We start from the raw sequence: 286,493 nt of genomic DNA, 5'->3' as shown, positions 1-286,493 counted from the left end.
TTTCACCACCCTCATAGCAAAGAACTTGTTCTTAACATCCAATCTAAATCTGCTCTTCTCTATTTTGAAGCCATTGCCCCTCACCCTGTCACTGCAGGCCTTTGCAAACAGTCTCTCTCCAGCCTTCCTGTAGCCCCCTTCAGGTACTGGTAGGCTGCTATTAGGTCTCCCCAGAGCCTCCTCTTCTCCAGGCTGAACACCCCCAGCTCCCTCAGCCTGTCCTGGTAGCAGAGGTGCTCCAACCCCCTGATCATTTTCATGGCCCTCCTCTGGACCTGCTCCATGAGGTCCATGTCCTTCCTAAATTGAGGGTTCCAGACCTATACACAGTACTCCAGGGGAGGTCTCACCAGAGCAAAGTGGCAGAATCACCTCTCTGGATCTGCTGGCAATGCATCTTTTGATGCAGCCCGGGAGGTAATTTGCCTTCTGGGCTGCAAGCTCACACTGCCTGCTAACGTTGAGGTTCTCATCCATCAGCACCCCCAAGTCCTTTTCCTCAGGGCTGTTTTCTATCACCTTGTCACCCAGCCTGTATTGATAGCAAGGATTGTTCTGGCCCAGGTGCAGAACCCTGCACTTGCTCTTGTTGAACCTCATGAGGGTCACCAGTAAATGCAATGACACAACGTGCCATGTCACAGGCTCAGTCTGTCAAACACCCATCTGTTGTTAACAGATAGATTTGATAGGCTGTGTATGAGGAATTGCCACCTCAGCTAGCCCTTGATAGACTTTGCATTTCACCTGGTTGTTCTAAAGGACTAGCCCTCAAGCTCCCTAGCTGTGGTCTGCACATACAAGCTGAAAATGAGCCTCTATATCTGTGGGTGAGGACAGAAGTTAGCTAAGTGGTACATTAATATATTGATCAAAGGTGCATTTTCCAGACTGAAATTCTACCATGTAGATTCTCAGGAGAGCAAGAGCCCTAGAGAAATGAGAGTCAAACCTCTTTCACAAACCACAGTGCACTGACAGATATTTAACCTGTTTTTACATGCTTCTGGTGATTTGATATACCCTGACTTCAGCCAAACTATTCAGACAGTAGAAAGTCAGATGAAAACATGATGCCATATTTCTCTTGAATGCTTGCTTCCTTCAGGAATGTGATTAGGGTACTCAGCCCAAAACTCTTAGTTGTGTGGACTGCATTGTCCCAGCCCTGCCATTGTTCCTCTCTTCTTTTCCCACCCCTCAAGAAACAAAAATAAATAGTCTGTGGAAGCAATTGATGGCCACCTGTTATTCCCAGCACTGAACAAAAAATGGAGGCAATTATTAACTTCAGTTGTGTGAAGTACTGAATTTCAGAGTGTAACTCCAGCTGATTTACTGGAGCTCACTGGGGTTGGGTTTTTTTGCAGCCATGGGGATTAACAGTCTCCTAAATTGATCCAGCTGGAAAGGAAAATTGTCTTAACTTGTCAGAGCATAATGTGTAGGTTGTACATGGTCCTGTTCTTCATGGACAGATGTAGGAGAGAAGTAATTTTTTTAAAAACTCGTCTTTGCCTCTCCATCTTCTCATGGTACCCCAAACTTCCCTGCATAGGCCTTGGACTCCAGCATTTTTTAATGCTAAAGTAAGATATGGTGTGGCAGCCTATGGTGCTAATGTTTCTGAGCCTAGTTTTACAACTTGAAGTACACGACAGCATATATCATGAAGGTAATTTGAAAAGGTGATTGGCATGATCTCTGGTAGTTTATTAACAGCTTTTTGTTACTACAAGCATTTTCCATTGCTGCTAAGCAGTTATAAGTAGAGGATGTGGTAGCACAGAATGCTGGTAATCTGGTTTTGTCTGTTGTATGTTGCCTTGTTTTGGTTGTTTTTTCCCTTAAAAAAGCTTCAGTCTTATCCTAGCTGCCTGGAAGAAAATTTAGGTTAGTGTAAGCAGAGATGAATGTGAATCAGTGCTTTCCTGGTGACAGTATGACAAATTACCACAAGCATGTATTCTGTGAGCATTGCTGTTCGTTTTTCAGACTTAGGCTGGAGAGTTGGGCAAGGAGAAATGGAATGAAATTCAATAAGGACAAGTGTAGAGCCTTACACATGGGAAAGAGCAACCCCATGGATCAGTATAGGTTGGGGACTGATCTGCTGGAAAGTAGTGAAGGGGAAAAGGACCTGGGGATCCTGGTGGATGAAAGGTCGACCATGAGCCAGCAATGTGCTCTTGTGGCCAGGAAGGCCAATGGCATCCTGGGGTGGATTAGAAGGGCTGTGGTTAGTAGGTTGAGAGAGGTTCTCCTCCCCCTCTACTCTGTCCTGGTGAGGCCACATCTGGACTATTGTGTCCAATTCTGGACTCCTCAGTTCAAGAAGGATCTCAGGGTACTGCTTGAGAGAGTCTAGTGCAGAACCACAAAAAATGACGAAGGCAGTGGAACATCTTCCTTATGAGGAGAGACTGAGGGAGCTGAGGGCTCTTTAGCTTGGAGAAGAGAAGACTTTCATGTTTGTAAATATGTAAAGGGTGAGTGCCAAGAGGATGGAGTCAGGCTCTGCTCAGTGATGCCCAACGACAGGACAAGGGTCAATGGTGGAAGTTGAGGCATAGGAAGTTCCATGGAAACATGAGGAAAGATTTTTTTTTTTTTCCCTGTGAGAGTGACAGAACACTGGAACAGGCTGCCCAGGGGGGTTGTGGAGTTTCCCTCTCTGGAGATATTCAAAACCCTCCTGGATGTGTTCCTGTGTGATCTGGTGTAGGTGATCCTGCTCTGGCAGGGGGGTTGGTCTGGATGACCTTTCGAGGTCCCTTCCACCCCCTAGCATTCTGTGATCCTTTGATCTGAAATACCTGCTTTTAGCAGGTACCCAAGATGCTTTCAGATTGGCTACTTACTGCCCAACTATTACATGCTGTGGAAAGCATTTGGTCCTTCTGTGTTGCTGAATAAATTGGAAAGCAGGAATGCAGGGAACAGGAAAACGTTCACGATATCTGTGAAGGGGAAGATAGGCAGTCTGCTAGGAAGCTGAAATGCTGGGGGTATATTTTGGCACAGGGATTTTACCCCCTTTTCTTGGCAATGCTGTTTCCTTATCAGGCCGGACATGCATTGTATTTTGCATGTGTCAAATAGTGCTTGCCAGCAGGACTCATTCTGATAGCGACAACAGGAAGTCTGAAATACACCAAAGGAATGAAGGCTTGGGAAGCCAGACACTGAGAAGCAGCAGTAATAACTATTCTGGATAAGGAAGTTAAGCCACAAAGAGTTCAAGCCTATCAATGCTGGAAGTTGGATTGGAGGAGATGGTAGATAGCTGGGGGGGAAAAAAAGCACAAAAGAAAATGCCAAGCAGAGAGCAGCTGCCTTAAGTTAGAGAGAGGCTTTGTACAACAAGATGTCTCCTAGGCGTTGTCTTGGAGCATAACATAGTCTCAAATTTGAAATAAGTGAATTCTGGCTTCTTCTTGTGAGTTCCACACACAAAAAAAAGCTGTTTGTTATCAACTGTCTTTTTACCTCACCTTCTTAAGGGAGTAAGAGATGCAGGAAATGAGTGTGCTGGCCCGGCAGTTCCTGCACACTCTCTATCTGCCCAACATTAAATGCTGTGTGGCTGCCAAATCTGCTCTAACTTTCCCTCTCCCCAGCCCCATGTCCTGCAGCTCAGAAGTTCTCGGGGTCCTCTAAGAAGTAATCCAAACCCCTCAGATCTCACAGTGTTGACAAACAGAAAAAAAACAGGGCAATGAGGAATCTGGACACATTCTTTACAGTGATTCCTTTCGTGAGTGGCTGAAACTACAGGTTTATAATAGATGCTGGGATGCTAGCATAGCCCCAGTGTTGGCTGCTGAGAAAGTTTTGTATTTGCATTTAAGTATAATAGGGTCTTTATAATCAAATATTTTATAACATTCTAAGATGTTATTTTCTGGCACTAGTGGTCTGAAAACAAAGCTGACACTGTTAAAAGCTATAGCTTAGACAGACCAACGCAGAGAGTATCCCATCATGGGACTGACAAGAAACCTGATATATTTTTCCACTGCTTGTGCAGAGGAAACCAAATGGAGAAGAGAAGCCACAGAAACTCGGCTCAGGAGAAGCTTAATGTCCAACAGCATCTTGCCCAGGGAAACTGACAAGCACAGTTGGAACAGAAAGTTCATCTTGCTTTTCAGTACTGAGGTCCACTGCACTGTCACAGTGCTGCCCATTTTTCAACCAGGCCCAGGAAGAATGAGCTCATTGCAGTTTACCACAACAAAGATGAGATATATGCCTGGATAGATAGTGGTTGGATGTATTCAGCCTTTTGGAAAATTAAGGCATGGTTCAAGCACGTACTTCTGTTTTGTTTCCTTCAAGACATCCAACTGTATAATCATTCCATGCCTTGCAAATAACAGAAGAAACTGAGACTGACTCACTCTTTCCCATTTCATTAGCTCAGGACAGGATGCAAAGCCTATAAACACATTCTGTGTGAGTCTTTACATGACGTGAAATTCCTTGCTCTAACTTTGCAGGCCCACCTTTTTCTATAACCCTGGAATGACTCTCCTCCAGCTCTCCTGACTGCCCATACATAAGCATGAAATATGACTTGGGCCAGCAGTACCTTTCACTCCATAGCTTTTTTCTCTCTGCTCCTGAAGTTATAGAATCATAGAATCAACCAGGTTGGAAAAGACCTCAGAGATCATCAAGTCCAACCTATCACCCAGCACCTCATGACTAACTAAACCATGGCTTCAAGTGCCATGTCCAATCCTTTTTTCAACACCTCTAGGGATGGTGACTCCACCACCTCCTGGGCAGCAAATTCCAATGGCAGATCACTTTTTCTGTGAAGAACTTTCTCCTCATCTTCAGCCTAAACTTCCCCTAGCACAGCTTGAGACTGTGTCCTCTTGTTCTGGTGCTGGTTGCCAGGGAGAAGAGACCAACTCCCACGTACCTACAACCTCCTTTCAGGTAGTTGTAGAGAGCAATAAGGTCACCCTTGACCTTCCTCTTCTCCAGGCTAAACAACCCCAGCTCCCTCAGCCTCTCCTCACAGGGCTTGTGCTCATATGCTTAAACTTCTCTCTGACCAGCAACGTTAAAATACCTGCACGTCAGTAACTCACCAATAGAGAAAGAATGGACCTAGATTGATGTCCTTAGAAGAACCACAGCTGTTGAGTAGCACATTGCAACTCCAAACAAGGAGCTCACAAGTCAAAGAACAACCACAGGGTGACTACTCAACAAAACCAGGCAGTTACAGCTTTTGAAGTACGTAATGCAGACCTGAGTAACAAACCGGGTCGTCAGGTATAGCATAAATAAGTGTCCTTATATTAAATGTATTTAAATATATTGTGTATTGTATTAAGAGTGCAAGGACTGAGGACAACAGTAACACTTTTTTTTTGGTTTTTTGTTTTGATACACAGGACTCATGAGATGGTGAAATAAGCTGTGGCTCAATATGGAAATGCAGTTTTGGGAAGAGGAGCATGAAACATGTAAGTGCAGCTCCCTCTTCCTATCTGCTCTTTCGCTAGTGGCAGCGATGGGAGCACACAGTAGGAGAAAGATGGATGGAGGTAGGTTGGGAGCCTAAATTTGCTGTACCCTTTTGATAGTGACACATATCTACTGAATACCTCAAACACAAAGCATCCTTTGAAATCTGTCACTCTAACAGAGTGGCAATTACATTCATACAAAGATGGTCCTGGCTTGTGTCAATTGCAAGTGAAGAAACGTTGAACCAAGTCCTTCAAACCTGTTTTCACTCACATCAGTAGAGTTCCAGGTATGAAAGAGTAGGAAAAACATGGCTCTGCAGTAATGGATATTCTTACAGAGTCCACTGGCATTGCAAATAAACAATATTCAAGCCTGAAAGCTACAGTTGCAGTAATTCTATCAGATCTGGCCTTGAAAATATCATTCATAGAAAGAGTACTGATTACAGACTAAATGCATTGTGGTCTTCAGTGCCCACATAAAGGCATAGAGGCACTTAGTGTTTTAGTGGAATTTTTCACATTAGCAGCTGGCTCTGCATCAAATCAAGGAGATTTGAGCATTCCCCTACTACAAACAAAGGGTGGTTACCTGCCTTTTAAAAAGCATTTAAATACACTTGTGGGTCGGATCTTTCATACTTTTACCGTTATCGTATGCAGAGGAATTTGGGTACTAACATTTTCTGTTCCCTGACATGTTCTGATGCTTCCTTGAAAAACTCAGAACAAATTATCTACATTTTAAACTATCACTCAACAGGAAAATTAAGTGTACCTTCTATTCACGACTATCTAAATGTCTTGGGTTTGTACTCCTATATTCAAGTTCTTCGCAGTTCTACTTTGTATAAATTTTTTCTGTATGTAACAGAATAAAACAAGTACATTTAAAAACAATTTCAAGAACAGGAAGTGTAACTAAAGGTATTTTTGCACTGTTACAGATGCATTATTCACTGTAAATTTACTCTCTTTATGAGAGTATGACCAGGCGCTGATATAGGCTGGACAGAGAGGGGCTTGAGAGCAGCCCTGAAGAAAAGGACTTTGGAGTACTGGTGGATGAGAAGCAAAACATGAGAGAGCCACCAGTGTGCACTTGCAGCCCAGAAAGCCAACTGTATCCTGGGCTGCAGCAAGAGAAGTGTGGCCAGCAGGTGAGGGAGGTGATTCTTCCCCTCTACACCACTCTGCTGAGACCCCACCTGGAGCAATGTGTCCAGTTCTGGAGCCCCCTTTTACAAGAAGGATCTGGAGGTGCTGGAACGTATCCAGAGAAGGGAAACCAGGATGATCAGAGGGCTGGAGCACCTCTACTATGAGGACAGACTGAGAGAGTTGGGGCTGTTCAGTCTGGAGAAGAGAAGGCTCTGAGGAGACCTTCTTGTGGCCTTCCAGTATCTGAAGGGGGCTACAAGAAAGCTGGGGAGGAACTTTTGAGGGTGTCAGGGAGTGATAAGATTAGGGGGAATGGAGCAAAACTGGAAGTGGGTAGATTCAGATTGGATGTTAGGAAGAAGTTCTTCCCCATGAGGGTGGTGAGACACTGGAACAGGTTGCCCAGGGAGGTGGTGGAAGCCTCATCCCTGGAGGTTTTTAAAGCCAGGCTGGATGTGGCTGTGAGCAACCTGATGTAGTGTGAGGTGTCCCTGCTTGTGGCAGGGGGGTTGAAATTAGATGATCCGTGAGGTTCCTTCCAAGCCTGATAATTCTGTGACATGTAGAAGTCATAGGTAATTTCTGATAAAATCCCACTTTAGATATAATTGCTGAAATACCAAAGTAGCAAATAAAAAAACAAAGACGTTTGAGCTTATCTTGCTCTACTTCTATCGTTCTGCTGTAAGAGTTAAAATAGCCCTCAATGGAATGGATAGCAAGCATCAGTGGGGAAGGCCAGTAAATTTAGTCAGTGTGTTTGTTTCTTCACTTTTGTGAATCATGAAGGACTCTGTATCTTTTGTATCTTTTTTATTTTGCTTTTGTAACTTTTTTTATTTTGGCTGTTGTATCTTTTTTATTTCGGCTTTTGTATCTTTCTTATTTTGGCTTTTGTAAAGACTTCATCACAACTTACTTTTTGTACCCATGCTGGAAATTGCCAGTCGCCCACAGCAAGGCAGCATGGCTGTCCATGCTATTTCCTGCCTTATGCCCTGGTGCTTCAAGAATATTGAAAGATATGTAAAGCCTTCACATTCTTTAAATCTAAAGGGTGTTATTTGAACCTCATTGGAGAACCTTGCATTAAAAGTCAATGTTTTGCTCTAAGCCACGTGAACTAAGAAAGAATATATAAATATAGCCTGAGACCAATAAATCTGTAACTGCAAATCCACTGTGGCAGTAAATGGTTTCCCTTTAATATTGAAATACCACACTGGCAAAAACAAATTTATAACTCGGGCTACCCCAACCATTATTGGACTACAAAAGAACAGTATTTTAAAACAGAGAATCCTTTCATTCTCTAGAGTGCTCTTTGGTCATGTGTCAGGTTTTCTTCTGCAACCAGAAAGGCTAAAATCTTGAAAATATGTGGAAACTGAGACTGCCATACAGTCACTAGATCTGGGGCTCAGAGTGAGACTCCAGATATTCCAGCACTGGCAGTCATATGGCAGTTGGCTGCTGTACCGATGACCACAGTTCTCTTTATAAAACAAAGCATACATTGGCACTGAAATTAAGTGTCTTGACTTGAGGAAAGAAAGAAAAACATGAAGGAAAACCAACTTGCCAGTAGGGAGGGAAAGAGATTTCTGTTCAGTGAACACACAGAGGACTAATATTTTGCTGCACAGATCAGTGTCAGTTTTAAAAAACCTTGAGTGATTTCTTTTTAATGGAAAAAAAATGTTTCCATTGACAAGAGTTGCAAGAATCTCTATTTTGCAGCTCAGATACTCCAAGCCAGAAACTACAAATCATCTTTGCCCAGAGTTTCTCTTTCAGTGAGTTATTTGAGCTGCTCCTCTTTTATTTCTTATTGTGTGTGCTGCTGCTATCCATACTGAGTTTGATCTAGCAAAATTAGCTGCCTTTGATGTTGAATTTAGTGAGCATCTCAGAGAGGCCATTTTCTTGATGCTTCAGGGAGGCTTTAGGTTGTCTTAGGACTCTCTGAAGTACAACTCAAGTTGTATGACATGGTGTAAGGAAAAACCACTTGGCCATTTCTCTTTCCCTCCCAACCTCTCTTGTACAAGCTTGGGGAGCCTTTTCCACACTCGTACCTATGACATCAGTAGCTACTGCAGAGTGGCAACACTGTGCCCTCTCTGCCTTCAGTGAGTTGCATACAACCACCACATTTACCATCTTCAGCAGCAGCACACTGAGGACTCCTTGGGATGCTCCTACTCAGGTGAATAGCACTGAATCAAATGAGTACTCTCAGGTGCTTAGATAGATTCTCTTGGTCTCAAAGCCCAAAGCAGGGATCCTGTCCTCAGGCTTTTTAGATTTTTTTCAGTGGGTTTATTTCAGTCAATCAAATAACATTCCTTTCTGTATACTTCTTCAGAATTAACACTTCAGGTTGTGGTTTGGCAAGGCAGTAAACAAAAGGTTGGAGTTTCACCAGTAACAACACTCACCTGGGATGAATTCACTCTCTGTTTTCAGATTTATCTCTTTGCTTGACGGCTTTCTGCTGCAGTAGTTACTGCTTTTGTAGCCCATTCTAACTTTAGGTCCTATGTCATCAGAAAACTAGCATAAAAACAGAGCACTAGCACTAACTCCCCACCATATGCTCCCATCAACTCAACAAAAGTGTCATTGTGTGGCCCACTTCTGCTCTCAGTCAAGTCTGTTACTGTGTGATCCTTTCCAGTGATGCTGAAAACACAGCCTCACTAAGGAGAGCTTACATCTTCTCATCTCTCATTGATGCAAATACCTAACTTTGTCCAAATGAAGTGCTAGAAATTCACTTTGGATTGCTCCTGAGCATCGCTTCTGTTACCTGCAACAGGCAGAGGATGCGCCATAGCCTTAAGATGCAAAAATTTATTTAACTAAACAAAAGTTATTCCAGACAACGATGCTGAGCTGCTACTGTTTTCCTCACCCCATGAATAAAACAGTACTGTTAGCTCCTGGGAGTTTCTGCATGCGAAGCCTTGCCAAAACTTCCCCTTATAGTTAGATGCAGTCATGAGAAAAAAATAATCTTAATTACTGAATAAGTAGGCTTTGACTCTTTAATGGGTTGGGCTGTTTATGAGGTCAATTTTCCCACCAAATTTTCCTGACTGTTGACAGAGAGACAGATGAGCAAACACTGCACTGCATTCTCATTTTGGTTGAAGTTTTGTGATAAATTGCCACCAGCTGCCTTAAATCATTCAGGCACACAGCATAAGAATATTACAAGATTGTAGTTTTCGAGCCTTTAACTCTAGAGCTCTGCTCAGGTTTCTTCCACAGAAGTCAGAGAAATGGCTGTGAGATGGAGGGATACCAAAGTTTCCCATGTCCTCCTGAGGAGAACAAAGGGAATCTGCCCTGCCTTATTACACAGGTAAGATGCTCTCTCTGGGGACTGTATTCCCATCCTAAGATACAGCAAGGACCTGTAACAGAACAATAAAAAAATCTTTCCATTACAAACAGAGCAGACAGCTAAAGCTAGCTGCAAGTTTTGGAATTAACAAATTCTAAAAGCTCAGCTTTCCTTTAAAGATAAAGCCCACAACCCCTAGCCCTGACTACGCTGCCCAGAGTCTCTCTGCTGGGGCACCTTGCTGGAGTCACTTCCTCAACCTGCACTGGTGACCCCTGGTGTCCTTCCAGTTGCAGGATGGCAGCTGTCTCAGGGAGGCATTCTCTCTGCTGTCAATGTGAAGCAGCTGTGGTTTTCACCAAGGCCACTTTGCACAAGGAAGAGCCAGGTGTGGGCTGCTGTTGCTTGTTTTGCTCCTCTGCTGCTGGTTGCCTTTTTTTCACACTGCCTGGGCTCCTTCACCACTCATAACTGTCCCTTTTAAAAGTATCCCCAGCTCCACTATGAATGCTGGTGATCTATAGTATATTCTAAAGAAAGATCTGCCTCTGTTCAAAAACCTTCTTGACCTCATGGTCAAAAGAAGAACAAAATAATGTATTAACAAAAACACAGTTCACTGCCAAAGAAAAGGAGTTCCTGTAAGAACTGAAACAATAAATCTCCTCCGTACTGAACTCCCAGAGGGAGTATGTTGTATTTCCTCCTGTTCTTTATCAAAGTCCCCAAAATAAGCAGGAATGGGCAGTGACTAGGCACAGTTTCTACACACCTTTTTCCATGGAGTAATTAAGGCCTGCCTCAGAGTGAGAGAGCACTCCCTGCCCAGCTGTGTACGGGAGAGCTGGCAGCACCACCACTGCCACCACCAAGCATGAAGCTCCTGGGGATTGCCTTCTTTTTGCTAGCTGTATTCTGTGCTTGCACTGTGGGAGGTAAGTTCTTTGGCTTTTTTGGATAGACTTGTCACATCTGTGGGGTGCCTTATGAGCAAAAGCTTAGCTGTCAGTAGGTAGGTGCTTTTTTACTTTTTGAGGTGTTTTTTTTTCTGTTTTTTTCTTTTTTTTTTTTCCCCAGTTCAGTGATTGAAAGGCTCTGTGTTGGAGGAGCAGGTACTAACTCGTAGTTGAGTTCTATGTATTCTGTGGAAAAAACTTTCCTGGTATTGTATTTTCATGACAGCTCTCTTGGTGTCATGAAGCATCTCAGTCTGAGAGGAGTTAAAAGCAGAAGTATATTTACAAAGGCTTTCTGCTCAGTTTTTCTTCATTGTAATAAAAGCATCTTTCGTAGAGATGGTTTTAAGGGGGGAAGTGAAATGTTTGTCAGATTTTGCAAATACTGCTCTTGCAAATCTCTCCTGGTGGATTTCCATGGCACCATGCCAGCAGTAAGTTTGGCCAAGGCGCTCTCTCAGAAATTATCCTAGTTTTGCCCCCAAAGATATAGGGGCTTACAGCATTTAATGAATAAAATAATGAGGGATGCCTCGGGACAGTATCAGTTACTGGCTGCAACGTCTTCTAGAAATTATTCTCAAATGCACAGATTTAATCAAACTTTGTGGTATTCATACAGTCACTGAACTGCTGTTTTCATTGCTCTTCAGCTTGAAAGATCCTGCTTTAAAAGTGGAGCTAATTAATAAAACCTGAAAAGGTGAGAGAAACTCTAGCAAGGGCCTGTCTATCATCACCTTTCTCAAAAGATACATTTGAAGTCAAATCTGCTTTTTACATGCACTTTCATTTGCTGGCCCTCTAGTGTGAGTATTTCTCACCAAAGCTTCCAGAAATGGCTATAGATTGCTTGTAACAGATTTTGTGCATCAGAAGTTTAAAAAATTATAATACTGGATTAACTGATCTAAAAACCCCAAAAGGTTAATCAGCTTTTGCTCAGATTGTGTTAAAATCTCAACATGTCTTTTGTGGTGTAACTTATGTTACTGCTTGGGCTCACTGCTGTTAGGGAAAAAAAAAAACAGTAAAAGAGATTAAAAATAAGATTGTGCCACAGGAAGACCTGATTTTAAAACTATGTTAAACATGTACAAGCCCCAAAAGTCTGTTTTGAGGCACTATTTATTCTCTGTCTGCTACTCCTAGTAAAAAATAGCCTTCCTGTCATTGGAAGCCTTTCATTTCACAGCTTCTGAAAAGCAAAGTGGAATCAGATCAAATGGAGTATATTTAACGCAACAGTCCATAAAGCTTACCAGAAAGCAAGATGCAAAGGTGGGAGGAATTCTGTCAATTTTATACAATCTTGTCTTTAAAAAGGATTTTCCCTCCTCTGCATGATATGAGCAGGGCAGAACTGGTGATGGTGAATAAGCAGATTTTATATAAAATATATTTACTCTGGACAATTTTGGTTTTATAAAAGTAATTTTTTAATGCTTCTTTGCAAGGTAGGCACAGCAGTGAAATTCTGTTGACAAATTTCCACTAGAAAATGAAGAATGTGTGTGGGGAAATTAGAAGTATGTCTTTATCTAGCTGGCGAAAGGAAAAGTCCATCTTCTGTTGAAGCTTCCTTCAGGCTGCCCTATGCACTGACCTGTTAAGACAGAAGCAGTTTCATTGTCTGTTCTATGAGGCTGGACCAAACTCTTTGAATTTCCACTGTTTGTGATCTCTAAAGTGTCCTGAACCTCTGGGCTGTAGCAGCAGGATTTTATGATCTGAAAGGAGGAATGGATGGTAAGGAGGCTGATATCAGTCTCCCTCATGCTCAGTCTCCCTTGTTCGAGCATTGAAGACAGCAGCAAGACATTTCTCCAGTTGCTTGGAAACACTTTTAGTACTTTGAAACTATGCTCAGTAAAATTTAGAGAAGGTCAAACCCTGGAGTTTTAATATTCCCTCCCCCAGGTTTTGGGGTAGTTTGTCTTCAGAGCTTACCAAGATGAGTAATGTGTGGGCTTGCAGCCTCTTCACATAATACACACAAGCTGCGTGTCTCTGTATCTTTCGTAAATCATGCAGAAGTGGCTGAGGATGTTTCCACTGTGGTTAGGAAAGTACATACTGAGTCTCCTCTGGAGCTTCCAAATTTCATGCCTTGTCTTCAGCTTGTATGCTGGCAGCACCTTCTTGGTGATTTTCTAATTCAGCTTGGGATCCTGCATTCTCAGAAGTCCCTCATGTTTTTATGGGATTTACATTCTGCCAGGAAGGTACTGGAGGCTCAGTTATGTACAGCTGTGGAGGCCGATAGCCTCCTGACAACTTATCCCTCCTCTCAACGATTTTCTCAACCCTTTGAGAGCTCAATAACATGCTTAAAGCAGGGATTCCTCCATGCTCATGTCACATTGTTCAGTTCTCCTGGCATACTGCCCTTTAATCTTACTTGCTCCAAAATCTTACTCAAGATAAAATGCTTTCTGGGTTGATTAATAGCATTCCCAGATTCAAAAGGAAAAAAAAGACAGCACTGGGATGAGTCAAAGAAAAATTGTCAAATGGTAGTAATCAAATATAAATAATTCTGAGTCTGCATTAAGATGTAATTACTTTTGAAATGTGTCAAGGTGAAGTTTGTTCTTCTAAAATATGAGGGGAGAGGAAGTGGCACATGCTTCTAATGTAGGTACTTACACCTTCCTGTGCCTTGGCCTTGTGATATGGCATGACTATGGCTGCACAGCATAACAGGTCCCCTCCACAAAGTATTTGGAGCATACAATAGCTTCCTTCCCCCTCAGGCAGCCAGATTTTATCCTGCAGAAATGACAGCAGAAAAGAGTTGGGTTGTGCTCTTCTTGGCATCAGTCTGGATGCATTCAGGTTGTGCACTCAAATGTAGGAACTGGAATGGACTGTGTTGTGTGGTAGATGTACAATGGTGGGTTTATGGATGTCTGATTAGTGACCCCTGTTGACAGCTAGCAGTACCTATCTCCAAGTGTCCTCTTATCAAAAGTGATGGCATTACCAAAAAAACCCCAAGGATGCTTTTCATTTTTGAAAGGTAGGATAAAAGTCTTGGTATTGAGAGGCTTGGTCCAAAGGCCACTGAAGAAATTTGGAGCTGTTCCTGTGGGTCAGCCTTAAGTTACGTGCCTTCCAACTCCTTTCCCCACTAAGGGGATGCTGTGGAGCCTGGGACATCATTCCAGCCCTACACCACAGCAGATTAAGCTCAGCTCCCAGGCTGATGGCTTCAGAGAACTACCACTAAACCAGGGCTCCTGTAGTGCTGACATACATTTGCTTGAATTCTGCTCTGATAACTAGAGAAGATGGATAGCCTTTTCCTTTTCTATCTTCTGTGCTCTTGCCTCACAAGCCTTCAGGTCTTTAAAAAATATTAAATTAAATTAAATTAAATACTAACTCAACTCTTTTGACCAATTAAAGCTTTTGAGTATGGTCTCCTCTCGTTCTGGGCTATTATTTATGGCTATGCTTTTGGAGAGACCTGCAAGACACAGACTGTCACAGCTGGACCATTGTCTCATCTCTGAAAATTTGAGAAATGTAAACAGGCTTTAGATAACCAGCTGCTTTTTCACACCTTCAGCTTGCTTGAACCCAAACTTTGTATGTCTGGAGAGTTTGCCAGTTGTGAGAAGGAAAAAAATAGGGGGAAGAGGGGGGGAAGAAGAAGAAGAAGAAGAAGAAGAAGAAGAAGAAGAAGAAGAAGAGTGTTTTGGTCTTTTCAGCCATCCTAGCAGTTTGCTAGCCTGGCTTTTGCAAAAATCCCATTGTAGTGCTGGAGCTTATTGTAGCCTTTACTTAAGATTTTGTTCCTGTTGAGATTTATTCTTTTTTCTTTTTTATGTATTTTTTTTCCCTTCCTGCCACATTCCTTTAATTCATTACAGGATCACAGGATGTTAGGGGTTGGATGGGACCTCTGAAGATCGTTGAGTCCAGTCCCCCTGCCAGCAGGACCATTAGTGCTGCATACACAGACCAGTTTTGCCTAATGGATTTTAGCCCCAAACCCAAATGCAAGTGTCCTGCATTTACTGAGTACAGAAGCAGATGGCTTGATACCTGCTTGATAAGGACATTATGTTTTGCAGCCAAAAGAAATAGAAACTGAATTTGAAGGGCAAGTTGCCTGCAGCATTTGACTCCAAAACTCAGTGTACGTAATGCCACAGAACATGCCCAACAAATAGTTGTCTCCTCTGAAAACTTACCAGAATGTTTTCTCTTTTATTTAGCTGTCCCTTTTATCTGTATTAGTACCTTGAGTTCATATTTATCTTTACTCCTTGAGAAATCAGGAAAGAAGATCAGCTGAGGCTTTTACGTTTTTGTTTGGGTTTGATTTTGGTTTTCTTTTTCTGGCTAGGAAAAGACCTTGAATTTGATCACCAATTGTTTACACATCTGAATCCTGTGTGGGAAAAAAAAAAACCTGCAAAAACACAAATTAAAAATTATCTTTAAGAAACTTTTAACCTAGGGAAGGGAGTATGATTAACTGGAACCATTTGGTAGTCAGGCTAACGTTACTGAAGATGAGTAAGGTCCCACAGCAAAACCACATGGGAAAAAAAAAATCCTTATTATTTGTATTCCTCGTGAAGGAAAGGTGGGGTGGTGTTTGTGTTTATTTTGATGAGACAACTCAAGGAAGACCCTTTAATGGGTTTATTTTGCAATTCTGTAAACAGAGAAACAATGTTACATTGGTGTGTGTAGCAGCTGTTACTTCCAAATAACAAATTTCGAGGTACTGCAGCAAGTGCAGAGGAGGGCAACAGAGAATAAATCTGATGAAGAGCAACTGAAGGAGCTGGGGATGGTTAGTTTGAAAAAGAGGAGGCTGAGGGGAGACCTCATTGCTCTCTACAAGTACCTGAAAGGATGTTGTGGAGAGGTTGGTGCTGGTCTCTTCTCACAGGTGATTAATGATAGAACAAGAGGGAATGGCCTCAAGCTGTGACTGGGTAGGTTTAGACTGGACAGTAGGAAAAATTTTTTTCATGGAAGGAGTGATCAGGCATTGGAGTGTGCTGCCCAGGGAGGTGGTTGAGTCACCAACCCTGGATGTGTTTTAAAGGTGGTTTGGATGTGATGCTTGGGGATATGGTTCAGGGGTGACCCTTGTAGAGTAGGGTTATTGGTTGGACTTGGTGATCCTGAGGGTCTTTTCCAACCTGAATGTTTCTGTGATTCTGTGAAATACAAGCATTAAAGACCTGGCTCCAAAGATTTACTTTTGGTTTCAGCTAGCACTCTAAAGATAGATGTCCCAGGTTTAAACAAAAGAGTTGAAATCCTGAGTCTTGCCATGCATGCCATTGCCATTGCCCCAGCACCTGAGCTATCAGGCAGTGATAGCTTGGCATTCATTTTGGGAAAGTGGATCCTTGGATGCTCTAACAGCAGCACTCCGTATCGGGCAGACCTACCTGCAACAGGAAAAGTGATTTGACATCATATGATGCTATATCTGTGTTGTGTCTTCTGAACCTACACCTCTGTGTGAGAAAGCTGTGCTCAGATGATCACTTGCTGATATAATGACTCTAAGGGAGCACAATTCAGCAGGTATAACCTACTAGGGTATTGTCCCCTTGCAGGAGAGCTAGAAAGGGAGTAGGAAGCCCTCTGATACTACTTGCATATGTACTAGAGGTTGGTTGGGAGGGGTCCAGATTAATTCTAGGTGTGTATTTTTTTTCTCAGCAGGCAGAACAGACACCAACATCTGTCAGACCAAACTAGCTAGCTAATGGTCTGAAGGTTACATTTCAAACTAGTAACAGGGCAAGGATTTTCTTACTGCCTTTATCTGCAGAGTGGGTGCAGGTGAAAATCCTACCCTGTCTGTCAATGGAGGATTTTTACAACAATTTGAATCTCTTTTTCCCAATAGCACTGACATGTTCCTGGCTATTAGCTGTGTGCTGTAATCCATCTCATCTTGCTGAAACCACAGAGCAAATGGCACATAGTCTTGCATCACATTTATCTGCTGTAACCTTTCTGCCTTGTCTTATCACTCTAATGAAATGATGTGTTCTGCCAGGATGGGAACACTGCACCAGCTTTGCTTTGTCTGGGGGGTTCTAATCGACAAGCAGCTGAATATGAGCCAGCAGCGTGCCCTGGTAGCCAAGAAAGCCAAAGGCATCCTGGCTGGGATTAGAAATGCTGTGTCCAGCAGGAGTGGGGAGGTGATTGTCACCTTGTACTCAGCTCTGGTGAAGCCACACCTTGAGTATTGTGTTCAGTTTTGGGTACCTCAAAACAGGAGAGATGTGGAGGTGCTGGAGTGAGTGCAGAGGAGGGCAAGGAAGCTGGGGAAGGGCCTGGAGAATAAATCTGATGAAGAACAATTGAGTCAGCTGGGGCTGTTTAGTTTGGAAAAAGAGGAGGCTGAGGGGAGACCTCCTGGCTCTCTACAACTACCTGAAAGGACCTTGCAAAGAGACTGGTGCTGGTCTCTTCTCACAGGTAATTAGTGATAGAAGAAGAGGGAGCGGCCTCAAGATGCAACTGGATAGGTTTAGACTGGACATGAGGAAAAAAATTTTCCCATCAAGAGTGGTCAGGGATTGGAATGTGCTGCCGAGGGAGGTGATTGAGTCACCAACCCTGGATGTGTTTAAAGGTGGTTTGGATGTGGTGCTCAGGGATATGGTTTAGGGGTGAACCTTGCAGAGTAGGGTTCTGGATTGGACTTGGTGATCCTGAGGGTCTTTTCCAACCTGAATGTTTCTGAGCTTGTGTGAAGATTTCTTGAAGATCATTCTATAAAGCACATTAACTTGTCTTAATGCCATGATTTCTCAGTGTGGTATCTGTTTGAGGAGTGTCAATGTAATCAAATGTTTATGCTTAAATCAGTTAAATCCTTGATTATATTAATGAGATGTTTATTCTTCCTGCAGATTTCATCTTTCATAATCTTTAGCAGAAGACTAATATATTTGGGGTTGAGAGGTTTGGCTATTGAGGCAACAACTGCTCAGAATGGCAAAAGCTTTGGATTTTAGTTAGTCATGAGGAAAATAGTGCCAGGAGCTTTACTAACCTTCCTGCTCAAGGATTCACATTATTTTCCTCTGTCAAATAATTTATTTGCTGAGATGTGTTCTTACTACATTATAATTATTTGAAGTGATCACAGCCCCATATATTCCTTCATTTTTCACTAGTTTTCCTACTTCTTTGCATGCTCATCATTGATCCTAGGCTTTTATTTGAAATACAGTGTTTTATTTGAAATACAGTGTTTTATTTGAAATACAGTGCTCGTGTGAGGGCAGTCTGAAATCATCTTTCTTTGACAGATTAATTATTCCTTCTCATCTCAGCATGAGTTATATATCACAACAATATGGGTGATGTAAATATCAGTATTTCCAAACTCATTTGAAGGCTGTGGAAGCAAAAATATCACCATGGCAAGAAAGGAGAAATTCAAGTATTTTTCATGCTCAAACTCCCCATGTCATATCCAGTAGCCAAGAGTGACTTTGGGAATGAGACATGGCTAATGCTTCTGCTGCCACTTCCCCAAAAGCAAAAATTTGAGGGGTATTTTTGTGGTCAGGAATTACAGACTCTTTGAAACTCCTTTCAAAATGTCCAAACCTCATTAGATGTCTGTGGCATGTCAAAAATAATGTCTGAGGCCAGCACACTCTTTGATTGTAGTGACACATTTCTGCACAGGACTGTTAAAATCTCTTGCTGAAAACTGCTGAATTTTTTGAATTAAAGAGCTTTCTGGACATCCTGTGGAATTCATCTCTGCTTTGCCACAAAACACACAGATCTTGGAAATTATAGCCAATACTAAAAGCTGGCTGCCTAGAAAGGATATTACAGTAGAGCATCTTTAGGTTCTCTTTTGAGAGGTTTTTTTTTTTCTTTTAAGAGAAATATTAATATATTTGCTGTGGTTCAGAAGGCAGCAAATACCCAATGACAGGACAAGGGGCAATGGGTGGAAGCTGAGGCATAGGAAGTTCCATGGAAACAGGAGGAAGAATTATTTCACTGTGAGGGTGACAGAACAGTGGAACAGGCTGCCCAGGGGGGTTGTGGAGTCTCCCTCTCTGGAGATATTCAAGACCCTCCTGGATGACTTCCTGTGTGATCTGGTGTAGGTGATCCTGCTCTGGCAGGGGGGTTGGTCTGAATGAGCTTTTGAGGTCCCTTCTAGCCCCTAACATTCTGTGATTGTGTGAAATGTATTTGCCAAACAGTTGGACTGGCAACAGCTCATTAGAGTGGTTTCTAACATCTAACAAGAGGAAAAACTTATTGAAGATCTATGCCAAATAACCCAGTCCCCTGAGGTGTGCCAGTGACTACAAGGGAAAGACACAGCACAGGTATTAAAGGCAAAAGGCTCCTGGTGCAGGATTCACAACCTGGGTTTTGATTCTCTGCACATTTTAACCTGTTTATTGCAGATGGCTTCAGAGGAATCCATTATTTCCCTTTGCTTTATTTCCCTGTGCTAATGGAGCCATGTGGCTAGTGCTTCTTAATACCGTTGAATTTAGGTGTACCAGTGCACAATTTGTCTTATTGGCTTAGTGACACTTTCTTTTATTGCACTGTCTGTTTCCTCTCTAATTGCTTTCACCCTGCATTCCCAAGGACTGGCAGAACATGCTGGTTTCAGATACAAAATGGAAAATGAGGCCTGGTCATTTATGGAAGAAATGGTTGAGGGAGAAGAAGAGCTGAAGGGTTTGAGTAGGAATGAAACAACTCATTTACAGTAGTTTGTCATGGGGAATAAAGTTGCACTATTTGCCCATAAAAGTCAAAGTGATGTCTATAGGCTGTTCACCAGATGATCAGCTCCCAGCTCACCATGACCTCCCAGAGCACTGAGTGGGACCTGAGCATCCTGAATAGGGTTCCACTGTTCTTTGATAGTATAGGTCCTCACTGTTTCCCGTCTGCTTCTGGTACTCTCCTTTGGTTTTTGTTTTCTTTTAATTGGAACATTTTGGAACATAAAGCATGTGAGAAAAGCATTTCAGTTTCGTATCTGAGTTTAGCAGATGTATCAGATTGGTAGAAATTCAAACTAATGTGAGTCCTCTATCAGCTTGGCAAGACAGTCTCAGACAAGGAGGTTTTCATGAGCTATATATACCAGTTACAGAAATCAGTTCTCAAAGCACATCCTTCAGCCTTGCCTGTAATGTAACTCCAGTGAGACCTTACTCCACTTTGGGCTTGCAAAGACCATTTTGGGCTTTCCTTTTGGGATCCCTTGTACCATTTAACCTTTGTTCTAAAGCAGCATGGAAAAGATGAGGAAGGACTCAACTGAGCATGGAATTCCATTAAGTATAGAAGCAATTTACAGTGTTTCCACAGAAGTTTTTGGACAGGAACAGGTTTTGATGCTCCAGAGGCTTTCAGAGCTTTGTCAGGAACAGAGTGGCATGGGCCACTGGGTGTGGCTGAAATGGGTGTCTAGGCTGATACAGGATGTGCTAAAAATAAATACATCATAGCAGAAACTGCAGTGACCCTTTCCTGAATGATACAATTACTCATGTTGCTGGAGATGCATTTGGGCCACAAACACAACTATGATTTTACTAACTGCTGCAACACATTGCAAAGGACAGCTACTGATTGACCTGGGCTCAGCTTCCCCTCTGGCTCTTTTGTATCTGCCCTACCCAAACATGCTCTTTCCTGGGAAACAAAAATAGGCTTGCAAATAGCACGGTAAGGAAAAAACATTGTAAGCATTACTTGGAGAAGGATGTAGTTTTCTCTCTGCCTTCTGGGTGGAGGTGACTTACACCAACGCTCCTGCTCTTCCTGTTGCAAGGGAAGGGGCTCCCCTTTCTTTCTTTATCTTTTTCTACCCAGCAATGCACAATATGTATAAAGCTCTTTCTATATAAAACTGCATCCAGTGAAGATATTTTCCATCTGATTTAGCATGACTAACACAAGGGGGGTGGTGATTTGTTTTTCATGCTATAAAATAACCCTTAGTAACTCCTACCTTTTATCTTACACTTGGACAGACAAATACATCACCATCACAGAGTGATAATCTGGTGGTTTAAATAGCTTTAAAGAGCTTAATTAAAACCTATTAAATAGGTTTGACAGGTTTAAATAAAGTGAAGTGCAGAGCCTGGAGCCTTTGTCCAAGGCAGGCTGGAGTACTGATGAGCATGCTGAGCACATTTATTATTTTATGGTGTGCAAACAATGTGCTCATCCCTCTGTAATACACAGTGATAAAGATATCCACCAAACTTCACACAGAAGGAGAAAACACACTGAGAAAGCTTGTGATTAAAAGCTCTTGGTAGGGAGCTTGCATTTCTTCTGAGACAATAAAAGAAACCACGAAACTGGCCCAGAATTCTATGTCCATACACACAGAGAGCAAACCATGCTGTGCTTGAGATGTTTCAGATACTCAGTAAAACATGGGGGCAATCACCCAACTCTTCTCATTATGTTTTTTTGTTGAGATAGAGCCCTCAATGACTTTTCAGCTGCTTTTTCAGTATTCTGTGTGGTGGCTCGCTATGCAGGAGCTGTTTGATGGGTACTTTGTGCAGGCTTTGTGGAAACAACACTGTTTCCTTGGGGAATTTAGTAATTTCCAGCAGCTCTCTGCTCATGCTTGGGCCATGCCAGCCATATGCCTGGGGGAGCAGGAGGAGCACTGGGGCAGTGCTGGCATCAGAACTGTGTTTCCTGCCTTCTCCCATTCCCTGCTGGACAAATCGTGGCAGCTCCCTCCCTTTCCTTCCTCTCCTCAGCTCTTGCTGCCAAGTGCTTCCAGCCCACCCGGTTTGCAATTGCTCTGCAAAGCCCAAGGCCCACGTTGCCCCAATAGCTGCTGTCTGTTCTCAGGCTGCATAGGAGCAGCCCTGTCCCTATTTCCCTTTCCAGCTATGGGGTTTTGTGTTTATGCTCTCCTTTCCCTAATATCTTCTCTCCCTCCTGTTTTCAGGATCTTCTGCTTTCTGTAGGGAGGGTGCTATGCCCTTCTGGCCCAGGAGCTTCTCCTTCCTGCTTTGGTGTCTTACCCCATGCTCCTGCCTGTATTTCTTCCCATTCTTTTATAGCAGGTCATCTCTGTCTAGTGACATCAGCCCACAAACCAGGATATGGAGAAGCAGAAAGTTGAACTTAAATGTAAGATCTCAACATGTACCACTTGCATAGTATGTTTTTGGTTTGCTGCTGAAGAAAGGCATGACTGAAAGAAAGGTAACAGCTTGGCAAACTGGAGGTGGTTTCCCACCTCCCTAGGCAACAGGAGTCACCAGCTTCCAGCTGGTTGGCATCAGGCAGCAAAGAGTGTAGCCTCTTTCCCTGCCTTATGGTTTTTAGCATTACCTGTGCTATCTGACTACATCTCAGAGGCATTCACCTTAAACGGGAGAGTGGAACTCTGTTCTCACTGTGACAGCATTTTTTTTTAACTTTTCCTAGAATCTGCCCTAGTGAGGACTCCACCTGGAATACTGCATCCAGTTCTGGGCTCCCCAGTTCAAGAGAGACAGGGGTCTGCTTAAGAGACTCCAGTGGAGGGCTACAAGGATGATTAAGGGACTGGAGCACTGCCTTATCAGGAGAGGCTGAGAGCCCTGGGGCTGTTCAGTCTTGGAGAGGAGACTAAGAGTAGATCTAATCAATCTAAAATATCTGAGGGCTAGGTGACAGGAAGGAAGGGGCAGCCTCTGCTCACTTGTGCCCTGTGATAGGACAAGGGGCCGTGGATGTAAACTACAGCACAGAAAGTTCCACCTCAACATGAAGAAGAACTTCTTTACTGTAAGGGTCCCAGAGCACTGGAACAGGCTCCCCAGAGAGGCTGTGGAGTCTCCTTCTCTGGAAACTTTCAAGCCCCATCTGGATGTGTTCCTGTGCTAGATTCTATGGTCCTGCTCTGCCAGGGAGGTTGGTCTCAAAGATCTCCAGAGGTCCTTTCCAACCCCTAACATCCTGTGATCCAGGAGGGTGCATTAAGAAAAACACTTTGCAATTGTGGCTCATGATGATACTACAGTGGGAGTGACCCAGCACAGGACTGTTGTAAGGGACACAGCCTTCCTTTCACCAAGTGCTGCCACAGCATGAATAGTTGTGTGCAGCTACTACTGCAAACACATCTGAGTGTGTGTGAGGCATGCTATGCATAAGAAATTCAAAGACACAAATGTTGTGTGTTTTCCTTTGCTTCAAACTCCTGAAGTTTGCAAACAGCTTTGCTTAATATAACATAGACTCAGAATTGTCAGGGTTGGAAGGGACCTCAAGGATCAGCCAGTTCCAACCCCCCTGCCATGGGCAGGGACACCTCACACTACAGCAGGTTGCTCAGAGCCATATCCAGCCTGGCTGCAAAAACCTCCAGGGATGAGGCTTCTACCACCTCCCTGGGCAACCTGTGCCAGTGTCTCACCACCCTCATGAGGAAGAATTTCTTCCTAACATCCAATCTGAATCTACCCACTTCCAGTTTTACTCCATTTCCCCTAATCCTATCACTACCTGACACCCTAAAAAGTCCCTCCCCAGCTTTCTTGTAGCCCCCTTCAGATACTGGAAGGCCACAATAAGGTCTCCTCAGAGCCTTCTCCTCTCCTGACTGAACAGCCCCAACTCTCTCAGTCTGCCTCCATAGTGCATGCTTTAGTGCAGGCTGTTATCAGCTCCAGCCATTCAGTGAATTATATCACAACCTTGACTCTCACTTAAAATCTAGCTGATATGATTATAGAAGAAAGATTTAAAGTATGAGATCCTAAGGATTAAATGTACTAGAAAGGGTACTGCTTTTTATCCAATGAATTATTTTGGAACAAAATAACTGCAGGTCTTGTTTGGGTTTAGGGTTAATTCTGGATTATCTAATATATAGTTGTTTTGGGTTTTTTTTTGTTTGTTTGGGGTTTTTTGTTTTGTTTTGTTTTTATTTGTGATCTTAGAGGTTTTGAATGGGAAGGAAGGAATTGATGATTTTGAACAATATTATTATAATAGCACTTAAGCCTCTTCTAACAGTAAATCCCCAAGTTTTTGTGATCTGGAAGCATCTATGCTTCCTCTGAGATGTTTGTTTGTTTGTTTTCCCCAGTGTTTGCTGATTTTCTAAATAATTTCCATAGTATAAATCAGTAATTTTTAGCCAGCCAGCAACTAACCCTACGACCACAGTTCAACACTGTTGTTTGTGTTTGTTTGGGAAGTTTCATGTTACAATATCAATCTCAAGGAAGTACTCCAGATGAAATTGAAAGTACTGCAGGGCTAACTGCTCTTAAGGCTCACTGAAACACTGTAGATAAATCCCTCTTCTCCTAGAAACGTCACTGCCTTCAACCTGCAGATTTTCTGGGAATGTATTTCTCTTGATATTGGATAGCTCGTATATGTGCAATTAGAAAGGGAGGGTGTGTGTAAATAAATAAATAAATAAAAAGTATCTGTAGTATTGGAAATAAACTTCAGAATGCAGAGGGAGGACTGAAACAACAACATTTAGCTAAAATTAGTCCCATTCCTTGCTCCTTCCTGCATTATAGCTTTCTGCAGTGTTTGCAGAGGGTCGATTCTGCACTGAAGACATGCCCCAGGACAAAGCAAAATGTTGAAAGCTGATATTGGTTGCAAATGTCAGTGTTGCAGAGTGGATCCTATTATTAGCCTGAAAGGTCCAAGTGTTAAAAACTGCAGATGCATTTGTGATCTTGACCTACAAATATCTCTGTTTCTTGTGCAACTCTGTTAGTGCTAGAGTGTGGTGCCACTGTGTGCTGAAGTTGGTAGTCCTCTGGAAAATCAGAATATTCCATTCTTCTTCTGTTGATTTGAAAACGGGACATGGGGCACATCTACATGGCAAAATGCATAGAAATACCCAGGCTGAGCTGAAGCACACAGTCACAAAATGGTCTGGGTAGAAAAGGACCCAAAACATCATCTAGTTCCACTGCCCCTGCCATGGGCAGAGGCACCAGCCTCTAGGTCTTGTTGCTCAAAGCCCCATCCAACCCATGCTTGAGCACTTCCAGGAAAGGGGCATCCACAACTTTTCTGGGCAGCTTCTTCTGGTACCTCAGAGTAAAGAATTTCTTCCCAATACCTAATCTAAATATACTTTCTTTCAATCTGCCTCTGAATAAGAAGCTCGTTCTAGGCTAATTAAACTCTATTGTTCTACATAGGCATTCCAGGAAGGACGGAGTAATTTCTACTCTGCAAGTGTAGCCATTTATCTTATTTGAGATGATATACCCAGGAGAGTTGTAAAGCAGCAAGTTCATGCACTGTTTAATGGTAGCACAATACCACAACCTGGTGGATGCCATAGACATGCAGGTAGTCAGGTAGATCCTCGAAGAGCTGGCCAGCACTGTGTCATTTGAAACCACTCAGCCTCAGCAGACCCAAGAGCAGGTCAGACTGCCCCCAATGCAGGCTTCAACAGGCCCAGTGGTGCAGCTGGAAATTCACTGCCAGACAAGGCCAAGAGAAAAGCTCTCCCCCACAAACCATAAGGTGTCCCAACTGGAGAGAAGAGAGAGGGAGCTTAGGCTGTGCACTCCCTTAAACAGAGAAACACAGGAAAACAGAATAGAATCACAGATTACAATATCCTGGGATGCACTGCCCACCCCCCTGGGACTCGCTAGCCTCTAGAGGACTTTTCTTTGTGTTTATCCCAATTAACTATGGATTTCCCTTAACCTACAACAGGCCATTTTACTCAATATTCTCTAATGATAGTGACTTTTCCATAAAATATTTTTTTTCCAAAATAAGATATTGATTCCAAATCAAACAGCAGTTAAATTGAGTAATTCATGCAATGAATATAATCCATACAGGCACCAGTACAGGTTAGGGGATGCCCTGCTGGAATGCAGCTCCAGGGAGAAAGACCTTGGAGTCCGAGCGGACAGCAAGTTCTCCATGGGACAGCAATGTTGAGAGCCAATGGTATCCTGGGTTGCATCAAGAAAAGTGTATCCAGCAGGTCTAGGGAGGTCTTTCTCCCCCTCTACTCTGCCCTGGTGAGACCACACCTGGAATACTGTGTCCAATTTTGGGCTTCCCAGTTCAAGAGAGACGGGGATCTGCTGGAGACAGTCCAACAGAGAGCCACAAGGATTATTCCCTAAGCATCTCCTCCATGAAGAGAGACTGAGAGCCCTGGGGCTGTTTAGTCTTGAGAAGAGAAGACTGAGAAGGTATTTGATCAGTGTCTATAAATATCTGAGGGGTGGGTGTCAATTGGAGGGGGCCATGCTCTTTTCAGTGGTGCACAAAAATAAGACAAGGAACAGTAGATAACTAACTTGAGCATAGGTTTCACCTCAACATGAGGAGAAACTTCTTTACAGTGAGGGTGATGGAGCACTGGAACAGGCTTCCCAGAGAGGTTGTGGAGTCTCCTTCTCTGGAGTCTTTCCAACCCCACCTGGATGCATTCTGTGCAGACTACCCTAAGGTGATCCTGCTTTGGCAGGGGGGTTGGACCCAATGATCTCTGGATGTCCCTTCCAACCTCTAATGTAGTGTGATACTGTGATGTTTATCTTTGCACTATCTAGTTGTCTTTCAGAATGGTTTTGTTTTGAATTTTCGGTGGTTTTGTATTAGCTGTTTCATGTGGTGTTTTAAAATCAGTGTCTTGCGCCTTGCGGTGCCCTGCATTGTATAAACAGAACTACTGATGTCATATCATGCAGTCAGTTCTGCTTTTTTTCCTGTCTTGATTATCACAGTGGCAGGCATCTAACACAAGGTCAGAACCTTAGTCTTATCTTAGTCTTCTGGGTGTAAAGGTAAAAATAACGAGAAAGAGAGAGAGAAGAAATTCTGAGAGCTCCAAGCTCAGACCTTGGTGGAATTCAAGGACTCCTGAATTTCAAAAAAGAAACTATGCTCAGTGTTTCAGTTCATTCTTCACAGAAAGAGAGATTGCCCATTGAATTGGGCTGCCCAGGGAGGTGTGGGATCAGCGTCCCTGGAGGTATTTAAGACCAGACTGGGTGGGGCACTAAGTGTCATGATCTAGTTAATTAGTTAGGGTTAGGTGATCGGTTGGACTTGATCTTGGAGGTCTCTTCCAACCTGCTTGATTCTGTGATTTAGTAATAATGTCTAAAGACCAGACACAAATGATTGTCTCTCTTCTTTACTATTGAAATACAATCCAGAAAAGACAATAAATGGAAATTCCATAAACCTGAGAAAAAAATGCAACCAAACAACAACAACAAACCCAAACCAAAGAAAAGACAAACCCCAGAACCAGAACACAACTGTTCTTCTTGTTTTGTTTTGGCCTTGTGGCCATGGATTAACAGGGTTTTGAGGTCTTCTTAATTCCTTCTTTTTCCCTGCCATCCTTGTTGTTTTACTGTTTCTTGCCTTCCTGCCCTTTTCTTCTTTCATCTTCTTCCTGTCCTGTTATCTTTCTCCCATTTCTGATTTCTTCTTGCCTTGTTATCTACTTTCAGATATGTTGGGGGGGGGGGTATTTGTTTGGTTGGTTGTTTTTTGGATCTTGCTACTACTAGCACCATCCTTTTATTCAGCCCAGTGTCACATCCGAACATCTTTTAGCTCTATGCGTGTTCTCCAAACACAAGGGTGTTACATCCCAGGACATCTACGTTGTTTTGGCTGAGTTTATTGCCAGGAAGCACAGAAAATGGGAGAAGTTTGTGAGTGGAAGCAACTGCTGAGTAGATTTTTTGCCTGCTCCTCAAGGTGCATCTAAATTTACCAAAAAAACTGAAAACATGAAAATTTCATTTGATTTTCTGTCATCTGATGCTACATCCAACCTGAGTAGAGCAGAAAAATGAGTCCTTCTGTCTCTAACTAGTAACAGTCATTAATGGGCCAAAGTTATTTTCTTAGTTAATTTTCATCTCTTGTTTTCATTCCCCACAGGATTCTCCTCAGTCACAACTCAACATTGCAAATAGGAGCATAATAAGTCACCATTTCTATCACTTCTTTTAATCAACCAGTTCCCCATAAAATCCTAGTGAGTTTTACGCATTTTACCATTTTTGCATTTTGCTTTCAACTTGGTTTTACAGTACACTTAATTATCCACCATTTAAAGAAAACTATTAATTCATAAAACTCTACTTCATTCTACTTTGCTGATCAAATTTACCTTAGTTTATCTCTAGCCTGTGATAAAAATCAACAAATTGTGAATCACAACGAGACTGTGACTTAAATTCTCAGGTTTCTTTTTTTTTTTTTTTTTAGTTTTGAGGAAATCTCAGTCTATCAGGATGGTTGTAATAAAAATGTGTATTATTAAAGTAAGCAGCCTTATAGGATGGATGATCTAAATGTTGCAATGGGCTTTCCATGGAGTCATGGTGAGTTAGGGGAAGAGTGAGTTGGGGAATGAGCTGACTGGCCAGCATTTAGCTGGTCTTACAGACATGGTGTTTGCTAAGAGATTTTAGAACAAACTACTTGAAATGTAGGCACTATGGGAAAAAAACACAAACAAAAAACAACATTCTGGTTTAGTCCTGTGGCCTTGTAGTGTGGGGAATTACAGGAGCTTTGTCAGCACCTCACAATGAGAGTGAAGAGATGTGGAAATGTTTGGTATTTAGGGAAATAGGATTGGGTTTTGGTCTACTTGGATAAAATTAGTTTTCAAAGTATTTCAAGTGTGAAGCATTGTTCTGACTGGGTAACTAAACGGCAAGAAAAAAGTGTTTTAAACACAGTATGCATAGATTAACTTATTCATGTGTCCTAGGGAGTTGGGCTGGGGCAGTATCAGACCCATAGGGAACTGATTTAATTTGATATGGGATCTGGCCATACTAAACTGGACCAGCATGTGGTGTGACAAGGCATTATGAAGGCAGCAGCACAGCTGGAAAAGATACCCAAGAATCAGAGAATCATAGAATTGTTAGGGTTGGAGGAGACCTCAAGGATCACCTAGTTCCAACCCCCCTGCCATGGGCAGGGACACCTCACACTAGATCAGGTTCCTCAGAGCCACATCCAGCCTGGCCTTAAAAACCTCCAGGGATGAACCTTCTACCACCTTCCTGTTCCAGTGTCTCACCACCCTCATGGTGAAGAATTTCTTTCTAACTTCTTCCTAACATCCAATTCTCTGGACAGGGGCAACACCCCACCTGAGACTCATTAGGAATGCTCAGGTGCCAAGAGGGTTGATAACACCTTACACTGCTTGGAGTTGCAAGGGCTCATCTGACTAGACCTTAATATGTGTCTCCAGAGATCCTGCAGCTGAATTATGTATTATGTATTATCTTTTCTCCAGGTTAGATCTGTGACTCTAGAAGGCCTTGGGTGTTGCTTGTGAAATGATAATCAGTGCACAGCACGTTGAGCAAAGGGAACAAAGCTGACTGTCCTGCCCCGTAGCCCAAAAAAGAGAGGATGCCAGCAGATATTACAATGAAGGGACTCACACAAGCGTAGTGACATGCTGTCCTGGCTCAGTTTTGTGATGTCTGTATTACAGCATGTTAATGCAGTATGACAGGATGTCATACTCCAAACCTGAAAGCACTTGGGGATTAGGCTGTGCCATTTTGCTCTCCCATTCAGTGACAGAAGTGAGCTCTTCCTCCCCAGATGTACCCATGGCTGTCTCACAGTGGTGTAAAATGGCTGAGAAGTGCCTCTGTGTCTGAATCAATGCAGTTCTTTCACCCCTTTATCACCACCCTAACTTCTTTTAGTAGAAAAATACAAACACTCCAGCAATAAGACTGAATATCTTATTTGAAGCCAAAACTTAGACATTATTTTGCTTTTGGTGTGGGGGAAGTGGCTGGGGGGGAGGAGTATGGATGGTTTGTTTGTTTTATGTTATTGGAGACTTTAATCCACTAACTTGACCTAGGATTTTTAAAACTGGCATCATTTACTGCAGTAAACTCCCAACAGCTGGAGTACTGCCTTGAGGGCAATGAGTAAAATCCATCATTAGTCAACCTGGCGCTTCCCCAGACATGATTTTCCTCTTTCCTTCTTCCCCTCACATACAGGGATCAGGGTGATGCTGAAAACTCCTCCTAAAGTGCTTGCAGTAGCCAGGGAGCTAGTACAATTTTTGTTCCTCTAAGGCAGGATTGTGGGTGCTTACCCCTGTATCCAGTTAGTTGAGCTAATCCCCTACCCCGAAGACCCAGAGTAGCTGTGGTTGTACTCAAGGAAAAGAGGAGCTATCAAAAAAACACCCAGGGTTTTTTACCAGACTAAGGCACTGAGGCACTAATACTTGCTGGAACTGCAGTCCAAGGGGGAAGGCCATAGCAGATGCTCCCCACGATGGGGAGCAGTGAGGGCAAAACTAAAGACATTTCAGATACAGCTTGCAAAGTTTGCTGCTAGAGTTACATGATTTGGTTTCTTCTGCCAATAGGCTTCTGAATTGGATTTTACAGCAAGCTCCTTTCTTCCTTCTGCCTTATATGCCTATGTGGTGCTAACTAGACCTGGAAGGTGGCTGAAGTAATATTCTTTCTTTGTTTTATTTCAGAAGATGTCGTTTCAACCAGTACCGTCACTACAACCACTTTTGCACCAACATTAAAACCTGGTAAGAGTTCAAATTCACAGTTACCTGGTATTCTGAAGCTCCTGTTGCCTTTTTAGCTTTCAGCTTTTCCAGCTTCTGGGAGAAATTAGGTGAATTATGTCATGTAAAGTTGTTGAAGAGCAATGTATTTCCCTGCTTTTCTTACAAAACTCTATTGAGAAGAAAAGATTGAGAGGTCTTAGCAAGGAATTTATTTGAACAGGCAGTGGGTTTTGTTTCAGGTGAAAAAGGCTGAAACCCTCTGAGTCCCTGTGCTCTCAAGGAGTGTTTCAAGTGTGATCTGATATTAACAAATTAACTGAGATCCATAGCTCAGGAGGTTGTCAGATTGAGAATAATGTGAGAAACAACATCAGTTAAGGGATAAGGTAGCAGGGAGTACCTGATTTGATGGGTGTAGAATGAAGGAAGGGGACATGGACTTTGACAGTAAAGAATTACACAATATAGGTCATTGCTGATCCTCAGTTAATAGGAGACAATGCTGTCATTTGCAGAAATGCTGCTGTTAACTTTTTGAAACAATTGATGTCAGGATTCACTTTTGTGCCCTCAGTTTCAAAAGCTGCATTACCTCTCTGATTCATTTGTGACTGGTTTAACTAGATAAAATTTAAAGTCTTCAAACTATGAAGATTTAACAGGGAAAATACCTGCTTCAGATGGTAGAAGTCTGTGATTCTGGTTTACATCTTTGAATGACTCACTCATTTTCTTTATTGTGTAGCTTTGTAGTTAGGGAAAAAATCAGTATTGAGCGTATTTCATTCATATGAGCTAAATATTTATTCCTTTATTAGTTTGAATATTGAAGACTGCTGCACTTAGTAAGTGGTGCATGGGAGAGACCACTCAGACATGAGATTCTATTTTTGATAACCAGAGACATTGATGAGTGTGTTTTGAAGCTGAAAGCACTGAGATAATTATGATGCCTGCACTCAAATGGCTAGTAATGGAGGTGAATGAGATGCAGCCAGGTGAGGTACACATATGTTATGTTTTATTACAGCAAAAGAGTTAGCCCTTTTCAAATTGTGTTGCAGTTCTTTCATGTTTCAAAAATCCTGATTTTCATGTCTGTTTCAAAGACATTTCATATGCACCTCACGGTGAATTAACTCTTCAAACATTTCACTGAAAATGATCTTGCAGCCTTTGGTCACAGAAGGGAAAGCAGTGTTGTTACTTATGCCTATGAGAAAAGCATCAGAAGGCCACTATCAGATGAAAGCACTCTGTGAGTGTGGAGTAAGCTCCCAAGAAGGTCCACCTCTGCAGTGCTGCTGTTCTAGGTGAACTCTAGGGGATGACTGGAAGGTATAGTTGCTCATTTTCGGTGGGTAATTAGTGGACTGCCCACATTACAAACCTTCCCTTGGTATTAACCCTATGCACTTTGAATGCTCTTTAAAAATACGTGGGTAAGAAAGCTCTGTAAGGGTCAGACTTTAAACAGAAAGTTTCTCTGAGAGAAGGCAGCTAGAGGTATATGCTGTTTATTTATGCATGATAAAACAAAACAGTAAAGATGCGGATGCCTTTCTTGCAGCAACAGAAGCTGTGGACCCAGCAATTTCACAAACACCACCACTGCAAACATCGGTGCTGACAACTGCAGTCAGAGCTACAACTGAACCCCCCACAACCAGTAAGTGAACATTTCTTTGAGCTAGTTGTTGATGCCTTTCCAGCGGTCACCCAGGAATTTAAGAAGCAGTGTCTCTTGGCTGGGGAATTTGCTTTGTAGTGAGCGAACTCTGGTGAAATCATGTAAGTGTGTGCAGAAGGTTCCTCCTGGTCAGGCTCAAGGCAGCTCTGAGCCAGGCCCAGTAACTGCATTGTCACAAGCTTGTATTCCGTGGGATGATCCACCTATGAGACACGGAGCAGCTTTCTTTGCAGTGAAGGGAGCCTTGTCTCTGTTGATCTTCAATTTAAATTAAGTATTATTTTGACAGTTTAAAGCTAAGCTGCAAGTACAGAAATAGGTGTGGTTTGCATGTGTGTGTATGAATGTACACAAAACCGAGGAAGTGATTTGAGTCTTCTTCCTTTGTTAGCCTCCACACCTCCTTCACCTAATGCTACACAAAAAACAACACAAGGTACCACGACAAACCCACCAGCAAAAGAGACAACTACAGCACCAGAGAAAAGCGACAGCCCAACAAATAGTAAGTGATCATTTCCTTCAGCCATTCTGAGTTCTTTTATGCAATGTTTCTGTAAAGCAGTGCAGAGCAATGGGTAATGAATTAGGAGAAGCAGAGCTATTCATCCTACCATATTGCATATCACAGTATCACAGTGTATCAGAGGTTGGAAGGGACCTCAAAAGATCATCAGGTCCATCCCCCCTGCCAAAAGCAGGGTAGTCTGCACAGGAATGCATCCAGGTGGGTTTTGAATGTCTCCAGAGAAGGAGACTCCACAACCCCCCTGGGCAGCCTGTTCCAGTGCTCCGTCACCCTCACTGTGAAGAAGTTTCTCCTCATATTGAGCTGAAATCTTCTATGTTCAAGTTTGTACCTATTGTTCCTTGTCTTGTCACTGTGAACCACCCAAAAGAGCCTGGCCCTCTCCACTTGACACCCACCCCTCAGATATCTATAGACATTGATCAGATCTAGCCCCAGGTCTCTCAGTCTCTCTTCGCAGGGGAGATGTTCATGTCCCCTAATCATCCTCGTGGGTCATCTTTAATGAATCTTGCCCTGGAATATTACACAAAGGATTCTACAATTTCAGTTTGTAGTGGAGGTGATCTGCAGCCATTACACAGGATTTTAATCTCCCTGTAACTTGGAGAGATGTATTTGAAAGTTTGTTTGTTTGTTTGTTTGTTTTTATTGTCTTCTGTGGTTTGGGGTTGGCTTTATCAATAAGTATGTCATCAAAAATAAATGATTCTCTGTGATCAGAGTGGTGTCAGAACAGCCCCCTTTGTTTTTTTATTTTTATGTATGTTACAATGCTACAGGTTAGTTCTGCTCTGTATCATTATGAGTCACAGTACAAAAGCAGAGAGGTAGTACTAATTACAGTGCATAAATCCTGGAAAATACTTTTGTTCCCCATAAATCTTCAGAGCAATGTGTATGTTGGACCAGTGCATTGGGATTTGATTTTAGGAAAAGAATTTATTTTTAAAAATTCCACATATCCAGCAAGTAGCTGGGTTAATTGAAACAAATATAGGAACATCCTAAAGGGGTTCAGTAAACTTAAGATGAAATTCAGACTGCCTTTTTTGTCTATGAATGGCACTGTAAGAGTTCAAGTCTTTTGTTGAACTGGAGCTTTGAAATATTCCATATTTTTTTTATATTTAATTGTCTCAAAAAAATACTCCAGATATTTAACTCAACAATCAACAGAAGACCAATGTTCCTGGAACTGATATTTAGAACATACTGAGCTGTGACAAATGATTGGAACTTGACTTCCCTTGGTTTCCTTGCCTGAAAAGGAGCTTCTGTGAAACAGCCTGCATGCTTGCCTTCATGAACCAGGAGGGTAATCACCCTTCCACTCAGTGGTGATTACATCTTCTACTGATGCACTGTCATCAACAGGGAGTTTTCTGATTGCCAGCCCCAAGCCTTTTGGGACTTGGCTTGGCTTTTAAATGCTGGTACCTTTAGTCACAGAATATAGCCTGGCTAATGCACAAGCTGCTGAAGTGATATTGAAAGCCACAAAGAAATCTTTCAAGCTTGCATTTGTGACGCTCTGGGCCTGTCAAAAGCCCCTGGCATGGTGCATTGCATCAGTTTGGCAGAGGTTCCTGGCTTGTGGGTACCAGAACACCACAACTACCTGGAACTAAACACTGGTGACAGGTAGAGCTCCCACAGGGGAAGGAAAGCTAATGAGGAAAGGCATTCCTGCCAGTAAAGCTTAGCTCCAGCTGCTGCTCTGCACTAATGCCCCCCAGAAATGGTGCTGGGAGTATGACAGTGCTACAGGTACAATGAAGTTTTCATCAACATGCTTCCTTTCTATTCCTCTTTTGTTCTCTTCCTACCATCCAGAGTTCTGTCCTCAGTTGCTCAGGTTGTGGTTTGTTGGTTTGGTTTTCTTTTTTTCCCACAATCTTCTCTTTAAGCTAAAAAATCCCAAAACCTTGTAATAAAAATGGTTGATAAATGAACATAAAACCAGGGCTTACCTACCTCTCATTCCCCATTGTAAAAAGGAAGAATTAATGAAAACCTTGGGAACTGCTCTGCGTTACAAGACTTTGTATTTTCTTTCTACTGTAAGTAGTATTTGGGAAAATTGTGCATGTGAAAACCATTTTTAATGGGCTTAAAGACAAAATCCTGGTCGGCCTTTCAAGAAAGTCATAGCCTTAGCTTCAGCACAAAGGACTAAGACAGAATCACAGAAGTGTAAGTGCTGGAAGGAACCATTGGAGACCATCTAGTCCAACTCCCCTGCTAGCACAAGTTCGCCCAGATCAAGTTGCAGGTTGTGGAGACTCCGCAACCTCTCCGGGCAGTCGTGTTCCAGTGCTTGGGCACCTTGAAAGTAAAGAACTTCATTATGCTTAAGTGAAATCTCCTGTGTTCTGGTTTGTACCCATTGTCCCTTGTCCTATCACTGGGTACCACTGAAAAGTGTCCAGCCCCATCCTCATGTGGATATTGATAAGCACTGATAAGATCCTCTCTCAGCCTTCTCTTCTCCAGGCTAAACAGCCCCAGATCTCTCAGCCTTTCCTTGTACGAGAGATGCACCAGGGTCCTCCCAGTCATCTTTGTGGCCCTCTATTGGACTTTTTCTGGTAGTTCCCTGTCTCTCTTGAGCTGGAGAGCCCAGAGCTTGACACTGTACTCCAGGAGTGGCCTCACCAGGGCAGAATAGATGGGAAGGAGAACTTCCCTCAACCTGCTGGCCACGTAGCTCAGAATAGTGATTGCCGCCTTGGACGAGGCACAAGGTAGTGGTTGTGGGACAGAGCAGGACACAGAGGCTGTGCAGATGTGTGACTAGCCCTGAAGAAAACTCCATGACCCCTTAACCACTGCCTGGATTCTGGCTGCAGCCATCTCTCCATTGGCACAGTGAAGTGCATTCAGTTTCTCTGCAGCCTCTCAGCCCTTGCCAACATCCCCAGCAGCCATGCAGGGCTCAGGGAGTTGCACTTCCTGAAGCAAGCACAGGACAGGTTCATTTGTTCTCAAAATGGACAGGAGATGAAAGCTGTTTACTTTTTCACTAGCACTCACTTCTCCCCCTCTTTGGGCTGGCCATCTGGGACTGAAGCAGAAATCAGTGGTTCCTTTGTGACACTTCAAAATGTACCTTACCTGATTTTTAATGAAAAGCAAGTGTCTCTGCTGCTTGTAATGGAAGCCATTGCTTTCCCTGCTCCAGTCCCTGCTAAAAGCTTCAGCAAATGATCTCATTCCCACAGCAGAGATTTGACAGGGCTTCCTGTCTGTGCTGCAATTTCTGTGGCTGCTGTCACCTTTTATTACAGATTCAAGAAAAGCCCCCAGTGCTCCATACACTGTGAAATCATGCAAACTACTTTATCTTAAGTCTTCAGTACTCCTTTTCTCCGCAGGCCATCTCTCCCTCTTTGCCCTCCTACCCTGTTTAAAATATTGGAAGCTAGCAATTATACCTGTCTCCTTAACCTTCTTATTTATTAATGTAAGGGGTCATATCCACTAACTTACATTTAGTCAGACAGTGACCTCACTTGTGCAGTCCAGGCCTCCAAATGAGAATTTATGTGGTGGCACACTACAGCAAATTGTGTCTGCAATCAGGATTTCATGTCCTCAAGTTATCAAAGAGAACATGAAATTAAGTGAGACAAAAGATGATGTTCTTCCTCACTTGGATGTGGAACAAGCATCTTATACAAGGTCAGTGCCCAAGGTATTAATTTATGAGTGGATTTTTGGCTGTTGTGTTTCTTATGTATCTCATGTCACCCTCCTGGACAGTGATACATCATCATGCAACAAAATATTAAATATTTAAAAGTGAGAAAAAGAAGGAGTGGAGGAGATAGTTTTTTCTCTCTTTATCAAAGTACAAAGATAATTAAGAAGGAAGCTGTACTTCAGTAAAGCTACCAGAAGAAGGTTATGGTAACATGCATCACTAAGTTGGAAAATCAGGGTAGAGGTTGGAAGGGACCTCTTGAGATCCATCTAGTCCAACCCCCCGGTTAGAGCAGCATCACCTAGGATAAATCACACAGGAACATATCCAGGTGGATTTTGAATGTCTCCAGAAGTGAAGACTCCACAGCCTCTTTGGGCAGCCTGTTCCAGTGCTCTGTCACCCTCAAAGTCAAGATTTTTTTCGTTATGTTTACATGGATCCTTCTGTGTTCCAGTTGTGTCCGTTGCCCGTTTTCCTGTCACTGGACACCACTGAGAAGAGTCTGGCTCCATCCTCCTGACATTTGCTCTTTTGCTAAGCATTAATGAGACCTCCCCTCACTCTTCTCCAGGCTAAATGGTCCCAGCTCTCTCAGTCTTAGGTAGATAATCCATAAGGTAGATAATCCAGTCCTCTCTTCACCTTAGTGGCGCTCTGCTGAACTCTCTCCAGTAGTTCTCAGATCCTGAATTGACCTCAGGTCATTACTGCATCGTATAGGTAAACACTGACTGTAGCTGGCTGCTGAGACATGTGAGACAGACAGATGTTTTAAAATAGATCTTTAAATACTTGAGGCTTTCTGCTTACCAGGAAATGTAAAGCCAGCAGCCAGCAGATGCAGTCAGCTGTGGATGTAAACACTACATGTGAGATCTGCTTGGCTATCTCCCATTCCTTTGAATGGGTGAGAAGTTCCATGGGGTTTGCTGCACTGGGATTTTTCAAAGCTTCCATGAATGCATTCGTTAATGCAAATGGTTTCTCAGGCTATTTGTTACAGGGTGAGGTCTAGGTGTGTGTTTGTGGAAAAGGTACAAGCTCAGGGGAAAAGCCTTAGTCTTCCATCTAACAAAGCCCTCATGCTGAGGTTTTAATATGGTTTAGGTGCAGTTCCTTCTGCCCCATAAAGGGGTTTCCTTGAGTCAGGTTTTAACACACATGCAGATGTCTACATTCTTTGCAGAGCAGAGTATATGCAGAGTGTTTTCCTCTCACTTGAAGCATCTTATGATGTCAAAGCTAGTTATGTAACAGCCTGCTGCAAAGAAAATTTAAAGCACTCCTGGGAAAAGCCAGAATATATCTGGATTATATGGAGGTTAAGTAGAAAATCACACTAAGATCAAGTGAAGGTATGTGTCAGATTTCAGCTGGTTAAAGAAAATGAAGGGTTTTCAAGAGCACAAAGAGTAAGGAAATACCTGAGGCTCAGGCACAGCTTTAAAGAGAAGCTTCAGGTTCCCTGTTGTTGATTATCCCTTTGAAAAATACGTGTTACCACACTGTCATTTATCTTATCAAAATATCAGCAGGGAGAGCTGCATCACCACCAGAGATTGCTGCTGCTGCAGCAATCATCCCCCTTCGGACAGCTATTTTCCAATCTTCACTGCTTTACCATTTTTATTCATAATCGGCTGTTGACAACGAACCCATTAAGCAATGATGGGAGTACTTTAGCAGCAGCAGCAGCAGCAGCAGCCCTTCTCTGCTGTGCTGTTTTTTTTGTTTTGTTTTGTTTTGTTTTTTTAGCCCAGGTCTCCACCTGCTAGGCAGGCAGAAATCTCTGCTGCAGCTGGCTGAGCCGGAGCGTGATGGATTACTGCAGCGATGTGTCAGTGGGGACGGCAGAACTGAGTCACCGTGCGCCTGCACAGAGTCCCCCACCTGCTCCCGTGCAGAGCACGGGCACCACAGCAAGGGCTTGCCACGTCTCCTCCTGTCGAGATCAAATTCAGCCTTGCATGGATATGAGTTGCGGGGTTTACCAGAAAGGCAGGTTTCTAGCAGGCGTACGGTGCTGTCAGTGCTGCCGTCGCGTCCGCGAGCAGGGGCCGAATATGGATGCTTCTGCTCCCATAGGCTTTTGGCACAGAGGCTGTTCAATCTGCTAAATGTGTGGATGGTAGAGCCTGTGCTGTGCATTAGGCATAAGGTTTGGCTGCTGCTTGAAAGCTGCTTCGAAGCCACAAGTCAGCAGAGAATTGGGTTGCTAGGATTTAATCTTGCAGTAGTAGAGTGAAATGAAGGGAGCCCTCCCTGCCAGGTTGCGGTTTTCGTCTTGGAAGTGATGAAAACTGGCACCCAGACGTTTGCACCACAGCACATGTACTTCACCCCTTGACACCGGGGGGAGGGGATAGGGGTGCTGTTCTGCTGTCTGACAAAATAAATGCAACAAGCTTCACACCAAGCCCCAGGTAAAGGTGTGAGTCATAGCTGGTACTACCCGAGTCGCAGGAAGAATCTCACCCAGGCTAAATTTTAAAGAAATTAAATGGAAACCCTATCATACCTCCTCTCTGGATCCCCCATCAGGGCACATCCAGTGCACAGCCCCTCTTCCCAGGAACAATCTGTTCTCATGGCTCCCAAACAGAAGAGGAGCACCCGGGGCTGGGCTGCTACCAGAACTGATAGGACACCTGGGATGTGTGATCCCCGTGGGAAAACAGCTCTCTGTGAGGTTACAAGGCAACTGGCTGCCTCCCTCCTCCTCCTCCTCCTCTCTCCCACACACCTGCTTGTTTTGCAGTGTTCACAACCTGTATTTGTATCCAGATGTCACTGCACAGGAATGCTTACTGTTACTCTGCCTTACTTTTCATTCTCCCCCTAAGCTTTTACTTATGATAAGGGAACCTTAAGATGATTGCTGTACTGTTATAAGCCCCTGCAGCTTAAAGCTCAGGGGAAAAGGTTCTTTGGGTTTTGTTTGGTTTTTTGGGTTTGTTTTGTTTGGGGTATTTTTTTGTTGTGGTTGTTGGATTTTTGTTTGGGTTTGGTTGTTTGGTTTTTTTTGTTTGTTTGGTTTGGTTTTTTTGTTGTTGTTGTTTTTGGTTTTTTGTTTGCTTGTTTTTAGTCAATCTCAGATTAAAATTCAACATGTAAAATTCAGGTCTGAATTTTTTGGCTCATATTAAGAGCCAAAAGTGGGAAATGTTTGCTTTTAAAGATTTATTCTAGGCTTTTACGATGAGAATGAAGGAGATTTTGAAATTCTCATATCCTTGTGTTACAGCAGAGTAAAAAAATGAGGTAGAGGGGTCTTTTACACTCTGCTGCAGAGCAGGCTTGCATGTTGAGGAGGTATGATGAGGAAGTTTCTTGAAAGAGCTGAGAGTGAAATTATGCTTCTCTTCATTGGAATCTCAGAGAAAGTCTTAGGCATTTAAGCATATTTTACATATTTTTCAGTAATTTCCTTCCTTGCTTTGACCTTTAAAGATACCATCCTTAGCTGTCCAGCTCTTCTCAGTTCCCAAGGTTATATAGATCCCCTGACTCCAGTGGCTTCATCTCACTCTTCTTAGCTCATTGTTTTTTGAAGCTTGCCTGTTCCAGGTACTGCACTTAATAAGCAAGAGGGGAAGGGGAAGGCCAAGTTAATGGTGTGTGGTGGTAGAACAGAGAGCTTTTGGTTGTTGTTTTTTGGCTTTTGGGGGGTTGGTTGTGTTGGGGTTTTTGTTTTGGTTTGGTTTTGATTTTGGTTTTGTTTTGTTTTTTTCCCTGAGAGAAGGGTTGAGTGACCAAACTGGAAATCAGAGTTTCTGAATAAAGTGTATAATGAAAGATTCCTCGAGATGCATATGTTTTGTGTTGCACTTGACTAAAATATGTTTTAAAGGTATTTTAGTTCTAGGGTTTGAAATTCATGTGAAGAGGCACTGAAAACTGTTTACAGCTCAGCTGCATCTTTGATTTATATCAGAAAGGAAGTGTAAGGTTACTCTTGGGCACCTCCATGTTTTATTCAGTAAGCACTGTCTTGCCTATTGCTATGTTGAAGTTTGAGCAGAGAGTTAGGATTTATCAGCTGTGCTGGAACAGCTTAAATTCTTTCTTGTTGTCATTCCTTGACCTTCAGTTCCATTGGCTCAGGCAGTGTCCCATGCCATCATCTTGGAGTCACCTTAGGCTGCAAATCTTGTGACACAGAGAGCTTTGATCTTCTACTGACTGTATGAGTGCAGAAAAAAAGACACTTCATTTTTTCATTAATTTTTGGGGTTATGTTTTTGTGTACACAGTGAAATAATTAACTCCACATTTAATTACAATCTCTAAACCTTGTTATGGTATTGCATTCTGTGATAGTTGTGGCTGAAGCTTGCTTTTTCATTTTCTTTTTTAAATCTTTTTTTTTTTTTTTTTTAAACGAAGGTTGAAGTTAGAGGGCAGTAACTGAGCTTCTCTCTTCTGCTCATGTTGCTCTTGGTGCAAGACTGTGTAGTTATCCTGGGTTCCCGAGTCAGAGTTCTGGAGTGCCTTTTGACCCTGGCGAGACCTCAGCTGGAATATTGCATCCAGTTTTGGGCTCCCCAGTTCAAGAGGGACAGGGATCTGCTGGAGAGAGTCCAGCAGAGAGCTACCAGGATGATTAAGGGACTGGAGCATGTGCCCTGTGAAGAGAGGCTGAGAGACCTGAGGCTTTTTAATCTGGAGAAGAGAAGTCTGAGAGGGCATTTAATAAATGTCTATAAATATCTGAGGGCTGTGTGTCAAGAGGGAGAGACAGGCTCTGCTCAGTTGCACCCTGTGGTAGGACAAGGGGTAACAGATATAAACTACAGCACAGGAGGGTCACAGAGCACTGGAACAGGCTCCCCAGAGAGGTTGTGGAGTCTCCTTCTCTGGAGACTTTCAAGACCCATCTAGATGTGTTCCTGTGCAACCTGTGCTAGCTTCTATGGTCCTGCTGTGGCAGGGGGGTTGGACTCGACAATCTTCAGAGGTCCCTTCCAACCCCTCATATCCTGTGATCCTGTGACACAGAGCTGAGGCTGTTTCTGATGCCAGGATGTGCTTTAAAGATGTCTTAGCTGTGCCAGTAGTGACAACTACATAGGAATGGTTTGTCATCTGTCAGCTCTAGTCGTTTCTGATCTTAGGTCTCTTCTATAACGGTGGAAGTGTTTCTCTGAGGGATGGTCCAGGATCTAAGACAATGCTTATGCAGGTATATGTTGGAACTAGATGATCCTTGAGGTCCCTTCCAACCCACACAATTCTATGTGTGTCTCATTTCCAGCTACGCAAGCAAGCGGAACACAGTTGGCATACAATGAGAGTTTGGATGCTTCATCTACTAAGGGATCATCTTTCTCCTCTACGGTCTCTCTCCAAAACCCCACTTCTGCTCCTGGAACCTCAGGTAAGTCTTGAAAACACACACTTTATTTTCCTATGCAAACAGTTAAGAAGATGCAAATCATTTCGAATCTCTCCTTCATTTCTTGTGCCTTGTCCTGGAACGAGGATCACCTCTTTATTCATGCTGGGTACTCTGTGTCCATGTCATCTAGCTATGAAGCTATGAGTGATGGGTGAACTTCAAAACATTCAGTTGAGTCACTCAATGTCATTACAGGAAGATATAAATTGCAAAAGATAATAGCAATCCTTATATATGCTGTATGTGGTCATTGTGTAGCATTGGCTGTCAGAGGAGACATCAAGATAAATTCTCTGGCTGCAAAACAAAGGAGAAAACAGCTATAATTTTAACAGTTGTTAACACATCTGAAGGGCAGCTCAATGCATATTACCATATGACATTGTGCAAAGCACTACACAGATTCACAGATTCACAGAATTATTGAGGCTGGAAAAGGCCTCTGAGATCATCAAGTTCAGCCTAACACCACATCAGCTAAACCATGCCACCAAGTGCCACATCCAAGCTTTTCTTACGCAGTCATGCAAGGTCAAATGAGATATTAATCCTTAGCATCTCCAGTCTAGTCTTACTGTTTTTCTGGGTGGTTTCTGGGTGTATTTATCCACTCAGAAACACTGTGGTGAATGTAGGTGCCAGGCCATACAAATGGTCATACATCATGCTTCTACCTGGCTGAAGATCCACTTACTCAGGTTTTCTTAGGGTCTCTTCTGCCTTCACTTCACTCAATACTTATTTTCAGCTGCAGGTATGTAAATCCAATAAGGACAGTGACTTTGTTTGCATACCCCAGTTATTATTAATGTCCCACATTCCCCATGGGATACAAGACTATCTACAACCTCCAGAGGGATTAGAGGAGATAAGGATGCACATAAGCATGTTGTGGGAGATAAGCATGCACATGCACTGTGATTTTTTTTCTTCACAGAGGACAGGACAGGATGTGAAAGTAGAGTAGTGTCATATGCTCAGTACACAGTGAAATGCTTAGAAGCATGTGAAAAGATATTATCATACCAAGCATGACAATAATAAGCATTGTAATGAAATCAGGCATTTTAGCTATTTGATCCAAGGCCACTGATTTAGAGGTGATTCTTTGCAATTATTTCAGGAGGTCTGTGTCCCATAACACCTACATTGTGAGCTGTAACTTCTTGATTATCCTGATAGGCTTTGTGTCTTTTGGCAGCCATGTGCATGGTGTGGAAACCATGGTATTGGTACACTACAACAAGGCAGTAAATTGCAACATTTTTTATTAGAAGTTCTCTCACATAGGTAAATTCTCCAGGTTAAAATTAAATTGTAATACATATCTGGCTATGGAGCACATCTATTGAATTACCTATTAAAATTGTTCTTACAATTTCATTTTACCTTTAAGATTTGCCCAGAAAGTTTTACAACCTTATTTGGATGTGTTTGTGAAAGTCATCATCTTACTCAGCTCGCTTTGCTGTGAAAACACTAAATCTTCTCAAGCTTGGGGACTGCCCAAGATACCAGGAGTGTAACTGCCTGTCTGAGAAAGAAAAGTCCCAGCCATCCAGAGGGAAGACAGTCTAGGTGCTTGGCATAGCTGGTACTTTGAGTTCTCATAAAGCTGCCATTCCAAGTCACTTCCTTCCTCACCAGGGTTTCCACACTGAGACCTTTCTTGTCTCCTCACAGCACCAGCTCCTTGTTTCCTTCCTGCAGCTTAAATATGCAAGGAATCCCACTGTTCACTGATGAATTAGGTAGCTTATCCCAAATGGGGGAGCACCTTTAGACCACCCTTGTTCCCTTATTCTCTGTGTACACTTAAGATTTTAAGAAAAAATGTTTTAGTTGTCTCCAAAGAGATTTCTTCTGTGTGCAGTCACTCAGGGCCAAGGGAAGGCATATGCTGCACTCTAATAACTTTAAAAGTAATGTACATGGGAAGCCTCTCTACAACTACCTGAAAGGACATTGAGGAGAGGTCTCTTCTCACAGGTAATTGGTGATAGAACAAGAGGGAATGGCCTCAACTGAGTAGGTTTAGATTGGACATTAGAAAAAACATTGTCACAGAAAGAGTGGTCAGGCATTGGAATGTGCTGCCCAGGGAGGTGCTTGAGTCACCAACCCTGGATGTGTTTAAAGGTAATTTGGATGTGGTGCTTGGGGATATGGTTTAAGGGTGAACCCTGTAGAGTAGAGTTATTGGTTGGACTTGGTGATCCTGAGGGTCTTTTCCAGCCTGAATGTTTGTGTGATTCTGTGCTGAGACTAGGAGAAATGTTGACTTTCTCACTGCCATTAGATTACTTCTTCCCAGCCCTTTGAAATTTCATGTTCAAGGCCTTGTATAGGGGCTGGATACCTTTTGTTCACCAGAGCAGAAGCTGCTATGAACAGTGGGGCTGGCATTTGAAGAGCTTGCAAGCTGAAGTCACCCAAGCCACATCTTCTGCATGGGAGCTCAGAGAAAGATGAATTAATACAAAATTGATCCAGAGAAAGGTGAATTCATACAAAATTGATCCAAAACAGAATGTTCCTGTTTGGCATACTCAGCCAGAATAATTCTGCTGACTAACCTCAATGCTAGAGAATATATTTACTTTTGAGATTATTTTGTCTTTTCTCTCCTCTCTCTTTTTTCTTAATGCCATTTTGCAGAAAATGGGGGGGGGGGGGGGGGGAAATCATATTTTTGAAGATAAACTTCCAATCAGCCATATCAAAAGATTGGGGTGTGGGAGGAGTGCCACAGAGAGCTGGAGAGTGACTGTAGTGAGTAGGGGAGCCTAGGAAATAACTCAGAGAAACATCAGAGAGCAACATTGCTGTATTATAACCACCAGCCACAGAAGAGAGGCTGTGTAGTGCTCACCCAGGCTACAGAAAGCAACAGGGACCATTTTTAGCACAGAAAGCAACCTGCATGCATGCCACTGACACACACATGCTTCTTTAAGTGTAACTCTGGCTGTCATGTATAATAGACCTCCTGCTCATTCTCCACCTCCACAGAGGAGTGCTTACTAATATTTAATTTTCTCCTTTTGTTTAATTAATGAAAAATTAAAGATTTAACGGCTAAATGCATCTGAGAAATTGCAAGGCTTGCAGCCTTTTTATTATGTGGCCTAAAGAACAAAAAAAAAAAAAAAAATGAAGCAGTATGAGCTTAAGTTCAACAAGCAGCATGCTAAGATCAAATGATCTATTATAATAAACTGTCAGATGAATCAACCTGCTGCATCTATTGATATCTTTATTGCACTCCTCCAATTATAAATCCTACTCACTTGATTCACAGGGAGCATCTCCCTAAGAAACCTTCTTATGAGTAAGACAAGAAAGGTTTGACTCTTTTTGTACACAAACTGTGCAGGACTTCTAGATAGTGATATTAGGTAAAAATTACTCACCATAGCTTCAGTTTCTTCATAGAAAGAGAGAGACAGAAAAACTGAAGTGCATGAGGAATGGAAAATATAGAGGAGCCTCAGTTAACACAATTACAGATCTGCAGCTCGGTCCGGGCAAGGAAGATTTTTTTACGAGTTCTTACTTTTGCTTTGATTTATACTGTGGTATCCCCTCTGAGTAATCAGCCAAATTTATTCATTTGTTTTGCCAAAGAACACAGTTTCATGTGGCTGTCCTCCAAAAGCAGAAGCAGCAAACCACAGGGTATCCGGGCTGCTTAGGTAGCAGTTGTTGGAGAGCAGAGTGGGGAGAGGTTAGTTATTGGTCTCTCTCTCCATCTGTCAAGCTTCTAACCAGCACTGAACTGACTCAGGCAGGTATTTTCAAATCACGCCACTATCACGTGCCAAATTTTTTTATCCTTCTCCTCCTTACTGCACAACAAGGGCTCAGCACAGTCAGTGTTGCACGCTTCACTTTCCACAATGAATCTGGAAATCTTCCCAGATTCTTAATGCAGAGCATCTGCCCCCTAACTCACAGGAGCCCCAAAGGATGTGGTGAGCTCTGAATAGGCAGCTAGAACAACTGCAGTCACTATGTTAGTCACTGCAGTGCTGCCTTTTCTCCTTCTGTAGAGCAGCACAATGTGACCCCACTGAAAAGGGCACTGGATGGCTACTTAGAAAATGCAAACTGAAAGCACCTGCTGAAGCACTTCAATAAGCACAGTCTTGTTTGTGTGGCAGGGCTGAGCAATCTCTAAGGGATAAATCACAGGTGAGCTGGGACTTTGCTTGTGTAGTGCAGAGAGAGAGAAGAGCATGGGATTTTTTTCCTGTTTAATTTTTCATGCTCTAGCAGAATCTGGGTGAGATATCCTTGGGAAAGATGCTTGTAGTTAAATTGTGCATAGATGTGTGCAGCTCTTTTAAAAATAACAAAAGCTCAGGAGTCTCCTACAGTCCTTAAAAGAAGGGCAGGGGGCTGCTGTCATGTTTCCTACCTAGGACCATTTCTGCTGTCTGGATTTATTGAAGCAGCGAGGTCTGGCCAGGTTTTCATTTATGCCTGGGGTTACTGAACTGTAGGTTGCCCAACCCTTCCTGTTTGCAGAGCTTAACATCACTTGCATACATCTTGGATGTCAGTCTCAGGCTTGACATGCTTTTCCTATTTATTTGCTCTAATTCAAGCCAAGAGGGCTCACTTTGCAAGAGGGAATTTAAGGTAAAAGGTATTACTGTGTTATAATTGGGGAGGTTTCTTAGGGAAGCTCAGATCTCCTCAAACTTTGCTTAGGAGACAAAGTTTGGAGCTTTATAGAGCAATGAGGGAGACAATATTTGAAGCTTTAAAGACCAATGAGGGAGACAAAATTTGAAGCTTTAAGGAGCAATGAGGGAGACAAAATTTGAAGCTTTAAAGAGCGATGAGGGAGGCAAAATTTGAAGCTTTATAGAGCAATGACCTACTTGTGAGACTTGACAAGGTCTTCTGCCTTTTTCCAAGAATAAGCACACACAGGGCTCTACACTTTTCTTGTTCAACCACTGCTGTGTGATCAGATGGCATTTCCTCCATGGGATTCTATTCCTCATAGGCTGAAGGAAAGGCAGTATTTGAGTAACAAGCAATCATATCACACTTGGAAGTTTCCTTAGCACCAGGTATGTGTCCTGCTGCGTTCTGTACTGTGTCATTCCAAACCTCCATTGGCAGGCAAGTTATTAACTTCCAAAAGCTTTTTCTTGGTTTGTTGTTTGTTAATGTTGCCCAAACATGCTGTACACATTGCCTAATGAATCATCACAGAGATCCTTTCTGAGATAGGTGACATTCCTTTTGCAAATGGATTGAAGAGATGATAAAAACCTTAGGGGAAAAAAAAAAAAAAAAAGCTCTTCTGAATCCCAGGGAGCCAGGGTGAGATAACTGTGTGTCTTCAGAGTACTTAGCATTACTAATATTCAGTATGTTCAAGAAAAGCTCTTACTGCTGACTTTTAAGTACTTTGCTTTTCAACCTGAACATTCTTTTCATGCGTGCTTGTGATTAAAATGCAGTTAAAGCTCTGCCATAGATCTCATTAGCAAAAGTGGTTATTTGCACCCCAGTGGCTCAAGTGATCCATGTTTTTAATTGGGTGTCTAAAGGAGGGAAAACAACAGCAGCCGTTATGGTTTTCCCAGCAGTGGAACAATGTTCTTCGCTCACGTTACAGCGCTGGTGGTAGGAGCTGTCCTCCTGCAAAGCATCAATCCACAGCACAGATAGTGCAGCAAGGCCATGAGAGTGGATTTGTTCTCCCCAGGGAGGAGGAGGAGCAGCACTGCAACCCCAGGCACTCGAGGGAAAGGCTGAATGCCTGCCTGAAGTTACTGCTGCTTTCATGCTGCTGCCTCTGTTGTATCACAGCCCGGCACAGCTGGGACATGGAGGATGTGCTGGTGGGTCACATCCTCCTAGGGAGCTCTTGGGACAGGGTCAGATGAACCACATCCCATTCACATGCTGTGGCAGCAGTGAACCCTGAAGAGACCTAATCAGGGCGCTTTCATGGTGCCTTCAAGCCTAGAGGAAGGTGACCAAACACTGTGATTTATACCTCAAAATAATGAGTGGCAGCTGAGGATATAGGGCCTGAGGGATTTTTTGACTCGGTAGCACCAGTAATCCAGTGTGAGAGATTTCACCAGGCAGGCAGACTGCCAGTCACTTGTCTTGGGCAAGAGGCAGTCTGTCTTGTATAAACAGATACATGTTTTGCTGCCAGTTCATGCAGGTGGATCTTCTCAAAGATATGGACAAGTTAGGCGCCTGGTGGCTCCATTTGAATTTAGAGTGATCACAGAAGAGATTTAATGCAATGAAATAAAAATCACTGTGGGAGCAATGGCTGTCCGTGGATAGCTTCCAAATGTGAAGTACTCACAGCCACCTTAATTTCCAAGACAGCTACAGTCTAGACACACAAAAGCAGCAGCATACTAACAAAAAGCTAAGAAAAAAAAAAAAAAGAAAAGAAAAAGTATTCTGCACCAAAAACTTGTGAAGTGCAGAGGAAGTTGACAGTACTGGGCCAGTAAACAGTGTGCACAACGCTCTGCAAGGTCCATTTCTTCCTCATTAACAATGTCTCTTACTCCTGCTGCTCAGCAATCTGCTAGCCAAAAGCACCAAGATAATTAATGAAGATTCATTTCTAAAGGATTTTGTGACACTCGAAGACACATCTGAATTAGGCATTTGAGTTTCTATTATTAAAACACTTATTTGTCAGTTAAATGTCAGCTATTCACTTCCAGGCACTTACTCATTATTGGCAGGAGGAATTTTTTTAGGAATATATCAATTCAGGATCTTCTCTTCTCGAGCAGCATACCAATCTAGCATAGGCTGGGCTTTGGATTCTGTTCCCACCTGTAAGGGATGTCTGCAGGCTTTCACAGCTCAGACTCTCTGGGCTTGGGAACAGTGTCAGTTTTGGGGCAGCAGTTCTCGTGGTGTTATTGAGCAGGTTGCTGGAGTCTGCCACTTTGTGTGATGTGAAGGTTCTGGACAGAATCTAACAGATCTAAACCAGGTACTAACAAACTTGTTCCTTTTGTTTCATTGTAGGTCTTCACACGAGCTCCCTAACACAATCAACAAGTAAGAGTGATAGAAGAGTTTGCTCTGTGCATACTGACCGAAAGGGCTGGCGTGGGGTGGGAGAGGGGCAGCCTGAGGAAAGGAAACGTTCAGGGAACAAAAAGGCTCTGGGGGAAGAATGAACCTGAAGTTCAGAGAAGCAGAAGACTGATGCTCAACTTGTGGCAGCGAGTAACTCTGCTGTGATTTCAGCTGAATGTCATGTCAGACTAGCAGGTACTGAAAAGAAAACGGGGTGGAAGCACAAAACCCCCTAATCAGGCTAGTACTGTGTGATGCAATGGGAAACTGATATAAATAGAATGTTTACCGAGGAGCTTGTTCTTGTCAGTGGCTCTCATTCCTTGTCCTGTGCTTAGAAGCAGCAGGTCCCACAGTAAGGCAAGAATTTCCTGCACTAGTGAGCCTGTATTGTCTTATTTTCCTTTCTCTGGGCTTATCAGGAAGCAGCCTCTTCTGTACTGGTCCCTGCTGCTGCTGCTGCCAGCAAAAGCTTGTCCCTCCTGTTACCATCCTGGATATATTACTCCAATTAATTGTTATTCTGATCTCAGATTGTTCCATAGCTGGAAAATATCTTCCAGATACACTTTCCAGCTCCAGAGAAAGTAGACTGTCTTGGCTTCTGAGAAACTTTAATGAATGAAGTGGGTAACTAATCCATTTTATTCATTCAGTAGTGCTTCTTTTTAGCCATTGTTTTTCATACTGGTGGTCTCAAGCAGTTAAAAGGCTAACCTATGGGCTTTTCCTTTCCTACATTACTCACATCCTTGTCATTTAACAGAGAACTAGGAAATTAACCAGTGGATTTGAATCCTCAGTTTTTCTCCTGAAGAGATACTGCCCTAGTGCAGGGATACACATTCGTGGTTTTCAGTGTACCTTGCTTCTTGACATTTTCAGCCAGCACCCAGGATAACTCATTGCTGTGATAATTGCCTGTTTGCCCTGTATTTCATGTAGTATATCAGGTAAAGCAGAGAAAAGGACAGCAGTATTTCCATGGGAAATCTAAAGCAATCACATGGAATTACAAAGTCCTAAGAATTATTTCAGTCACTTGATGATGGCTCACAGTTTCCATCCTTGCGTTATCACCCCTCAGCAGACAGTCACCATGGGAGAGAGAAAGAACTTCTGCTTTAAAACAACATAGTGATTTCTCAGAGATAAGGGTCACAGGCAATGATTGTTTCCCACACTATAGCATCAGATTGTCTCAGCTGTGTCTATATTGTTTAGACATCACACAAGCACAAAGTAAGTGATCATTTTTCCCCATGAGATTTAGTCTCAGGCCAGACAAATGAAAGGCAGGGGAGGGGGAAGACAAATAGACAAAACCAAACCAAACCAAACCAAACAAAAAAAAAAAGAGGAAAGGAAGCAGAGAAGCTAGCCCAATCTGCCCAGAATTCACACAGCTACACTGCAGCAGAACAAAAATGAAAACACAGCTCTCACAAATTTTTCCCTTTGCACTACCACTCAATCCACATATATTTTTTAAGCAGGACCATGTGTGTCCCAGTTACCTGGAAAATCCAGCATGCTGGCATATCCAGCAGACCTGCAGAGAAACTTACCCCTGGCTGCTCCCTGCTCTGCTCAGTTTATATCGTGAGACAATGTACTCTTACATATCTGAACAGTTGTGAGTATGTTGTGAGAATGGGAGCATGGGCAAAAGGAGAACAGCAGAGGGAAAACAGTCACCAAAACATTTCTCTGTAGTGGACATGAGTTTGAAATCAGTGCAGCAAGAATGGGGGTGTCCCAGCAAGGAGTGGCTAGGACAAACCAACCTCTTTTGTTCCGTAAATTCAGCAGACTACAGTGACAAGTACTGCCTGTACAAAAGCTTCTGTGAAAATAGGGACGTGTCATTCAAGGAGTTAGCAGAACAAAATTGTGTTCAAAATGGCTCTGAGGAACTGATTTTCATGGCTCAGTTAATTTCATAGCTTCCACCCATCAACTTTGGCCCTTTTTTGTTCTTTGAGGTGGAACTGTGCAGATGTGGGGCATGAGATGGTACATGAGCAGTGAGTCAGAGCTTGCAACAAAACTTCAGTGGCTGCTACCCTGATCTCACTACTTATATTTCTCTCTACCAGGATCCCTGCTTAAGAGATCAGCTTTCCCAGGTGCCTTTTTGGAGAGTGATTTCTGATATTTAAATGAGCAATGGTATTGCATTACATTTGTCCAGCTGGTGGCCTTTTTCAGTGACAGTAAGCATGTGTCTGCTCAAGCCTATCCAATACAGAACACAGAATCAGAGAAACATTCAGGTTGGAAAAGACCCTCAGGATCACCAAGTCCAACCCAGAACCCTACTCTGCAAGGTTCACCCCTAAACCATAGCCCCAAGCACCACACCCAAACGACCTTTAAACACAGTCAGTTGTGGTGCTGTATAATGCACCTGGGGAAGCACTGATGTTGGCTTTTTCTTTTTTTCTCTGGAAGTTCAGTGATGGTTTTTCAACAGAGTGTATGTGACACGGTAATAAATACTTCAGGTTAATGATGCTTGACTCAGATTCAGACTAGCACCTGAAGATTCAGATGCATTCCTTTAAACTTAGCTCTAAAAAATGTCCCAGAGGCTCCCTATAGTCGTTCCTGTCCCCCAAACGTGGCAGAGAGAGCATGCACATCCTGTGGTGACATTCAATTCTCAGGAAAATCACAAGCTACTTATACTGTACCTCTTTTTTTTTTTTTTTTTTAAACACTTTTTTTATTATTATTAATATTAGCAGTGAAATGTTTTGGTCTTTCTTATTTCAGAGGCATCTCTTTTCCTTGTTCTTAGTGGATGGAAGATTGACCATGAGCCAGCAATGTGCTCTTGTGGCCAAGAAGGCCCATGCCATTCTGGGGTGGATTAGAAGGGCTGTGGTTAGTACGTCGAGAGAGGTTCTCCTCCCCCCTGTACTCTGCTGTACTGAGGCCACATCTGGGATATTGTGTCCAGCTCTGGGCCCCTCAGTTCAGGAAGGACCTCAGGGAACTGCTTGAAAGAGTCCAGCACAGAGCCACAAAAATTATTAAGGGAGTGGAACATTTTCCTTATGAGGAGAGACTGAGGAAGCTGTGGCTCATTAGCTTGGAGAAGAGGAGACTAAGGGGGGATCTCATTCATGTTTATAAAGATGTAAAGGGTGAGTGCCAAGAGAATGGAGCCAGGCTCTGCTGGGTGATGCCCAATGACAGCACAAGGGGCAGTGGGGGAAGTTGAGGCATAGGAAGTTCCATGGAAATGGGAGAAAATATTTTTTCCCTGTGAGGGTGACAGCACACTGGAACAGGCTGTCCAGGGGGCTTGTGGAGTCTCTCTCTCTGCAGATATTCAAAACCTGCCTGGATGCATTCCTGTGTGATCTGGTCTAGGTGATCCTGCTCTGCAAGGGGGCTGGACTGGATGATCTTTTGAGGCCCCTTCCATCCCCTAGCATTCTGTGATTATTTGCCTGTCAAGGATTCTTTTGTAATGGTGAACAGTATCCTAGCCTCCTTGAAGGGAAAAGGTTTGTAGCTCATGCCCACCAAGCGGACAAGCAGATGATTCTAGGGAAGACTACACTCATGCAAAATCTGTGTTTCTTCTAGGCCACACTAGATAAACTTTTCCACTGCTCTTGCCAAATTCTCCAAGTATTATTGAGAAGAACTATAGCTGTGGAGCACCAAATGACTCCAGAACTGGAGACAGAAAAGTTGTTTTGGGGGAAGAATTGTTTGGGAAGTTCTGGAACCAACACATTAACCTGAAAGGCAACATTTCTTTTGCAGATCTAGATATTGGCATTCCTGGAAGCAGTTCTGGAAACAGCAATGTGGCAGACAAGGATAGCCACTATTCTAGTGAGTGTTCCTACTTTATTTTCCAGCTTTTGAGTTTTCAGTTGTTCAGTTTGGCTTTTGATAATAAGTCAGAGTAGCAGAGAAATGAAATGGGCAGTTGTATTTCTAGCATGACCAGACATAGACACTTTTACAAACCCAGTTTAGCTGTCTGTTATACAACTCCTCTCAAAGACAAACAAAGCTTAACAAGTTGACACCACTCTTACTGAAGAGCAGCACAAATATTCCCAAAGTGATAAAACTAAAAATTAAAGCAACAACAACAACAAAGTAAACAGAGTCCTCATCTGTGAGAAAAGATACAAGGAAATATATGAAAATGTTATTCATGTAATGTGTACTCATAACAATATAAGAATATATTGTTATGAATGTATTATGTGAATATATTTTTCACATTGTCATGAGAGAGAAGGACTAGGAGGCAGTCTCCTGCAGACTCTTAAAGCATTAAAGACTGAGAGCCCTGGGGCTGTTTAGTCTGGAGAAGAGAAGACTGAGAGGGGATCTGATCAGTGTCTATCAATATCTGAGGGGTGGGTGGCAAGTAGAGGGGGCCAGGCTCTTTTCAGTGGTGCACAGTAATAAGCCAAGGAAGAATGGGTACAAACTTGAACACAGAAGGTTTCATCTCAACATGAGGAGCAACTTCTTTACAGTGAGGGTAACAGAACACTGGAACAGGCTGCCCAGGGAGGTTGTGGAGTCTCCTTCTCTGGACACATTCATCAGACTACCCTGGGTGATGCTGCTTTGGCAGGGGGTTTGGACCCGATGACCTCTGGAGGTCCCTTCCAACCTCTAATGTAATGTGATATTTGCATGATGCATGTTACTTAATCCTTTATTCTAATATGCATCTCTCAGGCAAGAGTATTGCTGCAGATCTGCTATTTCCTACCCAACGCACTGGCTTGGCAAAATATGTTTGATGTTTTTCCACTATAAACTTGTCTCAGGGTTCTCCCTCCAGCTCCATAGCTGCACACACACACACACATATCTACGTGAATATTAAATATTAACTGCATCAATAGCCATCAAAGATGCTGTTTCTACACACCAGGCAGGCATGCTGGCTGATGCTGTGGAAAGCAGCAGGAATACAGCTGCAATCTCCCCTCACACAGGGCTTAGGCCAGGAGGCAAGAGAGCCCCTGTTATATTTGAATGTGGCTGGTGGCTGCCAGAGGAAAAAAAAAAAAAAAAGAAACAACCCACAAACAAACAAAATGGGGAGAAGCTGGGCTTACATATTTCCCCGGGAAAGCTTCTCTTCGTTACATAATTCTTTCCTTTTTGCTTCTTGGCTGGGAAACACCTGTCAGGAAATGGCAGATGGTGGGAAATAATAAAAGGAAAGAAATGTCCTCGTTTAAAAAGGAGATCTTGCATTTTCTATCCCTGCTTGTAAGTGCTGTGGGGAATGTTACTGAATTATGTAACTCCTTGGTGTCTTTCTGGATGTACCACGTTAAAAGAGAAATAATTGCTTCAGTTGCTGAATTTCAGATGAATCTTATTTTCCAGAAAAAAAAGATGAAAAAAATAAATTGCATGGATGAAAAATTTATGCCTGAAACAAGACTGTTCCAGACATAAAACCTTTCACAAAACCTTTTGGGGGCCATCAACACTGGCGGTCAATTGTGAATATCTTGATTGAGGTTATGGCAGTCCTGTTGGGGCAGGTGCTAAAACCTCACTCTCCTATCTAGCAACGGGCAAAACCAGCTCCACAGGGCAGCACAAGTGTCAGGGAAGGACTAAGATGTGGGAGGAATAGCAGGAGCAGCAGGTTGCCTCACTCCAGAGAAACTGGTAATGTTTGGCAAAGTGGAGCTGTAGGTACCTCCTGCTTTTGTGCTTGCCAGTTCCTGCACACAGAGCCAGGGGCAGCAGGTAAAATTACGTTTTCCCTCTTTTGCAGGCATTATCTTGCCAGTTGTCATCACCTTGATAGTCATTACCCTCTCTGTCTTCTCACTGGTGGCTTTGTACAGAATGTGCCAGAAGAAAGCTCCAGGTATTTGGTTTACCTTCTGTGATGGGGGGTGGGGGGAGATCAGTATGCTTTTTGTTATTGAAAGATCTCTGCAGTCTTTTTAGCTTGTCTTAACTATAGATGTTGAAGCAGCCTGCTAGAAAAGCTTCTGGTATTTCAAAGTATTTTGCCTAAAGTAGGAAAGTAACACTCCCATTTTTCAAAATCAGTAGGAAGAACAGAGAGAGCTAAAATGTCTCTGATTTTTTGGAGAATATAGAATACAGCAAAGATTTTTGTACATGCTTTTGCAGCTACAAAGAGATAAAAAACAGCTGTGCTAACACAATCAGTCAATCAGGTTGAGAAGAAAAAAGAGTGGAAACTAAGTTTGGAGATCTTGTTTAATAAAATGCCTATATTTATTTTATCTCAGGCAAAAAAACATCACTCCTTTCTTATAGGAAATATGTGATATATACATACATGCACACAAAGACACACATACACATTGTAGACAGGTATTTTTTCCAGTTACAGTATAATGTACATGGGAACTGTGGTGGGTTGAAATTACCCTCCCCTCAAATAATTTGGAGAGCTACCCCCAAAATAAATAGCCAGACCAGTTCAGTTTGGGATGGAAGCAAATGAAGCTCTGTTTACAAGCAAACTAAAATCTAGAACTATGAAATGCAATGAGTGGGTACAAAATATACAATATATGTACAGTATAGAGATATTTACAATTTGTAAACAACACAGAAACCCCTCAGACCCCCCCTGGACAGATCCAAGGGGGACTGTTCACCTCCTCCCCTTCTCCCTACCTCCTTCCCATTACCTCACACAGTAGTCAAAACAGAGATCCCCCTGGCAAGGTCACGGAAGAGAGAGAGAGAGAGAGAAGTTGCAAACAGAAGAAAAGAGAGAAAGAACTGTTTATGCCTCTTCTCTATATCTTTATTAGCAAGCCAATGAATTATATTTCTTTTACATTATTGTTCTTTTATAACCAATGGCAGTTCCATTCCACCCTCAGTCTTTGCAGTCAGGGACTAGGCTAAAATTCCCCTTTCAAATGGTAACAGGAGTAAAATCCCTCAGCAAGCAGTATTTTCAGAAGTCATTTTGACAGGGTAGCTAAGGCCAGTATCTATTTCACTGCTGTCCATGAAATACTTCAGTTAATGGGGCATAATTCCATTAAATTCCATTTGCCAAAAAGTTTCAAACAGTTGCCCAAGTGGGCCACAGGCAAGTGTAATTCTCCCTTAAGTGAAAACTGAGATCTGGATCCAGACTGTGGGTTTTCTCTCCCTTTGAGCTGGCATAGGTTAGAACTGTGCAGAGCTTCAACTGTAAAATCACTGGGCCTTGGAAATACAAAATCACAACAGGGTTTTGAAGCTGTAGACCAAGGCAAAGTGTGTCACAACCAATTTAGCCAGTGACATGGAAAACCAGACCCAGACAAACAGAGGAAGGTGTGATCATTGCTTAAGGAATTACTGAATATTCAGAGTCAAGAGTGGAAGATAAGAGGTGAAGAACCTTTCCTCACCAGCCTCCCCTGTGCACAAATGCCAGCAGACCCAGCACTAACAAATTCACTTGGAAGCAAGAGTAGATATCTGTGGTACTTCCTGCAGGATTTGCCAAGGCCTATCCAGTGAGCTTCCCTGACAGACAGAGAGCCCTGTGCCCAGTGCCATGGGGCTAGAACTGGCTCCCTGTCTCCAGTGTAACCTCCTGGTCCCATCCATCTGCCCACACTTGCACATAAGAATAAAATACATTGGGTATGTTATTCATTTTGGGCAGAAGCCTATTCCTCATCAGCTGGGATGGCAGGCTCTGCTCTCAGATGTTGTGCCATGCAGCCTGGCAGCTTGTTCCCTCACTCCCCTCACCCCTGTGCCTTTTAGCTCAGTTGTTATGTACTCAAGAACTGTTGCATGCTCCTTTTCTCTGTGCCAGCTACCCAGGGAATGGGAAACTGCAGGGAAAAGCCTGCTTCTGGTGTGCTCCTGTGCCAGTCACATAGCATTCTCCATTTGACCAACATCAGCTCCCTCTCATAGGTGTCATGACGAGCACTTGAGAAGAGGAGCCAGAAAAAGTAACAAGGAGTAACGAGGAGACCTTCTTGTGGCCTTTCAGTATCTGAAGGGAGCTACAAGAAAGCTGGGGAGGGGCTTTTTAGGGTGTCAGGTAGTGACAGGACTAGGGGGAATGGAACAAAACTAGAAATAAGTAGATTCAGATTGGATGTCAGGAAGAAATTCTTCACCGTGAGGGTGGTGAGACACTGGCACAGGTTGCCCAGGGACATGGTAGAAGCCTCATCCCTGGAGGTTTTTAAGGCCAGTCTGGATGTGGCTGTGAGCAACCTGATGTAGTGTGGGGTGTCCCTGCCCATGGCAGGGGGGTTGGAACTAGATGATCCTTGAGGTGTCTTCCAACCCTGACAATTCTATGATTCTGTGAATTACCATTCAAACTGGTTATTTGTGTTGATGTACTTAATGCAGTGCTGCAAAATCACAAGTGAGCCTTCTGCCAGCAACTCCAATAGCTCTGTCTAAACGTTTACTTCAGTGAGTTCCAGCAGTGAAAATGATATTAAGTTTTTGTTTCTTCTTCCAGAGAGACAAGAGAACGGCACTGAACAGTAGGTTGAATCCTGTCTTTTCCTTGCTTTAAGATCCATCATGGGGCACTTCCCAATGCAGCAGATTATGCATGAGATTTCTTTGATCTTTCTCTGTTTAAACATAATAAGTGGCTGCCACCCCAAAGAGAAATACCCTGTTGAAAAGTGATGCACTTGCAGCTATTGTACATCACCTGTACCCATGATAAACAACTGTTCCAGCAGGGATAGAAATGCAACAGCTCAGAATGGTTTTGCAGGGAATCCTTTTGAAACAAACAGCTCATGCTGTGCCATGGGGCCTGTTGGCCCAGACTTTTATCTTTTTTCATCAATTTTTTGCCCCTCTGATTTTCTTTTCTTTTTCACCTCCCACTTCTTTTGTTTGTTTTCTTTCTTTTTATTATTTTTTTTTATTCTAGGTTATTTTTTACTGTCTTTTTCTCATATCCCCCATTATTTCATGTTCCCCTGTCCCATGTTCTTTCCACCAGTCCATTTGCAGAGGTTCAGCTAAAACAGTATTGGCATAAGGAGTTTGTGGAGATCTATTAGAAAATATATACTAGAGGCCTCTCAGTAGTATGGCTGTGGCCCCTATGGTTTTTATGACCAAAAGCAACATTTAGGCTGATGATTTACTTGCTAGCCCTGACTCCCTGGACATCTGAAGTGATCCTTTTTGCAATTCAACAGGGCTAAAAGCCTTGTGCTGACAGAGAAAAAAGATTACTCCCTCTTTTCCTCTAGATGTACTTCTGTGGAGCTCTAGATCAAACCTGGAGTCATACAACTTGATTTATGACATATTTTAAGGGAAAGGTGTTTTCAGAGAGATTGGTATATGGTGATTTCCACCCTAAGACTTACACATGACCTCATGCAAAGCCCATTTCAAGACTGCCCCTGCAGACTGGCTTAGGTGCTGCCTACTCTAGTTTTGTTTGGCTGACCAATGTGCATGCTGACTGCTTAAATGTTTTCTGACTTCAACAGGACCCAGTCAGATAAAGAAGGGGTCAAACTTCTTTCTGTGAAGACAACTTCCTCTGAGACTGGTGAGTCTTTCCCCTGTGTGTACATCTGCCTCGCTCTCTGAGCCCAGAGAAGAGCAGTTTCAGGGTGTCATTTCCAGTAGCAATACCATCTTGAGCTCCTGTCAGGTCAAGGTCACTGCCAACAATTCCTCTCCAGTGCAAATCCCAGACTGGGAGCCTGTAGAGCTGCGGTGCAGCTGCTTTGTGTGTGGTATGACTGGTTTATGGAAAATCAGCTTTTAAAATCATTCATGGTAAGTGATCTGCACCTAGGTGTATTCAGGATTAACTGTGATCATGATATTTATCAGCTAGATCTGGCTACACAGGAAGGTTTGAGGACTGTTGATATGCAAGGGACCAAAAGGTTTGTGAGTCAGTGCTGTATGTAAACAAGGCTCTGCTGGAGCTGGTGTTGGCAGTGTTGGCAGCCCTGCAACCCAGCCACCCTTTGCAGTCAAAATCCTACTCTCATTACAAATTCCTCCATCCTGTGCTTCGCTGATCCAGTTTCTTACAAAATATGTGGTAATAAAGCCTAAAGGAACAAAGAAAGCAAAATATCATCAATATAAGCAAAGATATGGATGCAGTTATAGATAGCGCAAGAAACAGAATAGCACAAAACACAGTTGAGGCAGAAAAAAAGTTCTGAATACTCTGAGTCCCAGCTATTTGTTTCCTCAACCATGTAGGTCCCACCTTTGCTCTCACTTAATCTGCAGAACTCCTTCAAGCAAAATAGCCTGTAACTTTATGCATTTTTAGGTAACAAAACAAACCAAAAAAATAAGGCTTTTGGCCATCTCTTTCCCCTAATGATATTTCAGAGGCTGCCAGATAGCTGCTCTTCCCTTTCCTCCACATTCTCAGAAAGTCCTCTGAATACAGAACCTGATCTGACCATCCTCTGCTTGCTGGAGAGGCACAGTTTGCACTCTCCAGCCTTCTCTGCAACTCCCAGAAGCTTTTGTGCAATAGAAAAGACCCACAGGGGTAGCTCTGGCAAACAAACCAGAGTCATGCCAGATCCCTGAAGCCTTGTTACATGGAGCATACTAGGAGACTAGAAAGGCAGGACAAGTGCCAACTCCATTGCAGGATGAATCATTCTGCCCCATTGCTGCCAAGCAAATGCAGTCTACGGTTTGGCCCCTAAATGACTGTGCTGTGGCACTGAGGTGACTGCACTTCAGAGCTTTGTGTTCTGGGAATTTTTATGGGGGTTTTGGCATATCATGGAATCATAGAATGGCAGGTGCATCCTCAACTAGATGAGGCTGCCCAGAGCCCTGTCGAGCCTCACTCTGAATATCTTCAGGGAAGGGGCCCCAAACACCTCCCTGGGCAACCTGTTCCAGTGTTCCACCACCTCATAGCTAAGAACTTGTTCCTAACATCCAACCTAAATCTGCTCTTCTCTAGTCTGGAACCATTGCTCCTCATCCTATCACCACAGGCCTTTGTAAACAGTCTCTCCCCATTCTTCTTGTAGGCCCCTTTCAGGTGCTGGCAGGTTGCTATTAGGTCTCCCAGAGCCCTAATAGGTCCATGTCATTCCTATATTGAGGGCTCCAGAGCTGGAGGCAGCACTCCAGATGAGGTCTCACCAGAGCAAAGTGGCAGAATCACCTCTCTGGATCTGCTGGCAATGCATCTTTTGATGCAGCCCAAGATGCCATTGTCCTTCTGGGTTGCAAGCTCACACTGCCTGCTCATGTCCAGCTTCTCATTCATCAGCACCTCCAAGTTTTTTTCCAGAGGGCTGCTTTCTATTACTATTCTATCCCCCAGCCTGTATCGATAGTGAGGATTGTTCTGGCCCAGGTGCAGGACCCTACACTCACTCTTGTTGAACCTCATGAAGTTCACCTGGGCCCACCTCTCCAGCTTGTCCATGTGTCTTTGGGAATGGATTTAAGCTTTATCTTAAGGGATATGGAGTTGTGCATATGTTTTCATTTAAAATCATGGTATTTTTGAAAGATGAATGAAGCCAGAAACTGGATTTCATTACACTTCTTTTTTTTTTTTTAATTGATTCTACCCTCATACTGATTTTAACAACAGTCACCTCATTGGCAGCAGAATTATTTGTATTTTTACAGCAGGGAAATGAGAAGAGATTCAGGCTCACTGCTTTTTTTCACAAGATGAGGTCTGGTGCCTGTCAGTCAGCTACCAGTTGACCAAGCATCCAAGTTTCTTTCATCCAGAAGATGCCTTGATGCTCTTTTTTACTGAAGTATGATGTATCCATGCTGTAATTGTAAGATATGAGTCACCATCACTTAGAAGACAAGATTCTTGCCCTTTTCTCCTTAATACAATTCATATTTAAACTAGCTACCATTCTCTCTTGAGTTCTTTACATGCTTCAAAATTAAACCTGCTTTCACAGAAATGGGAGTCCTGTTTCCCCCCAGGATGTGAGAGACATTTGTCAAATTAAAAGCACTCTGAAGGAAGGACCTGGTTTCTTACAGATGTATGTATCACTCATACAGGTATTTTTGAATATGTCAGGATGCCTGCCCATTTGAATAACATTCACTGGCTTCATTAAAAGCTCAGGCATAAGGACAAATGTTTCTTACAGCACAGATTGAAACTTGAGCAATGTCTGACTCGTGGTCCTTCTTACAACTATTGAAAATGAATGCACTTTGAAAAACTTCTTTATGTATGTTCTTCTTTTTCCTTTTCAGACACATAAAATACAGCTCAGTTAAAAGGTGAATTCATTGTCCAGCTGGTTAGAAAGGCTGTTGTAACTGCCTCTGCTTGTATATACTAATAAAACTACAAAAGGTTTTGAATAGAAGTAGAAAGTTCTTAAGAGCAACCTTACCTTTAGAGACTGACCTACATCATCCTCTCACTATCAATAGGCTGCTAGCTGCCTGTGGCAAAGCATATAAACAAAGTTCTGCTTTGATATCTATTCAAATGAAGTTTTATTATCAGTACAAATCAGATTTATTTTTATTTTTACTTTTTTTATTCCAAACTGAAGATTTTGTTATTATGTAATTATGTTAAAACTGGGGGGGAACCAGCATACATACAAACCAGTTAAGGATATGACCTACAAACTGCTGAAGGAGGCAACCTAGGGACAAACCCTGTCTGTGTTTGTGATGTATCTTGATCAAGCATTTTGATGAGTTTAATCTTGCCATATTTTATCTGCCTAAAAACTAAGCTGGCTGCACATAGTTGAAAGAGATGTGTGTGTCCAGAGAGCTATTTATCACATCTGCCTTGGACATGTGTCTTGAACTGGAATGAGCTGACCTGTGGAGGTCCATTGACTACTGAAGGATCCTATTTTTAGGATTTCTAAAATGAGGTTCTGACTGTAAATTGAAAGAAAAAGGAAAGACTCCTCTTTCAGAAGCACAGCTGCATTTAATCTAATCAAGAATATTCTTTCAATTACCTACAGTTAATGTGAAAAAATACAGAAAAAGAACAGAGTTCATTTGAGCCTGGACTGAAGTGATGGTTTTAATACAGCAGTATCACCAGGAACACTAAGTAAACTGAGCTTTAATATTCTCATTTTTTAAAAAACTCTTCTCAGAAAGATGAGCTGTTGATGGCTATGAGCTCTAAGGCACAAATGATTGAGAATTCATGTGATGTAAAAACCAGGCAGACAAAGCTAAATACCTTGGACTTTCCGTGCACGTTTGCCAGTGAACTGCAACACCTCATGCAAGATAACTGCCTGAACTTGCGTCTTAGGAGAAAACTCAGCTTGGATACGGATGCTCAGGATACTGAATCACCTCCAAAGTTTGACATTAATGTGCATATGCAGGACTTAGTGCAGCCATTCCATGGTGACTATATAGGCAAATATAGGGTGGCTCTTCAAAGGGAGAATAAATGGTCTTGGGCAACACAGAGATCTAGAAAATCTACCTGCAGAAATATTTCTTGTCTGGGATTCAATATCGCCCACAGACATGCAAGTTTGCCTTGTCAGTGGCAGATCAGTTTCCCAAGAACATAAGATGGAAGGGTTTGCTTGACTATGAGATCAATACTATCATCCATGATCTTAATGACAAAGAATTGCTTGTCCTGAAAACACACCTAACTCTTTCTGCAAGGTTTCTTGTTTATTTCACTGAAAACTAGCAAAGGTATTGATGACATTTTAGGACTCATGAAAACTGCTGAGGGATGGAAATTCCTCAGTAACAGAAAGGCAGAAGAATAGCACCTGGGGTAAGATCTGCATGTACCAGCCTGCAGATGAATGATGCTTGATAGAAGTATTAATACCTGAGTAAAGGCTTGACAGTTTTATGACCTTTGCCTGGAGTACCCATCCTAGGGCAGGTAAAATGTATGAAGGGCCTTTATAGTATCAGCCCACCAGTTCAATATTCAATATAAAATCTCATAGGAATGTGCAGGTAACATAATATTTCAGAGCTGTTAGGTATAATCCTGGCACCTAAGCATAAGATGATTCATTAGGGCATGTTTTCCAACAACTGTGTGCTCTTTTGAGATGATAGGGTAGGATGTGACTTACTCAGCTTGTAGGGGCTTGCCTGTTCTGCATTAAATTTACCAGCATGATATTAAAAGCCAAAGCTGATGTGGCTCAAATTTTGAGCCACAAAATCTGAAATGGAAGGTGGCTGGAGAAAGGCCCACAGTGTATGTCTGCATCAGGACTTCCCAAGATAGCTACTCTGGGCAAAAATGAAAATTCCCCCATGGCAAGTAAACAAAGCTTAAAAAAATGTACCAGACAAATGGATGTTTGAGGAGCTACCAACCAGTGACACGTGAAATATTGTACTCACACTGGAGAAAAAAGGGATCAGAAAATATCTAGAGGTGCTCTCAAAGGGCAATTCAGTATATAATAGTGTGAAGAGAGGATGTAGAACAACCAGCAATCCCCAGATGCTTCACATCTCTACCAAAGCTGCTGTTGGTTAACAGCAATTACAGCCTGAGAGCTATTTCTGCTGCTTCGCCTGGGTGTAGATTTTAATAACATTTCTTGGATGCATCCTTTGCACAAGATGAGTTACCTGCCTTGAAGATTTGTGGGATTTCACAGCATTGGACCCTATAACTTCAGTCACTTTTAAGATTATTCTAGTTATATGCCTACATCATTCCAGACCTGCCTTTGTAAAGGCTGTGAGGATTCCTAGCTTTCGACATCAGAGGCTGGTGGCTGTACTGTACACAGTGACCAAGCACCAGAATCATCCCAGAACAAAGGAAAAAAACCAACTTGTTCTAATTCTGCACAAAATCTTGCCTCAGTCATTAGAATGTATATGAAGTTCAGCACCTGATGAGACAGCCCACTGTGCACCTGTAAAATCCTCAGGTCTTTTGAGATGATGTGTCTGAATGACAATATCTTCCATCACTGCTTTCCATCAATCTCCAAATGCTGAGACTGTTTAAATGTTCTGCATCACACATCAAGCCATAGATGTGGTTGTGGTACAGTGGAACAAACCTGGAGCTGGGGCAGAGGATTTATTCATCCTTGGTTTCTACTATGATAAACACATCTGAGCATGGACCATGGCATTCAAAGAGGTAAGAAAATTTTGGGCCATTTCTTCTCATCAGGGGCATTTGCCCCTGCCAGGTGGCATGTTTTTATAGCAAGCCATGGGGGTTTCTCAACATGCCTTAGTATTTTAAATCTCTCTCATTTTGTCTAGGATTTAGGTGGATGCCTCCAGGAGCAGGTGAAGAAACCAGGTCTTTAGGTGAAATGCTCTGTCACTGAAAATTCTCTTCCTTCCTCCTCTTAATTGCAAGATAAGCAATGAAGGTCAGCAAAGAGCAGTCTGCTAGCATGCCTCATGCTTAGAAGTGGTCTTCCTACTCATGTAAGGATGCAATATTAATTATTTCTTTTTCCTGTTATGAGCTGTACTTTCAGTGTCTTTTTTTTTTCCTCTGCAAGCAGAAAACCTAGAAGCTGCTTCATTGAAAAGGGTCTCCTCACAGCACAGAGATATATCAAGTACCTGGTTGCCTTTCCTTCTCTATCTCATTTTCTGATACTCTTTTTTTTTTTTTTTTTTTTTTAACCTTGCGTTGTGTAATGGCCTGAAGTTTCTTGACAGAAACTGAAGAATAAACTTCCTTTGCAGCTCCTGGCTGAATTGTTTGTGTTCACTCACACCACAAAGATCTGCTTGCACACACTTCCATCTGACAATCTGGGGCAAAACTGTAGTTGAAACCATTAAATGGCTTATGCTTCCTTCTGTATTTCTAATTCAGTTTGTGAGCTGTACAAATTTGCAAGGGTTTCTAAAGCAGTTTCTTGCAGACAGAGACTGCTGAGGGTCAGGTGTTGTTTTCATCTGTGGAGCACTGACTGACTTTCCAGTCTAAATATTTTCAAGGTGTTCCTATGTCGGAGGAGCCATCTTCCACCCTTTGTTGGCTGTGAAGCAGCAATTGCCTTCCTACCCTCCACCTGAATGCTTCCTTACCTGCTTTCTCTGCTGTGGTGAATTGTATAGATCCTTCTGCCCTGCTATTGGTGGAGAGGAACAGTTTGCAGTGGCACGGGTGAAGTACATGGCAGGGGAGCAGTGCCCCAGGTTCTGGACCCCTTGACCCACACCAAAACTAGGCAGTGCAGCCAGGAACTGAGTGCTGCTCAATACTGTTCTCCATCTGTAATACACTCCTCTTTCTTCCTCTGTGTGGTAGAAACAGACATTTAGATTCTTGTGTCTGCAGAGCTAGTTTCATAAAAATAGGTTTCTGCAACCATATTTTATGAAAAACTTGCTTTAATTCTTTACTCCAAACCAGATTGCAGCTTCTGAGCAATTCCTCAGCAGTAGATATTACAGTGAAATAATAGTGCAACTCATCTTTTCTTACAGAGAATGTAACCTGTGATGCAGTACAACCTGGGTTTTATGTCAAAGATTATTCTTTATGGCCCCTTTTCTTCCAGCTTTCCTAATAACACCAAGGAGGGCTTTGCCCATGTCAAAGACTTTCTGTACTCATAGTGGCATGAGCTGTTAACTCTCTTTTGTATCATCATGTTCTGCAGTGTATGTGTGTTCCAAAAAAATATATATTCAGATACTGAATCCAATTGAGAGGAGAGGGGGAGGGAACTACAGGGAGATTAATGCAAAAGTCTTTAACAAAGGTGAGGCAAAGAAATGTTTTGTTTGAGTTTCAAAATTGATTTTATACCATCTGTAATTCGAGCTGATTATGTGCCCATCACTTATTCACACATACTGGCAGCAACATGCAACATTCATGGTCAGACAGAAGTGTATTTGTGAGAATGGAAAATCAAATCAAATCAAACCCAGCACCAGTGAAATTTTAATTAGGAAGAAACCCTTGTGTTTTCACTGAAGTACTGTTACTTCCCTGACTAAACATTTAAATTTGCAGAGCCCTCAGTATCTGTGTGCTCAGTCTACTTCCCATGCACTTTAAAACAAATATGTTGAAGGATCAGTAGTTAGGAATACAAAATGTTTCCTATTACATCTTCCTTATCCTCATCCTTTCTAAGCATGACCACACTTTAGAGGAGGACACAGGCAGTGTGTATTGCATTGGGCCCAGTGCCTAGACTGCCAATTTACCTGGGGGAATCAGCAGTTGGGGCTCTGGCAGAAGTGTTTGAGGGGTGCCACGTGGGAAGCTGTGTGTATGGAAGACCACTGCTGCCTTGTGGGAGTTGCTAGAGCACCTTCTCTTTTAATGTGCATCTGCTTAGGTTTAGGAAGTTGGCCAGGTAGGGGTTGGTCTCTTATTAGGTGCAGCAAGTGACAGGACAAGAGGAAATGGCCTCAAGTTGTAGCAGGGGAGGTTCAGGATATTAGGAACAATTTCTTCCCAGCAAGGATTGTCAGGCACTGGAACTGACTGCCCAGGGAGGTGGTGGAGTTCCCATCCCTGGAGGCATTTAAGAGGCATGGATGCGGTACTGAGGGACATGGTTCAGTGGCAGTGGCTTAGCAGCAGTGCTGGCATTGTGAGCTCTGGGTGAGTGGTTGGACTTGATGATATCAAAGGTCTCTTCCAACCTCAACAGTTCCATGGTTCTATGAAATATTGATGGAAAAAAGAAGCTATGATCTAAACCAGCTGTACCTGTTTAGATCCTGGATTTGTGTAGCCCCAAATCCTGTCACTGATGGTGGCTAACATGAGGCACAAAGGGAAGGATAACAAATAGAGAAGGAGTCCAGGAATGTGTTCTCTGCTGTAGCCTTCCAGCAATCTGTGGCTTGGAGATGTCCTGTATCAGAGGTTGTATCTTTGGTGCTTCGTAGTTCTCAGCGGCTTTTTCTTCCATGAATTTGTCTTGTCCCTCATGGCATCTGCAGCCTCCTGTGGCAATAGGTTTGACAGTTAAACTACTGTGTGTATGATGTAGCAATACTGTTTAGAGACTTCATGGTGCCTATGTCCTTGTGCTTATAATCCCATTTCAACAAAAATCAACAAACAGGCACACCAATGGAGGACGAGAGGGAGAATGAAAGGTTTAACGGAAGAGTTTGCATGTCAGCTAAAATTTGCATGTCAGTTATCAATCTGATTTCATTTTCCTAATATTCTGCCTAAGGCTTCTTTCTCAAACTGTGCATCATTTCTTTCAGTTTTTGTAGAAGTGCGTGATATATATGAGGTTGGCTTCTCACTGCCTTCTGCCAACCTATCTGAGCCCACAACTCCTTCTCCAGCAGGAGAGGTGTCACAAGGCAGGACCACAGGTAAAGGAGGTCATGCTGCACTTGCAGCTGACAGTGCTTTGTTAACTGCACCAAATACTTCCAGTTATCTTCACCTCCCCCTTTCTGCAACCCTCACTTACTTATCAAAGTAGACAAACATGCAAACCCATTAGCAGAAAGTAGTTGCCACAGTAGCTACCAAATTGGACCAACTGATAGCTTTATGCAAGTTGCTGTATTGTGAGAAGCTGATGGTTCAAGTCTGTCTTGATGCCTTCCACCTCCTAGTGTATAACACCAGAGTTTGTGTGTCACCCTCCCCTAAAACCATAACTCAGAATCAAAAGAAGCTAATTTTGTACTCATGTTGTCCAGCAATTTTGCTCTTGTGGGTATATTTGGCATAACTACATCCTTTGTCACTTGACGGCAGCCTTCAAAGCAGGCAGGTAATCTATCTAGACTGGTTGAACACTGCATATTTTTTTCATCAGTTTGGTGGAAAATAATTTCTTCAGTTGATTAAAGCATCACCTGTTCTAGCAAAATGGTGAGACACTGGAACAGGTTGCCCAGGGAAATGGTGGAAGCCTCATCCCTGAAGGTTTTTAAAGCCAGGCTGGATGTGGCTCTGGGCAACCTGCTGTAGTGTGAGGTGTCCCTGTCCATAGCAGGGGGGTTGGAACTGGATGATCCTTGAGGTCCCTTCCAACCCTGACAATTCTGTGGTTCTGTGAAAATACAAAACACAAGTATTTGGTTTTCATTTCTGTCCAATCCATTGTTTTCAGCAGGTGACAGTTTGTGGGCAAAGGTTTTTTGTTTGGTTTGGTTTATTTTTTTTGCAGCTTTGGAACTTGTTTCTGTCAGTTAAGGATATTTTGAGATCAGTAAGAATGTCTTCTCGCTCACAACAAACCTGAATGTTCTTCATAATCTGGTCTTTGTGTTGCAACTGGATATTTAGCATAACATCAAACTGTTGAGCCATTAGACTCCAACATTTTTCTGGACACCTCTCTGTGCAGCTTCAAGGCATATTGCAGCCCTGTGTCTAAACCCCTGTGTTTCCCTTGTTAGTCTTGAACACAGAGCATCTCTGTGACCGTTTCTTCTCCAGTATATAATCATTCATCATCCCTGAATGGGTAGTTGACACTAATGATTACAGATCCTATAATGCAAATATCTTCAGACATGTTTGCAGCCATGGAGTAGAGGTAACTTGGTCTGGTTTCAGAATTCTTGCAGGCTCCTGTCCTCTTGGGAGCCCAGTGGCAAAGCAATGCAGAGCATTCCTGCCTGCATCGAGCCCTCATCAGACAGTCACTCATATTAGAAGGAGACATTGACTCCAGCAATAGTTTGTGGCAGTTCATGGTTTCCAGGGATTATATGTGTAGCACCAGGAAATCTAGACAGGGTACATGCAGCTGGCTCCTGCAGCAGGCACTGCCTCACCCATGTCACACTCTGACCCAAAACCTACTGACATCAACGGGAAGTTATCCAGGGAGCTACACTGGCTCCAGAGCCTCTCCTTAGATATTTTGTTTTCCTGTTATGCAAAGCATCAGTCTTCCATGTAAGCCTGCCTCATTTCTAGTGTAGAAAGAGCAACCAGCTGAGAGTGGAAGTGATAACACAGTATTGGTGTTTATTACAACTATTGAATATTAACTTCTCTGTGGTACTACATTTCTCAATTAATTTCCCCCACACCTTCTTTTTTTAAACAATTTCACCCTTTCACACCCTATTAAATCTTCTATTTCTGTATATTGAACAAGGATAGCAAAAAACATGCAGAAGGAAGAAGTGATAAAGGAAGAAATAAATATAAATTTTAATATTACATGAGAGTTCTTGAAAACCTCAGTCTTTTATTAATACAAAACTAGACAATATTTGAACTGGTTCACTTTATTTTAACTTTTCAAAGCAAGATTTTTATCAGACAAAGATTTTTCACCTACCAAAAATGTAGAAATTGTGTTGAAATGCTTCATTTCTTCCTACCAGAAGCTTGTGTTTTCCTTGTCTTAAAAAGAATAAAAAAAGTATTATGAATTATTGAAATAGTTGCTGAAGGCTTTTTTAACTGAAATTTAACATCATCAGATCTCCCAAAGCTCTTACTTAGCAACATCTGATGATGATTTTGAAATAATTTTATCCAACTTTAAGCACTTGGGAAGTGAACAGCATACCAGCACATTTTTATTTCGAGGTGCCTTCCAGCCCCTAACATTCTGTGATTCTGTGATTATTGAACAATTTCCAGTGTTTGCTGTTGAACCCTATCAGCTACCAAGTGGTCTGCTCATATCCAAAAGGCTGCACTAAATTCAAGAGCCCATTTTGCTGCCAAGAAAAGCTGCAGGAAAACTACTGATGAACCTTTTCTGTTTTCTTCAGGAGTGCAGCTATTTAATTTGCTAATTATTTAAAAGCCTAATCAGTGAATTTGTTATAATCCTAATCCTAATTTGTATTGCAGTTTACAACCCTAGGCTATAGATCACATGAAAGCTTTTTAAGACATGTTCACTTTTACTATAACATGCTATGCCTTTTCACCTTCTTGCCTCTCATGCATGTGTCAGGCATTGATTTGTCACCTGCAGGTGGGCAGAGAGGCAGAAGGCAGTTTTATGGAGCCATCTGAGTTTTCCTACCCTTGTACCTGTTTCCATGGGGCTCTGTCCAGTCCTCCGTGTATGAAGCTCTGACACAAAGCAATCCCACTGCTGTTCCTGGGACATGCATTTGGATATAGGACAGCTGTAAAAATGCCCTCATCTGGAGACTTATTTGTTTGCCTACAACTGCTGGCAGCAGCTCTGCTTCTCCAGGAAAGGAGGAGTAAGAATTGTCTGTTATCCCTGGCTGAAGTTGTTGAGTGTTCATTTTTCCCTCTTTGGAGGAACTGAGCTGCTGTCAGTAGTTTTCAGCAAAAATCAATTTTATAGTTGTATTTTTTTGTCTTTTTATCATTTAATGTTCTAATCATAGTTACAAATTAATTAAAGTCTTATGCCTCTTCTAACCTCTTGAGAACTGCCTTGGAAATAATTTTTTGTAGTAACCCACCATCTGAGAGCAAATCATAGAGGAAATAAGCTGTAAAACACAGAGGGAGTACCAAAAGTCTATTGTGTGGACATTTTTTGCTGGTTAAGTAAATCTGCCAAGGAGAATGACTGGTTTGTGCAGTGGTTGGTGATGTGTTCCTGCTAGACTCATTTGTCCTTTTGTCTTTGAATGTTTAACTGATGCAGATATATTTTCTCTTTCTTAGGAGAGCACTCATCTCAGGGGAAGAATAAAACTCGGCAACTCTTCACACCTCAGCAATGAAAAAGTAAGTTTATTGCTCATGTCCTGTACCATGAGTGTTTCTTCGTTTCAGTAATCCTTATTAGTCTCAGTAATCCTTATTAGTCTCAGTATTGTGCCATGTAACTGAAAAAAAGGGTTAAAAATGCAAAACAAAAGCAGCCCTGACTTTCACTGGCAGCAGCCTTGAGGAGCAATGGCTTAAACAATGCTCAGTGTGACCATCATGGTCAGAGTCCCAGGCAAGCTGAGGGGCTGAATAAGCTGCCACCATGCAGAGGTAGACCTTTGTAAGTATAGTGTTTGGCTTTTAGCTGTTCAGCATTTCCTGCTTGTAAGTCCCTAGGTGAATTTTCTTTTTGTTTGTGTGAGAAGTAAGAGATTTTTAAAGGCAATTACCTAGGAAACAGGGAAGTTGGTACCCAGAAGTATTCTGCTCCCTTAGTTTCATGAAAAATCTGAGTTTGTTCTACAACATGCAAAAACAAGAACTTTCATCAAGATGGTTTATTATGACTTGAAATCCTTGGTGACTAACACAAAAAACTGGCAGGTGTTGGACAGTATTTTTATGTATGACAGGGCAGAGACCATCAGAGCACCTCTGAAACGCACTGTTTGTGATGCAGGTGCTGCATTTTCCTTCATGTATGAAGCTTTCTCAAGCATCACAATCTCCACTTCCCATGGAGCTGCCTCTCTCATTTGTGGGGAAATGAAATCCAGACTTCCACCATCATTGTAGGATGAAGCCCCTCTAGAACAGGTCCCATTGCTCTCCACTAAGAAAGATCTGGTTGGCCAGAAATGTGGACAAGCCCTTTTGCAAAACATCTTTGATGGCTTTAGCCTATTCTCATTTCTGCCAGGATGTACAAACTGAGCTTTGCTGAGCCAACACCAAGGACAAAATGACATTATTTATCCCTTGATTTAAAGCACCAGAATGCAATTTTACCTACACTACTGGAAACCCAGAGGTAGTTCTGTTTGTGCAGATGCAGGACAATGTCCTGGACAATGGATTTACTCCTTATCATCTATCATGTTAGACTTTGTGATTCCCTTCAGCTTACTCTTTGGTTCCTGAACAACTTTACCTTGAATAATAACCTTGAGGCACCGTTGTCATTTCAGATGGGGAGCAGCTTGTTTCATCACAATATGCAGGAACATCCCACCAAAGTTGGTTTCACAGGAAATGTGGAGCAGCTGAAGCTTCTTAATAGGCAGGACACTTGTGTTAATGACCAGCTCTTGACTTCTAAATCTCAAGTGTTTCCTGTCCCTTCTGGAATGACATGTAATTTTTTGATGGCTTAATAACTGGCATATCACATGTATTTATTATTTTCACATATAGCAAAAGCAAGAAAACTTTTGAGAAGGTCAAAGGGAAGGAAAAAAAAATCAGGTGATGTTTGTGTAGCGGTTACTAAAAACGTTTTCTGCACATGGAGGAAGGAATATGTTAGCACACTTTGTTGAACTTATCGTAGATAGGGTTCTCTTACTTGTATGTAGCAAAACACAAGCAGGGCCTGACCCTTGAAACAGTACTGGGCAAACTGCCACTTTGAAAATTAATTCAGTGATTTCCACAAGACTGTAGCACACACCTTGCTTGTCATAAATGTTTACAGGATGGGCTGGGTGCCTGGGTGAAACGCCGAAGGGTGTGTTTTATTCTGTGAAAGGAGGAAGATACCTTGCACTGAGGCTCTTTGAAGTTCTGTAAATTACTGAATATGATCCTTGTAATGTAGCAGGCAACGTAGGGTTTTTTCACCTGTTCCTTGGCTAATTGCATTATGTGTGCTATAAATGTCTCCTGTGTAGCCTGGGGCACACAACAGGGATCAGCAAGATAAGCAGTTCTGCAGCTGAACAGTCTTCCCTCTGTTCTGAGCAATGCATGGGATTCCTGCGGGTTACTCTGGAAGTTTAAAGAGTGTTTCAAGTGCCAATTATAGACTCTCTTCGTTTGTACAGAGCTGGCAATTCAGAAATATCAAGTAGTGCTTCTACCTGCATGTATCCTACTTTTCTAGAACTATAAATGTTGGGAAAATTATATTACTGTGAGCATCTGCTCAGTCTCAATCCACTAACGCTGGTAGCATGCCAGAGATGTTCTGTTGGTGAATGGAAAGAATGGTGGTCTAAGTGTAGAACCAAGAGCCAGGACAATAATCTAAGTTTTGATACCTATTGATACAGTGCTTTTGAGGAACCTCTTCCCCCAGTTTCCCTTTCTGAAATGATAAAGCTTACCTCTCAGTATGGGAAGAGATGGAGCAGATTTGATAGTTCATGTTTACACATGAAACTGAAGCGTTGTTTTCTTTGTGCTTGACCATTGCTCTGATTTCTGCATTGATGGGTCAAAGCATCTTCTGTCTTAGTGGCAACAAGAGCAACTTTTGATGAAGCTCTGTAAAAGATGGGGACCCAATAAGTGTCCTCTATGCTGCAGCTGAATTTACATAGTTGGTTCAGGTATTTCTGGATCACTTGGGTTGCTCAGGAGCAGAGGAGTCTGAGATGCCTACTTTGGAAAAGTCAGGACATCTGAAATACAGTAGTTGGCATCAGCAAGCATTCAGATTCCTGACTTGCTGAAGTTTTCTATGACAAAAAGCAATCATTATGGATTTTCAAGTTGTTGGGGGGGGGGAAGTATTTGTAGCGTGTTGTGTCATACTGAAAGGAAGTTAAAAAAAATGCAGAAAAAGATTGTGAAATAAATACATATATTTGTTTAGAAACTGCCATGGTGTGCCAAGAAAAAAATGTTACTGCCTATTAAAAGTTATCCTCTTTATTAAGTGGCTCTTCCTTTTCTTTTTGCAGAAATGCCATTTATTGCCCATAACTAATACAACTGTTGCTCATTACTCTGCATTCCTGTAGCACAAAGTGAGCTGAACTCCATGGTGAGCTTCGAGAGCAGACATTAGATATTCTGGGTGTGGTGGTGGCAAGGGGAGCATGAGACCTTGCAGAAAGCACGCTGGGGGTGGCAAGTGGAGTACAGAAAAGTCCTCCTTGGTACAAGAGCTGATGTGAGAGAGCAGAACTCTCTGCAAATCTTGGTTCTGGAAATGTAAAAGACTGAAATAGGGGAAGATGTTTAGGCTTTCCATGATAAGGGGCATGGCAGACAACCAAGCTGTCATCAGAAGGCTGGGAAGCATACCTCAGAGCAACTGGCTTGTGTGAGTGTGTGTGAAGCAGAAAAGGTGGATTTAGCAGAGAGCAGAAATGAAGAACATGTGATCCTCTTAATCCCTGAGGCAGCAGAGCTTGTGGTAATGGGAAACGTATGAACTTCCATCTGTGTGGAGCATCACGAGGGAGCTGGTGTTTATATGAAGGAGAGAAGACAGGTTTGCTTAAAGAATATCTGTAAAGCACAGAAAGGATTTGGAAGAATATTCAGGGCTCACTCTTCTGTGAAGCTGGAGATGCTGGAAGCAGCTTTAATGGGAAGTGATGAACTGACTGCAGAGAGAACTCAGTTATTAAAGAAGTTACATGCAGTGGCTCAGGTAGAAGAAAAAGAAATGAAAAATCAATTTCAGTTGTCTGGCTCAACAGCTCTAGTGTAGTATATGTCTAAAAGATCCACTTGAGTTTTTCTAGTCACGAGGCTTGGCCAAAATAAAACCCCAAAAGTACAAATTTGTCCTCCATGTGCAAGATTTATCTATATGAGGGTGCCTAGTGGATCTGATTTGTAAAGTACTTTCCACTAACATTTGACTAAATCTTCTGTGGACAGTCCCACATAAATTGAGTGTTCTTCAGCTTTTGTGTCATCATTTGCTACGGAAGTGAATGACATCCACTTCAGTGCTCAGCTCATGAATTAATGGTTAAACAAGCTTGTAGGTCGAGCATATGATTCTGATATATATTTTACAATCCAAGACTAAAGAACAAAACTGGCTGGCAAAATCTTTGTTTCAGGTATTGTTAGTCACCATCAGGAAAGTGTGTGGGGCTCAGGTTTGCCAGGAGAAAAGTGTTCTCAGCACTGTTTATCTCTTGCTCAACTTAGGAAAGCAGACAGATCTCTCTTCAAAGATAGAAAAGATTTCCTGAGCTCTTCCCAGAGTCCTATTCCTGGTCAGTGAAAAAAGTTCACACTGGGATTTTGGACCTGGTCCAAAACAAGACAGGTGAGCACTAAAGTAAACAAAAAAAACCCCAAACAAACAAACAAACAAAAACACCACAAAAAGGTGTAGTACAGTCTATCGACTATTGTCTTTCTACTCTAAGATCCTATGTCAAGCAACTTATTTGACTCACATAAGAGAACAAATGCCAGAAAGAAGAAAAACTTTATTCATTATTTACAGGGAGAAAATCCAGAAATGAGAAAACAGGATAGGGTCTCATGTGAGCTACTCATGAACAAGTCACTCATTTGTTCATTTTTTTCTGGTTGTTATATCATAGGAATCATTCTGGCCCTTGACACCCCAGGGTCTGCAAGAAAGATGATTTACAGGCTGCTTATGAAGGGAGTTTAGATAACAAATACTACTTGTGGGCCTTCTGTTCGGTGTGGGAAAACCAAATCACCCACTGGTGATGTCTCTGAGGGGGGAAGCACTGGCACCCTTTGGATATTTCACCCTCCAAAACCCCCAAGAGCTTTTACAGTTTCAGAGCAACTCCAGCCCGCTGAAGAGGGATGAACCATTTAACCACACACTGGTGCACAGAGGCAAGGATAGAGGCAGAAAGGAACCTAAGTCTTGCTGTCTCAGGGCAGTGAGGGAGTTTGCAGCATCTCTGGGATGCCGTGGTTGCCAGCAGCTCTCTGCTGATCCCAAGATTTGTTTTTTCTGCTGTGCCTCATTGTTTGCAGCCTACCCTTCAATTTTTTTTAGTCAAGGCAGCAGTGCAGCATGCTGACTATTGAGTTGCTGTTGGATTTCTGCAGCACTGGAGCACTCCTCAGGGCGTCGGCTAGCGTCGGCTAGCCCTGTGGCAGTGCTCTGGTGAGCCAGGCCCTAACAGCACTGTGCCTGTGACAAAGCTCTCTCCTCAGGAAGCTTTATACATACATATCAGGGCCTCTCTGGCATCATTAATTATGGCTCCTCAATTTCTTCACATTAGGACTCTGTATCTAATAAAATAAATGAGCTTAAAGATTACTCTATTGATTCACAATTGAGGCAACTTTTCAGTTTATGGCCAAGAGCAATCAAAAAAACACAGGTTTTAATTAGCCCCAGTGAATGCAGCTGACATGAAATGCCAATACACTCAAAGTATTCAGCACAGACAGCTGAAGGATCTCCTCAGCTCCACTGAGTCCATCCTGCACACTCCCCTGAGCCATGGCAGAGCGCTTCTCCACCGGGCTGCATTGGGCCAGAGCCTGAAACCTCTCAGCCTCCTCCAGCATCTTTGTTGCTGAAAGTGCTAGCTATGCCTGTTGGCATGTCCAGCTGATTGCCTTCATCTTGAGGGCTGGACTAGATTCACAGATTGCATTCAGTTGGGAGGGATCCTCAAAGGTCATCTTGTTCAACCTCCATGCACTGAGAGGGGACCTAAATAGATCAGGCTGCCCAGGGCTGCATCAAGTCTAATCTTGAATGTCTCCAGTGACAGAGCCTCAATCCAGTATTTTACTATTCTCATTCTTCATTACTTCCAACCTAAATCTCCCCTGCTCCAGTTTGAAACCATTGTCCCTTGTCCTATTGCTACAAGCACTTGTAAACAGTCCTTTGCTAGCCTTCATCTAGGTCCGCTTCAGATACTGAAATGCAGCTGTAAAATTACTTTTAAACATTCCTTCCAACCCAAATCTTTCTGTAATCTTATCCACCCATGGCTTAGCAGGTAACCAGGAGAAAGACACCCAAGCAGTCTGCTGGTGGCCTGCAAGTGACAGCAAGAAGGTCCTGCCAGGACATGGGGATCTTCTGCTATGCCAGGCAGCTCCAGAGCTGTTCTTCAGGCAGCTGCAAGTAACCCTTCCTCCTGTGGATGTCACACTGTGGGTGGATTATTGTGCTGAATTGGTTACCTGGAAGTATATTCTGTAACTTCAGGATATTAAACAGCTCCAGTTGCTGCAGAGAATTTAGGCCATTATTTGAGGTTAAAGCTACTGAAGCACCTCATGAGGGCAACCCCAGCATGGGCTCTGATGCGCTTCAGCACACTCACTGGTGGCAAAACTAATTTCTTTCACCCGCAGCACACGATTCAGCATTTTAATCCACCTCTTTTGGTGCCCGCAGGCAGATGTTCCAGAGGCAACAGAAAAAGATGCACTCTGCCCAAGCTGTTCAAGTGCAGGGGGTTGTGTAACACCTGTCCCATTCCCTCAGTTTCTATCTCTGCCCCTTGTTGTCTGTTAAGGGAAATCCAGAGGCTTGAGGGTCCCGGGGGGGCAGGCAGCTCATCCCAGGATGTTGTAATCTGTGATTTTATTCTGTTTTCCTGTGTTTCTCTGTTTAAGGGAATGCACAGCCAAAGCTCCCTCTCTCTTCTCTCCAGTCAGGACACATGCAGTTACCTTATGGTTTGTGGGGGAGAGCTTTTCTCTTGGCCTTGGCTGGCAGGGAATTTCCAGCTACGCCACTGGGCCTGTTGAAGCCTCCATTGGGGGCAGTCTGACCTGCTCTGGCCGAGTGGGGTGGAGGTGTTTGGAAGGCTCTGGAAGGTTTTGGCCTGGTAGGACCAGGTGAAGAACTGAGCCTATTTTGTGAATGTAATTCCTTTTGCCTGGATACCTTTTGTACGTATTTGTAAACAGAATTTCCATTCAAACTTCCAGTCCAGTGTGGAGCGTTTTTATTTTACTCCTTGGAAAGGGGTAAAATATTCTTTTCTGTTCTCCTGCCCTGGGCAGCTCATGGCTCAAAACCAGGACACCCCTTCACTGCCATTGTTCCTTGTGCCATGGGGCAGCCTGTGAATGGCCCTTTCCTTCAACACCCACCACAGTGATGTGAACCTGCAGCATCTTTTGGCGAAATAAAAGGAGCAATGCTCCTCTGGCTGGCCACAGGCAAAACCCAAGCCTGCCTGTGGGACAGCATGCCTCGCTACCTCACAGGGCAGCATTCCTGTAGCAGAAATGCCAGCCCTGGGGGCCACATCATAGCACTAAAGGGAACAGCACTAAACAGTGCAACTACAGAACTTGCTCCCACCAAAAAAAAAACCAAAACCAAACCAAAACAAAAAAAACCCTCAAACAACACTGAATAAATCCAGGAGGGAAGACATGTCTGTACAGGCAAAGGGCATTCTGCTGGTTTGCATCTCTGCTTTGCATGGTGCATTAATTTTAACCAGATGTGGTGCTTCCTGATAGAAGAGCAACGGTGTTATTGTGCCCTTTATTATTATTAACAACTTTCAGCTTTCTTACTGCATCAGTAGGACACTTCCCTAGTCAGGATTGCTGTTCTTCTAATGAATGTGGCTCATTTGTCTCACTCCTTCTCTCTCCACTCCGCTTTTTGTCTGCTTGCTCTTTGGGTAGTAATTGGATGTGTTGAGCTCTCACCACCTCTGCTGCCCCTGGGGCTGAATTTCTGATGATGCTGAACAATTAAAATGCAATGCAATTAAAGGCAGTGGAACAGCACAGAGTAAGCCAGCAAAAAAATCAGCCGTGCATAATGCTTCAGAGACTGTGTGGCTGTCAGTCTCCAACTCCAGGAGATAATTTGGTTTTTCTAAGAAGCAATAATTGAGCCTTTTGCGTGTGCCATGGTTATGAACCAGTCAAAAACTCTGCACCCAGGAGAACCAGCTGGAGTGGATAGTCCCTGCAGCTCTCCGTGGGCTTCCAGCTCTACACTTCAAGACTTTCCTAGCTCCTGTACTTCTAAGCTGTTCTTTTGACAGCTTTTATGCATATGAGCACCTTGTCTGAGTCTATCTGGCAAAGTGAAGGAGGAAGGGTGAGAAAGAGCATGTCAAATGAAACCCATGTAGCTGGGGGGAGTTCAGAGCCAGAGCTGAACTCTGCTGCTCACATCCAGCCTGAGAAAAACCCACAGGAGAGAGAAAAATGTCTGTGATCTTCAGTACCCAGGTTACAATAAACACAGTTTGCTGTGGGTCAGGATGCAACCTCAGGTGCCCCACACCAGCCGTCTTGATCACACTCAGATACTTGCAGAACTATTTACCTGAACCTCATGCATACCTTTCCAAAGGAGACTTAGTACCAGGTAGCTCAGCAAAGAGCTGCTACTATCAAAAGAGTTATTGTGGGGCAACATCTCACCTGGGATTTAGTGGCTTACCTCTGTGAAGCACAGCAAAGAGCAGCAAGAGATCATTGCAGGTATCAGCAGCCAGTCTGCACAGACAATGCTGAGCATCAATGCTGCTTGGACTTGTAAAGCAAACCCCAAAGACAAGACAGAGAAAATTCTAACTGCTCCCCACTTCTTATCCAGAGCACCTGCTCATGGCAAGGGAGCAAAAAGGTGGGACTGGGTGCAAAATCATCTCCATGGAGCAAACCCCGTGTGGCTACTAGGGCAGCTCATCTGTCCTGGACTTGCTTCCCACACCTTCCCCGGTCCCTCCCTCACATCCCAAAATCCACAGGCCTTCATTGGAGACATGGATAACAATTACATCATCCTATCGCACTACAGTGATTTAATCTCTGAAGCTCAACGCTCTGCACGAGGAGCTTGGCCTGGACCTCTGGGAGATGGAGATAAAATGGGACCTGGATATGAACCAGGCCACACTTTCACATCGATTAAGCTGATCATACTCTTGTGCCACACTGTGCTTGGCCAAGGAGCTGGGAGAGATGCCAGGAGCTCACCCCACAGGAAAGCAAGCACCAAGGCACATGTGTCCTTCATGACCCCAATTATCTCCTTCAGGTGCCAGCACTACAGAAATTGGCCCCATGCACCACCCCCCTTCCCCTCTCTCCCAGGGATGCTGGGAGCTCACTCCACAGGAGATCAGGCACCAAGGCAGATGTGTCCTTCGCTACCCCAACCATTTCCTTCAGATGCCACCACTAAGGAAATTTAGCCCTGTGCACCACCCACCTTCCACTTCCTCACAGGTAAGTTTCTTATTTCTGGGAGTGCTTTGCATCCTGCTCTGTGATAGTAAGTGCTGCTGTTTGCAAAAGATGTAGGTTTTGGGGTGACCTTCACCCCCAAAATGCCTGGCTGTACTTGGGTTCCCCTCACTTGCCCAGGCTTGGCTGCTAATTAGGAACAAGAAGGCAGAGCACCAGGAGGAGATGTTTGCTGGAGGTCTGCAGGGTATTTGAGTCAGTCGCTGGTCTCTGGCACGCCAATCTAGTGTGTCTCGCTGAGTACGGTAGGTGAGAGGAAAAATTTGTTATTGGCTTATAGCTGTGTCTCCTCCCTTTTGGAGAGGTGATGCTTTCAGCCGTTCCCTTGGGCGGTCTGCTTTTGCCCCCTTCTGAAAACTCGCAGTGCTGCAAAGGGGAAGGCGCCCGCAGCTCTCTGGGCTGCACCTACTGCCCTCGCACGGCCATGGAAACAGCCAGCAGGGAAGAAGGGCTGTTTGTGATGGGCACCGCCTGGCCTGCTCGGCACCCGAAAGAAATACAGTTAAAAATGCTGTTTTAAACTCGGCAGTGAGATTTGGAGCCTGACTCTTTCTTTGATCTGCTCAGCCTCAAAACTGCGAAGACATAGAACCATAGGATTGTCAGGGTTGGAAAGGACCTCAAGGATCATCCACTTCCACCCCCCCTGCCATGGGCAGGGACACCTCACACTACATCAGGTTGCTCAGAGCCATATCCAGCCTGGTCTTAAAATCCTCCAGGGATGGGGCAGCCTGTTCCACCACCCTCATGGTGAACAACTTCCTAACACCCAATCTGAATCTACCCGCTTCCAGTTTTGCTCCATTCCCCCTAGACCTGTCACCATCTGACATCCTAAAAAGTCCCTCCCCAGCTTTCCTGTAGCCCCTTTCAGATACTGGAAGGCCACAATAAGGTCTCCTCAGAGCCTTCTCTTCTCCAGACTGAACAGCCCCAACTCTCTGTCTGTCTCCATAGGAGAGGAGGTCCAGCTCTCTGATCATCCTCGTGGCCCTTCTCTGGACACATTCTAGCATGTCCAGATCCTTCTTGTGATAGGGGCTCCAGAACTGGACGCAGTACTTCAGGTGGGGTCTCACCAGAGTGGAGTAGAGGGAGAGAATCACCTCCCTTGACCTGCTGGCCACGCTTCTCTTGATGCAGCCCAGCCATCATTACATAGCAGGACTGGAATGGATTGTCCAGAGAGATTGTGGATGCCCTCTCCCTGGAGATGTTCAAGTCCTGGTTGGATGGGGCCTTGAGTAACCTGGGATAGTTGAGAGGCATCCCTCCCCATGGCAGGGAGGTTAGATTAGATGATCTCTAAGATCTCCAACCTAAGCCGTTCTATGACTGAGTGAAGGATATTGATGGTTTACCCACACGTCAGTTATCCATCCCCACACAGTCATAAATTAAACCAAAAAAATATAAGGAAGAGAAATTCTGCCACCAAAATATCAGTGGAGTTGCTATCCTTGGATCAAGCAGGTGTGTATTTATATGCCATGCTGTTCCACCTCTGATAGAATAAAATCAGGGCACATGGCCCTGTGTGTTTTCTGGAGCTACAGCCAGGCAGAGGTGTGATTTGGAAAAAGGAGAGAAGAATCTTTGTTTTGCTTGCAAAAAAACCCAACAAAACAAAACAAAAACTTGTCTGAAAAGCTGCAGCTTTCTGAGACTGTGAATTTCAGAAGGAAGGTCACTTCTAGATCCGGACATGTTTGGTTAAAAATATTCCAGATTTTTTTTCTTTCATTAAATGAGGGCACCTAACCAACTGGTTTACTGTGCCTGTTTTAGGAACATGATCGTTAGACTCAGCTGCAATGTAAAGGCAATGCACTAACTTTAGCTGAACCTTGCTCATTAGGCACATATGTTTGGGGTCTTTTTATTTTCTGTAGATGGGTCTGACATATAAAATTAGTTATTTTGCCTGTGTGTGGTGAGAGTAGCAGGAATTAGTGGAGAGTACAAACAGCAGACCTGATATAGCACAACAAGGAAAAGTTAATGGGCGTCATTACTGCAAGCAAGCAGTCCAGATGTTTGAAGGTGGTGTTTGGGGAAGAAGAAACCCTAATTATTATGGATAAAATAACATCTAGGCTTTCTGAGATTCTTGGACACTAGGGAAAAAAATTCCCATCAAGAGTGGTCAGGCATTGGAATGTGCTGCCCAGGGAGGTGGTGGAGTCACCAACCCTGGATGTGTTTAAAGGTGGTTGGATGTGGTGCTTGGGGCCATGGTTTAGGGTGAACTTTGTAGAGTACGGTTAATGGTTGGGCTTGGTGATCCTGAGGGTCTTTTCCAACTTGAATGTTTCTGTCGTTCTGTGAGATACCTTCCAAATGAGCACACTAATATTTAGAGTTTGTGTTTTCTAACTGAAAATGAGTAGCATTGTCCCCACTTACCACGAGGAGAACAGGAGGGTGAAATTGTATAACGTTGCCAAGACACTGCGTGGATCTGTGGTTGGGACAGGGACAGTAGCTCACCAAGGCTCACATAGGCCCTGACCCTGCTTTGCTTGCAGGTTTAATGCCCAAGAAAACAAATTTCAGGCCTGAACTCCTCTAAGCGAAACAGAAATCAAGGGAAGTTACTACTGCTGGTCATCTTTTTAGAGGACAATGTTGGAATAATATTAACTGCTCCCCTTTTATTTTGTTTTCCCCGTCACATTCAAACCTGCACAGTGTTTGCAGCTTACCTGATACGACTTGTCAGCAGCTGTCTTATCAGAAATATTTGTCAGACAAACTTGTTGCATCACCCTCCCAAACTGCCTCTCACCACCTCCAAACATCCCTAACCCACTTTCTGGGGCAACAGCCAGTATGAGATGAGGTAATAAGACAAAGCTCCTGTGCCATTTGTCTTCATCTCCCATAATAATTCAAACCAGTCTGTTTTCAGTAAAGGTGACTTGCTATTTCCAGCAAGCTATAATAAGCATACCAGAGAAACAGTGAAACTGTTTAGAGTCTTGCACCTGGGAAAGAGCAACCCCATGGATCAGTATAGGTTGGGGACTGACTTCCTGGAGAGCAGTGAAGGGGAAAAGGACCTGGGGGTCCTGATGGATGGAGGTGACCATGAGCCAGCAATGTGCTCTTGTGGCCAAGAAGGCCAATGTTATCCTGGGGTGGATTAGAAGGGCTGTGGTTAGGAGGTTCAGAGAGGTTTTCCTTCCCTTCTAGTCTGCCCTGGTGAGGCCACCTCTGGAGTATTGTGTCCAGTTCTGAGCCACTCAGTTCAAGAGGGACAGGGAGCTACTAGAGAGAGTTCAGTGCAGAGCCAGAAAGATGATTAAGGGAGTGGAACATCTTCCTTACAAGGAGAGACTGAGGGAGCTGGGGCTCTTAAGCTTGGAGAGAAGGAGACTGAGAGGTGACCTCATTAGGGTGATGTTCATTGTAAGATCACCTCTGGTTAAGCTGGGGTCTCTTTTCTTCACCAAATCCCCCAAGCAGATTTCTGGAGACTCAGCAAACCAACAATTTCTTGCCATTGTTTCACCACACTGAAGGGAACAACAGCTGGGGCTCCAACTTTACCCAGCATTGCTTCAGCTACCTGCCATACAGCCTCCCCAAACTGCCTTCAAGGCACAGTGGGCACCTGAAGTGCTTCAGCTTTCAACAATCTCACATCCTTCTTGTTTTATTACTTTGTGAGAGCTTAAGAAGGGGGGGGGGAAAAAATCTGCCTTTTGGTATGCGCAGTCCCTGCTGCCAGGCAGTATTTCAACTTTGTAGGCAGATACCACTAGGAGGTTGACAGCCATCTCTCTATTGATGTGCTGTTGGGTTGTGCAGGGCTGTAAAAACAGTGCTGTCTGGTTTGGCTGTAGGAGGCAGATGTTGCAGCAGGTGGGTTTGTGTTTTTCCAGCCTGTGAGCTGCTCCAGCAGGGCACTAGAAAAGACTCCGCAATACAGACCCTGGGGATGCCCAGCACGTGCTGCCTCATTGTGAGAAACAACAACAAGGAGCTTTTTTCAGCCTTTGAAAAGCAGCAAAGCAACACAACCTTCCCCTGGTTTGCCACTGCAGCTCTGGGAGGATGGCTGGGTGCAAAGACCAAGCATGGTTTCCAACAGGCAGCACAAAGTGGGGAGGATGAGTGAACAGCCCAGCCCAGCTGAGTGTGATGAACACTCAGCCAAGAGTGGATGATTTCTCAGTGCTGGTTCCCATGCTGAGCAGCCTAGAATCACACTGCCATACCTGAGCTGGCTCCAAAATGGGAAAGGCATTTGTCACACCAGGGTGCTGTGCTGGCAATGATCCTGGGAGCTGCTATGCCAGCACAACTACCCTGATGCTGGTTGTGCTCCTGGAGAGCAAAGGTAAAATGAAATTTCTGGGGTTGTTTCTGTTACCATGTTCAACTTGCATCAAAGCCTCAAGCTTAGGCAGACAGTAGCACAGCTGTGAAGGAATGAAAATCTGCTTCTAATGTGATGGACAACACAACTCCAGTGTTAGCCTGTGTTGCTCAGAGGGCTATTTGGTTTTTTAAGCAGATTCATTGCTTTGTCTCTGCAATCAAAAATAACAGTAGTCTGAACGTGCTCTCTTAAGAGATCTCTCTGCTTGTAAGGCAAGGAAAAAACAAACAAACAAAAACCCAGAAGGAATTAAAAAGTATCCTTGCTGTTAGAAGAGCTATCCATTCCCTGTCTGTACCCAGGATTTAGCTTGTTCCTGAGTTGCATGCCTGCCCTTGGAAGACAAGGGCCTCCAACTCTCAAAGCAGAGTCCTCAATCTGCACCTCCCCACCTTCCTCAAATAAACAAATAGCTCATACCTGCCTGAGAAATACCACTGAAGCAGGACAGAGATGTTGTCTTTTCAGGTCATTTATTCATCAGGGGTGGAGGAGGGGAAAGAGTGCTTTGAATTTGAGTTGGTTCAAGATATGAATGCAATGGCAAAATGACTTGTCAAGAGGTCTTGGTTTTTCCAGAGGGATTTGAGGTCTTTAAGTGGGAGAAGGGAAAGAACCCAAAGCATTAATTAAGTTCAGCCCTGGGGCAGTGACACAGGGAGCAGATGTGTGGTTATAAGAGCTGAACTCCCTTAAATGAGAATTGCAACCAGGCACACTGAGCTTTTTTTATATGTCAATAAACCATTTCTGTTCCCTAACAGCCATTTATAAACCCAAAGACAACTGGGCTTGTCAGAATGTTACATCCATCCATTTTACCATAGTTACCTCACAACACAGATGCTAAACAAGCTAGGCAATAGCTATTTGTGTTCACAGCATCATGCCAACCTAAACCATAACACTTTCAGCTCTTGCTCTCCTTCCTTAAGGCAGTTTGGTGTATTGTTTCCACCCCATTGTTTGTTGGTGGTTTGGTTTTTTGCTTTTTTTCTTCTTTTCTTTTTGTGTTCCTCCTGGGAGATCACAGGATGTTAGGGGTTGGAAGGGACATCCGGATGTCATCAAGTGCAACCCCCCTGCCAGAGCAGGACCATAGAATCCAGCACAGGTCACACAGGAACACATCCAGATGAGTCTTGAAAATCTCCAGAGAAGGAGACTCCACAACCCCTCTGGGGAGCCTGTTCCAGTGCTCTGTGACACTCACAGAGAAGAAATTCCTCTTCATGTTGAGGTGGAACCTCCTGTGCTGTAGTTTATATCTGTTACCCCTTGTCCTACCACAGGGTGCAACTGAGCAGAGCCTGTCCCCTCCCTCTTGACACCCAGCCCTCAGATATTTATATTTATTAAATGCCCTCTCAGTCTTCTCTTCTCCAGACTAAAGAGCCCCAGGTCTCTCTGCCTCTCCTCATAAGGCAGTGCTCCAAGTCCCTTAATCATCCTGGTAGCTCTCTGCTGGACTCTCTCCAGCAGCTCCCTGTCCCTCTTGAACTGTGGAGCCCAGAACTGGATGCAATATTCCAGGTGATGTCTCACCAGGGCAGAGTAGAGAGGGAGGAGAACCTCCCTGGCTCTGCTGGACACACTCCTCTGAATGCACCCCAGGACCCCATTGGCCTTCTTGGCCACCAGGACACATTGCTGACCCGCAGATAACTTGCTGTCCACCAGGACTCCCAGGTCCTTTTCCACAGGGCTGCTCTCCAGCAGATCACCTCCTAACGTGTCCTGGTGCAGTTTATTCTTCCTTCCCAGGTGCAGGACTCTGCACTTGTCCTTGTTGAACCTCATTAGGTTCCTCCCTGCCCAGCTCTCAGTCTGTTCAAGTCTTGCTGAATGGCTGCCCAGCCTTCAGGTGTCTCAGCCAAGCCTCCAATATGGAGATACTCAGGGGAGTATCTCTCAACCTGCCTTTCACACTGCAGCTTGTCTCATGGGGGTGACTTTCATTTTACATCTTTTAGCTGGGACAATTTGCTGAACTCTTGCTTGAGAAGCAAACAGTATTTTGGCTACCTTTTGAATGTAAAATGGCTACCAAGAAGGGAATATACTGCCCTGGCTTGTTCTGTGGCTCTGCCAAGAGGCACACAAACCTGTAGGTGCTTTTGGGAGTGTCTAGCTGAGGAGTTTTCTGGGTAAAACAGCTCTGGGATACATGGACTGCCCCCAGGTTATGCTTCTGCTTCATTCTTTGATTGCCCTCAAGCTTACAGGCTTTTTGGAAGGAACTTCTCCCCAGCTGGCAGTGCTGGTCTGGAGGTTACAAGTCAAAGCTTGTGGAAGGGATTTTGCTTTCTAAACATGAAGATTTAAGTTTGGTAGCAAAAAAACAACCCCTGACATCAAAACTTAAAAGTTCCCAAATTAAATCCTTCCTTATCTCCTTCTGAATATTTGTTTGTCTGTTACTGAAAACTCTCATGAGATTGTTTTAACTCTAATCCTAGCAATTAAAATGAAATCAAAAGATTTTAGTTTAGTTTTTCCTATCTGGTGAAAACCAAACAATTTAGATTCTTATTTTGAGTCTCTGAAGTCTTGAAGTTTTCATCTGTTTGCCCCGTCCCTGGAGGTGTTTAAGGCCAGGCTGGATGTGGCTCTGGGTAACCTGCTGTAGTGTGAGGTGTCCCTGCCCACAGCAGGGGGCTTGGAACTAGGTGATCTTTGAGGTCCCTTCCAACCCTGGCAACTCTGTGATCCTGTGACCTCTTTGACCGTTTTTCTGCCCACATTCCACCACAGCATTGGGAGGAGACTTGCTCTGCTCCTGAGGATGGCACATTTACTTCCTCCTGAGGCCCTCCTCTGCTATGATATAGGTGTGGATCAAGAGGTGAATAGGAAAAAAAAAAAAAGAGAGAAACTGAATTTCAGTTTACCTTCTCAGTTGTCTGCCACTGGACCCACATTCAGAGTGATCAACTAGATTCTATGCTCCTGCTCTGGCAAGGACTAGATGATCTCCAGAAGTCCCTTCCAACCCCTAATATCCTGTGGGGCTCCTGAAAGCAGCAGCAACCTTGTCTCATCCCTGCCAAGTAGAGAGATGCTCCTCAACCCCGGTCCCATGGGCACTCTCAGGTGTGGGGAGGATTGTGAACAGTGTAAGCATATTTTGAGCTCAGAGGATGGTGTCTTACCAATTTCTCTGTTGTTCCCACTGCTGAGTTTAGTTAAATGCCAAAGTATTGAGAGTTTAAGGATGGGTAGAGATGACTCTCCAGTTTTTCTGTCTTGTGTCTGAGAATTGAAGCAAAGCTCATTTCAGTTGTCACAGCTGCATCCTTCACTGCTTGTACTCATTGCCTGGAGAATAGTATGGGTATTTAATTATTCATATATTAAATATCTATTTGGAATTGCTCTAGCACTTTTTATTTCAAGTATTAAAACTCCTTCAGGATTTTTCTTATCTAAGCCTCTGCCCCTTGGACCCAAGATCTTTGAAAAGCAAAAGTGTTTAAGCTAAGATGAAGCACAAGTGGATTTACTGGAGTTTGAAACATCCCATGTGTTAAAGCAGGGACCCTTTCCACACACACTCCAGAGACAGCTGATGTTGGCCAGGTGGACTTAAGGCAGACACTTCCATGGGGCAGGACTTGGATGGCTTTTAGCAGGAGTGTGTTATCAGGGGTGAGGGAGAAGGGACCACTGAGGAAAAGGAGGAGCAGCTTTTAGTAAGCCAAGCATTTGAAGGGGGCAGGCTTGATCTTCCTCCTTGCTGTGAGACAATCTCAATAGGGAGCCATTTATTGTGAGGCCTAACACTTTTTAATTAAAGCCACTGTTGAAAACATTCATCACTCGGTGGTGGGAGGGAGAGAAACCTCCTGCCCCTACTCTGCACATCACAGGGAAGCTGGAAAGGCCACGTAGCTGTTTCATCTCCTCCCACATGGGCCAGCTTTGAAGCAAGGTGTCACACCTCTGAAACACCCCTTGCCTTGCCATTTCAGGAAGGAAGAAGTTTGCATCTATTACTTCCCAAAATAAAAGGTTAATTAAGGCCAACAGCCTAAACTAAGCCCAGATTAAGCTGGTTTTGTGTATTAATCACCTGGAGCTAGAGCACCAGGAATTTGACACAATGGCTAAGGTTCAGTAGGAATTTTTTTTTTTTTTTTTTTTGGCAGAAGACACTTCAGAAAATGAGAAACCCATGGTTCACTGATTCACCCCTGTACTCTCCCAAATCAGGGGTACCTTGGGTATCAGAGCAAGTGTCATAAAGTAATTTAAGCAGGGTAAATGTAATGTAGGATGCTATATACCAAAGTAGGCTGCTGCAGGGCTGCCACTAAGAAGAAACTCCACAATGACATGAGAAAACCCACTTACCACCCCAGCTGAGCTGGCATTGCCTCTCTCTCTCTCTGACTCATTATTTTTAATAACCAATATAGTTTCACGCTGTGTATAGGCAAACAACTTGAGTCCACGAGGCAGCAGAGGTCTGGAGACTAGCCCAATCCTTCAGCCTCATCACCATGGCTGGGATTGTCCACAGGAGGCCTGCCCACAAGTAACTTGGTTTCAGTACCAGGGAACCCAAGCAAAAGAGGTCTCCACCACCCTCACTGCTGCCAGGGATGCACAGCAGGTTATGGATGGGGAGGAGCACAACACCTGGCTCCAAACATGGCTTGAGAGAGGGAACATCCCTAACAGCCCTGCAGAGATGGATGCAGGGAGTTAGCAAGGGATACCAAAAGAACTCCCCCACAAAAAAAATTATATTAATGACTACTAATAATTTGTACTAATCCAACTGGGGATTAAACTTCACTTTGTGCACCAAAACATGCCTTTGCTTGACTATAGCCGTGGTTACGACTTCAGAATGTGTTTCCCAAAGTCTTTACAGGGAAGTGCTAGCAGATGGTCTATTAGATAAATATGTACTGGACTGCTAAAAGTAAGCAAAAGTATTTTTTAGCTTCTCTGACGGTAGGCAGTTCATAGGATGGTAGGGGTTGGAAGGGACCTCCGGACATCATCAAGTCCAACTCCCCTACCAGAGTAGGGCCATAGAATCTAGCACAGGTTGCACAGGAACGCATACAGGTGGGTCTTGAAGGTCTTCAGAGAATGAGACTCAAAACCTCTCTGGGGAGCCTGTTCCAGTGCTCTGTTACCCTCACAGAGAAGTTCCTCCTCTTTGAGGTGGAACCTCCTGTGCTGTAGTTTATATCTGCTGCACCTTGTCCTAGCACAGAGTGCAACTGAGCAGAGCCTGTCCCCTCCCTCTTGATCCCCAGCCCCCAGATATTCATAAACATTTATTGAATGCCCTCTCAGTCTTCTCCAGATTAAACAGCCCCAGGTCTCTCAGCCTCTCCTCATCAGGCAGTGCTCCAGTTCCTCAGCCATCCTAGTAGCTATCTGTTGGACTCTCTCAAGTAGATCCCTGTCCCTCTAGAACTGGGGAGCCCAAACCAGAACACAATGTTACAGGTGAGGTCTCACCAGGGCAGAGTAGAGGGTGAGGAGAACCTCCCTCCAGCTGTGGGTGTCTCTGATTTTCTTCTCCCTGTTTTTTTCTGATTCCCCACAGGGGGTTGAAATTCTTCTGCAGAGTCTACACAGGCTTGAAAGCTGAGCAAGATTTGTAGCTTGCACCAAATCTGAGACAACCTCTACGAGAATACTTGCAGGGAAAGGCACACATAAGGCTCTTCAGGCAGTAACCAAAAGGGTATCATTTTCCTCCATAGCCTACATTGCTTTTTCACACCCAAGGCCTAACACTTGGAAAACTCATCTTCATAAATTGCTTTCTGTGAAGGCAGGTATCATACAGTGTTTTATACAGTGTTAGGCAAAAAATTATCTTTAAGGATTGGGTCACTATGGTAACCACTTCTTATCTCAGAATCAGAAAGCAGTTATGATTGTAATTAAAAAAAAAAGAGAGTATGCTTTCTACCAAGAATTATTCTGAATTATAATTCATTTCCTGTGACATACTGAAGTTATTTTTATTGCCCTCAAAGGCATCAGCATTTGTTATAATTCAGTAATGCAACACTTCATAGAGAAAGATCCTAACCTGCTTTGAAAGTGCTGTCAGAAATTGTGGTCGATGACTTCAGCCTCTTAAATACTTCAGCAGACTCCAGCGAAACACCAGGAATGTTTTTTGTTCTTACGGAGGGGGAAAGTGTAAGATAAGGCCTCCTGAAAGCTCATATTTCATTGCAACTAACTCCATATCCTGAGCCCACTGATGTGCAGGGAGGGGTCCAGGTTTGCTGCTGTAAGCAGGTGGGTTGGCCATCAATTCAGATTTTCTTTTGGCTTAAGCAGAAGCTTTATTTTAAAAACAAACAAGCAGACAAAACCCCAACCAAACAAAACAAAAACAATGATTTAAAAACCACAACCAACCAACCAAAAAAAACCCATCACAAAACCAAACACAAACTCAACGAACCTCTCAACTTTTCCTTGGGCACAGATGGAAACCTTGGCAGACCGCTGGGACACCGCAGGTGTTTGCAGGTAAATCTGTGGCTGCTTTTAAAACCTGTAGCACAAGTAACAGGAGCATAAGGCCCCAGGTGGCCCTGATGGATCTGGTGGCAAAGCTGGTTTTCAATTAAAAGGGAGCAAACCCAGGCTTGCAATTAGGTGAGCTGCTCCAGCTGGCTCTAGTGGGAGTTGTCCACAGGTGGCTTCAGGGAGGGGACAAGACCCTGCTGCTAATATGAACCATTTCCAAGGGGATAGCAGTAGGGTGGTCCCATCCTCTTCTCACCAGCCTGGGTTTGTGCCAGGCCAGAAGACTTTAATCAGATTTTTGGCACTAGGCCCTGGCATTTAATTTTTTAAGGAGCTGCAGCCTATTCATTCTTCATCTAACACACTGTGGTGCAAATATCCACCTATGTTTTATGTAAAAAGTAATAGAATTGTTTGCCTAGATGGGGGTGTTCCACTTTTTTGAGATGGAGGTAGAGCAAATATTTATTTTCCTAGAAACCTATAACTTTCCACTTTTTTTTTTTTTTTGGCTCATTTCTTCATCATATAGTCATGAATCCCAGGGGACTCTTCCATGTTTTCTCCTTGAAGTGGATTTACTGCTCAATGGCTGCAGTTATTCTAGCAGGACACCATAGAAAGCTTTTTTTGGTGCCTAAAAAGAGGAGCTTGCTCTTCCTGGCCTGGAGGAGCAGTCTCCTGTGCTCCAGATGAGCAGTAATGTTCAATTAATGAGCCACAGACTAATAATTTTTATTCTTTTGGAGCTGTTCCAGGCATGTATCCACCCAAACAACTCTCAGCAGAGGACGAGTTATAATTCATTGAGCCAGCTGAAGGCTTTGAGGAAAGGACCCTGTAAAAACCCCAGCCCCTTATCACCCAGAAGAGCCCAACTATGCCTGTGGAGCCTGAGCACTGAACCCAGGATAGAGGCAGCACTGCCTGCAGTAGCACAGCCCCTGCCTGCATTTCAGGGCTGGCACAGTTGCTCTCAGCACCCAGCTACAGCCTTCCCTCCCCCGGGTGAACCTCTTGCCACCTAAAGAAGGTAAATACTTAATGGCTATAATAAAGTCAAGTGGCAAATGACTTCATTAAGCCTGGAGTAATAATTGCTTTAATCAGCTGAAGCATAGCTCAATAAAGCTCACTTTAGAGATGAGTTACCTCTAGTGTGCCATGCTGGGGGCAAGGGAGAATGCTGGCAGTGGGAGAGCTCTGTGGACCAGTGCCGTGGTGTTTCCCAGGTGTGGAGGGACCTAGTGTTGGGGGACAGAGGTGCTTTTGGGATGTGAGGGATACAACATCAGAGGGGTGCCCTTGAGGCAGGTTTTCTGAACCTGCAGCTTGTCCTGGTGCAGCCTGGAAAGAGAGCTAAGTGCAAGGCAGCTCCTGAAGCAGGGGATCTAAACTGTCCAGCCTCAACACATGCCTGTGACTTCACCCTGGGCATCCATCCTCAGCTCCACCAGGGAGCAGCTGTAATTTGGCCTTTTCTCTGCAAGATTTTCCTAGAGCCTCCTAGCCTCCTTGAGGTTTATCTGTTCTTCCTTGGCAACTCAAGATAATGGTTCAGTCCCCAAATCCCAGGCTGGTGGCTGTTTTTTTCTCTCTCCAGTTTTTGAAGTATCTGGCAATTCCTCACTCTTTTTTCTTTTTTTCTTTTTTTTTTTTTTTTTTTAGCTGCTGGAAATAGTCACAGCTGAGCTGCAGCTCAAGCTATGAGAAAAAGACCTACTCCCCCAGCCCAAGTGCAAGTGGGTTTTGCACTCATGATGGTTTTGACATCAAGCAGTGTCTTCAAGTGTGGTATCACTTGCAGAGGTTGGATCTCCTGCACTGTCATGTGTTGTTAGCCTCCTCTGCCACCCTCATCTTTCTGCTTTCATGATGACAGTTGCTTGCTGGCATAGCCCTACCCTCACATGCAAGAAATGAGCTTGTCTATGTTGAGACAAAGCTCTTCAACATGAGGGTGGTGAGACACTGGAACAAGTTGCCCAGGGAGGTGGTAGAAGCCCCTGAGGTGGAGGTTTTTAAGGTCAGGCTGGATGTGGCTCTGAGCAACCTGATGTAGTGTGAGGTATCCCTGCCCATGGCAGGAGGGTTGGAACTGGGTGATCTTTGAGGTCCCTTCCAACCCTGACAATTCTGTGATTCTCTGAGACTAAAGACTACATTTTTTGTTTTCAATGTAGGGTGTCTGCAGTGCCAAATCCTCCTTACCACCAAGATTGGTCCTCATCGTCCCAGCCAGCAGAGACTACAACTCCTCCCTTAAGGAGCTGGTCCATGAAGAGTGAGTTGAAATGTGCTGCAAGGAGCAGGACAAACCCCAGTGCCTTCTAAAGGGAGGAAAGAGTGCTGAAGGTCTTTGCTCCACCCAGATACTGACTTTCTCCTCCAAGAAGTGCTTGGGGGCAGAAAAACAAGAGCCCATCAGAGAGGGTTTGGGGGAAGGAGGGCTGCTGTGTATCAGTGCCCCTCCTGCTGAGCTCTGAGGAGCCTTCAGGAATGCTAATTACTTGAGATTACAGAGGCCACAGCAATCAGAGGAGGCTAGGCTTGGAGAAGCCTACTTCAGTTTGAAGTACCCAGAACTGGAAAGCAGAAAACAGTGTACACCACCCTCATGCTGTGAAGTGAGAATCAGATCCTGCAGTTTGAATTGACTGATGGGATGAGGCAGCTTTCCATCTACTTCCTCAGTCTGAATTCATTTCCACAAGCTCTGAGCAGAGTAGGACATGATGGTCCTTGCCCATGAGGCATCACATAGGAGAAAACAAAAGGGATTTGCTCACAAGACAGAAACTGTATGTTGCCAAGGTAGGACAGATCCATTATTTCTCTTCCAGCAAACAAAACAACAAGCAGTGAAAAATTCTCCCAGATCTCCAACATCCACTGTGCCTATTCTCTACCCATCACTTGGAAGATGAGTTAATGTTTTTAAAGCACTTCCCTGTGCAGGGGTGCCTACCATGCAACTTGCTGGTGGAGCAGCTCAAGGGATCAAGGCTTCACATTGCCTTTGCTTCTCAAAGTGACATCCTGCAGCACCATAACTTTTTGGAGATCTCCCCCAGATGCACTAGGCAGGCTGGTTAATGAGGTCAGTGGAGAGGAAAAAAAAGCCAAAAGAGCTGACCAGGAGATCCAGACTATGGAATGCCATGTCAGCAAGGTCTCTACCTCCTAGCAGAGGTCCTTCAATCACACACACACTCCTGAATGAGAAAGGAGCTGTGAATGTGTCAGTTGCTGATGCCTTCCACAGGTGCTGCGTGTGAAGAGTTCACTTGTGCTGGAAGGTGAGTACCTGAATGATCAGAACAGCCATTCACAGTTCCCTGGGCAAGTTTAGTCCCCCATAAAGCCACCTTATGAACCAAATGAGGTGGAGATCCCACCAGGATGCTGTATGCTCTGGAGGGAGCTGCACTGTGCTGCAGCACCAGCTGCAATTCCATGTCCTCCCTTCTGGCTCCCACACAGACAGTGTGCTTCTTGTGCTTGGGGGGAAGGGGGAAGAAGGAAAAAAGAAAAGCATCCCAGAAGCTTTCCAAAAAGAAAAGCCTCATTTATTAAATTTCAAATTCCCTCACCTTGGATTTCCAAGGCAAGTTTGGATCCAAATGCTCCCAGAGTGCACTCAAACTCTCCAAGCATGCAGCCCCAAAAGCAGGCGTGGGGCCACAGCAGGTCTCACTGCAGCTGCTCATCTCCCCTTATTCATTTTCTACATAAGCCTCAGAGCAGAAGTGGCCGAGGCAAGGTGACTCACATGCACAGCAGGGACATCCCAGTTGTAACTCCCTGTTGCTGCCACCATTTGAGCTGCCATGCCAGTCTGGGGGGGAGCCCAGGTTGGTAGGCTCAATTTATTTTTTTTTTTTTGACTTATTTATTTTTCCTCCCCTCCCTCTAGGATCATGAAGGTGAAGGAAGAAGGTTTTCCAGAACTCAGACCAAGGTGCACAATAAATAATTGCATGGCTGATGGCAAGGATTTTCTGTGCTGCATCCTTGTGGTTTGCTGGGATGCCAGGAAGACTGCTGTGCCTCCAACAAGTGAATCAGACACCTGAGATGACAGCTACTGCACTCCTCCACCCTACAGGTAGGGGTAATTCCTTAAACATTTCAAGTGCAAACTGGGAATTAATTATCCAGGATTGAAAGTGGGACAAAGATAAAAAGAAATTCCTCAGAAAGTGTTTTTGCAAAGGAGAGAGGAATGTAAGGAGGGATTTGTACTGCTTGACATCCTGACTTGTATGGGAGAGAGCAAGAGGGATGAGCAGGAACCAGGCAGCCACGGCATGGGAAAAAAATCTCCCTGTGAATCAAGCAAGGCAAGCTCTCTGCTCCCTCACCTTTGGGCCACCTCCCTGTTTTAACTCTGAGCTTTGGGCAGCAGCTTGTACTGAAGGCCTTTCTCTTTCCCTAATCCATAAATTCCATTCTGAGAGGTATTTCAGTGCCATGATACTTTTGCATTCCCAAAGTAGACCTTAACCTCACCTGGGGGTCAGGAATCTAATACAAGAGAACAGAAAGCTTGACATTACTTGAGTGAGTTTCACATACTCTAAATAATGGGATTTCAACAGGCTATGTCTGTGTAAGGAAACCACAGTGTGCACTTCTTTTCCCCTTCCTTGTCATTGCTTCTTCTTTAGGCTTGCAGTCTTAAAGAAACTTTTCTCTTGGTATTTACTGTAGGTTAATTGTTTCCTTACATGCATATGTCCAAAATGAATGAACAAACAAAAAAGAAAACACAAGAAAACCACCCAAAGCAGGCCAGTGGTATCAGCAGGGCTGAGCCACAGCCATACCCAAGCTCTTGTTTCCCCAGGCAGTGGGGCAGGAATGCAGAGCAGAGGGCTGGCTTTCAGCAGGGAGGAATACCAAAGTTTGCAAGCAGCTCCTGCAGCTCTGAGAGGTTGTACAGCAAAACCCATCATGGTCATACCAGGATGTGACTCACGGGCAAGGGGTAGTGGGTTCAGGACTGGCAGCAGTTTGTGGGACATGTACACTCTCCTCTATCTGCACTCGAAGCCCATTTGCAGTTTCAGCACTTGCTGTATCAGCTCTAGACCCATAGTCCAGATTGCTGCTGCCAGAAAGCCTGGGCTGTGGGCAGACTGCAGGTGCTGTCTCATGGCTGTGGGCATTAACACATCTGTCACTTGGTCTAAAGGAAATGTTGGCACCAGATATCCTGCACTGGACCATTGGTGGCCTCATTGCATTTCTTTAGCTGACAAAATTCTCTCATCTGGGGAAGCCAATACCTTGAAACTCTGCAATTCAAATCACACATTCAGGCTGCTTTTTAAGGGAGCAGTCACAAGCACAGGCCTCTTGTAACCTCTATTCACAGGTTAAGTCAAAAGACTTCCCACTTTGCAGACGTGTTGTTGCATTTAGTGATGGGAAGCATCACGGCAATTATCATCTTAGTGATGCTTCTGCTGCAGCTTAGAAAATTTTACAGTTTCCTACTCTCTTGTTTTCTGCCCAAGTCTGCTTTCCCCTGCTCTCATAACACAAGTACCCTCTGTCTCTTTGCTGAACAAATGCAGTGGGAAAGAGAAGATAAACCCTTCAGGAGTATGTTTTCTTACACCAAGCAGAGAAAAATGGATGTGTTTTGCCATGAGGCTGCAAACAATGGTCAGGGCAAACAGGAAAATTGTGTGCATCTCCCATTGCAAGGGCCATCAGCATTCTTGGCCTACTGGAGCAGAGGGGAGGGTACACAGCTGGGCACTGAAAATGTAGTAACAGTTCCTGTAATATGATAAAGGAAGTGTGTTTAGTTCTTGGATGCTGCTGCCACTTCACCTGCATGCTGGGCTCCCATGACAGTGGAAATTTTTTGTTATCTAGGAGAAGGCAACAGAATGCAGTGGAGGTATCAGTGATCTCTGTCATTTTTGTGCCTGTGCTGGTTTTAAGATGTTTAAAGGTCACCAGGGCTACACTATTTCATTTGGCTGAATCATGGCAGCTCCCAAAGTCCCCAGACCTTCCTGGAGCAAGTCACTGCTCAGACTTGCTGCTTGCAAGGATTGGACCCATTTGGTGTTAGCACCAGGTGCTACTGCAGGATTTACCATGGTTGTTTTGACTCAACAAGTAAGATGGAGAAAGTTTTGAGAGCAGTTTCCAGCAGGCTTTAGGTCAATGCTGCAGTGGATGGGTGTAGCTCTGCTGACCTGCTGCACTGTGCTCCTCCTATTTGGCCAGGTGGCCTGAGTGCAAGAGCTGTGATGGTGAGTCATATAGAGAGATATACAACATTTCCATGCTCAGGAGTCAAGATGAATGTGGAAGAAATATCTGAAAAGAAATTTTGCACAATCTAAGCTACCCATTTGCAAGGGTACGTTCACTACATTTACAAGGTAGTGATGGGCTGATATGGCTGAGGAGCTGAGTACTTGCAGCAGCAGGTGAGGGAGGTGATTCTCCCCCTTCACTCCACTCTGGTTAGACCCCACCTGGAGTATTGCATCCAGTCCTGGAGCCTCTATTACAGGAAGGATAGGGACATGCTGGAGCATGTCCAGAGAAGGGCCACGAGGATGGTCAGAGGGCTGGAGCTCCTCTGCTATGGAGACAGACTGAGAGGGTTGGTGCTATTCAGTCTGGAGAAGAGAAGGCTCCAAGGAGACCTTATTGTGGCATTCCAGTATCTGAAGGGAGCCTACTAGAAAGCTAGTGAGGGTTTTTTTTAGGGTGTCAGGTAATGATAGGCCTAGGGAGGATGGAGCAAAACTAGAAATGGGTATATTCAGATTGGATGTTAGAAAGAAGTTCTTCACCATGAGGGTGGTGAGACACTGGAACAGGTTGCCCAGGGAGGTGGTAGAAGCCTCATCTCTAGAGGTTTTTAAGGCAGGGCTGGATGTGGCTCTGAGCAACCTGATCTAGTGTGAGATGTTCCTGCCCATGGCAGGGGGTTGGAACTGGATGATCCTTGAGGTTCCTTGGCCCTAACAATTCTGTGATTCTAACTTTGAGACATGGTTTAATAGCTTTGGTGGTGTTAGGTCAATGAATGGACTCGGAGGTCTTTCCCAACTAAAACAATTCTATGATTCTATGGCTTCCAGGCAAGTTGTTTCTGTAAGCGAAATGGGGATAGGAAAGGCAGGCACTCTTCATATACATATGGGCAAGAAACCCTGGGGTCTGCAGATCTTTGTTCTCATGTCTGAGTGACAGCTTGTCACTGCTCCAGCAAAGTTTATAAGGGAACATGAAGCCACAGTTCTGTATTTACTTAACCAACAGGAGGCTGAATTTTATTAGCTATTGCGTGGGACTTACAGAGCACTAGACTGCACAGCTGGCAGGTTTTGTGAATAAACTCTGTGTTCACAACCTGTTTCCCTCATACAGCCAGGTGAGAAGTGCTCAGGAAAGCACCTGCTGGGCTGATTTTGCTGGCTCTGGCAATGCTGTGCCAGTCCCTGGTGGCCACAGATCCTTTCTCCTACCCCTCTGCACGTTCCCTAGGCCAAGCATTCATCCTTTGGGTGGTGGGAATACGCTTTAGTTGGCTTTATCTAAATGCTGGAGCATTCACAAGAGGCTTTTGAATCTACAGTTTTTCAGCCATTTTATTTATATATATATATATATATATGTGTGTGTGTGTGTGTGTGTACAAAAAAAGAATCTTAAATCATGTCTTGCAAATGGCTTCAAAAAACTACTTCCTGGTCTGATTCTTGCATCACATAAGAAGGCTTCCCCCCCCCCCCCCAAAAAAAGGTGATTTCTTTTACAGTCATTACTGCTGTTTTGTGCACAAGCTTTGGCCAAATAGCCTGGCAACTACTGAACAGGTGTGAGACCCAAGGTCTCAATCAGGTTGCTCACCTTGCTTTATAAAATAGTTTAATATAATTTAATAGAAAATAATTTAGGCAAGGACTTGAGTGCATTGTTGAATTGGGACTTTGGAGCAAAACCTCCTGGATTCACTTCATCTCAAGCAGATATTTATCAGAGCTTGGGCAAAGCCACTGGCATTTTGCTTAAAGTATTTCATTAAAATCATGTTGGTGATAACTTGGATACAAGCACACAGGCATTTGGGGAAACAAATGAGGATCAGTCAGCACTCTGCTTGGATGAGTTATGAGGGAGGTGGGGGAAAGACTGGCTGATTTTGCTATTTTTAAGGCAGTCAGCCATGGCAATGCCAGTGGCAAATGGAGGAGAGCCAAGCAAGAGCCAGACATGGCAGAGACTGTGATGGGCAGCTATTAATTTTGGAAGAAAATTGGCAGTAAAAGGGATCTGGTCAGTGTAAAGCTCTGGCAGCATTTACTCTAATTTTGTTGTGCTGACTCCTTAATTAAACGGTCATTTTATGGGGAGTAGGAGAAGTATCAGCTCTGTGGTAACAAAAGGTGGAGTTTGTCATCCTAATTCACTATTTTTTCTGAATGTTGAGAAAACATTTTCCACCTCTGAAAGGCTCCTCTCCCAAAATCTACCTATCCTTCCAGCCACAGTGGGAAGGGGGGGCTGCTGTACCCCAGCCATGGAGCATAATTTTGCTTCTAATTTTCAAACAGCACCCAGACATTTGCCTTTTCCAACTTAATTCCTTTCCTGGAGTTATTCTGGGATATTTTAATGCCTCTGGTTAACACCATATTGAAGGCAAGCATAGTAAAGATATGTGAAAAGAGCTACAGTTTATATTTTTCCTTACTGAAGGTCTTGTTTTCTTCTCCTGCCTGGGGCTGTCTCTGGGTCTCAAAGTAGCAGCCCCTATATCTCACAGTGCTCTTCCAAAAGGATTGATATAAACCTCAGACATACGAGAAATACAATTGTTTGTATCTTTGCACTGCTAAAATGCAATGTTGGGTCAACATAACCTAAAAGCGACGTTTTGGAAAGTCATCTCTGTGGCTGGGGGTGAAAATATGATTGACAGGGCAGGACTGGGGTTGCCTCTATGGACAAGGCTACCAGGAAAAATAGTTAACTGGAAAATCCTGAAGCTGACTTCCTCAAAGGCATACAGCAAACTCAGTTGCTGGTGGCACTGAGAAGGTAGGATTGGTTTCCTGCACAGGTTGGATTTTGCAGGTCAACAGTGCTCAGTTTCCATCAGTTCACATGGGACAGTGATAGGAACGAAAGGTTTCCCATGCAAGTCACTCTGCACCAGGGAAAAGCATCCAGGTGAAACTTCAAGCAATAAGTTGTGTGCACCTGCCTGCATGTGTGAGATGTACAGGTAGTGAATTCAGCAGTTCATCCTGTTGCCAATGTGAGTGCATACTCACACTGCTGATGTGAGTCACCACTGCCTCTTGCTGACATCTGGATGATTTAGGACAATTTTCGGGATGGAAAACCAGATTTTTCAAGAAGGTCCATGGCTGACCAGTGCTGAAGCCAGAAGAGTTATATACAAAGATGTTGGGCCTGCAGTGGCAAGTGAGTTACACAGAGAACACTCAGAGCTATACTGGATCTCACGTTTGGCTTCTGTCTTAAAATAAGTGTTTCTTCATTGTGCCTGGCACTCAGCCAAGGATGGCCCTGCAGCAGTGTTTGCTGGGATGAGCTGTGTGCCTTGTGCATGGCTGGTTTTCATAGAACCATAGAATCAGGAAGGGTTGGAAGGGACCACAAGGATCATCTAGTTCCAACCCCCCTGCCATGGGCAGGGACACCTCACACTAGATCAGGCTGGCCAGAGCCTCATCCAGCCTGGCCTTAAACACCTCCAGGGATGGGGCCTCAATCACCTCCCTGGACAACCCATTCCAGGCTCTCACCACTCTCATGTGTCCTACACAGGGAAAGAAAAACTGTCCCAGCCTGAAAGAGCTGGAAATGTTGTTTCTAAGGCCCTTGAGCTAAAGCATCCTCTGCCCTCCACAGAGTTATCCAGGCTCAGAAGTGGAGATTCATTGCTTTAAAATGGGATCTCCCATAGTATCCATGTCGCTGCATTATTCTCAGCCAAAACACCTGGATACCACATACAGAAAAACAAATAAAGTATCATTTGGTATAGGTGATCCTGCTCTGGCAGGGGGGTTGGACTAGATGATCTTTTGAGGTTCCTTCTGTCCCCTAACATTCTGTGACTCTGAGATCATCTTTTCAGCTACTATTGACTCCTCATAGACAGCTCAGGCTTTTTGTGAGTTTGGAGGGACGTCTGTCCAGCCAGCACCTAGGGCTGATCTGCAGCAGGGCAACCACCCTCAAGCACCCCAAACACAATCAGGTCCTTCCATGCAAGCCACCACCTCACTGTTCAAGTCTAGTGCTGCTGGCCCCTCACATAGCACTGCCTGGCTTAAGAGGATTATTACACCATCATGAGGACAGACAAAATAAAAGTCTTGGGCATTTATGAAATGCTGTGGACTCTGAACTTAAGCTACTGGGACATCTCAAGGAAAAGAAAATGTCCTTGCAGTGAGGAGCCTGGTGCTTCCAGCATGGAAAGCCTTCGTCCCCTGGGAGAGTAAGCAGAGTCCCTGCTTTAGCATGACATATTTCATGCTGCTTTTAGGCAGTGCAGTCACTAACGGCTGCTGTGGTGGCTTTGTATCCCGGCAGGGAGTTTGCTGAGATGCTTAATCCTCAGCATGTACTGCAGAATACAAAACACAGTTATGTCTTGGAGGTAGCAAGGCTACATTGATGTTTCACTATGCTGTTAACCCTCAGCATGATGAAGGGTCTCGAGCACAAGCCCTATGAGGAGCAGCTGAGGGAGCTGGGGGTGTTGAGCCTGGAGAAGAGGAGGCTCGAGGGAGACCTTACTGCTCTCTACAACTCCCTGATGGGAGGTTGTAGCCAGGTGGAGGTTGGTCTCTTCTCCCAGGCAACCAGTGACAGAACAAGAGGACACAATCTCAAACTGTGGAGGGAGAAGTTTAGGCTTGATCTTAGAAGTTCTTCACAGAAAGAGAGATTGCCCATTGACCCTACCACCTCCCTGGGCAGTCCATTCCAATGTCCCTGGAGGTGTTTAAGAAAAGCCTGAATGAGGCACTTAGTGCCATTGTCTGGTTGATTAGTTAGGGTTGGGTGATTGGTTGGAATTGAGGATCTTGGAGGTCTCTTGTAACCTGGTTGATTCTGTAGTATTGCAAACATCATTTATCCTTGGCTGTGTTACTGGTACTGCTCTCTCACCTGCAGACATCTTGCCAAAGCAGTGACTGATACAATGCAGAAAGCTGCTCACTTCTTGTGACTGTCATGGTTTATATCACTCTTCTTTTGCACACTTGCTGTTCTGCCTCTGTTCCAGCTCTGTGGGGATTTATACCACAAAACAAGATGCAGCATGGTCTTGCTTTATGGTCATAAATTGCTGCTGCACAGATCTCATAGGGTCTCTTATTTTTATTGTTGCTCCTGTCTCTTCTCTTGTTTTACTTCGAACAGAAAAATGGCAAGAAGGCTTTCTGTAAGGATTTATGTTTATGTTCCATGAAATAACCGACATAGTCCACTGAAAAGCAGGATAGAGACATGTTTGGATCAACCTATGAGACATTTCCTGTGTTGCAGGTCACCTCTTAATATAGCTGCTTCTCTTTGATTCTCTTTGATTTGATTTGATTAGTGGAACACTGGAACAGGTTGCCCAGGGATGTGGTTGAAGCCCCTTCCCTGAAGGTATTCAAAGTGAGCTCAATGAGGCCCTGGGCAACCATGATCTAGTTGGGGATGTCCAGGGGAGTTCTTGTGCTGTTTATAAATTGTAAATATATGTAAACATTGTATATTTTGTACATATTCATTGCATTTCATATTTTCTAGATTGTAGTTTTGCTTATAAACACAGCTTCCTTTGCTTTCAACTGAGCTGGTCTGGCAGTTTTAAATTGTGGGGGAATTTCAACCCACCACAGACCTGTTTTGGTAGGATGCGGTATGGCAAAGACAGTGTTTGCAAAAGGTCCTAAATCCTGCTGGGAGCAGCTACCAGAAAGCACCCCAGGCAGAACACTGACCAAGCAGAAACGCAGTGCTCATCCTGCATGAATTATTTATCAAATACTAAAGATACAGCGTTATGGTATTTGTCCCTCTCTAATCTGCAAGGAGAAGTGATGGGGGTTATCACATGTGACAGTGTCTGAGAGCTGGACTACAGTGTCAGCTGCAGGACACTGAAATGCCAGCCCTTTGAAATGCTGTCAGGCTCTTGCTGAACACCTGTATTGAAAACACTTGTTTTAGCCTCAGGAAGACAAATCTCCACGTCTTCCTTTTCTGGGAAGCTCCTTAATTTAAAGTACTGCTGTTCAATAGTTGGGATACATAACAAAATGGCTTTCTTGGAGTCGGCTGCGCTGTAGGTAAACCCCCCTCGCAGAGGTCAGTCACACCACCATCATACCCACTAGGGGCACGAAGCAGGGAGGCCCTGTGCCTTCCACAGAAAGCTGTATCCTGGAGGACCTGCGTGCCATGCTCTGTCATCACCTGCTGCTTGTGCAAGACCTGCTTAGGTCGGCATCTCCCTCCTGTTGGCCAAAGCACAACACTGTGCCCACTCTGGTGCCAACTAGCCTCAGGCAGTAGTGAGATTTTCTGGGACTTGGCCTGGTACACTCATCAATTACTTGCCAGAGTGGTAAGAAAAGAGAGGCCACTGTGCCCAGTACCACCTGTGCAGAGCTGGGCTGGAAAGAGCCTTGCCAGCTCCCATCAGTCATGGACACCAGCACTTGGCCTCTCCTTGTGCCCAGCTGACCCTGAGGTCAAGCTGTGCTCCCCATACTGCCAGTGAGGAACTCATGGTGTTTCACAGGCCAGAACAGCAGGATGGAAGACTGGCAGGCTGTTCCATGTACTTAGGGTGTCTGATGGATGTGACAAGGAGCAGCAGCCAGCTCCTCTCCCATGGGAAAAGCTCCTCACTGACCGGAGGACATTTGGCACAGTGTGGTGGTACCTCAGCAGGGCTTCCCCTGAGCCTGCCCCCGGCCTCTAAGTCTCCATTAGAGGAACACTGAATTCAGTCCACAAACGAAAGATAAAGTATCCTGAGGAAAATAAATTTAAAAGGGCGGAGGGAAGGGGGAAATAGCAGCAAAACAACAACAACAAAAAGAACCCTTTGCACTGCAATGGCACTTGCAATTAAGAACAAAACAGAGCAGAAAGCTCTGAAGCTTGACTTTAGGCAGGAAGAAAAGGCCCTCATTGAGAGCCCAGGGTTTCTGTAGGCACTGCACAGTGGCTGCTGTCTTTGCTTTACGTCAGAGCATTAAGGCTGTTGTTTTGCCCCTGGTATCAACAAAGCTTGCCTGGTAGGTGGGTGGAGTATTGGGATTTATATTGTAGAGAGATTCAGGAAGGCTTCAGTGTGGTAGTTTTTGGGTTTTGGTTTTGTCTTGGTTTGTTTTTTTTTTCTTTCTATAAAGCTTTTGAAAGTCCACTAGGGACCCCTAATGTTCAGCTGCTTCAAAGCCAGACCTGCAGAACTCTTTCAGCCATCTATGGATTTAATCATTCCAACAGGCTTTTATTAAGGGCAATAGCACTCCCTTCCCCGGCTAAAAGTCACCTTTCTGTGAAGCTCTCAGAGCTTCTCAAAACTTTTGATAAAACAACACTTCTGTAGTCAGAAATCATGCCAGCTGCATCAAACGAGGATGCCCCCAGAGACCGCTTTGTGAGTCAGAAACTTCTGTGCCACCCATGTAATGTGTAGGATGTCTTCTTGCCCCAAGCCCTGGTAGCAGACGCATCTAACATGCCCAACAGAAAACCTTGTCAAAGAAAAGTGGTTAGGAGCCATGACTGTTGTGAAAGGTGCTGGGAGGAATAACCTTGGCGAAGTCAGTTGAAGGATGTTAGGGACAGATTGGTAGGTGCTCACTCCTCCATAAATTCTCACTGGCTAGTCCCTGTTCCCACACACACCTCCCCATGGCTGCCTTGCTTTCTCCCCCATAAAAAAATCTCCTCTGCCCACCTTCTAAGGCCCATACTGAGCTGGGCAGCCTTCATGACCAAAGCCTCCAGTCCTGCTGCTGCACACATCCAGGGCAGATGGGAATTGCTGCTTTCATGGGGTTATGCCCTGGTTTCCTGCTGCCTCTGCTGGTGGGGGCAAGCAGGACACACAAATACCTCTGCCACAACCTGGTTTAGGCAATTCTTAACTTAAATCCATGCGGTCATCTTTACTCCCTTTTATCACAGAAATGTGTCATCTTTCTCAGACCTGCGTTATTATGATTAGAATTTTTCCCCTACAGCTAAAGGCAATAACGTGGACGGCTACTGCAAGCAGGCAGCCACACTGAACTACCCAAAAGTTCGGGCAGAAAAATGTTAGAAATGTAGTTGGAGTAAGTTGCCCTTCTCTCCTTCACATCTCCATCCCCAAGCCCAAATAAAATCAGAAAAATCTAAGTGCTTTCTAACATAATGAAAGTCAATTATAGCAATGAAAACTGAGCTGATAACTGCAGGTTTTCATCACTGACTCCATGTTAATGTTCTGTGTGGTTTGTGAGGAAGTAAGGGTGCATGGAGAGGAAAGGATGGGGCTTTTTTAAAGCAGTTAAATTGCCTCTAATTAGCAACACAACTGCAGTCAAAACATAATGTGAGGATAATAAATTGGTATTTGCATAATGGAAATGCTACCAAAATGTACTTCAAATAAGCTGAATTAGATTATAATTAGAGCTGTGTTTTGGGAAAGAAAATCTTTCTAATTGTCTGTGTACAGGCAGTGCCAAGGAGGAGAGGGCTGGCAGCTGATGGGGATGTCCAGCTGGCACCACATAGGACAAGCACCCCATGACCAGGGGCTGTTCCGTGGGGGATACAGGGTGCCCACACTGAGAGCCAGCACAGCCCCAGTGAGGCAGGTCGGAAAAAGGTAAGAGGAATGTGAATGTTTGCAACCTTGGCCAGCAACTGCCAAAAAGTGCTCTGTGGGACTGGATTGATAGAAAATCCAGAGGGAGACTGCAATTGGGGTGGGAGGCACTCATGTCTCAGGGGAGGTGATGTGAGTGTAAAACTGTAAATACTATTTCTGCAAATTGTGTGAAACCAGTGAACCTTGCTTGGTGAAGTCTCAGCACTGCATTGAGCTCCAACAGCCTCCTCCTGCTGTTTGATAACTTGCTGGCTTTATTAAATCAACAGTTTTGTTTTGGTTTGTTTTTTTCTGTTGAAATGCAAGGTTGCTTGTGATTTATTGCCTAGCTCTAATTAGTTATTAAAAAAAAGAGGCCACCTGGAAAGCACTGGATGATAAGTCACTGGCCCATTGTGCATGACCACATGTACAAGGGGGAAACTACAGCTGAGATAAAGGAAAAATATCCTATTTCAAAACAGGTTTTTTTGGAAAGCGAGTAAAAGAGTAACAGCCACCAAAGGGTGGCTCAGGTCTGATTTGCTGCCCAGTAGCTGCAGAATCTCAGGGACGGTGTTAATGTTGGTTTTGGCGCTCGGCAATGCCACAGTTAGATGTAAAAATGAATCAGCATGCAAAAACCTGGTACAGGACTAGGTTTTGACTAGGGTACAGGAAAAGCTACTTTCTTAAGTCCTGCAAAATGCAATGACCCTGCCCACCAGACCCTTGGCATATTTGTTATTCAAATGCCCAGGCTGGTATGCCTGGTGCTCACTGAGGTATTGCCGTATACCAAACCTGGGCTGCTAACATCATCATCCCAGTGCCAGTGAGATAAGATATGAAAGGGATGTGAATTCGGCCATCACCAGCTGGCAGAGGAGAGCTTCACTCTCCCAGACTATGCTTGAATGCCCCTTTGACATTAGGTGCTATGGTTAGGGAGGGTGGAGAAAACAAGGAGGATGAATCTGGGGGCAGAGGAGAGGCAGCAAACACCATGGGTCCAGGTTCCAGCAGGGCTTTTGACACAGGTCCTCACACGATTCAGCTGGTGGATGCTGTTTTGCAAGGACAAATACAAGGTTTTCCTGCTCACAGGCACAAAAAGGAGGGTACCACAGGCCTCAGAAGGATGCCTGTTGCATTTAACTGGTACATCTCTCTACATACAAGACATAAAAGCATAGGTTTAGCTTCCCAATCAGGAGCTACAGCTCGTGCATGTTTACAGTATGGAAAAAAGAAGCTGGTATGAGATACAATGCAGCACTAGCCTCATGTCAAGAGAAATATTCCTCTGCCTTTGAAGGGTCCTGGCTCAAAGCTCTGGTCTGTAGAGGCCACGGAAATAAGGTCTTTTTTGAGTTGGCAAATGCTGTCTTGCTTTTCTGCTTTGAGGGGGAGAGAAACTTGCCTGGTGCTCTGCTCTGCACTGCTGTGGGTTTTGTGTTACCAGATTTAATAAAGGGACGCGTGGGAGGGAGCATAAGGGAAAGGGAAAGGGAAAGGAGAGGAGTGAGCGGGGGGAGCAGGCGGCTGCGCTGCAAACAGTGCCGGTCTGCAGCAGGTGCTGCCAGGGACAAGCTGGGGAAGCAGAAGGGCAGCCAGGCCCCAGATCTCCTCCACTCTGTCCTTTGCTCCTAGAAGCAAGATGAACAGGCTGAACAGAGGCAGACCCCAGCCATCCCTTGCTTAACATGTGGCCACCAGTCCCCTTTGCACTGAGTGTCAGCATGTTGTGCCTGGGAGATGCCCTCCAGGTGTTGCTGGCATCACCCTAGAAAGACACTGAGGCTTGCACCTGAGATGGGATGGGGAAATGGGAGCCTGGGCAAAAACCTTCACACCTTCGCCTATGAGTCAGGGGGCAAAAGTAATCCTCAGAAACCAAAGCCTGGCCTCTGCCATGGGCTTGCTGTCCTATTTGCTCCCTCTGTGACAGCTCCTGGGCTCAGCAGTGTGGCCTCAGGCACCTCAGGGGGCAGCGTAGGACCTTGTATAATGCAACAAGTGAGCTGGATAATCACAGTAGGGGAAATAAAAAAAGGAAAGATTGCACACCAACAAAGGCAGTCCTGGGAAACAATTTTATTGCTAGCAAAATGCTGTGGATCTTAGCTTAGCAAGTGCACTTCCCATGAAATGCAATTGCTCCCACTGTGGTTTTAAACAGAGACCACCTTGCAAATGAAGGCGGTTTCCATTAAACTGAATCACTTTTCCCTGAATCTGGCAGAGTAATGGCAACATTGATAAGGCATGGTAGCTATTAAGTGAGGGCATTATTTATATTTTCTATTAAATCACTCTTTTGCCTATCACAAATGACACCATGCAGGTACCTCGTGCTGATTTACAGTGATGAAGCTGCGGTCATGATCATTTCTCGCAACGTGTAAGCACAGCGTGTGAGCACACACACAGCACACATGCCCAAGCAGCACTGCACCAAGCCCAGATCAATATTTGAATCTAACTTAGTATAAGCGGATCAGCTGGTGCAACACCTTTTCAGTAACATTCATACACCCATCATTATGTAACCCTGAGGGCTATTTGCTTCTTCCTCCTCCATGCCATCTTTTCAGCAGTGTTCAGGAGTGGTGAGCCAGGAAGCAAAGGAGGAGCAGCAACACATCACTGCCATAGATCTGACTGTAGAGATGCAGTGCAAAGTAAATGCAGTGCCTGATGAATGATTCAAATGCCAAAAGACTTGGCAAAGAGGAAGGGGGCTGGCTAAGTGCAGAAGACAGCAAGGTTGGGCAAGCATCAGTGTTGCAGTGGTCATTCAGGGATGGTTTCTGCTCTTGAGAATGTTTTCCAAAAGTTGCTGAGCTTCTCGGAGCCCATGGGCTGCTGCTACACTCAGGAGCTTCTCTACTTCCCTGAAGGAAAGAAAACTCTGATCAGGAAAATCTAGGAGGAGGTTTAATTAATTTCTAGTTAAATTTTGTTTCTCCAGGCTTTTATAAGAGGACCACAGGTACTGGATCTGAAAGCATCTGTGAAGTTAAGTCTCTGATATTTGAAGAACTATCTGATTTTCTGTCTGCTTTTCCCTGTGGTCTGATGACATATGTTTTAAGTTTGGTGATTTTCTTGTCTTAGATGGATTGAAGTAGTGATGGATTTGGAGCTCTTGAAATACATACTCCTTTTACCACTGACTATGTGAGTCTGCCTAATCACTTGACATGCAACAGAGACTGAAATGAAATGTACTGGCTTCAGCTCACAGGATTTGCCCAAACATTGCTTTTTCAGTTTCATTTAGCTTAAGACTGTTCTCTTTTTTAATTTTCAGACTTTGAGTAAATGTAAAAAAAAAAAAAATTAAATAGTAATAATAATTAGGGAAAAAAACTGGCCAAGTTTCAGTGTGGTGGGAATTCACCAGTTGTTTTAGTTTCACTTAGCCCCAAGACAGGTCACCAAAAAGCACGAGGCAAGTTTTCTTTGGCTGTGGGTCTTGCTGGAACACTGGTCTGCAGTGTATGAAGGCACATTGCAAGAGGAAGACGTGCCCCTGATGGTTTCAACTCAGCCTCTGGGCAGTGAACAGAAAACTTTTCACTGACCTTGCTGGACAGGAAGGAGAGTGAAAAGGGGGCTCCTTCAAAAAGAAAGACGGTTCTTTGTAGTAGAAAATCCACGTGTTGCTTCAATAGCTCTTTCTATACCAATATGTGCCTTTTCCTTTGCCTCAACTAGGACCTCACTGATGGAAATACATATGTAATCAGACTACAGGCATTTCAGCTGCTGTGTCACCTGCTTCTTAAAATCTCATTGGGCTATCTTTGTTTTCAGTTCCCTTGCCACAAGTAGAGCTGCACTACTGGTAATACAAGGAGAGTGCATTAGAAATGCTGGAGCAGCTTCATGCAAGGAGTATCTACAGTACCAGGTTCCCCACCCCTGTCCCCAGGAAGAGCTGGGAATGCAGCTGTAATGGAAAGGAAGAGGAATAGCTCAGGTTACCCTTCTTCAAGTGCCACTGTCATATTTCTGAGTGCCCCCACCGCCAGGTTGAAGGAGGAGTGGGGATGGCCCTGCCCCGCAGCCTGCCTACAGCAGGGAAGAAAAAAAGCAAAGAAAGTGATGAGAGAAAGTATTGAAGAAGAAAAAACCCAAGTTTGAATGTGAGGTGAGAGCAAAGAAGGGAAAAGGTATGTAAAAATCACTGTCTTGAAATATGACCCCTTGAAAACTTTCAGACCCTAATTTGGGAAACCTCCTTATTCAGGATTCTTTATGGAAGCCAAGGCTCCGATGTTTCTCTAAGTACAGATGTCCTCCTTGGTTCACAACCCCTGTTGTCAAAGGCACAGTTATTTCAGCCCTAAAAATTCTGCAGTTTGATGCTGTTCTATGCCTTGAGCATAAACAGAGAGAAAACATCCAACATGCCCCATTTCTCACCTTGCTTTTTTGGGTAGCACAGTAACTTTCTCCATCCTCATCCTTCTTATTTCTCACCAGGACTGGGAGGGTTTGGGGGAATGCAGTGCAGGTTTCCACTGTGGGTGTAGCCACTGTGGGTACCACAGCAAAAGTGCACACTGGGCATGGCTGCCTCACTTACATGGCAGAAACCTTTTGGGAGAATGTGCTGAGAGCAAGAATTAATATGCTGCCTTAACTTCATTTTCCATTGCCTCAGCAGCTCCTGGCCCTCTGCCCTCCTGTGCCTATGCATTTTTACCCCTGCTCACCTGCAGCTCAAACTTCCCCAAAAGGCCGGACAGCAGTGACAGCATCCCTCTGCACTCTCATTGTTGAGATACTTGCCTCTCACTGATTTAAAGAATAGCAATAGCAGGTGGAGAAAGCAGAGCAACTCATCTAAGCCACTCTGAGAAGCTGAGAGCCCCTGGCCTCCATGCAGCTGGCCCTGCACCTCCCTCCCACTGACACAATATAGAATCATAGAATTGTTTCAGATGGAAAAGATACCTTTAAGACATCGAGTCCGACCATCGAACAAACACCCCCATGGCCATCAAACCATGTCCTGAAGTGCCATGTCTACGCCTTTTTTTAACATTTTCAGGGCCAGGGAGCTACTAGAGAGAGTCTAGCACAGGGCCACAAAGATGATCAAAGGAGTGGAACATCTTCTTTATGAGGAGAGACTGAGGGAGCTGGGGCACTTTAGCTTGGAGAAGAGGAGTCTGAGAGGTGACCTCATTCATGTTGATAAAGATGTGCAGGGTGAGTGCCAAGAGGATGGAGCCAGGCTCTGCTCAATGATACCCAGTTACAGGACAAGGGGCAATGGGTGGAAGTTGAGGCATAGGAAGTTCCATGGAAACATGAGGAAAAATGTTTTCACTGTGAGAGTGACAGAACAGTGGAACAGGCCGGCCAGGAGGTTGTGGAGTCTCCCTCTTGGAGATATTCAAAACCTGCCTGGATGCAGGTCTTCCTGTGTGATCTGGTCTAGGTGATCCTGCTCTGGCAGGGGTGTTGGACAGGATAATCTTTCAAGGTCCTTTCCAGCCCCTAACATTCTGTGATTCTGTGACAGTGACTCCATCACCTCCCTGGGCAGTCTATTCCAATGCCTTACTACTCTTTCAGTAAAGAATTTTTTCCTAATATCCAATCTAAACCTCTCCTGGTACAGTTTGAGGCCATTTTCGCTCATTCCATCACTTGATACTAGGGAGAAGAGACCAGCCCCCACCTCACTACGACATCCTTTCAGGTGGTTACAGAAAGTTGTAGCTCAGCACATCTCTTCTCCCAAAGCACTGCCAGTTCTTTCTTCTCCTCCCATGCCAGAGTAGCCATTCCCCAGGAGAGGGCAATCTCCCATGGTATGAGTTGGCTTTATTTTGTCCTTTTTTGCACCTCACCTGAACCAGTGCATGGCCATGTCATTGTTTTTTTCTGCTCCAGCTCCTGGGTGAGAGACAAGGTAGCAAAGTCATAGTTAGGAAATAAAATACAGTGGCCAAAAATCCAGCAGTGTGGTGGTGTACCAGATAGCACAGAGCTATGATTCTGTTTCTGGCTTATATCCCTTATATCCACAGCAAGTTAGCCATGGTCTGGAGAAATGTTACCTTGCAAATACCTCTGTCCTAGGATGTGCTGAGCATTGGAGTACCCCAGGCGAGCATACACGTGAGCCACACGGAAATGGAAGTCCTCATAGCACAGCAGGATGTAGAGCAGGAGGAAGCCAGCAGTGATTACAGCTGTCAACTGTAAAAACAAACAGCAGGCCTGAGACAAGAAGAAAAAGCAGCTGAGGACCAGCTACAGCAAATACTTCATCTGAGTTCTGAAACCTTCCAAAGCTATTCTCCATGGAGAAATGGGAGGAAAGGCTCACACAGCCACACAAATCAAAGTGGCCTTTGACAGAGAGCTGGTTGCAGCACGCACTGAAGCTGGTGAAAGAGATGCCACTGACTTCAGTGACCAGCAGATCAGTTAATGTCCTGTTTAAGCTCTGCTACAGCTAAGGGAGCTACAATCATTCCACTAGAAAGTGGTTCTCCTGAAGAAAAAAAAAATATAAGGCAGCATGAAGGTTTGTCCTGGTAAGAGCTAGCACAGAATTAATTCTCCTTTTCAGATAAGTATCTTTTAAGTAACTGCACTTTCTGAAGTTAACTGCATATTTTTGCAGACAGGACATATTTTTTTCTCCAAGTCCAAGAAAGAAGGGAAGTGTAATGATGTTTCTCAAGAAGCAGGTGCTGACAGAACAGTGGCCCCTTGAAGTGAGATCTTCCCACAGGAGGGATGCAGGAAGTGAAAGTCCCTTGGGCTTCCTGCAGGCTGGTCGTCTGCAGCCCCTTGCTCTCATGGATGGCACCAGGGACTGAAGGTGCAAAGTACCAGTGGTTCCAAGAACTAAGAGCTCCTTGGAGGACCCAGCTGGGCAATGACCACTAGTCTACCTCAAATGCAGCAATATGGGGAGCCTATTGCACTGCCCCATGCAGGGGTGAGATGTGGACCATTGGCCTAAAACCACCTTCATAGTCTTGACTGGCAGCTCTCAGTTGCTCCCCACCCTTTCCTCCACGGTGACTCATTTGGAAACTACTTTGCATCACTGGGCTGTTCTAAAGCAAAAGTTAGCTGAATGCTATCAGTGGAACTACACCACTGAACCAGGCAGTGAGGGAGCCAGGTTGTGCATGTGTGTTTAAGCAAGCCAATTCCTTCAACAGCTTCAGGGTCCCACCTGCCAGGTGACCAAGATCAACAAGGCAATCAAGAGGAATGCCTGAAAATCCCACCGATAATGACCGCACCGGAAGCTGCCACATTGCTGTGTGCATCTCTGAACCATAACCACTGCTGGTGAGTTCTGCATTGTGTTCCCTGGGTCAGTGAGCAGAAAGCCCCAGAGGACTCTGTAATCAGGCCTGGACAAGACCATGGCACTGAGAAAGATTCACATTTGAGAGGCTGTTGTGTACCAGTGGCTTTGCCCCATGCTGGCACCAGTGGCTTCCTGGGGCTGGCATTGTTTCCTCACATGCCCAGCTGGCTGTGAGGTCCAAGGCATCATATCGCACCTGGTGCCAGCACTCCCCCCTTGAGCCCATCCCCTTGCTTACCTCCCACCTGCTCCACGCCAAGCCGGGGGGGTTCCCACCCCCTGGAGAAGGATTTGTGCGGCAGGTATCAGCACTGCCTCTCCCTTCCCGACGCCGCCATGCTGCAGGCTTCATGTCCCTCCTTGCTCCCTCCTGCAGAAGGTCTGAGCACCTCATTTTAACCTGGTCTGCTTCCTGTTGCCCTGGGCACCGTCACCACCCTGGCATAAGTCCCATCACTGCCCCTTAGTTTTGCTCCTGATTTATAGCAGCAGTAGCCCAGCTGCCTCACTAAGATAAGAGAGAAGGATACATAACCCCTCAAAGAGTCCCTCTGTGCTGAATAATCCTCTTCCTTCAAACCAATCCCAGGTGTTGCAAGCCCCTACCAGTAAGCCATTGATTTGACGAACTTGATGATGTTCTTCCTGCTTTTCACATGAAAAGCTAAGTGCTTCACAAGCAATGATAATGCCCCCACTGCCGCAAATGTTCAGTATCATGTTATTTAATTGCATGGCCTGATGGGCACAAGACGTCTGACTTGTTGAATTTTGGACAGATCCAAGAACATGCAGGCCTGGCCCCAGGTGAGAAAATTAGGAACAGTGCAATGATGGAATAATCAGGAAATTATCAGAACATATGACCCTCTCCCCCTCCAAAATTCAACAAGATGGGATCTTTTTTTTAAGCTAGAAAAGAGCTTACTTGTTAAAGGCAGTAATTTTATAACTGTACAATTATGCGTCTGTTTATCTGCAGTAACTCCACCTAGTGACTTTCAGACACTAAATTACATTTACATCTCTTTTTAACACAAGATCCCTGATGCATATTACCTTTCCCACTCTGGAGGTGGGCTACCAGATGGCAATCAGACAAGGCCCATGTCATGCAAAGTGCTGACCTTGCCTGGTTGCCTGACAGTAAAAAATAAAAATATTTTTCTTTCTAATATTATAGTGAGGTAAGTGCTGTGTTTTGGCTTATAAAGTCAGCCTCAGAGAAAAAGGGAACCTTTTTGGCAGTAGTGACTCAGCCTTAAAAACCTTATTAAAGAGGAAACCCTTCATAGTTTTGTATCTTATTTCTTATGCTATACTGCCACCATTAGGCCAATTTAATTTGCTCAGTCACAGCCTTGTTAGGGTTAAGAGCTCCACCTTTACGTCCCTGGCCAAAGTGTGAACCGCTTTCACAATGTATCAGATTCAAATGGACATTAACAGCCACACTGCAGGATCAGTTGCTTCGAAATGCAAACCTCTGCTTTCAGAAATTTGCAGAAATTTCTAAAACGAGTCTAGAGCAGAAGCATCTTCACTGCAGTACAGAGCAGGGAAGAACAGAAAGAATTTAAGAAATCTAATATTTACCTTTCTTTTTTTTTTTTCCCCTAAATTATTAGAGTTTAAAGGTACAAACAAACAAAACCACACATCCTCTTGGGGAGTCTTCTTGGAATGAGCCACCCTACAGCTGCAGCCCCAGATTTTGGCAGAGTTATTCTTATCATTATTTGTAAAGGCTTATCGGTAGTAGTTATGGTCTTACTGACACCTCACCCAGCTCCATGAAGTCACTACTTTCCTGGGTGTAAAACAGATCCTGGAGCTTGCAGGTGACCAAAAATGAGAACACATTATTCCTAATGACGTGTTCTTCAGTGAAAGCTGTGCTATCTGTGTTACGAGCCAGGTGTGGTACAGGGTCTCATTCCAGTTGTGAGCTTGAGTTACTTCTCTATAAAAATCAACTTACATCACAAGGAAGAATATAACCAGCTGCCAGTCTAGAAACAAATGATGGCTGCAGTATCTGCCTCCTACCACCAAAGAGGAATTGGAATGCTTCTACATGCAATGACTTTGGCATGGAAAGGGCAAGCTCTACAGTGAATTTTCTCCCTGCTCTTCCACGGGGCAGATGGCATTCCTATTTTCCCTTTCATCTTCACAGAACAAGTTGCAAAGAATGATTCCCAGCTTTGTCTGAAAACTTGGAATCAGCCACGTTCAAGAAATGCGTTTTTCTTCTGATTGCTTTTTTACAGAAAGGATTTCTCTAATCACACGTTTTCTCCTTCCCTCCTTGCTGCATTGGCATAGCCAGGCCTACAAGCACTCGGATACTCCAACTGAAAGGTGGATGATATCAAGTACTGGATGAAGAATGAATGTCTGTGAGTGTAAAGAGTTCATAGGGCAAAGTCACTGTTTGGGAGAGCTGGTGACTAGACTGAAATCCCACAGAGAAACTAAAGGATTTTCTTTTCAAAGGATTGCACTGAAAGCCAGATGTGAAACACTGTGTTCAACCTTTTTCATTCAGTTTCTGATGTTTGCTACTCTTTATTCCAAATTACCTGAAACCTTTTTGAAAGCAGATTGATTGAAGAAACGCATCATGATTGAGAGAATTATATAAGATGTATTATTGAAGGAACGAACCAAAGACATGCTCGCAGCACACTGCCAGTTCAAAACAAACCCAGTGACTTCAGCACCTCAGACACAGACTGTTCACAATCTAGGCTTAGCCTAGGAGTAAGGGTGGATTAAACAAGAAGAAGCAATTAGCCCAAAAATATTTTTCCAGGTTGCTTTCCTAGGAAAAGAAACAGGTATAACCAAATTGCTACAACCAGTACCAGACTATTTACTTACACTGTCCTCTAGACATAGGTACCACAACACAAATTACATCTACTCTAAGAGCTCCTCAGCTTGAACCGAGTTGGAGTAGGTACTTACATAAGGCTTTATAGCACAACAAAAAATACTGTGTAAATATTCCTTCAGGTACCATACTGAACAAAGCTCAGATGTGAGTAATGGGGAGGACCAAGGCACAGAGAGTGGGGGAGGTTAGGTTTCTGTGTAAGATGATGGGAAGGGTGAGGGTAAGGACTTCAGGCTGGCACCATCTCTGACAGAATCCTGCTTCATTTTGCCTAACTAGCTACAGCTTCCTTTCACAGCTGGCTAAACAAGAACAAGATAAAAATCTATTTGGACTAGTCATTACAACACTATTAATAGCAGATACAAGAGGGTACAATGAACACCAGCATAGATAAAAAGGCAGTTCAAGTCTCTCTGAAATCAGTATGCAAGTCTTATCTGCAGATCTATTACGAAGACCCATGGAGCTGTTTCCAAATACCAGATTAATAAATGTATCTGTTAAACTGAACAGTTGCATCCATTCATCACTATGCACAACACAAGAACGCAACTGGAGAGGATGTGATTTTCTTGAACCCAAATACAGCAGCTGGCGGAGACCCAAGTGAGCAGAACCTTGTTATTTGACAGAGGTCCTGCAAAAAGGCAGTAGAGAAGCCCCCTGCAAGAGGGGGGAGGAGGAACCCAGGGGCAAATACAAGCCATACTGTAATTGATCTTACCACAAAAACAGAGCCTAAATGAATGTAAGTTGTGGGTACAGAGTTAGAAAAAGGAAAAAAAAAAAAAAAAAAAAAAGAACCAAAACTGAATTATTCACCTAAGGAAGAGTTAGGTCAAAGCTAGGCACTGAAACCTCTGATTAAAAACTGTATACAAAAAATTTTGCACGCTCTCTCTCTCTCTAGCTGTCACCTAAAAAAAATTAAATCTTCAAACATCTTCTCTTGTCTGGCTTTGAAGTTTTCCAGATATTTGAACTTGTATCCCAGGAATAGTACAGAAGGGCTGAGCACCTAGGTATGCTTCTCCCATATAAACTCACTCAGGATCCAGAAACTGCAAACTTCCCTGAAGGATGTGATACAAAGAGCTTTATAGGAGTGCTTTACCCACCAGTCTACTGATGAAGATGATCACCACTACTTCTGCAGAAACTAAAACCCTGCAAAGAAACAGAATACAGTCCAAATAACAGCATGTTTGTAATCTAATATTTAGTGAGGGGTGAAAAGTGGTCCCTGCTTTAGAGAACACATCCAACTACCAGCAAGTCCCTTTCCAGACCCACTGCATGACTGCATCTTTCCTCACCAGATTTCCCATAGCCTTCCCTTTCAGAGGGATTTTTCACCTTCTTCAAGGGACCTATTAAGGTTACTTGGACCAATAAAAGCCAATTACTCTCCCCTGTCCCTGTTAAAGCATATCTCCTGTAGTGGGTTTACACCACACATCATGTGGAATTTACCTCAAGAAGTAAATTACCACACCATACAATTTTTTGAAGTAAAATGAAATTATTATTTATAAAAAGCAAAGCTAAATAAAAAAAACCCCAACACATTAACTACAAAAGCATAAGAGGTAATAAACATATACAAAACATATTCACATATCAAATTAGACATAGTCCAACTAAACCCCTGTACAAACCCCCTTGTACACAAAGTGGAGATGGAGAGGGTCCAGAGGAGGGCCACAAAAATGCTCAGGGGGTTGGAGCATCTCTGCTATGAGGACAGGCTAAGGGAGCTGGGGGTATTCAACCTGGAGAAGAGGAGGCTCCAGGAAGACCTAATAGCAGCCTTCCAGTACCTGAAGGGGGCTATGGGAAGGATGGAGAGAGACTGTTTGCAAAGGGCTGCAGTGACAGGATGAGGGGCAATGGCTTCAAACTAGAGAAGGGCAGATTTAGATTGGATATCAGGAAGAAGTTCTTCACTAGAACCCTGGAACAGGTTGCCCAGGGAGGTGGCTGAGGTCCCTTCCCTGGAAATATTCAAGGTGAGGCTGGATGAGGCCCTGGGCGACCTGATCTAGTTGGGGATGTCCCTGCTGACTGCAGGGAGGTCAGACTGGATGAGCTTTGGAGGTCCCTTCTGGCCTGGACGATTCTATGATTCTATGAATAAGAAGCCCACACCTCCCTTGTGGACAAAGCTCAGAGGGCTGTGTACCAGCTAAGCTATCTCCCTCTCATCCCAGATGCTTTTCTTACCAATTGCTAAACAATCCGTCAGCACAGGAGAAAGACAAAGGCAAAAGCCAGAAAAGCAGCAAAAGGGGGGAAACAGGAGAAGAGAAAGAACACACTGTGTTCCCAAACTATATAGAAATTTGCAGAAACAGTGAAACAGAATAAATTTATTTTTCTTTTTTATATTCTCTTCAGCCTATTGAAGACTTCTTCCATCCCACTGGACTGGAATTTTCTGGAAAAAAAAACTTGTTTACAACTAGTCCCTTAACTGGTAACATCTCCCTTCTTTCTTGTGAGGTGGGCACATTATAAAAACTGGTAAGACACTTGAGGGAGTAGGTTTGGGCTACTGTGGGGTTGAGGTTGAATTATATGTGCTCACCAATGTGTCTGAAATTGTTTTGGGATTGTTCCTGGTGTACCTAATTTAGTTTCAATTTCTTTTAAATATCAGGGAGAGGGTGAGGGTGTTCAGATTATGCTTGTTAGAGAGGCTTCCTAGCTAGCATAGAGTGATCTGAGCCTAGTTTCATGTGCTCCACCTGGCATGGCCTTAAACCTGATCTGTTTGGTAAATACACATCCTTGCACTAGCTTACCCTTCAGTGTTAGGCTGCCTTGCCTGTGTAATCCCAGATGTAAGGAACCCCAAAAAGTGAGCCATCAGAGATGCTTATGTGGGAAATATGGCAGGGACTAACTCCATCTGGTAGAAGGGCCTTTTTATCCACTTCCTAGCACTTCTGTGTACAGAAACTGGGGTAAAACCACTATTTTTGTTCATGTTACCTCTCAAATGCCATTCCCAGAGGGTGTTACGACTTCTCCGTAAAGGAAAGGGCAAATGGATCCTTGCTGTAGGCACTTTGGACAAAAATATTTTTTGAAAATAGCAAGTTGAATGAAATCTTGACCTCTGCAGGCTTCTGTAAAATCTTATGATTTGTTTTTAAACTTTAAAATTCCCTCAAACCTTCTGATCTTGGTTTCTGAAGGACAGCATAAACAACTGTGCTTCAGACAGAAGCACCAGGCAGTTACATAAAACCAAACTGCCAGATTCCTGCATGTAGGAGTGTCTGTTCTCAGTTGGGTCCTGCCTCTCTGTGCATCTGCCTGGAAGTAGGTCTTCCCTCCCCGAAGTGAGAGCAGCTGGTATAAAAAAAATTAAATTCGGGTGTTGAAGGCAATGACGACGTGACCTTAGGCTGTCTGGAGCCTCTGGCAGCCCCTATCAACAGGGGGAGAAGAATTTGGGGTCAGCTGTAGGAGCAAAGGAATCACGAAGTTTTAATTTTAGTGAACAGGTGGAAAGACCTTGAAGTGGAGCTCTAGGGATCAGCAGATCTTAAAGAGTTCTGAGAATTTTGCTTGTTGTAGACTTAAAGAAAGTGGAAAGGTTCTTGTGAGTAGGGATACCTCCACAACAACTTTAAACCGTCAGCTCTATCTCACATTAAACATCTGTCTGTAAGCACACTCAGCGTGCTTGGGAGAGAAAATACATGTATTAACACCTACTAACGAGGTGTTTTTGTGGTTAGATTGGTGAAATGCATAACAGATTAAGCTAATCTTGTATCTAATGAGATATTCAGCCATTGAAGGGCCAGGGTTTCTCACTGATGAACGGAGCATCTTTCAAGATAAGAGATTCAAGGTGTTCTGAAAGAGCACAATGAATTATTACTTCTTTGGAGTTGAAGGAGTTGTATTAACTGAGAACACTCCCAGCTGAGCTCTGAGGTTAAATGGCTTGGCTGGGTTTTTATCTGAAGTAGAAATGATGATACTGTATTGAAAATGGCCCGGGGGCGGGGTTTAGGAAAAAAAAATTAGGTTAACACTTCATTTCAGGGAAATAAACATAGGGATTTGAAGTGATGAAAACACCTGCACTGCGTTAATTAAATTGTACACTTGGAACTAAATTCATGATGAGAAAATTTCAATCACAGTTTGTGAAATACCCAGAGAGGCAAATGGATCTGAGGCAGGGCTGCCCTTGGTAATCATCTGTCTCTTGCATAAGATGGAGGTAAAAATCCAAACTAGTGCACGTGTGTGGAGTTAATGGCCATGCCGGCTCTTCCCTGCCCCCCAGCATCATAAAGAGTGGATGCAACTTCATCCTCATTCAAATGGCACTGAGCAGCCTCAGTAATGCAGAGTTAGGAGCTCCTCATCCCAAACCCAAGACGTAACCTTCTGAGGCTGCTTCTGCGGGTTCCAAGGGTAGACTAAATCGATTAACTTTATCGGAGAAGGCTTCCCCCAGCAGCGGGGCAGACCCAAAGCAACTTGAGTGAAAAGTGACAGAAAGGTACAGGAATGAGCCCCAGCAATAGATAACCCCTAACGGACAAGCTGGGGCGCTCGGTGACGCCAAGCATCCACCTCTCCCGCCGCTGATCCCACCGAGTCCCGACGCGACAGCGCCCGTCCTTGCGTTTCCCTGATGCGACAGCCGAGGTCGTCCCTCCACGGGGGGGAGGTCGGCAGGGCCCAGCCTTCGCGCCTCGGTTTACGGGAGGCGACTGGACACCGGGAAGGGTGGCGGCGGGCGCGTAGGGCCGTGCGGCTATTAGAGAACCGGCAACAGGTACTGCGGTTAGGGCCGCCCGCGGCCTGTAGCGACAACCGGGTGGTTGCCCCTCGGGCGGCTGTGCCGGCTTGTGTCTCCTCCAGCTACACTCGGATTTCATTTATTTAATTTCAGTCAGACGCTAGCTCTCAGAGGGCACGAGCCGCTATCTGGGACTCCTGAAATGACTACCCAGCCCGGCAGAAGCAAGCACACCGAAAAGCCGCCCGCCCGCCTTGAGGGCAGACCCCTCCCGCGCTGGGACTCCCTCTCGCCACCTCAGGCAGCACCGGCAACGCTGGAGCGCGTCCCCGAGTCGGGAACGAGGGTGGACTCCGCCTCCGTCCCCGAAATAACGGCGATGGGGGGCGGGGAGGGGAACTCCAGGCAGAGCATCTCGATCGAGCGGCACCAAGCAAAGCCGTGGCGCCGGGACAGGGCGCGGCCAAAACAACCGGAGCAGGCGGACCCTCCCGCGCTGGGCACTGCTGCCGCCCAAAATTCAGCCTCCCCCGCACCCGCCTCTCTGCTACCCTGTCACAGTAGCTCCCCCGCTCCCTGTTCCTTTAAATAGGGGCGGGGCCTCTCCCCCTTCCCTCCGCACCGCAAGGGCGGCACCGCCCCGCCTCGTCATTGGTTGTCGCTGGGGAAGAGCGGCCGGCCTCCGCCGGCAGCCATTGGCTAGGGGCAAAGCTGGAGTTCCCGGATGCAGGCACGTTCGGCGGTTATAAAGCGCCGAGGGAAGGCGGGAGCAGACGCAGTTTGAATCGCGGCGGGTTGGGACAGGTCCGTGTTGTCGCCCGGGCTCCGTTGTGTGAGGGACGCTTTCTTCCTTCGTTTGTCTCTGCGCGGCGCTGCGGTCCGGCTCACGATGGTGAGGAGCTGCGGGGGACAGTCGGGTGGGCGCAATCGCCGGGGCGCGGGTAGGACCAAAATGAGAAGGTCGTTGGGGTGAGGTGTAAGTGCGAGCGGGCGAGGGGAGCGCCGATGGTGGGCGCCGGTAGGCGCGTTACCTGTGGCAGAGGAAAAAGGCGGGGGCTGGGGGGGTCGCGCCGCTGAGGAGAGGGAGTGGCGGGCGCGCATGCGCACCGGGAGCGGCCTGTGGCGCTGTGGGCAGCGAGAAGCGCGCAAGCGCCTTGACCGGGTGTGGGTCGGCAGCGCAGGGGCGGGGCGAGAGCCGAGCGCATGTGCTGGGGGGGGGTGGCGGTGGCCTGCGTGCGCCTTGGGCGCCATTCGGCGCGGGGACGGTGCTGCTGACGGGGGCATGGCGGGCACGGCAGCTCTTGCAACTTTTCTGTTTGCTAGGCTGGAGGCAAAGCTGGGAAGGACTCTGGAAAGACCAAGACCAAAGCGGTTTCCCGTTCTCAGCGGGCTGGATTGCAGGTGAGCAGCGACTGGGATATGGGTGAATGGAAGTGGGTTTGGCCTTCCGTATCTTGGCAGGTTGTACCTTGTGAAACCTCCGCAGTCTGACATCTGTCTGTTGTCGTATAAATGATCTGTTTAATCCTTAAATGTGTTCATGTCTGCTTGACTGGGTTTGGATCTTTTGCATATCCCTGCAGAAGAGGATTCCTTAATGGCTCTTACTATTGTTTGTGGCTAGAATTGTGAAGTTGCTGATGTAAACTTCCCATGGAGTGTCTTCAGCTATGCCCTTGCATATTGAAGCATAGTTTGTACTGATGCTCCTGCTGTTCTGTTGCCCATATGGTTTAGAGCAGTGGCTTTTTTACTGTTCTCATAGCTTGTTCTTATTCGTGTTATTTTGCAGTTCCCTGTTGGCCGCATCCACAGGCATCTGAAGTCTAGGACTACTAGCCATGGTCGTGTAGGAGCCACAGCTGCTGTGTATAGTGCTGCAATCCTGGAGTACTTGACAGCTGAGGTAATGCTCCTGCAAGAGTCACAAGAAAGTTTGCAGTGGTATAATGACCAGATCCTATTGCATTTTTGCTAGTTCTGACTGGGCTGTGAATTCTTCCCTTGTTTTGAGCGAGTTTGAAGTGCATGCATCTTCAGGAGACCGTGAAAATACACACAGGATCTCTTGCTCTGCGTTTTGTGCAGATCGAATGGTTATCACTTACAGAAAAGATGGAAGTATTAAATACTATAAAATGTGCCATTACAGTGTGTTATTTCTGCTTGAAAACTCTTCTTAGGGAAAAATGAAGGCAGAGATGCAGAGAAGAAAATTCTAAACAGGCATTTTTTTGTGGTCTTGGTGTTACAAACAGCATATTTGGCATAGAGAATAAAACATAGAAGGTCTTGGTTTATGTAACTCAGTCTAAAAATGGTCTTGTCCTCAGGTTCTTGAGCTGGCAGGAAATGCATCCAAAGACTTGAAGGTGAAACGTATCACTCCCCGTCACTTGCAGCTAGCAATTAGAGGAGATGAAGAATTGGATTCTCTCATTAAGGCAACAATTGCTGGTGGTGGTATGTAAATTGCTTGCTAACTGTTTTTAAGCTGAATGTCAAGAGCTCTTTAACAGACTAGGTATTGCTTAATGCTGTCATTCTCTTTGAAGTGCAAAGTTGAGGAGAATTGAAGAGAAATAACAGGGTCTTCTTGTTGCTCTTTTGTAGGTGTAATACCGCATATCCACAAGTCTCTCATTGGAAAGAAAGGACAGCAGAAAACCGTCTAAAGGATAGCAGGATTCCATGTTATCTCAGGACTCTTAAGTACTTAATTGTCCAGTGTTGGTGATTCCAGTGGACTGTATCTGTGAAACACAATTTTGCCTTTTGTAACTTTGAGAAGCTAAAGCTCCCTTGAGCTTTCTAACAAACCAAATTTCTGCATTGAAGTCTTAACCGTATTTAAGTGTTACCATGGCTTCAAAGAAGCTATTGTATTTGTAGTGGGTTTTGATTGAGCTGACTGTTTCTAGATTGGTTTAAGTAAAGGAAATGTTTGGTTTTGTACAGACTTTTCATCCACTAGAGTGGAAATATTCAATAAATGTTATATCAAGACTGATTTGTCTCTTGTCCTCTAACTGAAAAATTCTTGGCCTTGACTAGGCACCTCTCAAAGAAACATTCCAATCCCATGCAGCTGTGCTTGGCATAGCTGGAAGCACGGTCCTAGAAAGCTGTCCTTAATGCTATCCAGTCAGCTAGTGGCATTTATCCTGCCAAGCTCTGTTTCTCCTAACCAAGCCTGTGGTGGAGTGGCAGGTGCCTTGGGTGGGTCGGTTGTGAGGCCAGTTTTTATTTGATGTGAACCTTCATAGAGGGAGGAGATGTATTGTGGCGGAAGGTAAGCTGAAGGGATGGTGAAAATACACAACTTAGGCTATTTTCATTATGGCAGGGCCCAACCCTTCTTACTGTTCCTTTTGTAGAACGTGGAGAGGCTGCACTGCAGAAGCTTCCACTGGCTCAATGGGTGAGCTCAGAGGAAGAGTCTAAAATGTGCTGCCAAGGTAGCAAGATGTGACTTGGTGTGACTCTGCCAGTCTCCAGGAGTCTGAAGTGTAGAGTACTTGCTTTCAGTTAGCCTAAGGTCCTACAGCAATGAGGCCAAACAATATAATTAGTGCCTATGGATGGATTGGTGAGGGCACATACAGTGTCAGTAGCAGGAAGAAAAAGGTTCTGGTCAAATGTAGCTGTGCTTTTCTGGCTTTGTGTGAGTTAATTTTTAATAGAGGTGGCCGGGGTAGTTTGTGCTGTGGTAAGGATAACTGCTTTGGTGCTGCTAAGAGTGGTTGCTGGGCTGCTTTCCAGAGCTCCTCCAGCAGTGAAATACTGCTCTTCGTTGAGTGACCTTTTACACTTTCATAACCTTGAGGTAATCTGCTGCAGCACTGTAGCTGGAAGGTGATGACCTAGACAGTAGGTGCTGGTTAGATCTACTTTAATGAAACTCATCTTCTAGCGCTGCAGTGCCTGAGCACTTGCATCCTAGCAAGGCAGTCCTTGGCAGACTCTAATTGATGTTACTAATTATAGCAGGCTATAGGTGCTAACAAGTACTGTAAAGTGTGGTCAACGCACTGCAAAGAGTGACAAGGTGTGGTTTCCTCTAGCCCCTGTGCGTGCCCCAGAAGTGCTGCCGCAGGCCGCGGGGGTGCAGTGCTCCCCGGGCCGCAGTGCAGCGGCAGCACACAGCCTCTCCCCCGGTACTTTTCCATTGCAGCCCGCTCCCTCGGGCTGCTGCTAGGCGGCGGCGTGCGGACCAGGGCAGCGCTCCTAGCCAGGTCGAGCTCGTCGGTGGCTGCGGCGCGGCCCCTTGCCGGGGCAGTTGCTGGGGCCCTGGGGCGGGCGGGGCGCTCCCGGCCCCGGGCGGCAGCGCATGCGCGACCGTGCCCCGGAAGCAGGCGGCGGGCCGGGTTGGCTGCCGGGGCCGAGCGCCGGTCTGGGGCTGCGGGTACCGGCGGCGTAGTGCGGCGGGATGAGCCCTGCGGAGTGAGGGGAGACCTTGCTCGCCCTGGTGCCCGCTCCTTTCCTCTCTCTGTCCCTCTGCCTCGCCCGTCTCCGCTCTGGCTTCAGGCCCCTTCTCTCTGCGCTGCGGCGGGCGGAGGCGGCGGAAGGAGAAGCCCATGGAGGGGAACCGGGATGAGGCCGAGAAGTGCATCGGGATCGCGCGGGAGGCGTTGGAGGCCGGCAACCGCGACCGTGCCCTCCGTTTCCTCGGCAAGGCCCAGAAGCTCTACCCGACCGAGACGGCCCGAGGTGAAGCCCGGCCCCCTCCCTGTGTCCGGCGCCCCGTCGGCGTTGCTGCTGCTGCCGCCCCTCCTCCCCTCTCTCGCTTGGCCGCTGCTCTGCTCAGGCGGGACTAAGGGGACCGCGGGGCCTGCGGGCAGGGGGAGTCTCCTCACGTCGGGGGGCGGTTAGCCTGGGCAGCAGGACCCCAGGGGCTGAGGCGCAGAGCGAGGGGGGCCCAGTGGTTAGGTTCTCCGCACCGTGCGGGAACAGCGCTGCCCCTAAACCGGCCTGGCTGGAGCCTGCGGCAGTATGCGGGGCTCGGCTGCGAAGAAAGGCCGAGGCGATGCTGAGGTGTCCAGGAGGAGCGCTTAGGGCAGGTGGATTTCCACCGTCAGTGCATGCCTCTGGCGTCAGGCGGTGGGAGGAGTGGGGCTATCTCCCTCCTCGCCGAAGGGCTTCCCTCTGAGCCAACCTAGCTCCTCGCCTGCATTTCCTGCCTCCCTCCCTTCTTCTTGCCATCAGTGTGAACGCAGTCTACAGACTAGGTTTAGACCCGATTAACAGCAGGACCTCAGGCCCCAGGCTGAGACAGGCTGGGCTGGCTTCTCTTCTGTCACTGTGAACTGCCCCTCACTAATGAGCTGCTGCTCCAGACTGGGCACTGTCTTCATCTTCCAATTTACGTGTGGTTTGGGTTTTCTCGGTTTTGTTTCCATTTTGGTTGTATGGTAGTTTCGTCAGAATTGCACATGGGTTTCGCTCTCCTAGAGAAAAGATAAGTCACTTCCTCTATGATTTAACTGACTCTTCAGACACTTCTGTGCTAAAACTTTATACATATTTTATATATAATGATCATCATACTAGGAAAAAGTGTTTGTAAGTTATTTTTATAAAGGAATAATAGTAAGATTTCACTGTATGTAGAGGTATTACCTGTCTTAGAGTAGTTTCTGTCACTGTCAGAAGTCAGCTCAAAATAGTTTTGAACACAACAGTGACTTGTTGCGTTCCTTTGGTTCTCACTTAGGAAAGGCTTTGGTGCTCTGTACTGACTTAAAGGCCTCAGCATTTAACATTTTTGATATATGATTTTGTGGTGAAATCCCAACTGGAAGTGTTCTGTGCTGTGCTTTATTCTGCAGTGAAGCCTTTAAGTCAGCTGAGCTAAGTCAGTTCAGTGATTTTTCTCCTACGAAGCAGGATGGATGTTCTGGTGAGGCACCTGGAAGAAGGCAGGAATTGCTTTGGATCAAGAATGTGGCACTGTTTATGTTCCTGCCAGGTTATGTATCTCTCTGAAATAAAAACAAGCAGAAGTGTGTCTCTAAATTTATATGGCTTGAGAAGGTGTCAGCTTTTTTGGAGGTTGTGCTGGTCAGGAGGTACCAAGCTTGAGGATGTAAGTCCAGCTTTTTCCACCAAAGAGACTGAATGGCTTTGTTTGTTTCCCGTAGTTTATTACTGCCTTATGTCTCCAAGATAAAACTTATGGTAGCTTTTGGGAGAAAAAAATATCTTCACTTGATTTGTTTTGAGTGTTTGGGTTTAAGTAGGACTGGCACTACATAACCACTATGGTAAAGTATTGAGTGCAAGAAATAGATGCCTAATTAGGATATTGTCTGTAGGGCTGTTGTTTTGTTCACTGTGGAAATTAGGAAAGTGTGTCACAAGTGAGGTACAGATCCAGGGAGGAGAAGAAATGGTCTTGTGGTTATGGTAGTGGCCTTTCATCTTGGGAATTGCGTACTGAAACTAAATGCTTCTCAGAATTTCTCTGTGATGTTAAGTAAGTCACTTCACTCTGTTTCAATTAGTGATGGCTAATTGTGCTTCATTTTTCAGGTATTCAACTTGAAACAAGGGCCTGATTTGTGGAACTGGTAGGCAGCTAAAGCTTCATCTGAAGCTAATGAGAATTGCAAGCCCTAGGCCTGATTTGAACTAGGTGCTTAGAGATTAGGGAACTCTGTAAACTTGTAACATCTCTGTGCTCCATTTTTCTAGCTGTGGAGGTTGGTAATTCTTTTAAAGGTAGCCCATTTCCTCCCAAAACAACACCAACTCATTGAACAGTGGTGGGGTTTTTTGCTTTTTGTTTTAAGTTTTGGAGGCATATAAACAGCCCATTAAAAGTGCAGTAAGCTATAAGGACACTGAATGTCCTTTTTGTAGGACCAGAACTGGAAGGAGTGCAAGAAAGTAGAACTGTCAATTTACACTAAGACCAAACAAAATGACTGCTTTGTTAGTTCACTGTCATCTTTTAGATAAACTAAGTGGGGGATACATTTGGAAAAAAAAAAAAAGCCAAACTAAAAAACCCCAAAACAACAAAAACCAACACAGTAATTCATTAGGTAATTAAAAATGTGCCATAGCACATACTGAAGAGAAGGAAACAAAGTTTTGTGAGCTATCTTAGTTCTAACGCAAATCCTTACTTTACAGTCATAATATGTTTGGTTAATATGGTGATAGCCCAATATGATGCAGCGCCAATTACCACTGTGTTCATTTAATTTCTCTTTGGGGTTAGATATTAGCAGATAGCTCATATCAGTTTCTCACTGAAGTCATGGATTCTTCACAGATTGTATCTTTAGTACAGTTTTGAGAACTGCTGTCCACCATTTCACAAATGATGTTCCATCAGTGATAAAAGCAATGAGAATGGTGGCACTGATCCTTGTAGGGATGGGAGCTTCATCCTATCATCCACTATAACATCAAGAGGAGGACTTAGCAGGTTTTAACTCTTGTCTCTAAGTCAGTGCTGTGTGTGATTTGGTTTTGGTGACATTTGCATTTGAAGTGCTTTCAGCACTAGTTCAGTCATCAGTGAAGTTTAGTTAGGCTAAACAAAGCTTCTGCCTGAAATACGCTGACTGCAGCAGTGCTATTTTAAGGCTTTACTAGTGTGAAATGTAGGGTCAGTGCTTATTTAATGGTACTTAGCTAATGACTTCATGGTAGCAATGTTGCTGTTGCTCTTTGCTGTAAAATTGTTTTACAATTCAGCTGTTCAAGATACTGTTAGATTATGATTTTTGCTAATGATTCGTCTTGCGATTGAATGGAAACTTCATTGATGGTCTGGAAAAGATTTGAAAGAGTGGATTTAAAGATAAAGGGCAAGATCTCCTTTTCAAACTTAGGTGCCATTCTGTCAGGAGTGGAAGGCAGAAAATTATGTTAAGGACAGCTTTATTTGTGAGAGCTTCTTAATATTTTCTTGTACTGTTTCTGCCTTTAAAAACAAACTGATCAGGAGTACCCAAGCTTAGTTTTTTAGGCTCTTGCATTAGTATGAATTCTGAATTAAAAAGTTCTTCCATTTGAGAAAGTGGGACTCATGTTCAGTGCATAACAGTATCAAATGCAGTGCAAGGAGCTTCCATTCAGCAGCAGCTAACAATGCACACAAGAGAGCCTTCAGGCACAACTGCAGATAAGATTCGTTGTCCTGCCTGCTAGAGAAATAAGTCTTTGGTTCCTTGTATGACCTGTTCTAGAACATCTAGATGCACAGTGAGAGTTTTCTTTACTATAGTGTTAGTACTAACAGCCTGTTTGACCGCCAGCAGTTCTTGGAAGAGACCAAGTTGTTTCTGAATATCTGAATTGTATCTTTTATTTGAAGAAAGCAGTAGCTCAAGACCCTTGGTACAGCTTTCTTTTTCAACATAGAACAATAGCATGTTTGTATATGCTGTGTCCTGCTATTTTGAGACGTTAACACTTACAGAATTTATAGGGGGGTGTTGGGTTTGCTTTTTTTTTTTTTCTTTTCAAGCATTTTGCATTGTATTCTCAGCAATGCAGCTCCATTGTGGGGATGGGAGATCTGAGAAGGTGATTAGGAATTAGTAATGTTGAAAGTGCAGCTAAACCATTTAATGAGAAGACTTACCAGCTAAACTTGGTGTGAAGAGACACTGGGCATTGAAATTACAAATCATTGTCTATACTTGCATTTCTATTATTGCTACTACTACAGATTTTGCACAAGCATTAGTGCAGGGATGGGTAATTTCTAGAGCAGTGCCAATGTAAAGGCAGGATTTGCAAAGCTGTTGAGTAAGTATTTTTTTCTAGAGGGTAAGTCAGGGTCATGTGTTTGATAGGATCCCACATGATACCGTTATTAAATACCAAGCATCACAGCATAGAAAAAGGAATCATTTTGTTTTCTGTTAACACTTGTCTGGAGCACATTTTGACTGAAAATGCTTAATTCTCTGGGCACTGTCTGTTCAGATCTCTATTCCTGATTAGTTCTTAGCCTAGGGACATAGTTGCTTCATTGGAGTTGTTACTACTTCTTTATCTCAGAAATGTAAATGCTGTAACGGATGATACTAGAATAAATATTGCAAATATTGGTGTATGTCCGTCCATTTTATATATCCAACTATAGCTCTCCTATATTCAAGAACCTCATTGCATTTGTAGTGAAAAACACCCCCTCAGTATACTAGTCAGCATCAAAACGTTAGTTATGTCTTTATTTCTGCAGTAAAAAGCCTGATCAGATCAATTGATGAGTCTTGCTGAAGCAGGCATGAGCATGGGACTAGCACTGAAGTCAGCTGGCTTTCTTGTTCAGGCAGAGGGTAGCTATTCATCTGCAGTATTTCAGACTGCTGTGGCCAGTGAGTAATAAGTGAATTAATAAGTCAAAGCAAGTGCTGGAGAGTTTTAAGAAGCACATCTTGGGGAAGTAGTTAATCTCCTTTTAAACAAAGCTCTGCTTTCTCTTCTTTTCTTGCTTCTGAGTGGTTCAAACTGATGGATAGGACCCCAGTTTTCTGCTGCTCTGAGACCATGCTAGTTGGAGGAGAAATGTTTTAATTAGAAGAAAGTCCTTCATGATTCTTCTCACTAGATTCTACGAGGATTTTTTTTTTCACAGTGAAGCTATGACATGCTTTCACAATAAGTAGGACATTTTTGTTAGCAAGGGAATTTTTGTTAGCACGTTTTTCATGCAGATAGTAACTCCTGGTTGTTATGAAACAAATTTGGCCTAGGTTTGCTCTGAAGGGATCTCTTTTCAGGAAAGACTGCACATTTAGTAATCTTTGATCTACATTATGCTTTGTATGCAGTTCCTTAAGTTAGAATGGTACTGTTTCTGATTTGCTGGTAAGACAGGTACCCCCAGAATGCAAGTTTGTTTATATTCAGCAAGAAAAAGAAGACTTAGCATTATCATGTATTAAAACTGCTAAATTTGAGATCTGTTGGAACATGGAAGGAAAGAGGATTTCAAGATCTAGCACAAGCATGCTGGTTTTCAAGATTCAGGTCTCAAGAGCTGGATATAGTTGGCTGGTTCTGTGGCATTGTAACCGTAGTTTGAATTTCAGCTGGTATTGCTTGAAAGGGGTATAGAACATCAGCATGTGGCTGCCAATGGCTCTGATTACAAATAGGTATGTACTGTAGCAACTGCAATGTGCTGGAGATGGGCTTGTTCTCTTGTGTGGAAAACTTTGTAGTTTCTTTGCAGTGCTAGGTTAGTTCCTCTTTTTGATTTGTTGTTGCTGATTCTAGTACTCTGATTTCGTCACCCTGAAGCATGGATTCAGTGCCTCTGAAAACCATCCAGAAATGAAGGATTCCATTCTTAATTTACTTAGGCAGAGGTTGAGGGGAGTCCAGTCACTGATTCTTGAAACACTTTTCCATAGTTTTTTCCATGAAAAGGAGTTCCAAGACCAGCTTCAGAAACGTTCGCGGTACAAAGCGATGATCAATAAGGAAGGAGGATGTAGCAGCTAGTGTTCTATAATGTGGTGCTCCCATTTAAGGTAGTTGAGAGCCCTGAGTTAATCACTAATGCCTATAATGACGCTATGATGATGTACTGTTGTTTTATAGTCTTGTTGGAAGCTATTATGAAGAATGGAAGTACTGCTGGGGGAGGCGCTTACTGCCGAAAACAGGCCACTAACAATGATCAAAGTAAGCCCAACAGCACGAAGGAGAGCAATGCATCTGCTGCAGGTGAAGGTGGAAAAGGCTACACCAACGACCAAATGGAAGGAGTATTCAGGTATGGCCTTGCTTAATTACTGCTTTTTGTTCTGTGTATTATGTACTCGTGTTTTCAGCTCTAGCATCTAAAGAAATAACAGAAAATTCAAGGTTAGCTGAGAGGGGGGTACTGAACAAGGGGTACTGAACGGTACTGACTCGAAGGAAGAGGAGAGGCTCGCTGTGTTTAAACACAGTATGAGATGCTGTCACTTTCTGTGAGTGTAATGATGTTCTTCTTTTTGAACTGTCAAGGTTACTTTATATTTGAAAGTTAATGACTAGATCTCCTGATAAATCAAAGAAGTTATGAAATTCTTTAGTACAACTCACAGGACAGTGTTTCTATTCTTAAATATTTTTATACTCAAGATACAAGCTTACTCCTGAAGTTTGTTTTCACACTAACCTTGCTGTACAGGTTGGTCTTAGAGCAATGTTAAAACTATGTTGTTCTGGAAGCACAGCTGCCTGAGAAACACTGAAGCATGTAGTCTGAGTTGCGTTACACGCTGTCTCTAAACTTTGTGTGGTGTGATAGTATTAAGATGGGGCAACATCAGGAAAGGAAGATGTGCAAAGTGAAACAAAGATGGAAATGGCCTTTTGAGCAGAGCAATTGTGAAGTCATGTTATCATTACACATTTGTTGGAGGTAGGAGTGAAAATATTGTTTGGTTATGCCCCCACTTCTGCTAAAGAAATATGGATACAGCCACTCTAAAATTGCACACCAGGAAACCCACCTCTTTTTTTTTTTTTTTTTTTAGATAAACCTAGCCCAGATATTTTCAAGGGAGTTCCAAGAAGGGAAATCAAGAGTTCCTTGTCTCCTGTTTTGTGTAAATTGGATGAACTGTTGTCAAAAACAGAAATTTAGGGGGGGATTTGTGTGTGTGTCTGTGAAATGTATGTTGCTGTTGATACTATCTTGGAATCTTTTTCTGAAGTTCAGTATTCTGTTCAGGTGTGCTAACAGCAAGGAAAAAGTAGCTTTTCTTTTTGATACAGCAGCTCTGCATTCAGACAGGTGGATGACAGCACCTCTTGCATGGTTACCCTCTTGGTGTTGCTATTTAGTAGAGCTTTTCATCTGCCATCATCTCCACTTAATTGTTGCCACCCTTCATGATACATGTAAAGTAAAATCTGAATAAGCACATGCATTTTGGGCCACCTTGAAATATTAGCTGTTAGGTTCAACAAGACCAAGTGCAAGGTCCTGCATCTGGGTTGGGGCAATCCCAGGCACCGATTTAGGCTGGGCAGTGACTTGGGTTGAGAGCAGCTCTGAAGAAAAGGACTTGGGGGTGCTGGTAGATGAGAAGCTCTATATGAGCCACCAGTGTGCACTTGCAGCCCAGAAAGCCAACTGTATCCTGGGCTGCAGCAAGAGAAGTGTGGCCAGCAGAGCAAGGGAGGTGACTCTCCCTCTCTACACCACTCTGGTGAGACCCCACCTGGAGTACTGTGTCCAGTTCTGGAGTCCCTATTACAAGGAGGATCTGGAGGTGCTGGAACCTGTCCAGAGAAGGGCCATGAGGATGAGCAGAGGGCTGGAGCAGCTCTCCTATGGAGACAAACTGAGAGAGTTGGGGTTGTTCAGTTTGGAGAGGAGAAGGCTCCAAGGAGACCTTCTTATGGCCTTCCAATATCTGAAGGGGGCCTATTGGGAGAGCTGGTGAGGGAATTTTTAGGGTGTCAGGTAGTGATAGGACTAGGGAAAATGGATCCAAGCTGGAGGAGGGGAGATTTAGATTAGACATTAGGAAGAAGTTTTTAACCATAAGGGTGATGAGACACTGGTGAGATGTTTTTAAGGCCAGGCTGGATGAGGCTCTGGACAACCTGATGTAGTGTGAGATGTCCCTACCCACGGCAGGGGGTTGGAACTAGGTGATCCTTGGGGTCCCTTCCAACCCTGACAATTCTGTGATTCTGTTAAAGCAAACTCACAATGTGTGTGTGTGTGTGCACATGTATGTGTGAGGCAGAATATCTGAAAAGAAGTAAATGAGTTTTAGATCAAATGAAGACATGCATCATGTTCTCAGAAAGCTGCTTCAAGGAATGCTGTGTTACTGCCAGTATTCACTCACCCGTGACATTCCCTTCTGAGCTGAGTCTGCTCTGACATCAGGCTCCCTGCAAATTCTGGTTTTTTTTTCTTTTTACCAGAAAGTGTGTTGCCTACCTTGTTTTGAGTAAAATGATGTAGAGCTGACCTTTCCCCCTCTTATGCTTTCCTAGTATTGAGTATTGCTTCCCTGAAGGGATTCACTAGATACCAGATAAAATTAATCCAGTTTGTTCAGATCAGAACCAGAGTTAGAGATACCCAAGGAAATTACACATTGAAGATAATCTTGATGCAACATTTCTTCGTAGTACCTATTCCAACAACCTGCTTTGTGAATATTAAATTTGGGGTTTTAAAAAACTCCCCATGTCTTTGCAAATAAGCAATTGTAACAGCTTGCAGTACAAACCATGTTTGTTTATATTTTACTTACCACTTAAAAAAATCATCTGTTAAAACAACATCTTGACCTGAGCTTGAGTGATTGACAAATTGCATCCTGTTCAGAGGGACCCTTGAAGGTCATCTTGTCCAAACCCCCCTGCAGTGTGCAGGGACACCTCCAACTAGATCAGGCTGCCCAGGGCCACATTGAGTCTGATCTTGAATGTCTCCAGGGACAGGGCCTCAACCACATCCCTGGGCAGCCTGTTCCAGTATTTTAACACTCTCATTGTAAAGAACTTCTTCCTTATGTCCAATCTAAATCTGCCCTGCTCTGTTTTAAAACCACTGCCTCTTGTCCTATCACTATAAGCCCCTCACTCTAAACAGTCCTTCCCCAGCCTTCCTGATGTTGCCATCCTGTAGTATATCAGTTGATAAATCTTTGGAGAGAGGCTGAATTTTTGCATGAATGTGCAAGTCTCCAGTTCCTGTTGGAAGTTTTGAAGTTTGTCATGTTGTCAGTTAGTGGCATCAACACACCACTTCAAAAATTTGTGGTTAGGAATTAAAAACCATCTGTGTGTGACTTGCCAAGGAGAACAGCACTGAATATAAACACTGGGCTAAAACTTAATGGAAAAAATACAACACGTTCAGTGATGATAGCTGAGGGAAAGTTCATGTTTAAACCACAGTTAGAATGAGCTTTCCAGTTGGAAGCACAACAGGCTGCATGTGTTATTGCTTCAGTCAGGCCCCAGACTTTTACAATTAAATGAAATGCACCCCTCTGGGGAGGGTATTCCCTGGAGAGCAGAGCTTGTCACCACCTTATACTTCTGCCATACCGCAGTGGAATGGTTTTCAGACCTTTGAATTGGCTAAATAAATGCTGTGTAAAAATCATTTTAAGTAGTGTTTCATGCCTGGTTATAAATGTTGGGGTTTTTTTCTGTAAGACAAGAAATTTCTAGACAGCAAGGTAGCAATATCTTCATTTTTCAATAAATTCTGAATTCTACTATACATTTGACTCTGTCAAGCTATTTCGTATACTTAGGATTTTAAGGGTGGTCATTATCCTCAAATGTTCCTCCTTTTAGGAGTTCTTGATTCTGTATTAGTAATTGCATGTAGTTTGAGAGAAAGCTTTCCTGATTTAACTACATATGCCACTTCCAACCCTTTTTGATAAGCTTTAGTGAGCAGTTGGACAGGGGGAGTAGCTGTGAGATCTCTGACTCGGGTCACTGATTAGCATGCTTGAAATTGCTCAGCTATCTCGAATTTGCTGGTGGCACTATGTTTTAGAAGCATAATGAACACATTCTTGGAGCAGTATGACTAATTTAACTGCATGGATTTTCATCAAGGTTACCCTAGTAATGTGGGTAGGTGTGAGTACAAACAAGCACCTCTGTGCTGGTTTTGTTGGGTTTTTTCCCCACATACACAGGGGACACCGCTACCAAGCTACCATAACACTTCTGTAGAGCATTACAAGAGCTTGCAAACAAGTTGCTGGGCAGGGGAGAAGCATTAAGATGCAATATCTTTCCACTGATTGCATAAGCTCTGAGTGATGTGCTGTTCTTTGCAGTCACTGTTTCAGTGTGACAGTTTGAAGCTTGAGATATCTAAAAGCACTTTGTTCTTATTGAATTGGAATGCTTTGAAAATACCATCTGTAGCACATGTACCTTTTTCTTAATGAATGCTTATCTTGTCACTGAGGGCTGTATAAAGTTGCCTGAACGCTTGAGGTGACCTGCGTATTGGAGGTACTGACAGGAGACAAGCAGAAATGTGTTGGGATCCACATCAGACTTGCTCTACAAGTCTCTAGGCAATCAAAAGCTGTCTGAGCAATGTCAGCTCGAGATAAATGCATGAGAATCATGTGCACAACAATAAAAAAGGAAAAACTTGCTTTTGGATTCTGTGGTCTTTGCTTTAAAGCAGTTCTTTCGCTGTTTGAAGTACACTATTGGCTCTTTTTTTTTTTTCTGAGATGAGAAAATAAAGCATTCATGTGAGAAAGAAAATCTGAACTTTTTTTCCTTCCTAGTTCACTAAAAGCAACTGAAAACAAAAAGTGCTGAGCAGGGTGACAGTTATCAAAGAGTTCTTAAATACTTTCAAACAAATTCTGCTCAACATATGTGCCTACTCATACCAAGTGTTGCAGACCTTTTGGAAAGGCTTTGTGACTAGCATGAAGTTTTAAAAGTAAAAAAATATATATATTTAATCTTTCCCTTTTTATGCTGTGAAGTGTGTATTATTTGTTTGTTATCTATGATATGACTATAAAATAGTTTTGGAGATAGGGCTAGGTCGTACACTTTGTACAGACTCATGATTTTAAGATTCATATGGTGCCTGATGTCTCTGTTTTAATAAATAAGCCATAGCATGCATTCCAGATTACCTTTCTGACATCTGAAAGGTAACTGCCATGAGTAGTAGTCTGCTAAAGTTGGATTGCTGTTGTGTGAAAACCGTGGTGGAATACTGCTCTTCCTGCCCTGCCAGTGCCTGCCCCTTGTAAGCCAGCACAAAAATGACATCTTGTGTTTGGAGCTTTGAGCTAGATTGAAACACACTAATCAAGGCATGAGTTCTGTAGTATCCTTGCAAAGCAGGATTTGATGGTCTCCGGTAGTGGTTAAAAAATAATCAGTAGCTAGATTTGAATTCACAGAGCAAACCAAAATGTTGCCTTTACAGCATTTCATGGATCAAACTAGAAGGAATGTAAAGTTGTGTGGCTGACTTTTTCCAGGCCTGCTGAGAGTTTTATAAATTCAGCAAAAGAGACATATTGTTACTTTTTTAACATGGGGTCAGGAAGATAATTAACTGAAAGTGGAATAATAAGAGCAAGCAACATACACTAAAATGGAAAAAAGAGAAAAAAGAAACCCCACACCACAAAGCAAAGCAATCAGGGCATGCCTTTAATTAGGCTTCTAGAACCACTGTGAATTGTTAAAATATCCAGTTGAATAGTTGAGAAAGTCAAGGTGGAAACTGCAGTCATAGAAACCTGTCATGTAAAAGTGGCACAGAAAACATGATGGACTACACTTTTTGTAGCTAAAACAAAAGGTTAAACAAAATCTGGAGAAAAGTATGCTGATGTAAACACAGCCTTGAATATTTCCTGTAGTACTAAGACAAGCACCCTAACATGTTGTTGGATCTATCAGTAAAACAGAGCTGAAACTTTTGGTGCATTTGTTTAGGAAATTGAGCTGGTAGCAGCTTGAGTTCCTCACCAATTCTGTGACCTTCTCTTCCCAATCCAGAGAGCTTTTCCCAGAGCACGCCTATGTCATCCAAACTGACTGGCACATTCCCCATTCACCTGCAAGAATCCATTTGCATCAGTCCCTCTGGCATCATTGGAAACTTGATCTATGCAGAAATTAGTATGAATTTTACTGTGATTTTTCTACCCAGCTGGGACCAGAAGCCAGTGTAGCTTCCTCTTGCTCAGTTCTCTGTCACTAACATTCACTTTGCTGCTCACTGGGCTGCTCAGTTCAGGTTACTACTGGGAGAAAAAATTGTGGCTCTTGTTGCAAACTTTTGGAGATTGTAGTCAAAGTATTTGTCCTTTGGTTCGTCCCTGCACAGGTAGACAGAGGCTTTTGAAGGCTCTTTGAGATTCCTAGTCATACTCAGAACTTCACTGTGGATCATGGCAGGTATTTGATACAGAAATGCGAGAGTCTCTGATGGGTTTTGTTAACTTGATCAAAGCTGTTAATGCTGACCTAATCTGAATTGTAGATTTGAAATGTGAAACACAGCACAGCAGTAGGAGCACGTAATTTTGTAGTCACAGGGCAGCCAGTGGTGGTTGCCCCAGAATTTCTACAGGTGAGAGGAGATATTTTAGGACCTGAAAGGCTTCCTCTGCCTTCAGCCATCAGAGTGTAGCGGAGCAGAATGGGAGGAGGAATTGCTGCAGTTTGAAGCTGGCTGACCAGTTGTACTGCAGGTAGCTTGACAACAGCAAGCTGGGATAGTGGAGCTGTGCAAGTCGTGACAAGATACCTCTGTCAACAGAGTGTGGATGTGGGTAGGCCATCGTTTGCCCTCCTGCTCTTTGCGAGGTTTATTCTCTAAAAGTCAGTTGTTGTTATTGCAGGAACATCCAGCAATGTGCCCTCCCAAATCAGCCAGCAAATCTGGTAGCTAGAAGACACTGCCAAGGTGCTGGCAGAGGACCAACAATTCAAGGACAGAAATTAGCCAAACAACAGAAATAACTTGATAGTAATTCCAATACAGAAGTGATCCGATCAGGAATTAAAAACACAAGAAAAGCAGTTCACAAGAAACTAAACTCCCAAAGTAAGTGAAAGCACCAAACTTCAAATAAGCCTGAAAGAAACAACAACAAAAAATAGTCCAATTCAGTACCCAAAAAGGGGCAGGCCATAAGCAAGTGATATATAAATTGCAATTTAAAAGAGGAACATCTCTGTGGGGTTACATCAGCGCTAAGGACTACAGTGCCTGAAGTGCCCCAAGCCCAACCACACAATTTGAAATGTAGCTTTCAGAAAGTTAGTTGTTCATGCTGAGAGTGCTGCAGGGCAGGAGTTTCAGATGCAGTTAAAAGCCATAAGTGACATCAGCAATCAGTCTTTTCTAAAAGACTGGATTTACTCTTAATTTTTCCCAGCCTCTACTGGCTGCTGCTGAGTGGCCTGTGATAGGAGACAAGTGGGAAGGGGCTGGTTCCTTCTGTACATCTGCCCTTCTGTGACAAATCACCACAGGACAGTTCAGTGCTTCGAGAAGGGGGTTCTGGTAGAGTGAGGATTGTCAGACATCAGCATGCCAGAGTCAAGGGGTGAGAAATATGTCCCAAAAGGGCCTGCTTCTGGATGAGGATCAGGTTGTCCATGGCTTCCAGCAGCTGGAGAGAAATTTCTCATCAGGATAGGGGCAGTTTGGAGGAAGAGTCTTGGAGAGACTCTGTGCAAAGCCCATGATGCCTATCTCTTTTAAGGTAGAGAAGGGATGTGGCATGTCAGGCCCTGTTGGTGTGGGCTGTGTACCCTAATAGTGTTAGTAGCCTAGTGGCTTGACAGCACATGTGTGACCTGAGCATCTGTTGGCCTGTCCTGGTGATCCTGTATGGTTTGTCCTGCTATAAATTGACTTACTAGTTTGAGTTTGTGATGCATTAAAGTTTTGACTGTCAGGAGCACACCTCAAACATTAATATTTTTGTTTCATTTGGAAGCAGCTTAGCTTGTCCTGACATCCCCAGTGCAAAGCTGCTGCAGGGCAATTTTTGGTGCAAAACTCATATGGGCTTTGCAGAGGGAGGGAAAACCAAACTATTAGTCTGCAACAATTGCCTTGACTGGTACTCAGTAAGGCACCTCTTGGCAGAAGTTGCTGACTCCTTGTAGGAAACAATAACTAGATGGTAGCTGCTTACAGTCCAGCTGCTTGAAGTGGCAAAGCAGTGGTATAAAACTGTTGTCTAATGGCAGGGTGTAGCCGGAGCACCACAGCACAAACTGATTGCTCAGAATTCCATTCTTAGATGTGGTGCTTGGCCCCTGTACATTTATATGATTATTTAATGTATTTTAGCTTTAAAACCTGATCTGCCTAATCCAGAGCCCTGCTAAACTCTGCAAAGTTGCCCTGTGTATGTGTGTCCCACATGATTCACCATGAAGCCATACACAGTTCTGCTTCTCAGGCTGTCCAGCAGAGTGCTTGCAGCTTGTGTGTGTTGCTGAGGTTTGTAAAAACCAGCACTGACTTGGGTGAGATCTTCAGATGACAACAGGCTAAAGAGGGAACAAGGGTTATGTGTCTCAGCGTTGAGCCTGTGCAGTAGAAAGGAGGGCAGTGTAAATGATCTGGAGCATCAGTTGCAGGTCTGTTGCAGGCAGTGCTGCTGTGAGCATGTCACAGGCTCACAAGATGTTAGGGGTTGGAAGGGACCTCTGAAGGTCATCAAGTCCAGCCCCCCTGCCACAGCAGGACCATAGAATCTATCACAGGGCACACAGGAACACATCCATGTGGGTCTTGAAAGTCTCCAGAGAAGGAGACTCCACAACTTCTCTGGGGAGCCTGTTCCAGTGCCCTGTGACCCTCACAGTGAAGGAGTTCCTCCTCATGTTGAGGTGAAACCTCCTGTGCTGTAGTTTATATCCACTGCCCCTTGTCCTATCACAGGGTGCAAGTGAGCAGAGCCTGTCCCCTCCCTCTTGACCCCCAGCCCTCAGATATTCATAAACATTTATTAAATCCCCTCTCAGTCTTCTCCAGATTAAACAGCCCCAGGTCTCTCAGCCTCTCATCATCAGGCAGTGCTCCAGTTACTCAATCATCCTGGTAGCTCTCAGTTGAACTTTCTCCAGCAGATCCCAGTACCTGTTGAACTGGGAACCCCAGAACTGGATGCAATATTCCAGGTGAGGTCTTACCGGAACAGAGTACAGGGGCAGGAGAACCTCCCTTGATCTGCTGGACACACTCCTCTTAGTGCACCCCAGGATCATCCCATGTCCATCCTGACACGAACACATAGGGAGAATTAAGTAGGGGGTGATTGTCACAACTTCACCAAAGGTTTCTGTGTTTAAGATCAGCCATTTATCCTAGGTTAGCAGATCAGGTTTTGATTAGAATCACGGAATCAATAAGGTTGGAAAAGACCTCAAGGGATCATCAACCTGTCACCCAAGAACTCATGACTACTAAACCATGTCACCAAGTGCCACATCCAGTCCCCTCTTGAGACAAGACCTTTAAGATCAAGCCAAACCACAGTGTAAAATACACTTGAAATGTTAAATAATAGCTTCATACAAACCCAGGAATGTTGCAGTAGATATGCTTGTGCATTTGCAGGACCTTTTGTCTACCAAAGCAATCACTAGCCAAGACTTGCTGAAAGAAAATAGGAATATGTTATACCTTGGATGAATATTTGGGGTTTTTTGATAAATAACAACATCTCATTTGCGGACCAGGTTCAGGGTGGCAGTTGAGTGGAAGGTGATTGTATTCATCCCTTTGGAGGGCAAATGCGATGAGACCCACAAGGCAGGTTTCTGCCTGCACTTTCTCATCAGGATCTAGCTCTGGATTGATGCACTGGCTGTAAGCAGATCATGGTGTTGGAAGCTGGTGGGTCACCTGCTGACCTGAACATCTGCTGAGTGATAGCACTGTCCCTGCTTTTCCCATGAGAGTTGTCCACTGTGGGACGTTCACTGGTTGTGAATGGGAAAACGCTCTGAAGTGAGGTTTTGGGTGTTAGAAGAACAGATTGGCATCTCTTGGACTGTTCTTTTGGATTGCTTTTCTGTTTGTCTCCTCTCTCCATACTGGAGTTGTTAAATAAATGCATACCAAGTCTGCAAAGAAGTTAATGTAAGGCTTTTTTTCAGCGTGTTTTTAACTTCCATGAGAAATGACCATATGCTATCAGGGCAAAAAGTTGTTGAGAGTTCATGGTGCTTAAAAACACTTGAACAAATGTTTAGCACTACAGTTTTAATGCTAATAAAATAACAACTTTGCTAAACATAGATGACTTGCTACCTAATTATACATCAACCAAAATTCTGAAGAGTCTCATCCACAACCAGATAATTAAGATATTGAATTATTGAAGAGAGGAACTTAGATTGGATGCTGAGATAGCAATTTCTTGAAATAAAAGCTTAATTTGATACTGTTACCCTTTAAATCTGTCCTTGATACAGTTCATAAGTAATCCAGGTCTTGAGGCTAAGGATGAAGGGATCTGTACACTATCAATGTTTTTTTCTTGTTGTGCAAAGTAAGAAACGTAATTTCCAGTACTCAGAGTATCATTCCATGCATTTTCTTTCCATTCTTTCTGGATGATGGATTCACTGTGGGTTTTTTCAGTTAGCTTTATCAGCTTCCTACCTAGAGCTTATTAAATGTTACTTCAATATAATGAGCTATATTTATTTCACAGGAAGTTTGTGTTGGCAGCTGCCTTCACACATCCAATGCATTGCTCTTGTGAGCTTTCCTCCAAGACTTCCATGAAAGCTCGTGCTATTTGAACACAGGAAAAGAGATCCCTCAAATGAAACTTGATGTCTGTGAACTGTGAAGGACCACACACCATGGTGTGGTTGTATTTCTGATGCTAGCATTCCCTTAATTACAGGGTACTCTTGTCTTTCATGAAAACACTGCAGGCTTGCTTGCCCTCTTTTTTTTTTTTCCACTTGGCTGCCCTGTGTATAGCCTTTACAACACTAAACCCATATTTCCATAGAGATCTCTGCATTTAGGAGAATGTGGACATAGTTACAGCCACATGAAGAGACTCACACAAAGCTTTTAAAATATTTATGGATGTAATTTCTGTTTCTTGCTCAGACCATCCTGTTTCTTTTGGTATGCACCAAAATGTCAAATGTGCCTCATTTCTGCAGTGCAAGTTTGTGACTCAGCCTTTTCTAAGTTTCTGAATTCTTACCCAAGTAACTTGGTTTCATTTTTAAGGCATATTTATTGGTTTGGTCAGTTCTTCCTGCCCACATAGAACTAATGTTCTCTCTCTCTCTCCTGTAATTGTTCTTTCTCTCTTCTGGGTATTGTAAAGCATACCAAATTATTGCATCATTTCCAGATTTTGCTTTTCCTGTCTGCATGAGATGACCTACACGAAGAATACCTCTGAGTTTTCAACAATGCTACATTGAACATGAGATGAGCTGGAGCTGTAATTGCTGGAGCTGTTACTGTTTCTCTGAATTTATATAAACACTCAGGGAAAGTTAGGATCTAGGTGCATTCTGAGCAGCAGAGGTATTTTCACAGGCTTTATTTCCCTGAAAAGTGAATGCTTGAATGGTATTAGGACTTCTGTTTGGAGAAACAGTGATGTGTTTTGGTTTATTTCATATCATGCATACCCAAGTGCATGTGCTGGTGACAGTCAAAACAGGCCTTGCCACCTGCTAGCTCTGCAAAGCAAATTTGGAATCCTTGTTTTATGCATTATTAACAGTGATAACATTGGGGACGAGGAAATGCTACAGGAATTGCAAACTGAAACCTTTTCTTCCAGCTGCAGTAGCTCTACAGCAGAAGTAGTAAAATAAATGTAAGTTGTCAGTCATTTTGAGTACAACAGTTTATTGTTCTCAGTAGTGAGTTTATTATGAAAAAAGACATTCTGTTTCCTTGATACTGAAAGAAGAGAGGTGTTGCATCAGTGCAATGTATGACTTCAAACATTATGTTTTACTTCATTTTCTTTTGCAGTATAAAGAAATGTCAAGATTATTATGAAGTTCTTGGGGTGTCAAAGGATGCAGGTGAAGAAGACCTAAAGAAGGCTTACAGAAAACTTGCTTTGAAATTCCACCCAGACAAAAACCGTGCACCTGGAGCAACAGAGGCTTTTAAAAGTAAAACTCCATTTTTGCTTAAATTTCCTTTTATGGTTAAGCTTTGTCAGGTTAAAAGAAATTCATCAGTGTTGATCACTTGTCCTTTTACAAATTTGTCAATGTTGTGTTTTGCAGCTAAATATTAAACTGACATTTTAATCCAAGAAAATGTTTCACAAGATCACAGGATGTTTTAGGGGTTGAAAGGAACCTCTGGAGATCTACCAGTCCAACCCCCCTGCCAGAGCAGGACCATAGAATCTAGTGCAGGTCACACAGGAATGCATCCAGATGGGCCTGGAAAATCTCCAGAAAAGGAGACTCCACAGTCTCCCTGGGGAGAGCCTGTTCCAGTGCTCTGGGACCCTTACAGTAAAGAAGTTTTTCCTCATGCTGAGGTGGAACTTCCTGTGCTGTAGTTTACATCCATTGCCTCTTGCCCTATCACAGGGTGCAGCTGAGCAGAGGCTGTCCCTTCCTCCTTGACACCCAGCCCTCAGATATTTACAGACATTTATTAGACCCACTCTCTGTCTTCTCCTCTCCAGACTGAGCAGCCCCAGGTCTCTCAGCCTCTCCTCATCAGGCAGTGCTCCAGTCCCTTAGTCATCCTTGTAGGCCTCTGTTGGGCTTATAATCTTAAGATATACCTAGAAGTACAGATAAATAATGTGGACTTTTGCAGTGGGATTTGGTTTCAGAGGATTAACTGTGATTTTCAGTTATAGGGTGCAAAAACTTGATTTGTGGCACCCAATTGCACTTTTTTTTACTGTTGTTGACTTAATGTAGTCGATGACATCTTGCTGTCTTGGATCTTTACTATACTTGAGCTTGTGGAAAACAAATACTTGGTATCAAAATGGAGTTTTTACTGAATGACCATGGTAAGCACCTTTTTCTTAGAATTCCTTGTATGTGGTTGGTTTTATTACTTTTTGCACACAAAACTACTTGGTTTCAAACATGGCCTTATTAATAGTTGCCTCTGATGATTTCTTAGGTAAAATTTACAGCCTCACTTTACCTGATCTAAGGTTGCTAAGATTAGTCCTGCACAAAGTTGTTGAGGAAAAGCTTTTTAAAGCTTAAAACTACACAGACACAAATGAAGACAGATATGGCTCTCCAAGAAACTGTCATGCATAAGTGAACAATCTAGTTGTGGTACTTCTTTGTTTGTTTCTCCTGAGTGAGGTTTGCATGCAGACATTTGAAAAAAATCAAATAGATAAAAGTCTTAAGTTGGGGAGGGAACAAACAAAACAAACCACACCAAAAGAAAGAGAAAGTCCTGAGCAAGACTACTGATACAGACTTTAAGGGGTAATTATAATAATATATTAACAATTGGAGATGAAAAGAAGATATCATAGATAGATAGAATATAGCAGGAAAGTTGATTGCTAATGATTATTTTAATGCAACTATGTGAAATGCTTTATCTAAAAAAAGATTGTACTCTTACAAAATTGGCTCCAGCTCTATGCATAAAATAATTCTTTCTTGCTAATATAATTTCAAATAATGTTTTTTAATTATTTAATCTTTAACAGTTACACTTTGTACAAATTTGATTTCTTCGGTTTAATGTCACTTTCTGATTCTTAACTAGATGAGTAAATGAACCTAAAATTTTGTAAGGAAATGTTGATGACAAACTATTTTATAAAATCTAACTTTTTTTTCTTGCATTGAAATGATTGTAATCTTTTTGTATGACTGAGGAAATTTGTCATTTAGTTTGCCAGTAAAGGTGTCTGATGAATTTCGAACATCTAGGTGAGAAAAGGAGTTTCATCATAATAGCTATGACTTCATAATAATGCTTTGTTTCAAGGAAAGGTAGCATTAGAAAACAGAAGTGATCATAGAATCATAGAATTGTCAGGGTTGGAAGGGACCTCCAGGATCATCCAATTCCAACCCCACTAGATCACCTCACACTAGATCAGGTTGCTCAGAGCCTGGCATGAGCCATCCAGCCTGGCCTTAGAAACCTCCAGAGATGAGGCTTTTGCCATCTCCCTGGGCAACCTGTTCCAGTGTCTCACCACCCTCATGGGGAAGAACTTCTTCCTAGCATCCAGTCTGAATCTACCCATTTCTAGTTTTGCTCCATTCCCCCTAGTCCTATCACTACTTTCACCAGCTTTCTTGTAGGCCCCCCTTCAGATACTGGAAGGCCACAAGAAGGTCTCCTCAGAGCCTTCTCTTCTCCAGACTGAATAGTCCCAACTCTCTCAATCTGTCTCCATGGGAGAGGTGCTCCAGCCGTCTGGTGTGATGGTGATATTAGCCAAGGTACTTACTGAGATCCTGAGCTACCTAGTACTACTCTTCTGTTGTATTGAACAATCTCCCTGAGGTTATATTTTGGAATTAAAAAATTATGCAAATGTAATCACTTCTAATCTCTTGGAATCTCTTTTAGTAACTACATCAGAAATCTTCCTTTTGAAACTTCTGAGCAGTTTTGTACGTCTTTAAAGAAAATTGTAGTTGCATCAAATCTGTTGTAAATTAACATCAAATAACAATCAAAACAAGTAGTCAAAGACAGATGACCATCCTGTTACATTATGGCATCTTCACTTTGTGTGCAATTAATGTCTCCCTAAATTCTTAATTGTTAGGAAAAACCTAAATTTTTACTATCAGTTTTACCCTTACACTGAGTAACAAAGGAACCCTGTAGCAGTATTTGGTGTCAGTAGTGTGTATCCTGCTCTGAGTGCAAATTACAGGGCTTTGTTTCTTTGCCTTTTCTCCTCCACTTAAGGGAATTACTAATGGGTGTTTCTAAGGGCATCTTAAAAGGCACATAGCTAAGACTCATAAACTTTTTTGGTTTTAGGTTGGATTATGTTGAAAACATCAATTATGCAAAGCCACCCAGTCTTATTTGCCTGTGTTGAGGTCATAGTGTTGCACCTTTCACAAACTTTTGATGACTGATGGCTTTTCAACACCACAAAATGTAATCTCTCTGCCTTGTGTCAGTTGGCTGCAAAGGAAGCCTTTTGTTGCAGAGGCCTGGAGGAGAGAGGAGGGAAAGCAGAAAAAATTTAATGCAGATATGACTGACTGAAGATTGTTAAGTGCCAAGAGAAATTTTTCTTTAGTCTGCAAGAGCTGTATGCCTGTGCACAGCAGCTAGGGTTAAAGCTTGCAAAGTCAGCAGAGCTTTTGTTTTTTTCACACTGATTCTTTCCATGCTCACCTAACTCTGTTTTTTTTTCCCTTTCTACCATCAAAACTGAAATTGTTCATTTGTGATAATGTAGCTTGAGAGGGGACAAGCACCCAGGCCAGGCACTCCAAACATTGAAGTAATATTGATTGCCTTAGGAACACATGTTCCTGTCATGGTTGTGCTCTTCATGTTAAGTCATGCCAAAATTTGTTCTTAATGTAATCCATAAAATACCTTACAAAGCACATAGAAAAAATACTTTCACATTTCTTTCACACAGTAAAAGTCATGCATTTGAAGAGGTCACCACTTATCAAATGAAAACAAACCCTGCTGAGTCTATGATGTTTTTAAGCTAGGCTGCTAGGGCAGACTGAACTTTGCAATTAGCCAGCTTCAAAGCTGACATTGTGATGTTTCCTGCCTTTTTTTTTTTTTTTTTTTTTTTTGTCATTCCAATGAAAGAGAACATTGCTACAGGTGTAGGTGTTCTCCTAGAAAAAGAAACAAAGTTCTCCTGGCTTCTGCCTGGTTCAACAGGATAAAAGGCCTTTTAACAGTGTTGGTGGGAAACTTTGTGGAAGCTATGCTAAGAAAAGTAGAGGTGGTTCTGGGCCTTATCCTGCTATAGCTGATTTGTAACACATAGTAAAGGACATCATTTGCTGCCTGTTCTTGACTTTGAAATTGCACTTTTTGTGCTGGAATAATTCTTATCTTTCATGTATGGAAATTGTCTTTTATTCCTTGCTTTAGAAATTGGAAATGCATATGCTGTGCTGAGCAATCCAGAAAAACGAAAGCAGTATGACCTTACAGGCAGTGAAGAGCAAAGCTGCAATCACCCTAGCAACGGTAGATTCAACTTCCATAGAGGCTGTGAGGCAGATATTACTCCAGAGGATCTATTCAACATGTTTTTTGGAGGGGCCTTCCCAACAGGTATTTGTATACATCAGTTAAACCACTGGGATACAGTGGTACTGCCCAAAGTGGCATTAGAGTTTGTGAAGTTATAAAACCACTGAGATTACTCAAAGTTGCCTCTGACCCCAACTCTTTAATGTGCATCACAGTTTTTTTTTTCCCCCCAAGTGCTGCTGCATCCCAAAAATGTGAGTTCAGTTCTTTGGGGTTATGATGGTGATTCTGTGGTACATGAAATCTTTTAATCTTAAAATATTTAAACTTTGAAATGGTAAGATACCTTAAAGTTGTGTGTCATTGTTCAGTAATTTTAAAGGCTTTCTGTTGTTACTTCTGTATTGACCTCTAAATAGTTGGGGGTTTACAGGATTTAAATGTGGATATTTCTTTCCCTAGGTAGTGTACATTCATTTTCTAACGGCCGTGCTGGCTACAGTCATCCTAATCAGCACCGTCAGAGCGGACATGAGAGGGAAGAGGAGAGGGGTGATGTATGTTTGTACACCATTGAGTTTAAACTATGGATTGTGAAATTTGCTGAGAGTCACTTTTGCATTTGTACACAGTCCTCTGCACTCTAGAGGAAGTTTTACAATTGCTAGTTCTACATTTGAAAACTTGGGCAGGTGGTAGCCTTACAGATTAGTAAATAGACATGCAGGTTTGAGAAGATAATAACCTGATCCTGATTAGTAAATAGACATGCACATTTGAGAAGATAATAACCTGATACTGGTTAGTAAATAGACATGCACATTTGAGAAAATAATAACCTGCTTTTGTAAATCTGTTATTGCATGTCACTATCTTACTAGTGGCTAGTAGCATTGGCTTAAATACACCACTAACTCTGGCCCTAATCCTTGTCTACATATAAAAATGTATGGACTAAGGTAAGAATTGAAGCTTAAAGCTCAATATTCATCTGTATGAATTATGTGCACATCTGTATAATTACATAGGACTGTATAGATGAGGTGAGATCATGGCACACAATGTAAATTAATCCAGCTATTCGTTTAGAAATCACTTATGTCTACATATTAACCCATGAATGAACTCTTGCAGCTTGAGCACTGTGAATGCTGTGTATGCATTGGAAAGTTAAGGTAACACCACAGTGTTTGCAGTTTGTAGTTTTCGTTTTCCTAGCAGCTTTGGATGCTTAAAGCAGGACAGCATGCTTACTGTTAAATCTTGTCAGATGTTCCTGTTGACTTGATGCTACTTTGTGAAATACCTGAATCTGTTTTCTTCCTTAGGGAGGTTTCTCTATGTTCATTCAGCTGATGCCTATTATTGTGTTAATCCTTGTCTCCTTGTTGAGCCAGTTGATGGTATCTAACCCTCCTTACGCCTTATACCCAAGATCGTAAGTAACACTCAATTACATCAGCTTAAAACAAGGGGGAGGATGTGGTGATAACCCTCTCCCACTTAGAAGCATTTTAGAGAGCTTTCCATTTGGTCATGCTGTCAATACAGACTAAGGGATGAGGTGATAGAAAGCAGCCCTGTGGAAAAGGACTTGAGGGTGCTGATGGACAAGAAGCTGGACATGAACAGGCAGCGTGAGCTTGCAGCCCAGAAGGCAAATCACATCCTGGGGTGCATCAAAAAATGTGTTGCCAGCAGATCCAGGGAGGAGATTCTGCCACTTTACTCTGCTCTGGTGAGACCTCAGTATAAGAAGGACATGGACCTGATGGAGCAGGTCCAAAGGAGGGGCACAAAGATGATCAGGGGGTTGGAGCAGCTCTGCTACAAGGACAGGCTGAGGGAGCTGGGGGTGTTCAGCCTGGAGAAGAGGAGGCTCTGGGGGACACCTAACAGCAGCCTTCCAGTACCTGAAGGGGGCTACAAGAAGGCTGGAGAGAGACTGTTTACAAGGGCCAACATATTTGATTAAATCCTGGAACTTACTAAGGGTTATTATTCCTTTAGGGGCCTTCTGTGCCTGCAGTAAGTGAACTACTTGAAAGCAACATTATCCTCCTTACTTAAGTTTTGAACTAGATGAGGGCTGGGTAAATGGTCTGTTCTTCATGCTTCATTCTAAGTGATGGTAAAATTATTTATCTTCATTTTCTTGCAAAGAATTCTACTAGTGAAACTTTCCTGCTTTGTACAGTAGGTATCCTTTTTGCCTTGTGAGAAATAAATTTAATCAAGCTTGCCAAGCTAGCCTGTAGACTTAGCCCCCTTGCCACAATTATTTTAAAGGTGCTTAGTTGCTTGCAGAGCTCTCAGCCCCACCACAGAGAGGTTTCTTTTCTCCTCTCTTATTTTTCAGAGTTCCTTATTTACAGAGTGTGATGTTTCTCCCTTCTGCAGCTGAGCTGTCCCAATGCTTATAAGCAGTTCTATGCCAAAATGTTTGTGTACAATCTTTGATTTTTTTTTTTTTAATCTGCAGAATGCCAGCAGGAAAATGGATTTGTCAGGGCTGGCAGAAAACACTTTAGACTAGAGATGCCTTTACCAGGATACTACAGAATAGTGACCTGGTTTTCTTTCTGTTGAGTTTGTAATTTCCTATTAGCAAACCTTATATTTTCCTAAATGTGTCTTAATCAAATGGGATTTTTTTCAAGGTCAAGGGTTTAAGCAGCAGAAATGTAATGTTCAGGTATATGTAGTAAATTCTGTGGCAGATTATATAACCATTCACTTCATTAGCTGCCTTGAAATGGCAAGCTCAGTAATGTGCTCTTCTTCTGTGATAACAATATTTTTTTAAAGGGTATTTGTGGTGTGAAAAAAAAATCAATGTCTGATTTCTCCCTCTACCTCCTTTGTTGCAGAAGTACAGGGCAGGTCATACAGATGCAGACAGAAAACTTGCATGTCGTTTATTATGTCAACAAGGACTTTAGAAATGAATATAAAGGAGCATCATTACAGAAAGTGGAGAAGAGTGTGGAAGAGGATTATGTGTCCAACATTCGTAACAACTGTTGGAAAGAGAGGCAACAAAGTAAGTTTGGTAATTTGTGTCGTTTCATGAAAGCATGCATTGCTATATTAAAAAAAAGATTGCTTCAGGCAAAGAATGCAATGCTTGTATTGTTAAAATATCTGAGTGAGAAAGCAAGTGTGTAAGGTTCTCTATTGTTTCTAACTTCTCCAGGTGTTCCCAGTGTCACTTAATTTTTGTTTTACTCAGTGACCTGTCTGTGAATCATCAGCAATTTTAACCTGCTGGTTTACTATCTGCTGGTTTACTATCCAGCAATGTGCTCTTGTGGCCAAGAAGGCCAATGCCATTCTGGGGTGGATTAGAAGGGCTGCGGTTAATAGGTCAGGAGAGATTCTCCTCCCTCTCTACTCTGCCCTGGGAAGGCCACATCTGGAGTATTATGTCCAGTTCTGGGCCCCTCAGTTCAAGAAGGACCTCAGGGAACTCCTTGAAAGTCCAGTTCAGAGCCACAAAAATGATTAGGGAGTGGAACATTTTCCCTTTGAGGAGAGACTGAGGGAGCTGAGGGCTCTGTAGCTTGGAGGAGACTGAGAGGTGAGCTCATTCATGTTTATAAAGATGTGCAGGGGGAGGGCCAAGAGGAGTCAGGCTCTGCTCGGTGATGCCCAATGACAGGACAAGGGGCAGTGGGTGGAAGCTGAGGCATAGGAAGTCCCATGAAAACATGGGGAAACATTTTTTTCCCTGTGAGGGTGACAGAACAGTAGAAGAGGCTGCCCCGGGAGCTTGTGGAGTCTCCCTTTCTGGAGATGTTCAAAACCTGCCTGGACCTGTTTCTGTATGATCTGGTATAGGTGATCCTGCTCTGGCAGGGGGGGTTAGACTGAATGACCTCTCAAGGTCCTTTCCAACCCCTAACATTCTGTGATCTGTGACCACTTCTCAGAAAATTAGAGTGAATTGATAACAAGCAGGAAATTGTTCTTAAGGACAAAAGCTAAGCGTTCTAATTTCTTCCCCATTAGTTTATCTTGCCAATATCTCATTTCCCTAGGTGCTTTTATATATAAGTAAGTATTTAATACAAAAGTTTACAGAGAAGGAAACGAATAATCTGCCTTGGACCACAGTACATACTAAGGACATGCAGCATGTAAATCAGTGCTTAATCTTCTGCCAATGCTGAATAATTTTTCTCCCTGGACTTGGTACCTTGACTATATTAGATCTTCAAGCCAGGAGTTTTGTAGTTTAGCATGTATTCTAATATTATACAAGAAGCTGTTTTCCTTGAGAAGCCTAGAATTCAGTGTTTAAGAAAGAAAACTGAATAGCATGGACCATCTCCAAATCATCACCAAATTTAACCTATTACTCTATTACCTGTGACCATTTTGTGAACCTTTCATGTTCTGTGAGACCAGTGCTGCTAAAACAAAATCAGTATTGAAGCCAGGTGGTTTCAACTTGTCAGCTGGTAAACTTGAGTAGTAGTTTGCTGGGTAAACAATTCATTCATTAACTGTCAGAAAACTGAGCAGAAGCAAACAGGATGCTCTTCTCTGAGTGACATCCTGTGTTCCTGCACAGCCTTACTCTCTGCAGTCTGTTGATGCAAAGCCTTTCAGCTGAGATGGTCTCATGGTTTCTCCCAGTTGTAAAAGACAGCCAGCATCACAGCTGGTCAGAGGCCTGAGCAGGACTGCATGCATGCTTTAGAGCTGGCTTCCAGAAACTGCATTGCCCATGCAAGAGCAGGCCCAATAGTCCCTGGAGCCTTTATGCTCCTCACTCATGAGTACACATTGCTTATGCATAAGTAAACCTCCATGGTTTTACAGATTGTCCACAGGAAAGCCTTGTGGGCAAGAAAACTGTGCAGATGGGTCCCACACATGCAAGAGAAACACCAGTGCTTTGGGGGAAAACTTTCATATTGCTGCCCAGACTACTAGATATTATCAAAATATTTTTTCCAGGCTTTTCAAACACAGGAAGTCGTCAGAGAACCTTTGAGTGTAATTCTTAGGCACATACCACAAACTCTTGCATTTTTCCAAGTAGGTTGTCGTCTTGAAACGTTTGAGTATGTTCACTCTCTGTGAAATGAGTAATTTTACATCTGCAAGTGGTGACTGAATGATTGGTGATCTTATAATAAAATAGGTGATTGTTAATAGAAAATTGGAGACAAGATAAAATCCAGCACAATAAAAAGAGTGCAAGTTATCTGTGTGGGTTTTTTTTCATCAGACTGTAGATATTAAGGATAGTTTGCTTTTACTGACTCAGTCATTGCACTTAGATTTACTTGCATGTTGTATTTGTGTCTCCTGCAATATATTTACTGGCTAAATTATCTTTAAAAAGATTTAGTTAATATGCAATTTCCACCTGGGGAGGGAAAGAGGAAAAGAGGGTAAAGAATACCTTTCCCATTTTTCAGCCTTTTTTCAGGGATCACAGGATGTTAGGGGTTGGAATGGACCTCCGGAGATGATCGAGTCCAACCCCCCTGCCAGAGCAGGACCATAGAATCTAGTGCCATTTGCACAGGAATGCATCCAGATGGGTCTTGAAAGTCTCCAGAGAAGGAGACTCCACAACCCCTCTGTGACCCTCACAGTGAAGAAGTTCCTCCTCATGTTGAGGAGGACATGCTTCTTGACATGCTTCCTTTTTTAAGCATGAACAGAGTCTTGGCCAAAGCAAAGAGACCCATGCTTCTGTCTGTGCATATTTACTGGAAAAAATGTGATGGCCCTAGTTATAAAGAAGAGAAATAACCTGAAGGTGGTGACTGTCATGTTTGCTATTTGCAATTTATCAGATTGTGAAAACTAACCAGATTGATTTTTCAGTAAGCAGCCTCTAATAGATTTTCTCTATTTATAGAAACAGTTGATTTTGTGGTTTTATGGATTTAAAATACCTGTAGTCTCTTGGATCTCCTTGCCTGTTAAAGCCTTCCCAGCGTTGACTGACATTTAAGAACACCTTGCTAAATCCATTTGGAGTTCAAAGGATGAGAAAGATTTTCTAGAATTAGAACACACAGCAATGTCAAGCTATCGAACACCAGTATAGTACAGAGCTCTTTTATTAATACCTCTGAACACTGGCGGGCTGAAGCAGCACGAGCTGAAGTAACATGCTTAGCATTCAGAATGCATTTTTGGGCCCAGACAAGACACTAGAGCTGTCAATAATATGCAAGATCACTGAGCGTGCCCTGTATTTTTAATACAGAAATAGCAGGGGATTTGTTTGGTTGGTTGGCTTTAATCAGGTACTGCTGTATGAAATACGACAGTGCTGGAAGGCTGTTGCCACTTTTCCTGCTCATAAAGATGAAGTGTTTGTGAAGATCCAGCAAAGGGAAGCTGTATCAGTGCTGTTTAGGGGGGCCATCAGTGATTAATTAGAACAGATAAATGGAAAAGAGGGCAAGGATCTGATGGAGAGGGTCCAGAGGAGGGACACGAAAATCAGGGGGTTGGAGGACCTCTGCTACAAGGACAGGCTGAAGGAGTTGGGGTTGTTCAGGCTGGAGAAGAGGAGGCTCTGGGGAGACCTGATAGCAGCCTTCCAGTACCTGAAGGGGGCCTGCAGGGAAGATGGAGAGAGACTGTTTGCAAAGGCCTGCAGTGACAGGACTGCAGTGGCTCCAAACTAGAGGACAGATTTAGATTGGATATCAGGAAGAAGATCCAGTGGTGGAACACCTGAACAGGTTGCCCAGGGAGGTGGTTGAGGCTCGTTCCCTGGAGATATTCAAGGTGAGGCTGGACGAGGCCCTGGGCAACCTGATCTAGTTGGGGATGTCCCTGCTGACTGCGGGGAGGTCAGACTTTTGGAGGTCCCTTCCAGCTATGATTAAACCTGAGGCATTTTGTAGAGCTCTGGAAAGGAATGTACCGTGCAAGGTATTCCGTTTTTCACCTGAGAAATGTTTCTCTCTGTTTTTCCTTAAAGAGACAGACTTACTTTATGCAGCAAAAGTATATCGAGATGACCGCCTCCGGAATAAAGCAGACTCCATGCCCATGGACAACTGCAAAGAGCTGGAGCGGCTGACCAGCCTCTATCGAGGAGGGTGAACTACGACCGCACGCCTGCGCCTTTACCTACACCGCTGTCTCTCTTGTACATTGAGAAGAGATTGAGTTTCCCCATGAATGCTGGAAAAGAGGGGTGGATGTCAAACTCTACTGTGTAGCTGTTTCCAGAAACCTTATGCTGAAATATCATTTAATGGCTTCTTTTACCTACTGTGAAATATAGGTAACTTTAATTGTCTAGATTTTACTTCCCAGCTTCCGTGAATTCTTTCAGCAGAGAGAATAGCTCAGAAAGGATTGCTATACTTGTAAAGACTTAGTCATAGTGGTTCTCCTCTTAACATATTTGCCATGTAAATATCTGTGGAAAGAACACTTTGTGTATATATATATATGAGTTAAATGACTTTCTATTTAAAAAAAAAAAAAATCTCAGAAATTTAGTTCCATACAACATTTTGTCTCACTGATGGAATAAATAGTATGATTACATCACTCCTATTTAGATGTCAAGTGTGTGGAGTTGAAATGAGAATTTTTTTTTTTTTTTATATTTTATCTCTTAACATTGTAAAATATTCTAGGTTTACCAGCTTAGAGGAACTTGTTATTTTTAAATAGAATGGCATATATTCCTAAGTATCTCTTGGGCTATCTTGATCCAGTGTAGAGTAGCAGTTAGCTGTTGTAGTTTTTTAGCATTTCAAAGCAATGCTGAGAAAACTTAAGAACTACACTTAATCACTTTTCATAGTAAGTAAACATTTGCAAATGCTGTACAGACCATGATAAGCATTGCTTGTAGTACTTGCAACAGTTTACAGCAGCTCTACCATTTGGTATTCCAGTAGTAGTCCATGTGTATGGTTAACATGCATCCATAGCTTCCTTACTTTTCACAGGAAAAGTAGAGGAAACCATGCAATATTAAAAAAAAGAAGCTTAAAAAAAAGGGGGGGGCAGGGGTGCAACCTGTTGTTGTTTAGGCTTGTTGGTTTTGTTGGGTTTTTTTTCTGGCAGGCTTCCATTTTCTTACTATTTTTTATTTCAGCTAGGTCCCAACACTGATTCCTCATTGGGCACCAGAAATGGAACAGGGAAATATTGCTAAGGACAAGCTATGTGCCTTTCAACACTTTTGCCAACTGTTTAAATGTTTTGCTAGTTTGCAGTACGCTCCTGTGATCAGAGCCATATCAGTTGTCCCAGGGTGGAGGAGGTAGAGTATGCATTTTTCTGGACCAGAATGTTGTGGGACTGGCTTCCTAGAAATGAGCAAACATACCCTTTGGCTCCTGCACATGAGATCATGTAACTCAGTGGCCTGTACATGGAAGCTCTATGTAGCCACACCTGCTGATGCAGAGAGGTGTTTTGAAGCAGCTAAGTACAGTGTACTTAAAGTACTTTATCAGAAATTGTGTTGAAAATGTTTTTAGGTTCGGTAGCTGATGTTTTTACATTTTAACAGTGCTATGCAGGAGAATATTTCTTGTAATTGGGGACGTCCGGTGGCTCCTGATAAGGGCAGTATTTTCTGTTTGAGAAAACTGCTGTCTTTGAACCACCTTATCAGGTTTTGTGGAGCTAACTTCTCCTCCTACGCTGAAAGTCTAAATACTTGACTGACTTCATTGGAATTCCTTTTGATCTAGAGCAGGATTTGACTTTAGAGATACACTAAATGCTATTGCTCTAAGTGACCCAGAAATCATTTTGCATATATACCTTTTCTAAACTGTCCCACTGGAAACGTCCTAAACGTCCTCTATTGAATTGGTGTAACATGAGAGAGAGTGAGTAGCTGTGGGCTTCTAGCCAAGCAGCTAAACCAGCATTCAGGGTGGATATCAAAGCCTGAGGCACAGAGCAGAACTACAAACTGCTTGAAACAACAACAAAGAAGGGTTGCTGTACTGGATGTCCTCACTAAGATGGTAAGAGAAGTGTGCAGAAGGGGACAGGCACACGTTTGACGTCTGCAATAGAAATTTCCGGTGAAAATGTGATTCCCCGGATTTTGTAACTGTCCAAGAATGTATTGTAATTATTCTAATGAAAACAAACTATCAAAGTATATGTTGGTACTCCTGTGTCTTCTTAATAGAAGAAAATTGCTCCCAAGGCTTTGACAAATACTGGGGTCTTCCCATTCACAAAGGAGTCTGAGCTTGCAGGTGATGTAGCTAAGAGGAAAAAGGATGCGTATCGTGTTTGTCTAGTATCAAACAGTGAAGTGAGAGTGAAGAGATGGTCATGGCAGAGCTGCCTGTAATGATCAGATGAGTTATGTCTGCCCTGCAGTTCCTTCTGCTGCAGCTGAGCATGGAAGTGGACAGAAGTCAAACTGTGTTAGTTTGGTTAGATCGCTATCAGTACCTTCACCAACTGGAATGATGCGGTGGACGTGTCCTCTGGCAACCCAGGCATCCCTGCAGTTTAGAGGTGAGACCTAGGCTGCCACATTTCATTGGATGACCTATTGCAACTGCTATGTTCAGAGAAGGAAACAGTTAATACGTTTACACTACTTAGCACTGAGCAGATTAAATAGTTGCACACTTTGAAATACGCAGTGGAGGATGCTAGAATGTCCTGTGGCAGGAAATCCCAAAGGTTATCCTGCTCTAAATAGGGCCTGCAAACATTTGTTTAATATTCCAAGTGGGTGTTTCTCTCCTTGTAATTGTTACTTTTATTTTTCTCAAGTCTAAAGTTGTTTTTTTTCCTTCAGAAATGTCTTGCCTGGTTTAGTTGAGGGAATCTGCTGGAAGAGTTCAGAACACATTTTCTTTATGAGCAAGATGCTAATTGAAGAGGGTGGAGTGCTTGAATCTTTTCAGATTACCTTTCTTTAGAAGGTGAAGTTCTCATTTTAATAAGTTACTGGCAAGAGAAAAACAAAACTGGATTTGAAAAGCCTGACTAAAAATTCCTCAACTTTTCTACCTACCTAGAATGAACTCCTTTCTCTTTTTATTTAGTAATTACATGTATTCAACCTAGAGTTAAAGATGGCATGAGCATGGTTCTTGATTTCTCCTTTAAAAGAACAAGCAGGAAAGTCCTGCAAAAAGAGAAGAATCTTGGCCTGACTCTTTAGTATAGCAGGAGAAAGGGAGATGATTGGAATCTGCTGAAACCCAGCATCATCAGTATGTGTTCTATTTGTGGAGCATCGTGAGTCACAAGTGAGTGCAGTGTTCACATCTGATGCACATTTCCCAAGAAGTTCTGAAACTGTTTAAGTAAAACAAGATGAAATTCTAATTTTTTAATTTGAAACAGTCTTGATACTTTTACAAGTTTCCAGGAAGAGGTAGAACATTACAGTCACTGAAATCGAGGAATTTCAAAAAAGCAGCAGAGACAACTTTAAATTCTGTGCATTTTTAATATAATTTTGTAATTAATGCTGTGAAAGGATTCAAATGGGAGGATAAAGATATGCTTTTTAAGGTTGGTTGTTCCATAAATTTAATTAATCCCCTAAGCAGTTGTTATTCTTCTAGTAGATCTGTCAAAGAGAGCAGAAGGAAAAGGTAATGGTAAAAGCAAACATTTTGCTTAAAAAATAAAAATTCAGTTAATATATAAATTCCCAAAGCTCTAACTTTAAAAAGTACTAGCTTCCCAGTTGTCTCACTCAGGTTAATGGAGTGCAGCCAGTTTTACCAGAAGGAGCTTGGCCATACTGGTTTGTGGGGACCAGCAGTCAGCAGCCCTGGTGCTGCCCCTCCCATCTAACAATTCATTGTAACCTTACAAGCACCACTGATATCTTTCTGCTGCTTTCCCCGCCCTCCTTTGTAACCCACTGGGGAGAGCCTGGAGAAAAGGTAGCAGATGTAACAATTTTGTACCATATTTGGTGGAAAGAAACATAAACTGTCCTCCCCAAGCTTTTCCAGGATAACCGTGAGGCTTCTCACTCTGGCAGGAACTGAGTGTCAGATTTTCTGTATTTTTAGAAATAGTATTAAAATATATTGTTTGATTACCTTCATGCAGAATATACTTTTCCTGCTAGCAGTGGTTTGCTCTGTGTATAGGCTGTCATTGAAACAGTATTGGTGACAGAGGAGCCATCTCACAGATGCCTTTGTATAGCTTTCAGTCATTCTGACAGGGAAACAACTAAAATCCATCAGTGAGCATCATAAATGGCTTAGGCTGGAAGAGAGCTTAGAGATGACCCAACCTCCCTGCCATAGGCAGGAACGTTGAATTAGATCATCTCCCTGCCATAGGCAGGGACACCTCTCAACTGGACCAGTTGAGTCAAAGCCCCATCCAGCCTGGCATTGAACATCTCCAGGGACAGGGCATCCACAACCTCTCTGGACAATCCATTCCAGAGTCTTCCCACCCTGGTAGTAAAGAATTTCTTCCTAAAATCCAATCTAAACCTCTTTTCCTTCAATTTAAATCCTTTTCCCCTTGGCCTGCAGTGGACAGTCTTGTAAAAAGTCCCTCTGCAGCCTTCCCTTCAGGTATTGTAAAGCAGTTATAAGGTCCCCCCAGAGTCTTCTCTTCTCCAGGCTGAACAATCTCAGTTCCCTCAGCCTATGCTCATAGCAGAGGTGTTCCAGCCCCTGGATCATCTTTGTGGCCCTCCTCTGGACTTCTTCCAACACATCTATGTCCCTCTTATGGTGGGGACATCAGAACTGGACACAGTATTTGAAGTGGGTAAATTGAGGTGGGTAAAAGCAGAGTGCCTACAAATCGTAAAAAGCTAGTTGCATTTTCAAACTTTTTTAGTGTTTAAAAGGGGAGTATGTTGATAAATGAGTGGGTCAAGGTTGTCCCAGGTGGCACTTTCAAGATACTACCTGAAGCTCACAATTTTATGGCAATCTCTTGAAGTACTTCTCTAGTATGGCCAAGTCCTTAATAAATTGCCATGTCTGCATGCCTTGGATTGAGAAAGAGGTATTGATTCTCAGGGTTCAAATAAATTTGCCCTTTTGGATGAGCTCCGTTACTTGCAGAAAAAAAAAAAAAGTGGCTTATCTTTGGGGCTTTTTAAAAACTTCTTCAGATCTATATATTCAGAAACAAGAGCAATTTTCAGGTGAGCATCTCGTTATCTGTTTTAAGTTCCAGTATTGGCATCTAAGTGAGATCTTCAACAGTGCTTTGGCATGTAGGAGCTCTTTAAAGGAAAAAAGGGGGCTGAGCACTAGCTAGAAAGTAAAAAACTAAAAACAGATCTACAGTTACGGTTGCTACACCGTAGGCATCTACTGGGTGAATGTTTCTATTGATTCACCTCGGCTGTTACATTATTAGCCTGCAGTTCCTGGCTTGACGGAATAGATCTTAAAAAGTGGGAAACGAGTATCACTGGAGGAGTAAAACCAAGTGCTGACTGTACTCGGCAGAAATGGACGTTTCTTGGGGATTTTTTTTACTGCTGCTTCGTGTTTTGTCTCTAAGATAGTGCCGCAGTTCCCAGTGGTGCCCCAAACCGACTCAGCCAAAACTGTCCTGTCAGCGGGGAAGCTGGAGGGGCTTGCGTAGCTGCGTGGAATCACAAAAAAACCACACCAAGGCTCCGCTGCTCCGGTTTGAACGCTTCTGCCATCCCCAACGCTTTCTGCCCAGAGCCCAGGCTAGCTGAGCCGGCAGCAGGGCACCACAGCAGCCTCTCCGCGACTTGTGCCGGCCGCGGGCCCAGGCGGCAGCTCTGGGTGTGGGGTCGAGCCCTACGGGCAAAGCCAGCAGCCCACGAGTTTTCGTGCCGGTCGAGTGTGCGCGGAGCGAGCGTGAAGAGGCCTCTCGCAGTAATCTTCGAGGTAAATCTTTCGAGGCGGCACCTCCCAACCCACCGCACGGGCTGCCGAGCAGGCGGCTTCAGGCCGGCGGTGAGGTGGGCGGCAGCTGCCCCCTACCCCGCCCCGTGACCGTGACCCAAACCCTCCTCCAGCACACCCCGTCTTGGTAACAAGCCTTTCGCCCTCGCCGCGGCAGCCGCTGTTCCGCGGCCAGCAGCAGAGCAACGCGGCGCTGGTTGGGCGGGGCGGCGGCGAAGCGCTTCCGGGCTGGGGAGGGTGAAGCGCCCTCATGTGATAAAGGCTTAAAGGGGAAGCGGCGGCTGCGGCGGAGTGGTGCGGGTGGGCGCTGAGGGGGTGGTAGTGCGGACAGGTAGGACTGGGCGGACTGGTAGGGCCGGGCGGGCAGCCTCTCTCCACACGCACCCCGCTTCCCCGGGTGCTACGGTCGTTCCGTGCTCCACCGCTTTCTCTTCCTGGGGTGGGTAGGAGTGGCCTCTACCCGTGCGGCGGCGGTGGGGGAGGCGGCTGGGCCTCGGGAAAGGAGCGCGGCCGCTCGCCGCTCTCCTCCTTGGTGGCGGGGCTGTTCCCGCTGTGCCCAGGCTGTGATCGGGCGCCCTCTCGTCTCACAGGCCCGCGGAGGTGGCAGCGCCGGCAGGTCCCTAGCCATGGCCGACGTAAGTGCGGCTCCGTGGGGCGGTTGGGCGGCGGTTGGGGTGCGGGCGGCGGCTCGGCCAGAGGCCAGTGGGGAGCGGAGGGGGAGAGCGGCAGGCCAGGTGCGGCTGGGAAGGCGAGGGTGGAGGGCTGGGGGGAAGGGACATAGCCCCCGTAGCGGCCTCTTGGGAAGGGGGGCGCTGGGGGCTCCGTCCGCCGGAGCGCTGTGGAAGTAAGTAACGTGTGGTCCGTCTCTACCCCCAGGACCTGAAGAGGTTTCTGTACAAGAAGCTGCCGAGGTAACTGGCGCGGGGGGCCCGAGCCGGGTGCGGTCTGGGCTGGCGGGGAAGGCTCTTTGAAATTACATATTGCATCCTGGACACTGCCCGACTGCTGGGAGATGTTAATTGCCAGTTCCTCTCGCTGTACAGGGGGTCGGCTAGCCCCATAGGCGCTCTTACTTTGTTGTTTAGACGAGTACCTTGAAACTAAGGCAGCTTAACCTTTCACTTGCTCGTTTGATAGGAAGTGTACTCATCGTGTCGTAATGAGGAGTAGGAAAAATATTCCTCCTGCCTCGGTTGCCTAATCCTTGCTAATTCCTTTTTCGGTAATTGCTGGTTACCAACAGCATTAAACAGCTGCAGTCTGAGGTTATGTGCAAACACAAGTGAAACTGGTACTGGTAGAGTGAGGAGGGCGAAGAGAGGCCCTCACCTAGCTGACAAAGTGGCATCCATGGCATCAGTCCTCTTTCTGAAGCTGAAAGTTCTGTGCCTTGAAAAACGCAGAGGTTATTTCATATCTTGCTCTGTACTGCTCTAAGAGACCACTTGTACTAAAAGGAACAGGTCCCTTTCAATGAAACACTAAATTAGTGAAGTTACTGTTTTTTCCCCACTTTTTCCACTTCTGTGCACATTTGTTCAGGAACAATTACCTTAGCTACTAATTATTCTGTTTTTAAAATTATGCTTCTTCTTCATTTTTTGCAGTGTTGAAGGTCTCCATGCTATTGTAGTCTCAGATAGAGACGGTGTGCCTGTTATCAAAGGTAACTTCAGCTTCTCACTGTGCCCTCAAATGAAATCCGGACTGAATAGCAGGGGATGGAAATGCACAGCAGAATCTGCTCTGGTTATCCCAGATACTTGAATATCCACGGTTGAAAAACTAAATTAGACTTACTTCAAGTTGAGGTAGTTGGTTAATATGCCTCTTAAGAAGTTTATAATTTTGTTTGTGTCCTCAATAATTGTAGAATTTTTTCCTCAGTTAAAAGGGTTGGAGTGCTGTAAGATTCTAGTATCTTCAGGTCACAGACTTGTAGATCCAAAGTACTAGGGAGAGCTCATTGGTAGTGCTGGAACATGTCCAAAGAAGGGCCACAAGGATGATCAGAGGGCTGGAGCGTCTCTTCTATGGAGACAGACGTGAGAGAGTTGGGGCTGTTCAGTCTGGAGAGGAGAAGGCTCCAAGGAGATCTTATTGTGGCCTTCCAGTGTCTGAATGGGGCCTACAGGAAAGCTGGGGAGGCACTTTTTAGGGTGTCAGGTAGTGATAGGACTAGGGGGAATGGAGCAAAAATGGAAGTGGGTAGCTTCAGATTGGATGTTAGGAAGAAGTTTTTCACCATGAGGGTAGTGATACACTGGAACAGGTTGCCCAGGGAGGTGGTAGAAGCCTCATCCTTGGAGGTTTTTAAGGCCAGGCTGGATGTGGCTCTGAGCAACCTGATGTAGTGCAAGGTGTCCCTGCCCATGGCAGGGGAGTTGGAACTGGCTGATCCTTGAGGTCCCTTCCAATCCTGATAATTCTATGATTCTGTGATTGTGTTGGCTGTTGTGTGCCCAAAAGCAGCTGCATCTCCCTTTTTACACATCATCCGTTTGCTTTTGGTACTGTAGCTTTTATCCTGTCTCTGCAGTCATTGTTTAAGATGTTTTTATATTGTAAGTGCACTTGCTTAAGAGTGCAAAGATTCAAGTGTTTCAGACTTCTGTGTTGTGGGTTGGTTTTTTTTTTTTTTTTTTCCCAAAATATTTAAACACCTAGCAGAGCTTGCACATCTTCCCTTGTCATTCAAGTGTGCCAGTCATCAGCTGGAATCAGTGTAAACCAATTTTTGGGGACACAGAACTGAAGTGACATCAGCATAGGCTATGCGTTGTAAAGGGAAAGTCTCTGTCTTAGGTATCCTATGGAGGACGCTGATGTAGTGAGCATTGGCCATGTACAGAATATTAAATGATGTGCTGCCCATGGAGGTTGTCCTGTTCTCATTATGGAAGTGTGTAAAGTGTGCTAAGCACTCCCCAAGAGCAGGTCTGCTTTTGGCACAGCACTGAGCTGGGTAAGGAGTTGTGATGCAGTCGTGGATGCCATACAAAGATCAGAATGTTCTTGTTTTGTTCCAGTTGCCAATGATAATGCTCCAGAACACGCACTACGGCCTGGCTTTCTGTCCACCTTTGCCCTTGCCACAGATCAGGGCAGTAAACTGGGACTTTCTAAAAACAAAAGTATCATCTGCTATTACAACACATACCAGGTGAGTAACTTCAACAGGGTCTGTTCTTGGTGACCAGAGCTGTTCCTACATTACACTGAAGAAGGGAGAGAGGGTGTTTTAAGCTCTGCTAGCATCAAGAGAAGCATAGCCAGAAGATCAAGGGATGTGATTCTTCCCCTCTGCTCCCCTCTGATGAGACCCCACCTGGAGTACTGCGTCCAGTTCTGGAGCCCCTGTTACAAGAGAGATCTGGAGGTGCTGGAATGTGTCCAGAGAAGGGCCATGAGGATGATCAGACAGCTGGAGCTCCTCTGCTGTGGAGACAGATTGAGAGAGTTGGGGCTGTTCAGTCTGGAGAAGAGAAGGCTCTGAGGAGACCTTAGTGTGGCCTTCCAGTATCTGAAGGGGGCCTACAAAAAGGAGGGGACTTTTTAGGGTGTCAGGTAGTGATAGGACAAGGGGAATGGAGCAAAACTTGAAATGGGTAGCTTCAGGTTGGATGTTAGGAAGAAATTCTTCACCATGAGGGTAGTGAGGCACTGGAACAGGTTGCCTAAGGAGGTGGTAGAAGCCTCATCCTTGGAGGTTTTTAAGGCCAGGCTGGATGTGGCTCTGAGCAACCTGATGTAGTGGCATGTAGTGGCAATCCCCCATGGCCAGGCAACTGGAACTAGATGATCCTTGAGGTCCCTTCCAAGCCTGACAATTCTATGATTCTTGCTTGGTTGCTGTTGAAGAATTTGTGGTTTATTTTCTCACACTACTTAAATGGCTAAGCTAAACTTTCATCCCATTTGTTAAGCTTCGTCATGTTTTTTAAAACTGGGATTTACTGTTTGAAGATGAAGTCTTCTGAACAGGTAGCAGTTGGGAATTTGCTGAAGGTGGTGCTTATGTGGCCTCAGGAATCTGTTATGAAGAGTAAATGTAAATGGTATTTGTTCATAATTAGGGACATGTAAATTTAAATAAACATATGCAGCCTACTTCATAGCTGCTCTTCCTGCCAGTATGACTTCGAGGTAAGCAAGTTTTGAAATGCCATTCGCATTTTCTACAGACTGGTTTTGTCCTGAAATCCATCAAGTCTCTGCTCATTCTCAAGGTCTAGTGGTGTTGGGAGCTTTATATTCTGCCTGCAGTAAGCTGGCCAGTACCTAGCTTTGTTTGGAGACCTAATAGGTGAGTTTAGTGTACACATTAAGTATGCTGCTTTGATTCTCTTGATGCTACTGGCTTATTGTCGTGCTCAAATTTCCAGTTCCATATTAATGGAAGAGCAGATTCTGCTGTACACAGAGTAATATTTTAGAGCAATAAACCTGCCTGCCCTCTTGTAGCCTGTGCAGAGCATGGTCTCCATGGTGCAGTCTGCAGCATTTGTAGCTGAGTGAGATTTCAGGTGGGTAACACTGCTCAGAAGGGAGGGAATCACCAGATGTGATTTCTGCTGATCTTATATAACCATGAATCTTACAAAACAGATACACCAAAAAGCCAGGTCTTTGGCTTTTGCTCTTGCTTGCTCTTAAAACTGAGGAGGCTGCTTGTTTCTGAAAGAATTTGTGGCACAGCTCTGTCTTCCAACATGTTAGCTGCTGTCTGAATGCTGTTCTCTCTCCTTGCAGGTGGTGCAGTTCAATCGCTTGCCTTTGGTAGTCAGCTTCATTGCTAGCAGCAATGCCAACACTGGTAGGTCTTCACACAGGCTTGGAACATTGCAGTGTTTTAAGGCCCAGGTGTTCAAATAATTGAAAATATATTACCCAGATTTACTGTGCTCTTGCTGTGCATTTGGCCTGTGTATTGTGCAGGGGAGAAGGGAAACATTTGTAGATTTTAGGTGACTTGCTGAAGTTGTTACTCTGTTAGAGGGACATTTTTGCAGTGGCCTTACTCCAGCTGTGTGAGAGTGCTCACTGCACCTGCAAGGACTGTAGCTTACAGCCCAGTTGTTCAGTTTGCAAGTTCCCAGCTACCTTCTGCAGTAACCTGCGGCTTTGCCTTCTCAGTTCTGTGGGGCGGGGAACTCCTTCAGGCCCCTGGCCTTGCTCCTGAGGGTATTGGGTAATGAGGGAGCTGGGGTTGTTTAGCCTGGAGAAGAGGAGGCTCAGGGGAGACCTTATTGCAGTCTACAACTACCCAAAGGGAGGTTGTAGCCAGGTGGGGGTTGGTCTCTTCTCCCAGGCAACCAGTGGCAGAACAAGAGGACACAGTCTCAAGCTGTGCCAGGGCAGGTTTAGGTTGGATGTTAGGAAGAAATTCTTCACAGAAAGAGAGATTGGACATTGGAATGGGTTGCCCAGGGAGGTGTGGGGGTCACCATCCCTGGAACTGCTTATGCCTAGATGAGGCACTCAGTGCCATGGTTTAGTTGATTAGATGGTGTTGGGTGATATGTTGGACTTGATGATCTCAAAGATCTTTTCCAACCTGGTTAATTCTGTGATTCTGTGAAAGGGTCAGCAAAAGGGATTTAATTCTTGCACAGCTGCTTGGGCCTCAGTAGCCATCAGAAGCAGCAGCACAAGGAAGAGCTGCACTGCACAGCCATGCTCCTGCTAGTGCCTGGGGGTGCTCCCCACTCCTCCCGTGGAGATCAAGGAGCTCAAGTGAAACATTTCAGGTCTTGGAGAGCACTGCCTGTTACTTGGGAGGCAAGGGAGCTGCAGGGTTTGGAGAGAGGCTTCTCTGTTACCTTGTTTGATGGGATGTTTTGTCTCTTCTCTCTTTCCAGGGCTGATTGTAAGTTTAGAGAAGGAGCTCACACCCCTGTTTGAAGAACTGAGGCAGGTTGTTGAAGTTTCTTAACTGGATGGTATAGCCGGAGTGCAGCATCCCTCTGCAGCCCAGTGGACAGAAGATTCAATAATCCTCAGTCAAATAACACGGCTCAGAAGAAATACCACAGCTCCTTAGTGTACTAAGTAAGAGTAAATTGTACATAGTACTGAATCTGAAACGATCTACTAGTGTGTTGTAGGTGGATGTTACTTTAGGCCACGCTTCTTGTATTGTGCAGTACTGGAGACCACCAAAATAGCTCCCATGGAGTTTAGCTCAGCCAGCTGAGCCAGAGCAGTATGATGCTGTTGGCTCAAGCACACAACCCACAGATCTCTTGCTTTACAGGGAACTGGGCACGCCGTGGGGTGTGTCCTCAGGCCAGGTACCACTGCGTGTTGGAAAGCAGCTCAGTTGTGCAGTGTTACTGGAGATGTGGTTGAAAGAGTATTGGGAGAGTTAAGTTTCCTAGCAGTGGTGTGTTGGTACAATCAATAAATATCCCAGCTTTCTTATGTGAGTGATTCTTCGGCAAGGGAATGCTACTAATCTGGATGCTAGCTGCATCCTGCTTCCACTGAAAAGAAAGCTATTTCTATGAAAGCTGTTGCTTTAGGGGTTTTCCTGATGGACAGATAAAAGCACCTGAACATCTCACTTCATGGTTGGGTGTTGGGGTTTTTGTGTGTAACATGGTTGTGAAGATTTCTTCTCTCATAGTCTTTGTGTGAGTTCATCACTGGTGCCACTGAGCTCGTTTACCTTTAGGATTTCCCAAGTAAATAAGTATAAATAAAATACAGTATTTTTAAATGACAGAGCCTGGTCCACTCTTCTGTTACACCGTAGTTCTCTACAGCACATCAACCTCTATGTGGAGACAACAGGTCTCTTAGAGATTTGCAAATGTACAAAAAACCAGAAGTTTACAGGGCAAAAACAATGCAGCATGTCTCTCAGTGGGGTGGTAAGGACAGCCAGTCCTGTGCCACTCCAGAGATGCAGAAGTTCTGCTGGTCCAGGAGACAGTACCTGGCAGGTGTCTGCCTTAGACCAGGAAAGGGGCTGTCATTGGCTTCAGGTGGTGACACTGTGTGCTGGACTTGCTTCTAACACTTCAGTAATTCAGCATGTTCCTGTGAAAAAGGGAAGGTGGCTGTGGTCACACTTCAAGCTTAATTTCCAAGCTGTTTTCCCAGAACGGTGGTGCTGTGGGTGACTATGGTCTCTCTCTTCCCCTTCCACAGCCTCTTGTCTTGCACAGACTAATCAAAGCTTTTAACTAAATGGGAGATTCTAGCTTATTAAACTTCTTCTTTGAGAGGAAAAGGGGGGACAAATCTTTAACAATGCAGTACAGGAATACAGAAGTTGGTAGTTTTATAATGACATTTTATTCAGAAAACAGTCTGTATAAAAATATTTTTGAATTTATAAGTTGAAATAAAATGCTATTCCTATGTTCAAACCTAGATTTTTCTTTATTCTTCCAGTATGTTTTTCCACTCCTTCAGTCTTCTCACAGTGAAGGCATCTCTTGAACCTGCTGGATGAGCAGTACTAAGCCCTCTGCCACAGAATCTGTGTAGCAGCAGAGGGTTGCACACAGTATTTCAGCAGAAACTTGACTGTTGTGCAGGGAGATGGCCTCCCTCCCCTCCTTTCCCCACCCTGCTAGGAGGAGCAGGGTTGCTCAAGAGGTCTTGGAGCTGGGTGAGCTACAAGGTTAGGCCAAACTGGTCTTGGGACCCTTCAGTGTGACAAACTGTTTCCAAAATGTAACAGCTATTTTGACTCAGTGATGCCCAATGACAGGATAAGGGGCAATGGGTGGAAGGTGAGGCATAGGAAGTTTCATGGAAACATGAAGAATTTTTTCACTGTGAGGGCAACAGAGCACTGGAACAGACTGCCCAGGAGGGTTGTGAGTCTTCATCTCTGGAGATATTCAAGACCCACCTTGGATGTGTTCCTGTGTGATCTGGTAGAGGTGAGCCTCTTCTGGCAGGGGGGTTGGACTGGATGATCTTCTGAGGTCCCTTCCAGCCCCTAATATTCTGTTTTTCTGTGTGATTTTGTGACTACAGCACCAAAGTAGTAGGCTTCCACTACTCTACGTAGTAAGCCAAAATTGTGGCTGTTAAATGTGTAGGAGTCTTCCAAAACACAGATGGAGATTCACATCAGGTTGTATAGATGTATTCTTTTAAATTAAGATTTTTACTTTGTGTGGTGTTTTTTATTTAATATAACACAAAGCAGTGCTTCATTCTGAACAGTTCTGGACAAAACCTTGCTTTCAGTTCTCTGGGGGGGTGGTGGTGTGGGAATCCAGCCCCTTTTCTGCTAACAGTGCTGGTGCCTACCACCAGCAAAGCTTTCTGCAGAGCAAACCTAAACCATACAAAACTAAACTTGGCCAGAGCTACTGTTGTGCTTCCATTACCCTGAAAAGGGCCTTGGAATATTCTCTGGATTGTAATGTAGATATTATTTACAACAATGCAATTACCTCTCTAGTTTTGCTGTTGGTTTAGAACCTAAACAAATAATACAAAGAAATAATGTTTGCAGAAAGGACTGGTTTTAGATACCTGGCTTAAGGTTACAGAATGTGCTGCTAAGGGTTAGTTGTGATGGAGCTTGCCAGAGATTATGGAGAGTGCTCTGAATAACCATAGAAGCTCTAAAGAGTGACTACTAATGTGATTAGCTGGCAGATGTTTGAGTTGGGTGTGCACCACAGACATACACCCTGCACATCAAACCAACGTTCTGATTTTGCAGCCATCTCCACTCCTGCCTCAGCAGCCTGAGAGCACTCAGCTCCACAACTCTCTGTATGCAGAGCTGGGTGCAGGCCACACCTGTGTGCCCACTGCGAATCAGAGAGATGTGTGAAGCCCTCCTCTTGTCATCCATGCCTTCCCCCTAGCAAAGAGGCGTTTCCTGCTGATGGAACAAAGTCCTGGAGGTGTGGTTAGGAGCTGAGGGTGGCGTCGCGCTGCTCCATTTGCTTCCGTATTTGTGACTGGAACAGAAAGATCATCCATTAGTGTTTGCATGCATGTGGATGTGGGTGACCCAAACACTGGTGTTTTTAAGGAAGTAAGCCTTTCAAGCCTTCACATTGTCTTCTCATTGCTTCCTTCATGACTCAACACATGTGGTCAGTGCTGATGCTCTGTATTGTTCACCACCTACACCATGAGATCCTTACAGATAGAAGCAATTTCTTCTCCTTATTGAGCAGGTGTGTTAAAAGCACAGCCAAAAAATGCTACAGCAGGTTTGCAGGCAGCTACGTTGTGCAAGAACTACCTCTTCCAGGCTAGTTGGCCTGCAGCTAGTTGGCATCTCTTCCTGCAGATGCGGAGAACTAGCACAGTGCTGGGTGGCAGCAGCAAGGGCAGCGCTGCCCACGGCGTGCTGCCAGGTAGTGCTGCACATCCTCTTACCAGTTTCCAGCGCAGGATTTTCATCCACTCGTCAGCTTCTATTCCAGTTCTCGCACACAGGTAGTATGTCCTTAGTGGGAACACCAAACTGGAAGCAAACAAAACTATTTCTTAAATTGTTAGAACAACTGGGAGCTCTTCCTCAAACACAGCCTAGCTGTGCTGCACGCACAGTTGAGACAGAGCTGGGCAGGGAGGCTGCGCTCCCATTTGGTCTAGCCAAGAACGATCATTTACAGCTCAGGAAGGTGCTGCCCCAGGCCCCCAAGGTCAAAAGACCCACATCTGGCCACAAAAAAATAGTTATTGTGTGCCCTGTAGCAATGTCTGAATAGGGAACTGCACCTAATTTCCATGGATCCAGGTGATGACTATATACATTTACAGCATTAGGAAAAGAAATGCCCACGACACACAGGCTTACAGCCTTCCTCCTTGCCAATTAAAAAAAAAACAAACCTTTTGCCAGTGGTAATTTGGCAAAAGCCATTTGGAGGACTGAGAGATGCTGGCTGACAGAAACAGACTCATGAGTTAGGAAAAAGCAAGGTCACAACAGGCAAGAGAGTTTCAGAAGCAGCCAGTGGTTACATTTCAAACTTCCCTGGCTATTTTGGCCTTCCCAGCAAAGTGGAGAAAGCACAGAAACTTACCAGAAACAGTTGACTCTTTCCTGGGAATAGTCAAATTGCACAGCTGAGCATTCAGTTAAGTCAAGTGCCCGAATTGGTTCTGTGGCCTTGAAAATAAAATGGCTTTAAAATGGGAACACATGAAAACAGAAGCTAAGGCTTGCTTGGTTCACCTTCAGTGCATCTAGACCTTTACAGGCACACCAGGTTTTTCCAGGTATAGGCACAAGAGCTGTGACACCATAAACCCAAACTAGCCAACAACATCAGTGCTAACATGAAACAAATTGAGCTAAATATAAAAACCAGGACAGTCAGTTCAGATCTAGATGACAACAACTGAGGAGATCTCTGCTGCAGGGGAGTTTGAGTTAGATGCAGACTGAGGGTTTAGCTGATGCATTATAAAGTAACAGACAGAGCAGTAAGTCTGGTATTGCTTCCAGATGAGGTTTAGAGAGATAAGGGGATGATTATAGGTCTTATCAGGCCTAGCCAGCTGTTGGAGATTTAATTAATTCCTAAGTGCTTTTAAAGGATGAAGCTGAGTAGGAAAAAATGTAGAAGTGAGTTTGAAGTGGTGCCTGCAGCAATGATGAGCAGTCTGTGTGTCCCTGGAGACTGGCCCAGGACTGCTCAGGCTTAGGGACAGAGACTGTGTATAACTACAACCTGTCTCCCTTAAGAGTTTCATTCTCCTTAACCAGGAGGTTTCCTTGATTTGTTTCAGCCTAATGCTGTTGAGCAACTTGGAAGAAGCAGCTGAAGTAGAACAGCTTGCCCTCTGCCCAAATACCCTTAATTGTTCCCATGGCCCTCACCTGGGGTGTGGAGGTGTCTGCTGCTTTCTCTCCTCTCCTTGCATTTCCCCTAGCTCAGTGGCTATGAGTTATACACTTGCACTCCAAGCAAGCAGCTTGGGCTAGCAAATGCCATCCCAGGACCAGCAGCGAGTTGCTCACCTGTACATATCTGCAATACCACAGCAAGGATGGGAATGCCAGGAGAAACCAGAGCTACTGTCTGCAAGGAGGACGTATCCCTGACAAAGACACCTTCTTACCTGTAAGTCACAAATGCTACTCAAACATTTGGAGTGCTGCCCTTTGAAATGGTATCCTGGAAACTTAATGCAAGCTGGCTTGAACTGAAAGGGAAACTTCACTGTGTAATTGTTTATAAATGGTAATGCTTGGTGAGAGAGGGCAGTTGTGCCTGCTGTTGTGTTAAAATCTCTTAGATGCTTGAAATGGGAGGTAAACAGTTTGGCTGTGTTTATGAAGGACCCCAAACTGGAGATATTGTAAGAGTGGAGAAGCTCTTGAGGTGTTTCTTATTTTTAGCCAGTTTAAAGTAGAAATGGAGCAGCAAGCTGTAAGGACATGCTGCTTTACCCAGATGCAGCAGGTTAATGCATGTCAGTGCTAGGAAGGAGGATGTTTTTAAATGAACGGTTTGCTCTTTGTGCTATGTGACTACTTGAAAGAAAAGGATGAAATCAAGGAATGAAACATATGTTACTAGGATTTGCAGCAATATTTTAACAGCACTGCTCTCTGTTGTGTCAAAGCTACCAATGAAAGCTGTGTGGTACTGCTAGCTTAAAATCCACTGAATAAAGCAGCCAAAATATGCACTGTAAACAACAGTTCTGGCTAGCAGGAAAGAGTGACAGGGCACAGTAAATGTTTATCAGCTGTAAAACTTATTTTCTCTTGTTGAAGTAATCAGCAAAACTTTGACTTTATTTGAAAGGTCTGACCCCCTCTGACTGTGATGGGAAACTGTGGTATAGATGTGAGGCTGCAGCTGCCTCTTCAGAGGTTTAAAGAGTAGAAGTGGTGTTTGCTACTTACTGCCTGGTCTTTGAAATACTTAAGTTCATTCCTATGCAGTGTGAACCACCTTGTCTTCCAGTTCTGAAAGAAGGGAGGATAATTGTCTGTTGAGAATTTGGCATAATGCTTGTTGGGAAAGCAAAAACTTTGAGGCCATTGACTGGCTCAGGTGTACAGTCCTGCTTTGTTGTAGCTCAAAACACAAGTTGTTCTCTGCAGGGGAATGCAGGTGGAGCTGTTTCAGCTCCTCATTGTCTCTAGCTTCTGTGGCTCATTGCAGGGTGGAAGCAAGGAACAAAGAGCTTTCCTTACCTTGACTATTTTGCCTTGTTTTATCAAATATCCTTCTTTTGTACCAAGCTGTGAAGCAACAAGGAAAGGGATCAGGGTTAGAGACTGAGCTTTCCTTCCATTTCCCACCTCACCCTCTTTGCCTGCATGTGGAAGATGGCACTGCAGCCTGTTCCTGGGGGAACTTCCAAGGGTCATTTGTCTACTTGCAGGCCCAGAGATCCTCACCCCTGTGCTCCTTTCACACTGCTGGATCCACTGTTGGGATAAACACGGACCTGTGCTATCTCTAAAGGCAACCTCTTAGACTCATGCTTCCCTCAGCAAGCTCTTGGCCTGCAACTTCTCCATCAAACCCAGCAAAATATGTGCAGGTACATTTTCTTTTAGTAAAGGCAGACAGTAGCCTCAGTACATATTGTAACCAGAAGTACCCTGAGGCTTAGCTGACAGTGAAATTATCCACAGAAATTGCTCTTGAAATGCAAGTGGCAGGGTAAGTTCTGTTTTACTTAGGCATTCGCTTGTCTCAAGCAGCCATGTGCTTATTAGGAAAAATCTGTTACATTCAGTGTGCTTATTGAAAAATTGGGGGTTTGAACTGTTTCTCTGGCACCATGAGTGACACTAGGACCTGATTACTTCTCAGATCTTGAAACTCTATGTAGAGGCATAATTGTGAGACTGCAGACCTCTGAAAACCAAATTCTTCCCAAATTAATTTCTACCTGATTTTGAAAAAAAAAAAAAAAAGAAAAAAACAGTATTGCCCTTGTATTGGTTGCATGAGGAAGTTAGGGTTTTTTGGAGGTTAAAGTGGAACTCAGCCATGAAGAGCTGGTTCTGAGACACATCAGAAGTGGTTCTTTTAATTAATGTGTCTTAATGTAAGTCTTTCTTTTTTTCTCCATATATATAGTATGTAAAACACTCCATAAATATAGTGTTAAAACACTTTTCTCTCCGTCCTGAGCAATACTGTTATGGAGAAACCAACTGTCTCACTTAGATTTGAGTTACTAAGGATTTAAAGTCTCTAAATACTGCCCAAGTGAGTCACAGATGTCAGAGCAGGTGGCCTAAATGGATATGAAGATGTTCTCTTGTTTCCACTACAGCATAGAATCATAGAATTGTCAGGGTTGGAAGGGACCTTAAAGATCATCCAGTTCCAACCCCCCTGCCATGGGCAGGGACACCTCACACTGCATCAGGTTGCTCACAGCCACACCCAGCCTGGCCTAAAAATCTCCAGGGATGAGGCTTCCACCACCTCCCTGGGCAACCTGTGCCAGTGTCTCACCACCCTCATGGGGAAGAATTTCTTCCTAACATCCAGTCTGAATCTATCCATTTCTATTTTTTGCTCCCTTCCCCATGGCCCTGTCACTACCCAAAGTATCTTTTAGTCTGACACAGCTTTTTACTGTGCTCAAAATTAATAAGGCTGAAAGAAGCTCTTCTGTCATATTGCTCTGTTTTGTGTTTAAGTCTGTGTGAGAACACAGCAAGGTGTCTTCCTGCTTGGAGACAAGGAGATGGTAAATTAATAAAATCCATGTGTGAAAATGCCAAAAAACCCCCCCAACAAAACTCTTTTGAGTAACAGATAATAGATAATCCTCTAGAGTTGGTTGTACTGTGCTTCAGTTGCTTTCTTGCTTGCTTTCTTGCTTTTCTTTCAGTTGCTTCAGTTTGCTTTCTCTGCCTATCTTTGAATCTTTTTTTTCCAATAGATCACTTTTTAACTGACTCAGAGATGTTCTTTCCCTCTTCCCACTTGTATTGCTAACTGGGCAAAAATAATTCTAACAAACAAAGAAGACTACAAAAGTAATAAGTAGTAATGCATTTGTCTGTCAGGGCTGCTCTCTGCCTCCTGTCATCTAATATTCACTGAGTGAAACAAACGGTGGCTGTTACCAAGCTGCTGGGTAGCAGGGGGTTGGCCTGAAACATCTCCAGAGATCCTTTGCAACCTCACCCTGCTGGGATTGTGTGGAATATTACTTGGGTTTGAAATTTGGTGTATTTCTCCCCTCATCTGTGGGGGGAGAGAGAGACCTGCCCCAGTCTGCAATGGATGTTCGGCCAAAGGAAGTCTTACTGTGCAACCTGCCATAGGTATTGTAGCATACAGCCTGAGGAGTGTTGTCAGAAAGATGTGAGAAGTGTTGTGTTTGTTTTCTGTGGTGTGGGGTTTGGGGGGGGAGGCAGTTGGGGTATTGGAGGGGGTTTTTTGGTGCTTTTTTTTTTTTTTTTTTTTTGGAGGGGAGTGGGTGTTTGTTTTTCTTTTTAATACCTGGTATTACTGGTAAGAGGGCATTCTAGAAGGAAGATAATGAGTCAATGAAAACCCTTCCTATACTTTCTGTTTGGGTGGCTAGGCTCACCTAGGTCAGCTGCAGACAGTGTTTTCCCAGTGACAGCATTTAAGGTCTCAGTGACAACAATTGTAAAAGGCTTTATTTACCATGGGACTCTGCTTAGTAAGTCTGCTTGTTCTGTCTTGGTTGCCAAAGACTTCCTCTATTTACAGACCCATAAAGGAATGAATAGCTGGCGTCATTCCCTAGCTTGCTCCAGCAGTCACGCTAACCCCTCACCAGAACACAACTTACTGAGGGAGCACTTGGAACAAGATCACTTTCTGTCCTTCCTGTCTGCATGGCTGTGTGAACTCGGACAGACTCATAAATGGAAGGCTCTTCCACTTGCCTTGGGTAGGGATGTTTCAGTACAATTAAGGTTCCTGGAGAGAAAAAGAGCAGGAGTAAGTCATCTAGCAAGACAGTCTTAGAAAATAACTGGCAGTAGCTGCCCTTTTGTGGAATGGTTAACTTCACCTTGTCCTAAAATTCAAAAGGCAGAAGAGCTAACAACCTCCCCAAGACTTCTGTGACACTCCCTCTAAGGGGTTTTCCTTGAAAGGGGGCAGAGGTCAGACCACAGCCACGTAAGAAAACAATCAGATGCTATAAATGATTCTCCCATACTGATGAAACCAGACAAATATTTCTAGCATGCATCATCTGAATAGTTTAGACTTTGTGAAGCATGTTTTCTATCAAAACAAAAAAACAAACAAAAAAAAAAAGGCAAATAAAACCAGCTATGCAAACTACAGAGAGGCACTTGACCACTTCTTGGTTCTGTCGTGCTGCTCAGAGACCTCAATACCTGCAGCACCCAGACCTTGCCTAAATTAATTTCCTCATCCATGTACAACGGAATCAATTGGTTTTTACATCTCTGAAAACAAGAACAAAACCCCTCTTCACTTTTTCTAAGCAGTAGGTAATTGAGCCCCTTCTGCAATGCATTGCAAGTGGCAGCAAAAGAAACAGAACCATCAGACAACCACTAAAGGCAGGTGGCTCCTGTCCTGCTTGAACCTTCTTTCCAGTCAGGGAGTAGCTAGGTAATACAGAACGAATTGAAACACAGATTTGATAGCTCCAGGCAGATGTGATTACAGACATCCTCAGAGCTTTTTACAGTGAAACTTTAAATACATGGTGCCTTTTTTGTAAGCCTTGAAACGTACTGGTGCTTGCAGGGAATCACTTGACACATTACATTCCCTTCCTGCACAGGAGGCTGGCTGGCTGGGTAGGCAGGAGGCTTGACTAGATAAGAGGCTGTAACAGCCATCCTGGGTTTGCCAACAACCCACTGCTCACTGTATTAAGTCATCTAATCTGTCAGAGCTTTGGATGCAGACTTCCTAACAGTAAGCCCACATCATTATTGCCTTTAACTGTTTTGCCACAGCTCTATTTAGTAACATTTTGATTGTAGCCCTTCTTTGTTCTCCAAATAAGGTCATGTTTGTTGCACATTCTCTATAAAAAGCTGTATTCTCAATAGTTAATGTATTACACTGTAGTGAAGGACCTCCTTAAAATAGGAACTGCTACCCCATCATCAGTTTCATGCTTTAAAAATAATGGCACCAAATGCTGCTTAAAGAGAAGGGATGGTAGATAAGGTAAAAACTTGGTCTTGAAACCTACAGGTGATTGAGTAATTTGAAAGTGAAATAAAGTTTGATGTATAGTTTGTAATAGGAAGGGCTACAAGGGGAAGTGGAAAAAAAATGTGTTTTCAGCAACCAACTGAAGTCTGTTTTCTGGCACATGAGTGTATGTAAATGTGATCTATTCAACTTGCAGTAGATGAAAAGTCAGAATCAGTTTAATTCCTCTGACTTTGCAGAAAAATAATGCTTTATCATTTAAGAAGAAATTGAGAACACAGAATCACAGAATGTTAGAGGTTGGAAGGGACCTCCAGAGATCATCAAGTCCCAACCTCCCTGCCAAAGCAGGATCACCTAGGGTAGTCTGCACAGGAGTGCAGGTTTTGAAAGTGTCTCCAGAGAAGGAGACTCCACAACCCCTCTGGGCAGTCTGCTCCAGTGCTCCATCACCGTCACTGTAAAAAAGTTTCTCCTCATGAGATGAGAATCTTCTATGAAGATGAAATCTTCTATGTTCAAGTTTGTCTCCATTGTTCCTTGGCTTATTACTGCACACCACCGAAAAGAGATTGCTCCCCTCCACTTGACACCCACCCCTCAGACATTGATCAGATCCCCTCTCAGTCTTTTCTTCTCAAGACTAAACAGCCCCAGGGCTCTCAGTCTCTCTTCACAGGGGAGATGCTCAAGTCCTCTAAGCATCCTCATGGCTCTCCATTGGGCTCTCTCCAGCAGGTCACTGGCTCTCTTGAACTGGGGAGCCCAAAACTGGACACAATACTCCAGGTGTGGTCTCAGCAGGGCAAAGTAGAGGGGGAGAAGAACTTCCCTACACCTGCTGGACACTCTTTGCTTGATGCACTCCAGGATCCCATTGACTCTCTTGGCCACAAGGGCACATTGCTGTCCACTAGGACTCCAAAGTCTTTCTCTGTGGAGCTGTTCTCTGGTGGGGAAGCCCCTAACCTGTACTGGTGCCTGTTGTTACTCTGTTGTAAAACCCTACAAGGAGAGGCTGAAAGAGCTAGGATTGTTTAGCCTGGAGAAGAGGAGGCTCAGGGGTGACCTCATTGCTGTCTACAACTACCTGAAGGGAGGCTGTAGCTGGGAGGGGGTGGGTGACAGGTTGGACTCTGATGGTCCTTGAGGTATTTTCCAACCTTATTGATTCTGTGATACTGGAGCAGCTGTCCCAGTACAAAATAACCACTGTGCTCCACAGACCAATTTGCAGGGGTGCAGGCCTGTGTGTTACTGATCCAACAGAGTCTGGTGTGCCTCTACAGGCACAAAACTAGCTTCAGTGAGGCGAAACTTAACAGGAGATAGTGGAAACCATTACATATTTTCCTGTTGGGTCTCTCTCTTATGAAATTCTGTCCACACAAAATACTGCCATGCTATCCTGCTTTACTCTCATTTCTGATCTCACACTGTTTCTATAGAAAATTGTTTGTGAGTATAACAAAGAATATGAAAAACTGGTCCAACTACTTTCTACCAATGCCTGAGCCAAAGGTTGCAGGGGAGTTGGAACTAGATGATCCTTGAGGTCCCTTCCAACCCTGACAATTCTGTGATTACTCTGTGACTTATTTTACATATACTTTATACACAGGTTGTGGAAATTTTTGGTTCTATCTTGCACTAACATCTTCAACTTTTATATTTGAAGCCAGCTCTAAAACTGTCATTGTCATGATAATCTGCATCTGCTTCTCCAGGGATTCTGGTCTGGGGTGTTCAACTTGTAGGAACGGAGTTTCATCTTGACACTCTTAATTCAGGTAGCATGTTGGCTGCTGAAGGAGCCTGTGCTTTTCTTTCTCTTAAAAACAAGACAAATCTCTGTGATGACAGATGGTATCAGCAGGCTGATCCACTGCAGAAAGAATTGGAGAGGCAATACAGGGCACATTCCCTGAACATATCATTGTAGACTTCTTCCTTGGATGAAGAGTAGTGGAGCTAATCAATTTCAAGTCTCTTTTCTGTTTATTCTTATGGAGAGGTTTCAGCTTCATAGACGAAGGTTTATTTCCCCTCTAAACACCCTGCTTTGGTTTTGCCCTTTCTGAGAAGGTTCTGTTTCCCCCAGTACATGTGTATTTTGAAATGCTTCCTTCTCTCTCTGAGAAACTAAAAGCAGCTCATGCCCCTGGTCAGCAAAAACCCAGTAAGCTTACATGTAGCTTCAGAGTACTTGAAAGAGTTTTTGAAGAGGAACTTCTTAGATACTTGAGGCTAATACAAGTGTGAATTTCTGAAGAGGATCACTTCAGCAGTAGACAGATCTGTTGGAAGCTCCTTTTACTCAGACTTGTGTGTGAAGCATGACTACAAACAGGTTTATGCAAACACATGGCCCTCCTTACCTGTTTCACTTCCAATTAGAGGCTGATTTGCGAAGTGCATGACCAATTCCTTCAAGTCCAAAAATTCATTAAATCCGAATTTGAAGGAAGTTCCTGTGTGCTCAATGTGGAAGTGTTTCACAGAATCTTTTCCCCTAAAACAAAAAAGGGCAATTTGTTAAGGCACAAGTCATAGAATCATAGAATTGTCAGGGTTGGAAGGGACCTCAAGGATCATCTAGTTCCAACCCCCCTGCCATGGGCAGGCATTTGGCATGTACAACCCCTAAATAGCAGCTTCCACTGCAGCAAATCTGGCCCAGATCACAGGCTGACAGCCACTGTCCTCGCAGTGATACTACTGCCATTAGCTGTCCTGCATCATCTGACACTCAGATTTATTACAGAGAATCAAGTTGCTGCTTTACAGATAAGAGATGATGAAAGCCTAGAAAGGCCAAGCTAAATTAACTCTTACAGCAATCAGTAAAAAAAAAAAAAAAGACATTTAAATGAGGTTACCAGCCTTCTGTCTGAGTGGGATGATATTCCTTTGCTTCCTAGGCTTGAGTCTTGCTAAGTATACCTGTTACAGTACTTGGTATATGTCTTACTTTTCAGGTGACATCCCAAACTCATTGAAAATGTCTTTCATTGCCCTTTCAAAATAGGCTGCCTTCCTTTTTGTACCCAGACAGGGATTTAATAACCTGACTTTAGATAGCCAAGGCTTTAAAACTTCTCTGTTTTTTCTCCGTACTCAGGCAAATGGTTTCTCTGTGCTGGGCACTGTCAAACATGAACCAGAGCCATCTGTCAGGGAACTAACAGCATTTATGAAAGCTGATGGTATTTAGAGAAGTGTGCAAGGCTTCACTTCCTGGATGGGCAATTATTTTGACTTCAGAAGGCAGTCAAGCACTTAGTGCAAGTATCTTTCCTGTCAAACAGTTACTTCTGTTAATCATAGAATTGTTAGGGTGGGAAGGGACCTCAAGGATCATCCAGTTCCAACCCCCCTGCTGTGGGCAGGGCACCTCACACTACAGCAGGTTGCTCAGAGCCACATCCAGCCCTGCCTGCAAAAACCTCCAGGAATGAGGCTTCTACCACCTTCCTGCATGACCTGTGCCAGTGTCTCACCACCCTCATGGTGAAGAGCTCCTTCGTAACATCCAATCTGAACCTACCCACTTCTAGTTTTGCTCCATTCCCCCTAGTCCTATCACTACCTGACACCCTAAAAAGTCCCTCCCTAACTTTCTTGTAGGCCCCCTTCAGCTACTGGAAGGCCACAATAAGGTCTCCTCAGAGTCTTCTCTTCTCCAGACTGATGTTACTAGCACCCAAGATAGTCCTGAGGAAACTTTCTCTCAGGAAAAATGTATGCAGCCAAGATACTGAAAATATGGTGAAGGAAAGGATTTATAGCATCTTGTCTGTTGCTTATTGCCACTTCCATGGAAGATGATAATTTCAAATAGGTATTTGAAAAAATACTTCTCTCTGAACAGCACTTGTGATACTGTATAGAACATCCCTCTCTTGGCCTCCCACAGGCTGTGCTCTGCACTCAGCTACCGCACAATGTGTGCCAGCCAAGGGCAGAGGCCCCACAGCAGCAACTAGCTGCTGTGTACTGCAATGAGAGGGGTTTCATCCCTTCATTTTATTTCACAAGAAATACAGTGTTGCAAGGAGAGCAACTTCTACTTCCTAGCTCCTTTTTTAGAGTTGGCCAATTTAGCTGGGGGAGGAGATTTCAGGCAATACCAGCCCTCATCTCTAAGGGCTGTCCATAAAAACCTGAAGGGATGTCTCAGCATTGTTTCCTTTTAAAACAAACTATAACCATGGCTGAACTTCCTCATGAAGTAGAGGCAGAAAGGAAAGCAAAAGCTATAGAAGACATTTGAGGAGAGAAAGAAAGTGACAGAACTGCTAAAATCATCCTTTCTGCAAAAATGTATCACAACAAAATGGATTTGTTTGTTTTAAAATTAATTGTTATATTAGTCAAAAAAACTTGAAAGGAAAACTTTGGAATTAAAAGAAAAAATTAAAACATTTTAAAATCAAAATTTCAAGGGACCTGTAACACCAAAAAGGTAATGTAGCAGAACAAAAGATCAGTCTGGGATGTTCAGTTTGTGTGGTAATGCAGTAAGTGACACTTGCTCCTACATGCAGAGTTGAAGAAGAGATTGGAATTGGCTAGGAGTAGACTTTTCTAGCTCTTCTAGGACTAGAATTTATCAAAACAGTGAATTTATTTTTATCAATTAACACTCCAACTTTTGTTTCCTATTAATAGAACAGCCATCAAAATGACAATTAATTACAGTAAGTTGTTTCCTGAGTGCCACTTAAAAGTAGTTTCAAGATTCATTTAAAACTACTTTTTTTTTTTTTTTATAGAAAGCTCTTACTTATAAATGCTACTGTTCTTTTTCCCAAGACTGCACTCAGCTCAGTCATTGCTGCTCAGAATACTCATTTTGTCACATCACCTCCAGATCAGTCAGGCACCCCCTCCAAGCTCCTTGTACAAACACCTCTCAGCAGTGTATGTATAGTCACACTTGCTCCTGGGTCTGTCATCTGAGATGAGTAAAGCAATTCACATTTGCCTTTTATAACTTTATAAAGCAATTCACAACTGCCCTTTATATCTTTGGGTGTGTGCAAATTTCACTTTCCTCAGTTTCCAAGTGATTACACTTGGAAATTTTACCAGCTCCTATCTCTGAACATGCAGAAAGTCACAATTTCATAGAATTGTCAGGGTTGGAAGGGATCTCAAGGATCATCCAGTTCCAACCCCTCTGCTATGGGCAAGGACACCTCACACTAGATCAGGTTGCTCAGAGTCACAATCAGCCTGGCCTTAAAAACCTCCAGGGATGGGGCTTCTACCACCTCCCTGGAAGTTTTTAAGGGCATGTGTTGGGTTCCTGTCTCTTAGGGTTGTGAATAACTGGCATCACTATGCTCATCAAAGTGACTATAGCTTGAAAAGTTACTGGGATTCAGCTGAGCAGTGGTTCCTCCTTGTTGAGAGGTTTCACAGATTTCACATTGCATCTGGTTGGAAGGGACCCTCAAAGGTCATCTTGTCCAACACCCCCTGCAGTCAGCAGAGACACTTCCAACTAGATCAGGTTGCCCAGGGCCACATCAAGTCTGATCTTGAACGTCACCAGGGATGGAGCCTCAACCACATCCCTGGGCAACCTGTGGCAGTATTTTACCACTCTCATTGTTTCGTTCAAGGCAGAAATGAACTTGCATACAGTAGCTTAAAGTTCCGCTGTGGAAGCTCAATGTCTTGTAGTTGCCAAAGGCTAAGAATGCATTTAGGGTTGGTTACCTCCACTCAGCTGATAGGCAGGGACCACCTTGTGTATCTAATGTATGTCTTTCACGTTACCTCTCTAAAACATTGTGGCTTCACTGATTCTTGGGAGATTGTTTAAACGTGATTCTGTAGTGAAATAGCCAGGCCAGGCTGTGTTGCCTGCATTCTGAACTGATGGAAATTGCTGTAATTCTGATGACTTCAGGGCCCTGACATCTGCCACTTGTAAAATATTGGTCAAATCAGTCATGCATCAGTAGCCAAGACTGAGTCATAGCCCAAAATGGAGGAGTAAAACCATCCAGTGAAACACTGGATCATCTCTCCCATACAGAGATCCAGCAACTGGTGAAGTCAGTGCCTAGTTACTACTATCTTCATCATAAAACTTTCCTGCTCCCATCAGCTGTTCCTTAAATGCTTGGAACTGATTTTTATCATGCAGGCTTGAAAGACTACAGCCAATCCCATAGAACAAGGTTTTTCCACCAATAAGAGCAGCTCATGGCTTGCAAAAATGAGAGCTCTTTTTCAATACAATTCAAACAAAATGTCCTTCAGTAGGTTAGCATATTTTGCATATACTACATTAACATATTCATATAGTTATATTACATTAATATATTAATATTAGTGTATTACCTAATATATTAATATCACTATATTACATAATATAGTAATATTACTATATTATCTTTATATATATTACTATATACTTATATATTATTATATTTTTATATATTAAAATACTTTGTGTCCCAGGGCAAAAAAAAATCTTGATGGTTATCTTGATGCACAAGACATGCAAACATGCATGTGGTGGAGTAGGTGGAGGGTTGGTTTTCGGTTTTTTTTTTTTAACTGCTAGCTGTGTGGCATTATATAAATTGATGTCTGTCAGTACTTTACCTCACAGAGAGGGAGTACAAATCTTCCCTTTCATTGCTTTTCCTCAAGAGATAGCTTCCATCCTGCCCGTTGGAAAGCAGCAGCGCTTCTGCTGCATGCCGGGTAAGATTATCATGATACCACCTGGGAAGACACAAGGGGTTAGAAGCATCACTCACTCAGCTCTGAACTGACAGCCTTTGCCTGCCACCCAGCCTAGAGAAAGGGGAAGGGCTGCAACTAACACTACGACAACTTGGAGCTGCTGTTCTTCTCTCTGTCACACACAGGTTACACAGAACCGTGCCCCTTTCAGCAGCCTCCTCTTGGCAAGCTCAGAAAATTCTTTAGTCTTTGTTAACTACAAGGTTGTGTACAAACAGCTGGCAGTTTGCTGAATCCGAAACTGCCTGCAAATTCCTTCTTGCATGAGCAACACATTAGCCAGGTCCATGCTGATAAGGTGAAAGCAACTTTTGGGAGGGTGTATGCAGGATCCTTTGTCTATTTTCAGACTCTCTGTTTCCTGACGTATCTACACACTCTGGCACAGTTCCTCTTTTGGGGCAAAGAGGCAACCCTTAAACTCCTCCCAAATTCTGTATTTCCCACAACTCAGTTCATCTTTACTGCTAAGATCTGAAATGCAACATTTGCCTCAGCTCAACATTTTCAGCTGAAGCATAACCTTGTTGGAAGAAGGAACAGCAGAAGGGACCAAAATTACCTGACAGGATTTGAAGTGGAAATTGAGGAAATGTCACCATTGCTGCCACTCAGCAGCATTGTTCTGAGCAATGCAGGAAAAGATCTAAGATCTAAACACCTGCTTCATTAGCTTCAGTTAAACTAACTTCATTAGTTTTTTAATATGAGAAGTTCCACAAGGAATCCACAGGGGGTAAAAAAAAGTCTTGCAAGGATCATGACAAGTTGTTTACAGCTTCATTTCCACCCAGAGTGATTCACAATAGAAACATCTGATTTCTTATAATAGAAAAGGATCTCATTATAAATGATCGTGAGACTGAACACAAAAAAGAGCTGTAAAAGCCTGGAGTGCTACTCCTGTAAAGGTGCATCATAACTATCAATGATAGAGACATACCAGAACCTTTCATGTGGAAGGAGGCAGGGATACTGTACCCAGAGCACAGCATTGCAGGGAGCAAGCTTCTCCCTTTCTCTGTATGTGGAATGGTACCAAATTTCCTTCCCCCTATTTTAACCTGTGCCTGCCTGTAGTACTGGCATCAGTCTATTACTGTTTCAGCCAGAGAAAAACAGTTTGGCTGAAAGCAGAAGTGTGATCACAGCATTTGTATCGTGGCAGTCTTCAAACTGAAATGTGGAGTAACTGTATACCCTTTCCTTTTTTTTTTGTTCACTGCAAGTAGCCACTGAACTTGGCATCTCACATGAAGTTTTAGCTCTGGATTTAGATGGCTGCCTATCTGGAAGGCCAGCTGGCTGTTAAACTGCTTCATAAGAGATTCCCAACTGTTAACGCCCTGGAAGATCCATATGAAACTCAATACAGGCAGGGTGTTGCAGCTTTGGCTCTAGAATGTGCTCTGTGGACTGTCCACCACAGTAGAATAAAATAATGAACATTTGAAGATCAAAGTGTTATCCTCTGAAGCACCTGCTAGCCACAATTCGCTTGGGGATTAACTGCCCAAGTAAGTAACAGTCAAAGGTCAGATCTGTCCTGATGCAGTGAGGATCATCTCAGCATGCACAGTTGGCCAGACCTATAGCTGAGTGAGAAGACAACACTGTTTTGGGTGGAATTTCATGACACTACTTCTCTCACTTCTGTGCAAAAGAAACCTAGAGAAGATCTGTGAAGTGGTGATTACCGTAAAGGAGGAGTTCTCGATTTGTGGTTGCTCAGACATGCTGCTACCTCACTTCCCAAAAGCCATTTACTAAGATTTTAAAAACTGAAGTCACTTAAGTTTAAAAAAAAAAAATAAATTAAAAAATCTTGTGTTTAAATCTACTCTCTCTTTACACATAAAAGGCCAGTGACTAATAAAATTTTACCACTATGAAAAAAAACAAAACAAAACTAACCAAAACAAAACAATCTACTTAACTGGGAAAGTAAATGTTTAAGTGCAGTTTTAAAACTCTGTTGGCAAGGCTGCACCACTCTTATTGCTTAAATTTGCTGTCTCAGGCAAAAATCCCTCAAATGTTACTGTGTTCCTCTTGCTCAGCTTAAAGAGCAGATGTGGGTGTGAGACAATAATGTAGACCTTAGTGCCAAAGTGACTTATTCCTCCTTCTCCTGGCTGTCACAGGTGAGCAACCTGATCTAGTTGGTGATGTCCCTGCTCACTGCAGGGTGAGTTGGACAAAATGACCTTTGAGGGTCCCTTCCAATCTGATGCATTCTGTGATTCTATGAATCAGTAACAACTGTCAGGTTATTTGGATACTCCCTTGTGAAAATGCTCACTCTGTATTTGTTGTGATTGCATGAACACAGGTGACATTTAAAAATGCTGTGGAAAAATGCAGCAGCATTTGCATCCAGACCACCAGGGAGGTAAATAAATACATACCTATGCAAAGTGTTCTCTCTCAATCAAGCTTGCCTGATGGCATCAACACAAGAAAACGGGGTAAAAAGAAACCCAAACAGCCCTCCAGTTAGACACTACCAGATATCCTTCAGCTGTATTTATGTCTTTGTCAGAGGGAGAAGCCTTCTATTTATCTTATTTGGGGTGGAAAAAAAAATTAGGCAGTTCTTTGAAATTTGCGGGTGGATCAAGGTGGGAGACATGGTTCATTCAGGAAGGCAATGTAAAGGGCGAGGCAGTCAACTTTAGCTTAAGTTTCACAGAATGTTAGGGACTGAAAGGGACCTTAAAAGATCATCCAGTCCAACCTCCCTGCCAGGGCAGGATCACCTACAGCAGATCACACAGGAATGCATCCAGGCAGGTCTTGAATATCTCCAGAAAGGGAGACTCCACAACCCCCCTGGCCAGCCCGTTCCAGTGTGCTGTCACCCTCACAGGGAAAAAATTTCCTCCTGTTTCCATGGAACTTCCTATGCCTCAACTTCCACCCATTGCCCCTTGTCCTGTCATTGGGCATCACCCAGCAGGGCCTGACTCCATCCTCTTGACACTCACCCTTTACATATTTACCAACATGAATGAGGTCACCTCTCAGTCTCCTCCAAGCTGAAGAGCCCTCAGCTCCCTCAGGCTCTCCTCTTAAGGAAGATGCTCTGCTCCCTTCAATTGTCTCCTCAGTTATACATTGGGGAGCAAACTTGATAGAAAATCTCATGCTATGTGTACATTCTTGCCTCCTTAAAACAAGAAATCAAGGAAGTCAAAAGGCTTTACAAACACCCCATCTGCTTGAAACCCCAAGCAAGTCCTTCAGAAAGCTGTATTATCTTCACTCTTTGATTTTTGAACCATGGTGCATGCGTTGCATACTAGGGTCTTTCTGAAAGTCCTTCCCAAAAGTCATCTTTATCTGACACAATTTATAAAGAGCTGTGTTCACTACCAAAAAATCCAGCAATACACCACCTACTTTGACACTTGTCAGACTGAAAATCACCGGTGTAGAAACTGCCTGGGGTTCCTGATTCAGGTTCATCTGAAGAAACACAAGAGAGAGAGAGGAAAGTCCTTCCCTGCTTCAGAGCCACTTCTGCTGGGTGTCCCTGGCCTTGCACAGCCTCTTGCCTCAAATGCACACATACTTTGGGGAGGCTTTTTCCTTTTCTCATATAGAAAAATCCTGCATGGTCCCCTTTTTTGGGTTCTTTATCTCCAGTCTGACTAGTGAACTCCATTTCAGCATTTATAATTGCTGCCATTTACCCACTCTTGCTCCATTAACTTTGTCCTGAATTACATAAAAATCTCTATATCCCACACGCATAAGCATGTCTGTGTTGAGTTAGGAGCTGTGTGTGTTCATGTAGAGTCAGGCAACTCAAAGTTCCTTCTCTGAAGCAGGAAGGAGACACTCTGCTCCCTTCCCAGAAGCTGTCTTTCTCCCCTATTTCAGCAGGTGCAGCACTGCTTATGCTCTTCAGTGGGTGACCATCCCTGTGGAAAGCACCTCAGCTGCCTAAGCTGCAGGAGTCCAGCAGAAACACAGCAAATCTGTTTCACCTCTTGTCCCCGCCTGAAAGGGAATGGAGATCCACATTTGGGAGAGAGGGTCCAGGTGTGCTCTCAGTAGGCCTTCAATATTATCCAGAACATTTATTTATCATGGAAGATTTTTTTTTTTTTTTGTGGTGGTAGATGTTGTCAGGCTTTACACCTTTTTCATATTGAAAAAAAAAATCTTCTACCACAATGAGTGAATTTTCTTACAGTTTGAAATGATGCATTGATTTCAAAGACATATTCCTGTTCTTTTGTTTAAAGAAGCAGTACACTGTACTGCTTGATGGAGTGAGGGGGCAAGCACTGACATCCCCTTTGGCTGGATGTAATCACAGAATTTTCAGGGTTGGAAGGGGGACCTCAAGGATCATCTAGTTCCAACCTCCCCTGCCATGGGCAGGGACAGTTTCAACTTGATAAGATAATATTTTTTTTGTTTCTATACTCAAAAAATGACTCTACAAAATAACCTCACTAGTTCTCTGCTCTCTGCACGCTAGATTTCAGATCAGAGCTGTCAAGGTTTGGCAGGTTTGGGGTTTTTTGGTTTGTTGGGGTTGTTTGTGGGGTTTTGTGGGTTTTTTTGTTTTGGTTTGGTTTTTTGTGTTTGTTTTTTTTTTAATTGGCTGGGTTTGTTTGGTTTGGTTTTGGGTTTTTTTAATCTTTTTTTCCTAATATCAATCCTTAGAAGTATTATCGGTCACATGAAAGTCATGAAGGGTCCCCTGTAGCTCATGTCACCAAAAGTGAAGTTCTAGCACCATTTGTAATGGCACAGGAATATCTTAAAGGGGCTTACAAGAAAGCTGGGGAGGGACTTTTTAGGATGTCAGGTAGTGTAGGACTAGGGGGAATGGAGCAAAAATAGAAGTGGATTCAGATTGGATGTTAGAAGAAGTTTTACACCATGAGGGTGGTGAAACACTGGAACAGGTGGCCCAGAGAGGTGGTGGAAGCCTCATCCCTGGAGGTTTTGAAGGCCAGGCTGGATGTGGCTCTGAGCAACCTGATCTAGTGTGAGGGTTGGAACTAAATGATCCTTGAGGTCCCTTCCAACCCTAACAATTCTATGATTCTATGAGTTGATAGAGGTCTAGAGAACTTACAATAGGGTGACAGTGACAAGACAGTACTTACAGGTGACATTCATCCCAAACTGCTATTTATTAGACATCCTTTCAATGTGTCACACTGAAACATTTAATCACACACCTATGTGAAGTACTTTGTTGGAATACAAGGGTGCCATTTCATAGCAAAAATAATGTGTGTATATATATATATATATATATGAGGAAGTAACCTCAGTGTATCCAGCCTTAAGGTTCACATCTTCTAACAGCAAGCTTTCACTAGTTCAGCTTCTACTTTTCACTTCCATTTTCTCACCTCCTCCTCTCAACTGCCTTTGTTCTGAATTTCACTAATTTCTTTTGTTCAGTTTCTAGCTGTTGTAATTTGCCCTTGTTTAGGTTAAAAATACAGATGAAGGGGAAAATTCTTATGAGCATAGTTGCCCTCTCCCAGTCATACAAGTTCCTCTGTTCTCCAATTTTATCATCATCTGATCTAAGCTTGTGGTCTAATTTATCTTCTCTTTCTAAAACTAAGCATGCAGTGTATCATTTGGTCTTACCAAATAACTATTTGCCATGGTATTGTTAAACCTGTTCAGTTCTGGGCCCCTCACTACAAGAGGAACTTTGAGGTGCTGGAGCATGTTCAGAGAAGGGCATTGAGGCTGGTGAAGGGCCTGGAGCACCTGGCCTGTGAGGAGCATCTGAGGGAGCTGGGGTTTTTCAGTCTGGAGAAGAGGAGGCTGAGGGGGGACCTCATCACTCTCTACAACTCCCTGAAGGGAGGTTGGAGTGAGGAAGGGGCAGCCTCTTCTCCTTGGTGACTAATGACAGGACCAGAGGAAATGGTTTCAAGCTGCAGCAGGGGAGGTTCAGGCTGGATGCTAGGAAATATTTCCACACAGGGAGGGCTCTCAGACATTGGAATGGTCTGCCCGGGGCAGTGGTGGAGTTACCATCCCTGGAGGTGTTTAAGCAGCATGTGGACCTGACACTTGGGGACAAGGTTTAATGCTGGGTCAAGAGCTGGAATGGATGATCTTTGAGGTCTCTTCCAACCAGATGCTTTCTGTGATTCTGTGAGAAGCTGTGCTGCAAGGGATGACAAACAACACTCAGACTGCAAAAGGAAAAAGGTTACAAAACCTTGCTTCCTCTTGACCCATTCCTTTCACCTACAAAAAGCAAATAGTGTCATGAGATCTGTGCTCTCTTGGGATGGAAGCTGTGTTACCAGCCCAGCCTGTGCTTACTCGGATGACGAGATATTCCACATTCTTGTCTCTTGCGCAAATAATGGGAACTGCAGAGGGGGATTCCCCAAACTCACACCATATGTGATCAGCTACAGGACTTTCAGACTGCACTGCCAAGGTGGTCTCTTTAGCAGTAACAGCAATGGGGAGACCTAATAGCAGCCTTCCCCCTGAAGGGGGCTACAAGAAGGATGGGGAGAGTCTGTTTGCAAAGGCCTGCAATGACAGGATAAGGGGCAATGGCTTTAAGCTGGAGAAGAGCAGATTGAGATTGGATGTTAGGAACAAGTTTTTTACTATGATGGTGGTGCAACACTGGAACAGGTTCCCAGAGAGGTGGTTAATGTCCCATCTGGAGATACTCAAGGTGAGGTTGCTCTAGGCAACCTGATCTAGTTGAGGATATCCCTGCTGACTGTGGGGAGGTCAGACTAGATGACCTTTGGAGATCCCTTTCAGCCCAGACCATTCTGTGATTCTATGACTGGGAAAAGGGATGATTCCAGAAATAATCAGAGACCTCCAAAGAAAAATCAGTGTGTTGGTTTCCTTTTCCTTTACCCAAGATGCTTACATCTCTTTCAACAAAATTCAGTGCTTCTCTTTTAAATATTCTGGTAAATTTAAGGTAGTAGTTCATGAAAGAGGCAACATGTTTTTGACATGTTCTGATTTTGATCTACCTTTTCAGTAGGTGTTAGTTCAACCTATAACTCCACCAGCTTTCATATTCTCAGTATAGCCTAGAATAGCCCAGTAAGTATCAGGTGCTCCAAACCTAGTAGAGTTAATATATGTTCTATGCTGTATATTCACCTACATTGATGTCAACTTTTCAGCTGGTGACCTGCTGACCTGGTAAAGTAAGAGGATATCCTCATACCAAATCTACTTTCTCTGAGAAGAAAGAAAAACCGTTTACTATTTTATACTTCTTCACACCTTTAACTTCTTTGCTTTACTGTAGTAAAGCAGAGCTCTAAAATATTCTGCTTCAAATCACACCCCACCCCCCTAAAGGTATATGAATCTCAAATCTGTTTCTTATTTGAATGACCCTTGTCTATTCACTTTTCTGCCACTGACCCTTCCCATCCAGGCCTCCCTGTGTCCACCAGTGCTGCTTCTCCAGCCCATGGTCCCACAGCCTCTTCCCATAAAAAACAAAACTAACTGGCAGACAAAATGGGCAAGTCACATCAGAGAGGGAGAGAGGATTGTTGTAGTCTTTGGTCTTCTTTTTCGCTCCTTGGGTTTTGCTTTTGAGTGAGGCTGACATCGTCGTAGCAGCTCTGAACCGTCCATTGCTCCCACTGCCAAAGCCTGAGAGCCCTGGGGCAGCCTGCAGGGCACATCAAGGAGCAACCAGCATGGTGTCTGGGATGCTAGCCCTCTGGCTAGAGCACAGGCTGAGCTACAAGGAGATGGCCAAAGGGATGAGGCAGCTCTGCAGTGGAGGAGCACAGGCAGGTCTGAGGACAAGCCAGGGGTTGGGTGGTCCCTTGAAACGCAGGAAAGTGACATGGCACAACACGCTCTTCTTGATGGAGGAGGCTTCAACGTCGCAGACCTTCTCGGGGTGAAGCTGTAGCCCCATCTCTAACTCTCCACTGTACACGAAATACTTGCCTGCAGTTAAAGTTTACTAGCTCTCGTTTATGCCTCCCACTCACTTGCACACACCAACATCATACACACCAGCTCTGTACCGGGAAGCCTGCCGGCCTCTCAAACCCGCCACAGGTACATGCACTAGGTTCTCTGCGCGGCTGCACATCACGCACGGCGCCCTTCCGCGGGCTCCTTAAAATAACCCTCGGGGTTATCTCGTTCCTCCCTTCGCTACCAAATTCAGCAGTGGGAACCAGCGGCTCACACCTGAGGCCGCACTTCGCGCAGGGACCCCCCGCATCCCCCAGCCGTCTCCGGGCCGCTTACCCCAGCGCCTCCAGCTCCTCGTCCAGCGGCGCGGCGAGACGCGGCTCCCGGCTGTGGGTCATCGTCTCGTCGCCGCCGCCCTTCGCCCCGCCGGGGACCGACGGCTGCCCGCGGCCGCCTCCGCGGGCCGCTAAGGAAGTGCTCGGAACGGGCGGCGGCAGGGCGGCACCCCGGGAGGGTACGGTCCCGCCTCGCCGCTACCGAGTGCCCCGACGGCGAGGAAGCGACCCGTCCTCGGGGCTTTTCGGGGCCCCTCCCGCCCCTGGTCCCTCAGCAGAAGTGGCCACAGCGCCCCGGATAGCCAGTGGTGTGCTTCGCCTCGCCCATAGTGGAAATATTTCGGTTTATTCCTGGAATGATTCATAGTTCAAATTAAGCTTTACATCCCAGAAGTTCATGTTCTGAAGCGTTCCGTGGACGCTCATTTTTCTCTTGCAATGGATGCCTCTCACCTCCCCTGGGTCTGTGAAAGTACTCAGTGAAAAAATCCGTGGAGGCTTCCGGATTAAGGTGAACTCTGTATTTATTCTATCAGTGTTAGGTATTCACTGCTGTACCTACCCAGCCCTAAGAGCCCTAGGGAGCTTGTAGCTTGCTCCTCTGAGCACAGCTCTCTGGGAAGTGGTACTGCTGCAGGGCTTGGCTGGGAAGTGGGGTGCTGCCTGCCCAGGGTCTGCCTCGCCGTGGTGCCTGGCACCCTGCCAAACTGATTTCTATAGTGATTGTCATCACTCTCCATGTAGGCTTCGAAATGATCAGACTATCTCTCAGAAACAATAATAGGAACATAATGTAAAAGATTGATGGAAAGATACTACCAAACAGGGAATGAAGTTGTATCAGAGGACTCAGCTCTGCGGATAAGAAATTTCTGAGCATTACCTGGCGCCTGTCCTTCTAAACGTTTTATTGCATATATTTTATGGGCAGCAGTTACAGTTCTGGTTAATTCTTTGATAAACTTCTTTGAGAAAAAGACAGGACTCTGATGTAGCAAAATAACTAGATGGCAGAATACTATTTTCCAGGCACACACATTGAAGTTCTCAGCAGGTATCTGACAATAAGTTGTTTCCAGAAAAGGGGGTATTTAACTAGTTATTTTCACACAAGCAGTCGTGTGGAACAGGCTCATTAAACGCCTGCTGCTCTCAGGGACTCAGTTTTGGAAGAGCTTTTCTAACCTTCTGAATGGGAAAAGCTTCACAGAATTTCCATATTTCAGATCAAACTGTCCTGCTGTTTGAACTTCTGATTGTGCTTTCCCTGGATGCAAGGTGCTCTGCTTCTGTACTTGGCTGTTCATCTTGGCAGCCAAACATTCTGTTGTAGATACAGATTTTGCAAATAAGCTGAGATTTTTTTTTTCTTGTTAGGAAAAAGTAATTTTTTTTTCAGTAGGGAAAAAATTCTTATTCCCCCCAGCTTTTTTTGAGTTTGTTCTTTCTTTATTGCTTATTGAAAGATTGTGATCTGCTACTGTTGTTGGTAACCTGATGCTGAAATCTACAAGCTTTTGTTAAATAGGTACTTTTGACATCTCCACGGTTTGCTTGGGTAGGCTGGACAGATGTATCACTGTTCTCCTGGAAACTGCTTTGGTTTTCATCAATGCTGAACACACTGCAGGTTATCATGATTGTCTGTGTTATTGAAAGAGGCAGAAAAGCAGTTACCAAAATTCTGGGTTATAGAGGAAAAATGAGAGAGAGAAATAAGTGAATAAATTCGAAATAATAAAGAGCCAGAAGTACGTTTTAGGGAATTCTAATTACATCACAAACTGTCTTGAGAGTTCAGTATTGAAGGCTCCAAGCCCTTCTGTACCCCAATGTGTTTTGTGCATCAGTGTGCTGTGGTGGGAGAGGGCAGCCCATCAGGCAGCAGATGCTTCCTCTTACTCTGCACCTGAAAGTGCAACATTTCCTCTTCATGTGCAGAACTAAGTTAAAAGCAGAATTTGTGCTCTCATGCAGCATGAATCAGCCTTCCCTTTAATGAACTCTGTTTAATTTGAGGGGTTTTACTTACATTAGGCACAGAACCGGAAGGCTACAGACTGCCAGCTTGCATTTCCCAAAATTCAACACTCTCTAGCGTCAGGGGTCTGGTCCTTTTTGTTTCGTTTCCCAAGTGTGAGCATCGCCGTTGCAGGACTCGGTTTGGTGTCCGGTTTGAGCGCTGCACGGAGCAGACCTGTAGATAGCAGCAGCGCTCTAGCGCTGGCTGCTCAGCCCGCAGAGCTGCTGAGCACAAAGCACCCTCGAAGAAAACAGCAGCACAAGGTGCCTTTTTGAAATTCAGTGGGTAGTTTAGTTTTCTTCTTACTCCTTCACATCTGTCAGTTATCACAAACTGAAGTGTGACTTAATTTAAAAAAAAAAAATCAATAAATAGAGTCTTGCAGTCTTGCTTGCATAGCAGTCCCATCTTATGAGAACAAACAAAAACCAAACCCCAACCCCTATAGTTTTATCTTTAGGTCAAAAGGAAAACTATGGCCACCAAAATAAGGAGCAGAAGGCCAAGCATGATTTAAATATATGTAATTATCCCTTGTCTTCTGGACTTTAAACTCCACTAAATATTTTAGACTGCAGCCACCAGGGCTCTCAGAACTAGCAGGTGCTTTCTTTCAGGACACTGCATTTGGAGATGATGTGCTTAGGTCTGGGCTGAAATTGTGAGATGTCTAGGCAGGTTGTATTGTATGTCCTGCAAGATTTCGGGTCAGGTCCCAAGATCTTGATGGTTCTTCCATGTTATTATAGAGCAACTGCTTCAAACTTTTTGAAAGTTTTAATTTTTCCATATAAGTGTAATTTTGTGTTTGAGTTTCAAGATATATTAATGTAATAAAGGAGAGTTTGGCTTACACAGCCTTGGCAGCTAATAAACTTGGTAAAGAGACAAGATTGCTGCAAAAACGTAACTAAATAACTCAGAATCACGGAATTGTTGAGGCTGGAATTACTGAGATCACCAAGTCCAGCCTATGACCTAACACCACCACATCAGCTAAACCATGCCAAGTGCCACACCCAATCTTTTCTTAAACACCTCCAGTGATGGTGACTCCATCACCTCTCTGGGCAGTCCATCCCAGTGCCTAATCAACCCTTCTGTGAGGAAGTGTTTCCTAATATCCAACCTAAACCTCCCCTGGCACAGCTTCATACCATGCCCTCTCTTCCTGTCACAAATTGCCTGGGAGAAGAGCCTGATCCCCACCTGACTGCAACTTTCTTTTAGGTAGTTGTAGGGAGTGATAAGATCCCCTCTGAGTCTCTTCCATGCTGAACACCCCCAGCTCCCTCAGCCTTTCCTCATCAGACTTTCCCCTCCAGTTCTCACACCAGTCTCATCACTCTGCTCCAGTAAGTTGACAGAACTTGTCAGGGAAGAGTTGAAGCTTCTTTCCTTTTACCGTTTCACCTCAGCTTCTAATAATCTAAGTAGATCATAGTCAGCTGTGAACCACCCAAACAAACCCTGAAAGAAGCATTTTCAGCCAAATGAAACTGAAGAGAACAGAAATCTCACAAAGAACATTGCTGACATTCTTGGGACAAGGGCCAGGCTGGGATGGAGCTGTCACTCCCTGTGGGTCTGGAGCTGCAGACTGGGGTTTGTCACTCTACTGAGCAGCATCAGATGTGAGGCAAGATGCTGTGATGGAGAGCCTTCAACAACTCCTACAGCTTCACTCTGGTCATCAGGAGAAGTCAGTCTCCCCAAGACCAGTGGTCACCTGCAGAGCACAGGTTTCCTATGCAACACAAAGTTTACAATTAATTTCCATTTAAAGTAACTGCATCTGACAATTTTGCAGGGTCCAAGAGATCTAATCCCTATTATGTTCAAGTATGATCCCGTGGGATACCATGAAACCCACTAAAGCAACTACAGAAACCTTACACACAGGATACAAGCTAATATCATCTTCTGCAATTATTTGGTTCTTGCCTTCTAAATGTGTCACAGATTGTCTTGGAGTGTTTATGGAAAACAATTTTAATTTTTTTGTGGGAAAACACTTGACATACTTGATACCAGCATAGTGATAAGCTTTTTGTGTGGATTTTTGAGGAGCATTAGGCATGTTTATTTGATGTGTTCCCAAATTCCATAGTCAAGACATTTTAAAAACGTTCTGGATCACCTTATATTGTCTGCAATCTGTCCAGATAGAGAGTGCAGAAAAGAGGTGAGAAAAGGAACATGAGAGTGCAGGATCACAGAATGTTAGGGGTTGGGAAGGACTTCTGGAGATCTTTTGGTCCTACCTCCCTGCCAGAGCAGGACTATAACCCTAACCCCTAACCCCTAACCCTAACCTATAACCTGCTAGTCCACTTTTTAATGTCCATATGTGCTCAAAGCCTTCAACATGTGTGGTAGGTTGAAGTTCTTCCCCCCCAACATAAAATTTGCCAGAGCAACTCAGTTGAAAGAAAATTAAGCTCTGTTTACAAGCAAAACTAGAATCTAGAAATATGAAATATAATTAATATGTACAAAATATACAATATTTACTTATATTTACAAATTACAAACAACACAAGAACCCCCTTGGACAAAACCAGGGGATTACCAAGGGCTTCTTCCTCTCCCCCATCCCTCCCCTCTGTACACAGGACAAAGGAAAGAGAAGAGCAGAACTTGTTAGTACTTAGCCACAACAAAGAAATGCAGCCAAGGTCAGGAACAGCTAAGCAAAAGCCAGCCAGTATCTGCTAGAGCAAGGAAGCAAAAAGAGGAAGAGTTAGTTTACACAACTAACTTTATGTTAGTTACCAGGCTGATAGGATTATTAGCAGAGGAGGCTCAGGGGAGACATTATTGCTTTCTACAACTACCTGAAAGGAGGTTTTAGACAGGTGAGAGTCAGTCTCTTCTCCCAGGCAACCAGTGGCAGAACAAGAGGACACAGTCTCAAGCTGCTCCAGGGGAAGTTTAGGCTGGAGGCGAGGAGAAAGTTCTTCCCAGAAAGAGAGATTGGCCATTGCAATAGGCTGCCCAGGGAGGTGGTGGAGTCACTGTCTCTGGAGGTGTTCAAAAAAAGCTTGGATGTGGCACTTGGAGCCATGGTGTAGTTGTCAGGAGGTGTTAGGTATTAGGTAATAGGTTGGACTTGATGACCTCTGAGGTCTTTTCCAACCTGATTGATTCCGTGATTATTTTCCCTTTTACATCCAATGGTAATTTATTTACATTCTACCACTTTCTGCTCAGGATCTGTGGGAAATTTTCTAGGCACAGCCTAAAACTGCCATGATGTGTCTTTCAGGTCTCCTCACAGACACAGACAAAGTGTTGTTCAAACTTCCACCCTAAAGAGATGCCATTCTCTCTGAAGAGATGGTGTATGTTACAAATGCATTTGCTGGCCAGCCAAGCCCCAAGATAAGCTCACAAAAGAAGCCCAAACATGTAGGAATTCTCTTTAAATGAGAAAATTGGAGTTTCAGTGGCTGTTCATGGCAGCATGCATGGAGAGGTAGAGAGCAGAGTCCCAAGAGGGATTCCTGCTCCTTCCCTGCTTGCTTGTGAAGCCAACCCATAGTTCTGTCTCGTTACAGCTCATTTGCATAACAAAAACTGAAACAAAGCAATCTGTTTTGTTTTTTTCATTTTGAAATTTACCACTTTGGGTTTTTTACAGCTTCAAAGCCTAGCTTCCTATAATGTATGAAATGTATCCGTGCACTGTGGAACTTGACACCCCTGTCACTTTCTGCAACTATTTATGGATACAGGGACAGACTTTATGAGTTTGTCATGACTCATATGAGTTTGTCAGAACCTGACAGAGTTGAGTAGAAGGGAGCTAGAGAGAAAAAAAAAATTACCCAAATACAATTATTCTGCCTGTAGCTCCAAAAATGTTGCATCATTTTGCATCCTGTGGCTGAGATAAGCAGAATACTGAGAATCAGGGTCAAAAAGGGGGTGTAAATTACTTTCTGAGGACTGTCATTGCAATTGTAGTCTCTTTTCCTTGCTGGGGAAATGTGAGTTAATATGCTACTCACATCTGTGTAGTAGAAACCCAGAAGGCATTTTCCAGAGCCTTGTCAAAAGCTCAGTTCATTGCCAGTTGCTAATTTAAAGATACTCAATGTGCTGCAGCAGGACCTTTTTTTTTTTCTTCTTCTTCTTTGTTTTTTCTAAAATGGATAAGAACTTAACCTTAGGGTGTAGGTGCTTTATAATGAATATTTTATGGACCCTGATTGGTTTGATTGGTGCTCAGCATGCTGCAAACACCCAATATTGATGGCTGCTTCTCTTACCAGCGCATAGCATGAATGACCACTTGCAAGCCAGCAGTGGTTTCATCTTCCAGTCTGTGTTGAGGCATTTCAGCGACTCTAAAAACCAATACTTTGTCACATTAACACCCAAGATCAGCCACCTATCAGGGTCCAGGTTATAAATAGAGATCCTCTCCAGAAGCCTAGTCTTACCTGAGACATCCATCTGCAAGTGCTGCCAGGCATGACCCCTGCATGCCCGTTGCTGAGCAGTCGCAGTGGATCTATCCTGCAAGAGAGGTTGCACATGTTATCATGCATGGTGTCCTCTCCTGGCTCAAAGAGGCTAAACCACGTGTTCTGATGGGTTTGCTGAGTGGGAAATGTCTTTGGAGGACTCTGCTTTGCCCTGGTGAGGCCACACCTGGAATATTGCATCCAGTTTTGGGCTCCCAGTTCAAGAGGGGCAGGGATCTACTCAAGAGAGTCCAACAGAAAGCTACCAGGATGATTGAGGGACTGGAGCACTGCCTGATGAGGAGAGGCTGAGAGACCTGGAGCTGGTTAGTCTGGAGAGGAGAAGACTGAGAGGGGATTTAATAAATGTTTATGAATATCTGAGGGCTGTGTGTCAAGAGGGAAGGGACAGCCTCTGCTCACTTGCACCCTGTGACAGGACAAGGGGCAATGGATGTAAACTACAGCACAGGAGGTGCCACCTCAACATGAGGAGGAACTTCTTCACTGTGAGGGTTACAGAGCACTGGAACAGGCTCTGTGGATCTTCTTCTCTGGAGACTTTCAAGACCCATATGGATGTGTTCCTGTGTGACCTGTGGTAGATTCTATGGTCCTGCTGTGGCAGGGGGGTTGGACTTGATGACCTTCAAAGGTCCCTTCCAACCCCTAACATCCTGTGATCCTGTGAGTACAGGGCAGGGGAGGCAGGCAACCACTCTGTGTTCTTCTGCAGAGCATTTGAAACACACCAGCCTCGCTGGGCCAGGCCTGCTGCTTGTCTGTGTTTTAACTGCAGGTATTGCCCTTTTTTTTTTTTTTTTTTTTTTTCAAGACGAGTGCATTCAGCCATGTAGCATAGTAGGTGGTATTAAAAAAATCCCCTCATGACTATGCTGCTTCTCCATAGCTATTTATTGTACCATGGACTACAACAGCTGCACTGGGCTCCCACGTGACATACATGTCTGGTCTGTGCCAGCATATCAGTCGGCCCAACAAGTCTTCTTATATTTATATTGCGACTTTCATAGCAGCAATCTCACCTCTCCCCCTCCCCCACCCCCCACTTCACATGTTAAAATTAGACCTCAAAAGCCAGTGCAGATAAAGATAACTCCGATGTTAAAACATCTCCAAACTGATTGACACGAGCAAGTAAGGTAGAGCTGGGGGCTGCTGAGTTTCGTTGCGGTGTGTCCTTGCAAGCATGACTTTGGTGCAGCGGGCTGGCTCTGTTTTGAGGGAAATGCAGCTTTCACATAGTGCTTTCACTTTGCAGACAAACAACAAAAAAAAAACAAAAACCCAACCTGTTTCCCCCCTTGGCTAACCCAAAGGCAACCAACTGTGCAAGGGGGGAACGCTGCACGGCACGATTGCAGGGTAGCGGTCGTCGTCTTCGGTCACGTTACCTTGCAGCAGAACAGAGCTCAGTTGTGTTTATCTGTTGCAAAGTTGGTGTAGCTCAGATCCTGTCAACACTGTGGATGTGCTCCAAGTATAGCCACTGATCTAGTTTCATTGCAGACAGGCAAAACTAATTAAAAGGCAGTTGTATCCTGCAATACAGGTGACTGAAATAGAAGCTTTAATTGAACGAGGAGAGGATTTGTGTGTGATCTGAGGATAAACCAGGGAGAGGTTTTATGGCTGAAGAAGAGTTATTATGTGTGGTAGGTTGAAATTACCCCCAAAATAAAATTGCCAGACTAGCTCAGATGGAAGCAAATGAAGCTGTATTTACAAGTAAAACCACAATCTAGAAATATGGAATGCAATGAATATGTACAAAATATACAACATTTACAGCTATTTACAGTTTTTAAACATCACAAGAACCCCCCTGGACAAAACCAGGGGGTTACCAGCAGCTTCTTCCTCTTCCTCCATTCCCTCCTGTACATGAGACAAGAGAAAGAAGATCAAAAGAGCAGCTTGGTAGTACTTAACCACAACAAAATAACACAGCCAAGGTCAGCAAGCCAACAGAAGCACCAGCTAGAGTGACGAAACAAAAAAAAGAGTTAGTTTGCACAACTAACTTTATGTTGGTTTTCAGACCAATGGGATTCTTTAGACCTTGTCATTATTTTTCTTTTTACATCCAATGGTAATTTGTTTACATTCTAACACATTTTTTCAAGATCTGTGGAAAATTTTCAAGGCATCAGCCTAAAACTACCACATTGTGGAAATTGAGATCTGCAATGCAGGTGTGACACTGTAAAGAAAATGAAGGAGACTGTTGGAAGTATGGAGGTTGCATTGTTGTTACGGCCTGATTTGGTTTCAGGGAGTTAGGAATCTCCTCTCTGAATTCAGAAATTCAGTTTGCACTTGTATTCATTCAGCAGAGTCTGCTTTCTTTCCCAGTCCTGACAGACTCTGAGGTGTAATACCTGGAATTGGAATCTGGGACCTCTTGTTGGCTACTTTTAGTTCTTGGCATTTCTCTAATTTGTACACTTAGTGCATGGCACAGGCTGGAGTGGGTTATAGTGGGCTCCCAGGAAATCATAATTTTGGGATGATAAGTTCATAAGATGCTGGCTCTCAAAATCAGTATTTTATGTGAATGTGATTACCTTCTTTCTTGTCTTGAAAGCATGTAACACTCCATGAATCTGTTTGCCAGAGGTGCAACAAAAAAAAAAAAAAAAACAAAAAAAAAACCAAAAAAAACCAGCCATGGTCTGTAAGCTACTGAGAAGTGCAATCATGCATAAAGGCAAAAAAAAAAATAGTTATATCCAGGAAATTTTAGTTATTAAACTGCATTTCTTGTCTTAAAGGAAAACATAGATGGCTAGCCAGTGCTGACCGAAGCAAATATGTTATGCTCACAGAAAGCATCTTATTCATTGGTATAAAAATGATATATTGCACACATGCAAGGCACTACAAAAAAGCATAAAAGCCTCATACACTAAGCAGAAGACTTACCTGCCATCCAGCCTCAATAATTCTGTGATTCTGTGCCTATGTCATGGTGTTAGGTCATAGGCTGGACTGGGTGATCTCAGAGGTCTTTTCTAGCCTCAATAATTCTGTGGTTCTGTGCTGATGTGGTGGTGGTAGGTCATAGGCTGGACTCGATCTCGGAGGTCCTTTCCAGCCTCAATAATTCAGTGATTCTGTGCTGATGTCATGCTGTTATGTCATAGGCTGAACTTGATGATCTCAGAGGTCTTTTCCAGCCTCAATAATTCTGTGCTGATGTGGTGGTGTTAGGTCATAGGCTGCACTTGATGATCTCAGGGGTCCTTTCCAGCCTCGATAATTCTGTGCTGATGTCATGCTGTTATGTCATAGGCTGAACTTGATGATCTCAGAGGTCTTTTCCAGCCTCAATAATTCTGTGCTGATGTGGTGGTGTTAGGTCATAGGCTGCACTTGATGATCTCAGAGATCTTTACCAGCCTCAATAATTCTGTGATTTCTGTAGATGCCATGGGATCCTGCACATGGAAAGCATCCTTGCAGAGCCTGATTGTATATAATACAAGCAACAAACATATGCAGGAGCAGAGAGGCTCGTTCCAGAGCTGCAGAGGCACATAGCCCTTTGCCACACAAATGGTGCTGTTTCACTTGACAGAGCCAGAAAAGTGCTCTCTGAGGGCTTCACAGGGTGTGGCAGTGTCAGGCAGAGATCTGTGAGTTCTCATACTTGTGGCGTCACTCCAAACTCTGCACAAAATCACACCAGAATTTGGAGATACATAGTCAGAGATCCAGATAAGGCCAAGCAATGCGTACCACAGCTCGGAGCAGAACCCACGTGCTGTCACAAAGCTAATCCCTTTCTGTATTGCTAAGGAAAGTTTGTAGATCACTGGCTTCTGGGAAGGAAGTGGTATGGCAATGATAAGAAGTGCTAATAAGTTTTAAACTATTTTTAAACTGCGAAAATCAAGCTCAGATTAGGAAATGCTCCTGAAATTTGTAGTTTAGTGCAGGTTTAATAGCAGTCCGGAGGCTGATGAATAAATTGAAGCTCTGTAAATAAAAAAGTCCATTGAACAAAACCACTCTGAATAAAGAGACACAGAATTAATGTAGAGGTCTCAGAAGAGAGCAGAATGTTTATCTGCTTCCAGTAGTGAGAATTACTTTGGCTTCTTTATTAGTCACCAGCCATGTCAGAGTGTTTCTAGCAAAGCTACAGACAAAGAATTTATAGCAATTCAATCTGAATGTAGCAAAAAGTATAGCCCTGAGAAGCTGGAGAGCATTTAATCTGTGGCATGCTTTGCAAGTGATAAACCCCCATTTTAATAACAGATGCACATCCAGCATACCTTGGAGATGTCTCACTAGCTCACAAATAGGGATCACACTCAGCATCTCCAGAAAAAAAAAAAAAAAACAACTAACTGTGGAGTCAGATGCAGGGTAGAAGTGGGGGCAGCTTGGTTGATGCCAAGAAGGAAAAAGTCACTTTGATTCTTTGTCTGCTATCATGGTTACAAGAAATAACCTTGGCAGCAGCAGCAGCCCCTGTTAGCACTTTGGAAAGAGATCTTTTACTTTTTTTGGGATTCAAGGTGAAAACTGCTTCTTGGGATTACAGTTGATAGGTTCTGCTCATGTTTTTGTACTGCCTCACACTGTTGGGAGTGGGCTTGACTGGCTGCTCTGTTGTACCAGCACATAGTTAAGTACTGAAGGATTCCTTTAGGATCTAAAGGGAGTATAGTTAGTTACCACAGGGAGGCTAAACTAACCTCCTTGCAAATTGAATGGCCTGACACCAGAAAACACCTTAGTTTTCTGCCCTGCTTTTAAAATAATTTTTTCATTAATGTTAGAGAGCTATAGAAACACAAACCTTTGAAGCAGAGCTGTCTCAGGGATCACAGAACCACAGAAACATTCAGGTTGGGAAAGACTCTTAGGATCACCAAGTCCAACCCAGAACCTTACTCTACAAGGTTCACCCCTAAACCATATCCCCAAGCACCACATCCAAACCACCTTTAAACACATCCAGGGTTGGTGACTCAACCTCTTCCCTGGGCAGCACATACGTCTAAGCACAGACATATCTGCCACTGGTAGGTAAAGCAGCAGGGGAGGAAAGAGGAAATCTTATCCGAGAGGAGCTGGGACATTCCTATTACAGTGGGCATTGCCAGGTCCTTCAGACCCATACAGAGCTGATCCACAAGGAAAACTGCAAGGAAAATAGAGGCTGCATCAGATCTTTCATGATCAATCCCCATGACTTCAGGGAGCCCTTGTTTTGCCAGGCTGATAAATGGATTTTTCCTAGAACTTTTTTTTTTTTTTTCCTTTTACTTGGACAGAAAAATTGCTGTGAGGTTTGCCTTGGAAGCCTGCTGTGAAAATGAGGAGAAGATGACTAGGACTGTGATATTTTGGAATGATATCCTGTACTTGCAGAATATTATCGAGCATGCATTGTAATCAGACTAAGGCAAAGCAAGCTGATGCAGTTGACACCTTACAGAGAGAAATGATAATTCTATGATTCTATTCCTCTGTGACCTGAGGTAGATTGTATGGTCCTACTCTGGTAGAGGCTTTGGACTTGACGATCTCTTTGGTGACTTGATGATCTTCCAAGCCCTGACATCCTGTGGTCCTGTGATTCAGATTCTTACTGATTTCGCAGCTGAAAGGTCCTGTTTAGTCCTTTAACGTCTGTTGCAGAGAAGCTAAACATGTAACTGAGAGATGCACATCCAGTAGTTTTTCTTAAACAACTATTTCATTTCCCTCACACTTCAACAGGAGTATGTTTCAAGCTGACATCTTAGAAGTCCTGTGACTGGACTTTTGGTGTGAGAATGTGGACATCTCTAATTCTGGCACAGCCAAGGCCCTGCTAGGGGAAAGCAGTTTCTCTTGGCATGCATTGCCCCATCTGTAACACAGAGAGGATGTCTTGGTTTGTGCCTGGTGTGGAGTTTTGGTAGCAGGAGAGGGGGCTACTGGCATGGCTCCTGTAAGAAACTTCCAGAAGCTTCCATGGCTCCAGGTCAGACCCACCTTTGACCAAGGCTGAGCCAGTCAGTGCCCCTGTGGTAGCATGTTTAAGAGGGGAAAACCTGTTGGGAAAGTTTCTTTGTTTTGGGAGATCTTTTGGGTTTTTTGAGAGAAGTGGGATGAGAGACAACTGTGCAGATACTCAGATCAATGAAGAAGGAGCAGAGGAGGCAGCCAGAGCAACCTTCCCCCTTCAGCCCTGGTGAGATGACAGGCTGAGCCCTTGCAAGCCTTAGAGTGAATCAGAATTCCATCTGCAGCCAGTGGAGAACCCCATGCTGGAGCAAGGGAAGATTTCCTTGACTCTGAAGGAGGTCTGCATTGGAGCAGTCTATTGCTAGGAGGATCACAGCCTGCAGAATTGACCTACATTGGTAAGAGAAGCTTGTGGAGGACTGTCTCCTGTGGGAGCCACATTGCTGCAAAGGAGTACTGTGAGCAGTTTTGCCCTTGAGGTAAAAGGAGCATCAGAAACAATATGGAATGAACAGGAACTGACTGAAGCCCTCATCCCCTGACCCCTGTGCTGATTGCAGGGAGGAGGTAGAAAACTGGGAGCATAGCCAGACTTAGGAATAAGGAAGAGATATTGGGGAGAAGATGTATTGAAGATCTATTCATCACTGTCCTATCTGTCTGAGTCAGTGATTTGGTAGTAGCTTTGTTTAAGTTGATTTTTGTTTCCCTGAGTCCATTTTCTGCCCATGACCATAACTGGTGAGTGATCTCTCTCTGTTCTTTGACTGTACTCTTGAGCCTTTTGTTGTATTTTCTCCTCCCCGTCCTGTGGCAGAGGGGTAGGAGAGAGCAAGCAGCTGTGTGGTGCTTTGTTGCTGTCTGGACCTCAACCAGGGCAGACGACATCTCCAACCTCATCTGCTAAGTGTTACTGGCCGGCAAGCATGAGCCAAATCATCACTTTAGAAGATACAGTTACATGTTTATTATACTTCATGCAATAATGCCCAGTGCTGTGGTTGGATACTTGTATGAAGAACCTCGTGGGGTCAAGCAAAGCATGAGAAATAAGCTGTTAAAGGGTGGAGGGAGGAGAAAAATTGGTTCTTTTAACCTTCCCAACCTCCACTCCATGGCAAGGCATGGCTGAGGACAGCTGAAGGAGATGCACTGAATCAGCATGTCTCTCAGCTGCTTTGGCCACTCGCCCTCCTTGCCCACTCTCTGAGTTTCCCTGGCTATTGGTCACTCTGTATTTATACCGTGCTCCCCAGAGACTGCAGTGCTCGCTGTGGTATAAATACTGCTGGACAGCTGGATACCACTCTCATCACTGAGCAGTCTGAGCACAGCACAAATACAAGTTAGCAATGGGCTTCTGCATCTAGTGGAGTCCCTCAGGGGTCAGTACTGGGACCAGCGCTGTTCAATATGTTCATCAACGACCTGGATAAGGGCAACGAGTGCACTGTCAGCAAGTTTGCTGATGACACCAAACTGGGTGCAGTGTCTGACACACCAGAGGGTTGTGCTGCCATTCAGGCTAGGGAGTTAGGCAGGGAGAAATTGAATGACGTTCAAAAAGGGCAAGTGTAGAGTCTTGCACCTGGGAAAGAGCAACCTCATGGATCAGTATAGGTTTGGACTGACCTGTTGGAGAGCAGTGAAAGGGAAAAGGGTCCTGGAGGATGGAAGGTTGAGCATGAGCCAGCAATGTGCTCTTGTGGCCAAGAAGGCCAATGGTATCCTGGGATGGATTAGAAGGGCTGTGGTTAAGAGGTCAAAAGAGGTTCTCCTCCCCCTCTGCTCTGTCCTGGTGAGGCCACATCTGGACTACTGTGTCCAGTTCTGGGCCCCACAGTTCAAGAAGGACCTCAGGGAACTGCTTGAAAGAGTCCAGTACAGAGCCATGAAAAGGATTAAGGGAGTGGAACATCTTCCTTATGAGGAGAGACTGAGGGAGCTGGGGCTCTTCAGCTTGGAGAGAAGGAGACTGAGAGGTGACCTCATTCATGTTTATAAAGATGCAAAGGGTGAGTGCCAAGAGGATGGAGTCAGGCTCTGCTTGGTGATGCCCAGTGACAGGACAAGGGGCAATGGGTGGAAGCTGAGGCATAGGAAGTTCCATGGAAACAGGAGGAAAGATTTTTTCCCTGTGAGGGTGACAGAAGACTGGAACAGGCAGCCCAGGGTGGGGTTGTGAAGTCTCCCTCTTTGGAGATACTCAAAACCTGCCTGGATGCTTTCCTGTGTGATCTGGTCTAGGTGATCCTGCTCTGGCAGGGGGGTTGTGCCTAATGATCTTTTGAGGTCCCTTCCAGCCCCTAACATTGTGTGTTTCTGTTGTGGAAGGGAGAGTTTGGGGCTACTTTCTGACAACATGACTGCTTGAACTGCTGGACTCCTGCCTTGGGATTTTGTGTCTGTATCTACACTGAGCAGAGCTGGGATAAACTTAGGGCAAACCTCTTTTCTTAATGACAGCATCTTTTGGGGCTATGTCATGGTAGGCATGATCTGTAAGGCTTGCTCCTTCCACAGCATCTTTGCATTCCTGCAGGGCACAGGGATTCATGGCCCTGGTAAAATAGCTATTTAGTTTCTGGACCAAAATTTGCTCCACTCCAGGTGATGCAGAATGCAAGCTTGAGGCAGTCCTGCTCCATCCACCTCTGCTTTTGCAAGTGCACATCTGCGGTCTACCAGGGAATCAAGCCACAGTCACAGCTTGCTGGATGGATGATAGTGATAGTGATGAGAAGGGCAGGAGGATCAAACAGAGGGGTACCCTGTGTTTTAGCTGCATGGTCACTGGTTTTCATACTTCACAGGTTCAGGGTATAGAAAGATTAGCATGAGAAGAAAGTTTCAACAAGTAATGGGCACATTGCACACATGCTGAGCTTCTCATCCTCTTCTGTACCAGCTCTTTCCATGATGATGTGTATGTGGGACTTCCTCTACATAGGAAAACCTGTAAAACATAACAAAGTTAGAGGAAAAAAAATACCACAGGCTTCTCCAGAAGTGTCCCCAGGGAGGGTTGATATAAAACACTGGTTTTATTTTAGATACAAGAGCTGTCACACACAAGAATTCAAGAGGATGATTCCTGTTGACTAAGAGTCTTACAAACTCTTCTCTCTAACATCACTAAAATTTATTGATTCTGTTAATGTAGTTGAGGAACTCCACAGTTCAAGAAAGAAACAGAGGCAATTTTCAGTGAAGCTGATTGCTTCTTGAAAAAGCTAATTTTTTTTTTCTTGGTCATGCAATCACGAAGCCAAATGCAAAACTGCAGGAGTAAACCACCCATTTAGTTTTGCACTGAGGTGTCTGTGGGGGCAAGCCAGAGAACTGTATTTCAATTTCTCTTCTCTGAGCTCCTTTTAATGGGGCATTAGTCACAAGGGCAACCACTGTATGCAAAAACGAAGGCACTATTTGGTGAGTAATCCAAAATATGATTTTAATATAGTTGTATGGAATAGAATAACCCTAAAAGGGGCAGACAGGAGTAGAGGTAGCAATAACAGTTTCCAGTTTTTGTGAAGAGTGTGAAAGAGTCATGAAACAAGTCCTGCACATGGGTCACAACAACCCCAAGCAACAGCACAGGCTTGGGGCAGTGTGGCTGGAAAGCTGTCTGGCTGAAAGGGACCTGGGGGTGCTAATGGGCAAGCTGCTGAATATGAGCCAGCAGTGTGCACAGGTGGCCAAGAAAGCAAATGGCATCCTGGCTGGGATCAGAAATGCTGTGTCCAGCAGGAAGAGGGAGGTGATTGTCCCCTGGGACTCAGCTCTGGTGAGGCCACACCTCGAGTGTTGTGTCCAGTTTTGGGCACCTCAATACAAGAAAGATGTGGAGGTGCTGGAGCCAGCTCAGAGGAGGGCAATGAAGCTGGGGAAGGGCCTGGAGAATAAATCTGATGAAGAGCAACTGAAGGAGCTGGGGATGGTTAGTGGAGGCTGAGGGGAGACCTCATTGCTCTCTACAGCTACCTGAAAGTATGTTGTGGAGAGGTTGGTGCTGGTCTCTTCTCACAGGTAATTAGTGACAGAACAAGAGGGAATGGCCTCAAGCTGCAACTGGGTAGGTTTTACACTGGACATGAGGAAGAATTTTTTTCCACAGCAAGAGTGGTCAGACATTGGAATGTGCTGCCCAGGGAGGTGCTTGAGTCACCAACCCTGGATGTGTTTAAAGGTGATTTGGATGTGGTGCTTGGGGATATGGTTTAAGGGTGACCCTTGTAGAGTAGGGTTAATGGTTGGACTTGGTGATTCTGAGAGTCTTTTCCAACCTGAATGTTTCTGTGATTCTGTGCTTTCCAGGTGATGCCTAAAAGCTCCCCTAAGTGATTGCTCTGAACCCCCTCCCTTCCTCCTGGGATAGCTTTGTAGCTGTACAGAGGAGTCATAAAAGTAGCCTGCAACCTAAATATAAAGACTAGATTTAAATTTGTGCAGCTGGGATTAGCACATGATATCTGAAGCCAGAGGAGTGGGAAAATGGAATTACCTTTTTGGCAGAGCTTTGTCCAACAGCTATAGGGTTGCCCATTTTTTTCTGTTTATGTTTTAACAAGTAGAGAAAGAGAGGATTTCAGCCAGCAGTTGTGCTCTTTGTGCAGTTGTGCAGCACAACATCCTTGCCTCATCCTGGTGTCTTGTGAGCAAGAAGATAAAATAATGGATGACTTCTGCAGACTTGAACACAAGTGACGTGGCTGATGCTGTTCTTGACTTTGCATCAAGACCTCTGAGCTGCTGTTCTTTTCTGCTGTGGGAGGAGAGTGGAAAGAATGAGAGGTTCAGAAGGTCACATCCACATCTTGGGGATTAGCCAGGGGCTTCCTGCTTGCCTCTTTCGTGAAGGTAGAGCAGCCCTGTTTGCACCAGGCTGCTGCCCTGCCTTCTCTCTGAAGGCAGGATAAACTCTCCTTTTTGAGTTGAGCCACTGTAAGTCAGTCATCAAAAGCAGCACATGCACCAGCTTTGACAAGGAGGGGAAAATGCATTACTCTCTTGCTCTTGCACATGTATTTTCTCAGAAGAAGGTCCCTGACAGATGTTTCAAGAGTGTCCAGGAAAAAGCAGCGAGTGGGTGCCCGTGTGGGATTCTCCACGTTGCTTCCTACTGGTCAGGGAGGCTCACAGACAGCTCTCTGCCTTTGCTCCCCATTAAAGGCTGCACAGGTTGGCATCTACAGATAGCACCCAGGAGTGTTTTCTCCTGCAGTCCTGGGGAGTCGAGCTGGCTGAAGCAGCACATGTTTGGAGAGAAAGGGCAGGAGGAACTGGAGTCAGAAAGACATTTTAGCTCAGTCACAATAGAGCACCTCTTTTGATTTTATGAAAAGGTGGTAACATTTTACCTCCTCTAGCTTCCAATTTTAGCTTTAAAAAGTAATGTATCCCCCTAGCTGAAAAATATGGAGACATTCTTCTCATGTTGAAACATTTTCTTCCAAACGTTTTCCCACTAGTTCTGTTGCCCTGGGGATTCACACTTCGTTGAGACACTGCAGACATCTGCATCCTTGCATGTGGTTCCATTGTCTTAAAAGCCAACTGCCTTTTGACCTGTTAGCACAGTCCAGGCCTTTTAAAAACCAAGACTAAGCTGTTCTCCTCAGCTTATGTAGATACAAAGCATGAAACAACAAAGCCAAAGCCTGTCTGTGGCACTCAAAAAATACTAGCAGCATCAGAGGAAGTGAAAGAGGTGAGGCAGATAACACTTTTCCAAGCACACTCCCTTTTCTTCCTTTTTTAACTTCTTAACCAACTCTTTCACTGTATTTTAAATGCTTTTACCACTTCCACTTGAAGCATTAGTGAAGGAGATAAATTGTTGCTGAAAGAAAAAAAATGCAGGCAGTGGCATTTAAAACTTTTTTCTTTAACTAAGCATCAGAGAAGTATCTTGTTCCTTCTTACTTTAAGGTAGATGAAATATCTCTAATTCTGAAACTGTTAGGTGGAAAAATTGTGTGATTGATTTGTGCTTTGAGATACCATTAGGGTAAAAAGCCTATGGAGATACCACATGGGGAAAGAGCCTTTGATGTCACTCAAGCTTTCTGAGGTGAGAGGTGGAAATGATGCTTTGGAGATATGTTTCTGTAATGCCACCAGAACAAAGACAAGAGCAGCCCCAGGTACTGAAGCAACACACCCAGCTCCCTTGTCAGGCTCAGGTGCTGGGAGCAGGTTGTGAGGAGCTAAGTGTTTCCATGGGGACAAAGAAAGGCTTGGGGGTCTTCTTCCAGCACAGGACATGCAGTGTCAAACTTGCAAGCAAATGGCAGGAGGTAGACAAGCTAGTGAAAAGGTAGATAGGAACTAAAAATACTGAAGATGTGATGGAAGAAAATGAAAATCAGAAGTGGTGACAGGCAGATAGATAGTAAAAAGGAAAGCCCAGAGACTAGTTGTAGTCCTAGCAAGTACTTTGTGTGGACTATATTTAAATAGCCCTCAGTATGTGTGGGTCAGGGTATGAACAGCTGCTCCTCTTCAAGCCTAGTGTCAATGAGGAGAAACACAAAATGGGAATTTGTAAGCACCTGTCAATCTAGGGCTTCCTAATGCAACCTATATGTTAAGAGTATCAGCTGGATTTGCTTCTGGGTTTGAGTTGGAATTAGTATTACCCTTTCCAGGAGGGTGGAAAGGACTGTATCTCTTCATTGGAATGAGAATAAGAATCTTAGGCTTAATTAAAATTAGACAACTCCTTAATCTTAACACTAAGAGTCTCTAGAGCAGTATACACTGTGTGGTGGAGAAACACCAGTAGGCAGAGGCCATTGGAAGCTGTTTGATGTAGGCATAAGCCTGCCTGCAAGGTGCTGCCCAAGTGCTGCACAGGTATGTGGTAGGTTGAAATCCCCCCTCCCCCACCAACACAAAATTGCCAGACCAGCTCAGTTGGAAAGCAAATGAAGCTGTATTTACAAGCAAAACTATGATCTAGAAATATGGAATGCAATGAATACATACAAGATAGACAATATTTACATATATTTACAATGTATAAACAGCACAAGAACCCCCCTGGACAAAACCAGGGGGCAACTAATAGCTTCCCCCTCCCTGCTCCCTTCCCCCCTGTACGCAGGACAAGAGAAGCAAGGAGAAAAGCAGAGAAGGTCGTTTGGTAGTACTTAGCCACAACAAAGCAATGCAGCCACGGCCAGCAAGAGTGAAGCAGAAGCACCAGCCAGAGAAGAGGAAGCAAAAAGAGAGAAAGTTAATTTATACACACTAGCTTTATGTTAGATATCTGTCCAATGGGATTATTAGACCTTATCATTATTTTCCATTTGCATCCAGTGACGATTTATTTCCATTCTATCACTTTCTGTTCAAGATCCATGGAAAATTTTCCAGGCAAAGCCTAAAACTACCACAGGGTAGCAAGCTGGTGGACATTTGGAACACGAGAATTTGCTGGTTTTAGAGTTTGTGTTTTCCAAAAGGACTATACCTTGGGAAAACACAGGGACTACACAAAGATTTATTGCTTGCACATCTGGGAGGCAGGATGAGAAAGTGGTGGTCAGCATTCTCCATGTCACACCACAGAAGGGCAAATCTGAGAGGAACAATGCCTTCTGACAGATGGAAGCAGCACTCTTACTTTTCTCAACAGATGAAGCACAGATGACTTACCTCTGTTGATTTAAGGCCTGAAGCGAAAGGGTAAAGAAATGTGAGGGGGCCAGAGGTACTCAGACTCTATTATAAGCATGATGTGGAGGCCACTGACAGCTGTAGTGTGAGAGAGGCAGAAAGAGTAAACACAAGAGGACAAAACAAGCTGGCATGGAGACCCTGCTCCATGCTCTTTACCCTGAGCATTCAGCTACAACGGAGAATTTCATTGCAGGTGGGTGTGATGATGCACAGCAGCACCTCAGCCAAGGTCCTTGTCCTGTAAGGAGAAAGTGAGGCTCAGTGTCTGGAGGAACTGTCTGTCTTCATGGGTCATTTAAATTCTGTAGCTGCCCAGGTCTGTGTGCCTCTCATCCCAGAAGTCACCGCTGCTGAGCTCTCCAAGGATGGGGCTGGTGTGATATTCAGAGAGCAGTGTATCACTTTTCCTCAGAGCTTGGTCTGGCAAGGCACAGGAGGTGATCTAGCAGAGGAATTTCGGCCTCCAAGGGCTGTCTGCTCTCTGTGGGTATTTCTGTTTGGATGAACTGCAGTACAGAAGGGTAGTATTAAGTGCTGGCATATAAGCATACACGTTAAAACATTGTAGGAAAATTCAAGTCAGTAGGGGCCTCTGGAGATCATTTAGCCCAACCTTCATCCATAAGGCTGTTGCCCACCATCTGTGCAGCTGTCAAGGGCTCTTGTATGAGTTTTTCAAAAGAGTTTTTGTCAGTGCAGTTATTGCACTGTAGTGGTCTCATTTATGTAGCCAGGACAAAAAAAGCCAGAATGGTGATAAAAACTAGGAGGAATGAGAAGACAAAATTACATCAGAGGTCTTAACTCTTAATTCCTAGTAACATTTAGATCAAACCAGAACTTCAGATCTCTAATATTGGCCCTTGATATGTGCAGGTTTGAATCTAATTTCTTGGTTAAGTATTCAAAACATGTTATGCTCTAAAATTAGTTATGCAGTCAGAAAATGTACTGCCATAGTGAGTTAGATACTGCTTGTTCACAGTGGATTTGCAGACCTTATGTTCCAAATCGTGAGGATGATGTAGAAGAATGCTATTTTTTGGTGAGAGTAGTGAAAGTGTAATTGCAGAACCTTGGCACTATGACTAATCATGGTTATTTTTGGAAAGAAGTGAGAGCCAAACAACCTTTTAAGACAGGAAATGTGAGACAATGGATAACCAGTACTGTCTGGCACAAGAAGAACAAGAAAATATTATTAAGGAAGTCAGGCAGAAACTTCTTTCTTTTGACATAGCCCTTCTCTGTTTCTGTACATCCTTTTCTAACACTTGTGTCTGATATGTAGTACCAGCATTGTTGCTGATATAGGCAATGCAAGAGGGGATTGTATTATGATTTGCACTCTGCTATCCATCATGAATCCTATTAATTTGACTGGGATGCTGATACCTGAAGGAGCATGTTGCCTCTGTGTGTAGGGCAGCAGGGCTGTGCAGGATCACAGAACCACAGAAACATTCAGGTTAGAAAAGACCCTCAGGATCACCAGGTCCAACCAATAACCCTGCTCTACAAGGTTCACCTCTAAACCGTATCCCTAAGTACCACATCCAAACCACCTTTAAACACAGCCAGGCTTGGTGATTCAACCACTTCCCTGGGCAGCATATTCCAATGCCTGACCACTCTTGCCCTGAAAAAATTCTTCCTAATATCCGGTCTAAACTTAACCAATCGTAGCTTGAGACCATTCCCTCTTCTTCTGTCATTAATTTCCTGTGAGAAGAGACCAGCACCAGCCTCTCCACAACATCTTTTCAGGTAGTTGTAGAAAGCAATAAGGTCTCCCCTCAGCCTCCTCTTCTCCAAACTAAGCAGCCCCAGCTCCTTCAATTGCTCTTCATCAGATTTATTCTCCTTGCCCTCCTCTGCACTCACTCCAGCACCTCCACATCTCTCCTGTATTGAGGTGCCCCAAACTGGACACAATACTCAAGGTGTGGCCTCACCAGAGCTGAGTACAAAGGGACAATCACCTCCCTGCTCCTGCTGGACACAGCATTCCTAATACAAGCCAGGATGCCTTTGGCTTTCTTGGCCACCTGAGCACACTGATTGCTCATATTCAGCTGCTTGTCCATCAGCACCCCCAGATCCCTTTCAGCCAGACAGCTTTCCAGCCACACTTCCCCAAGCCTGTAGCATTGCTTGGGGTTGTTGTGACCCATGTGCAGGAGTTGGCATTTGGCCTTCTTGAAGCTCATCCTGTTAACGCTGGCCATGGATCCAATCTCTCCAAGTCCCAGGGTGGTAGTTTGGATACCTAGTAGTGCATCCTAGCTCACCGTGTGGCCAGCAGAACGTAGCCTGGGATGTGTGTAGCCAGCCATTTAAAAACAGCAGTGTAGTAAGCTCTGTGATGGTACCAGCAGGTAGCTCAGATTTATGGGTGACATAACTGGTTGTGCTTTCTTCCCAAGGGGATCTCTGGCTGCACCTAAAAATAAACGTGGCACAGTTTGTGTTTATAGCAAGAGGGCACAAATGCTTTTCAAATTACTCTGTTCACCAGAAAACAATTGCGCTGCGTCCTCTGACGAGCGCCGGCACCTGCTGCCTGCTGGCGTTTGTCTGCAGTGTGAATCAGCAGTGGGGCCTTGAAGTGCCATCAGCCCATGTTAGGCTCTGGAACACATGAAGACCTGGCCTTTTATGGACTCCTTCTGGAAGCCCATCTTAGAATCATAGAATCACAGAATTGTCAGGGTTGGAAGGGACCCCAAGGATCATCGAGTTCCAACCCCCCTGCCATGGGCAGGGACACCTCACATTAGATCAGGCTGCTCAGAGCCACATCCAGCCTGGCCTTAAAAACCTCCAGGGATGAGGCTTCTATCACCTCCTTGGGCAACCTGCTGCAGTGTCTCACCACCCTCATAGGGAAGAATTTCTTCCTAACATTCAATCTGAATCTACCCACATTTAATTTTGCTCCATTCCTCCCAGTCCTATCACTACCTGACACCCTAAAAAGTCCCTCCCCAGCTTTCTTGTAGCCCCCTTCAGATACTGGAAGGCCACAAACAGGTCTCTGAGCCCTTCTGCTGTAGCATCTGAATTTTTGTTCCTTGCCCTACCCCTCTTCCACAGGAAGGAAATAAAACCTGCATATCCAAATGATGGAGCACATGTTGCTGTGGTTGCAGCTGCTGTTCTGAGTGGGTGCTTCCTATGGCTCTGCACATCCAAAGGTGAGGACCTAGCTTTCCAGCTTGTCATCTTACTGTGCAGAAGCACAAGCACTAAGCCACCCAGTGGTCTGTAAAGGAAATGAATGAAACATAATCATACCTGTCCTCTGTAAAGGCAGTGAAAGGATTTTTCTGTACCAAGATATACAAGCTCTTCTCACCAAAACTATGGTCACAGCTGGTCTGTGCTGTTACTTTCAGAGGACTTTTCTGTGTTATTGCATTCCCCAGAGTGCCAATGGCTTTGCAGTCATAATCTGGTATTTAGTTCTTTCTACATAGAATCATAGAATTGTTAGGGTGGGAAGGGACCTCAAGGATCAGCCAGTTCCAACCAGCCTGCCGTGGGCAGGGACACCTCACACTACATCAGGTTGCTCAGAGCCATATCCAGCCTCCAGGGATGGGGCTTCTACCACCTCCCTGGGCAACCTGTTCCAGTGCCTCACCACCCTCATGGTGAAGAACTTCCTAACATCCAATCTGAATCTACCCATTTCTAGTTTTTTTCCATTCCCCCCAGTCCTATCACTACCTGACATCCTAAAAAGTCCCTCCCCAGTTTTCTTGTAGCCTCCTTCAGATATTGGAAGGCCACAGGAAGGTCTCCTCAGAGCCTTCTCTTCTCCAGACTGAACATCCCCAATTCTCTCAGTCTGTCTCCATAGGAGAGGAGAGGAGCTCCAGCCCTCTGATCATACAATTCACAGTATTAAAAAATTATTTACAGCATAGAGCTAAAAGCTTCATAAATGTTCCTGCCTCAGAGCTGTAGAAACTGGATGCTTCTAATTGCCCTTGGATGTGACTGACTCTGTACAATAGGCACTAAATGTTATTATACTAGCATCAGCTCAGCTAGGCTGGCCTGGTGAACAACCACGGGCATGTTAAGAAATAGAAAGAAGTTCCTCCCAGAAAGAGAGATTTCCCACTGGAATGGGCTGCCCAGGGAGGTGGTGGAGTCAACGTCCCTAGAGGTGTTTAAGAAGAGACTGGATGAGGCACTTAGTGCCATGGTTTAGTTGATTAGCTAGGGTTGGGTGATCAGTTGGACCTGATGATCTTGGAGGTCTCTTCCAGCCTGGCTGATTCTGTGAAATATATTGGTACTACGAGTTTCTTAGGAAAGGAAGTGGAAGGCAAGTGGCATGGTTTCCTGACTGTGGGAAGAAAAGCTGCCTAACTGGATGTGTTTGTGTGCCTGTCTGTGCTGGTTTGCACTGGCAGCAAATTCAGGGTTTCCTATGAGTGAAGAGCACACGTGCAGAGGAGCAGGGTGTTGTGATACTGAAGCCAGATAAACTGGCTCTGAAGTCAGAAGCAATATAACCACTGCCCCAACCAATGTGCTGGGTGTAACTGCCTTGACTGAGATGCAGATGGTTGTAGTCTGATAGTCCCTACGATGGAGGGAAGGGATGGCATCCAGAGGGACCTTGACAGGCTGGAGAGGTGAGCACAAGCCAACCTAATGAGGTTCAACAAGACCAAGTGCAGGGTTCTGCATCTGGGTCGAGGCAATCCCAAGCACAAATACAGGCTGGGCAGTGACTGGCTAGAAAGCAGCCCTAAGGAGAGGGACTTGGGGGTGCTGGTGGATGAGAAGCTCAACAGGAGTTGTCAATGTGCACTTGCAGCCCAGAAAGCCAACCAGATCCTGGGCTGCATCAAGAGAAGTGTGGCCAGCAGGTCAAGGGAGGTGATTCTCCCCCTCTGCTCAGCTCTGGTGAGACCCCACCTGGAGTACTGTGTCCAGTTCTGGAGCCACTATTACAAGAGGGATATGGACATGCTGGAACGTGTCCAGAGAAGGGAAACCAGGATGATCAGAGGGCTGGAGCTCCTCTCCTATGAGGACAAACTGAAAGAGTTGGGGCTGTTCAGTCTGGAGAAGAGAAGGCTCCGAGGTGACCTTATTGTGGCTTTCCAGTATCTGAAGGGGGCTACAAGAAAGCTGGGGAGAGACTTTTTAGGATATCAGGTAGTGATAGGACTGGGGGAATGGAATAAAGCTGGAAGTGGGGAGATTCAGGCTGGAAGTGAGGAAGAAGTTCTTCCCCATGAGAGTGGTGAGAGCCTGGAATGGGTTGTCCAGGGAGGTGGTTGAGGCCCCATCCCTGGAGGTGTTTAAGGCCAGGCTGGATGAGGCTCTGGCCAGCCTCATCTAGTGTGAGGTGTCCCTGCCCATGGCAGGGGGGTTGGAACTGGGTGATCCTTGTGGTCCCTTCCAACCCTGACAGATTCTATGATTCTAGGGTCTTTGCCTCTGAAGTCTGTGCTGCTGCACAGCAAGGTCATGAGATGCAGGGATCTGTAAGGGGGAGGGTCTCAGCCTCCAGCACCTGGCATAGAATGGGCATGTTCTGGGCATCATTCAGCACCTCTCGTTGTGCACGTTGTTGCCATGTGCAAAGCCAGAGCCTCTCAAATAGCTCCCTGAGAGCTGTACATGCACCCTGTGCTCCTCTACAGAGACAAGACAGCTGCAACTTGTGCCTCTTCCCCTTTGCCACCTATGGCAGCAAGGCACGGCTGGCAAGGGTTTAACTTTCCTTAAAATTCCCAGATGTCCTCTGCTTGGGATGAACGTGACCCATCCAGACCTTGAGTAGATGTCTGCTGTCCCAGATCCTCTTGTGCATGGCATTTCAATATGACTGACTTAAACCCTGAGGACTCCAAACCTTCTCTTCCTGACATGGATTAGTGCTGCTAAAATATGGGCATGACAGATGTCTCTGCTGTCCCACAGGTGCCAATTGCCCCTTGGGTGCCCCTAAGCACATCTTCCTTGTTGCCATTTAGCAGGGGACTCTGTAAGCTCCCTGCAGGCACTGGCCCCACCTTTAAGAACAGCTAAAACTCTGTGGTTAGTTACAGCATGCAGTATTGCAAGAAGTTGCCTGTAAAAAGCAAACACCTAAACCAAACATAAGTTGCAAATTACAGCTGGGAGACAAGAAGGTGGTGGACAAATTGGCAACAACCCAAATTTCTCTGCGAGTTTCCACAGGGCTATCAGACCAGTTTGAAAGAGTTCTAATAAGGCAAGCTGCCATCCCTTATCCAGGAAAAGCAAAAGGACCCCACCTTTGCCTCATTGTAGGCAAATGTAGCCAACATTTTGGTCAAAGTCAGTTCTAATTCCTCAGTGGGAAACAATGCCTTCTGCCTCTCTGAACTGTATGGAAAGTTTTAAAGTAACTGAGAAAACTACTCCAGTTTAGGACCAGCCCTGCAGAAGGACAGTCACTGGTTGATGAAGGCTACTGAAGCCTCAATGAGCTCTTCTAGCTAGAAACATTTCATCTACTGCACAAGCAGATCACACAAAAGACACTCCCCCCTCCTCCCCCCCTCCCCCCCACTTTCCCCCCAATCAACCTCTACAACTACCTCAAAGAAAGTTGGAGTGAAGTAGGGGTCGGTCTCTTCTGACATGCAACAAGTGACAGGACAAAAGGAAATGGCCTCAAGTTGTGCCAGGGGAGGTTCAGGTTGGATATAAGGAAAATATTTATTCACAGAAACGGTTATCAAGCATTGGAATGGGCTGCCCAGGGAAGTGGAGTTACCATCTCTGGAGGTATTTAAAAGAGAGGTGAATGTGGTGCTTAGGGGCATGGTTTAGTAACAGTGGATTAGCAGTAGTGGTGGGACTGCAAGCTCTAGGTGAGTGGTTTGATTTGATGATCAGGGAATCAGAGAATGGTTTGGATTGGAAGAGACCTCTAAAGGTCATCTAGTCCAAACCCCTGTGCAGAAAACAGGGACATCCTCAACTAGGTCAGATTGCCTAGAGCCTTGTTGACCCTCACCTTGAGTATCTCCAGGGATGGGGCCTAAACCACCTCCCTGGGCAACCTGTTCCAGTGTTCCACTACCCTCATGGTAAAGAACTTGTTCCTAACATCCAATCTAAATCTGCTCTTCTCTAGTTTTCAGCTGTCGCCCCTCATCATATCACTATAGGCCCTTGTGGTTTAAACTGTGCTACTTCTTTCATATAGGCTTCATCAAAAATCACAAAAGGAGGAATGGAGTGAGATAGATTAAAGCTAAATTTGCAATGAAATGTCCTCAGAGCTGCCTCTTTGATACCTGCAGCCTAGCAGGATGTGTTTATTCCAGTCACTTCACTTCGTCTTCTTGCTATCCCTGTTTCAGACCCTCAAAACTTTTGCTGGAGCTCTTCTGTGAGGTTTAGAATCTGATTTTTAGAGCAGCTATCCCAGCTGGGACTCTGTGCTGAATGGAGTCTTTGGCAGGAACCACAGTATGGGCAAGGACAACTATAACAGGGTACCCATTCTGCTAAAAACTGCAATCATGCTTACTTTTGAAGGTCTGCTATCTTGCCAATTGCTCATCTGATGTCCAGAGATGCTGCATGAGTTTGATGCACTGCCATTCAGGTTAATAGCCTGTATTAGGTGTGGACAAAAAGGAACAGAAAAGCCTAAGTGGTGTTTGCCAAAATGCCAAATCTACATTTCGGTCTTCACAAAACTTAGAGTTACTTGCAGCCAGGATTTTGGTTGGGGGTCTTTAGTGTGGCAGTAAAACTCTCCTCAGATTCCACTCCTTACCCGGGTCCTCGAGGGTGTTTCAAATTCAGTCTTGACATTCTGAAATCAAGTATCTTGTTCTAGGCTGTCTTCAAGTGCAGGAGGTGAATTTTAGCAAGATGCTGGTGAAGTTAGCTGCTTCCAACTTGGGCCTCTGTGAGTGTCTCATGAAGATCACAATATTCTCCCTGATGGTTAAGCTGCTCGTCAGATGTAACGAGAGATTAGGCTTTGTTCTGTTCCACATGCTAAAGTGAGAGCAGGAAAGGTATTGTAGCAAATATTTCCTCCCATCTGGCAGCTCTGAGAGCGTGCTCTCTGCGGAGAGCTCACTTTCCATATGGAAAGGTCACATGAACTTCACACTTACTAGATTGTATTAGCCAATTTTTGACATCCTTCTTGATGGCTCTACCACATGGCTAGATCAAGCTCTTCATCCTTCATGAGCAGTGATAATGATGTTCATTTTCACTCTTCACTCTTAGTTGCTGCAAAAAAGCTTTGACCCTCTAGATGTCTGGTGACTGCTCAGCCTGCACTACTCGTGCTTTGGTGCACACATGCTGCATAGCCTCACCCTGTGGCTTAAAGCACTCTGAAAGAACTTACTGCTTACACAATTCACCTTGAAAATTGGGCAAGTGCCTTCAGCACCTGTAGGCACTAAACAGGGCTGGATAAAATAAACCAAACTTCAAAGATAAACCAAATAATTATGCTTTCATACTGACTTAAGTGAAACTTGCCTTGGGAGTATTTTGTAGTCAGATGCTCACCAAAATGTGCTTTATTTTGAAAGGGATCATTTTTATTTTGTGTGCACTGTAGCTTTGTTGTGTCCAGTTTTGGGCTCCCCATTTCAAGAGAGACAGGGATCTGTTGGAAAGAGTCCAACGGAGAGCCATGAGGATGGTTAGGAGACTTGAGCATATCCCCTATGAAGAGAGACTGAGAGCCCTCAGGCTGTTTAGTCTGGAGAAGAGAAGACTTAGAGGGGATCTGATCAATGTCTATAAATATTTGAGGGAAGGGTGTCGAGTGGAGGGGGCCAGGCTCTTTTCAGTGGCTCTCAGGAATAAAAACAAGGAACAATGGATACAAATTGATACATAGGTTTCACCTCAACATGAGGAGAAACTTTTTTACAGTGAGGGTGGACTCCACTGCCAAGGGGGGTTGTGGAGTCTCCTTCTCTGAAGACTTTCAAAACCCACCTGGATGCCTTCCTGTGTGGACTGCCCTAAGGTGATCCTGCTTTGGTAGGGGGAGTTTGACTCAATGATCTCTGGAGGTCTCTTCCAACCTCCAATGTTCTGTGATTCTGTGACAGCAGTAGAATTGGTGTGTTTTGGTATTGAGTTATTTTTCATGTCAGCTTTTATTTTTAAATTGCCTGTGATTTAATAGTAGAAATTGAGGGTGACCAATGGAGTCTCCAAACCTCTACATCTATCAACACTGCTTTAAAAAAAAATACTATGAATTTTGGATTTTAATGCTTGGCACTGGCAATCCAATTCTATTGCCAAGAATTTAACTTGCTCTGAGGTGTTGTTGCGAATTATTGACAGCATCACAAACTTTGGATGGCTTTTTCTACACTTCCATATATTGGGTCCAGTTTTGGGCTCCTCAATACGAGAGAGGACGTGGAGGTGCTGGAGCCAGTGCAGAGAAGGGCAAGGAAGCTGTGAAGGGCCTGGAGAATAAATCTGATGAGGAACAACTGAAGGAGCTGGGGATGGTTAGTTTGGAGAAGAGAAGGCTGAGGGGAGACCTCATTGCTCTCTACAACTACCTGAAAGGATGTTGTAGAAAGGCTGGTGCTGGTCTCTTCTCACAGGTAATTAGTGACAGAAGAAGAGGGAATGGCCTCAAGCTGTGACTGGTTAGGTTTAGACTGGACATTAGGAACCGTTTTTCTACAGCAAGAGTGGTCAGGCATTGGAATGTGCTGCCCAGGGAGGTGCTTGAGTCCCCAAGCCTGGCTGTGTTTAAAGGTGGTTTGGATGTGGTGCTTGGGGATACGGTTTAAGGGTGAACCTTGTAGAGTAGGGTTAATGGTTGGACTTGGTGATCCTGAGGCTCTTTCCAACCTGAATGTTTCTGTGATTCTGTAAATCAGTACTGATCAAAGACAAAAGCAGCCCACAGCAGTTGGACAAGACCATTGATTGGCCTGATGACTGGTGGATACTTTAGAAAACCTCAGCAATTCAGGGTTTCTATTGTTGAGTTTTTGCATGTTATTTTTTTTTAATGCTCAGCCTTCTCTAACAGAATTTTTGCAAGTAACCACTGAAGTAGAGTACATGGCTATTCTGAAAACATCTGTTGCTCTTTATACAGTGCCTCTATAAATAGCCAGTGCAGTTCTTGCATCCTTGTCTTAACACTTGTGTCAGCATTAATGTGACCAAAAATAAATAAATATATAATGGTGTCTGTAGAAGACAGCAGGTTCTAAAGGTAAAAAAATTTTGAATATCTCGCTTCACCTTCCTCTCTTCTACTGAGACACATTTTAGTCATGTTCAGCTAACCAGGGCTGAGGAGGGTTACTGCTGCAGTACAAGACATTTGAAATTAGTCTGAGGAAAGCTGTTAAAATGCTGCCTGATTAATAAAAATCCAGCCTGGTGTGGTCTTTTGTTTAGAAGCTTGAAATCCTGTTCTGCTTTAGGGAGGTCAGATAATGTCCTCCTGGGAAAGAATTTCCATCCTGGTAAAAATGCTGGAGCAGCATTGCAGGTTGTTCAGCAGGTGGAGTTAGCCTTTGATTCTGCTTTCACGCTGTTGTAAATCTGGAGGCACGCTCTCAAGTCAATAGTCCAGCTGCTCCTCTGGCCAAAGTGGGAGAAGGTTCACCTCATACTGATAAGGGGCCCCCACTCAGTAAGAAATGCCATTGATATGAGCCCAGGACCTAGTTTTGTTTCTCTGGTTCTGCAAATAGGAAATCAGACAAACTTTTTGCTAAAAGGACATTGCCTTCTCTTTCTGCATTTTGCTTCTATGTACACAACCAATGGTATGTTAGGCTAAATGCCAGTTTTTATCAACAGCTCTACTCTCCTGTTCTGCTGCACTGACTACCTGTTACAGCCACACAGTACTGACAACCAATATGTATTAAAGAGAACCAGATAATCCACATTCTGGTAGATCAGCTGATCAGTCAGGAAATTATAGCCTTATTCTCTCAGGGGTACTGAAATCCAGGGAATATCAATATTTGTATCCAGGGAAACACTTTGCACAGAAACAGCAGCAAGGTTGTGTTGCTGAAAACTTTGTAAAGCATCATCAAGAGTCCCAATAGCTCTGCTGATTTATTGTTAATGAGAGGAGAGGTGTTGCCCCCTAAAACAAAGCCACAGTATTTTACTTAGGTCATACATGTTAGTTATCAGACCACTGGCATTATTTAGACCTTATCATTTATTTTCCCTTTACATCCAATGGTAATTTATTTATGTTCTACCACTTTCTACTCAATCTGTGGAAAATTTTCTAGGCATCAGCCTAAAACTGCCACAGGTATCATCCTCTGAGAAGCACAAAAGAAAAAGCCATTTCTGTGCTTCCCTTTTTGAGATGCCTTTTTTTTTAGCACAGGTGCATTTTTAATATGCTGTTACGAAGTATTTGTTCACTACTCCTAGTACTCGAATTTATAAACATGGTATCTGCAAATAAAAGCTCTGCAGAATGTCTTAGAGAACAAGCATGCCTTCATCTCCTGCAGCAGCCTTGCTGTGGCAGTGTTGAACTCTCAGCTACCCAATCGTTTCCTGAGTGACAAAACGTGGGAACTAAACTGATTAGTTAAAAAAAGGAGGATGTAATGAACTTTTCTCCACACTGGACTTCAGAGACCTCTCTGCAAAAGCCCAGTGTGATGTACTTGTGTTCAGAGGGCATTAATGCACGCAGGGGTTCAAAAGCTATTGTACATGTGTCTATGTCTTGCCTGTTTGGCTTTTGTGCTGGCTTCAAAGCCATCTGCTGTGGGGTAGGAAAGGCTGCCTAACAGACGAAGGCAGCTGCCAGGGAAGTTTTTGCATGCTGATCTCTCAGCTACTTACTCCTGTAACCTTGGATGACCATCTTTTCTAGGGAAAGAGATAGAACATGAACCTCTTGGTTAAGAGCTGATAAACCGTGCCTTTGCCCTAAACACATGTGATTAGTTTATGCTGCTCCTGGTAAGCAGCAGACTGAATCACGTAACCTGAGAGCCTGGCCACGTACAGTGGAGATCAGCATTGGTCTGCTCAGCTCAGTCTATGGGCTTTACTCTCTGCTCCACTGCACAGCTCTTCTCAAGTTGCCATCATGTCCCCATAGCCATTTTTCACAATATCTGATCACTGAAAACAACTGTGCAGCCTGAACAGGATATATGTTAACCAGGGATTTATTGCTAAGTGGTGCTTGGCTTTAGCCTGGATCACTTTAAGTGCCCTCCCTCTTCAACATAGCCACAGGAGAAGGTATGGAGGTTTCAGCTGAGAGCAGTGACTTGTCCCAAAAGATCAGCATGTGCTTCCTTCTATCAGTCAGTGATACAAAATTGTTAGTCTGTGTTCTCTGCCTGATTTATATTCGCTTCATATGACTCAGGACTCAGTGCATGGAAAGTCGACTAGCTTGGACTGCTGGTGTACCAGAGTAAGACCTTCATGGACTCATCTTTTTTTCCAGCACAGAGAGGAACATGCACTAATTGAATACATTTGAAGGAGGGCTGAGGAGTTCATTTCAGCTAAATATATCATTGCAGTGCCATTCAAAATGTCATCACTAAGCTTATATATGACTACTTTATTTCCACACCAACTCACTTAAGTGGTTTAACACCACTCACAAAACCAGTCCAAAGCACAAACTGGTTTCCATTTGCTTTCCTTTTAACTGCATAGGCTCAGCAAGACCATTGATCCCAGTTTAGAGCTACCAATCTAGCAGGTCTTTTTTACTGAAACCCACCTGCAGGTTTCTTGTACATCATGTACCTGTGTCCCTAAAGAAGGCTCAGGGCAGCAGTCCTTCTAGAAACCCCATTTGCTTTTCCTCATAAAGGGGAAGGGAGGCAATTATGCTATGGCCAGATGGAGAAGTTTGTGTTATATGCTTTTATGCCCCGAACAGGCTCATCTGAAGTAAAAAGTTAATTATTGCAAGCTAATGACAGCAACTGGGACTTTAAGTGGGCTGAATTCCCCCTTTGCTGGCTGTGCAAGCAGACTCCATTCCCTGTCTGAACAGCTGGACCAAGTTCCTGGTGTGGAGTAGGATGAGTTACAGATTGGTGAACCTCAGCATCTGGCCAGGAAAGCATTAAAGTTAAGGAGTCTCTGTGGAGGCATTTCAGCCTTAAAAATTAGGCTGGGAGATTTCTGTGGGCATGTTGTTTGTTTGGTTTGTATGAAGTGGGTTTGGATTTAGGGGATTGGAGAGTTTTTTTTTTTTCTTTTTCTGTTAAGTTTAGGGGAAATTTTTCTTCTTGAAACATCTTCTCCCATCTGTGCCTAGTCCTGGTGTGGTCAGGAAATAAGAATGAAAATACATAAAGGGTTAAAACTCAGATTATGTTTCAGTGTTCGAACTGTCCCAAGCATAGAGCAGCAGGTGAGAAAAAGCTTCTGTGAAAAAAAAATATCTATGCTGTTTGGGGGTTCTTTTGGTTTGTTTTTTTGTTTGGTTGGTTGGGGTTTTGGGGTTTTTTTGTTTGTTTGGTTTTTAATTTTCAACCTCTTTCATATTGTAAATGCTAAAGCAAACAAACAAAATCTCCCTGATGAGGAGCATGTTCTTGGGTTTGGCCCTTCAGGATCCTCACTGTGGCAGAGGGGACTGTGACATAGTGATGAGGCAAAAAATACCTATACAAGGATACTTAAAGGTGAGATATCCCAGCCTAACCTCTCTGCTTTTGCAGGTGGACAAATGGCCAGCATCCCAGCTAGGCAATTCGAATGCTACCTGCTAGTCTGCAGCCATAAGCTAATGTAGTCACTACTTGTGCCACAGTGTAGCAATTCTTTTGTCACCTAGGCTAACAGTGTAGGTAAGAAAACAATTACTAAAATAGGGGCAAATAAAATTCCCAGCTGGTCACTTATTTACTAAATGCTTCAGTCCTATTTGTCAATTTGAGTTAAATTAGGTAAATAGTTTAAACTGGGGAACAGGAGGAGAAAGAGTTGTTAGTGTTTAAATTTCCTGAATTGGAGGGATCTTTTGTTTTGTTTTCTCTGTCTCAACTCATGGTCAGGCTTGGAAACCACCCATGGATCGGGGTAGGAAGTCTTTCTCTCTGATTTCTCTCAACCTAGAGACTTTCCCAAAGCAGATGTGTGATCCCCTGTTCATGGTGTGCCAGTGCAGGCAAAGCGAAAGGCAGCTCCCTGTTAAGAGCCTCTGAACAGAAGAGGCTTGTTTAGAGGAAGAGGTCAGTTTGGCCTAGGGCTCTGGGACTAGGGAAAGGGAAACATCCTGCAGCATCCAGCTGAGCTGGTCAGGGAGCTCATCACCCCAGTGGCTTTACTTGACAACTCTCTTTGCTCAGCAGCTACATGCAAGTGAACTCTGTTCAGAAAGTGGACAAAACATCATTTTGGCAGAGTGGTCTCTATAGCACCCAGTACTTGCCCCAGATTCACCTTGCCTCATTACTGGGATGAGCAATTTATTAATTGACAACCTCCACAGAGGCAACACTTGGAAGATGTTGGCATGTGCTGCGGAGGGAAGGACTCCCAGATGGTTATTGGGGAAGATGTGGTCAGTGTCTGCCTAGCCCAGGGAACTGAATCACAGGGATTTCAGAGAGCTCATCGCTCCCTAGGAAGCCCTCAACACCTCGCAGGAGCAGGCCTGCATGCTTGGTGCAGAAAGCCCTACTAAACCCCACAGCCCCGGGTGTGGAAACACTGCCTGCATTTTCAGAATGCTGCAGTAAGGGGAAATAGCAGAGCTAGTCAGAGAGCCTTGGACTACTTGAAGGAAAGAGAACAGGCAATTTTTTATGTTTAAAACATTCTCGTTTTTCCTAAGACACCATTGATAAAAGGAACTGTGGGAAACAGAGCCATAGGAGCAAAAACTTAGCATAGCTATAGCTAAATATGTTATGATCTACGTGACTAGAGATATTATGCTACAGCGTATCTATAGCTGTATTTCACATAGCTATACTGAAGCTTGAAACTGCAGTTTATGAAAACTGCATTATGCTCCAACATGACAAGAACTGCCCAGCTGATGAAGGTGTGTCCCGGGGCTTGCAGTCTTCTAGAGGCTGAATGAATTCATTGCACAGAGGGAAATCCAAAAACAAACGAACAAACCGAACCGCAAACAAAGCAACCAAACCAAAACCCCCCACAAAACTAAACCAGGTTAAAAACAAACAAACAAACAAACAAAAAGTAGACCAGGTGTTGACACTGATTTTTTTGAAGAAACAGTATTAAGATGAGATTTTTATGTCACAAATGAGGAAATACTTTTGCTCTGGTTAGATGCAAGCACCCATTCTTAGTGTGCACAGCTGAGGTTGTTCAGGCTATGCTTGTGTGCATCTCTTTAGAAGTGTACATCTGACTGTAAGCTCTTCTGGGCAGGTTGTCCTCCTGTACTAGAATCAAGAAATGATGTTTCTCAAATTCAAAACTCTGTTAGAGTTTGTGTAGCAGCTCTTTCTGTTCCTGAGGCTAGCTGTTACGAATTGATGTTTTATTTATTTTTTGCAAAGTGCAGACATGAAAATGTGCATAACTTTCAATTATATATATGATAGAAATGTAAAAACTTTTGGAAGATAAAATTACAGAATAATGCTTCACTTATATAAATGACCTTATCTCAGTAGTTCAGCTGAATGTGAGGGGGCTGCTTCCACAAGCAGGGATTTCTCATCTCACAGTGAGATTTGGCAGGATTCAAAATTAAAAGAGAGAGCCCAATTTAAATAAATCCCCTGCTCTAGTATTGCTTACCTTTCAGCCAAGCTATCATTTTCCAGCCTCATAAACCTGTCATGTCATTAGCATTTTGGGATGGTCTTCTTATAAACCTGACCTTTACAATGGATTTTACACCTGGGTTTAAAAATCTCATTCTTACTTCCCCCACCCCCGCCCTGCAGCTGCCTCATGTACTGACTAAAGTGTTGGATGGGAGCTGCTGGGATTTGTAACTCCTCATTATGTAGCCAGCTTCACACCTGTAATTCTTAAAAATCTGTAAGCTAAGCTAGCCAGTGGAGAAACATAGACAGAAATGTACATGTGTGTGACCTTAATTGCAGGCAGGCAGCTCATAATGGTGTTTACTGAGCTCCCCTATATATATATATATAGCAACTCCAGACGGGGAGAGGCTTCACTCAGAGGGCTGCCTGATCCTCCTTCTCCCTGCCAGGCAGTGGGAGTCACTTTAGCTGGCTTTTACTGTAAGCCCAGTGAGAAATACCCCCAAGACGTTTGCTGCACGAACTTCAGCTCAGGGACTAAACATAGGCCCCGTGGCAGGGAGGTGAGCATAACGAACAGGGGATCGCTTTTCATGTGGCCCTGCAAACATTATTTATTGAAGGCTGCCAGCAAATGGATCCCATTTGCAGTTGCTCTCCAAAGCATGGCTATTCCATGTTACAGTCTCACACTACCAGAGTTGCAGTTTGCTGCTTGGGTGCACGTTCCTCCGTAGGAGCAATGAATTGTTGCCAGGATCCAAAACCCTTCAGTGAAGCAGCTGATTGTGGAAAAGGGTGGGATCATCCTATTTTGAAAATCCAGCCTGACTGTTTGTGTTTCAAACTCTCAAGTAACTGAAAAATGTTAGGTACCACTTTGTTCTCATGTGATAGCCCCTGGCCAGTTACAAATAGATAATGTTTGTTTTAAATAAAGTAATGCAAATATATTTAACAAAAAGTATTCACAGAACTAATCAACTAACAAGATATAAAACTTAATATGGATTGTTAACTAGAATAACCAGAAATAATTAAATTAGGTGGGTGTCAAGTGGATGGGGCCAAGCTCTTTGGTGGTGCACAGTAATAAGAGAAGAAACAACAGGTTCAAGCTTGAACATAGAAGATTTCACCTCAACATGAGGAGAAACTTCTTTATAGTGAGGGTGACCAGAACAGGCTGCCCAGAGAGGTTGTGGAGTCTCCTTCTCTGGACACATTCAAAACCCACCTGGATGCATTCCTGTGCAGACTCCCCTGGGTGATCCTGCTTTGGCAGGGGGGTTGGACCTGATGATCTCTTGAGGTCCCTTCCAACCTCTAATACACTCTGATACTGTGAAATATATTTTAAAATATAATTTAAAAACCTTGTAATAAAATACAATCCAGTTACATTCATGTTGCTTCAAAAGATGCTTTCCCACACCCAAACACTCTGAATTAGGAAGAAGACAGGTTTTGAGCCCGAACCTTTCATCTCAAGCCTGCCTCTAGAAATAATCCGTTTCGTGGGATTTTAGCAATCGGCCATAAATCAGCTCTCTTGTCCCCCCACCAGCCTGGCTGGTAACATCTCGAGGAAAGGTCACGGTTTTGGGTTTTGTGGCAATCATCTGCACAGTTCCAATAATCAGATACGTTTGTGGTTCTCAAGTTACCTGATAATACTGTACAAAGAATAGGGTCACCACAGAAAGTTCCTTTCCAAAGGCAGGCCCATGGCAGGAGACTTGAGCAGACCCAGCAACCTGGGAGAGGTGGCCTGTGGAGAAAAGGTCTTGAGAGACCTGGAGGAAGGAGCAGCAAAGCTGAGATCAGTTAGTGTAACTTCCTTCCCTGGAGAGGTATTGGCATAAATGTGAAATCTGTAGGCCCTTAGAAGATAACAAAAGTACAACAGACAAAGTGAGCTCTGTTCTTGATGCATTCCTCCAACTTCCTTTTAAAACAGGGCAATGGGCTTTGAAGAGAGAGCAGAAATGGCATTAGTATTGGTATGGCATGGTACTCCCTTCCCTGGAAAAGTATTGGCATAAATATGAAATCTATATGCCCTTAAAAGATGACAAACATACAACAGACAACATGAGCTCTGTTCTTGATGCATTCACAGTATCAGAGTACACTAGAGGTTGGAAGGGACCTCAAGAGATCATCAGGTCCAACCCCCCTGCTAAAGCAGGATCACTTAGGGTAGTCTGCACAGGAATGCATCCAGGTGAGTTTTGAAAGTCTCCAAAGAAGAACACTCCACAACCTCCCTGGGCAGCCTGTTCCAGTGCTCCATCACCCCCCTCCAACGTCCTTTTAAAATAGGGCAATAGGCTTTGCAGAGAGAGCAGAAATGGCGTTTGGTGTTGGTATGGCATGATACTCTTCTTTGAGCCAGCTAGGGAAGCACTGGGCAGGTGAAATTATGAGTGAGAAATTACTGCTTGGTTCATGCTCAAAAAATCAGTTACAGATACACTGCATCATCTGTATTAATAGAGAACTTGTAGGGATCAGCACGGCTGTGCTTGTGTAGTGTTTTCATTAATAACTGATGATGAATAAAGGTTAATAACTAACATGACTGGAAAATGTGCTCACAGTAAGGCCTGAGCTGCAGGGCACTCTCATGCCAACACAAAAATGGCCAATGTTACTCAGAAGTGTATGAGCATGACAGTCACTCCTCCTCTCCTCTCACCAGAGGTGAGGGTCCACCTTCTATCTTGTGGCCACTTCTTTGCACTGCACATACAGAAGGAATTCTGAAAAGCAGTGATGGGAGATCTACCAGGTATGTCCCATGGGTGAAGGTTCAGTGAATTAGGGCTATTGGTATGTCCCATGGGTGAAGGTTCAGTGAATTAGGGCTGTTGGTATGTCCCACGGGTGAAGGTTCAGTGAATTAGGGCTGTTGGTATGTCCCACGGGTGAAGGTTCAGTGAATTAGGGCTGTTTGGTCTAGTGAAAAGACAGAGAACAAACGAAACATGCTGGACACACTAAGATGTGCAAAAAAACCTGCAGCACAGAGAGTGGGAATCATCTCTTCTGCCATTTCTAGCAGAACTAGTGTTTTTACAGAAACATTCAGGTTGGAAAAGAGCCTCAGGATCACCAAGTCTGATTGATAACCCTGTTCTACGAGGCTCACCCCTAAACCATATCCCCAAGCACCACATCCAAATCACCTTTAAACACATCCAGGGTTGGCCACTCAATCATCTCTTTGGGCAGCACCTTCCAATCCCTGACCACTCTTGCTGTGAGAAGAGACCAGCACCAACCTCTCCACAACATACTTTCAGTAGTTGTAGAGAGCAATGAGGTCTCCCCTCAGCCTCCTCTTTTCCAAACTAACCATCCCCAGCTCCTTCAGTTGCTCTTCATCAGATTTATTCTCCAGGCCCTTTCCCAGCTTCCTTGCCCTCCTCTGCACTCATTCCAGCACCTCCACATCTCTCTTGTACTTAGGTGCCCAAAACTGGACACAACATACTGAAGGTCTGGTGCCCCCAGAACTGAGTACAAGGGGACAATCACTTCCCTACTCCTGCTGGACACAGCATTCCTTATACAAGCCCAGATGCCAAGGGCTTTCTTGGCCACCTGGGCACACTGCTGGCTCATACTCAGTTACAGCAAGGAGCTGTCAGACAGACCTGAGGACACTCTGATGGTATATGGATAACCAGGTACCACATGGGAGACAACTTGGGGACACTATGAAGTCTCTGCAAGCTGAAATTTGTCAGGGCAGGCTGGACAGGCACCTGTCAGGATGTTCATGAAGGCAATAAAGTGTTTATAAATAGTCTTATTCAACATGTTCCCACAGTTTCCATGTGCTATTGCTGTCTATGTATAATAGCCACCAGAGTATTCTCTTGTATCATTGACACTGTAGACACTGTTTAATCTGACATAAGCAAAATTCAACAAGTATTTCATTTATTTCATCTGAGCAGCAGACTCCCCAGATAACTACATGAACTCATATTTAGACTGCATTTGCAGCACGACTGAAAAGTACCAAAGAAATCTAAGCTCATTCTGGGATTATGTTCCTGCCTGTTTGTTTTGGCATGAGATTTTGGGGTCTGGAAGAGAAGGATGGGTAGTAGCAAGGGGGAGGGTCTGTTTTAAAAATATATGCATCTTCTGCAGACCTTGTAAGGCATCTAGCAGGAGCTGCTTATAGTGGGGGCCAGAGAGAGCTGTGGGTTGTTTTCTTTTTTGTCATTTAACAAACATTTCAGCCATCGATTCTCGCAGGGGCTCAGTTACATGGGAATGCACTGTAGAGGAACAGGCAATGGCCAGATGATCTTGTCTCATCCTGGAAGGAAAAGTGGCCTCCCACTCAGAGGGCCTTGCCAAAGCCTTTGAATCCTGCAAACTAAAGCACTTGGGTTCGGGTCTTGAAATTCACCCTGCTCCAGAGACTCACTCTTTGGAAAGGTCTGGCGCCCACTAAAAGGGAGAGGTTTGCCAGGAAGTAGCCTGCATATGGTTCACATTTGCAGGTTGAGTGTTTAGAAGAGTCCTTCAGTCTCCTCAAGAGGATGGAAAAGTAAAGTTTCCCTTGGCTGGCAGTCTTCTCTCTGCAAGAAGGGCCTGACCCATCCAGGTGTGGCTTTATACTTAGGACCTTGTCAGACAGGCCCTTGCTAAATCCCAGAAGAGAGACCACTTTAGTGCAAACTACAAAAATCTCATTTTATTTCCACTTAGATTTGTTAGAAAATTTCCATTCCAAAGTGCATTTGTGGGTATTGTATTTCCTTTCAATATATCTGGGAGCCCTTGGAGATCTATAGAGTGTGCTGAGTTTCACCGTTCATTGCTAAACCACAGGTCCCCTGCTCCCTTCCCAAAGTGGCTTTTGCTCTCTCCTTCTCTGGTACGACTCCTCAGGGAAAATCACAGTGCTGTTTTCAGTTTTCCTTTCTACTTAACACACACATCTGAACTCTAGCCAATTACTTATTTGCTTTGATTTCAAGGATGATGTGCACCACAAAGCTGACTCTGACAATGTGCGATGTTATCAAAAGCTACTGAGACAAAAATGGAACCCAGTAGTATTCAAATACTATTCAGCCAAAATTAAAGCTTCTTCCTCTGACTGCATCATTCTTCATCTCTCTCTCTGAACCTAGAAAAAATTTTTTCCCTGTGTGCACAGAATGCAGCAGAATCATCCTGCTGTTTCCTTATATTCTGTGAAAGCCATAATTTCTTTCCACGCGAGAAGCATAACCTTTCCTGCAGGCCCTCTTAGTTACTAGAACTGTGTTTGTCTTCTCTGTGCAAATACTACTTCCATTTGTCTTCTGTATCAGCCTGATTAACTCCTTTGTTATTCCTACTTCAGTTCTGAAGAACTGTGACTGAACTCTTTAAGAACTGTGTAATGAGATACTAACATTTCTTAGCATTGATCAATTAGTATTTTCCCTTTCCCTAGTCAGAGAAATCCTAAATCCTTCCCCTCCTGCTATTCCTCCACCAGTTGTTCACTTTTCTGTCCATGTCTCAGTTAAAGGAAAAATACCCTATGCTTTCTTCTGCGTGGTCTCCCTAACCTCATCCTTAGCATCTTTATTCTGCTTTTAAGTGCCTCTTATCACATCTCTTTTAAATCTTACTTCCCTCCTACTTTCATGAGTGATGTATTTTAAGGTGCACAGATAATTCAGCCTGAGTTTTTCCCATCATCTTTACCTGTCTGATCTAACCTTGTAATGGCAAAGGGCAGAAGGTGGATGAACAGTGTGTATCTATTTTTTTTAACAACAAGAGCTTAAAAGTGGAGCACCTATTATGTTACAGAAGGCATTAAATATATAGATTTTGTGTGGTTGTCAGAACAGCTTCAGTAACGCTTCGCAACAGATTTGGATGCAGAAATCTTAGACATCAGTAGCTCTAGTGAGAGAGATTTAAAGATGGAAAGCACAAAAGTAATTGGTATTAATTAATGCAACTGAATATTGCTAGGATCATAAATATGACCCACGTTAGTTACTGATATCCAACGTTATTAAGTAAACCCACATTGATCTGATTATTAATCTATGGAGATGTCTTGCCAGCACAGAGCCAGAAACTGCTGTTTCCAAGAAGGCATGATGGAGCCACAGTTTTCCTCTGTACTTTTGACTGGGAGTAAAAAAGTCTAGCACTTTATTTGCTTGATGTGGAGTTTGTCTGGCAACAGTAAGAGATATAGAAAAACTTGAAAAAAAATCTCCATCCACACCTTTTCAAAGCTGTCAAAGAGCATTGATCCTTCATAAGGCAGTCCTACAGAGAAGCAGTCCTCAGGATCCTGGTCAGACCCTGGGTTCAAGTTTGGATATGATGAATGGAGGTAATTAAGCACCTCCAGAACAGGCTCTACAAAAGCCAACACTAAGGTAGCTAAGAGGAAAGGCTGAAGAGAAAGAATTAAGCCTAAACCCCTGTGGAATTTTACACTTTGCTCAGGGCCAGACTCACAGCAAATCATTTCTGAGGGGCTGGCACCGTGTCAGTGCAGAAATTTCTGACACAAAAAATGAAATGAGGAAATCCTTCTCATTTTCTCCCCCTCCTCTAGCAAGCATATGGTGATTTGAGCAATTAAGCTAAATGTTAGAGATTCACTTTTTCTGAAACACCTTAGGATTTAGGTAGCTCTGTACACGGTAGCAACCTCTTAGTGCCCTGGGAAACACACTGCTCTGACTGCCTAAGGCATACAAGCTTCCAGAGCTAGCCATAACTGAAAGTGGAAAAGAACAGGTGTAGATTTTATGTATGTATTTTTGTCATCAGGGCCACAAATTCCCTGAGGTGGAGACAAAGCTATGTTATAAACATACATATATGAGTGCTCCATTATGGTCTCAGCCTCAGTTGTGACAGTTATTGCCTGGTTTTGTTAAGATTCAGTAATTCTGTTCAAGATATCACCAAAGGAAAGTAGCAGAAAAATAAATTAAAAAAAAAACAAAACTCTCTGGACCATAGCTGGAAACTAGACTGTGGAAATAGATAAATAAAGAATCGAGTTTCAAGGCTCGTTTTGGTGGGGATCTTGTCTGGGGATCTTGGCAGCAATATAGGAACAACTGTTACAACTTAAAAAAAACCCCAACTCTGCTTTTAATTGTGCAGCTTTTGCGAGTGAAGATCTAGTTTGTTGTGTATTCTTAAGGCAGAAAAAACACATAGTAAGGAGGACAGCAAGGTGTGATTGATACCTGACACCCTGGTTTGAGATCAGAAGGTGGAGGCCGTGAGAATGAGGGCTGAAGACCTTGTTTGAGAGGAGGCATCTGGTAGAAGAGGCCAAGCAGGAGGCAGGGATTCTACCACTGGCTTCACTCACAGATGTGCAATGATCAGGGTTTAAAACCTAATGTGCTTCTGCATCCCAAGAGTTTGGACAGGACTGTATTTGAGGATCTACTCTTGATCCCCTGCTAATTAAATCCACAATGTCCCTTTAATAAGGTGTTAAAATGTTGTCTTTCTCTAGTTATGCTGTGTTTTAGTTACAGCTATGTGGGACAGAGAAGCAAGTCTAAAATGTGTGTGGAGGGGACACAAAACATGGCGAAGCTGTGTTTAGAGAATGGCCCTGCTGTTTACCACAGCTCTGTGAAGGACTGCACAGTTGTCACATGTACAGTTGAAGCTATGGGAACGAGGAAGAATAAGGCTGGGTAAGGCTAGTAATCTTGAGAGCTGGGGCCCAGCTTCTCACTGAAAACACAATTGAGGCAGGACAGCCTCATCAGAGATGGGAACCAGTTACCCTCAGTGTGTGTGACATGACTTGCTCCAAACCCTGTGAGTTTGAAGGATGTGTCTTTCTGTTGAAGTACCACCCAGTGCTTCAAGAAACAGCTGTCATGCTGTCTGTCAGTCTGCAGCCTAAGAAACTACCATGTATCTATGTAGGATCCTAAGAGGTTAGAGCCACCTCACTCGGTCTTCCTCTAGGCAGCAAAGAGACCCTTAACTGAAAAGGGATATGAAAACTGCCGTTGCTGCTGGCACCCTCACAAGCCACCACTTGGGCTCAGTAAAGGAGGGAGGCCGCTTTCCCTGTTCCAGGGGGAGCACTGTCTGGCTCTGGGCTGGGGTGAGGAGCTGGGAGCCCTGGGAAACCTTTGTTTTAATGGATGGTGCTGAAATGAGATCTAGGATGGCATAAGCTTCTCTGTCCTTGCATCCCTCTGGCATCCCTGGCAGAGCTGCACTCTGTGCCCCTCCTGCCAGTGCATGCAGCTGTGAGGGCATGGATGCTGCCCAACAGCCATTCACTCGCCCAAGCCTGTGGGTGCTTATTTGCTTTTTAAGCTGTGTATTTAGGCTGTTTTCTGCACCGTATACCCTGAGGGCTGCTCCTCAGTGCTGCTGGTTTTCGTCCTTTTCTCCTCTTCAGCGTTTAACAGCTTGCCTTTTCCTTCCGCGGCTCTTAAGTGGGTTTTGGTGTGTCCTCCTGGGGATCGCTCGGTAAAGCCCTCAGCCACCAAAGGTCAGGCGTGCCATAGAAATGTCTATTAATAGGTCTTAGGTGCTGCTTATGTCTAAAGCAGCGTTTCCTGGAAAAAGGCACCTTGGGTCCCCTGGCCAGTGGCTTTCTATACCAGCTGCGAAGGTGCAGGGCCAAGCTGGGATCCATGGGGTGCCCCTCTACAACACACTCGCTGTGAGTGGGGACACAGGGTACAGGGGGGCGGTTTAAGGAAGAAGCAAAGCTGTTCAGCCACTGCTCTGCGTGTGGGACGTGGGTGAATTTGGTGCAGCAAGCTTGCGTGCTCAGCCGGTGCTCCGGGCGCTGCTCCTTTCGGCCGGTGCCGCTGGCTCCAGAGGGAGCCAGCGCAGCTGTGTATTTGCAGGCAGGGGCAACTCTCCTCTGCGAAGGGGTGCCCGGTCCCCTTTATTCTGGAAAACACCACGTTTAAAATAGGATTTTGTTCAACCTGTGTTAAGTGACGCCGGCTCTATGTATAGTCCGTGCCCTGGGCTCGGCGAAGTGACGCCCATTTCTGAAAAAGCCGGGGCGACCAGGACCCGTCCTGGGCTCCTCCGCGGGGCGAGCAGCCACCTGCGGCTGACTGCGCTGCGAAACGCGCTGAATCCGGTGCGGGGCAGCCGATCCCGGCCCGACCCGACCCCTCCGCCCCCCGGTGGCGTGGTCCGCTCGGGCCGAGAGCCGGCGTGCCGGGCGGAGGAGGGGAGGGCAGGAGGTGGGCGGCCCGCTGCCCCCCCCGTCCCCACAGCGTTGCCTCTCCCTGCCGGAACGTGCCTGCCCACCCTTTCGGGTCACTGCCGCGCCCCGACGGCCCCGGCATGGACGCGCCCAGCCAGCCACCCGCCGGCCCCCGAGCCGGCCCCGAAGGCGCGGCGGCGGGACGGGGCTCGAGCCCGGAGACGGATACCGAGAAGGAGGCGGCAGCGTACGTGGAGATCCGCGGGTTGCCGCGGGGCCCGCAGGAGAGCGACAAGCCCCCCGAGCTGGCCCCGGCCGGAGGCGCGGAGCGATCGGCGGATCCTGCATTGGAAAGTGGAATCGGCGGGACGAGGGATGGCGACGGCTCGGCGAGTGGCGGGCCGCCGGGCGCGCCCGCGGGGCCAGCATCCTCGGGCGGCGGGAACAATCGCCCACCTTCCCCGGGCGCGGTGGCTGCGGCGGGATGCGGCGCTGACTCCGGCTCCGGAGAGGCCGCGGGGAGCGGCGGGCCCCCGGCGGCGGGGGGCTGCTTGGAGTCGTCCTCCTCATCCTGCCCTTCGCCGCTGACCAAGGCGGGGAACTTTCCCGCAATGGGTGACCTGGTGTCGACGGAGGGCAAGACCTCGTCATCTTCTTTCGGCTACGAAAGCGAGGAGGACGAGCACGGGGGGCGAAAGGCGGCCCCCCCCGCAGCCCCCCCGGGCATCCCCCCCAGTGGCGGCCGCGACGAGGCGCACTATATCAGCACGCAGGAGATCCAGCTGAGCGAGGTGGACCACGACATGGACTTCGACGCGGGGCTGGCCGCCCGCTGGGACTTCGAGGACAACAACGTGATCTATTCCTTCGTGGACTACGCCTCCTTCGGGAGCGACGAGACCCCGGGGGACACGCCGACAGAGGAGGAGGAGAATAGCTGCTACCTCAGCACGACCACCAGCGACCCCAACAACCAGACGGACAGCATCGACAATACCAGCAGCACCGAAATCGTTAGCCTTACATCCGAACAGGACACCCCCGGCGGGGACAAGCACGCCAGCTCGGGAGAAAGCCGGTCCAAGCAGCCCGGCCGCCCCGGCGGGAGCCCGGCCGCCCAGCTTCTCCTATCAATCAAAGCCGCTTCCCGGGCTATAAATGAGTCTAGCAACGTGCGCGGAAAGCAAAACACTATTTATGCTGCCAAGCATGAAGGCGACATGAGCGTCCGTGTCCCCGCAGCTCCTGAAAGCAATGCGAATGTAAAAGCTGATGCGGTCCGCGACCACGCGAAAAAGTTCATCGCGGTGCCGGCTCGGCTGCAGACGCGGTGTGGGGCGGGCAGGGCTGGGGAGCATTCGAGCGGCGCCTCCAGCGCCGTCAGCGAGCTGGACGATGCCGACAAAGAAGTGCGAAACCTGACGGCCAGGGCGTTCCGTAGCCTGGCATACCCCTACTTCGACACCCTGCGCCCCAGCTCTCGTGCCTCCACCGCCTCCCTGTCCGACAATGCCCTGGGCATCAACCGCTGGTCCACCTACCTGGACCTCAAGTGCGGCAGCCTGGGGCCGAGAGCCGAGCCCAGCCTGCTGCGCTCCGGCCGCTCGCAAACCAAAGCTCTCGAGTTCGTGGTCAGCAAGCTCGACGGGGAGATCGCCCACGTCGAAACGCCGCGGCGGCTGCGGGCGGGCTCCCGGGTGGTGACCCTGCTGGATTTCGGCGATGCCCGCAGGGCCGGGCCGCCCCGACAGGCGGGCGGGGGGGAGCCGCCGGCGGCGGAGGGTGGCGGCGGGCCCAGCAAGAAGTCGAAGTTCGCCTCCAGCCTCCTCAAAAACATCATCTCCAAGAAGATGCAGCTGGAGCACGAGTTCAAGATGGAGCGGGGCGAGATCACCGACACCTCCAACACGGGGCTGGTAGCCGGACGGGAGCCGGAGCCCACCGGCGGCGGCCGGGAGCGGCAGCGGGAGGGCGGGGATCAGCAGCAGCGCTCCCGGCACTCGGAGGGCGGCTCGGACTACGTTGCAGCGACAGCGGAGGAAGCGGGCGAGGGCGGCGGCGGCGGCGGCCGGTCGCCGCCCTCTAAGACGTCGCCTCCTCGGGAGGGGAGCCGTAGCCTGGAGCGGGCGGTGTCCGAGGAGCTGTGCGAGGTGAAGCGCAGCGCCTCTGAGGCCATCAAGGCCACCTTCCTCCGCAGCCAGAACAGCGCCTTCAGGTCCTGGAAGGAGAGAGAGGCGGAAAGGAAGGAGGAGCGGGCGCCCGTCGGCAAGCTGAAGCTCTCCCCCAGGCACGACTGGCGGGCCGACTTGGGCGAGATATCCGCTGGCAAGTCTACTAAGATGTCCCGCCTGTTCGTCCCCACCATTCAGCACAACCCCCGGGAGAAGGAGCCCGGCAAGAGAGCGACCAAATGCTCCGCCGCTGCCACCTCCTCTTCCTCCTCGCCCCCTACTGCCAAGGCCAAAGTCCCCGAGATAAAGATCAGCCTGGGGAGCCTGCAGCAGCCCCAGGACACCGCCTTCAGCATCGCCCAGCTACTGACGCCGCAGATCGCGGGCCGGCCGCCGGAGGAGAGCAGGGGCCAGCATCTCAAGCTGCCCAAGGCCGGCGACGGGTCCGACAAAGTGCCCCAGTTCCTGGTGCGCGACGTGAGGGACAGCAAACACAGAGCCCAGGGGCAGCTCCACCAGGTGCGGGACGTGCGGAAGCTCATCAAAAGTTCCTACAACTACGACTCGGGGGATAACAGCAGCGACAAAGGCAGCGGTGCCTCCGACCAGGGCGGCTCAGAGCAGAAACCCCGGCAGCAGCTGGTCATCGCCGGTGTCCCTAGGTCCCTCTCCCCCGTGGTCATCACCTGCCAGGCGGTCGGCCACGCCAACACTAAGCCCACCGAGGCGGAGGCCAAAACGCCGGGCAGAGCGCCGGCCTGCCCCCCGGAGGGCACCGTGCTGGTGCACCGCACGTCGGGGAGGCTGCCGGTGGCTACTATCGCCCCCAACAAGAGCGACCCGCGCCAGCCGGCCGTGCTAAAGATCGTCTCCAAGTCCGCTGCGCCCTGGCGGCACCAGCCACCGCCCGTCGAGCGGAGCCGGGGAGCGGAGGAGGACCCGCGGGAGGAGAGCAAGGCAGCGGCGCCGGTGCAGAACGCACTGGAGAAGCTGACGGCGGCGGTGCGGAGCATGGAGGAGCTGTACAGCTTCAACAAGCGCGAGTGGAAGCGCAAGAGCGACCCGCTGCCCATCACTGACAGCCACGTCCTCTCCCTCATCACCAGCCAGGAGCGGGGCCCCGGACCTCGGCCGACCCCTTCTGCCACCGCCACCGCCGCCACCGTTCCCCTTTCGCCGCCGCAGGCAGATAAGGTAGAGGAGCCGTCGGGCAAGGGACCGGGCAGTGAGCGGCTATCCCGCCGCCTCTCTAGTAACGCCGCTGACAAAGTCTCGGCCAAGACGGCCGCCTTTGAGAGCTTGGTTCGACAGCGGACGCGCGGCCCGCCACCCCCCCGCGCCGAGCCCTCCGCCGCCCCCCGCGCCCTCCTTACCCTCCGCGGAGCAGGGGGAACCGGAGCCGGGGCCCCTGCGCCGGTCAAGCTCCCGTCCGAGGGCGGTCTGCGAAGCCAGGCGGCGCCTCGTTCAGCCCGGCTATCTGCGGGCGGTGGCGGCGATGCGGAGCGTGGCCCGGACTGCGGAAACTACTTGGCCCTGCCGCTGAAGGCGGCCGCGGAGCCCGGCTCCCCCGCCTCGCCGGTACCAGCGTCGGGGGCGGGCGGGGCCGTCCGCCCCAGCCCGGTATCGGCGACAGCGGCGGCGGCGGCGCTGTGCAACCTGCAGCCCTTCAGCACCGCCAAGCGCCCCGGCAGTCCCGGACACCCGCCCGCCGAGGAGCCCCCCGTCTCAGCCCCGCCGCCCGCCGAGGGTACCCCCGCCACCCTCTACCGCCCGCCGCTGCCGTTTGCCACCCTGCCTGGCGCCGCGCCGCCGCCGCTGCTCTGTTTCTCACCCTCCATGCCCTCCACGGCCACAGCGGCCGAGCCCTTCCCACAGACGCAGCGCAAGGTGCTGCTGGACGTGAGCACGGGGCAGTACTACCTGGTGGACACGCCAGTGCAGCAGCCCCTCAAGCGGCGTCTCTTCGACCCCGAGACCGGGCAGTACGTGGAGGTGCCAGTGCCCCAGCAGACAGCTGTCGCCCCTGTCCCGCTGCCCCTCTCACCCCTGGCCCTCAATGCTGGGGCCTATGGTGCCACGTACATGCTCTATCCAGGCCTTCTGCCCGCTGCTGCCATGCTGCCTGCCAGCGCCCTGCCACGCCCGCTGTCTCACCCGGGCAGCGATGCCAGTGCCCCGGCTGAGCCTGGCAGTCCGGCAGTGGCAGAGGCCGCTTTCCCCGAGAGCCCCTACTATGTGGCTACTGGGAAGTGCCCACCGCCAGCAGGACGCACAGCAGCTGAGACGAAGCCAGTCATCAGCATCACCGCGCCAGCCACCGGCCCACGAATCGTCGCGCCCCCCTCCTTCGATGGCACGACCATGCGCTTTGTGGTGGAGCACAGGTGAAGAGTGCAGGTGAGTGGGGACAGGCTGCTAAGTGTGCTGGTCACCAGCGACAGTTACAGGCCAAGTGGCTTATCTGCCAAGTGAGAGCTGTGCCACAGCTTCTCCTCAAGGTGGGTGAGTCAAGGAGCAGGGGCCTGCGAGCAGGCCTTCACCGTGACTTAAAACTCAGGCGTAGGATAGAAGCACAAAGGTTGTGCATGCCCATTGGTGCTGCTCAGTATCCCTCGCAGCAGGTAAAATGCCTGCTTGTTTTAGCCTGGAGGCAGTTTTGGTAGAAGGATGCTATAGCTGCTTGTTATGCAGCCTGTGTTTGTGCAGCCCTGTGTCTGAGGGAACCTGTCTCAGTAGATCCCCTTGCTCCTGGGGAGGAGAGTGGAGCTGAGTACCCCCCCTGGACCCACCTTGCAAATCCACGGAACAGCCCCTCTGCCTCGGCAACATGTTCCCCCTTTCTCACCTTTCTCCTCTTCCTTCCAAGAGGAGGCAAGCACCCTTCTCACTGCCCTGAATGCCTGTTAGTTTCCATCCTCAGGAAGAGCAGGAGAGAGGTCTGATGGAGGCAAACCCTTATTTCAGGTTCTTCTTGACAGTAGGATGAGAGAGTGAGGTCTACATGAGTAGACCTTGATGGTGCTCCCTGGTGGTATGGTGCTACTGTCATGAGCAGGGGTGCCCACAGCTGTCTTTGCTGTGGGAGGGCTCCAGTGCAGCCTGTGGGCACTGCTGCAGATCACAATTTCACACTGCTACCCCGAGCTTGGCCAGCCACCATCCCGCCAGTGTCTGGTTACTTAGGGCTGTGACCCAGGGCCAGCCTCCAAATAGGGATGCACATGCAGGGCCATTTAGTGCCTGTTCTGGAGCAAGGAAAAGGGCAGAGATGAGGCATACAGTATGTGTTGAAACCAGGGTGCAGACTGTCTTGCACAAAATAATCATGGAACAATGAGATTTTATTTTTAAATTCCTGAAATACTTAGAAAGGGTCTTCAGGATGGTTGCCTCTGCTCCTGTTGCCTCTTGCATTAAACACGTGGCACATCTAAAGTGCAGTATTGGGCAGGGCTACCTAAGTTGTGGCTTACTAAAGACTCTTCAGGCTTGTGTGCTTGAGGGTGAATGTTCCAGTATTTGGGTTACCTTTCTTCGCTTCTGTAAGGTTTTTTTCAGTTTGCATCATCTACTACTACCTAGTAGATTATTCCTTGAATGAAACTTAACTGAAATGATTTACACACTTATCTCTTCTCTGATAGTAAATATTTTTGTCTTGAAATTGACATTCTTTCATCCTGGATAGAAATGAAATTGTTTTCATTGGCCCTTATGGGGTCACTCAGGACAGGCAAAGTACCGATTCAAGTAGAGCTGTGCTGTGCTACTTGAATTGATCTTGTCAGTAAAGCTTTGATAGAGTATCTGGGTAAAATGGGAAAGGGTATTTGATTTTTTCCTTTTGTTCTGTAGGCTGAATTCAGGCTGCTAGCACAAGGAATGTGATTTCAGTTCAGGGACTTGCTGTTTTTGTGAAGGTGTGGTATATAGTATATGTATATCTATTTTGCAGCAGCTGTTTAAACAAAAGGCTCTAGCTTTTCTGGCATCACTCTGTTTTGCTCCTTGTTTCCCAGGAGGTTATCCTGCCAGGTCCCACAGGTAGCTTGCCTGGAGTGTCTGTTGTGTCAAATTGCTCTTTATTATTGGCAAAGTTAGTAGCTGCAACAAAAACTCTGCCTTTTGGTGTTATGTCAGAGCTCTACCATTGTGAGACAGCTGTGAAAGCTGCCTCCAAAAAACAGGGATGCAAAAACATGCATAGTCCTTACAGAAGGCCATTCAGCACTTTGCAGATTTTCATCAGTTACCATTAATGATGCCTAGATACACAGATAACAACACCAGGATAATACAGAGAGCGATGCCCCCTTCCTACCATCCCAGACCTGGGGAGGTAGGTGTCTTGCTGGTGTTTTTCCTCTCAACTTGTTCTGAAATCGAGTAAACAAATCATTTTAATAGTATGCTGCAAGATGCATTTAGCTTGTCATCAGACTTGGGTTATTCATACAGCTTTCAGTGGAAAATGAGGTGCATGCCAGAGAGGAACTGCATCTGTAGCCTTCTTTCCCTAATTCTGTTCTGCCTTTGTACCTACTAAAGGTTTTCATTCACCTGTATAGCTTTCACATCCCTGTAGATAATTTCTTCTATTCTTCTCTCTTTTATTATCTGTCCTTTTTTTTTTTTTTCTTCCCCTTATCTTCCTGTACCTCTTTTGTCTTTCTCTTCCTAATTAAACAGTTTGTTTGCTTGGGGTAGTATTTTTCCCTAACAAGAACAGGACTAAAGTTGCACATGAATCAAGGGGTGACCTGGTGAGTTGTGGGTATTTTGGGTTTTTTTTTTAGGGGGAGTTTTTTTAGTTGGTGGTGGTGGTGGTTATTGGCTTTTTTTTGTTGTGGTTTTGGTTTTGTTTTTTTCATTTCAATTGCTTTCACATTAGATCAGGGTTTTTTTTGTTTGCTTTTTGTCTGTTTGGGGTTTTGTTTGTTTGTTTGGTTGGTTTTTTATTGCAGCAATGCTGTGAATATCCTAAAATGGATTTTGAAACAACCAGGTTTCATCATGAGCAAGGGATTTGAATAAAATACCATCCCTTTACATCCCTTTTTCTTATCTGCCAAAATAAGCTGAGTGAATGCTCTCCCTTTCTGCTCCTGTATTTCTTTCTGCACATAATGTCTTCCTCCCTTCTTTACTCTGTTCTTTTCACATCTTCATTTAGAAACTATGTCACCATGTCACTGCTCCATCCTGGGTCTCTCTCATCTCTTGGAGATGTGTGATAGAGCTAACTTGAAGCTTTGGTGGTGGTGGTATGATGCCTTGAGATCGCTTTTCTCCCTCTTCTTTGCTTACAGTAGTTGGTGAGCTTTTGGCAACATAGTGCTTGCCTATTGCATTTTGTCCTTCACATGGAAAAGCTCTGATGTTAGTTTTCAGTTCTAGTCAGCTCACCAGTCTGCTGCATCCGAACCTGGGCAGCACTGACTTATGGTGACCAGATTGCTGAAGGGAGTGCCTTCCCAGCCTGAATGAATGAAAAATGTGGTTTTAACTTTCATATCTGTTCCCACATTCTACTCTGCACAGTTTTTGCCTTGTGTTAGGTCAATAAATGAGAAAATGACATGTAGCAGAGTAGAATATAACCATAGTAAATTATACTGCTAAGAGCAGTAGGATGTTTTGCCTTGCTCTGTCCAGATGTGCACCAACTGACATCATCTTACAGTTACAGGAATGTATGGAGAAGGTAGGCTAAGTCAAATGTGAGCAGTTCTGTCACGGTAGTTAAAAAATAGACTTATTAGTTGTGTTCCTCCCTACTTGTCATCAGACAATCCATGCCTGCCTTTAAAAATTGTTTTGTGTGGGTAGCATATGCAAATTATTTTATAAAGTCTCATGAACTGATTTTTTAAAAAATGTTTAGTTACGTGTTGTTCAGCAGAACCTAGCCTACATTAAGTCAAAAGTCAACTTACAGTGACGTGTGCAGTACGTATGGTTTGTTTGCTGTCATCCTTTGCCGAGAATTTAGACTTATAGAATTGTCAGGGTTGGAAGGGACCTCAAGGATCATCCAGTTCCAACCCCCCAGCCACTAGATCAGGTTGCTCTGAGCCACATCCAGCCTGGCTTTAAAAACTTCCAGGGATGGGGCTTCTACCACTTTCCTGGGCAACCTGCTCCAGTGTCTCACCACCCTCATGGTGAAGAACTTCTTCCTAACATCCAATCTGAATCTACCCATTTCTAGTTTTGCTCCATTCCCCCTGGTCCTATCATTACCTGAAACCCTAAAAAGTCCCTCCCCAGCTTTCTTGTAGGCCACAATAATGGAGCCTTCTCCTCTCCAGAATGAACAACCCCAACTCTCTCAGTCTGTCCCCACAGAAGAGGAGCTCCAACCCTCTGATCCTTCTCGTGGCCCTTCTCTGGACACGTTTCAGCACATCCATATCCTTATTGTAATAGGGGTTCCAGAACTGGATACAGTACTCCAGGTGAGGTCTCACCAGAGCAGAATAGAGGGGGAGAGTCACCTCCCTCAACCTCCTGGCCACAATTCCCTTGATGCAGCCCACGATACTATTTGCTTTCTGGACTGCAGGTGCACACTGGTGGCTCACGTAGAGCTTCTCATCCACCAGCACCCCCAAGTCCTTTTCTTCAGGGCTGCTCTCAAGCCAGTCACTGCCCAAGCCATATTGGGTTGGCCAGATGCAGGACCTTGCACTTGGATTTAGAAAAGCACCTGACCAATTTTAGTGGGAAATATAGGAATATTCCAAGAACTAAAAAGGCTTCAGTATTTTATCTAGTAAATTAGTCTATAGATAAGCATGAGCTCACCTTCAAATCAGTAGGTAGCATTTCAGTAGCACTTAGTCTTCATACCAGTAAAAGGCAATGGTGAGCTCAGTGACTCTTCTTGCCTGGGATGCTTTCTTTCTTGAGTCAGTATTTAAGTCTTAACTTCACAAACCTCAGAGCACATGATTACAGGTTGGTTCATACATTTTCATATGTTCATATGTTTTTGCTTGTACATCTGCCATACTGGATGTTGTGTGGTTAGTAAGCAAAGTGCTGAGATCTTGAGTTTAAGCAGATGGATCACTTAAATCCCGGATGGATCACTTTGTCCTTTTTCTGCCTATGTGTCTGGGTTCTGCAGGACCAGTCCCACAGGGAACCATGGGGTTGTAAAGCATCACGCATTTCACACCAAGGATTGATTCTGATCAAAAATCAGGCTGCCCAACCACTGACTTACTTTAAAAAGTGGATCCTATTCATCTGATTTAGTAGCTTAGGAAATAAGTAGTAAGGATAGTGTAACAATGAAGAAGACACTGTACACTTCTCTGGAGTAGTGAAGATTGCTCAAGTGGCTGTGGCAGCTCTCTAGCAGTGTATCCTTTATTAATGATGCTTCTCTGTTGTTTTTTCAGGGCTCAAGGAAGAACCACACTCCTTTCATCTGAACTCGTTAACTCCAAACATTCATCCTAAAAACCACTTCTACAGCTTTCTAATTTTTTTTGCTTCATCATACAAAACAAGTGTGTAAGTTTCATGTTTTCTCCTAAATACTGCCTCCCCTCCCCACCCCCAATTTGGAGTACACGCAAATGTAATTATGCAAGCAACACTAAACTACTTCATTATTTACTTTCTGCAAATTTGTTTTCATATTGAACCCAATCTGCTTCTCAAAGGTTTAGGTGTTGCCTCTGTAGCACCACTGCAGCTGTTTAGAAAACACAGGTTGTAAATGCAGCAGTGTTTTGGTGTGGGTCCACGCACAGCTTTGTCCAGGTCCCTGGAACATGTTGTGATGATCCAGTGCAACCCTGCAGCTCTTTAAAATACCCAAAGCCCTCAGCTCTCTCCCGTTGCAGTAAATGAGGGTCTTCCCTGTAGATTTCAGTGACAATTTGCAATCAGATGTCTGTTTTATACTCTGTACTTCTGCAATTGGAATTGCAAATGGAGACGTCTGTAGTCCTAGCATTATCTTTGGCAAGGTTCAAAACAGAGAAGACATTTAATTGCTTTCGTTTTTTTGTTTGCTCCTCTGTACTGTGTTGAACACCACAAGTTGCCTTAATTATGACAGTGTTTAAAATACAGGAAAGCCAGAAATCAAATGTGGTATTTTTAGATCCTTGTTCTAAAGGAGAGGACAGCATTTACTTTTCTTCAAGACTGCAGTATATTCTTCCTTAAAGTGCAGCACTGCTGAAAACATCCTGCTACTGATTCCCCTGTAAGAGCAGGTGTTTTAATGTTACAGCCCCAGTAATGTGTAGTCATTTCTTTAGCTGTTGTTTGGCAGGTTTATCTGAAAGCTACATCCATACTGTGTTTGCTAAGAAAATACTTCTCTTTTGAACAAGAAAATATAAAATAAGATTATTTAAAATGCAGTGATCTACTTGTCCATATGTCAAACTTCACACAAACCGATTCTTTTGTTGCCAGCAACCAGTTTGCCTCAGCAAAAGAGAATTGTTATGACAACAGTAAAACTAAACCACAACAGTGTGTTCCCTGCCCAAATTTTTGCTTCAGTGAAACACTTTGGGAGGCCAATAAATGCCAGATCAAGCGTAACTTATTTAGCATAAACCTTTCTTGAGGAAACAGGTTGGAAATTTAAAATCTAAATGCAAACCCCCAAAGTCCACGCTTAAGCATTTGCACACCAGCAGGATTTTCCAGCGCCCTGTTGTTAAGGGTTTCTGCAACTAAAGAAGCTTCAGGTTTTCCATTTTTTTAAAGAAAGCCCCAGATTTCCTTTTGCTGAGTAACTCACAAGGTAAAGAAAACTCAGCTACAACTGTCTTTAACCACGTGTGAGATTGCATTTCAGTGCAATTTATTTGTTTTATAGGCACCAATTGAAACTGCCTTAAGAGGAAATGCACTGCAAGTATATGGTTTAGAGATATGGTTTAGGGGTGAAGCTTGTAGAGTAGGGTTCTGGGTTGGACTTGATGATCCTGAGGGTCTTTTCCAAACTGAATGTTTCTGTGATTCTATACAGATAGAGAGTGATTTAACAGAGGTCTTTTCATTTATCTTCATTGTTGCGGAAACCCAATGAAAAAATACATTTCAAACCCTTTTTAGAGAGATTTCGGTGTCTAGGTAGAGCATATAGCGTGGAAGCTTAAACCTCATGCTCTTCAGCTGCACAGTCTACAGTTACAAGCTTTAACTTGCTACTGGGATTTGGGCTGAATGCCTCTTGAAGAAAATGAATGCTGCTTCTCCATTTTCAGGAATGAGAAGTCCACAGACGTTACGATGAGATTATTGGTGTTAAACAAAACAGTACTTTGGGCTGCAGGGCAGTGCAGGTACCAGAGAAGCTTGTCCACTGTGACATACACATGTCCAGTACACTATGCAGTACACTATAATACTAGCATCCATGCTTAGAAATGTTCCTGTCCTACCTTTTCTTCTATCGGTGCTCGGAGCGAAGTTTTCACGCTGCGGTTTACAAGATTTCGGTTTGCACACACAAACTCGAGAGTTTACAGTTTCACCCAGTGTACTTGAAAGGAAAACCAAACAACAAAAAAATAATACATAGAAAACAAGTGCCCAGGATTTCAACATATATTTATTGGAGGAAAGTTTCGTTTTCCCTTTTTTTTCCTTTTTCTTTTTTTTTTAACTGCCTGTAAAGACAAAAGCAATGAAATGAGGCAATACCAACCGCTGTTTATTTTCTCAGGGGAGGTTTCTTCAGTGGAATGTGTCAATCCTAATGTCAAAGAGTGTTTGCTTAATTTTGTCTCATGCTAAGGAGAATTCTTGTTTGCATCAAGGGGTCAGTTTTGCAAGGAGCTTCGCTTCACAGACCCAGTCCAGCAACGCCTTGCTGACTTCAGGTATCTAAGCAGATTCCTGGGAACTTCAGTGGAAGTGCAATCCCTATTATTTATTTTTTTTTCCACCCATCAATGCAATGCTTTGCTGAACTTGGCCCAGAGTGCTGAGCGCCTTGCAGACCCAGGTGCTGGGTTCTTCATTTTGTACATGTAAAAAAAAAAGAGCTCTGGGCTCGAGCCTAGCTGGACCCTGCAGATAATGCCATGAAAGGTTGCCAGGTAAAAAAAATCCGGTAATATGGTGCTCCTCCATCTATACCCAGTGGTGAATTTCTCCAGCCAGTGGGGTGATGTGTAGCCACGTATCTTGGATTAGAGTTAAGCCCTCTTTGTCAGGGTTCACAAGCTGCTAGTATTACATGTTTCACGGTGCAGTCGTAGTATGTTACAGCTGAAATTCACCCTGTGTGCAAAGCAGAGCGAAATCCTCTGCACCACTCAAGTTCCTTCCCAGCTCTGCTGTCAGGATCAGGGTCAGGGTCTGCCACAGCTGGCTAGCCACTTCCATAGATCCAAGTAAAACTTTGAGCGGGACTGGAGTGGTGCACAAATGTTGTTTTGGTCTTCTGCAGCAGGGTCGGTTTCACTCAGTTAAATTTAATCCTTGATGAATGATTTTATAAATGTATTTATGGGTTGTGTGAGGATTGGTTTGTTGTTTTGTTTTGTTGTTTTTTTTTTTCCCTTGTCTGCATTCAAAGCTACCTTTACTTTCTAGTGTTGATGGCCAAAGTGTCATTCCTTATGCTTATAAATTGCCATTAACTTGTGGCTACCTGAGAACACATACTTTAAAAATGCTTGTGTTTTTCCCACCCCGACTCTTTTTTTTTTTTTCCCATTTTGTTTTGTTGTTGGCTGGTTTTTTGTTGTTGTTTGTTTTTTTTCTTTCTCTTTCCTTTTCCCTCCCTTTTTTAAGGGACTGCCTTATCAATGTAAAAAATATTTAAAAGAGCAAATGTGAAGTAAGGATAATGATTGTTAAGAGGATGTGGGTGGTATGTCTGATGAGAGAGAGCGGTGCGCTATAAGGCAAAGGGGAGGATGCCATAAATGCATTGTGTTGGTGATTGCTGCCTGTGGGGGAGAAAAATGTTAAAAAAGAAGATATATAACTGGAAAAAAAAAATGGACTCTTTGAGCCACTCTTAATGTAGATGACACTGTGGCAAGTGCATAGCTGAAGCCCGAAGTGATCCTGCTGCAGGATGCTGTGTGCCTGGGACTGAAGGACAGCAGAGTCACTCTGGGAATTGCACTGGCAGCGTGTTGGCACATGGGGAGTGCTTCAGTACATCACAAGCATGGGAGAACAGACTGTCTGAAACAGCTGAGTACCAAAGTTTGTAACTGACTGAGTTAGCATTTGTATTATGTTGGGGTTTTTCTTTGAATGTTATGATAAATAAAATGTATTTTTCAGTAAAAGACACACTGCAAGAACGCCTGCAGTCCGCTTCTTGGTTGTATGGTTACAAACCACCTTGGCTCTTGTGCAGAACAAGTGGTGCCAGAGGCATTGGTTGGTTCTCTGTGTAAGTGGTAACAGAAGGAAAGATTTCATTGGAGAGCAAATCTAAAATCCCTCACTCAGTCTCCTTGAGTTTGACCCAGTGTTTTAAGTCCCTTTCTGACCTGATCTCACTGTTCATTCTGCCCTTTTAGGACAAAAGGAATTTGGGCGCATTGCTTCATTTGACTCTATATTAGCCAGCCTGATCTAGTGTGAGGTGTCCCTGCCCATTGGCAGGGGGGTTGGAACTAGATGATCCTTGAGGTCCCTTCCAACCCTGACTAATTCTATGGTTCTATTTTCTCCAGACAGAAATTCAGTGAAAAAAAAAAATCTCATTTTCAATGGGCTAACTGCTGTATGGCCTTGGGTGTCCAAAGAATTGCATCTTTGTCTGTTGTAAAGTGTTCAAGAGAGAGCAGTTGGTGGGGGTGAATAACTTTTTTTCTGGTCTTTATGTTATTTTCATTGTCTAATATCGTGATATAATCAAAAATAGGATTATTTTGATTACAATATTGCTTGAGTTACTGCTAGGAAAAACCATTTGCTGCTTTCATGTGTTCCTTCTACCCTAATGGAGATTGAGTAACTTTGTGATACTAAATCTAGCCCAAATGTTTGAAAAAGCACAAGTCAAACACCAACAAAAAATAACATTGTGATACTATCAAAAATAGGATTACTTTGTTTACAATAGGATTACAGTATTGCTTGAGTTACTGCTAGGAAAAACCCTTTGCTGCTTTCATGTGTCCTTCTACCCTAATGGAGATTGAGTAACATTTTGATACTAAATCTAGTCCAAATATTTAAAAAAGCACAAGTCAAGCACTAAAAAAAAACAAACCACCAAGTGGGCTTAAAAATTAAAAGATTAGTTTTGCATCCTCAAAGCACATTGTCACTTCTGAGGTTCCAGTATGTAAGGGACACGTTACAATGATCTTGCTTTTGATTACATTCCCAAGATGCTTAAAGGAAAAGAGATTCCCACCTTAGTTATCTGCCAGTAATACAATATGAAGACATCTACTGTGAATTTGCAGTATCGATTTGAGATATGGCTGCAAGGTCTTCCTGCCTTGCTGGAAGCAGAAATGGTAAAATAATGGGTTGGTGACATTCTCTATCTCTCTCTTTAAGCTGAAACCTCTACAGAAGAGAGGTCAAAAATAAATATGATGAGAGACACGAACTCTGACCTTTCCCTGAGGGGCCTCAGTCTTGCAGGCAGTATTTGTCTAACAACAATGCACCTCATAATACAAGAATCCACTGAAATTAAAGTGATAGGGTTTCTTAAATTAATTTCATTGTTAAATTAAACTGAAAAGTCAGGTGAAATACATCCAGGATTTTCAAGGATTGGTGAAGAAAATCTTAGGAGTTTCTAAATAGTTTTTATAAAATCACTGATAGGAATGATGAGACCAAAAGGTCTCATGCAGCACTTTTTTTTAATCAGAAGGAGAGGGAGCAAAGCAAAATGAGAAGCAGCTTAATTCCATGATGCCAGAACTAAGGAGGCTATGCAGGATAAAACAAAACACTTTGGAACCTAAACAAACCAACAAAAAAAAAAAAATCCACAAACCCAAAAGAGCAACAACAAAAAACCCCACCCCACACAAAAGCCCAGTGCCTATTTTCAACTTACTGTCATCTTGGGAAGGGGTTGCTTGTTAACATGTAATCTGCTTGTGAAACCCAAACTGTATTCTTAGTTGATCCAGCTGTTTTATTTTGAGGTACCTATCATCTAGTTACCAAATCTGAACCCTGATGCTGCGGGGCCTGTGCAGCTCTGCCGCTGCTCTGCTTTCCGTTGACCTCTGCTGGACAAGGCACAAAGTTCAGGTTGAAAGGGAGTTAACCTTGCTCAGCCAGGACTTCTCTTTCTTTTGCTATTTTTAGCAAACCCTCCTGTGTTCTAAGGTACAATTGCAGCATGGATTAGGTGGGCTAGTAACTCCTAAAATGTATCCATACTTAAGATTGCAGTTCCTTCTATCCTGGGCAGCCAGAAAGAATCAGTACCAGATGCTCTCAGGAAGTCAGAGTAACAGGTACTCACTGGAAATATGAGCTTTGTATTTTACAAGTTGTTGCATGTTTAAGCCCAGTGTCTTTCACCAAGTATCAATTAATTGTGTTCCAAATCCTGGAATTTGGGTTGGTTTTTGTTGTGGGGTCTTTTTGTTTGTTTGTTTGGGGGTTTTGAACACTATATGGAAAATATTATTTAAAGATTAGCACTCCTTGAAAATTCAAGAGGAAAGATTTGAAACCTCTTCTGCAAGTGGGCTGCTTTTTGGACTTTGCTGGGTTGATTCATTGCCCTGCTTTATCTGTGGCTTCTGATTAGGAAGAACTGAGCATCAGTTTGGTTCTCTGAACTCCACACATGAATTACTAATTGCTGCCATTGCTGATCATTCAAAAGTACCCATAACAGCCATTATTAAAGATGTATGTGGCATATTTGTGATGAAGCCCCACTGATTTGATGAGCACTCAGTGTTTGCTTTGGTTGTAACCCTAAGTGTGTTTTCACTTCACGTGCAGGCTTAAGCAATGTATTCATTTCACCTTATTTTTAGAAGATTGTCAGTTTTGTTGTTTCTGTAGCTATGGAGCCCATGTTAAGGAAGCTGTGGACTTCCATTGCCCAGCTGCTGGACTAAACCCCTTCAGGAATCCCCATTATGTCCAGCTGTTAGGGTCAGACAGCTTCAGAAGCAAATGTATTGCTGTAATACCAGGGGGTATCCACGAGGACAAGTGTCACTTCTGAATGAGCAACATGGGCCTCAGAGGCTCTGTTTGATCTAGTTTCAAGGGATGTTGTCAAAGCTGGTTGTCCCATATTGAAAGAACAATTCTCAATAGTGCAGGATGGGCACAAAGGATTTTCCTCAGCAAGCTGTGGCAGGGCTTGATGAGTAAATAAAACCCAGATACTGGGCAATAGCAAGATTTTCTTTGGTAATTGGAAAATATTTTGTGTTATGCCTTTTTAAAAGAGAGTGTTGATGTTACACTGGTTTTATCTGCTGAAGGGCTCCATTTTACAGGCACACATTCAGAAGTTTCATAGATTTGATACATTTGAGAGGGGGTAAGCCTTTGCAGTGGGATTGCTCTTATCAGACACAGGTCATACAGATACAAATTGCATTATCTAGAACCTCTGCATTTTATATTGGGTTGTGAAGTCATGGGCAAGCCTGGCAGATTGTCGTGCAAAGTAGGATGTGGAGTTGAGGTTGCCTTCTGTAGATACCTCATTTCCCTACAAGTGAAGTAGTGATGATGACTATTTCTTAGTGCCAGTCTTTGTCCACCTTTTTTATTTAGGGTGCCAGATCACTGCAGGAGAAGACTGCCTCTTTCTAGGTGTGTGAATACTTAACTCTGGTCTTACTTCTGTTTTATGTGACACAAATATCAAGTAGTAATAACAAATGGAAAAGTTTGTCTTCAGTTTCAAATCCTAAAACAGTAGTGGAGTTATAAACAGTGTCTACAAAATAGAGGGTGCAGAGTTTGAGCGTGGATTGAGAAGGGACAGCTTTGTGGGGGCATTGCTGAAAGTAGGAATGTGTTTTGGGGAGAAGGAGGCGATGTTCAAGAGGGAGAAAGGAGAAACTGCCCCTCCTTGATGGAGTGCTGTGCCAAATTCTTCAACAGACCAGTGAAAGAGGGCATTTAAGGGTGAGGATCAGGATCAGGTTTGCTGGCAGTGATGGTCATGTTATTTTACAGGGCGGTATCACTGCTGGCAGTGTTGGTATCACTTTGGCCTTAACTCATTTCTGGTGGGTGTCTGGTAAGGGTCTCTTACCTATCCTCTCTGGATAGAGATCTGGAGATCCCTGATACTCCTGGCTAGAGCAGGAACCCAGGACAAGGGGGTTTCCAACTTCAGTTATTGGTTCCTGTGTGGTGGTGAATAAAAGGGTTGCCTCTGTCAACACCATTCCTTCCCCAGCAAAATGCTTTCCCAATCCAGAAGGTAATGGACAAAAACTGAGACTATAAACAAACCAATTATTTCACATTGTGTTTTTACCTGTTTTATTATGACTAGAAGTGTCAACGTTTTCAGGAAAGACAACAAGCAGACTGCTCCATCCCATTGACAAGATTGATTTTTGCAGGTTTCTGCACTCTTGGTTTTTTACAACACAGAACAATTTGGATTTTATTATTTTTTATTATTATTATTCCTGCAATACATTTCTTTTAATGACCATCTATGAGTTTTTCCTGCCTGTTGTTGTTTGGGGGTTTTGTTGTTTGGTTTTTGTTTGTTTGTTTTTAAACACAACCAAACAAAACCAATTGTTTCTGGGTTTTTCTTTTACTGTTTTTGTGTGTGTGTGTGTGATCAGCATTCACCTGCCTTGTCTTACAAAAATTAAATCAGATGGATCATGTCAGAGATCAGCTAAGCTGGGATGAGGCATATTCCTTCTTAATATGCAATGCTGTTTTAAATGTAAAACATTTTTTTTACACAGTTCCAGTGAAGACACTGGTTGAATGAGCAAAAAGGTATGAGTCATGTTAATCAGGGGACTTGGATGAGTAGTGAAACAGGAGCCTAACTTACCTAGAAGATAATGGTCTGGCTATGCACAAGGTTTGCTAAACTGTGCATTCAAAATGGATTTCTTTCAGGACCTTTTCCTTCATCATACTTCAGGGTTGCCATAGTGGTGCTAATTTTTTTAAATACACCTGCCTTGATTACATACAGGGACACAAATCTTCAGGAGGCAACCGAAAAGAGCAACCAGTGTTGGCTTAACTCTGCTCCTGATGGTAGCTACAGAAATTATACCATTGATTTCAGTGGGAACAGAATTAAAGTAACCATAAGCACTTCTGGACCTCATATTTTTAATCAGTTGTATTTAACTATAGCAGTTAATAATAATAATAATAATAAAAAGATAAATAATAATATAATCAAGCTCTGCTGCTTTAAAAAAAGGGGAAATCCTTTAAAATCATACAAAATAAACCCTGCTTTTTTTGTAAGCAGATGTCCTGGATTCAGGTAGGATAGGGTCACTTTTTTGGGGTTGGTTCACAGGAAGCTAGAAAGGGCCACAGACAAGACAGGCTGCTGAACCAGCCAGTAGGGCATTGCATCTTCTACAGATGCCATGCCCAATGCAAAAGGGGAAGGGCTGGCCATGCAAACAGGGCTGCTTTGAGTTCATGACTACAGTGTGCCAGGCCAGGCCAGGCTATCACGGTCAGTGCTGTGTTTTGGATCACTCTTTCTATATGCTATTTAATTAGTAGTATTTTCTTCCTGGCTGTTGTTATGTGTTGGTGCTGATCTATTAAACTCATCTCAGCACATGGGATTTTGCTTTTTTCTCCCCAATTTTTCTTCCCATCCCATGGAAGGGTTGGAGGGAGGGTGAGGCAGTTGTGTGAGTAGCTGTGTGGGGCTGGGCCTGAAGCCTGAACCAGGACAACAGGCAAGTCCTGAGTAATCAGTAATTCATGGTCCTGTTTAAATGTTAATTGTACTTAAATATTTGAATGAGGATTGGTCACAGACCTAAACTGCCTAAATACTTTGAAACATGTTCATAAATAATCATTCTTTATACATCGTAATTGTTCTTACTGCATGTCAAAAACATGGACTTCTGTATTCCCCAGGAAAGGAAAACGAGGGATTACCTTTGCTTTTGGCACAAAAAGAAAAAAAAAAAAGTACAAATAAAGAACTAGCACCACCCTTAAGGAAGTGCACAGAACGCTGCCAAATTGGTCTTTCTTTGCCTTAGGTTTGTTTGTTCTTCTGGTTTTGTTTTTTTTTACAAAAGTCTTAAATATAGGTCAATATGTAAACAGTGTGCATGCACTGGGAGTTTGATCCTAGCCTGTTGAAATCAATGGCAAATTTCCCACGAACCACAGTAGTGCAAGCTCAAGCTCCAGGTTAGTACAGCACTAAGTCATCGAGGGAGCCATGGATGCAGGAAAGCGAAAGCTCAGGCGCTCTTCTCAAAACCAGTTGCTGGAGGACTCGGACTTTGCGCTGAAAACCTGATTGCACATGTTGGAGTTGTCCTGGTGGAGAGGGTACTCGTTACCTGCCAGCAGTACTGCCTTCCCTGCCCTGGCAGTGTAGCGCCGGCCGGAGGGCAGGCTCTCGTACTTGGTCACGTAATGCCTGCAGAGACACAACGCAGTGCCGTTAGCAAACGCCCACGAGACCTGTACCCTGCAGCTGAGGGTAGAGAAGCACGCAACACACAGGTGAGATGACACTTCCACAACCTGTAGATACGGCCAGAAGGTGGTTTAGTATCTGCAGAATCACTGATGCTGTTTTACAGGGTGTGGCTGTTTCGGCTGGGTGCCTCCAAAAAAAGAAGCCACAGACTCGAGACCTCCAGTGTCCAGAGCATCCAGCCCAGGGGGTGAGCACAGGCCATAGTGTATTGCTACCCATCAATCCTGCACCCCTATAGATCTGGCTGCAAAGCTACTGTCTCTTTCTTCCATCTCCACTTCTGTGGGAGAGAGTCACTCTTATCTGGTAATGATGGGGGAGTATCAGAGGCCTCAAAGCCTCAGTAATTTTTTTTCCCATGCAATCTTGGCCTGGGCAGAGGGAGGAGGAGGCAGTTCAGACCTGGCCAGCCTGAAACCAGCCTAGCAATGAGGTGGGGTTTTTGGTGAACCCCAGGTGGGGAGAAGGGAAGCATTGGGCTTTTGGTATGATGTAAAGGAACTTGTGTGTTAAGTTTAGATTGGGGATTTCTTTGAATTGCTGTGCTCACTGTCATGCTTTGTAGTTTTTGTAGCACTTATGAACTGCTTTTCCATTTAAAGTTTCCATGACTATCCAGTCCATTTGTGTGAGGATTGTTCTTCTGCCCCTTTTGGAGCAAGAGAGGGAATCTATCCTGCTCTAAACTAGGACACAGGGCTTTCCTGGAATTTTTTAATGCCTCTCAGGCTTACCATCACCTTCTGGATCAGAAAAGCCTGAATGGAAAACTGCCACAGGCTCTGCAAATGTTATCACCCTTAGGTCTTAGCAAACAGGAATTAGGAGGTAGTTGTGACCCTAGCTTTTCACACAGCAATGCAATTACCATTTGGCTCTTGGAAAGCATCTTTTTTACCTTATTGCACAGTAGTTTAGCTTTCACTAAAGTTGGTTCCTTAATAAAATATGATAAGTTATGACAGTTGTAAAAGCCTAAACACCAGAAACTTTTGTGGACACTAGTAAATAGTAGAGGATGAAGAAAACTCCATTTCAGCTAGTTCATGTACTGCTTCTCTATAAATACCTATAAATGTCTGAGGGGTGGGTGTCAAGAGGAGAGGGCCAATCTCTTTTCAGTGGTGCACAGGAATAAGACAAGGAACAATGGATACAAACTTAGAAGGTTTCACCTCAATATGAGGAGAAACTTCTTTACAGTGAGGGTGATGGAGCACTGGAACAGGCTGCTCGAGGGGTTGTGGAGTCTCCTTCTCTGGAGACTTTCCAACCCCACCTGGATGCATGCCTGTGCAGACTACCCTAAGTGATCCTGCTTTGGCAGGGGGGTTGGACTCGATGATCTCTGGAGGTCATTTCCAACCTCTGACAATCTGTGATTCTGTGATTCTCTCAACAGTGTAACAGAACTACTGCTGGCAGAGTTTTGGGCGGTCATCAGAACTGATCATGTGCAAGGAAACCCATGTCCTGCCACTTCAGGTAGCTCACTTGCAAAACCAAATTAGAAAATTGGACTAAAGCATACATTCAGAGGAAGTTTTGATCTTCAAAAAGGTCCATTCTGAATCTCAGGAGCGAGAGACAGGGAAGAGTGGGTTAGCAGAGAGGCTGGTGTGTGTCACAGCCTACACTGTGTTAAGCTGAAATTTGGCCTCTGTTGTTAATCTCTTCTGGCTGCGAATATTAAAAGCTCCAGATTCAACAACTGTCTGGAAGGATGCCTCAGAAATTGTGTGTTCTTAGTTCTTACCTGAGTGGAGACGCAACTCTGTCCATCTGCATACAGACTAAAAATGGGTACTGTGAAAACTGCACCGTGGAGATGAAGTCTAATGATGTTTCTATTTCCAAAGTGGTTTCCACACCACTTTTTACAAAGAAGGAATCCACCTCAATGTTACCAGATAGAAATGTGGCTACCCTGCAAATAAAATCAGGTATTAAAACTAATTCAAAACACATTAAGAAAGAGGAAACTAAATTGTAAATAGTCCTACCATCCAAATACAAAAACTGCCCTCAAAGGGGCTTGTCCTTCAGATAAAGCTATATGTATTCAGATGAGACCAACAGGAACTGGTGTTACCCAGGTGGAAAGGAAAAGAGAAGTAGAGATGTTCTCCTATGCACATAACTGTTATTTCATTTTAATTCATCTGCAAGGTCCTTTAGATTTAAATCTTTCTCACAGGGGCTACCAGGCCTGAGGGAGCCTCAGCTCTCTACAGCACATCCTTGAGGGTATCTCACCGGTTCTTGACGTTAGTTTTGGATTCTCTGTACCACAGGCTGAACTCCATCCCTCCTGAGATGTCAATGGCCAGGCCTCCCAGGAACTCCACGCTGGCACTTGGCCCAAACTGCAGCTGAATCTCCTAGAGCCATCAGAAAGCACAGGACAATCCAATTGGGACTGCAGACCTCAGTGATTTCCTTACTTGCTTTTGTACTGCATTTGTGCTCCTTGCATTGTGTAGGAACAAAACGGGATAGAGGGATTTTCTGAAAGGGTGGACAAAATGATCCTGCTGTACCTGGCTTGCTAGAGAATGGTATGAAGCTAAGGTGAGGTGTCTTGCATCCTTCCCCTCTCCCTCCTGTGCCAGCTGGCATCATTTCTGCAATGAGTATCACTGCAATGAACGGCCTCCAAGAGCTACCACACAAACCTCATGGAGGCTCTGCTGGTATCAGCTATGCTGGATTAAACTCCTCGCTGGAGCCCCAGCAGAGGTGCTGCTCAGGGTGACTTCAGCATGCTTAAAGGCAGCCCCACCCTGGCAGCAGGATGCAGAGTGCTGCAAGCAGTTGTCTGATGCATAGTGGTGTGTAGTGGTGCATAGTGGTGTGTAGTGGTGCATAGTGGTGTGTAGTGGTGCATAGTGGTGGGTAGCAGCTCCAAACCTACTGTTACAGCATCTTTAGTTGGCTGAGTGGCCAAAGCCCTAAACTAATGTGCCTTACTTGCCACTAGAAATTTGAATTTAATGCCTTTTCCATCAGCCATCGAGTGTGCTCATGGCTTCTTGAAACCTCTACAGCTGGACTGGAAAGAGATCATGCAGACTCTGTTTCGGAAGTGGTAATATAGCTCAGGGTCATGTCAGCTCACTACTTTCAATTTTGACACACAGCCAAGATTTGAAGGTTCCCTCATCTTGGCAATCTATCTCACTTTATATAGTTGTCTTGCTTCCCTTTATATAGTTGTCCTGCTTCCCTAAGAACTAGTGGATTCATTTACTGTATTAAAAAAAACATTAATTTTGGGAAAAGTTCATTTTAACCAAGTCCTTCATTTTAACCAAGTGTACAGGACACTTCCTTCTCTTTCCCATCTGGCTTCCTCTCTACTCTAGGTTTCTGTGCTTGTGCTCAGAAGCACATGTAATGCTGCAAGAATTTTTTGGACATGTGAAGACCTCATTTCCTCCCTGTTTTTGGTGTCCAGGCACCTTAAAACTCTCTTCTTTTCTTAGCTATTCAGTAGACCAGTGATTCCAGCTACTACTGTCCCAAGATTTAAGAAAGAAGCAGTCAGAGACAATTTGACTTCCTAAATTCTGTAGCAAGGAGCAACATCTGGGAAGGTTTTTATTCAGAGCTCTAAAGGTTTCCTGCCATGATCAAGGACTTGGATGATTCTGGTAGCTGTATATAGTTACATCACCTTTTAGGGTAAATAAACAATCTCTGTCTTGGCAGAACCAACTTGGCAGGCAGTTGCTGCTGAAGTGGGCTTGAGAATTAATGTAAGAATGCAGCAGGATGGCTGTGGCTTATAAATCCAGCACACCCCCAGCAAGTGTGGTCATACTGCACTCTGATTTTTTATTTGCATCCAAGTGAAAGTCATGGGTTGGAACTATGGTCCTTCTGAAATCAAAGGGAGATTTTCTACTGACTGCAGTGGGGCAAGGAGTGTTTTCCTTGACAGTCTGTTTAGGTGTGAAGGTAAAGCTTGTTTTACCTTGTTTTACTTTGGTTTAATTGGGACTGAATTGATAGGTGGCTGCTAATGAGCAAGGAGGTAACAGTATATGTTCTGGCACAGACCTGCAGACAACCAGAGGAGCAAATATTTTTAGGTGCATTGTCAAATTGCACTTAATAATATTATGAAGTAGGCTTGGTTTGCCATGGCTGCACAGTTTAAGGCTTTAAAGACTATCTAGAATGAAGTCAGGTTTTGTCACTGAAACCAGCAGAGAAGGTAAGGAGCACTTGTCTTGGGTTTTACCAGCTCATCTATTTCCTTATTTAGAGCTCAGTCCTGTCCTTCACCTCATGTGCAAATCCAATCCAGGCTGATGGGAGGTGTAAATCACAGCGACCCAGTCTCCTCAGCAGCAGTATTTTCCCTTCCCTTCCTATTTTAAGCTTTGTGTGTCATTTGCAGTGGAAAATGTGATCCAGAGGATCAGAACTGGTAGTTTGTTACCATTTAAAATGCTGAAACAGGATGTGTTTTAATTTAAAAAATAATAATTGAAAAAAAAAAGGGTTTATTTATGTACTGGACTGGCAGTGTTACTGTAATGCAAGGCAGAGGTGGCTAAAACAGGCACTCTTTGGGAGCTGGCTGTCCTCCACTGGAGTCTCACTTTCAAATGGTTTCTCTGACCTATTAATACAGTATTTAATTTCTCTGTGCTTCTGGCAAGTCTGTTGCCTAGGAGAAATTAACACTACTGAGCTTCAATGCAGGTGACTTAGGAGTCTCCAAACCAGTTTCATGAGAACTGTTTCTTTTACAAAGGGAATTATAACTTCTGAAAAGTTATTCTTAGCCCTCATGCAAGGCTGTGAGAACTGGCAATGGCTGTAGAATACACTCTGATTTCAGTTTGTGGAGTTATGTGGGAAAAGATGTTACAGATAGTGGGCAGGAGGGTAAGCTGTAGAAGCAATATTACTAACTTGGAAATCCCTTCTTTAAAATGTGCCTATTTTGATTAATGCAGTTGCAAAGCTAATGAAAGGAAGCTGTTTTCTAAGGGGAAGTTTTTTGGTAGACTTGACTGCATTTTGCGTACAACTCAGGTTTGGTCTTTCTGTGCTAAAAGATCCTCATAAACAACAGTAGGAGAGCAGAACTTTTCAAGTATTTAAAAACTGCTTTTTTTCAAAATCAGGCTACAGCAATGCAAAAATTGCAACCCACATATTACATACTTTTTTTCCCCCCTCACAATTCAGTCAGAATTTTTTTAGTTCCACTCTTGGCTTCCAGTCCATCCTTTTGTTGTTTGATCTCAACTGCACTGTTTTCACCTGCTCTGAAATCATGCTGTGACCAGCTGTGGCACACAGAGTTTTGGTGTCATAGAATGGGCACTGCTTCCTGTGGCTGGTTTTCTTCTTTGAAAGAAGCTAAATGCACATTTGGCTTGGTTCTCTACAGAATGAATTTGTAAAGGAGCTTATGTTCTGGGAAAGGCCTGTACATGCTGGAAAGTGAAGGTAGTATTCAGCTCTCAAGAAGCTAGATTGACCCTGCTCTGGCAGGGGGGTTGGACTAGATAATCTTTGGACATCTGTTCCAGCCCCTATCATTCTGTGATTCTGGCTCTCTTGCATTGTTTTTCCTCAGTTCCAGTGTCATGGCATTCCCCCTTCCATTCCATCAGGGTTTTCTGGGACAGTTTTAATCACAACTCAAGGATTTGACAGGTGAAAGCATTTCTAATGAAGCTCAACTGGATTATATGTAGGTGCCCAAACCATGTTGATGTTGCTGTTGATCTGGAACACAGCTATAAACCCATTATTGGACAGATGTGCTCCAGTTCAGCCTGAAGCTGTGTTCAGCAATGCTTTAAAGAGCTTTTACCTCTGTAGGGGGTAGAGGTAAGAACAAGTGCCTTTCTGGTTGTGAACACACACTTTTGGCTGTGCCCACTGCCTGAGTCCCAAATTGCTTAGACAGCAACTGAGTCAGTGGCAACCCAAGAAAGAAAGCAAAGTGGGATCCCATTTTATCATTTTATTGCCTCTTCTTCCATAGAGTCAATGACTGACCAAAACTGTTACACCCTGATATGGTTAAAAATGACACTTGGCATGCCCCAATACTTTTGTGAGGTTCTCCAAAGACGAGGAGTGGAGAACCTGCTGGCTGCCAGACCTCTCAGGGTGCCCAGACAGCTGATTCAGCCAGGGTATGTATGGAGTTTGGTGCATGCCCAGCAGTGGGAAATATTTAGTTCTGTAAGCACCATACTGGTATGTTCAGGACTGGAGATGATTATCTTTCTCACCTCTGCAGTCTGTTTGTTAAATAGGTCATGGTCAAGTTTTTTTGCCCATAATCTGCGTGTGAACTGTAAAGCATTGTTGGAATGAGCTTTAGTTAGCCAATTTGTGCATGACATGGGAAGCCCTCTAGGCTTATAATACCGTTCTAAAGGGGCTGAGCTGGGTTCAGGATGGGGACAGCTGTCATGTGCAGGGGGTGTTTCTGCGTAGTTTTGATCAGAGTGGATTTTCCCATCATATGCCTTTGGCATTTTCTTTTGCCAAGAATTAAAGGAGTAAAGTGAAAAGTAAAGTTTGAGGCTGCAGATGTTTCATGAGCTGAGTGCTGCTGTTAAATCCATAAGTTCTAAGGGGATCCTTGCTTTGGAAGAACAAAAATATCAACCCAAACACTGGCACTCCAATAGTACATTGTGTAGCTTCTTATATTTGCATGAGCCTATATCTATGCATAAAATCAACAGGTCATTTGGAGTGACATAAAAACTGTGCAATCATTTTAATTCCACAGTTTGCCTACCAAAAAGCATTTGAAATTTGGGCCTCTTAGCGTTGCCCTTTGAAGGTTAGTTATCTGGGAAAGTTTGAGTATCAGGAATTTATCCATTCAGTACCTGACAGTTATTGCCTAATTGGATGTAAGGTCTCTGGACAGCTTGTGAAGAGGAAAACTTCAGTGGTCACATGTGACTGTACTGTATTACAGGAATCTGTGGGAGGGGAGGCCATAGCTGGTGGCAGTATGTGTTTTTTACAGGAAACTCAGTTGGATTTGCTTTTATTCAATGGAACTTTGTTTTCTATAATGATATATGTTCTCACCTTGTTCTAGTTTTCTCTTCCTGTCATTTGTTTCTGTCTTTCGATAGCTGTGACTTTTCTATTGCTCCCATCATAAGAGAAGCTTATGTGACATTGATCAGATCTATCAGCATTGCAAAAAAAAGAAAATAAGATGTCCTGCAATAATGGTGTGGAGGATTGAGCATCTGTGCTTAAGAGAGAGAAGCAGCAGCAAATAGTGTGCTATATGTACCTGTAAATAATCTGTCAGGAGGATAAGTCCTTTCACCACGTTCATGGAATCTCCAGTTGCTGATAACATTTTAGACATTAAGTCACCATAGCCTTGGAAAAATGTAACTGGCCTGATTTGGACATCAAACAGAATGGCTGACATGCCAGCAAAGGAGTCCAAGTTTTCTTCGCCTTCATCAGGAGTTGCAGCTATTATGGACTCCAGACCTTGAGCTTCAATTACCACCTAAGAAGCAACAGTGATACAGAATCAATAAAAACCTCAGCCTGACTGAGGCTGTTAACAACATTTTCTTAATGTCTAGGAGCCTAATGGTAATTTATGTAGTTGTAGATGCAAAAGTATGAGGTTCAGACTTAAGGGAACTAGGTAGGGCAGCTTGGAAAATAGAAAATAAAATCATCTTATGGCATGCTTTTCCCCTCGGAGATCACAATCCTGAGCTTATTTTCATTCCTTCCTATGTCTGTTTTCAACACAGGTGGCAGGACAACCCAGAGACGCTCCACTGCAGAATTTTTGTCCTGCAAAGCTCAGCAGGGTTATCATATTGAAGGTACTTGCCAACATTTAGAGAAGTCCAAAAGAGAGGGACCTCAGTTAAATCTCTTTGATTTATACATTTGATGTGCTCCTTGTATTTCCGATCTGTGTTATGCCCGAAACACAGGACTCAGTTTTACAAACTTACAGACCTTTCACTGATTACCTCAGGCAAACAGTTTGGGCTTTAACCCCAGACAGACTTGGACATATGATACAGAACAAAACACTTGTCTTTCTGGTCAGGGTAAACGTGTGCCCCATCGGCTGTTGAGTTTCTTTCTCCCCTGTTACTGGCTTGTTCTCTGCCCAGTCCTCCAAACTTTACGGACTTAAGCACGAGCTGAATTGATTTAGAAGCTGTAAAAAAAGGGGCCCGTGCTGGCTTAGTTTTTGTAGCAATTACCTGGCTGGCATGAAGCTCACTTTTTCTGTCAAAAATATGGATGTTCAGGTTACTTCTCCTCAAAATGCCAGAGCCTGAATAGAGGATGTCAAGGCTGTATGTGGATGTTACATCAGGACCACCTTAATGAAAAGAGAAAGAAGGTACCTGTGACTAAACTAGTGGATTAATGAAAGGTTTGGGAACACAAGCAGTGTTGAAAGGCAGTTTGATGGTTACATACGTATGATATAGCCGGAGTAGGCAGAGGAGGAGCCTGCCTTGGAGAAGCGATCGTAGTTGTGAGCGCGCATGTCCTTCAGAACCTTGCGAACTATTTTGCTGTGTTATTGCAAAACAAACAAACAAAAACACAGACACACACAAATGTTATGGTACCAAATATGCTGCTGTTCTGTAGAAATACAGAATTTGAGGAAGGGTGAACTTCCTAGTAGGAAAGAGGGGCTTCAAACCCCTCATGTTTTCCCACTAAAAATCTGCCCCAACCCAGAGCTTCTTTTCCAGTTTCAGCTGTTCCCTGCAGCCATAGGTAGAAAGGCAAGCAAAGGTCTTGCTTGAAACTTTATCACAGAATTAACCAGGTTGGAAGAGACCTCCAAGATCCTCAAGTGCAGCTGATCACCCAACCCTAACTAATCAACCAGACCATGGCACTAAGTGCCTCATCCAGGCTTTTCTTAAACACCTCCAGGGATGTCGACCCCACCATCTCCCTGGGCAGCACATTCCAATGGCCAATCTCTCTTTCTGTGAAGAACTTCTTTCTAAGACCAAGCCTAAACTTCCCCCTCCACAGCTCAGGCGTGTGTCCTCTTGTTCTGTTGCTGGTTGCCTGGGAGAAGGGACCAATCCCCACCTGGCTGCAACCTCCCTTCAGGTAATTGTAGAGAGCAATAAGGTCTCCCCTGAGCCTCCTCTTCACCAGGCTAAACATCCCCAGCTCCATCAGCTTGTGCTGAGACCCTTCACCAGCCTTGTTGCCTTTCTCTGGACATATTTGAGCAACTCAAGATCTTTCTTGAATTGAGGGGTGTTAAGAGGGAGAGACCTTTTAATTATTTCCATTCTAGTGCTGGTTCACTGGTTCTAAAATATAAGAATGAGGGCCCCACTGAGAGAATTAAGACCAACAGATGATGTTTCCTACAGTAATGCAATTTAGATGCCTAGTTCTTATTTGTACCTCTGAAAATGTGAATGCCTATTAAACAGATGTCATTGAAAGGCAGAGATCTACTTTGTAATATCAGCATGTAGAGGTCAGGCATCCTTTTATACTCTCCTTAAATTTTAGAGCAGTAATTCATGAGAACCTATGTCTTCTTCGGGTTTCTGCAAAGAACTAAGGATGAGCTGTACTTATTAAGGCTGAACTTAATGTACCTGGAAGGCATCTCAAATTGAAGTATATCTTGGATCATGGCGAGCATGTACTTGCTCATTTCCAGAGGCAGTTCACCAATGGAGAGCAGGATGTTTTTCACTTCCATGTAGGATGGGTTACTGTTTAAGATGATAGCAGCTGCAGTGGTCCGCACCGTCTTTTCATGGACTCTGCGAGTCTGGTGGTATATCCTGTTCATGGTTTCCTTCACCTGGTCAGGAAACAGGTTATCAGTCAGTGCCCACAGATAACTGGGCAAAGTACAGGTTGGAATCTCATTTATAACATCAGCTCAAGCTAGCTCCATAGCTAAGGCTAATACATAAGGATGTACTTCCAGCACCCTGTTTTTCACAGTCCTTTTGGAAGGTATGAGACACGAATAGCTCAGTGACCACACAGGCAAGTGAGACATCTGTCATGTTCTCAGCCACAGTCCAAATACAGCCTGCCACGCTGATCTGCACAGCAAGGCCATGCTTCAGTAGAAGCACTAAGACCAAAGTACTGTGGCAGTGGTAAGATTTCCTTTACTGTTAAGAGAATATGTACTTTTTTAAAAGCCAAGAATCTTGCATTTTAGTTTTTCTAGATAGTGCCTGTGGTGGCCTTATGTCCCTAAGAAGATTGTGATGTATCTGTGTTGCAGAGTCGTCCATGGAAAGCCATATAGCCCCACTGACAGAATGACCTCTGGCATGTTCACTGCAGAGCAGCACCCTGACCACCTTGGTCACAGCTGCCAGCAGTAGGTATGAAATGGATGAGGGTAATGCAGCAGGGGCAGGACCTCATGTTCAGTGTTGTCTGTCATCTCTTGGAGGCTGCAAGGTAAGATGCAGCTATTTTACCCTTCTCTTACACCATGTGTTCTCTCTGGCTGTGTGAAGGCACAAGAAAGAACAAGGGTTATGCAGATGCCCAGATATTCCTAATGTCTCTTTCACATCCCACCATAGGCAGTGCTCTTGCAAAGGGAGCCCAGATTTCTCTGCAGACTGCTTGCCACCTTCAATGGCTGTGTGTGACTCTGGAGCCAAAGGCCTGACTAGCACTGGCATACTGGGAGCTGGGACTTGGCAAGCAAGGAATGTATGGAGTTTTCTGGCTGGAATTAAGTGTGTATAATAATTTCCTGGAGGTAAAAAAATGCCATACATGAGGCATCTTTAAAAAAAAAGTGGGACTGACAAACTCTGTTAATTCTATATTTATATTTAATATAGTCTTTTGCACTTCTTTTCTTGGGCAGTGTGTTTTCTTACCTCTTTGGTGAGAAAAGAAGGATTGTATCTCTGTAAGGCAGTGGCAGCCAGATTGCTGATGGGCCCTTCTGACTCAGCATACTTCAGAAGCAGTGGAATTGCTTCAGGAAGGAGTGCATTCTTCAGTGCCAGCAAGTACATCTTCACATTGTCATCTTTCTTAGCCTTCTCTAGTCTATTTAGAATCAACCTTTTGGCTTCCAGAACAGCCTAAAGAAAACCAACAGCATGTTTAAATGGTGATCGTGAATCTGCCATTTTCCCTTGCAGAAGAAGGAGGGGCAGGGCTGGTTTCTAGCATGCTTTTGTTTCAAAGCATCACTGCATAGCATTAGCAAAGGTGCCTTTTGTAAACTGTATGTTGATGGCTTCCTTCAAGCACAACCAAAGCGGCTATAGCCACAACACCACCTGGTCTGTAGATATATCATTTGCTAGCTGCTCCTGTCCCAGTCCAGAGACTTCACAGGTCTTACTTGAAGGGCCAACATGTCCCCACATAAAGAAACAAGGGAAGCATTCTTCAGTGCTTCATAACATAACGTTGCACGAGTGCTTGGCAAATAATAGAGGAAGGAAAGAGGGATTCCTAAGGGCCACGTGCTCTGAGTGTACTGCAGTCCTGAACAGCACAGATCTGGCAGGCAGCAGAGCCTTGTGTGATCATCCTCTATCACCAGCATATATTCAGTCAATGAGCAAGGTGATAGCCTTTCTCCTGGGTTGTTCTATGCATTTTTGGGGCAGAGTTCAGTTCTTGAATCAGTTACTTTTTTTCACAGACCTGAAATAACCCAAGGTGATTGCAACTATTAAACAGATCCTGAGTTTGCCAGTGATTCTGTGAGGACATGCAAAACTTTTGGACAAGGCAGTGCAAATACTGCAGAGTAGGCAGAGAGAAAAAGCTCTGTCAAACAAAGTCAGATTGGAAGAAATCCACAGAAATGGGAAGAGACCAGATTCAAGCCTAAAGCTGACTAGGTAGATGTCATTATTTAAAAAAAAAAAAAACAAAACAAAACAAAAAACCCCAAAACCTCTCTATCAAACACAGGAGTTTATGAGCTTATTTTAAAACAGAGGGGAATATTCTTCTCATGTCTCATGCTCTCCCAGCAACATGAACAGGGACATTCACATCTCTTGCAGACCAGAATGTGGCCAGCAGTGAAGAGCAGATACTCACCGGAAGCTTGCAGCCATCTCTCTCACACAGCTTTCTGATGAGTGCTCCCATGATAATGACTACAGTTTCTCTGATTTCTTCATTTGCAATGTCACCCTTAAACTTATCCTGTTATGCAAAAGCAATGCTGTTAGTCTCTCCATCTAAATATGACAAACCACAATCTGTGGTTCACCCTGTGAACATTAGTGCAATGCAACAGCCTGGGCTCAGGCTAAGCAGAAAACTCTTTGTTACATATAATAACTGACTCCCATTTTCCTTTTGAGTTACATTCAGTGTCTCAAATAGTAGATTCATTTTGTAGCCATGTTTAAAAAAGAAAATAAAAAGAGTATTAAATTGTGATAGGGCTTTGATAAGGCAGCAGTCAAATTGTTTTGCAAACACTCAGAATTGTGCTTGTTTTGCAAGTAGTAGATCCTGATAACATTTTACAAAGCAAATAGACTTTAATTCTGGACCTATGAATTGTTGTTGTTTCCAGGATATGTGCTGCTGTCACACTTAAAGGGAACCCTGGAAGGGATGAAGAAAGGAAAACTGGAAACAACTGTTTGTTCTTCTGTTCCTCCTTGACAGGGATGAGGTTCAAGAGTATTAAGTCAATTGTTTTGTCCTTTGACTTACAGTTAAAGATTTCAGGAGCATTTCACTGGGGTGAGAAGCAAATCCACAGGCATACAGGAATCGCTCCTGCAGGATAGAAGTGCTTGCATCCTTAAAGTCCAGAAAGTCCAGCACAGCCTCCAGTGATGCTGGAGTCTGAGCAGAGGTTACAGCATCCATCATCTGCGGACTACAGAGAAGTGGAAATGAATATATCATTGCAATGAGCTAGAAAATGATGAAAATACTTTGTTGCATGTAGAAAGAAAGAAACTAACATGCTGGAAGGTCTGTCCTTTGCAGGTAAGAGAGTTTTTTACTCTTGGTAAAAAATGTGTCTTTGAATTCTCCTGCCTCAAAATGGTAGATGAGCTCCAAAAATTATTCATGCACTTGGATAATAATATTTGAATGTATGCAAATGGGACTAAAAACCTATTACCAAACCAGAACTACTCAGAGTGTCTTAAAGTTTAGAGGACAAGGTTTTAAATGGAAAAGTGTTTTATTTCTATGTACACAATAGTAACCAGAGAACAGGCTTCTAAGCTGACTGAGTTGCTCTCAGATTTATTTCTATTGTTAAAAAAATGCTATGATTTGTTTGAAAGATGCTGACTCCATAGTGGGACTCAGAAGTACTTTCCAAGTCTTGCATGCTGTTCACACCCAGTTTCCTAATATTAGGACAATATCCAGGCACAAACAACCCCCTGCTTTGTTGTAATTCCATTTGAAGGAAACAAATGGCCAAGAACAAATCAGAGTGTTTCAAAGCAAACACTTGGGTAAGCTACAAAGCATGTTTGCCTTGTAGATTCAGTCTTGGTGGCTGAACAGTGTGCTGGAAAACACAGCTTTAAAAAGAAAGACTCCTGACTGCTGGTCAGTACTGACTACCGGTTCTGCATTGCTAGGCCATCATCAGTAGAATTGAATCTGTTTGCATGCAATTTGCCCTTTTGCACTTTTAAGTAACTTAAACCTTTGGAAAGCATGTTCATGGTGACTTACAGAACTTCTTTCTTTTCACTTCTAAGAATCTGCAGTATCTCTTCTTTTGTGGCTTTTCTGGTGTTCTTAATGAAGGACAAAAAGCTTCTTACTGCTTCAGGATTGGAAAGTTTTTCAGGGTACATATGTTCTCTGATGCTCTTCCAGTGTTCAGAAAGCTGCAAAATAATTCACATAATGTCAGATCTCTCAGGTTATAGTTTCAGCTCTCAAAATCAGATATACAAATGCAGATATGTGGGCCAGCTATTGCTCAAACTGGCTGAAATTCATAGATTGCTCATCCTTTAGTTAAGTATTACTGAATTTTCTATCCCAGATATCTTTTCAAATATCTTTCAAACTTTCTATAGCTGCCTCTTCCAGCACTTAAGTATTTTCCTGATAATGTACAATACAGTCTATTTTGGAACAAAACATGATTATTTATCCTGTAACTTGGATAAGGTGAATTCTTTTCTCTTGCAAGTGTACTGTGCTTTCTGCTGAATGCAATGTTTCCCTTCTGTTCCCATTTCTCCTAAGTCAGTTTTTATTGAAGTGGGAGACGCACAATCCCCAATTCACAAATGAATCATATTTTCTTAGAAGACAGTAATTTTGTGGTTAGTGTGGAACAAGAATAAATGTCCCATGAGTAATTCTTCCAGTAGCTTAAGGGGGCCTACAGGAAAGCTGTTGAGGGACTTTTTAGGGTTTCAGGTAGTGATAGGACTAGGGGGAATGGTGCAAAACTAGAAGTGGGTAGATTCAAATTGGATGTCAGGAAGAAGTTCTTCACCATGAGGGTGGTGAGATAGTGGAACAGGTTGCCCAGGGAGGTGATGACAGCCCCATCCCTGGAGGTTTTTAAGGCCAGGCTGGATGTGGCTCTGGGCAACCTGATGTAGTGTGAGGTGTCCCTGCCCATGGCAGGAGGGTTTGAACTAGATGATCCTTGAGGTCCCTTCCAACCCTGACAATTCTATGATTCTAATTCTATGAATTCCCATTTCTTTGCATAAAATGGGGAGGGACTTGTGGCTATTGTACAAAATGATAGGTAAGATGGTATTGGAACAGGTATCAGCTTCTTCATATGTTGTTGCTGTATTTATTCTGCAAACAACATTTTTGGCGTGAACGAGCTCACATGGTACCAAAGCACCTATCTGTGTCCTTCCAGATACACTGCCACCAAAAACTGGTGCAGGTATTTTGACCTTTCCTCTCTCACTTGCCTTTGCCTCTTATCTCCAGTTATCGAGAACATTATGTGGTGAAAACTCAGCTGTTCTTTGCAGCAGTGTTTACTGCAGTTCTCCTGAGTGGGAAAGAGCACTAGCATGCATTTGACCTTTACTGAAACACTTCCCCTCTCCATGGCTTTTGTATTAGGCAATAGCAATTGAACCTGCCCACAAATAGAAGTATCATTCAGCAGTACAGAGTGCAACTTCCATCAACTGTATCAAACAGTAATTAGGCAACAAGGATTGAGACATGGGATATTTCCTGGGGATTAATGACCAGCTGGGAGGAGTGCCTGCTCTGAGGCACAGGTGGGTCTGTTGACCTCAGCACCAAGGTCAGTGTGGCTATTATAAGCTGAAATTGGATAAACTTATGGAACTTTTTCTATTAGCCCTGTTGAAGTTGCACCATTGCCAGGCAAAAAAATCTCTAACCTTATTAATCCTGTATCTTCTTCTGTGCAGAGCCCAGCTGTGTGTGCTGCTCTTAGTCACCTTAGCCCATACCCTAGAGATGGCCAAGGCAGGAGATGTAAGCTGGAGCCGTCTCAAGCAAAAAATGCTGGAGACCAAGTCTTCCTCTTTAGGGGAGTGCTCTAACCATTCAACTGCTACAAGGAGCAGCTGCCATCTCCTGCAGTGACCATGATTTTAAAAAAAAAAACCACATTTGTACTTGACTTCTGCAAGGGGTCTCATTCCCCTGATATGGCTGTTTGAATTGAATACCTCAGTGATTCAGGCAGATGCATGCACTTTCATGTGGAAACTTGGCCAAGCTTGGACATGAATCTCCTGCTGACAGAGATCAGACTAAAGGTCTTGTGGGCATTGTAGTAAAATTCAAGCCAAACCAAGAGGTGCTAAACTGAGAAGGAGTTGATTTTGAATGTCAGTGCCTGACAGCTGCATTACTAACCTACAAAGGCTAGCTGTACAACACAGAACAAACCCACCTCAATTTCAGAAAGGGCAATTATCTATTCTTGTAGGAACCATGAGCATAAAAAAATATGTAAGAATGATGAACTCTTCTGAAAAAAAAACAAAAAAACCAAAAAAAACAACCCTGTGCTTTATGCTGTCTAAACACAGAAACCCAGGCCTAAATTCAAATGTAAATGCTGGCCATAACCTCACCAAAGCTAGTAATGCCATCAGTGAAGTAAGGATAATTATTATTGCACTAAATTCACAAAGACCTGTTATGATTTTAAAGGGCTTTTGAAAATGTAAAACTGTCAAGCATGCCATGTCAGCATGGCATTAATGTATAGGATGATATATGAGTACCAAATGTTATGTTGCTGCTTTGGATACAGGGTTCTGTTTATAGACCTCCATCTTTTCATAGCAGTTACTGTAAAATACAGGGAGAAAGTAGGACTTCATTCTCATCGTGCCATTAGGTTTATAATGACATAGCTCAGGCCCCAGGCAGTGCTCTGGAATTATACCCTTATGTTTGTTATCTTGGTCTGGAAATTATCTCTATAACTATTATGACAAGCTTGGTTCTAAGTGACATATTTGTCAGCACAAAGCTCAGTGGACAAAGTCATAGAAAAAGCACCCAGCCCTGCTCTCTTTAAGATTCCTTGATGTTCCCTGCTCAGAAGTGCTCCAGCATGCATGCAGCATCATTTCTATTTCATTTTCCCCAATATATATATTTTCAATCTTCTCTGTGGCTTGACAAGCATTAGACAAAATTAATTATTACAGTGCAGTGATACTTCCAAATAACTACCACAAGTTCCAATAGAGTAAGGTATTTGTGCTTATACGGAGTATCTCTGGGGGGGTAAAATTGTGTGCTGAACAGAAGCAGAGAATGATAACCCTTAAATTAATGCTCCCATTTACTGCTAAATGCTTTTCACAATGATAATATCATGAAAACTGTTTGCTAACCAACAACATAACAACTTCTATTAGTTTATGGCGAATAGCATCAGTAAAATAAAAGGGGATGCAATTATAGTACCAAGCTGTTAGTAGTTGTCAAATGTCCTAAACATATATATATATATATATATATATATATATATATATATGTATAAACCAAAACAAAAGCAAACAAGCAAACGAAAAACAAAAACCAAAGTTATTTTCTTTTTCGGGGAAGAATGAGAACAGTATTGGGCTTGCCAAGAATACTGAAGCCCCATTTTATGCTTGTGATACCTATAAAGTCTTTTAAATAGAAGACTTCTTTCAGGGTCAGGCTATAAGAAGAGGCTAGATATATTACCACAAATGTTTATCCTGCCTAAGGAATGGCTAATTACCTTTAATTTCTAGAAGGAGTTCAGCTACTCCATGACAGAATTGTTCATAAACACTGGCCAACTATCTTAAAAGTAATTTACCACTCTGTTACCTAGAGGAAAGCAGCTCCTGACAACTAAAGACTGGCAAAGATGAGATAAGCCAAGAGAGTGGTCTTGAGAAATGCTGCACTCAATCTTTGAAAAAGAGCAAAAAGGTTGTACTGTGAGAGGTAGACCTTTGTGTGGTGGAGCACCACTGCATCATTACCATGCTCTCCATTCCAGAGCATATATTGGTACGCTAAACCTCTCCTGGTGGGCTGCTTGGACAGAAACTCCTTTCACACTCATTCTGCTCAGTTTACCAACTTGACATCCAGCATGCCTGTGTTTACTTACTGAAGGGCACTTTTTGCATTCAGATTTGACTGGTTCTGCTACTAGTGACACAGCAACGTAGCTGGAGTCTAAGGTCTTGATAACACCAGCGACTTGCTTCCCAGCGATCAGTCCAGGGCCAGCTTGTACTGACTTCAGTTCCAGTCTCTGCCTGTGTATCCATACAGGGATCACACCATTAGAGCTCAAGCATTACAGCAGAAATGCAGAGGCAAGAGGAAACAAAAGAGCCCTCCACAGACCCAATATATATTTATTGAATCATAGCATCATAGAATTGTCAGGGTTGCAAGGGACCTCAAGGATCATCTAGTTCCAACCCCTCTGCCATGGGCAGGGACACCTCACTCTAGACCAGTTTGCTCAGAACCTTATTTTTAAAATGTTCAGAACATGGCAAGTCTATGTTTTGGGTTTTTGTAAGGTAACTTGTTAACCAGCAGAATTACTGCTAGTGATATATGGCATAAAATGCCTAAATAATAGGCTTTCTAAAGTATGCATTTATACCACCTGGGAAACAGCCTTCAAATATCCAATATATTTGTTCATAAGAAGATCTGGAAAGTGAGACTTTGAATGTCATTCTTCTAATTACCATAATACAAAGGACACCCCTGAGTCATTTATTGGGTATGAATATCTCAAGACTTGCAGTGTTCTGGAATCTAACACAGATCTAGGTTTCACCATTGTTTCCTTCCCATACTTGTTTCCTATACTTCTGAACTTTACATACTAGAAATCGGGTTGCTTAAAATGTTTTGGCCAATTCCATCTGTTTTCATTTGATTTCTTATGAATGGTATCAGTTATTATTTGCAGTATGGTAGAGCCCTTAATCAAAATTGGACTAGGTGTCTTATGGGTACAAAAGATACCTAAGTCCTTACCTAGAAAGCTTACAGCCTTAGATATGGATGCTATAAGATATACACATACAAACTGACTTGAACACTAGTCCTGCTACCATCAGTGACAGTCAAATCGCCCAACTTACTTTGAAACTATTTTGGCACCTGTTTTTCGTCGGGCATTCAGAATAAAAACATAATTTTCTTCCGCCTTAGCAGATTTAATGAAGCTGTCTTCCAGCACATAAGTTGTGGCAGATGTGGATTTTGAACTGACATCTAAAATCTGAAAATAATTAACAAGAAAACAGAAAAAAAGGACCAATGAATAAACAGCAGAGTAAGAAATGAGTTCACAGTTTCGAATCAGGGCAAGACTCACAATGAAATAGAGCCATTAGGGATGACAACACCTCAAGCTAAGCCTCTAAACCAGGTTCTCAAAAATTCATTCTGTGACAAAAAGCCACTCACTACTGCACCATGTGTTTCAAATTGAGATTGTAGCAGGGGAAAAAAAAAAAAGAGGAGAATGGGAGGAAGTTATGGAGCAGAGGCTGCAACTAAGTAAATGCTCAGTAATATATTTAGTTAAAAATATACGTTCAATAAGATGAGAAGCTTTTCCAGGGAGATGTCTGGTAAATAAGAATGTCATGTTCACACCCAGGAAGCAAAGCTACCTTGCTTTGATCTGTTTGTAAACAAGATGTTGTTTTTGTGACAAGTGTGAAAATCAGGAATTCAGCCACAGTGGTAAAGCTGTTTATTAACAGAATGTGTGCTACCTTTGCACTTCTCTCAGCTGAGAAAGGTCAGTTTCTGATGCAGAGAATCCTATTGCCTTCATCATGTGTCCAGCCTGCACTCAGTAGTAACTGCTTAGAAAGGTGTTTACTAGCAGTGGAGGACCCTAGTAGGGCCTCAGTTTCTGCTACAGCATGTCTCCTACACTACACCTGCATGTCTCCTACACTACACCTGTGCATTGGGGAAGCCTTTGACCTTCCAGGCAAGCCTGATTGGGCTTCATTCAGGAGTCAGCATCTTGCCTAGCATTTATTGTGTACTCTAAATGCTGTGACTTAGCAGCTGAATAAAAGGTTACTGTGGTCACTGTGACTGTGGCTGTACGTAGTATTTTCTTCCAAAGGAAAAAGAAGCCTTGCATCCATTAAAAATTCAGGACAGCCAGGACAAAAGTGTTGTAAACCTCCACATAAACTAAAATATGTCATGGCTGAGATCCAACAACTATGTGTGTGCTGTACTCAATGTCAGCTGAGCCAAGGTGGTTTAAACAAGAGGAGAATGCATTCCCTGTTCTCCACATGGATGCTACCTATGAAATTTGTGCCAGTAACGTCACAAAACGTGTAGGTAGAATTTGCTTTCTGTAAGGAAAGAAAGCACTTTTGAGAACATGGGTAAGAGCTACTGAGAATATGTTTTAAGGAGGCAGAACAGATTTTGTTTTGTTAAAGGAATCATACCGGGTTGTGGCTGGTAAATCCATGCTTTTCTCTCTCGCAGGAGTCCAGGGCTTTTATTTTAGTCACTTGATCTTGCCGCACGTTGTAAGTAGTATCACATTTACCAGAAACATCCACCTTTGAAGGAAGAGTTAGGTTAGGGGTGAATTTATCTTTAGGACCCCAGAATATCTACCAAAGATGAACCATTTTCTCCACTGTTAGAAACACCGATACCTTAAAAACTGATAGACAAAAAGGATTCAAACTACCTGCTTTGGACAGATAAGGCTACTTTTCACTAGGTGGCTATGAAGGAGAGTGACAATGTTTTTTAAACAAACAAATTTCAGAAGCAGCTGGCAGTATACTCAAGAATTTGAGCTAAATTCCCACTTTTCTTATGTGGACCATTGTAGAAATTTAACAATGCAGGTTAAATGGGTGTGACTAAACCATTACTAACTCTGTGTGGTTACTGTGATTTAAAATGGCCTAATCCATTGACCTGAGTTTAGGAATCAACCACCTTTAAAACATCAGTATAATCTCTTTTATAGCAACCTGGTTTGAGTTGGTTTATTCCCAGATTCTGCTAAATTCAAATCAGCATTTTAAATCCAATTGATTTTACCAATTCTTTATGTTAATTGCAACAACTTAACTTTTGTCACCAAATAATTGTAAGATTGTCCTTACATCCCCAACCTCAATGTGATCAGAAGGCTGATTCCTATCATGGTTCATTCCTTCTGAAGTCAGTGGGAGACACAGCTCTGCCTTTCAAAGTGGGCTCTGTCTGTTTCTCTGATGATGGCTATCTTGCCAGATAAGAGCACCATACCTCAGAGGCAGAACCAGAGTGCAGCTGGAGCTGGAAAAGGCTAGCCAGACCTCTCTTAATATTCTGAGTAAAAACTGGTTCATTTTGATAGGAGTAGAAGTTTTTGACCTGTAGGAATAAAAAAATAAGTATATAGCAAATCTGTTTAAAAGAGAAAGGGATAGTGAGGCTCCTGTCTAGAAAAACTTTTTACTTCTTTCTGGTTTATGAATTATGAAGCTGAATAATGTTTTATGAATTGCTAAGCTGAATTTGGACCTGTTGACATTATTTAACTCAACTCCAGGGGCTGCAGGGCCTGTTGATAACACTACAAATGTGTTTTGGGCTTCAGCTGTATCTAAGCACAGTTTCACTGCAGTGAGCATCTTTCCTCCTGTTAATCAGACAGAATTTAAACAGGAAGTGGGACACTTTGCATTATTTCACAAATTACTATTTTTTTCTGCATAATCCTCAGATAAAGCCTTCCTGCAGGGGCACAATATCTATTGCACTTTAATCAGAGGTTACACAAACCCAGAATGAATCAGAGGTAAATCACAGTTAGAATGACTTAAATGACGTGTCAAATACGTTACAACCTTTGCACTTCATGGCAACTGTTGAGCTTGAGCCTCTCCTCTGTGAACAAGACTTTGCACCTCCACTTTGCATTCAAGGTGCTTTAAAAGCGCTTTTTTTTCAGGAATTGTGAGTACAATCAGCATCTTATCTCAGGGCAACCCTGGAAAGTGAATCAATGTGCCAGGGATGAAAGTATCACAGCACTGAAAAATCATAAAAGGAGTGTACAGACCCTATTACCTGAGGGAAAAAAACCCCAAGTTTTTAATACTATATCTCAATGTTAGCATGTGAACTGCTTCATGTATTAGGAGCAGATGTATTTTGACTGTGTTCTTCTGATAGCTCTCTTCTCATTTAGGGATGTGTACAGCTGGGAATCAGTGCAGACTCATTTCTTTTTATGTGGTGTAAAACTGATGACAAGGCTGAGTCTGAAAGTTACTGAGCAGGCCTGATAGCAGCTGCAATTCAGCAGGCTGAGCCAGTGGCCAGGGTATGTGCTCAGTGCCTATTTACAGCAGGAGGTAAAGATCCTGCAGGGATAGAATGTCACAGCCCTCACTCCACTCTGCAGAAGAGAAAAGGGAGTGTGACCTTCAACCTTCCTTCTTTCTCCCTGTGCCTCTGCCCACATCCCACCTGCCAAGCATTTCTCAGGGCACAGGTGAGAGCAAGGAGGGCTGTTGGCTTAACACAACAAGCAACAAGAGGGTGAAGGAGCCTGGAGAGGAGGCTGGAACAGCCATGGCTCAAGCTTTGCTGCTTCCTGGCCACAGCAGTGGGCTGAGTACATGGGAACAAGTGAGCAGCTTCTCATGGAAAAAAGAACGGGAGATGGATTTACTTGAATTCCCTCCTGAGCAAAATTGGGACTCTGAGAACAATTTGGCATAGGAGGTCCTGCAGTGGGAGAGAGCTTTGGTGGTCTCTCGGGGCAGGCTGTAAAACCCAGGAGCACACTGAGACACGCTTGCTTGCTGCCCCTTCTCTTCTGATTTTTGGAAATACTTTCCCAGTAGAACAAGAACATGAAAGGCTGCCCCTTTCAGCAGCAAGCTTATTAACTGCAGGTGACACTGAAGTATATAAGCAAGCTATTTGATAAGGATTTAAAATGATTAAACGTTGTTTGTCACAGACTTGCTATAACCTCCCTCATGAAAAACTGTATCTCCATTGCTGCTTTTAGAAAATCCTGGCCTCTCTGCAGTCAACAGCACAAGTCTTACACAGCAATTGTGCACACATCTACGGGTGTACTCATATATTTGTGGCCAGTCTGCTCTTTACTTCCATACTGTATGGTGTTCTCAACACACAAAAGGCTTGAGTTGGAAGGCAGTCTTGTACAGGTGAATTATAGTCTGTTCTAAACAACCACATTTCATATAGAAAGACAGGGCACGGTGGCACATGAAGAACGCTGAGAGGATAGTGAATTGGTAAATTCTCCAAGCCTTTAAGAAAAGATTTGTCTCAGGTTGCCTGAGGGATTGAATTTTAAAACCCAGTGTCTTACTTTTCCACGGGCTAGCTCAACAACGATGGGCCTCTGCAAAGCTTCCAGATATTTCTTCCCGATGATCTTCTCTGTGCTTTTTCCTTTGAAGATGTTTTTATCAGCTGGACGTTCATTCACAGTTTCAACTTGAACATCCCTTATCTATCAAAGCAGAAGCAGAGGAAATTCATGTAGAGAGCAGTATAGCATTGGTTTGAGGTAGGCTGGACAAACTAAATCACCTATAACGTCTTTTTGATTTCTTCCTTTCTAGATCTGATCATTAATCTTTCATGATTACCATGTCTATGTTGTCAAAAGAAATCGACACTCACCACTGGGGAAATAACTGGCAGAAAAACTCGCTGTAAATTTAAGTACCAAACCCAGTTTGTATTTAGAAAATGTCATGATTTGCAGCTAGAACTGAGGACTTCAGACAACCTATTGCTCCTCAGGTAGGTGCTTGCATGCTAGTCATTTGAAATTATAGAAGCTCTATGAGGCAATTTCAAAGTACAGGAAATTCTCTGGATTAGGATGTTAGATATATTCTTGTAAATTCTTTTTCAGTAGGAATCTGCTTATGAAAGGAGCTGGTTTCAGTTCATGAGACTACAGAAGAATAAAAGATTTAGTTTGTTTTCTGAAAAATGAGTTCTTCAAGATTATATTAGCAGCAAGACAAATACAGAAAAGATTGGGCATGTTTTAAGTTAGAATCATAGAATAGAATCATAGAATGGTCCAGGCTGGAAGGGACTTCCGAAGGTCATCCAGTCCGACTTCCAGTCAGCAGGGACATCCCCAACTAGATCAGGCTGTCCAGAGCCCTGTCAAGCCTCACCTTGAATATCTCCAGGGAAGGGTCCTCAACCACTTCTCTGGGCAACCTGTTCCAGTGTTCCACCACCCTCATAGGAAAGAACCTGTTCCTAACATCCAATCTAAATCTGCCCTTCTCTAGTTTGAAGCCATTGTCTCTTGTCCTGTCACCACAGGCCCTTGTCAACAGTCTCTCCCCATCCTTCCTGTAACCCCCTTCAGGTACTGGAAGGCTGCTCTTAGGTCTCCCTGGAGCCTCCTCTTCTCCAGGCTGAACACCCCCAGCTCCCTCAGCTTGTCCTCGTAGCAGAAGTGGTCCAACCCCCTGATCATTTTTGTGGCCCTCCTCTGGACCCTCTCCATCAGTTGTCTGATAGCATTAATTACCGTAATTTTGACCAGCTGGTCATCATCATTTTCAGGATTTCTCCACAGAAGGTTGACATCCACACCAGAAGAAAACCGGTACCCTGCACTTTTCTGCAGTGATGCTTTCACTGAATCAACATACACTTCAGCTGAGTAATCAAATTTGTATAGCTTGTCATTATTTAAGCTTGGTCCAGTGGTGTGCCCTGTTTGGAAAAGACAAGCAAATGATGTTTTAGAATTGACTAACTCACATAATCTGTCATTTTCTCAGAAAAACCAAACCAAACCGAACACAACACCTTTAGAAAAAACACAGGAATCACAGAAACATTAATTTTGGTAAAGACCCTCAGGATCACCAAGTCCAACCATTAACCCTACTCTACAAGGGTCACCCCTAAACCATATCCCCAAGCACCATATCCAAATGACCTTTAAACACATCCAGGGCTGGTGACTCATCCACTTCCCTGGGCAGCACATTCCAGTGCCTGACCACTCTCTCTATGTGAAAAAAATTTTCCTAATGTCTAGTCTAAACCCACCCAGTGGCAGCTTGAGGCCATTCCCTCTTGTTCTGTCACTAATTACCTGTGAGAAAAGACCAGCACCAGCATCTCTACAATTTCTTTTCAGGTAGTTTAGGAGAGCAATAAGGTTTCCCCTTAGCCTTCTCTTTTTCCAACTTTAATTCCACCAAAAGATTTATGAGATTGATCCTGCTACCCTTGATTACAGAGGCTGTCCCACTGAAGGAGCTGTTTGGTGGGGGGGAGGTTGTGATCAAATTGACACTGTTCTTATAAATTTAAGACAAGGTGTCCACAAAATCCACTGTTTTAGCTCAACACATAAGTAAAAGAGAGTCCAATCCTTTTCTTTGGATGTATTAGCATTAGAAATTAAGCCAAAATGATTTGCAGCTCAAAGTACTGCAATTATTCGTTAAATTTGTGTGCTTAGTAATTTGAAATGCATTGATGTAATCTGTTGCAGCCAACAAAAATTGTTCTCTGCGTGTTTATTATGAATCTTTCTGTTGAGAGCTTTGCCCAAGGGGTGACATGAATGTAATGAAAACATTGGGGAAATATTTTTTAGATTTAATAATTAAACCCTTACTCTTTAAACTAAATAATTGTCCCATATAGCTGTGACTCTGCTGTTCTGTATTTAAAGGGATATAACAGCCAAATTCTAGCATAAATGCAACTTGCATACCCAGTTTATGTTGCCATTTCCATCTGTGTTAACAACTCTCTTTCTTTTCTCTCATGCATAGCCTTGTGGGGAATGTGTATCACCAGTGTCAAAACTCTCTACTCAGCCTCCTAAAATCTGTGGCTAAGGAAAATCAATTTCTTCTTGAACACCCTTTTAAATATTTTGTCACCACAGGCATACATGACATCCCTTTCCACTGTTTCCAGGGGCTTCCCTCTCGTGCAAATGGCTACAAATGTCTCTTCCACCCAAGAAAAACTGGAAGGGTGGAGAAGCTGGCTGTGCACAAAGTGCTCTTACATCTGCAAAGCAAATACACATGCAGTGACCTTAGGTGCTGTCTGTAAGCACCATGGCAGTAGCCTCTCAGACCCGAATGCTGCACCACTGAGTCCATGGTGAATTTCTTCATGGAGGTCAGGAGGCACAGAGCAGAAATGCTAATTATACAACAGAGTTAATCTAGGAAAAGCAAAGTGCTGTCCTCGGGGAGGTGCAGGTCAGTCTTATGACAAGTGCAGGAAAAAAAAGAAATGAAAAAGAAGAAGAAAAGTCTATCAAAACATCTCAGACAAATTCTCAAGCATGCCATAATGTAATCAGTGTGTTCAAAGTCCCTCGCAGAGAATCAACACGCTATCTTGGTGTACCTCATGTTCCTTGGTGTTTTATCTCACTCTGATGAATCATTTCAAATCACTGCACTCAAAAAAAGGAAAATGAGGGTCTTGTCTTATTTCATTCTCTTATTTAAATCCCAGTTAGGTAGATGCACAGTGTAGGTCCACCATGGCTGGATGGCTATATTCTGCAGTGCTTAAGGAGTCAAAAAAACCCTGTTTGTTTTGGTTTGGAGGGTGGGTGGGGGGGTGGTGTTTGAGATTTTGCATTCAGATGTCATAGGTCAGTAGATTAAGGTCAGCTTCAAAGAACCTTTTCCTGAGAAAAATGATGACGCTATCAGGCTCGGTCTGCAAGTTGCGTAAACTGGCAAAGCTACACAGAGCTTAACTGCCTCACGTTTTCTACCAGCCGGAGGTGTGACGCAGTGGCTTTGGTGATCCCAGGGGGAGCAGCCTCTGTCCATGTGAGAGCTCAAACCTGGAACTGCTGATTTTTTTTGCAGGGACTCCGAAGCATTCATGTTGGCACAAAGGAGCTCTTTTGGGTTTGCATGTCTACTGTGTCTGCTTCAAAACGTCCTCAGGAGGTGTACAACCGTTCCTTCAGGTTTGCTTCGGGTTTGAATTCCTTAGCACGAATTCCCCACACTGCTATTGGCTTTGAAGCTACATCGCCCCTGAGAGCAGAGGGTGCTCGCTGCCTGCCCAGAGGTGGCTGTACCTTTAAGGGACACCTCTGGTTACCTCAGGGTTGATTGCTTCCTGGTTCATAATGTCCTTCATCTGCACCAGAAATGGCAATGCTAATGATATGGTATCAGCTGAGGTTTTATGAATGCCATCAACTAGGTGGTGTGGATTATATGCACATCCAACAAAAAATTATCTAGCTGCTGGAAGATATGTGTCTAATCAAATGAGGTGGATGTTTGTAGTTTTGCTCCCTCCTTTTGGTTAAATGCACCTTTCACCTTTCCTCTTCCTTTTCCTACAGATGTTTTTGTCCTTTTTGAAAGAGTTCCTTCCCACTTCTTCCCTTTTAGCAATTGCTTTTCCCTACATGCAAAAGAGCTGTTCCCTCATGAAGGAAACGTGAGCAAATGATGCAGCAGCTTTCTACAAATATTATGGAAGAGATTTAATAATTGCAAAGTACTTCTAGGAGCTAGAGGACTTATTGCAGTCTGAAAGTATTCACCATTTCATACATGAAAAACACTGCAGGAGTCAGGGCAGAAGACACATTTAGTTGCAAGACTAGTGTCACTGGTGAAAACAGATGACCTAGTGGTGGATTACAATAAGAGAAGCAGCAGGGAAAAGGCAGTATTGAAGGCAGTTCAAAGCAGTTAGCACTTTTTTTTTTTTCCTCTGTGGAAATGGGGAATCCAGGAAAGACAATTGGATGGCATGGTCAGTTTGAGAGGCAAGGAGCATGTTGGTGGCTGAGAGACAGAGAACTATGCAAATAACATAACTAAATTTTCATGCTACCTTTCATGAAGAGTACCATCTTTAAAAGAATATTCCTGCACCTTTGTGATAGAAACTTTTCTTGAAAGAAAACCTTGCCTTTAGAAGCTCCTTCCTTTGTAATAGAAACTTTTCTTAAAAGAAAACCTTGCCTTTAGAAGCTCCTTCCTTTGTATTTATCACAGAACTGGGATGCTTTCCACCTCTACAGCCATTGCCATTTCAGCTGATGGCAAACATCCCACTAACTAGGAAGGGAGCAGAGATGGACATAAAGACTGCAACCAGCCATGCTCTCTTGAGGTCAGAAGTGCCTGCTTTCAAGGTGGAGTGCATAACACATAGCTTGACTAGTAATGTTAAGTGTCTGTCATTAAGGGTAACATGCCAAGTCTATAATTAAATCATGATACTGTATAATACAGAAGGTTACACTGCATGGGTAGAGACAGCTGTCAAGTCCTGTGCCTTTTATTAATACATATGGCATGCCTGGCATGTGCATCTCTAACTACTTGCTGGCTCTACCTTCATAAATTATATTTGACACTGTTTGTGATACCATATAGCTTTAAAAAGCAAAACCCATCCACTTCTTTGAAAAGATATTTCAGGTGGAAATGTAAGAGGAAAGTTTTGTGTGTGCTGATCTCCTTGACTTAAAAGAATATTCCTTCATTATTTCCAAAAGGCACCATGGACAGGTGGAAAGGTAAAGCACTCATCCTGATCCCAGCTCTGACACTGACACTAGGACAGTAATTTAGCTCTCAGTCTCTCTGCACAAGACAGATGAAGGGAGGATGAATTGAGAAAATATTTGTTCAGTACCCTGAGATGTAAAGTGACAGGCAAATATTACTTCACACCATGAAGGAGCTTTGCTTGATTGATATTAAAGATAAGCTGGGAAAAGCAAATGTGGCAGAAATGTGGCACGTTGGTATCTAGCCATAAACATTACTTGGCAGTCCCTTGAAATACACTCATGGGTAGAGGAACTACCTGCAAACTTCTCTGCTGTAAGGAGAATATAACTGTAAGGAGGTGCAGAGAGAGGGAGGAAGATCCCTTCCAGGAAGCAGGAGGTAGCACCCATGAGAGTACTTCTACAGCCTTTTTAATCCTGCTTCTCATCATGATGAGGACATCCTCATTAAACTGAAAACTAGATGTTGATTCATGTTTTAAGGTTGTTGCTCCTCTAAATTTAATGCCAGGTTGTACATAAAGGGCCACTACTGAAGAGACCTTTCCTTGCTTCATACACTAGCACTGCTGAAGTGGGCAGCCTCCAGATTTAATACCCTTGACCTTTGTCAGGACACCTGAGTACAGCCCTGCTCCCAGGGCTTGTGCAGACACCAGGTTTTCATGACTTATTGCAGAGCAAACTCCCTGTGAAATTAATGGGATGCTTGTTACTGACTTCAGAGGTAGCTGAGTCAACTGCTCAGAAGCTGAAACCTGGAGAGCCCTGAGCACTTCCTGGCTCTGCTCCACCAGAGCACTTCTATGTGTTTAACTTCTGAGCATGCGAATAGTCTGTTTCAAGTTGGTGCCCCCACAGCATGGCCTGACTAAGCAAGGTCAAGATCCTCAGTCTCCTGGCTCACGCCACTGGCCCAGTACACCTGAAAATAATTGTCTTCTCCATCTCCTCTTCTGACATGAACGCCACAAGCACTTAGAACTTTGTAATTACTAAATGCATATTTTTTTTTACTCAAGGACAAATGACTAAAGATGATAATTGTGGATGCAAAACAGAACTGCATGCACACGCTGGTTATGCCCTCCCTAAGCCAAAAGATGAACCAAGCCCAGTACAGACCTACCTTTAACAGAAGCTGAGTAGGTGGAAATGATGCAAAGGAACAGCACAGTAAGAAGAATCATGATGGACTCCTCTGAGCTCCTGACTGCAGCATGAAGTGTGAGTGCCTCCACGAAGTGAGCTGCTGAGAGTGGAAGGGTGATTGCAGAAAGAGCTGCTGGGTCGGCCACACTGTTTATCTAGATGTAGTAAAGGTCAGATTCCAAATTCCACACTCAGGTACTAAGTTCATTAAAGGACTTCCAGTTAATTATTAAGGACTAAGGTGACTGGTGGTTTCTGCCCTATTTTATCAATCACCTCGGCTTTCAGTTTTGAATACTGAGCCCACACAGCTACACTCCTGAGCTGGGGAGCCCATCTTCCAGCACTGGCAGGACCAGGAGATCCTGCCACTCCTGTGTCTAAAGGAGAGGCTAATTGGGTCTGCTCCTGCCAGGGGTCAGATCTTGACCACTGCCTCCACTAGTGGTCTTGTATCAACGCTGTGATCAACCCCAGAGGCAGATGCTTTTTAAGGGTCTTTCTGGAAACAGAAGCACATGGGATTTATCAGTGCCATCCCAAAAAGTGATGGAGACTCAGATGTGATGTCAGATCCTGCTATAGTGTAAAAGACCTAATAATTTATCTTTATTTTATCAGTCCCAGCCCCCATCTTACTTAGCAGAGGTTAGAGACCAAAAAGATGATACAAACCAGCCACTCTGGCCCATCTCTGTAAGAGTACTTGCTTGGCTGGGTTTGAGAGCAGGGCAAGCCAAGCTATCCTTTTCACCACTATTTTCTCCTTGCCTCTCCTATTTTCTTTTCTCATGCTCACTTCACTACCTCACCCAGTAAGCCTCCAGCTGACTAAACCACATGCTTCTCTATTTCCTCTGAGTGTAAATGTCAGGCCATCTCACACTAAGCCTCATGGCCACAGGGCTGCTCAAGGCTCTCCTTGTCCATCCAGGGATGGTGGGGCAGTAGGTCATCCCACTGTGTTCCGTGGCACACCCAGGGTGTCACAGCCTGCGAGGGGGCATCCTCTCCTCTGGCATATGAAGCTTCCCTGGATCTGCAAGGGGGGAGAATCTGGTCCTGCTAGTAAAGGAGGCACACCCAGGAAC

At 44.2% G+C, this 286,493-nt stretch overlaps 6 protein-coding genes across 9 annotated transcripts; 4 read left to right on the top strand and 2 right to left on the bottom strand.

The window, feature by feature from the left end:
* Nucleotides 1-10,825: 10,825 nt before the first annotated feature.
* On the top strand, nt 10,826-73,374 carry EMCN (endomucin). Its single transcript, XM_054383077.1, has 12 exons — nt 10,826-10,940; nt 30,514-30,573; nt 32,126-32,224; nt 32,637-32,750; nt 41,738-41,860; nt 48,917-48,949; nt 52,754-52,825; nt 54,759-54,854; nt 57,462-57,486; nt 58,465-58,526; nt 70,542-70,604; nt 71,717-73,374. The coding sequence occupies exons 1-11, from the start codon at nt 10,880-10,882 to the stop codon at nt 70,598-70,600; spliced, it is 804 nt and encodes a 267-aa protein (XP_054239052.1). The 5' UTR covers nt 10,826-10,879; the 3' UTR covers nt 70,601-70,604; nt 71,717-73,374.
* Nucleotides 73,375-121,622: 48,248 nt separating this feature from the next.
* Nucleotides 121,623-123,521, top strand: LOC128968466 (histone H2A.Z). Its single transcript, XM_054382959.1, has 5 exons — nt 121,623-121,685; nt 121,847-121,924; nt 122,316-122,429; nt 122,857-122,986; nt 123,137-123,521. Exons 1-5 carry the CDS (start codon nt 121,623-121,625, stop codon nt 123,196-123,198), a joined length of 447 nt encoding a protein of 148 aa, XP_054238934.1. The 3' UTR covers nt 123,199-123,521.
* A 1,579-nt stretch (nt 123,522-125,100) lies between these two features.
* DNAJB14 (DnaJ heat shock protein family (Hsp40) member B14) lies at nt 125,101-154,616 on the top strand. Of its 2 annotated transcripts, none has more exons than XM_054382838.1 (8): nt 125,101-125,233; nt 131,096-131,270; nt 143,025-143,170; nt 147,105-147,290; nt 147,672-147,766; nt 148,538-148,647; nt 150,083-150,252; nt 154,171-154,616. In XM_054382838.1, exons 1-8 carry the CDS (start codon nt 125,101-125,103, stop codon nt 154,293-154,295), a joined length of 1,140 nt encoding a protein of 379 aa, XP_054238813.1. In that variant the 3' UTR covers nt 154,296-154,616. The 2 variants fall into 2 exon arrangements, with proteins under 2 accessions (XP_054238813.1, XP_054238812.1); XM_054382837.1 differs by having other exon boundaries at nt 150,080-150,252.
* Nucleotides 154,617-160,617: 6,001 nt separating this feature from the next.
* On the top strand, nt 160,618-167,365 carry LAMTOR3 (late endosomal/lysosomal adaptor, MAPK and MTOR activator 3). Of its 2 annotated transcripts, none has more exons than XM_054382809.1 (6): nt 160,618-160,710; nt 160,952-160,986; nt 161,683-161,741; nt 163,126-163,238; nt 164,828-164,891; nt 165,937-167,365. In XM_054382809.1, exons 1-6 carry the CDS (start codon nt 160,702-160,704, stop codon nt 166,008-166,010), a joined length of 354 nt encoding a protein of 117 aa, XP_054238784.1. In that variant the 5' UTR covers nt 160,618-160,701; the 3' UTR covers nt 166,011-167,365. The 2 variants fall into 2 exon arrangements, with proteins under 2 accessions (XP_054238784.1, XP_054238783.1); XM_054382808.1 differs by having other exon boundaries at nt 163,105-163,238.
* Nucleotides 167,366-168,963: 1,598 nt separating this feature from the next.
* On the bottom strand, nt 168,964-238,188 carry DAPP1 (dual adaptor of phosphotyrosine and 3-phosphoinositides 1). Of its 2 annotated transcripts, none has more exons than XM_054383187.1 (9): nt 237,890-238,188; nt 182,806-182,928; nt 178,560-178,693; nt 174,824-174,954; nt 172,224-172,271; nt 171,930-171,992; nt 170,095-170,180; nt 169,442-169,529; nt 168,964-169,014 (listed from the first exon to the last, which is right to left on the bottom strand). In XM_054383187.1, exons 1-9 carry the CDS (start codon nt 238,186-238,188, stop codon nt 168,964-168,966), a joined length of 1,023 nt encoding a protein of 340 aa, XP_054239162.1. The 2 variants fall into 2 exon arrangements, with proteins under 2 accessions (XP_054239162.1, XP_054239163.1); XM_054383188.1 differs by lacking the exon at nt 237,890-238,188 and adding an exon at nt 191,212-191,273.
* A 17,743-nt stretch (nt 238,189-255,931) lies between these two features.
* MTTP (microsomal triglyceride transfer protein) lies at nt 255,932-285,440 on the bottom strand. Its single transcript, XM_054383144.1, has 18 exons — nt 285,380-285,440; nt 280,237-280,424; nt 279,043-279,186; nt 276,954-277,061; nt 276,131-276,247; nt 274,784-274,923; nt 273,784-273,934; nt 269,880-270,037; nt 268,887-269,055; nt 268,257-268,364; nt 267,068-267,277; nt 265,802-266,013; nt 264,639-264,736; nt 264,416-264,537; nt 263,464-263,691; nt 258,420-258,544; nt 257,920-258,090; nt 255,932-256,100 (listed from the first exon to the last, which is right to left on the bottom strand). The coding sequence occupies exons 1-18, from the start codon at nt 285,438-285,440 to the stop codon at nt 255,932-255,934; spliced, it is 2,679 nt and encodes an 892-aa protein (XP_054239119.1).
* Nucleotides 285,441-286,493: the final 1,053 nt, after the last annotated feature.

Source organism: Indicator indicator, chromosome 8 (assembly GCF_027791375.1).
Source record: "Indicator indicator isolate 239-I01 chromosome 8, UM_Iind_1.1, whole genome shotgun sequence".
NCBI classification, from domain to species: Eukaryota; Metazoa; Chordata; class Aves; order Piciformes; family Indicatoridae; genus Indicator; species Indicator indicator.
This window is presented reverse-complemented; position numbering and strand designations above follow the sequence as displayed.

Excerpts from the sequence above, each read along its gene's own strand:
- EMCN (XM_054383077.1), top strand. The coding sequence starts at position 10,880 with ATGAAGCTCCTGGGGATTGCCTTCTTTTTGCTAGCTGTATTCTGTGCT. Across the intron at positions 10,941-30,513 it reads CTGTGCTTGCACTGTGGGAG|AAGATGTCGTTTCAACCAGT; the intron begins GTAAGTTCTTTG and ends GTTTTATTTCAG. Across the intron at positions 48,950-52,753 it reads CTCCCTAACACAATCAACAA|ATCTAGATATTGGCATTCCT; the intron begins GTAAGAGTGATA and ends TTTCTTTTGCAG.
- DNAJB14 (XM_054382837.1), top strand. The coding sequence starts at position 125,101 with ATGGAGGGGAACCGGGATGAGGCCGAGAAGTGCATCGGGATCGCGCGG. Across the intron at positions 131,271-143,024 it reads CAAATGGAAGGAGTATTCAG|TATAAAGAAATGTCAAGATT; the intron begins GTATGGCCTTGC and ends TTTCTTTTGCAG. Across the intron at positions 147,767-148,537 it reads GGGAAGAGGAGAGGGGTGAT|GGAGGTTTCTCTATGTTCAT; the intron begins GTATGTTTGTAC and ends TTTCTTCCTTAG.
- MTTP (XM_054383144.1), bottom strand. The coding sequence starts at position 285,440 with ATGATTCTTCTTACTGTGCTGTTCCTTTGCATCATTTCCACCTACTCA. Across the intron at positions 277,062-279,042 it reads TTGAGCTAGCCCGTGGAAAA|GTCAAAAACTTCTACTCCTA; the intron begins GTAAGACACTGG and ends TTATTCCTACAG. Across the intron at positions 268,365-268,886 it reads TGCTCCTGAAATCTTTAACT|GATAAGTTTAAGGGTGACAT; the intron begins GTAAGTCAAAGG and ends TTTGCATAACAG.
- DAPP1 (XM_054383187.1), bottom strand. The coding sequence starts at position 238,188 with ATGATGTTTTTGAGGAGGCTGGAGGCGAACTTCGACTTCTTGCTGGGC. Across the intron at positions 170,181-171,929 it reads AGTATTTCAAAGACCAGGCA|GCCACAGAACCAATTCGGGC; the intron begins GTAAGTAGCAAA and ends TTTATTTTCAAG. Across the intron at positions 169,530-170,094 it reads GAAAGAGTCAACTGTTTCTG|TTTGGTGTTCCCACTAAGGA; the intron begins GTAAGTTTCTGT and ends GTTTGCTTCCAG.
- LAMTOR3 (XM_054382808.1), top strand. Across the intron at positions 160,987-161,682 it reads CTGTACAAGAAGCTGCCGAG|TGTTGAAGGTCTCCATGCTA; the intron begins GTAACTGGCGCG and ends CATTTTTTGCAG. Across the intron at positions 161,742-163,104 it reads CGGTGTGCCTGTTATCAAAG|TTGCCAATGATAATGCTCCA; the intron begins GTAACTTCAGCT and ends GTTTTGTTCCAG.
- LOC128968466 (XM_054382959.1), top strand. The coding sequence starts at position 121,623 with ATGCGCACCGGGAGCGGCCTGTGGCGCTGTGGGCAGCGAGAAGCGCGC. Across the intron at positions 121,925-122,315 it reads CTCAGCGGGCTGGATTGCAG|TTCCCTGTTGGCCGCATCCA; the intron begins GTGAGCAGCGAC and ends GTTATTTTGCAG. Across the intron at positions 122,987-123,136 it reads GGCAACAATTGCTGGTGGTG|GTGTAATACCGCATATCCAC; the intron begins GTATGTAAATTG and ends GCTCTTTTGTAG.